Raw genomic sequence first — 288,358 nt, forward strand, 5'->3', positions numbered from 1 at the left:
GTTTAGCCTAGAAGAAAGGAGGAGGGAGGGGAAGGAACAGGCAAATGAACCGTGCATGTCCCGAGACAACGGCTGAGGGCAGACCAGAACTAGAATAGCCAGAGATGACGGATGTGACAGGGCTTGGTCAGGGATAAGAAAGGCGATTCCAGCTCTCAGGAGGTAAGGCAAGCACAGGGCTGTGGCAGAATCCTGTCAAAAAAGAAACATTCTGAAACCAAAATATAAACCAGTCCTTTGCAACTTTGGAATCTTTCTCAAAGGGGCTGGTAACAGGTGAGGGGTACTTGCCATCTAATCTATAAACTAGCAAAATCCTTTTGTAAGTGATTTGGGATCCAGTGCAGCTGTGCACTGAAATCACTTTGTTTACAATTACATGTCAATTACAGGGTTCCTCCAAATCCCAAATTGAAGAGAGTTCAGAAGATATAACTAAAACACAGTGTTAAAATTCTAAATACTCAGTGGATGATTCACAGCAACTCACAACTAAATCCACGATCTCTGCTATATTTGCAGAGACATAATTTTATGCTGCTGGGGCTGAGCACACGAAGTACAGTGATACAGAGACAGAACAGGGACTGACACTTGCAGAAACACCTTGGAAGCATGTAGATACAAATAAAAGACACAGCAGAACAAATTGTAACCGTTCACTCCAGCTACAGTTTTATAATTTCAACACTCGCCTGTTCCCCTCTATGATGCTTTTTTAAACTAGCCATATGGAAAAATGGAAGCTTCACGTGGGCTGAAGGAAGAGATTTGTGTGATTTCATACCAGGACGGTTCAGGGGAGACATAAAAGCAACATGAAATTTTAAATGCAATTATTTTAGATTAGAATATTTGGATTGAAAGATCCGGAGGGTATTGTTTTTGATAAGACGGTCCCACTTGACAAGGGCTGTCACCACTCTGGGGCTCTCCGTTGTCAACTAGAGATGAAAGGCCATCAGAAAGAATTAACTTCAGCTTTTAAACAGTTTGAAAATGTCAGAGAGGTCAGAGAAGATCTATTTCTTTATATGGCATATTTACCTGATGAGTTTTTGGGTAACAATGTGCTTTTACTTTCCATTCAAGTTAGTCTAAAATCACGGTAATTGATCACAGGTTAATGACAGCTGACAAGGAAACACTATGATTGGCTGAAGTCTGTGTCAATCACAGCTGTTTCGGGTCTAAGTGGAGCATACTAGATCTAATAGCAGTAATTGGCAACTATGGAGGAAAAAAAAAAAAACACCAATGCTGCTAGGTCTCCTTTTGCATTTTCCATAGCCATTTATTTGGTTTCCAGTTACATGGAAGCCAATTTAAAAGCTTTTGTAACTCACACCTCACTAGTGGACCTATTGTTCCTGTGTTCTCCTGGGGAAGCCCAATGGCCATTGCAAAATTCAATGTGTGTGTGTACATATATGCACATGTATAAAATGCATGTCAACACTAAATGTAAATATTGGTTTACTTCACAAGAAAGAAAGAAAGAATGGGAAAAGAAATCTTGGATGTTATTTATGATCCCCTTAGCAAATTCTTTTGAAAGACACATCCGATTTAATATTATGAGGAAGCTTAGTTTCATTTTAAACAACATGAGGCCTGAAGGTGATTTCACATTTCTAACGTACATTCCTCCTTCTAAAGAGGAAGGCGATAAGTTAAAGCAAGTTCAAGTGCTATTGTAGCAAGCTAATTCCCTTCTTCCACATGCGATTCAGAGAGAAAGGTCAAGTCTGCTGTCACTTCTCTCTAACGGATGCTCAAGGTCTGTGTGCACTGAGCATGATATATTTAAAAGAAGCCAAGCACTCGGCCATTTTCTGTGTCAACTGTATTAATCATAAACCCTCCATCTTGAGCTGCAATGAGAGATTAGGTGCAGATGAGTTCGTAAACAGCAAATGCACAGAGTTCTTTCTGCTCTAAACTAAACCCCTATTTCTCCACCATCTTGAAAGGTACAGAAGTCCTGCAACTGGGAGGAAGGGGCCCTATCATCAGCTGTAATTGATTTGACGGGCTGCTTATAAGGTGGGAATCTAGCTGCAGACCACGCGGTGGCTGACTTCTGATCAAGCTCTGACAATGAGGTGAGGGAAATAGAAAAGGGCAAATCAAAGGCACTGAATATTTAAGACCAATTCAAGATGTGAATTCTTCCCAGAGAAGTTGCTGAAATATACACTGGGGATCGTGCAGGTACATAGGTACCTACGACATAATTATTTGTATTCTAAATAGGTAGTCCTGATAGCTTAGCAGTTATATGATACAATATACAAAACAAAATCAAGAAAACTGACCATCTACTTCAATGCTTTTTACCAGTAAGATAAATTTCTACAATTTACTTAACAGATATTTCCATATGAGATGTACATGCCTAAAAATTGTTTCTTTATTAAAATTTATGGAAAAAAATAAATACAGTCATTTGAGCCATTATTAGCGAAAGGTATTGTCTTTGTTAGGACTGTGTTTACAGGAGAAAATCACTGAGGAAACCTTCTTGATAGGCAACTGTGTTATAAAAAAGTATACCATAGGGAGGGCTCTCAAAATGTTAACTTGTTTTTTTTTTTAAAATCTCACTCAAATCATAAGAATTGACATATCTTTTCTGGGTAGGAAAATGACAATGCCTCCCTTCAGCTACCCAGATGCTATCCTTTCTATTCATGCAGTCCCCCTTGAGTGTCTTAAATAATGTCCTTGTCATCTCACGTTGACTCCCAAGGCAGCGCTACCCATGAACCTCTGGCTCTGCACATTGGCCTACACTGCAATAGAGCCACTTCTTTCTACATCATTAACTAATGTTCAGGCACTGTCAGATCTCTCATAATGGAAAATCCATGCAATCCACAGGGTCTTCTTGTGCCTGGCAAATGAATTTGTTACAACTGGACACTAGCAGTGTGGTCCGCCGTCTATAGTCCAGTCGATAATGACCATTATTACAGTATTCAACATTCAGGGCACTTCCTCATATTTGAGTTATCTGAGGATGCCAGACTGTAAGAGGTTAGGTGACCATCACCATCCTCTGGTGCCCTTAAAAACCCGCTGGTGATTCTCCACCAACTTAAACTGTAACACATCCTGTGATTGGAAAATTCTATCTCACCACAAATGCAAAGATAGATAAGATTCAGGAGATCTTCTGAAGAGCCAAGCACTTGGCCAGGTTCTTGACATTTTTAATGTAATTTTTAAATAATAAGCCTAGGAGGATTATTGTCATTCTCTATCTGCAGATGAGGACACTGAAGCTTAGAAAATTTCAGTAACTTACCCAAGGTTCCACAGCTCATAATGACAACGTTGATATTCAAAATTAGATTTATTTCTATCACCTTATGGAGAGATAAAAGAGCTGAGAAGCGCTTTGTCAAGACTCACATGTGGATTTCAAACCACAGACAGATGGCTGCAACTCCAGCTCCCTTAGTTTATATCTGAAAAAGTCTCCTGTTGATGGAAACAGATTTGAACTTTGAAAAAGGCAAAACAAGCTCTGATAATTCTTTGAAGGTGAAGCAGCGCACCTAAACTAAGGATGACCCCAGAGAGGCCAGGTGGACACGTTAGATCTTTGGTACCAATTGATTCAATCCTGGACATTCATTCATGTTTTGTTGCTCTCCCTCGGTAGTTTAGAAAATCGCACTTTTGAACTAGAATCCTGGCCTAATTTGTGACAAGGGGCATGAGATGTGATGAGACCATGACTTGTCACAGCTGACTACCATGGATAATTTAGAGGGTACTTCTGGAGGAGGTAGGTGGAAAGAAGAGCATATTTTAAATCAGGAACATCCTAGTTTATTAAAACATTGATTAGCTCTCATATCAATGGGTGTTTAAGATGGGAAGATAAGAAAAATTCAATATAAAAGCTGTTTTCTGAGAAGATTCAAGACAAGGACACTTTCAAAATTCTTCCCAAAGCTATATAAATGTTAATAAAAATAAGCACTATGGAGAAAATAAAAATACAGGTCTGTGGCCGGGTGCCGTGGCTCACGCCTGTAATCCTAGCACTTTGGGAGGCTGAGGCAGGTGGATCATGAGGTCAGGAGATCGAGACCATCCTGACTAACACGATGAAATCCCGTCTCTACTAAAAATACAAAAAATTAGCCGGGCATGGTGGCGGGCACCTATAGTCCCAGCTACTTGGGAGGCTGAGGCAGGAGAATGGCATGAACCCGGGAGGCAGAGCTGGCAGTGAGCGGAGATCATGCCACTGCACTTCAGCCTGGGTGACAGAGCGAGACTGTGTCTCAAAAAAAAAAATTATATATATATATATGTCTGTAAGCTATCAGCATTTCTTTCAATAGCGTTGCCTTTTTCGAACTCAGAGAGTCAATGTTCTTTTAATGTCTCATGATGGACATCCTGCAAAGTTTATGGTCCTTGGCTTCCTTATCCAAATCCAAGTGTATTTCTACCTTTTCTGGATGCCCAGGCTTAAATGCAGACATTCTTCCCTCCAGCCCGAACTGTGCCTCCCACCAGGAATACCCTACCCCATTTCCTGCCTACCAAACCCCACTCCCACCCACTTCCACAAAACTATCACTGGCTCCCACATGGTTTTTCTGAATATGCACAACAGTCTCTATCCCACGTCTCAAGTTTTTCTCATGTGAGTCTCCATAAACCTTACTATTGGTTGTTTCTCTAACTAAATTTAGGAATGTGGTTTATATTTTTTCTGTACCTCCAAAATACCTAGCACCCTAGTAGGCTTTTTCTTTAAGAGTGGGGTCTCTCACTATGTTGCCCAGGCTGGACTCAACTCCTGGGCTCAAGGGATCCTCCCACCTCAGTCTCCCAAGTAGCTGGGACTACAGGTGTGCACCACCATGCAGGCTCTTAGTAGGCTTTAATAAATACTTAGTCACGGTCCAGTTTTATCCACACTAGCTACCTTTTCAGTCCCAGAGCTACAATTGCATTTGATGGGTGGGGGCACCCAGGATACTAGAGGTAGCAAAAGAAGAAGGTTCTGTTTTGGTAACACCTTAAGGACAAAAGCACAAAAGCACCAGTATAATAGTACACATGTGTTTCTCAGGTTGAGACTTATAAAGTGAAGCATTGATTTCAAGTGTCAAAGAACATAAATATTGTTCTTATGGCAATAAATGGGGGAAAAAAACAAAAGGTTTTGACGACATTTCCACCAGGTGGCTGTCATTCACCAATTCCAACCTTTGGTTTAAAGTAATCATGAAGCTTCAGTGGCTGTCGGGGTGGAGGGACAGGAGATATTAGCAAAAATGTCTCAACACTTAGGGCAGCATTCCTGGTTTGAATAAACGTGAACCCACAGTGCTTTATTACATACTTTCAGAATTGATGCAGTTTAAGATGGTGAGTACAAGTTTGTCCAATTTTCTGAGAAATTTCATTCCCAAGTTCAGAACCGATTCTTTTCCCCTAAGTGACGACAATACCTTAGGGACCAAAGTTAGTTGAAGTGCATCCTTATTTATTAACTTCTTTTTGTTCCACTTCTGATAACATCTTTGAATCCTACAAAGTACCATTCAAGATATACTAAAATTGGCTAAAAATCAAGAATAAACATTTCAAAACAGGTCAACATTCAGAGTTAGTAGATGCACGAGAGACGGTTGAGCAGAAGAGAAAAGGACCAGATCTTTGGGTGAGACACAGCTTGGTGGGAATCCCAGCCAGACCCTTAGATGACTTTAAGCAAATTGTTACTTCTTACTGCCCCTTGGTCTCCTTGTGGGAAAAATGGGGATCGTAGCATCCATCTTCCAAGGGGGTTGTAATTATTAAAATCATACTGAATTTTAGTGGTCTAGCACCAACGGCCATTACTGAGGAAGAGGTCTTGGGGAGGAAGTTAGAAAGGGAATCCTACTGTCATAACATCTGTAAGTCTCCCTCCACTGTATCCTGAGTCTTTATCCCTTTTAACTCCTTCAGGAGTACTGGCCTCTTATCGTTTCCCTTCCGCAGCGTTACCTACGATTCTCCCCCATTTAAAATTGGCCAAACTGCCAAATTTCTAGGTCTCGATAAAATGCTGTTGGATAAAGCAAATATTTCATTAACAATCTGTCCCCAGGTGCTACAAATGTTTCACCTGAAATGAAAGTAGAAATTCATATGGTCTTTCCCTCCAGCAGTCTCATTCCCTGGCAAAATAGAGGTTTAATTAAGGTCAAATCTCCCAAGCCATAGCAGAGGATGGATTTAGGTCAGTTGAAACAGATATTCTAGTTAATTTGATCTAAATGGTTGTGTTTATTTGAGGAAGGAAGGGAAAGGCCTTTACAAATAGTGGCTCCTGGCTAGCACAGCATCGGGGAGGGAGAACAGTAACTCGCCAAAGTTTGAACCACAGGGAGCTGCACACGTCTCAGAAAAATAGTTCCTGAGAATTTAGGGGGGAAAAAGGAGTCTGCATAATTCTCAACTCCAGGTTATATATCTACAATAACAAATTATTAGCATATTCTTAGTAATGCCAAGAGAGAGAAAGGTTTGATCAGCTTGAAGACCCCAGATCTTCCATTAAAAATGAACCGAAATCCTCCACCGAACAGCTTAGGAGTTTCAAACATAAAAATAGATATGCAAACCAGAGAACCTGGAACAGCACAAGACAGGAGGATATGAAATGTCATCAGGGCCAAGCACTGCTTCAGTAAATTCTAATGGAGGAGAATTCTACATCAACAGGAAACTGGAGAGATGGACACAGCCCTTCCCGGAAACTTACATTCTTGCTTATTATTTTCATTTTCCCCTTTGTTTCTGTTTCAAGCTTTCCATGTATTTCTGGCTCACCTGACCCAAAATTTCCTTCAACAGGACTTTACAGCTTAACATGTAACTTTTGTTCTATGACTCAGACAGGCGTCTTCTGCTTACCAGAACTCTGTTATAATCCAGGATGCAAAGAAAAATAGCATCCTTGTTTAGCCACAGATCCAGGTTTTGTGGAGGCCTGAAGCTTACAGAATTTGGAGAGTTCTCTGTAAGAAAGGAATATGGGGCCGGGCACAGGGGCTCACGCCTGTAATACCAGCACTTTGGGAGGCTCAGGCGGGTGGATCACGAGGTCAGGAGATCGAGACCATCCTGGCTAACAAGGTGAAACTCTGTCTCTACTAGAAATACAAAAATAAAATTAGCCAGGCGTGGTGGCGGGCACCTGTAGTCCCAGCTACTCGGGAGGCTGAGGTGGGAGAATGGTGTGAACCGGGGAGGTGGAGCTTGCAGTGAGCCGCGATCGTGCCACTGCACTCCAGCTCGGGCGACAGAGTGAGATGAGACTCTGTCTCCAAAAAAAAAAAAAAAGAAAGAAAGAAAGAAAGAAAGAATTTGGAATTATCTTCCAACATTAATATTTACTTAAAATGAGAAAATCAGAATCAGGTGCTAGGGCTTTGGACACTTAGGTCCCTCTCTTCTGAGATTTCTGGGAGCTTCCCAGTGACACTCTGTTATCACCCCCCAATCTACAGCCTTCATGACTCCCAGCAGCTCTAAGGGCACCCTGCAAGAGGGACCCTGAAGTCTACGGCTCATTTGCATCACAGACAACTCGCTCTGCGAATTTCCCTAAAATAAACCGGAGAAATGTGAACATCTTTCCTGTCTTGTCTTGTCGCTACCTAGCAGACATATTTCACACCTAAGAATAATGCCTGTTGTTTCTACCCTAGTACCTGGGGGTGATCTACATTGTTTTTATCCTCGTCCAAAATGTGAGGCGAGAGATTACAAAACAAGTTGCCTAATTGTAAAATTCAGAAGGGCACATTGTATTTTTTTTTTTTTTTTTTTAGACAGAGTCTGGCTCTTTCGCCCAGGCCGAACTGCAGTGGCGCTATCTCGGCTCACTGCAAGCTCCGCCTCCCGGGTTCACACCATTCTCCTGCCTCAGCCTCTCGAGTTGCTGGGACTACAGGCGCCCGCCACCGCACCCGGCTAATTTTTTGTATTTTTAGTAGAGACGGAGTTTCACCATGTTATCAAGGATGGTCTCGATCTCCTGACCTCGTGATCCGCCCGTTTCGTCCTCCCTAAGTGCTGGGATTACAGGCTTGAGCCACTGCGCCCGGCCGGGCACATTGTATTTTTAAAGTGCAACATATTTTTTTTCCATCTAATTCAAAACTGTGAATGTTAAACTTAAAGACTCTTTCCAGCTTCTGTTAGTGACAGACAGAGGTCCCCAAGGGGTGGCTGCCTTTAAAGACAGGTAAATGAGGGCCCATATAAAACAGCCAAGTATTGATGTTGTAGTAAAATTCCAGAAAAATACATTGGCAGACAAGTAAATTTGTCACTAATAATTTAATGTAATTTCCCTAAAATGGAGGTAATAGGTACTCAGGGAATACACCTCCAGGGTTTACATCAAATGTGCATGTGAAAAATCGTGAAATAATATTTTTTTAAATGTAGATGCTTTGTCTGACATGTTGGTTTATGATGAAAATTATTCTTCCAAAATGAAAATGGGGAGGGGAAAATATAACATCCCCCAATCCATGTATCCTTTAGCTTCCAAACCTTTCCTGGTGGTGGCAGTTGAGCAGCCGTGACTGACTGGAAGCTAGGAACATTTGTTTGCACTTTATTTCCCCCTTAAAATGATGTACTACAATTACCAAATATTAATGAACCAATCATGTTGCAAATAGTATTTCCTGTGTCACTCTGAGTTATAGAATCTAATATTGGGCTCATTTGAAACATTCCAAAGTTGCATATATTTTTCCCCTTTGCAAAGTGACAGCTCAAATTGTGTTTAGTTGCATCCGTCCAACCATGAGCAAATCAAGTATAAAAATTTCATTTTGTCTAAGTGTTAATGTAATTTTTTAAGCTCATATCCTAGGATGGCTCACTTTGCACTATGCTGGATGATATTAGATGCTGCTTAAACATTATTATCAATTACATTACATGGTGCCAGAAAATTTTAAAATAGCACTTGTTTGAGACTCAAGTCATGAAGTTCCAAGAAAGGAAAAATACAAAGAAGGAAAAAAAATTCTTTAGCTGTTTCAAATGCACCAATGTTTATGTTTATATTACAAATAGGCTGATTTCAAGCTATAAATCTGAATTTCATTGCCGTTATCGTGAGTTTAATATGAAAAAAGACCTGCCGTGTGCTAAGGCAATAAGGAGAGACGCAGCTGTCATAAACTCAGCTGCTGAATGGAACAACCTGAGACCTAGAGTCAGGGGCAGGAGGGAGGAAAAGAAAGAAAGGCTTTGAGAGAGAAAGCAGCCCTAAGCTAGAACCATCAACATTATGAATTAATATCAAAGTCAAAATTATAGAATGTCCATCATTTTTTCTATAGAATATTGACAGAGTGAAATGAATTCAGCAGATAATAAAGAATCTATCCCCCAGAAAAAAAAAAGGAAAGAAAGAAAGCAGCGAAATATGCCGACTTCATAAAGCACATTTCATCAAATGTGTGAGCTTAATACAACTGCCAGGGAGAAGCCTGATCCAATTTTGCAGGAGGTCACCGTAAGAAGTCCCTGGCTGTTAATGTGCCTCCGCTTTCCCTGATTTCTTACTCCAGGTAGTGAGGCCAGATGCTGCTTCATGCTCAAAGATGCTTCACTTTTCCCCAAATCCGATCTTACACATACTTCCATGCACAGGACAGATGTGCTATAGTAATGAACGCTAATGGACAAAGTCGCCAAAATGTATTGCTGATGGTCCCATTTTCATGGGCCCAGAAGATGGACAAATTTCATTTTTCCTGTTACCACACTTCCAGTGGCTGTTCTACACTTTCTAGAGGAAAAAGAGTCATTTTTATTTTAGGTGTCTGAGAAAAATGTCTTTGGATTCTAAAATTATTTAAATACAATATATATGTGGAACTGTGCAAAAAACATACCATACTTTTATTTACTCAACTCAGCCTCAGCTAGATCTGCACCATTTGGGTTTGTAAATTACGCATGCAAAGTCTGCTAAATTTTTAGAATGCTGCTGTTTGTAGTGAGCTGGTTATGTTTTCTGATAATTCAGAATAATAAAAACCAGCCACTTCACCAATGGGAAGGCATACATCTCACAGTAAGATTACAGCTCACACCTGCCTAACTCAATGTGTTCATACTTAAGGAAGTTTAAATGTAATAGAAGCAACCTGAGTTATCTTCAAGTTCAGGATTCTGGGTGCCTTTCTCAATTGGGATTCTATGAAAGAATTAAGCCATCATCCTCCAAGATATCCATTATGTATATAATGAATGAACTTCTTACCCCTGCACCTAGAGTGTAATACTCGTGTATTTTTGGAAGAGTGAGAAAACAGCCTCTCAAATCACCGTCTGTGTTTCTGTGGTTTAGATAAGGATTGCTGGTTGTGAAAAGGAGGCAAGCCTCATTACTTAAAGTACAGTCTGCAGACCAGTGGCATTTGTGTCACTTGGGAGCTTGTTCAAATGCAGGTTCTGATTCACTAGGTCCAGGGTGGGGCCCAGGAATCTGCACGTCTAACAAGCTCCCAAAGAGATGCTGATGTTGGTGGTCCCAGAACCACCGAGCAGCGAAGCTCTAAAAGCTGCCTGTCCTCTGTGAAATAAAATTCTTTTCTCTTTGTTTTGTTTTTGTTTTTTTGAGATGGAGTCTCACTGTGTTGCCCAGGCTGGAGTTCAGCAGCACGATCTCTGCTCACCACAAGCTCCGCCTCCCGGGTTCATGCCATTCTTCTGCCTCAGCCTCCCAAATAGCTGGGACTACAGGTGCCCACCACCACGCCTGGCTAATTTTTGTATTTTTAGTAGAGACGGGGTTTCATCGTGTTAGCCAGGATGGTCTCGATCTCCTGACCTCGTGATCCGCCCGCCTCGGCCTCCCGAAGTGCTGGGATTACAGGCGTGAGCCACCACGCCCGGCTGAAATACAATTCTTAAAGGATATTAACATAGGACTACATAATAAATTTCACACATTTTATGACAAATCTGTTGGTTTTCACTTTGTCTTGGGCAGGGACCTCTCTGTATCTTCCATAACCAGGATGGAAGCAGTTGACGAGAAAGTGAACCAAAGCAAAGCCACAAAGGAAAATGCCACGCCTTTGGTTTCCTTGAATCCATGTGTGCCCCCTCCCCCCGCCAAAGGAGATTTTCATCTCTAAATGCAAATTTTCATAGGAAATTTGTACCCATATTTCCTCATCGATATTGGAATATATATTTTGATTTGCAAATCTATTGATATGAAAAAACTTACAAAGGTATGGAAATTAAATTACATTTAAACATTCATTTGATCAATGACCTCCAGTAAAAAGAACTCAGTGATGTGAGATGAGATCCACCTAGAAGACCTAGCCATAGGATCACCAAGGAATGGTCTACTGACCTTTGCTGTCAGTACCATCTTTCTCTGGAATGCTGTCCCTCTTTCCATCTGCCAAACACTCTTTCTACCTTTAATGTCCAACTTGAGGCTTCCTTGAAGACTCATTATCCCTCCCATCCCCCATTTTTCACTGACTCTGCACTCCTTAAATTGTTTGCAACTCATATCTGGGGCTCTAAACCTTTCATTATACTATTGCTTTGCTTTGCTTTCTAGTCGTTTCATTTAACTTGTATAATCTCCCTCAATGTTCAGCCCAGTGAATATTTATTTAGCAGCTGTTTTGTGCCAGACTCTCTGCTTAGCATCTGGGATAAAGAGGGACTTATACTTCTACTGTAGCCATAAATACTATTGTTCTCTACATCAAAAATACACCCATCATTATATTGTAGAGAAGATTGATATGGAAACAAAAATAATATATTGTTATGATTATAAAGTAGAGGCATATGCAAAGTTTTGAAGGAGATAGATTTTTCCTATTATCTTCCAAGTTAGAAGAATACCTAAGCAAAGAAAATTTCACTAAAGGGTAAAGGGCAAGAGACATGCAAAAAACACAGATGTAGGCAATAGCAAACTGAATCCACGTGCTCCAAACTGTCTGTGATTGTTAGAACTTGGGAAAGAGAGAGGCAGGAGGAGATAAAATTGAAGAGGTTGGCAGCAGCCATATTATGAAGAGTCTCATTTGCTAAGCTCAGGAAAGGTGTCAACCGGGCCAGATAGGATCAGATTTGCAGATACTATTGATATAGTGGAAGTGAATATCCTAAACTTCATCATGTCCTTTGCAAGCCGGAAAGTTTGAGGCACAGAGACAGGAACACCTCAAAGACTGACTGATCAGCTTGTCAAGAGAAACCTGCTTTTTAATTCTTATGATTTAAACTATTTTGAATGAAGGATGTTGAGAAAAACCTGCAATGGGTACCCTTCTAATCTATTTGTTCATATTAATGATCACAAGGGGAAAGTCTTGACGTGCTTTAAGAAAACAGCTGTTGGGCTGGGCGCAGTGGCTCACGCCTGTAATCCCAGCACTTTGGGAGGCCGAGGCAGGTGGATCACGAGGTCAGGAGATTAAGACTATCCTGGCTAACATGGTGAAACCCTGTCTCTACTAAAAAACACAAAAATTAGCTGGGCATGGTGGCATGTGCCTGTAATCCCAGCTACTCAGGAGGCTGAGGCAGGAGAATCACTTGAACCCAGGAGGTGGAGGTTACAGTGAGCCGAGACTGTGCCACTGCACTCCAGCCTGGGCGACAGAGCAAGACTCCATCTCAAAAAGAAAAGAAAAGAAAACAGCTGTTAATGGGAAGTGGCATGAGAAGCAGCAGGAAGAGGCAGGTTAAGCTAGTGGGGCAGAGTGCAAAGTATCCCCAGAATTACGGTTTCCTTGAGATCAAGGATTCATCTTGTTTTTCTTAGTAACCAGATCCTAGCACAATGGTATCTACTTAATCACTGTACTCAGTAACTACCCAACGTGTCTACCTCCAACCCATTAACTCCTTCTATCACATACCTGGGGATAAGGAATGCAGTCTATAAGCTTTCTCATTAATAATCACATCATTGAGAGGTACTGTAATCTTTTAAAAATTACTAGGTGACCCTAATTTTCCCCTCAAATGTTTCTTTTCAAATTCTTCCCTTAAGCAGACTTTTAAAAAGTAGATGATTCCTAGAGTTCAAATGTATGGATCTATAAGAGCATCCATTTGATAAAGCAACCCTATTTTTCAAGCTTACAGAAATAGTCTGCAGAAAACGGCTCCAGCCAAAATGAGCTTATATTTGATCCTAAATAAGATTTCTTCACCAGAAAACAGGAGTCCAGCAGGAAGGTAAGGGACTTGAACCATTTAAATCCTGAGAAGTTGAATATTCTCAAATTGAAATTATCTTGCACTCCTTTTACTACCACGCTCTGGGCCTGCCTTGCCCATAGTAGATACTCAGTAAATTAACACTAGATTTGACTAAATTTGTAGCTTTAGAGAGCACTTGTGTCTCTTTTAATTGTTCTGAATCATATTGGTAAACCTCCAAGTTTCATATTGCATGGTAAGCCTCCCCTATTTCTTTCCATTGCGTTTATGTTCCTTAAATAATCTAAAATATAATACTAAAAGCAGCAAGTGTTTAGAACCAGACCTTTTAAAATGTGCTCCCAGCCCTTGCTGAGATGAAGTTTAAATGTAATAGAAGCAACCTGAATTCAGGGGTGATATCCAACCACTGACTCCAGGGGCACCACACAGTACCCAGTCCTGCAGATATATGAATGTCTGTGCACCAGGCAGGCCCTTGGAAAGAAGGGGTGCGTGGCTGTATAAATCCTGATACAGGAGGACAATGAATCCACAATGCACACACAGCCCACACCTGCTATCACACACTGTAATAAACCCCCGCCGGTGTGCCCGTGACAAAGTTGATCCCAAAGGATAGAGAGCAGTGATGGAAACTATAAATCTGTATCAATAGCCAGCCATTCCTCCCACCTTCCGTGTGTCATCTGTGTGTGTGCACAAACAAGGCCGCTGATACGTAAATACTCAGAGAAGTGTAATCCATCTCCTGCTGCACACTCGCTTCCAACCCTGCCCTGTATGTTGCCTGGAATTTCATATGGTATTCAGAAGGATCGAGATTGCCCAGCCTTTTGTTCAGAGCAAGTAAGCAGGGGAGTCTGACTCCAGCAGATTCAGAGATTTTATTTTCCCTCCTTCTTAGGGAAAAAAAAAGTCAGCTTCTTAAAATTACATTGCTGGTGTTTATGATTCATATTACAAGCAATGCAACCTCTACACCCAAATTGAAATTTCATTTATGATATTGTGGACTTAATGTGAATAAAGGCCAAGGTCTAGTGTTTTCCAAGGCACCAAAGAAAGATGCATCTGCCACGGAGCTAATCACAGGAGGGAATGAGAAGAAGATGGAGGCTGGGAAGGTAATGAAAGACAAAAGCAAACCCAAATGCCATAAAGTGACATGAAGTTAAAAAGAAAGAAAGAAAGAAAGAAAAAAGAAAGGGGGAAAAACCCCTATAGCATGTCCATCACCTGTGCTTGGGAGATGGACATAAAGAGATGAATTTAAGGCACACTTAAATTCCTGACACTTTTCTCCTCTAGCTTGGAAATCCTGCTAGTTAAAAATATGATTGGGATAACTAAAAAGGCACAGGCGACAAGACAGGTTGCATACAAAATTCAAGGTGGTTTGAACTGATAGTCTCTTTCAACCGCACAAGAAAGAGGTAATGGAGAGAATGGTGCAGATTTAAGCAAGCTCTTGATGTAAATGAAAATAAAAACCACAACAACTTTTATATCCTTGTAGCATTTGGCTAATGAGTCACTAAAACCATCCCCGGCCCATCCATCATTTCTAATACAGAGACTCAACCACTCTCTCTCTCTAATTGGTCTAGACAGGTGTCATGATATTTCAGCACATTGAAAAAAAAATTCCAGAGGTTTTCTTCAGTGAGACTGAAAGGTAGACACTTTGGAAAACGTTAGTCTAATTTCAACCTTCTTTGAAACAGTTTGCATTTAACAAGAAAATAAAGACAAACAAACATCTCCAGATTTAACTTCGCCTCCAAAAAGGCCCTTTTGAGGATCAAAAGGAAAATTGGAAATTAATTTGATCATTTGGAGAGGGTGACCCTGCTCTCAGAAGGAACAAGTTTTATCTGGGGATCTCACTTCATGTACATTGCTTTTCTAGAGCGATAGCAAGCAAAATTAAATACATAGGGTTTCAAATGTCAACTTCACCTTGCTATGGAGCAGCTTAAGACAATTTTACACTAACCAATGATTTCAGGTGCTGCTCAGTACCTTTCAGGGAACAGGGTTTCACGCAACTCCATACTTAGGAAAGGAAAGAGTGGCAATAAATTAGGAAGAGACCAAATCTGAGGAATGGACGTGCCACCACATTTTACCAACAAAACAACAGTTCATTAATGATATTTTAAAGTTGTATTTCCACCAAGTTGTGACATAAGAGAACAACAGTCAGGAAACAGGATGTTCAGCTGGCGTTTCACTGTTCACTCATGAACTGGCAGAGAAAGAAGCAAGAAAAGTCCAGGTTAAGGGCAAAGCATGGTGGTGCTCAACTGTAATTTCCTGGTTGTTTTCAGGAGAAATGACAATCTTGCTATTTAAATATGTTTTTGACAATGCCATTTCTTTGGGAGAAAGGGTAGCTATGCAATCGGGAATCATTCCCCAGAGAAAGAGGTGACATGAATGTCTACTTTTGTTTTCCTTGGTTTGTTTTAACTCGGTAATAAGAGCCTGGTTGCTGATGCACAAGGCTTTACTGACTTAAAAGTGATGTTAGCATTCTGGCATCAGTGCTTTCCCTGAGAATGTTTCAACTTGCAGCAGCGGTAAGAAACCACAGGCCTGATTCCTGAGATGGGTGAAATGGGCCATTACCAGTAAGAGTTGTTGAGGACACCAAAGAGAAACTTGAAGTACGCTGTTAGGTCAGGTATGAATTTTAGGTGTGAATTTTACCCACCGCCTTGAGTATCTATATGTAAAGGCTCTGAAACTAACACGGCCCACAATACCCAGTGTTACCTGAGAATATTAATTCCTCCTCTAGATATGTTTTTAAAAATGGTATTTTCTTTAACAACTCGAAATGTAGCATACACTGCTTCTGATTTCAAGAGAAAATAAATGGTACAAAAGCAAGGAAATTCAAGCTTCAAACCAGTAGTTTCTATAACTTAAAATATTTAATCTCCATGTATCTGCCATCTTATCTTTTCATCAGTATGTCATCTAGCTAGAGATCATTTCTATCTATATATAAATTACAAATCTATGCACAGAATTGGGGTTAGATGACAACAAGAAGTCATCATCTCTGGGTTAGAAACAACACATTGATTTTTTCTTTGTGTTTATATTTTATATTTTTCTGTAATAAAAGTGCTTTGCATCTCTGGCTGGGCGCAGTGGCTCACACCTATAATTCCAGCAATTTGGGAGGCCGAGGCAGGTGGATCACTTGAGGCCAGGAGTTTGAGACCAGCCTGGGCAAAATGGTGAAACTCCGTCTGTATAAAAAATATACAAAAATTAGCCAGGGATGGTGGTGCACGCCTGTTTTCCCAGATACTCGGGTGGCTGAGGCAGGAGAATCACTTGAACCTGGGAGGTGGAGGTTGCAGTGAGCCAAGATGGGGCCACTGCACTCCAGCCTGGATGACAGAGTGGGATTCTCTCTCTCTCTCTCTCTCTCTCTCTCTCTCTCTCTCTCACACACACACACACAAAGTTTTGCATCTCTAATTATAAGTAACATTTATTTTAAATAAAGCAAGTAAGCAATTTTCTTTAAAACTACAAATCTAATTAAAAAAAGAAAAGAGGAGCTGGGAAGAAAGAAAATGGCCTAGGACAGATTATCAAAAGAGTCATAAAATGTTTTCACTAAAGTGGCTGCACGCAAAATATAATGGTCATTTCCTTATTTAATATACATGTGTTGAGCAATTTATATCTTCTTGGAGGGCTTGTTCTGGGCATGGGGTTAGAAAAAGGAATAAGAAATGGTTCTTACCCTTGAAGTGGTTATATTAATTGGTAAAGATGAATATATGTTGGATTATCAAAGCTCACTCTTGCCCCATCAGTACCTAAAACTTAAGCCGAAAGAGATAGGTGCCTGGCCTTACAAAACTCTACAAAAGAAGTTAACAGAAAGTCATATGAGCCGGGTGCGGTGGCTCACGCCTGTAATCCCAGCACTTTGGGAGGCTGGGGCAGGCGGATCATGAGGTCAGTCAAGAGATTGAGACTTATCCTGGCCAACATGGTGAAACCCCATCTCTACTAAAAATACAAAAATTAGCTGGGCATGGTGGCGCGCACCTGTAGTCCCAGCTACTCAGGAGACTGAGGCAGGAGAATTGCTTGAACCTGGGAGGTGAAGGTCGCAGTGAGCTGAGATCGCGCCACTGCACTCCAGCCTGGCAACAGCGCAAGACTCTGTCTCAAAAAAAAAAAAAAAAAGAAAAGAAAGTCATGATTATGTGGACTCCAGAATAGAAAGATTTGATGAGCATAAAAGCAATGGACGAACTTAACATAAAAAGACTGACAGCTTTGGCTGGGAACGGTGGCTCACGCCTGTAATCCCAGCACTTTGGGAGGCCGAGGCAGGTAGATCACAAGGTCAGGAGATAGAGACCATCCTGGCTAACACAGTGAAACCCTGTCTTTACTAAAAATACAGAAATAAATTGGCCGGGTGTGGTGGCGGGAGCCTGTAGTCCCAGCTACTCGGGAGGCTGAGGCAGGAGAATGGTGTGAACCCGGGAGGCGGAGCTTGCAGTGAGCTGGGATCGCACCACTGCACTCTAGGCTGGACGACAAAGCGAGACTCCGTCTCAAAAAGAAAAAAAATAAGAAAGGCTGACATCTTTGCTGTACTTTAATTTCTATGTTTCAAACATCATCTTAAAATTAAAAGACAACAAAGAAAAGTGTTTTCCACCTAAATGGCTAAAGGTTGATCTACTTAATATATGAAGGAGATCGAAATTGAGAAGGAGAAACCACCAGAGGCCCATTTTAAAAGGGATAGATAATTCACATCAAAGAAACTATGACTGGCCAAAAAACATGAAGTATGTTCAAACCCACAAGTCACCACAGAAATTCTAATTAAACCAGCAATTCAATCTTATTTTGTCCTCTGTCAGATTAATAAATGTGTAAGAAACACTAGTTTAGTAAAAGTACAGAGATGCATGCAAAAATGATAAAACCACCCTCAGGCCGGGGTAATCTTTGCAGGAAAGTGAGGGGGCAATGATCAGGACTTTAAGACTATTCGTAATGTTTTATTTCTTTTGCTGGGTGGTGGGTATATGGGGTTTGACTACGTTATTCTCTAGCTTTTCTCTATAGCTGAAGGAGTTTGTTTTAAAAAGGAAATAACAAAACATAATATTGCTCAGTACTAGTGCCGGTGATTGTGGCGTGGATTGGCATGGACTTTCTTCAGAGTATCAGGAACACGCACCAAGGGCCTTAAAAATGGCTTTTGAATACGAAAATTAGTTGGGCATGGTGGCACATGCCTGTAATCCCAGATACTCAGGAGGCTGAGGCGAGAGAATCGCTTGAACCCGGGAGGCGGAGGTTGCAGTGAGCCAAGACTGCGCCACTGCACTCCAGCCCGGGCGACAGAGCAAGACTCCATCACAAAAAAATAAAGGCTTATTTAAGAGCAGTGATGTTTGGCAAAGTATTATTTCTAATAGTAAAATATTTAAAATACCCTAAATGTACAACAAAAGAGGAATAGTACAATAATTGTAATACATCTAAGAGCAACTATTAAGTGACTGAAATATTCTTGACATTTTTATTTATACAAATGAACAAAATATATTATCAAAGCAGGATACAAAGATCTATGTGTACATACATATACATACATAACTATGCATACACACTGTATCATGTCAATACTGTAAAAAGGAGATGTATATGTAATATAAAATTGGGAAATTATCATGTTTTACCAGTGAACTCCAATTTCACATTGCTATTTTCTTCTCTGCAAAAAAGGGATGAATTCTACTCCTTTCCCTCAGAGAAGTTTTCACATGTAAGTCGATGTGACTTATATGAAGAATTAGCTGAAATTTAAGAGATGAGTTTAGGGTCATTTTTTTTACTGGGGAAATATATAGTCATGGAGAAGGCAACTCAACGAGTTATTATGTATATAATATATATGGATATATAAAATATATATGTAAAAGTCATAACCCCATTAACACTCATTGTTAGCCTATTTCCCCAGATATTTTACAGACACAGTTTTTACAAAGTATAGACTGTGTTCATAGCATTTTGTATCAGCAGGTTATTTAACCCATTTTGCACCTATGGGTCCTCCAAGCAAGACAGGCACATCAGTATCTTCTTCATAGTGTCTCTTGAGGACAGCCAACAGAAGGGGCCTACAGTATAGAAATACATGCTGTTTGGATATTAATGAATAGTTTTTAGAGGAAGCAAGACCTTCCAAGTCACCAATGATAGCACTGGGTGACAAAGAAATTAGAGAGAAACATAAAGGAACAGGACTACCTTCTCCTTCGTAAAATCTTGAAATTTTATTCCAGGATATCTGTATAACTATCAATTGAAAAGAGAGGTGTTTGTGTTTGTGTGTGTGTGTGTGTGTGTGTGTTTGTGTGTATTTATGCGCTTCTAAAATTACTTCTAAGCAAAAAAGTGAAAGTACAGGTCTACCAAAACCTTAGCAATAATATAATCCATCTGCTTTTTGCTTTCCAAAATTATTTCCTTTATGATGTTACAATGTGTCGAGTCATTTATCATTAAAGATCAATTTAACTGGAAAAGTAATAATTTGAGGTGATGGGTGGAGGTGGAAGAGGTGGAGGAGAAAACTCAAATTTGCAAACTATCATGTATTTTTCCTAGGTAATCTTGTCAAAGTTTCTTCACTAAAAAGAAATTCAGGCAAAGATCTTTATATGGTATAATTACAAAGGGAAAGTAAGAAACTCCCGAGGATTTTTACTGGTGGGAATAGGCACACGTTGTATTCTATCAAATTACTGCATAATTCACTGATATCCCTTCTTTCCCAAAGCCAAAAGACATTGGATTATTTAGTGGGTTATTAACTACTCAACTATCTGCCAGAGCTGCATGTTACTCAAGTTCTCAGCCCAAGAAGTGACCCCTTTTGAAACAGACACACACACACGTATGCACCCACATGCAACTCAGTGTTCCAACAGATTTTGTGAGGGGAGCTGATGTCCTAGGCTTGTAATAGGTTTGTAATGGTGGGTTGGAAGTGAAAGAAGTTTTCCTCTACTGTTATCCCAGAAAAATATTTCCTCTTTTTCCCTATTCTCCTTTCAAAGCTAACCTCTCACCCTGTGATCCTTGTTTCAAAGCTAACCTCTCACCCTGTGATCTTGATTTCATTAACCTCTCACCCTGTGATCCTGATTGTCTCCTGCTGACCACTGGCGATCTCACTACTCCCATCTACCATCCATCTCCATCAAATATTCTCCTTTGTCTTCAACCTTTTTTCCAATAATAGACACTTCCTTTGACTTTCCCACTGAAGCTACTACCTTATTTCATTCATTTCCTTTACCATAAAACTACTTGAAAGAGTTGTTTATGTTGGCATCTCTGTTTTCTGGATATGCATTTTCCTGATTTCATGTAATTTGGCTTCAGGCCTTAGTGTGTATGGTACTCAGTCTGTTCTTGATAGGGTTAGTCATTTCCTCTTAGCATCACCATTGACCTCACACTATTGAAACAGGGCAGCTTATTTTCGCTCTTCACCCTGTTTGATCTTTCTTCACCCTTTAATATACTCTGCATGAGTGAACTTATCCATTCCCATATTTTCAGATCTGCTCCTATAATTTCAGTTCTCATATAGGTAATGAAAGTCCTGAGCAGATCACTTTCCCTAACTTGACGTCTCCAACTGTGTATTACTAGACTCCTCAAGATCATTATCTTCAAAACTAAACTCATTACAACAAACGAGAAGAATACATGCTCAACATAATGAAGGATATTTATCAGAAACTGACAAATAATATAACTGTAATGATGAAACCCTGGCAACAAAAATAAAACAAGGATGCTTAATTTTATTGTATTACTAATATTCAACTTTGTTTTAGAAATTCCGGCCAAAGCAATAAGATAAGAAAAATAACTAGGAGGTAATGTATATTGGCAAGGAAGAGGCAAAAGTATAATTGTTTACCAACAACATAATTGTCTACCTGATAAAACATCACAAAATGAACTGAAAAGCTATGAAAATGGAACCTGTTCAACAAGGTGGGAAATTGTAAAATGCAGTTAATTTAAAAAACACAATAGCTTTTCTATATATTAGCAATAACCAGTTCAAAAAAAAATCTCATTCACCATGGGAATTAAAAGATTTCATTATTAGAAATGTATTTAAAATGTATTAAATGTGTTTCACCTATATGATGAAAACTACAATGCTTCACAGTGGAACATAAAGGAAGGTTTAAAAAGATAAATAGACAAAGTCATGTTTGTAGCTATATGGAAAGATATGCAACAGTAAAGCTATCAATTTCATGTAAATTAATCTATAACTTTAATACCATCACAATAAAAATCTCTAAGTTTATTTGGGATAGGGGTAGAATTTAATAAAATGATTTTAAAGCTTAACTGAAAAAAATACACAGGTTTGCCAGAAATTTTGGGAACAAACATGATATAATAAGGAAGGATTATCCTAGAAGATATTAAAATATATACAAGTACAATAATTAAAACAATGAAGTTCTGGTTTAGAAATAAGCAGATCAACAGAAAAAATATGTAAAAATATACTTGAATATATATAAGAATTTGTATAATTTAATGTGGCATTTCAAATCAATAGGAAAGGTGGGCCAATATTTAATAAATGCTTGACTACCACAGACTAACTGGGAGAAAATGAGGTTAAAACCATATTTTTTTTTGTTCTTTTTTTTTTTTTTTTTTGAGACAGAATCTTGGTTTGTTGCCCAGGCTGCAGTACAACGGGGTGATCTTGGCTCACTACAACCTCTGCCTCCCAGGTTCAAGTGATTTCCTGCCTCAGCCTCCTGAGTAGTTGGGATTATAGGTGGCTGCCACCATGCCCAGCTAATTTTTTGTATTTTTACTAGAGATGGGGTTTCACTATGTTTGTCAGTCTGGTCTTGAACTCCCTCGGGTGATCCACCCACCTCAGCCTCCCAAAGTGCTTGGATTACAGGCGTGAGCCACCATGCCCGGACTATTTTGTGTTTTAAAAAGACAGGTTGAAAAGAATGTGAGTGTGTGTTTATTAAATGTTATAGTGTTGGGTACATGAGTAGCTATTATGTTATTTTTTAAATGTTTAAAATATATCACTATTTACAATTAAAAACTAAAGGATTCCATTAAGCAAGAGATTTATAGATTAGCCTAACTAACTCAGATATAAAATTTACACATTAGAAAATATTATAAGAACAAATTGAAAAAAAGTTTGCATATTGCATAAAAGACAAAAATCTGCAATATATAAAAAGTACTTAAAAACAGTACAAAATGTGAATACCCCACTAGAAAATAAGACAAGAACTGACTTAGGCAATTTTGTAAAAATAATTTTAATAAAAGGGTCAGAAAATATAAAATTATTTTCAGCTTCTCTGGTAAATAAAGGCTTGAAAATAAGACAATGACGTGTCATTTTAATCTGTCAAATTGTTAAATATTTTTAAGAACTAAGAATACCCAGTATTAGGTAGGATACAGGGAAACAGATATTTTCATACACTGTTAATATGAGTATAAATTTATATACAACATCCTGAGGGCAGTGTAGCCATATCCTTCAAGAGTCACAAAATGATCACATTCTTAGAGAATTTTATTCCATGGAAATAATCTTGAATGTAAAGCAAAGATATATCTATAAAGATGCTCAATGATAGTTTAATTTTAATTTTTCTCAAATTGGAAATTAATCGAGGATTGATTTGATTTGGGCAGGTGACTAATTTAACCATATACATATATTTGTTTATTAGGAGCTCTTATTGCTTTGTACAGAATGGATTGTCAACGAGCACGAATGGAATCAGCCCAATTAGGCAATGCAAATTGCAAATACCCTGTTTAACAGGTTGGTTCTTACTTGTCACTTTTCAATATTTAGACATACAGTATAAAGGTTGTCACCTGAATTTGCCCTAGGTATTTAAATGACTTCAAATGAGTTTCAAATGACTGTGACCTCTTTGAAGGGTTCATGTTAGCATGTTATCATCCTTTGAAAGAATGTGTGTTAGTATCTTGTATGCTTACATACAGTTTGCCTTCAATAAACATATGCTAAATAAACAAACCTCTATTACAGCACCTGTTACATTGTGTTTTTGTTGGCCAAGTGTCTGTGTTTCTCTTTGACTGATTGCTCTTTGAGAGCAGGGTCAAGCATTCACTCATCTCTACACCCCTATTACAAAGCACAGTGCCACATATATAAAAGGTATTCAACAAATGTTTGTTGAATGAAGGAATCAAGAACGCTGTTTCTTTCTGCTAAAATGTTTTTTTTTTAATATCTATGTTCCAAAACACTAGTCTAAAAATGAAGGCATCTGAAAGTAGGTCTTGAGGTATGGCTTTAATCTTGATGAGAGATACTGAGGCTTCATTGAGACCTACTGAAAAGAGAAGAGAGAAGCAAAAGAAAAACAAAGGAAGAGTTATATATTAGCATTGTGTTAGACTTCTAGACACAGAAATAGATGAGCTAGTGGTTTGTTTAACAGAAGCCATACAGAAAAAAATACCATGCAACAGTCCTTTGCAGTAAGAAAAGGGAAAACATTATTTTATTTCTTTTATTCCTTCTACTCTTCTTTCTTCATACCCAAGAACCCACTGTAGAACATCTTAGAACCTTTATCCACAGCTTAATCAAGTCCACAGCAGCAAATGCTGCTGTGGTCCTGTCTGAATCTGCAAGTACCAGTTTCCCTGCTCAGATATATTGCACTGGAGTATTTTTTTTCCTTCTTGCTTTTATTCTTTACTGTTTATGCAAGAAAATCCACTAATATGTTTTGGAGAAGATAAACCCATTTGTCCACAAATAGAAAATTCCAAACCAAGAATCTCTAAACCATGGGTTTACAGTAGCCCCATGAGGTTCAATAGTCATTGAAGAGATCTTTATTGGCATGCTCTTGAGAGCAGAGTGCTTTTAATCATATTTTTTCATGAAAGTTAATATTAAAACAGAAACATGCCACCTTACTGAGTTGCACTGAGAGTCAGTGGCAAGGGCAGAATGAAAAATGAGGATTTTTCTTTTCTCGTAAAGCAGGAGTTTCCCTGTATAAATTTAATGGCATTAAAAGCAAGTCTAAACTCAAAGCCTCATAGACTTCCAGTTAAACATGGTAGATTGAACATGTGTTTATCTCTTCTTCTTCTCCCAATCCCACCAAAGTAATGAGAATAAAAAAGGAATAATAGTAAAAGATTAAAAAATGCATAAACACACAAGGAAAAGGAAACTGGGAACAAAGACAACAAATGGATTAGAAATGTCAACAAATCTTTAAGGAAAAAAAGCCATGATAAGAGTATTAATGGCCTTAGCAGAGCACAGGAAACTGAAATAAGTTTCTGCAGAGGGATGAGAAGGAAACTGACTCTCCCTGCAGGATCTGAAAGAGGCTAAAAATTGGAGGATTGGCCAAAAGTTCGTGGAAAGAGCATTTAGAGCTCTACGTTCTCTCCTCCATCCCTCAAAGCCAGGAGACAACTCCTGTTTCATTTCTTCAGAAGAGAGAAGGCTTATTTTAGGAAGTATTTAAGCAGAAGTGACTCTAGATTCAGAGATCCTAGGGCCTGCAATGGAACTGGAGCATTCAGTAAAAGTTTGCAAGCTGGACAGTGATGCTCCCCAGGCAAGAAATTACAGGAGGTTTCTCTAGGGAAACTCAACAGTATCCAAAAAGAGAATTATCACTTGGTGGTCTCCCAGTGAAAACAGTCATTCCCTGCTTCATCCTACAGTAGACAAACATACCCAATCAACTTTTTAGTGCCTTGGTCTCGAAAACAGCAAGTCAAATAACGGAAGATATTTGGAGGAAGCTGAATCACAGGGACAGAAATAAACTGCAAAAAAAAGAAAGAACTCAGTAAAAAACAAACAATGCAGAGAACAAAAGAAAAACTTCAAGTAGAAGTAATATTTTTAGAAAGGTAACAGAGGACATTGCCTCTAGAAAACATGAACAGAACATTATACACATATGAACAATAAAAACTAGAATACCACTTTCTCAGAATTGTTTAAAAATCAAGTTGAATGGTAGGAAGATACAATTGAAGAAGTTTCCCTAAAAGTACAATGAAAAGGCAATAGAGGAGAAAAGATAAGAAAATCGGAGAATATACCCAGGCAAGTTCAACATCTAATTAATAAAAATCTCCAAAAGAGAGAATAAACAAAAACCGAGGTAAAGAAATTATCAGATAATTATTTCAGAAAAATTTCCCAGAACTAAGAGACACAAAAACTTAAGATTAAAAGGTTCCAACCAGGTACCCAGGTCAGTGAACGCAAACAGACCCACATGAAGGCACAGCTTTGCAAAATCACAAAATATTGGAATCTTAGAGAGGCTTCTAGATGTTTCCAGAAGGAGAAAAGCAGGTCATACAAAGCAGCCGGAACCAGAATGGCATCGATCTTCTCAGCAGCGGCACTGGAAGCTCAAAGACAACAGGGAAGTACCTTAAACAATATGAGGTAAAATAATTTTCAAGCTACAATGCTACATCCACAGTATCGACCTAGTTTGGGGTTGGAATAAAGATATTTTTAGACAGTTAAGTTCTCAAGACATTTACCTCCCAACACATGTTTTCTGAGGAAGCTACCAGTGAAGTATGCTAACAAAATGAGAGAAGAAACAGACAAGCAAGAAAGCATAAAATCCAGGGAAAGCAATAAAAAAAAACTTCAGGAAAAACAAACAAAACCAGGAAAGAGGAAATGGGGCTTTCAAGGTGACGACAAAGGAGTGAGAACAAGAGGAAGTGGTCTTGGAGCAGACCTAGAAAGTAACTGCCCACGCTGGAGTGGAGACATGCGGTCCCCTGAAGTGCACGCTTACATATTGTCCCATAGATCTGACCCGCTGGAAGGTTCTACTGGGAAGGTCTTGGAGCAGATGGGTAAAATCTCTGAGAAAATTAAGCAAGCGAAAAGATGTGTCAGAAAAGCAATATAACTTTTATGGAATACATTATTATATTCAGCATAAAGATAAACAGCAAAAAGATATAAACTGATGTAGGGAAGATGGAAGGGGGGACAGAGTTGATTCTTACCTACTAAAATAGAAGCCCTTACATGTATAAAATGGACACAATGAGTAAAAGCAGCATTATTTAGAAATATATAAATAGCAGAAGACATGGGTAAGTGAATGGAAAACAGCTTCCTTTGGGGAATAGGATTGGGGTGGGAGATGGATTATGGGAACTGCTATTGGTAATCATAAGCCTTTTAGTATTACTTGGCTTTTTAAAAGTATATGCCTGCATTACTTTACAAAAATAGAAATTAGTAAACAAGCAAACGTCAGTCTCTGCAAATTGGTGTCTCTGTGAAATTCTCAGATGCAAATGAGATAGGTGACGCGAGCTCTGGGCAGGGATGGAGACGCTGGTCCACATGCTCCTCCGACTCCTCCCTGCAGAGAATACTGAATTCAGGCAGTGTGAGGGACCCTTCCACCAAATTTGTTTCTCTTTAAGGCAGCTGCTTAAAGAGGGAAGGTGGTCCGTGGCCTCGAGGACATCAGGTCACATTGGTTCATGAACTCAGACTTAATTCCCAGTCTCTCGTGAAAGCAGCTCTGATTCCCAGTGGAACTCTTTTTCTTTTACTCAAGCACATGGTTCATTAGACGATTCCTACTCTACGATGGATTCTTTGCCTGCAGCTCTGCTCTAAGTCTTTGAGAGGATACAGATGGAGCCTTTCCTCTGCAGTCTTTCTGGTTTCCCACTTCCTCCCCTCCCACCTTCAGGCTCCTGGCTTCAGAGGACCGCCTCTCTTGTTGTCTAGGATCCACGCTCTCTTTTTACTTCTGTCATATTGACATGCTCAGTGACCTCCATGGGGAAGGTGTATAATCATGGGAGGATGCATGAGTCCACAATCAATGGATACATTCCTCAACACATAAAGCAATTTTGTCACGCATATATTCAAAGATAAACAGCTCTGTTTACAGCCACTTGAAATATTTAAATATACCAAAATATAAAACAGCATATAAAAATGCAACACACACACCACTGGTGTGTTCCTTTATGTGTTAACACATTATATAAATACCACATACCTCCTGCCCCCACAACCTATATTAAGCGTAGTACATATGTGCACCCTTCCACATAGGCACCCTAGAACAGAACAGCCTGAACAGACGCTGCTTTTCCTTCCTGACAAACGGGCATGAAATAACAGGCTGACATCTGCCTCTAAAGGTCATTCAAGTCAGCCTGCTACATGTCAAAATTCAAACTGCTCCATCCATCAACAGCAGACCCAAAATGAACGTAGCTTGGAAACTCAGCGGCAAGACAGTAACAGCCCAATTCGAAGTCTGACCTTCGAGGAATGGTGGGGTACGATGGAAAATTATTTCATGCCCTGCAACAAAGCCAACAATAGAATTTGAAGAGATTTTCAGTTAAATTAATTTTAAAGAAAAATCCCCCAGTGTAGCAGTTTAACTCTTAGGGTCACAAAAAAGGAGTGCTAAGCATAAGAGATTTTGCTATCTGGAGGCTCCGCCGGCACCTTGTGCAAAAGAACTAAAACAATATTTTAGGCAAAACAGTTTGAAGTCATTTGCACTGTAGCACACACTAAAAGTCTTTATCAGTAAGTGAAGAAATCATCAAGAGATTTAATTCCTCACAGAATTTTTTTGGGAATGGCTATTGGTTAAAATAAAATTGCAAATGAGATCAGCCCTTCAGGATTACAAATACGAATGAACCCTTTTCTGGAAGATATTTTTAAGGGTGATGATTTCCCTCAGCTCAATTATCACAAAATGTATGCCAGGAGATTTTATAACCAGTATCCAAAGACAACCACCAATTTAATAAATGAACCAGAATCTGATGCACAAAATTATTTTACCTACTGATGTGGCTATGATATTAGGCACAGCACACTTTTTAAAAAATGCTATATACATTTGCAGTCAGTGACATCTTGAACTATGCTTTAAACTCATGTTCCATGAAGGTGAAGTTACCTTTTTCTCTCTGCTGAAGACTGCTTCAAAACTCAACCTGAAAAGTCATCCTAGTGTGTTCCTTCCGAGCAATTCCAGTGTTTCCATTGACATGAAGTCCAGGCTAAAGTTGAGGGAGTGTTTCTTACATTTGTTAACAGAATGCTCACTCTGCCAAGTCTTTTCTCCCCACCGTATCTCTTCAGCACCTCTTTTCTCTGTAGTCCTTTGACTGATAATGAGCTTAAATTCTCCAAAAAACAAAAGCTCTTTTTCAGTTCTATCTCCCTCTTGAGTCATACCCCATTCCACCCTTCTCTCCTTGCTTGCATATTTCTTGAAAGGATAATCCACACCATCTCCTTCTAAGTCTTCTACTCAAAATAGTATTGCTATCAGCTTTTGTCCTTATCATCACATTGAAAATAACAACCTCTTCATTGCCACATCCAATGGCCTGTTTTTAGACTGAAGGTTCATTCATCTTTCTGCAGGATGGACCACACACCCCATCCACCCACCACAAATAACATATCTATTTCTCTTTTTCTGCTTGGTCTTTGACCTAGGTGGTTCTGGGATTCTGATTTAATCTCTTTCTCTCCGGTTTATACCCATTCTCTCTTGGTTAAGGCATTAAAATGCAAACACATGTTGATGACTTCCAAGTCCGCCTTTCCTTGCTCTGAAGCTCCAGGGCATAGTTCCCTGCACATCTCCCTTTGGTTATCTCCCAGCTACTGTAAACTTAAGACATCCCCAGCCTGCATTTCCTTTCCATTCTCTAACCACCCACTGGTTGAAAGCAGCAGTTTCCAGCTGGGCACGGTGGCTCATGCCTGTAATCCCAGCACTTTGGGAGGCCAAGGGGGGCGGATTACCTGAGGTCAGGAGTTCGAGACCAGCCATGGTCAACCCGGTGAAATCCCATCTCTACTAAAAAGGCAAAAATTAGCTGGGCCTGGTGGCGGGTGACTGTAATCCCAGCTACCCCAGAGGCTGAGGTAGGAAAATTGCTTGAACCCAGGAGATGGAGGATGCAGTGAGCCGAGATTGTGCCACTGCACTCCATCCTGGGCGACACAGCGAGACTCTGCCTCAAAACAAAATAAAACAAAACAAAACAAAAAAACCCCAGCAGTTTCCAGTATAAGACACATCCCTGCACATCTCCAGGACTGCACGCATTACCCTCTACAAAGCACCCTCAACTCCTCCAAATAGGTAGAGGCTCCCTTTTCTGTGTGTTCTGCGGCACCTCACACAACTTCTCATGTCATTGGAAGAAGTGAGCCCCCGTGTGTGACTTCCCCCTCAAAGCCACAACATATTTAAGTTGTTCGTCATAGAAGCCACAGCAGAGGCTGACACGAAGATTCTCAAGACCTATCTGATGAAGAAATGAATGCATTGATGAGGAAATAGTGCTGAATATCTGATTCACTGGCATGACTGAACAGAGTTTAGGGGAGGCAGGAGAGAGGAATGGGGTCCATGTTAAATTTGCCAGAGCATCTCATGGGACTTACAGTGATGGATTTTAGTCGAGCAACCAGATATTACCAGGGAAAGCTGGTGAACAGAAAGGCTTTCACTGCTAAAAATCCTGGTTAATTTTCTAACAATAAATTTTTTAAAAATGTTCTTGGGGATTCCAAATGTAGCATTTAAAGGACCATCTTTTTAAATTATTATTATTTTTTATTTTTATTGAGACGGAGTCTCGCTCTGTCACCCAGGCTGGAGTGCAAGTGGCATGATCTCGGCTCACTGCAAACTCCACCTCCCGGGTTCATGCCATTCTCCTGCCTCAGCCTCCCGAGTAGCTGGGACTACAGGCACCCACCACCACGCCCGGCTAATTTTTTGTATTTTTTTTTTTTTTTTTTTTTGAGACGGAGTCTCGCTCTGTCGCCCAGGCTGGAGTGCAGTGGCGCGATCTCGGCTCACTGCAAGCTCCGCCTCCTGGGTTCACGCCATTCTCCTGCCTCAGCCTCCCGAGTAGCTGGGACTACAGGCGCCCGCCACCACGCCCGGCTAATTTTTAGTATTTTTAGTAGAGACGGGGTTTCACTGTGTTAGCCAGGATGGTCTCGATCTCCTGACCTCGTGATCTGCCCGCCTCGGCCTCCCAAAGTGTAAAGGACCATCTTTAATGAAAAAATTTATTCTAAGCATTTAAATATTTTACCTAGTTAGCCCTTAATAAATATGTTGATGATGAGAGGATTATACATATGTCATGTTTCCCCTTCTTTATAAAAATACATAGCATGGATAGTTTAACAAGCATTTATTAATAATGCTTTGAGAACATTTAATCGAGAATTTCTTAATGTAGAAAAATTTGAAAAACATAAAAAGCCATTTGGTTTAATTTCCTGACTTGTAAAAATAAAGTGGCTAAATGACATGATTTTTGGGGTCCTTCCAGGTCCAACATTTTGGTCCCATAATTTCATTTCTTTCTTTCTTAATATTATCAGCCTTGGAGGTGATGGTAACTGTACAGGGATGACCATACCTTAGTCTTGTGTAGCTCATTCTCCTAAAGGCAAACCCTAGGAATTCTTAGTGTTGCAGATGTGAGGAAATGAGAATTCTCATGCTTTGCTGATGACAGTCCGAAAATCGATATAGTCTTTTGGATGGGAAATTTTGAAATGTGTTTCAAAAGACTAAAAACGTGACCATATACATTGATCAAAATTTTCTCAGATTTTATTCTAAAGAAATAAGTGAACTGGTGAACAAATATATTCATTGTGACATTATTCATAACAGTAATGAAATTGGGAACAGTAACAACTTCCAACATGAGGTGATAGATTAAAGAAAGTAGGATGTGTCTTTACAATGGAATGCTATGATAGATTGATACACATTTACTGATATGTAAAGACAGTTGCAAAATCAAAACTACTTAGAGATGAGACAATGAGGGTACCCACCTCATAATCTAAGATATATGACCAAAATGATACACAGATCACAATTTATTATTTATATTGTGTTTCATAGAAAATAAGAATGACAAATTAACTGAACATTCAATTTAAAAAGATAGAAAGAGAAGAGAAAACAATAATGATAACTCCAGAGAAAGCAGAGATTGATGAAAATAAAAATACACTAAATTTGATAAAATAGATGAAAAGATCTGTAAGATACATAAATGTCTCCTAAAAAAGAAAGGAAAGACACTTAATATTAGGAAATAGAAAAGGCACTTATCTGTTCATATGCAGGAGCCAAAATGAGATGTTACTTACAAGGTACTTGAAAGAAGTAGCTTGTGCAATTGTATATTGACAAACTTCGAAACCTCTGTGAAATGAAAGATTGTCTAAGAAAATAAATACATTTTTAAGTTGGCTCAAAAATAAACAAAAAATTTCAATAGACAATAATCATATGGGAAATTGAAAAAGTTGTAAAAGATCTAGACTGCCAAATGCCTCAAACTCAGCCAGTTTTATAAGTGAGCTCGTCTCAGAGGGAATTGTATAATTTATCCTCCAAACTGGAACCCTTTGGAGAGTGAAAGAACGTAATTACGCAGGGAGAATCTGAGAAACAGGAGATGTTTCAGGCGAATTAGGACAAATGGCAGTACTGGTTGTGCCAACCTTTTTTTTTTTCTTTTTCTTTTTGTTTTTTTTTTTTTTTGAGACGGAACTCTGTTGCCAGGTCGGAGTGCAGTGGCGCGATCTTGGCGCACTGCACGGTCCGCCTCCCAGGTTTACGCCATTCTCCTGCCTCAGCCTCCGGAGTAGCTGGGACTACAGGCGCCTGCCACCACAGGCAGCTAATTTTTTGTATTTTTAGTAGAGACGGGGTTTCACCGTGTTAGCCAGGATGGTCTCAATCTCCTGACCTTGTGATCTGCCGGCCTCAGCCTCCGGTTGTACCAACTTTTAAAGGATAAATAATTCTAAGTGATATAGTTTGCATTTGTGTCTCCACCCAAATCTCATGTCAGATTGGAGCAGGGGCGTGGTGAGAGGTGGCTGGATCACGGGGACAGATTCTCCTTTGCTGTTCTCGTGATAGTGAGTTCTCGTCAGATCTGATGGTTTAAAAGTATGCGGCACTTACCGCTTCACTCCCTCTCTCCTACTGCCATGTTAAGACATCTTTCACCTTCCGCCATGATTGTTAAGTTTCCTGAGGCCTCCCAGTCATGCTTCCTGTTAAGCCTGTCGAACTGTGAGTCAATTAAACTTGTTTCCTTCATAAATTACCCAGTCTCAGGTAGTTCTTTATAGCAGTGTGGAAATAGACTATACATTAAAGTTATGAAAACTGCATCATAGTTTAGAAAGAGATTAAAGGTTTTCCAGTTTAGAGTCAAGAAAAGCAGAAGAGAAAAAAAAAAAACAAAAAAGAAGGAAGAAAATTCTATGCCTACTGACGCATGTTCCCAAATAAACAAAATGTATCTATTATACACATACCTAAATGTCAATTATAAATCAGTAAGAAACAACCCAAATGAAAAAATGGGTCAAAATATACAAAATCAGTTTATAGAAAATAAATACAAACAAACCATAAGCATATAAAACATATGCTCAATACAACTGATGCATAAACAAAAAAAATTTTAACTGATCTGCTTAGAAAAATGTTAATAATATTAAATGTCAAAAACTGTGGTCTTTCATGCACTGTTGATGAGAATGTAAATTGGGGCTACATTCTGGAGGATCATTTGGCAATTATTTACCAAAATTTAAAATACACACACCCTATGATACACTTATTTCCCCTGCTAGGAATCTATACTACAGAAACACTTGAGCAAATGTGCAGGATATATGTATATGGATGCCGACTGATACATTATTTTAATTATAACGAATAACTAGAAATAATCTAAATTACTTATTTTTCAGGTAATGAAACAGACTCAGAGAGATTAAATGATTTGTCAAAGTCCACATTATTATCAATTGGGTTTATAGGACTAGAAAAAGCTGAGCTTTAAAAAACATAGAACAGTTTGCTAATTGTAGTTTTTAATTTTTATTTTTTTTCTGAGATAGAGTTTCACTCTTGTCACCCAGGCTGGAGTTGCAATGGCCCAGTCTCGGCTCACTGCAAACTCCGCTTCCCGGGTTCAAGTGATTCTCCTGCTTCAGCCGCCTGAGTACCTGGGATTACAGACGTGCACAACCATGTGCAGCTAATTTTTGTTTGTTTGTTTGTTTTGTTTTGTTTTTTTAGTAGAGACTGGATTTCACCACGTTGGCCAGGCTGGTCGCAAACCCCTGACCTCAGGTGATACGCCCGCCTTGGCCTCCCAAAGTGCTGGGATTACAAGTGTGAGCCACCGTGCTCACCCCAGTTCGCTAATTTTAAAATAATATTATAATTTGCTTTGCCCCATTGATGGACAATTGATAGTCTAAGGTTTCCACAGTTGTTTATAATCTCTTGATTAAAAATATCTTAATTTCTCTGCACCAATCAGCTCTTTTCCTTCAAAATCACTTCCACCCTTGGGATGGATAACTTTGCCCTTCAACATGGGTTGATTTTCAAATGTTTAATGGAAATAAAGACTAATTTTCTAGGGCTTTTAAGTGCTATGTTAAAAAGTCCTCTAGATGCAGATATCTTTACATTTGGAGATTACGGTTATCATTTTCAATATTACATGCTTTAAAATAACTACTCAGAAGAAAGAGATCAACAGGAACAAAATATCACAATAGCCTTAACCACATGGGACAATACTTTCTATGTTAACCATCATAACTATCTCTGCTTCAGAGAGAACAAGTGTTTTTTTTCTTTACAATGATGTTCCATAGGCAAGTAATGAGTTACTGCATAATATTAGAAAATAGTGAGGAAAATAAGTCACATTATACTCATTTTTCCCAAAGTGAAGCTTGCAATGTCTTAGAAAAGACTTCTGGCTTGGCTTCCTGTTGGTTTCTGGCTTTGGTCTCAATCTCTATTGTTCCCTACTCAACATGTAATCATCATTAAGGCATGTGATACAGTGCAGCCAAAACCTAGCTATAAAACAGCAGGTATGGCATGATTCCCTTTCAGAACATAAATGTAAATACAGAGTGTGTGTATATGCATAAAGAGTTTGGAAGGATTTTCAAGTGATTGTCTTTGGGTATGATTATAGGTATTCTCTGGTCTCTTGGTTTTGCTTATTTATATATCCTGATTTTCTATAATGAATATGTATGAGTTTTATATTTTAAAAAATTTTAATAAACTCGTTTTTGTTCTACCTATAGACTTACAGAGAGTTTGGGTCAGCAAATCCAGTGCACCGTGCTTCCTAGCCAGTTAGATTCTTTATAACATCTTTGGAAAATAAATAAGCTTATCTAATGATGAGTTCTGAAATTTCTGAAGCCAGAGGCAGATAGCTGGGCAAGCCCCAGGAATATCTCATGCCTAATGGTACTCAACATAGCAATAATTCATAAGAGTCCAAAGGCCAAAGGAGGGAGGTAGAATCAAAAGGGTAGCTAGAATAATTCCGACCCTGGCAAGAGGAAATCTGCATTTGATCGAAAGCACAGGTGTGGTTCAGATAGATCTGGATGTGAGTCACGGCTCTAGCACTTGAAGAAAAATAGTTGTATAAGGATAAACAACTTATTTATCTGTGCGTCAGTTTACTCATTTTTAAAATGAGAAAAATAATGGTAACCATGTCTTGTGAAGACCATGGTTCCCAAAAAGTTGCAGTCAAGATCTTAAAATGGCAGGCTCTGATCATATACCTTCTGTCCATAACTCTGAATTTTCTCCCAAAGTGGAATAGCAGGACTTGTTATTCATAACCTGAATCATGGTTCAAATAAGAACCTTTAAGTAGCTATGTAAGATTATCAAAGATCTGAAAACATAGCAAAAAAATTAGCTCAAAATATCAGAGAAAGCAGAAGCCCAAAGATGGAAGCAGAATACTAAAGCTTTTTTTGCCCTAAGCGCATTTTCCAAAAAAAAAAAAAAAAAGCAAACTTCTCTAAATTAAATGGGATCTCAAAGACTTAACACCCTTAGAATAAGACTAAGTGCTACCCAGCCCTCCTTCACTCTCAGGGGACTGACTTAAAGTTGTCTGAGCACTGAATAGAGCAGAGAGAAAAAAATGACATCAAAAAGCTATCCTCACTTAGATTTGCAGAATAATAATTCCTTGATTAGAAATATTCTAATTTATTTTTACCAATCAGCTATTTTCCTCCAAAATCACTTCCACCCTTTGGATGGATAATTTTGCCCTTCAACATTTTTTAAAGCTAAGTAATCACATTAGCTAAGTAATCAAAAACAAACGAAACAACAATAACAACAAAAATTAAGGTGACAAATTCAATTTAGGGTGGTCTTGAAGGTAATTCTCTTAGGTGCCTGGCTAAGCAGATTTAACTCCTGTATGGAGGGAGTACCTTTATCCTAGGTCTGAAAACCCACAGATAGTGATTTTCAAGGACATTAAATAGCTCAGAATAAAAAGAAATGCAAGTATGTTAGGGAAAAGTGCAAAAGAACAACTATGTCAGGAAGAAAAATAGAAAAAGACAAATGACCAAAACAGACCTATACACATAAATTATAAGGCACAGTTTATAAGACACTTACGATTATCAAGGTGTAATAAACAAAATAAGAATAAAAATTAAGCTTTAAAATAGATGCAGGACACTATAAAAATATGTTCTAACAGATTTGATAAAATACAAAAGAGAACTTCTAGAAATAAAAAATATAGAAATTGAAATAAAAAACACAATAAATCCATATAACAGCAGATGAGAAACAGCCAAAGAGAAAGCAGGCAAATGGGAATATGAGTCAGATGAAATTATCCAGAATACCAGAGGAGAAAAAAAAAAAAGCAGGGAAATGAAGAAGTTAAGACTCAGGGGATGATATAGTAAGAAGACCTAATCTATTTTATGGGAGTTCTATAAAGAGGATAGAGAGAATTGGCAAGAATTATTTAAAGAGAAAATGAGTGTTTTCTGGAAAGTAATAAGAAACAACTGTCCACAGGTTCAGTTTGAGAAGCTGTTAAGATCCAAAGCAGTATTAAATAAAAAAGGAAGAAAGCAACACACACTTAGAAACATTACAATGAAACTACAGAATACTAAAGATAATATATACAATCTTAAGAACAGTAATAATATAATAAAAAGACAAGGTCAGGCGCGGTGGCTCACGCCTGTAATCCACTACTTTGGGAGGCCGAGGTGGGCGGATCACGAGGTCAGGTGATCAAGACCATCCTGGCTAACATGGTGAAACCCCATCTCTACTAAAAATACAAAAAAAAAAAAAAAAAAAAAAAAAAAAAAGCCGGGCGTGGTGGCAGTCTCCTGTAGTCCCAGCTACTCGGGAGGCTGACTCAGGAGAATGGCATGAACCCGGAAGGCAGAGCTAGCAGTGAGCGCAGATCACGCCACTGCACTCCAGCCTGGGTGACAGAGCAAGACTCTGTCTCAAAAAAAAAAAAAAAAAAGAGACAAATTGACTGGACATCTGACATCTTGACGGCCACACTGGAAGTCAAAAGACAGTAGAATTAATCTTCATTATGGTAAAATAAAATACTTAAAAAATTAGAATTCCACATCCAGAGAAAACATCTTTTAAGAGTATTTTAAACCCTCTAAACAGGGACAGGATAGACCCTCACCAAAAATCTGGTTTGGATGTTGAGACTGATGATGTCATACACACACCAAGAAGATGTGAAAAGATGTATTACTTATGTAATTGAGTCTTTTCTGGGGAGACCTTAGAGGGCAAGGAAAGGAGATTGGCATGGAGCTTTTATAGTGGTAAGGAGATGGACCAAAGTGAGGGCTCCCACATGTGGGCAGGAGCTTATGTGCTACCACTTGTACCAAGGAGAGAACACTTTGGCTTTTTTATAAGCTTGCCCACTTGCGGATCATAGGGAAAGAAAAATAAGATGAGGCTTAAAAGCAGTCAGCAGTTAAACACCAAAAAATGAAGTTAGAGTCCTTATTACAAAGAGTAATAGAGGAAATAAAGACTTCTTTTAAACAAATAAAAACTGAAGATTTGCCACTGGAATATTCTCACTAAAGAAAATAAAATTTTTTGAGAAGGCAGAAGGAATCCCAAGAGGAAGTTCTCAGATACAAGAAGAAGATAAAAGAAAGAGCTAAATATGTGGACTCATTCAAATGAACATTGACACGAAATTAATGACAATTCTTGGAAAGAATTTAGACACATGTATGACAAAATTATGTATGTTTGAAAGGGAGTAAATGAAGTTAACGTGTTAAAGGTATTGATTAGCTGGAGAAAGTGTCTGGAGAAACTGTAAAGGTATTGATTAGCTTTAGATTTTGATAAGTATACCTCCTGCAATTTCTAGGAAAAATCAATAAAAGAATGAAAATAAAGTGTATTATTTCCAAATGAATACAAAAAATAGAATGATGAAAAATAATTAGAGAATACAAAATACAATGGCAAATTTAACACTGATTGCATTAAACACAAATGTAAATGAACCAACAGCCCCAATTCTCCAATTAAAAAATAAATGGCAAACTGAATAAAAACAAAATCAATTCATAATGATGTTTATAAAAGACATATCTACAAAATAAAGATACAAAATATTGATACTAAGAAGATAGAAAAAGAAAGAACATGAACATATCAACCAGAAGAAAAGTGGTGTAGCTATATTAGCAAAAGTATAGATTTTAAAACAAAAAGTATTGACAAAGAATGTTACTTTATTGTAATAAAGATTTAATCTACACTTGTCTTGCTAATTATTGGATGGACAGAAAAAAGTCAGTGAGAATAAAGAAGATTTAAATAACATGATTAACAAACTTGACCTAATAACTTGTGTGGAACATTATACTCAGCAACTACACAACAGATTTCTTCCCCAAGTACACACAGAACACTTACAAAAATTCACCATATGATGATCCATAAAGCAAGTTTTAAAAAACTTCTAAGAACTGAAATTATACAGAGCATTTTGTCTGATCAGACCTCAATTAAACAGAAATCTTTCAACAAAAATAAAACTAGAAAATCTCCCATCAGTTTGGAAATTAAAGAAATATTGTTCTAAATAACTACGGCTCAACAAAGGAATCTAATGGAAATTGCACATCTAAAAATGCATGGTAATGAAATACACTACATATAAAAACTTGTGAGATATAACTAAAGCAATACAAATTTATTAGTGAAAATTCGGAAAAGTTATGAAGGGCAATGACTACTTTCCCATTTCTAAAATGTGTAAAAATAGAAAAAAAACCCACCCAAAACAAACAAAAGGGAGTGAAAGTAAAATAGTATATAAACTAGATTTAATAAAACAGAATGTGTTGAAAAACTAAAGGTGGTTCCTTGAAAGGAGTAAAATTGTAAAACATTTAGTGATAAAGAATAAAGAAAAGGTAAAAGGCATTGAAGAAAGAAATATGAAGAATGAAACAGAATATGACTGCAGATGGTGCCATCACTAAAAAGATAAAAAGAGGGCCGGGCACGGTGGCTCACGCCTGTAATCCCAGCACTTTGAGAGGCCGAGGCGGGTGGATCACGAGGTCAGGAGATCAAGACCATCCTGGCCAACATGGTGAAACCCCGTCTCTACTAAAAATACAAAAAATTAGCCGGGCGTGGTGGCGGGCGCCTGTAGTCTCAGCTACTCAGGAGGCTGAGGCAGGAGAATGACATGAACCTGGGAGGCGGAGCTTGCAGTAAGCCGAGATCATGCCACTTGCACTCCAGCCTGGGTGACAGAGCGAGACTCAGTCTCAAAAAAAAAAGATAAAAAGAGAATGTTACAAAAAACTTCCTCTCAACACATTTAAGTATTTAAGTACAATATTTAACAAAATTGGCTAGATACTTTAGTAGTCTAATAAGTATTGAGAAAAATTGAAACGATACTCAAAAAATTTCCGACAAATAGAAGTTCAGGTTCAGATAGCTTCACCAGTGAGTTCTATTATACATTCAAGAACAAAACAATCCTATAAAAATTAACCCCCAAAATAGAAAAACAAAGGAGCTCTTCTTCAGTTCTTTTTATGAGGGCAACTTTACCTTGATACCAACCCCTAATGATGACATACACACAAGAAAAATTATAGGTCAATGTCATTCATGAACATAGATATGAAATTCCTAAAAAAATTTATTACTTAAACAATTCCAGCAATTTAAAAAGGTAATACAGCATGAATAATTTGCTTGTAAACCAAATTATTGTTGTATGCAAGGTAAATTAAACATGAGTAAATAATGTATTTTACATTGATAGATTAAAGGAGAAAACATATAATTATTTCAATAAGAGGCAAAAAATTGATAAATGTGTAACAACTCATTTTTACTAAAAAAGATAGCTTAGCACACTAGAAATTAAAATAATTTTTAAAAAAAAATAGGTTATCTCTCTTCTAAACGATAGTAATCATCTTTTTTTTTTTTTTTTTGAGACAGAGTCTCACTGTGTCGCCCAGGTTGGAGTGCAGTGGCGTGATCTCTGCTCACTGCAACTTCCGCCTCCTGGATTCAAGTAATTCCCCTGCCTCAGCTTCCCCAGTAGCTGGGATTACAGGAGCCAGCCAGCATGCCTGGCTAATTTTTGTATTTTTAGTAGAGACGGGGTTTTGCCATGTTGGCCAGGCTGGTCTCGAATTCCTGACCTCAAGTGATCTGCCCGCCTTGACTTCTGAAAGTGCTGGAACTACAGGCGTGAGCCACCACAGCCAGCCGTAATCATCACATTTAATGATGAAATACTGAGATTTCCTCATTTCGCATCTTTGAGATTTTCCATCTTTGAGACTGGAAAAAGATAAGGATATTCATTTTCACTTTTACTAAGCATTGTTCTAGAGGTCACAGCCAGTACAAGGCAAAGCAGAAGAAATAAAAGATAAGGATTAGAAAGAAGGAAACTAAACTGCCATTATTCTTATATAATTGTACATGTAGAAAATCCAAACTAATCTAGTAATTATTAGAATAGGAGACTCTACCAAGTCCCCTGACGCAAAATTGACATATGAAAATCAATTGCATTTCTATACATCAGCAAAAGACAGTTAGAAAATAACATTTAAAAGATACTGATTACATTAACGTCAAAAGGGTTGAGTAAGAATAAATCTAACAAAAAATTTATTCCAAAACTGAATACATGAAAATACAATCTCATTAATAATTATGGTTATGCAAACAATTATGATTATGTAAAATTTAAAAATGCAAGTGATACCATTTCCACTAAATTGGCTAAAACTAAAAACCCTGATTTTACCAAGTATTGAGGAAGCTGCTGAGTAGCAGGAATTCTAAAACACTTCTAGTGAGAGTATAAACAAAAAACCCACCTTGCAAAACCATTTGACATTTAATAGTCATGCTGAAGATGTCATGACTTCTTCATGAAGACCCATTATTTCTACTCCTGGGTACATCCACTCTAGAGAAATTATTGTACATTTGCGCCAAAATACTTATGCAAGAATGTATACATAGAAGCATTTTTGCAAAATCCCTAACTGAAAACAACCCAAATGTCTGTCAAGAATAAAATATGTAAATAAATGTTGGTATAATTATAGAGTGGAGTACTATGCAATGATGAAAATGAACAAACTGTAGCTACTCAGTCACTTGAATCAGGGGTTGGCAAAGTATAGACCCAAATTTGATCTGTTTTTGTAAACAAAGCTTTAGTGGAACACAACCATGCTTATCCATTTACATGTTGTCTGTGGCTACTTTCAAGCTGCGATAGCAGAACTGAGTACCTGCCACAGAAATCATGTGGTCCACAAAGCCAAAAATTTTCACCAGGTGGCCCTTAAGAGAGTAAGATGTCAACTCCTAACTTAAATGAATCTTGCAAGCATAATGTTGACCCCCCAAAAAAGTAACCAAGAGAATATATACCAAATTATTTCATTTGCATTAAGAACCTGATGAAACTACATTATATTGTTTAGGGATGCATACATATGTTGTAGAATTTTAAAGCAACACAAGGAAATGATCATCGCAAAAGGATTGAACTGAGTTACCTCTAGGGAGGATCAACGGGTTGGGATGGGAGAAGAAATCAAAGGGAATTGGGAGCTAACAATGACATACCTTAATCTGGGCAGGAGATACATAGGAACTTTATCCAATAACCTTAGTGTGTGGGGGTGTGTGCCTGTGTTTTACATAATTTTCTGGTTGTATGCTAAATTTTTCACTTAAAGTAAAAAACAATAAAGTACTTCCACCATTATCTAGTTTATAATTTTAAAGCAAACTGTAAAGTAAAATGTTTCAATTATATTCAAATTTAAACAAGAAAGACTTAGTCCTATATACATAAAAATAACAATAGACTCAAGTTCTGATTACCCTTTTCTCATTCTTTCTAAATTTCAAACATGATTTATATCAAAATGTTAAGAACAGCCAATGCAAAGAAAATTGTTTGCCAAGCTTCAGTCACATAATAAACTATTTTTCTTTTCTAGAAATGCAAATCCTGGGATAGAATGCCAGTGTGTATAACATATTAGCTAGTGTTAACACAGAAATTCCACTCTTGCCAAAATAGCTTTAAGAAAACAAGTTTTCCTTTTCAAAAGTAATCACATTTTTCCTTTGCTTATTAGCATTTAGTATACAAACATACAAAAATGGCTCCTAATTATTTCGTAGCAGCTTTACTGAAATATAGTCCATATACTGTAGAATTCACCCATTTAAAATGTACAATTTGGCTGGGTGTAGTGGCTCACACCTGTAATCCCAGCACTTTGGGAGGCCAAGGCAGGAAGTTCACCTGAGGTTAGGAATTCAAGACCAGCCTGGCCAACACGGCAAAACCCTGTCTCTACTAAAAATACAAAAATTAGCCGGGTGTGGTGCTGTGCGCCTGCAATCCCAGCTACTTGGGAGGCTGAGGCAGGGAGAATCACTTAAATCCGGGAGGCAGAGGTTGCAGCGAGCCAAGATCGCGCCATTGCACTCCAGCCTGGGTGACAGAGCAAGACTCCATCTCAAAAATAAAATAAAATAAGTAAAATGTACAATTCATTGGATTTTCATATACTCTCAGAGTTATGCAACCATCACCACAATCAATGTTAGAACATTTTATCATCTCCATAAGAAACCTAGTACCCTTTAGCAATCACCCTCTCAAACCCCCATCTCCTTTCTCCCCCAGTCCTAGTCAAGCACCCACTATTTATTTTATATCTATATAGGTTTGCCTATTCTGAACATTTAATGTAAGTGAAAGCATATGACACGTGGTCTTTTGTGTCTCGCTTCTTTCCCTTTGCATAAGGTTTCGAGATTCATCCATGTTGTAGCATGTGTCAGTACCTCATTTCTTTCTATGGCTGAATAGTATTCCGTTGTATGGATATACCACATTTTGTTTATCCATTCATCAGTGGACAGACATTTGAGCTGTTTCCACCTTTTGACTGCTATGAAAAATGATGCTATGAAGATTTGTGTACCAGCTTTTCTATGAACACTTATTTTTCTCTTGAGTATATGTTGATGAATGGAATTAATGCTAATATTTTAATATTTGACTGTAAGTCAGAAGACAAATTATAATACTTCATTTTAATAGAGAGTAGATGCTGTGAAATAAATTTCTATTTAGTTTTCTAAAGCTAATTATCACATCACTTGGAAGTACGTATAGCTTTTACTGTGATAATACATTACAATTAACATTACATTTATTCTTGTGACCACTATAATCAAATTTGTTCGACTGGAATATATGAATTTCAGGAAATACTAGCCTTTTAAATTCATGGAAATTTTAAAAAATGTTTCTCATTTATTGAGAATTCTCCAGGCTAAAATAAAAATCCTTCTAATTTTCTTTATTTAAAAATAGAACTTTTTTTTTAAATGGGGTCTTGCTCTGTCACCCAGACTGGAGCGCAGTGGCACCAACTCAGCTCACCACAACCTCTGCCTCCTGGGTTCAAGCAATTCTGCCTCAGTCTCCCGAGTAGCTGGGATTATAGGCATGCGCCACCACACCCAGCTAATTTTTGTATTTCTCATAGAGACAGGTTTTCACCATGTTGGCTAGGCTCGTCTCAAACTCCTGACCTCAGGTGATCTGCCCTCCTTGGCCTCCCAAAGTGCTGGGATTATAGGCATGAGCTGCCGTGCCTGGCCAGAAATAGAGATTTTATGACGTATCATCCACTTGTATAGTCAGAACCCAACTGCGTAACTCCAAATATGGTTACCATTTTTTAATAATACCAAGTCTTCTGTAATTTAAAATGATTTTTAAAAGCAGGCTAAAACAAATAGATAATTTGAAAATTTAGCACAAAACTATTAACTAAGATTTTCTTAAAAAGTATTCTGTAAAACTACATCTTTGTTCGAGATTTATCTATTTGCATAGCAGTATAACAACCAAAATTTCCAATTTTGATATTACCATTTTGACTTAAAAATAAAAATAAATAATGGATGCATTATTTACCAAGAACTACTATAATCAGGTGGCACTAACTTTCCCCCCAAATCCACCCAGATTCTAAGATAGGTAACCAAAGAGAAACGGAAAAATTAAGAGTTGATAGGAATTAAGGAGAAAGAGATGGAGAGAGATGGCAAAAAAGGAAAAACAATAGAAAGGAGATGTGGTTGGATTTCATTCTTGCTGAGAAAATCTACCGAAATATATATAGTTCCCACAGTATGCACTTTGGATGGACATGTAAGTAATGGAAGAAAGACACAGAAGGGTGACAGGACAAAACCGAGCATCACATTTGGCCAATTGGCCCTCATGACAGGCAGGGATTCACACAACATCTCTGCAGCCAAAAATGTACATACGTGCAAAAACAACCTTGCCTGCTGGAGGACTCAGGGAAGAGAAGGACCCTGAAGTAGCTTCAAAGAACATCAGCATCCTTCACTCTAATTAAAACCTACTTTTATTTCATTTATATAAGGGTGTCAGGTTCGATTAGAAGCCACGTACAATTTGGCTCTGAGAAGAACGGTAGCTTTCTCTCATGAAGAAAAACAAAGGAAGAGAAGTAATTCCTAAATGTTACCCTCGGAGATTCCCAGGGCACCATGCGCACCCACAAGGTCTTAATGTCCCTGGGGAGGTGGCTACAGGCTCTGTTGTCAGCTGTATGGAGAGCTTTCAGGCTCCCCTGAAATAGAAATACAGTATTAGTTAACTGGATACACAAATTCATTAAGCAAGCAAAGCATGGCAAAGACTATCCTCCGTTTGCAGTTCTGTGCCCCAATGGGAGAAGAGTATAACTGCATTCTCTGTGGTTTATCTGTGTATATACTCATCTGGGCGTATATCGTGTATGCCTTCTTATTGCATGCGGTTCCAAAATACTTCGTTCAAGTTTCCTTATTAGCAGCGAGTGGGTCTGTTGAAGCTTAAGAAAGCCATTTAATAAAAATAGAGCCACCCAAATGAACATGGATTGAAAAAAAAATTTAGATTGATGGAGCGAGGTTGGTCACTGTAATTACGGAAGGTGTATCATTTCCTAAGCTCTCTCTGCATTAAGTGTATGCCATACATACATCAGACATAATTAGCACTTTAGGTGACAATGATTTGATTTCTTTCCTTGTAATAAAAGCCCTCTGTGTTGGCATATACATTCAGAACGGGAAATTGAACACTGTTGCTGTTTATTCACCCGAGGCAAAATTTAGGACGAACTAGGGAAAATACAAGGAGGGCTTACAGAACAGCCCTTTGTGAATTTTGCAAACAGAAAAAGAAAATAGTTCAATAAAAAGCTTTTAAGGATCACAGTCAAATTTGTGCCTTTTAAAAGCAAAGGATTTCTATGGAACGCTTCTCTACTTTTAAAGTCAGCATTTAACTTTCCTTTAGATGTGAACAAACCCACACTAAATTGATTTGTAGGCACAACTGCAAAACTGGACACATTTAAATTACTGTGTATGAACCAGAAAAATATTTGTGCTGCCTTCTCTGAGGGCACAGAAGAAAATGGTTTTTAAAATTATTTCTAATAAATATCAATCCTTCCTGCTTCTTCGCTGCCACAATCAAGAATCATGTTAATCTGCATTTCTGTGGATTAAACCATTTATATAAACATTAAAGATTTTTTTAAAAGGGAAAAAGGAGAAACTGAAATGCAAGTTGCTGATCCGTTGTATATGGCTCATAAGGGATACTACATCCTCTTGAAATCTGTAGCCCCACGAGAAACACAATGAAAACATGCTTTTGCATTTAAATCTTCTTGAAAACCCATTTTCTTCTCTTTTTCATCAAAAACAAAATGTGACAGGTGGGTTAGTTAATTCCTTTATTGCATAAGTTAATCAGAAATTAAGTCATAGATAATGATTGTTAAAATAAACATCTCTAAACTAAACCTAATTTTGTTAGTTAACTTCATGCAAACCTTCCCACTTGCATAGAACTTGCTGACCTTTTGCTTTAATCCTAGGATCTATCTGTTCTACTAATATGCTGATCTACACATATCTACTGACCAGTTAGAGGGTGAATTGCATACCCATATCTACTCCAATGATTCTAAAATCCTCACAGTGTCACAAAAGTGAAGACTGTATGAGAGATGCTTAAATTGCACATAACACAGCTGTTCCTAAGGATCTTCATTTAACATTTTCTTAAACTTCTATGGACCTTTTACTGACTTAAATAAGAATATCTGAAAATAAAGGGTCCTGTTTTTTGTGTGAGTTCCTATTTCAGAAACTTATAAATAATAAACCAGAAGCAAAGAAGCCTTTGAAAAATCAGTATGAAGAGTAGGTTATGATGTAAACACATTTTGCCTAAATTGTAAAAAACAAACAAACGAAAAACAGAAAGAAAATACAGTACCTGCTTAGAGCTTTGCAGAGTTAACTCACTGTAATTTGGAACACATGAGCATGAAAGGAGTTCAACAGTTGGATACATCATATACTTTTCCAAGCACAGATTTTAAATAAAGGATGTATGGCCGGGTGTGCTGGCTCACGCCTATAATCCCAGCACTTTGGGAGGCAGAGGCAGTCAGATCAGTTGAGGTTGGAAGTTTGAGACCATCCTGCCCAACATGGCAAAACCCTGTCTCTACAAAAAATACAAAAAAGTAGTCAGGCGTGGTGGTGCGTGCTTGTAATCCCAGCTACTTGTGAGGCTGAGGCAGGAGAATCACTTGAACCCGGGAGGTGAAGGTTGCAGTGAGTTGAGATCCTGCCTCTGCACTCCAGCCTGTACAACAAAGCAAGACTCCATCTAAGAAAAAAAAAAAAAAAAAGGATGTGTGAGGCATTAGTAATGGTTTCAAACAATAGTTTCTCTTATCTAAATTTTAACTTGAGCCAGATGGAGTTTAAGGTCACAGACAATAAAAAGTACTATTTATGTATTCTCCCAGATGATTGTATATTATTCTGTTTTCTCAACATAAGAAAGATTTCATTTAGAAACTCAAATCTGATTTTTGCAGGTTTGCGCCTATAACGTAGGTCATTCTTTTTTGTTGTTTTTTTTTAAGGATAGACACAACTGACCAATTTTTTTTTTTTTTTTTAAGAAAGAATCATGTTACACAAGAACTCAGGGTTGCCAGGCCAGGCTGTACTTGATAAAATGCTGTGGCAGGTGACAGCTGAGGTGCACTCTCTGATCATGCATTATTTTGTGAAAGAGAGTTATGATAAAACCCTGATATTACAAGGTGATGTAATCACCTGTTACAGAAATAGTTGTTAAATCAACTAGTTACTAAATAGCATTACAACCAATTATTAGCACTTTTGCGCAAGTGTAAAGCCTTTTCGCAGATTTTTTTGGCTTCATACACAGAATTTTACATCTGTGACATGAGATTTTTTTTCTCTCTCATGCAGAAATATTAAATATCCATGACCCATGGTCACAGCGTTTCTCCCTCATTTCTCATTAGATAGATATCTCTTACCTTGACGAGACACATGCACGTATATACATAACATACATATGGGATGTCAGAAAACACTTCCGATTTTTCTTCCATACCCCCCTAGGATGATGTGGGAACCTTATGTCAAAAACCCTCACTTTAGAACAATAAATAAATAAACCAGCCACAGCCTTCCTGAGGCTGGCCAACTCTAGCATAAGTAATTCAAGAGGCTGAGAGATGCCAGATAAATTTGATTACTATAAAAGATGGGAATATGTTTCTTTCCTTTGAGAATTCACAAAAAGGGGTCAAAAACAAAGCAATGCTGAAAGCGAACAATTTCATTTCGCCTGCAATTCAAGGCGAAAATTCAAAGGCAATTTTGCAAGAACATTTTATCACAATTTTATAGGCCCTCATTTCCTGCACACATCACAATCTTTAATTTCTAAAAGAAGAAGGCAAGAAAAGGGGAAGTGGGCGGGGGAGAAGGGGTGAGGAGGCAGAGACCAACCGTGAGGGGTTTTTTTTTCTTCTTCTTTAAGATATAAATGCAGATATTTATAAAGCAGTGAGAGATTTGTAAATCTTTCTTCAAAGCTGAACCTACTGCTGGGATCGTGATTTGCTAAAAGCTGCTATAGGCATACTCCAAAACTCAGCAGGGTCATCTCTTCCCTTCCAAAAAAATAAAATAAAATAAAAAATAAAAGAGGTTGGGTTGAGTGGGGGAGGAGTGAAAGCCATTCTGATTTGTAGCGTCTCGACAGACATGAGTTTGAGAAAACTGTTTGCATTTCATACCTTCTCCTTGACTATTTTTCCTTTCCAAAGACACAAGAACATTTGAAACTCAGTAGCTTGCTTCCCATCTTTTTGTCTAACTGACTCTCCTTGATGCGTTTGGAAATGGCAGGTCATTTCTCAAAGCCAAGCTGTCAGGTGGCCCTTTACCAGGTCACGATCTAAAGACAAATGCAACAGGCATTCATCCAAGGGCACCTTGACCACCTCCACTCCCCACCCTGCAGGTCTTGCCTGGTACAATGAATGGCACAGTTCATATGGAGCACAAAGATCTAGTTTCCAGTTCCAATTTTGCCAACAACTTCCTGTATGATCCAAAGGAAAGCCACAAACTCGCTCTCATTTCCTAGTGGGAATAAAAAATAGAAGTCCTACTGGCTTTCCAAGATAGCAAGGATAACAGAAAGCAACACGGGTTTGAAAGCCCTTGGCTCATTTTGTACATAAATGCATCCCTAAGACCCAGAATGTGTCTGGGACAAAGGAGATGCTGAATAAATGTTTGTTAACTAAGGAATGAATGCATCTGGGGAAGCGTAAGCCACGAAAATCAGAGTAAAACTGTCATAGTAGATATTAAAACAAAACCAAGATGGGTAGTGCTAAGAATCCACTATCTCTGAGAGGGAAATGGACTGACTTTAGGATATGGCAGGTATTTCTTTCTCATTGGAGCAATTAACCTCTATGTTCTGTAACCACCCCCACCTCAGTCTCATGCACTGACACATTTACAACCTACTCAAAGCCTCAGCAGGCCATCGAGCTCAGAGGAACTTCGGGGAACACCACCCATTTAGAGATGCAGCAGAGTAACTTCAGACTTTTCTCTAGATAGACAAATTGTTTTCAAAGAGAACTGAATATAAAATAATTTTACTCTGGGAAGGGAATGTCATTTTTAAAAAAGAAAAGGAAAGAAGTGTGAGAAAAAGAAAACTCTTTTGCAAGTCAGTTTTCCAAACTGAACCAGGCACTGCTGTCACCTAGGAGGGCAACGTAACTTTGCCAAACAGTATTGCTGACCTTTTTCTGCACATCTAGAAGCCTTGTTTTCTAGAGGGAAATCTTGAGATGGGCTAGCACTATTTAGTGCTGACCTAATTCCCATGAAAAACAAAGAACTACCATAAATGGAGAAACTGGGCTTTGACAATTGCATCAATATCTAATACAAAAATCGAAGATGGCTTAAGGTTAAAGGATGCATATCCAGCATAGTGCTATATGCAGTACATATATTCGTTCTAAGTAACAACCACATATTTATATTCTTTCAGAAACTTGCTTTTTGTAATGCTAGTCCCTGATTCAGTGATTGCAAGTGATTTAAAAAAATCAATCCATATCCACAAATAGTCACCAATATATATTGAAATTTGAAATCCCATAGTATTTGCCATTTTGGACTTCCCATCACAAGGAGCAACCATATTCATTCATCTACCAAGGGATCACCAGCAATATACCCGGTGCCATTTAGATGTCCATTAAGATGAGATACAGCACAAATTATAAAAACACTCCTTTGGAAGAGCTACCACCTGGTTACAGCAGGACCAAAAGAGGCAGACATGTATACGGTGTACCAAAGAGGAAATTTTAACAGAGCATTCAGATACACCCAGAGGAAAGTAATTATAAAGGACAATAACTTTTCCTTTCCATATACCAATATTTTTTTGCACATAGCTAACACTTAGTTAATGCATTTCCATAGGAGTTTTATTCCATTTAAAATATGGAATGGGATAAACATAGTCAGCAGCACAGTCATGGTCCATTGGAGAATGCAGATGTATTTATTCATTTATTTAACAAATATTGTGTTAGTGCCTCTTGTCTGCTGAAGAGTGCAGAGTGATTAAGAGCACTATTGTCCCTGCTCTCACGGAGTTTACAGTCTAATGTAGAGGATGAATACAAAAGTAAGTAATTAAATATAGTGTGACAAATGCAATGAAAGTGGTCTTAACAGGTGCTTGGGGACCATTGAAGAGATGATCTTTCTGATCATCATCGCACTTTTTTTTTTTTTTTTTTTTTTGGTGACACAGAGTCTTGCTCTGTTGTGCAGGCTGGAGTGCAGTGGTGCCATCCTGGCTCATTGCAACCTCCACCTCCCAGGTCCAAGTGATTATCCTGCCTCAGCCTCCCGAGTAGCTGGGATTACAGGCTCCAGCCACCATGCCCAACTAATTTTTGTATTTTTAGTAGAGACGGGGTTTCACCTGTTGGCCAGGCTGGCCTCAAACTCCTGACCTCAAGTGATACACCCACCTCAGCCTCCCAAAGTGCTGGGATTACAGGCATGAGCCACCATGCCTGGCCTGATCATTGTACTTTTAAGAAGAGGATGCTGAGACCCAGGAAGAGGGCAGTGATTTGCCCAGGGTGATACAGAGATTGCTCTACCAAAGTGAAGGATATGGCAGTGGTATTGTGACCTAGGAAAATGAACAAATTCCAGGATATCTGCTTTACTAAGATAATTCATTTTAAAAGCAGATGAGATACAAATAAATTTTAAAACCCCACATAAATAGAGAGATGATTTGGCATCACTGTGCAACAAATGATTTTTTACTGTACCACATGACAAGTTTTGTGACTTTTCTTCAATAACTTTTTTTTTTTTTAAAGGCAGAGTCTTGCTCTGTCACCCAGGTGGAGTCTCACTCTGTCGCCCAGGCTCACTGCAAGGTCTGCCTCCCGGGTTCACGCCATTCTCCTGCCTCAACTTCCTGAGTAACTGGGACTACAGGAGACCACCACCACGCCTGGCTAATTTTTTTGTATTTTTAGTAGAGACGGGATTTCACCGTGTTAGCCAGTATGGTCTCGATCTCCTGACCTTGCGATCCACCCACCTCAGCCTCCCAAAGTGCTGGGGTTACAGGTGTGAGCCACCGCACCCAGCTGACTTTTCTTCAATAACTTTTAAGCAGCCTGAGTGGCAGTTTGTGGGCTGGAGAGTTTGATCGGATATGGAAAAATGGACATACAGATTGGTTTAAAGGATTTAAATCTCCATGTCCTATAAAGCCAGTAGATCCATTAATCACATAGCAGAGAAGTTACATGGGATCACATCATGTCGTATTCATGTCTCAAAAGAGTTACCTGTTCCGATATGAAATAATTAAACCTTCTAAAATTGTGCTTCTTTTTTCATATACAAAATGTTTGTGTTTCAGAGAGCTCTTATTATCAAATATAAGGTCTTTGGCCATCTCCACAAAAATACTAAGGGAGTTTTAAAGATTCCTTGAAGGGATGATGGAAAGTTTCTGAACAAAACCTCCTGAGACAGAAAATGCTCCCATATGAAGCCTTGAAGTTTCTACCACAGGAAATGTGAGGACATCACATCAGATCTGTGACTCCCAGACTGCTGGACCCTTCTCTTTATAGTCACACTTGCTGAAGTATAATTTACATGAAATAAAATTCACTCTTTTTAGTGTACGGGTGTATGAGTTTTGTCAAATGCACAGTCATGCCACCACCACTACAACCGAGATACTGAAAAGTTCCATCACTCCTCCCAAATCCCCTTGTACTCTCAAGTCAATCCCTCTGCCCTGTCCCGCCCTTAGCAATGACTGATCTGTTCTCTTTACCTAGTTTTGCTTTTTCCAGAATGCAATGAAATGGAATCTGCAGCATGGAGATGTTTGAGTCTGGTTTCTTTCACTTAACACAATGCCTGTGGGATTCATCCACGTTATTGAGTTTATCAGTAGTTCATTCTTGTTATTGCTGAGTAATATTCCATTGTACAGATATACAACTCATTTATTTATTTGTTTTTGAGACAGGAGTCTCACTCTGTCACCCAGGCTAGAGTGCAGTGGCACCATCTCGGCTCACTACAACCTCCACCTCTTGGGTTCAAGCGATTCTCCTGCCTCAGCCTCCCAAGTAGCTGGGATTACAGGTGCCCGCCACCATGCCTGGCTAATTTTTGTATTTTTAGTAGAGATGGGATTTTGCCATGTTGCCCAGACTGGTCTCGAACTCTTGACCTTGTGATCCACCCGCCTCAGCCTCCCAAAGGGCTGTGATTACAGGCGTGAGCCACCACACCCGGCTGGATATGCAACTATTTATCCATTCACTAGTGGAAGGACACCTGGACGGTTTCCAGGTTTTGGCGATTATGAGTAAAGCCACTGTAAATGTTAACATACGCTTTTGTGTGAACATAAGTTTTTATTTCTCTTGGGAAAATCCCTAGGAGTAGGTTGGCTGGATCAAATGATACATATATGTTTCAGTTTATTTTTAAGAACTACTAAACTGTTTTTCCAAAGTGGCTGTACCATTTTGTATTCCACCAGCATGTATGACAGTTTGGTTGCTTATTTGCGACAAGATAAAGACCTGCTAAGTAAGAATGAGTTAAAAATGCTCAAGAAGATACTGGTCCCTAACATTTGGAGCTATGAGAACATTTAAAAGAACTATACCAACAGGAAGGATAACAATCAGTAAAAGTTTAGCACTAAATTTAGTTGCACATAATATAGACTGAACCAACACATAATCTCATTTTGAGATTAAGGTGGGAACTTAACTTGAGAAGCCACAAAACCTACTGCACTGAAGTTTTGCCATTATTGGATGGTAGCCTTGCTTGACTTGCACCATCTCATCTTCCCTCACTTCCACTTCCCTTGTCCAAATCTCAGGTTTCCTGAAGAACCAGTTCAAGTGCCACCTTCTCTTGAGCATTCTGGCCAATTAGCAATTTCTTTGAATTCCTACAGCACTTACAATTCCTCATTTAAAGCTTCATAACATGTGCAATGGCTTGTGTTCTGTTTATAACACATATTAACATATTCATGTTTCCTTCTTGAAAATGATAAGCCACCTCTACGAAGCTTGCCAAAAGAATGGACTCATCCGGACCACCCTCTAAGCCAGTGCAGATCTATGTGTGCCAGACTATTCTGTGGCACAAGTGTCTATCATGGTCAAGAGAAAGGGAAATGTACTAGCCATTGTAAGTATCCAGGAAGACAAAGAAATGTACAACTCTAGAGTTCATTCATGTCTACCTAGACAGTAAATGCACATACCTCAAGCTGCTGATCTTTGTATTTTCTTTTTTTTTTAATTATACTTTAAGTTCTGGGATACATGTACAGAACGTGCAGGTTTGTTACATAGGTATACATGGGCCATGGTGGTTGGTTGCACCCATCAACCCATCATCTACATTAGGTATTTCTCCTAATGCTATCCCTCACCTAGCCCCCCACCCACCGACAGACCCCAGTGTGTGATATTCCCCTTCCTGTATCTATGTGTTCTCATTGCTCAACTGCCACTTATAAGTGAGAACATGTGGTGTTTGGTTTTCTGTTCTTGTGTTAGTTTGCTGAGAATGATGGTTTCCAGCATCATCCATGCCCCTCCAAAGGACATAAACTCATCCTATTTTTTTCCCAGTCTATCCATCTGACAAAGGGCTAATATCCAGCATCTACAAAGAACTTAAACAAATTTATAAGAAAAAAACAACCCCATCAAAAAGTGGGCAAAGGATATGAACAGACACTTCTTAAAAGAAGATGTTTATGCAGCCAACAAACATATGAAGAAAAGCTCATCATCACTGGTCATTAGAGAAATGTAAATCAAAACCACATCTCATGCCAGTTAGAATGGCAATTATTAAAAAGTCAGGAAACAACAGATGCTGGAGAGGATATGGAGAAATAGGAATACTTTTAAACTGTTGGTGGAGTATAAATTAGTTCAACCATTGTGGAAGACAGTGTGATCTTTGTATTTTCTTTTGTTTCTTTCTTTTTCTTTTCTATTTTTTTCTATTTATTATTTTTTTTTCTTTTCTATTTTCTATTTTTTTTTAAGCTCTGTCGGCCAGGCTGGAGTGCAGTGGTGCGATCTGGGCTCACTGCAACCTCTGCCTCCCGGGCTCAAGCAATTTTCCTGTCTCAGCCTTGCACGTAGCTGGGATTACAGGCATGTGCCACCATGCCCTGCTAATTTTTGTATTTTTAGTAGAGATGGGGTTTCACCATGTTGGCCAGGCTTGTCTCGAACTCCTGACCTCAGGTAATCCACCCGTCTCGGCCTCCCAAAGTGCTGGGATTACAGGCGTGAGCCACCATGCCCGGCCGATCTTTGTATTTTCTAATGTGGATCTGGTTTAACTGAATTCAACTGGAGAAACCCCCACGTGATCTCTAGATGACCTTCTAAAGGGAAGTAGAACACACCACCATATATTCCTGGCTGGTGCTCCTGTGCGACCAAAAGACTCAGGGAAGCTTGTAAGTTTTTAAGATAAAAAGGGGTATCCATGAAAAGAAGCCAACCACCTGAAAAGGGTTAGGAAAATCTAATAGGCAGAACTATTTCTGTGAATTAAAAGTCATGCAAAAATCTGAACATGAAGACCTGGAGGCCATGAAAGTGAAGAACACTCTTTACAGAGGCTTTGCCTGCTTTTTCTTTTCACTAGCTCTAGGATGTACAGAAACTGCTCTCACTTTAGTTTCAACTAAGCTTGTTTCCTGGTCTCTCAGATGCCAGCTCAGTGCTACTGAGACCGTGGCAGCATTATTGGGAAATGTCCTAGTCAAACCCCAAACAGCTTTGCTGGGGTATTTTTTTTAAATCTCAGAAGATCACCTTTTATACCTTTATTTAAAACTGATCTTGAGCTAAGCTGTTGTACTTGACTGTGTCCCTTTAACCTAGGGAACTCACTGCCAAAAAATATTATTGAGGCCAACAGCTTAATAAGTTTTATAGAAGATTAAATATTTATATGAATAAAAATAGCACCTGCAGCGACACCAGGAAGGATAAAATTACAAGGGCTATGAAATCTTCATGCTTCAGGGCATAAATTGCTTACCAGCTGGATAAGGTGGTTTCCCTCGCAGAACAACACTGCACTGCTAAATATGTTTTCCTGAGAAGTATCTCAATGCTGACCACTTCCAGGACCAAAGACTACAGCAGAAAGACCTTTACATTGTTGGTTTGCATCCAGCCCAAGTTTTTACAGAATTTAGAAAGTGTATGATACCACGCCAATCTAAAATCTGAAAATAATGATGCAAGAGAGAGGCCAACGCCTCCATTCACAAGGAATACGAGTAAAATGGGATAAAATTATAAAAGATGAAATGGCTCAGGAGGGAAACAGTTCCTAACTTTGTTGGCCAATATGGATCATTTGCAGTAAAACAGAGCTCCAAATCTGAAATCCAGTTAAGACAAAATTAGAAGAAAAGTCATCAATTGACTACTTTAAGCTTAATCTTTTTTTCTTTAGCGTTTTCCCCAAAGTAGAAATGTAGCATGAAGATTATCAGTAAGACCTTGTTCTTCTAACCTTGGTAGAGCAAAGACCATTATTTGACTGCAGGAAAAAACAATGGGGAAAATGTAATGAAATAAGGAGTAAAAACAGGAAAAACTAACAAAACATATGCACCAAATTTTTAGATGCTAGATTTTACTTCTCCCAGCACCAAACTATACTGTGACATTTGCAAATGACTCTTTATTCCTTAAGGATTATGGGAATAATGGTAAATATCAATCAATCCATTTTATAAATAAAATATTCAACAAAGTAAAGAGTAGCATCCAGCCAGGCAAAGTATGCTAGTAAGGTTAATAACTGTTAGCTTTTATTGAAAATTCACTTGAAGTTTGCAAGTTTAGATAACCCGATGTGCACAAACATTCTACAGTTACTAATATGACTTAATGTTCAGTTGCATAATTAGTTGGTTTCTCCAGAAGGATTATTTAAGAAACAGCTATGGGCCCCAGGAGGATGTTCTTTTTCAAAACAGTGTATGGAAGTGCATGATGGGTGGTCCTCACAATGACTACACGAACAAAGGACTCCTGTGGATTTTAATAACACTGATCCACTTATGAATCATAAATCAAATGGGAACCCTTTTGCAGTTCGAAGATTTCCAAGACTTCTGGGGAGAATGCTCCAGCACAGCAGCGTGTTATTGGCCAGGATTAACCACATTTGCTCACATTCTTTTAAAAATAGTGCTTTGCATCCTTGGATGGGTGCTGGCAGGGACCAGCGAAAGAACAGCAATGGAAACAGAGAGGAAAGCGGAGCAAAGCCAGCATCAGTGGCCTTCGAGAATCCAGAGCTCTGCAAAGAGACGGCGGAGCTGAGATGAGCACAGAAACACAGGCAGATAAAGATGAACCATCACCACCTCAGCCAGAGAGACAAATACATGGTTGGTACCCACAGGAGCCTTTTCTGATTATTTTTAGAAAACCTTTAATTTAATGCATATTTTCTTTGCTGAAAAGGAAATAGTGATATTAACAAATTGGTTTTATTTCTAACCTGGCAGGGTGCCTGCAGTGAAATGTAAATACATGTACATGGGAGCTGGGATTAGCATTTACTGAAGAAAAGGAGTAGTCAATATTTTAATGAGGAAGTCTAAGAAAGCAATTGCATGAAACACACTCCGATGTCACAGGGGAGCTTTTTAAGTTAAGCCAACTAGTTCCAAATTACTACTTTTCCTGGCTTTCCTTTAAGGGGAGTTTAGACTTACTTAGGAAAAAATACAACTGTGGCATTTAGTTTTAAATATCATAAAATAGCTGTAATATTCCTCTCTATAAATACATACATTAACCTATATACATCTCTCTCATTATATATATAGAAAAAGAATGTCTCACTTGCCAATCTTCAGCTAAATGGCCCATTTAACAGTGTCATCTTTTTTTTTTTTTCTTCAAAAACAGAAATACCAGGCAAAGACAATTGACACTACCCAAGAATGAGGGACAGATCTGAGGGGAAAAAAAATACATAAAAGGAAACACAGGTAACCAAAGCAAATAAAAATCAATGATAGTTTAAGGACAGAGTAGTGTATATAAGACAGATTCGGATAGCAGATCAAATCAATTAGAAAAACACCATCTATTATATAATCTTTACTCTGACACCCCTAGGAAGCATATTCCCATCTCAGAATCAGATTTCATCAACAACCAGGAAAAGAGAAAGGAACAAGATCATTCTGGGAACAAGGCAAGATATACAAAACCAAAATATATCACCAATATTAACCCTTAAATGAAATCAAATGATCTGAAGATTTGAAGACTTCTGTGTTACCATTTCTGAACTCCAGGGTACCCAATAGGACTAACTACTTCAAAAACGCCATTACAACAGCATTTCCTATATTCTGATGAATGCTCTCAAGAACATTTCATGTCTGACAAATATTTAAGCATTTTTGGGCCTTATATTGGCCAAGTTGTACCTACCCTCCCAAACTCAGAGCCAACATCAAATAATAAAGAACAGAAATTAGTAACATAGAAACTGAGCATCACAAAAAATGATCATAAAAATCAAAAGTTATTTTTCAAAAGAATAATAAAATTGACAAACACATGATGAGAGAATAATAAAAAGAGAAGGCACATAGGATCAACACTAAGGTTTTGTGGACATTAAAAGGATCAGAAGAAAGACCATATGCTTTTTTATACCTTATACTTTTATACATTTATAATTTTACACTTTTATGAATATGAGGAATCTGTATATCCAAAAGAAATTCTTACACATGAAAACTGAGAGAACTATACCCAAATATTCAAAGCGACATTATTTTTATTGGATAGATTGTTTTTAATTTAATTGATAGATTACAAAAACATGATACATTTACTCAAAGGCCTATTATACAGCAGTGGAAATGAATGAAATACATTTACTTGCAACAACATAAATGGATCTTGGAAACATCATATTGAGTGAAAATTTGTCACTCCCATCAGTCTACATTTGGTGTGACACAGTTTTTATAATACTCAAAAATTAGAAAGATCTAAACAATATATTGTTTAGTTCAAATTAATATATTAAATAAAACTGTTTTTCAAAAGGCAAGGGAACAGTGAACACACAGTATTCAAAATAGTGGTCCCCTCTAAGTGGGGAGGAGGATATCAAGATAAGAATAGGGAAGGGGCACACAGGTAGAGGCCACTCTCCCATTAATTTTCCTACTTTTAAGCTGGGTCATAAGTTTATGGGTATTCATTTCATTATTATGCTGTGTAACCTACATATATACGACATAGTTTGTTTCATACGTATGAAATATTACTAATAAAAATAGTCCCCCCAAAATCATAAAATCACACACAGAGAGAAGATAGGAAAAGACCTTATATTTATCCTGCTGCTAAAGGAACCTCATTCTCTTCCCCCTCCCAGGCTATCACCAAGAAGTAAGAGATTCCTTGGGCTCTCACAGTCTGCCACCCGAGATAAAAAAGCTAGCAGCTGTCTCAAGATTAGGCAAGAACTATTTCATGAGAAACTAGACTATTTTTCCACAAAAATATATCTACTGAGTTACCTGCCATCCATTCAGAAACACCAACCTTAGAAAAATTAAAGGAGGAAGAGGGTATGGCATTTGCCTGGAAAAGAGCCTCAAAATTGAAGTGCCGAGCTGGACTTGGGGCAGAACAGGGAGAACAGCAGGGCAGGCTGGAACCTGAGTTTGTTATGTATTCCACCTGAACGGAGATTTAGACAATAGGGGCAGTGAAGCTCCATGAAAACTAGGAATTGATCTGGAACGTATGCACATCAATACACCCTCCAGATACAGATCCAAGAAGGAAATCTGACCACCACACAAGGAGACAGGTATGAGAGCAAACCCCTAAGTCAGGTGACGAACACCAAACAAAGCATCTGTGATTGGCTACTACGCAAAAAGGAAACAAAAACATCTCCCAAACTCAGAGACAGATCATTGCCTCTGAAAATATACTTGAAGAAATCAGAATATGTACTCAACTCTTAATTCCTCGAAGGAAGGGGCCAAATCTTGTTTGCTATTGTGTTTCTAGTATGAAAGCGGTGCTTTGCACAAAATAAGCATGTGATGAATATTCTTAAATAGTTTTGCATATAAAGAAGAGTGTAAAATAGACCTCACTATAAAAGGTATAGAAAATTATAAAAAAATAGAATACAAAAAAAGTAACAGAATGAAAAAAGAAAGATGAATGAGAAGAGAGGCTGTGCACAACCAAAAATGCATGGGCAGAATGCAAATCCACATTAAAGGCAGTAAATACAGAATGCTAAGGTAGAAAGTGCACAGTGTGACATTTCAGGAAGACTAAAAATCAATTGGAAGAGATCAAACACACTGTGTAAGCTTAGATTACATTTCAATTTAATTGGCCAAGAGGGCAACACAGTCAAGAATAGACAACACTCAGCATGAATTCCTTTGGTTTTCAGAGTCCCTAGTGGGAATGCAGTGAATTGTAAAGATGGCCTCACATTTGCCCCATTGCTGTATCCATGCCCTTGCAATAGGACATGACAGCTTCTCCAATTAAGACCTAGAGTCTCTTTCTCTACCTCTTGAATCTGGGTTGGTCAGGTGACTTCCTTTAACTAATGGAATCTAAGCAAAGTGACTAAATCAGTCTCGAAAAGTGCTTATGTGTTGACATTTGCCCTATCTTGCTGCTTTAGAAACCCTCAGATATGTGGCTCCAACACCAGACATGTGCAGGAGGCTATCAGGAAAAAAACAGCCCCAGTTGACTTCTCAGCTGACTATAACCAAAGGAATGCCACATATGTCACATGTGAGACTTACAGAAGAACTGCCCAGCTGAACCCAGCCCAAATTACTGGCCTACAGCACCATGCATGTCCTAATAAATGATTGCTGTTATAAGCTGCTACATTTGGTGGTTTGTAATGCAGTAAAGCTCATGGACACAGAAGCAAGCCAGCTGTCAGTGATACTCTGCCTAAGAGGAAGCTTTGGGTCTGAGCTCAGTTCCAGCCCCAACACCTCCTCCTTATACTTGAAAGTAAGCATTCCTTGCAAAGAATTTGAACTAGTTATATGTTAAGAGGGAATGTTTCAGACTTGTGAGACTTTCCTGGTTCTCAAGCAAAGACAGTACTATTAAAGCCATATTCTCACAAGGCATGGGAGGGGGACCAGGGAAGCAGAGTCACAGCCCAAGTACCCTCTAAGCAGTATCTTAGCCTTCAGTTTTATGGTTAATTAGAGAGCTCATTTCCCAAAACCTCTCTAAAAAAGAAGAAAAAAATGTAAGATAAAAATTATCAGTGAAGAAAGACACGTATAAAATCAGATATGGGGTTTATCTTACATTCATTCATTCATTTGTTCATTCATCTATCCGTTACAAATGGATTTACTGAGGGTCTAGAATGTGTTGGGCTCTGTATCTATATATCCCAGTAAAGTGCTGTGAATGAAACTGATAGGATTTCCCTATCAGTTTCACTGCCTTTATAGAACTTATTGTTTTAGCATCTTAGATTACTGCGGTTCCTGAAAAGAAGAATAGGATAAATGGAACCAAGTGAATAACTTAAGCTAAAACAGATGAAAATACTTATCAACTGAAAAAGTTCCATGTAACAGATAAAAAGAATGACCATTATCAAGGCAAACTCATACCTGGATCTGGCCAAAAATTCTGAGTTATACAAAAATAAAGTCTCACAAATATCTAGGCATAGAAAAATAACAATACACATACATGCACGCGCACATGCACACACACTGACACAGCCTTCAATTATCTAAAAAAAAAAAAAATCAGCCTTGCCTCAGATATGAAAATTAATACAACAAAATTATAAAATTTTGAGGGGAAATGGTACAACACAAGAATTGCACATCTAAACAAAGAATTAAAAAAATCCACACAAATGTGTGAACTCAGAAAACGTACCAACCATCCATCTTTCTTGAAAAATTATCTAAAGCCATACTCAAACTCACTGAGAGATTTAAAAAAAACTAAGAACTCGAAAATAATAAAGAAAAAGTATAAGAATCATATTGAGAACAGTGAAATGAATTAAACATAACAATAACTAATTATAGCAAAAATTTTAAAAGCTAAATAGAAATTGTAAACTGTTTTCTATTATTTTTGATTATAAATTATTTTTGAAAAATAAACATATGCATTAAGACTAATGATTTTTATTAAATAACACTTTTTCTAAAACCTGAGGTTATAAACAAAGACCAAGATACAGGGCTGGGGAGAACAATGGAATGTATGTTGCAGGGTGGGGGAGATGAGAAGTATGCTAAACTCTTCCATTTAGATAAAAGACATAATGACTTTTTTCCCCTTTAAATTTGACAGTTGGAGATACAGAGATTAAATAATGGTTTTGAGAAATTAGACCCCAAAAAATTGAATACCAACATATACTTTATGAAATACTAACAAAGAACCATACAGTCTATATGCCCAAAGACAGAGAATGAAAAATAATAAAAGTCACCCAGAGAATCAAAAAGAAAATATAAAGAAAGCAATAAGGCTAATATTTTATTTATAACAATGTACGTAAATGGCTTAAATTTCCCTGTAAGAAGACAAAGACTAGAAGACTGAGTCACAACACCAAATCCAATTATGTATCAATTAGAAGAAATACACCTAAGACAAACAAGTACAGAAAGGATGAGTAAAAAGATGAGTGAACACACACTAAAGAGATACAAATAAAAAAAGAGTTTTAATATTAGTATTAGAGAAATAAAAATGCAAGGCAAAACACATGAAGTGGGCAAAGACAGACTTTATATTAAGGGAATACAATTCAACACAAATATGCAATATTCATGTGTCAAATAATGCAACACTGACTCTCAGAATGTGAATATCTCTAGAAGTAAAAGTTAAAGAATAGTAAGACCAACTTCATAAAGGACTTTAACATTCCTCACAGTTGGTCAAAGAAGACCAAAGGATACAGTGGAGCTTTATAATTAGTTAATTCTCTATCTCAAGGAAAATAGCCTTCATTTCCAGTGACCATGGATTCTTTTCCAAAGATGATTATACATACTATCCCCAAAATATGTCAACAAAATTTAAGTAAAAGTCATCACAGGTATATTTTAGGAGGCAATTAAATAAAACTGTAAATTAATAATAACAGACGATGTCATAAAATCAACCACTTTAAAATTTAAAATTACTCTTATAAAAGAATTTTGGATCTTAGAGGCTATCAGAATATCACTTTAGGTTATTAAACAATGAATAAAGTAAGAATATAACAGCAAAAGTTATATGATGCAGCTAAGCTAAAAATCATAGGAAAGTTCATAGTTTTAAATATTTTTATTAATAAACAACAACAACAAAAAACGAATTAACTAAGCATGCAACTTTAAAAGCTAGCAGGAAAACAGAACAACTGGAAATAGTAAACTTTAGACCTGGCTCTTCCACACTACCTTTGGCATAGCTAATCAAGAAAAAAGATATATTAAGAATAAGAAAAGTGATTTAACCATAGATTTCTAGAATTATTTTAACTATAACAATATTTTGTATGCATCTATAAAAACAAATTTAAATGAACTGATATTTCAACAGGAAAATATAAATCATCAAACTTGATTCAAATAGAAATAGAAAACAACCTGAACAGGTCAATAATCTTGAAAGAAAATCAGAGGCTTCAAACAAATTCTCCTCCTAAACAAAGATGGCACAAAAAAAGAATTATACTAGTATATAATATGCAGAAACCCTAAATAAAATACTCTTGTGACTTAGGGAGGTTTATTTCTGGTACATAAGGATGAATTCATGTTAGAAAATTTACCCATAAATAGAGACACTCTATGTTCTCCAGTGGAATGACTCAATATTACACAGATACCAGTCTACTCCAATAATTTATAAATATAATCCAGTCATTGTCAAAACCCAACAGGGAAAAACAAATGCAAAAGTAAAGAAAATTTTGTAAGAGAAGAACAGAGACAAGTTTGGCATTACCAAATATACACCAAAATTACTGAAATCACATAAACATTACAGTAGTGATACAGGAAATTATTTATATTAGCAAAATTAGAAAAAAACTAAATGTTCATTTTTCGATAATAGGAATGAGTAAAACTTCTCTGTGTTACACGCATGTGTGAACAGCATGCAGTGAGTAAAAGTCACACTGTAGAAGACCATTGGGAGATGTTCAAGCCCTATTGGTTATTGGGAATGAAAGTGTAAAAGAAGTGCATAGGATAATTTTTTCAAAGAGTATATTCTAATTACAGTGGGTAAAAATACCTTAAAGAATATATACAAAATGTAAACAATGGCTATTTCTCCATAATGGCATAAAATGATTTCCAATTTTGCTATTTAGGCTCTTCAGTATTTTCCAAATTTTTCAGAACAAAAATGTTGATATTATTTTCATAAAAATATTATTTTATAAAGGTCATGTCTTCTAAAATCTGGTATTGCATTAATTCAAGTACACTTATACAACATTGAAATTTATTTAAAATATATGTAACAGAAACCTGAGCTATGTGCCAACGGCAAGTGTCTGGATATGACTCACCAAAAAAACTGCTATATGTCTGAAGGAAATATTAAAACAAATAGCCCAGCACCACAGTGATTACACAGAACTGTATATATTCGCTCTGTGCACTGGACAGGAATTTTTCATTTCATACATCATTTACAGCTTGCTGCAGTGATTCTGCAAAATCAGTCCATACCATTAGCACACACCAAGAGAAACACCCAATGTTCTCACTGTTGGAAAATTCAAGTGTTTTGGGCTCTGATGTGCATCAATGTGCTATCTATGCAGATGTGGTTCTGCTAACGAGGATCACAACACCAGATGACCAAGAATCACAAACAAGGATCAAATATCTAGGGTCAAGCACACTGACTTCTGAAAATCTATAGTCCAAGCCTGGCTCGTGCTCATAGATATACTTAATTTTAAAAACTACTTGAAGTAAATGAAAACAAAATGGTGAAAGTCATAAGTCAATCCCTCCAGAGGGGCTTATTTTTTTTTTAATGGAAACCAGCTCTCATTTCCAAAATATTTTATCAAGGCATTTGATACCAAGCATCTGGTCTACTCAACACTTCATCAAAATGAACGTCTCATGCATTCACCACTGTACCCAAGTCCCTGCTCTTTTTTAACAATGTCGCCATTTTCAAATCAGAGCATTGAAAAGTATATTTCTATGGCCATACAAAAATTTGCCTTGTATATTTCAGGCCAGTGAGAAAGATGTTTTTGCTAGGCAACGGAATGCTCCTAGGATTAAAAGCATTTTGTGAACACTTTCTTCCTATGGGGACAGCAAAGAGGCTCCGGAACAGCAAATGGTAACTTGGTTCTGCGTCCAACAAAACTTGACATTCAAACTCTTCTCTTTTTTTTTTTTACCTTCTTTTCTCTTATGTAAAACAAAAAACAAAAACAAAAACCTCATAGTACAATTTTCTGGTGAGTGAATTTGCCATATCCTCTTCTACCTACAGCCACAGAAATGAATTCCAACAAACAACATTCTATTTTACTATTCTGTGGATTTCCTTACTATTGTATCTCATTCATTTGTAGAACAATCAGAATCCAGAGTTGTGCTGAGTTTCAACTAGGAATGCAACTATGAGCCATCATGTGGTACTTTACCAAGACCAGCAGCCATACATTAAGCACTAAAATTATCAAAGCTCATGACTTATACAGCCAGCACCTCCCGTAGCAATCGTTCTGCTGTGGACTACCCACCAACAAAATCTTTAGCAACTGGATTCATTTTTTCCAGACCAAATATTAAGTAGTAAGTACAACACCTCAATGTGCAGAGGATATCAGAGCTGTGATGAGCCAAGTCAAATTCATGTCAGAAAGATACATAGGCATTTTGAAAGTAAAGCCATTAACGCCTAAGTTCCTCATTTTTATGTCCTACATTTTCCAAATCATCACATTTCAGAAATTACCTGAAATCAACCTTTAACTACATTGAATGAAACAGAGCACTCTGAAGAAAATTCCATGGATAACTTTTAGACCAAACAAATTGGAACGCTTCTACATACCAAAGTAAGAATTCTTCGACTTATTCTTCTTTTGGTTTCAGAATTCAGAAAGTCCAGAAGCCTGTAAATATGAAAAAAAAAGTTTAAGGAAAAGATCTAGAAAAATATCAATCAAAATGATCAAAGGCAATTGAAAATGGTAATGTGTGTGCTTGGCTAAAAATAAGGCACATTCTGAGTGGAAAGTTGCTAAAAATGTTCAAAGCCATGGAGGTCACGGCTCGAATGAATGTTGACTGTTTCAGCCCATCTCAAAACAGAAGCACTGTTTCCCATTGCAAAGAAAGCCTGTGCTCTCCCCTTCCAAGAAAGTGGTAGAAGATGGCAATGGAAAACCATTTCACATTAACCAATACATTTTTAATATTAACCGGTTACATTTTAATTTATCACTAAACACTATTTAGGAAATGACTGAAAGGAATTTGGGATTTTCTCATCAGTCTGCATCTGGGAAAGGTACAAAGAAAGTGACAGGAAATTTCTTCTCCCAAAATAATTAGACAGAGGTCCTAAGTTGAGGATGCAACTGAATGGTAGGTGTATATCAAGGAATTCATCTTATCCTAATATGAAAGTTTTATATAAAAATGGTGAATCTTAAACTATATCTTTTTGGCAAATGATTTGGATTTCATTGTACCTTTGCTTCATCTGTGCGTGTGAGTGGAGTAAGTGCCTTAGATATTGTGTGGAAACCATTATTCATATATAATTACTAGTTTCCAGTGAGCAGGATCACACAGAGTATAGGGGAAAGATACTATATGCAAAGCCTGAATGCCAAGGAAGAAATTAAAAGTCCAGAAATCTAGCAAGAATAGCACCAGCACAAACTGATTAGAAAGATTTTAGTTATTTTATACAATGTCAGACCACCTCTCAGTGGATGTCTGGTCTTGTGGGAGAGAATAACCTATTATTTATTATTTAAGTTAAAAAGTGAAAGTTGAGGTGGTCAAAAATGACAGAAGATGGTTGCATGCATAAGCATCTTGCTATTATTTCCAGACTATAATGGCTAAACAAATTAAGGCAACATGGGAGAGAAAGGCATTTTAATTGGTGACAATTGTTTTTAGAAGAGTGATAAATAGTGATTGATCCAATTACTGGTTACTCTACAAACCAGATTTAAGAATGATCGTCCAAAGCGAAGGCAGAAGTGTCTCTCCAAGTGAATGCAGCAGGCATAGAGTAAATTTTGAAAGTAAAAGGTGAACCTTAAAAGAATTCTTATTAAAATTATAGTTATCGGAAACATGGGAAGATTACGATGAGAAAGGGCAGGGCTAATCCAAAATGGGGGGAAAGCCGAGAGATAAAGAATGAAATTTCATTCGAATAGTCATGAGTCTAGAGCACGTTGAGGTTTGGGCTTCTGGTTAGCGTTTCTAAGCCATTCTACCAAGGGAAGCACCTTGCTAACGGCTAAGTCTGGCAAGGCTTAGGATCATCTAACATACATTCCCTAAGACAGGAGTTGCCCAAAGAAAGGCACCTGATCCTGTTCTCCGGACTTAATATCCTGTGCTTCCATGTGCAAACTGCATTCAAAATTATGGTTTTTACAGTATTTTGTAAGCATATGCATTGTTGCTAGAAAATCTGAAAACTATAACAGTGGAAAGGTAGGCTTGCATTTCTTCCTAAGATAAGCCCCTGTTTGGAAAATGTAATCATATCTCTGTATTAGTGACTTCCTCTATTTGTAATCATCAATTTTAAATTTCCAATAAATACGATTCCCCAAAGAGGGTATCTAATAAATAGGGATAATGATATATACCTATCTAGCTATGAGGATCAAGTGAGCTCACGTACATAAAGCCCTTAACGGAGTGTCTGACGCATAATGGATGCTTAACAAATACAGGCTGATATTACATACAGAAAACTGCCACAGCAAAGCAGTAGTGTACTTATTTAGAACTCAGGCTCTGAAGTCAGGCAATCTGGCTTTGAAAATCATCTGCCATTGCTCTTATGACGATAAAATAAGGTAATATTTGGAAATTGTTTAGCAGAGTGCCACTCTACTAATTAATTCAAAATAAATGTAGTTTGCCATGCTCAGTTATCATTATCCTGAAATCTTTGTATTTATTCTATTAAAATTATATATATTTTGACAATAAAATAAATTTTCTTATATAAAAATTAGGGGTTTTAATCATAAGGCACATGGGAATGTTGTTTTGGAGAAAGATTACTCAAAATGAAGTAACAAGAAAATCCAAATCCACGTCCCTTGAAATGGTCAAGAATGTCACCATCTAGACAAATCATAATGCATCTATTGCACACTGATCTAAAAGAAAGGTAGGCCGGGCGCGGTGGCTCACGCCTGTAATCCCAGCAGTTTCAGAAGCCGAGGTGGGTGGATCACCTGAGGTCAGGAGTTTGAGACCAGCCTGGCCAACACGGTGAAACCCCGTCTCTACTAAAAATACAAAAAATGAGCCGGTCGTGGTGGCATGCACCTGTAATCCCAGCTACTCGGGAGGCTGAGGCAGGAGAATCATCTGAACCCAGGAGGTGGAGGTTGCAGTGAGCTGAGATCCCACCATTGCACTCCAGCCTGGGCAACAAGAGTGAAACTTCATTTCAAAAGAAAGAAAGAAAGAGAGAAAGAGAAAAGGAGAGAGAGAGAGAAAAAAAGAAAGAGAAAGAAAGAAAGAAAGAAAAAAAGAAAAAAAGAGGAGGGAGGGAGGGAGAAGGAAGGAAATAACAATTGCATGATTTTTGAAGATAGACTACACATCAGATATTTCCAGCATTTTTACTCTTACACATGCCTTTTATTATACTTTTGTCTAGTAAAGAAATGGTGTCTATTTAAAAACCATCAGCGATGTATATAATGGGTGAATGTACAATTATCACAAGTCTTGTGAAATAGTAGACTAGCTCAAAACCCGTTCACTTCCCTCTCAAATTTAGAGGTTGAGTGAAAGAGAGCAGGGTGTATGTGTGTTGGCCAGACGAGGGGGCAGTCAGGTTGGTAACTACTGATAAATAAAATTAATCAGAGCCTTAAGCCATGAGATAACCTTTTATAAATATGTAGACATAGTCTGTCTTAATAAACACTGTATTTTAAGTGACTGTGATTAGGTCCATACTGTCTCAAATCCCCTGGATAATTTTCCAACCCTCTATAAAAGCCAAAACCTAAAAGTGACAAAAGACCTAACCATGCGACGTGTTTTGGGATTTTTTTTTTTAAGACAGAGTTTCTCTCTTGTTGCCGAGGCTGGAGTGCAACGGTGTGATCTCGGCTCACTGCAACCTCTGCCTCCTGGACTCAAGTGATTCTCCTGCCAGAGCCTCCTGAGTAGCTGGGATTACATGTTTCAGGGATTTTAGGTGACCCATCATTTCCCTTTGCAGCAAAAGACAGCAGCAGCCATTAAGCCTCAGAGTTGAAACTGAGTGCAACTCTGGATTCTCATTGTTCTAGAAATGAATGAGATACACAGTAAGGAAATCCACAGAATAGTAAAATAGAATGTTATTTGTTGTTCAGAGAAGGGTCATAAACTTCTGTAAAGGGCCATGTAGTAATATTTCTTGTTCGTGGGCCACATATACAGTCTGTGCCAAACTACTCAACTCTGCGCTTGTAGAAGGAAAGCAGTAGCTGTGTTCCAATAAAACTTTATTTACAAAAACATTGCCAGGCACAGTGGCTCATGCTCATAATCCCAGTACTTTGGGAAGCCAAGGCCAGAGGACAGCTTGAGCCCAGGAGCTTGACACCAGCCTGGGCAGCATAGCAAGACCCTGTCTCTACACATAATTTAAAAAGTAGCTGAGTGAGGTGGTGGGTACCTGTAGTCCCAGCTACTCGAGAGGCTGAGATAAGAGGATCTCTTGAGCCCAGGAGATCAAGGGAATCCAGACTTAACCTATGGGTTGTAGTTTTCCAAGTCCTGCTCTAGGGGTCCATTATTAATACGATTACTTTGATTATATTTTGATATGGCATGTGTGTGTGTTTGTGTGTGTGTGTGTGTGTGTGTGTGTATGTGTGTAATGACATGAACTTTAGGAGCAAATTAGACTATAGGAAATAAAGGAAAATTGGGATAAAAAAATAAGATGAAGTCCTGTACAATTGCTAGATAACTCTGAGCATCCTAGAAGCCAAATCAAAAAGAGGAATGTGCATATTGGATTAAGGTAGGTAGAATAATGGCTCCCCAAACATATCCATATCCTACTCCTCAAAACCCACAAATATGTTGGGTTACATGGCAAGGAGTATTTAAGGTTGCAGATGGAATTAAGATTGCAAATCAGCTGACCTCAAAATAAAGAGATTATCCCAGATTATCTGCATGTGCCCCTGCAATCACAAGGGTCCTTTTTTTTTTTTTTTTTTTTTTTGGAGATGGAGTCTTGCTCTGTCACCCAGGCTGAAGTGCAGTGGCATGATCTCAGCTTACTACAACCTCCACCTCCTGGGTTCAAGCAATTCTCCTGCTTCAGCCTCCTGAGTAGCTGGGATTACAGGCACGCACCACCACACCTGGCTAATTTTTGTCTTTTTAGTAGAGACAGGATTTCACTATGTTAGTCAGGCTGGTCTTGAACTCCTGAACTCATGATCCGCCCACCTCAGCCTCCCAAAGTGCTGGGATTACAGGCGCGAGCCACTGTGCCCGGCCCAACAAGGGTCATTTTATTTATTATTATTTTTTTTTGAGACGGAGTCTCACTCTGTCGCCAGGCTGGAGTCCAGTGGCCCAATCTCGGCTCACTGCAACCTCTGCCTTCCAGGTTCAAGTGATTCCCTTGCCTCAGCCTCCCAAGTAGCTGGGACTACAGGTGCATGCCACTATGCCCCTGGCTAATTTTTTTGTATTTTGCTAGAGACAGGGTTTCACCGTGTTGGCCCAGATGGTCTTGATCTCCTGTCCTCGTGATCCGCCCCCCTCAGCCTCCGAAAGTGCTGGGATTACAGGTGTAAGCCACCACGCTCAGCCCACAAGGGTCTTTTAAAAATGTAAGAGGAAGGCAGAAGAGGGAGAACCAGAGTTGGAATCATGATGAAGATAGACAGGTTATTACTGGCTTTGAAGACTGAAGCAGGCCATGAGCCAAGGAATACAGGCAGCCTCTAAAAGCTGGAAAAGGTGAGAAGGCGAATTCCCCCTTGCAGCTTCCAGAAAGGATCACAGCCCTGCCAACCTCTTTATTGTAGCCCAATGAGACCCCTCTCAGATTTCTGACAGCCAGAATGGTAAGATGATAGATTTGTGTTGTTTTAAGCCACCAAGTTTGCGGTAGCATGCATCAGCAACCATAGGAATCTATTATATCAGTTCATAACATAGAGTAGAAATTTCTTTGTGGGTCTTTATAATAAGCCTATTATGTAATAATCAACAAAATGCCCACAATGATTCTAATGGCAAGTTTCCTGTACCTCTTCCCTAAAACAACCCTTGAGCAGGCTGAGAGCAAACAGCAAATCACAGAAGAGCAAATGCTCTTTTATGAGCACCCGACAATGTGAGATCCAGATAGGCTGTTCTCTAAGAGTCTGGCTTAATGTGAGAATAAAATGTAGAATATCTAGATCAACATTCTCGGAAGTGTGGGATGTTATTCTGTTTCAGGAGAACAAGAAATGTGTTCATGTATGTATAGGAAAAGGTGGCTTAAGCAAAATTAAACAGTTGTCTTTATGTTGAACTTCTCCGAATCTTCAACATGCTTATGTGAATTTCCAAGAGGGTAATAGTATATTCAGACGTTTCTTATTTATTTATTTATTTATTTGGGATTGAGTCTCACTGTTGCCCAGTCTGGAGTGCAGTGGCGTGATCTCGGCTCACTACAACCTCCACCTCCCGGGTTCAAGCAGTTCCCTGCCTCAGCCTCCTGAGTAGCTGGGATTACAGGTGGCCACCACCACGCCTGGCTAATTTTTTGTATTTTTAGTAGAGACAGGGTTTCACCATATTGTTCAGGCTGGTCTTGAATTCCAGACCTCGTGATCCATCCACCTCGGCCTCCCAAAGTGCTGGGATTACAGGCGTGAGCCACCACGCCTGGTCATATTTAGACATTTCTAACTATGAGTGCTTTTCTTTTTCCTGAAGTATCATGAGTTGGGTGTCTTGTATAACACGTTTTGCAAAACTTGGACCTATAGTGATGAAAAAACTCAACTGACCCTTGGGGAATTCTTGCATGTTCTCTGAATGTTAAGGAAACTCATGCTCAGAGAAGTCAAGAGGTTGGTCTCCGGAGCTGCCCAGCGTGATGAGTCCATAATTGTCTCAGCCTCTTATTCATGATCCAAGCACGCAGGCTGTATTCCCTCTGGTTAGGGTGGGCTCCAGGGTTTCCCCTCAACAGACTGAACCCACTGTACTAACTATAAAAGCAGTCAGGCCTAGACTCGTGTGAGACCCACTAGAATAGCTACTCAGTTTGTAGCACATGTTTCTGGATTGAAACCTTACCTAGGAGAGTTATAAAGTCTACAGCCTAAGCTTAAAGGAAAGGAGTATAACACAGCCAAGTTGTTTGGGGTGCACTGGTCTTGGTTCACCCTGTATTCACCAGCCTTGCCAGAATGGAACCCTTTTTTGTACACCTTCCAGAGAGGCAGAGCTTAACCGGTAGCACCACCATTTAGAAGGAGAGGGAATATATATATATTTGCAGCTTTATATATATATATATTTGCAGCTTTAAGTCTTCTTTTTTATTTTAAAACATTTCCAGGCCAGTTGCAGTGGCTTACAACTGTAATCCCAACAGTATGGGAGGCAGAGGTGGGCAGATTGCTTGAGCTCAGGAGTTCGAGACCAGCCTGGGCAACATGGTAAAACCCCATCTCTAAAAAAAATAGTACAAAAATTAGCTGTGAATGGTGGCGCACGCCTGTAGTTCCAGCTACTGGGGAGGCTTAGGTGCAAGGATCACTTGAGCTTGGGAGGTGGAGGCTGCAGTGAGCACCACTGCACTCCAGCCTGGGTGACAGAGAGAGACCCTGTCTCAAAAAATAAAAAAAAAGTTTCCAAATGATTGGGTCATATATTACTAGATAAATTTATCCTGTGTTGTTACATGTGGAGAAATAAAAGCTAAGCTACAAAGTGGCCCCACAGTGCATCTTCTGTTGGTGTACATCAGAAAGGGAAATGCCACCATTAGCATCCTCTTAAGATTTAGTAACTATTGACCGGGTGCGGTGGCTCACACCTGTAATCCCAGCACTTTGGGAGGCCAAGGCAGGTGGATCACAAGGTCAAGAGATCGAGACCATCCTGGCCAACATGGTGAAACCCCGTCTCTACTAAAAATACAAAAATTAGCCAGGCATGGTGGCACATGCCTGTAGTCCCAGCTACTCAGGAGACTGGGGCAGGAGAATCTCTTGAACCCAGGAGGCAGAGGTTGCAGTGAGCCGAGATTGTGCCGCTGCACTCCAAACTGGTGACAGAGCAAGACTCTGTCTCAAAAAAAAAAAAAAAAACAGATTTAGTAGCTATTAATATTGACAGTCACTGTGCTCTTTACCCCAAAATTTCCATAATACTTGTAATTTTATCTTTAAGACAATAATTTTTTTTCCAACGTAAGACCCAAATTCACAATAGAGCAGGCACATTTCAGTGAACATGGGACATTATGGCTGCTATGGTCTGAATGTTTGTGTCTCCCCAAAATTCACATCTTGAGCCTGGGCACACTGGCTCATGCCTGTAATCCCAGCACTTTGGGAGGCTGAGGCAGGTAGATCGCCTGAGGTCAGAAGTTCAAGATTAGCCTGGCCAACATGGTGAAACCCCGTCTCTACTAAAAATACGAAAATTAACCAGGCATAGTGGCACATGCCTGTAATCGCAGCTACTCAGGAGGCCAAGGCAGGAGAATCACTTGAACCCGGGAGGCAGAGGTTGCAGTGAGCTGAGATCACATTGCTGCACTCCAGCCTGGGTGACAGAGTGAGACTCCATCTCAAAAAAAAAAAAAAAAAATTGTGTCTTGAAATTTAATCCCCATGCAAGTATTAAGAGATGGAGCCATTGAGAGGTGATTAGGTCATGAGGGACACCCCCAGGAATGGAATTAGCACCCTCATAAAACAGACCCCAGAGAGCTGCCTTGCCCATCCCACCATGTAAGGACACAGTGCAAAGGCTCCCTTTATGAAGCAGAAAGCAGGCCCTCAACAGACACTGCATCTGCTGGTGCCTGGATCTTGGACTTCCCAGACTCTAAAACTGTAAGCAACACATTTCTGTTGATTAGAAGTTACCCAGGGTAAGGTATTTTTTCATAGCAGCCCTGATATGGTTTGGCTGTGTCCCCACCCAAATCTCATCTTGAATTGCAGCCTCCATAATTCCCACATGTTGTGGGAGGGACCAGGTGGGAGATAATTGAATCATGGGGGCAGGTCTTTCCCATGCTATTCTCATGATAGTGAGTAAGTCTCATGAGAGCTGATGGTTTTATAAAGGGGAGCTTCCCTGCACCATTTCTCTCCTCTTGTCTGCCGCCAAGTGAGATGTGCCTTTCACCTTCCACCATGATTGTGAGGCCTCCCCAGCCATGTGGAACTGTGAGTCCATTAAGCCTCTTTCTTTTGTGAATTGCCTGGTCTCGGGTATGTCTTTATCAGCAGCGTGAAAACAGACTAATACAAGCCCAAACAAACACAATGGCCAAACAAAACTTACTGGGTTTAATGCAAACCAATCCATTTAAAATGATCCAATAAATACTTGCCAAAGGATTGATACTGATTGAACTTAAATTCTCTTGATAATCTTGTATGTCTTTCAATTCAAAATATCAAAATAAGATCTAGTTACGTGAAACCTCTAAAGTTCTATGTCACTATCAGGGACACTGCTATGATTTCACATTATGCTCTGGGGACAGGGGGGTTTTAGGAAGCCCTCAAATTTCTAAATTCATCCAAGACATCCCAGAGAAGTAGCCACATGGTCCCTCAGGTGAACTTCCTGGAGTCATTGATTTTGCATCATGCCTGAGCTATGTGCTCAAAGTAAAGAGGGGTGAGAGGGGCTGTAAAAGCTACATTTTCTGATCCAGCAAGTGAAGGAGCAGCCCAGGCTGCATTCAGGTGCTTCCTTCACTGTGAGAAAAATTAGACCTCTGTTCCCATCTTCCTCTTGCCCCTCCCCCCACTCATTCCACATCTAAACAGCTGCCTGACTTAGAGGGAGGGCTAAGGGAATGTGAAGTCAGAGAGGGAAGGGTTGGCGCAGCATGGCAGGTCCCTGAGAAGGCCATATAGGCAGTTCTATGTTACAAGTCAGATGGAATAAATGAAATTTTTGAAAGTTTCCTGGGGTTATTAATTTTCTTAAGAAACCATGGAAAACACGACTATCAGGTTTCATTAGCAAAGCTTACCCAGCTCTGAAGACATACAGTTTTTTGTTTTTTGTTTTTTTTTTTTTGAGATGGAGTCTCGCTCTGTCGCCCAGGCTGGAGTGCAGTGGTGTAAGCTCACTGCAACCTCCGCCTCCCAGGTTCAAGCAACTCTCTTGCCTCAGCCTCCTGAGTAGCATCACCCAGGCTGGAGTGCAGTGGCGCGATCTCGGCTCACCGCAACCTCCACCTCCCTGGTTCAAGCAATTGCCCTGCCTCAGCCTCCTGAGTAGCTGGGATTACAGGTGCACACCACCACGTCTGGCTAATTTTTTTGTACTTTTAGTAGAGATGGGGTTTCACCATGTTGGCCAGACTGGTCTCGAACTCCTGACCTCAGACAATCCTCCCACCTCGGCCTCCCAAAGTGCTGGGATTACACGTGGACATACACTATTTAAGAAGCACAAACAAGGTTTTACATCCATCCCAAGAATCCCAAACTAGATTTGCAGACTCAGATCTGTTCGTATCTTAGCATCCATGTACGGGGCCTATGCATTCAGGCTTCTGTGATTACCAGCTAACGTGGTATGGTCCCCTAGGAATCTGCTTGAAGCAGCTAGGTAAGAAGCACATTTCAAATCAATTTTGGGCCACATGCAATCCTGAGCTGCACACTCCTCAAAAACTTTTCAAGGAATTGCTTTACACCTTGCAAACATGAACTTGAAACTATCTTTCACACTGTAGCAATTGTTTACAAAGACTGCTGCAAAGTTTCCTCCCATCCCTTCATGCACACCCTTTGCAATGTGACTCTGCAGCTTCCTGATCAAGAAGAAGTAGTGTCTATTTCTTCACCCCTTGAATCTGGGTATGACCATGCAACTTACTTTAGCAAACGTGATGCAATTCGAAGCTTGAAAATAAATTGTGCATTGTGAGTTTTCCTCTTTTGGCTGCTGTGGGAATCCTGAAGACTTGATGTGAATAAGCCCTGCTAAATACTGGAAGACAAGTGGCCCAGCCGACAGCCATCCCTAGTGCCAGACAAATGAGGGAGGTTACCTTACACCATCTGCTCGCACTCCAGCCATCCAGCCCCAGGTGATACCAATAGCACTGCCCGGACAATTCCAGCCCACATCTGGTGAACAAATTAAAGGGTGATTGTTTTGAGCCTCTATGGTGTGGAGTAGTTTGTTATTCATCAACAGATAAGAGACACACAGACCAATTTTTCCGCCTGCATAAGACTGGACATTGTAAAAGTAAAAGGACAAAAGGAACTGTTGTCCATAAGCAATTAAACATTTCTCTCTAGCTCATCAACACAGATTACACAGGGTCTCTTGGTTATTAACAACTCATTGGAGTGAGCTCTCACTGCTGCCGCTGTTCTTGTTATATAAGTTCGCCAATCAAAACAAGTGTTTTCTAAAGACAGTCCTGGTGGTATTATTTTCTACCATTTTCTAGGAACTGGCCTAAAAAAACCTTCTAAATCAGCAAACCTCCAGAAGCCGCACACTCTTCCTCTACAGCCGAATAAAAAGCTTAAGATTTGGTAAAAAGAAAAAAACAAGTATTATAGTACTGCTATCAAAATATTGACTGAAGGAACTCAAAGAGCTTCAACATTGCTGTCCATGAAAGAGTAATATTATCTCCAACCTTGAAGGAACAGAAGGTGGGACCATCGGCTTTATTTAGAATAAGACAAATATGGATTTAAATCCTGGCTCTACCATGTTTATAGCTGGAGAACTTCAGTATTCAAAATAGTTGTAATAACAGCTAACATTTATTGTTTATCATATATCAAATATTGTACCTGATAATCGATATCATATAATCTTTACAACAACTCCATGGGATAGATTCTATAAATATTCCCATTTTACATCAGGCTTACAGAGATTAAGTAACTTCCCAAGAAAAACACCCAGTATATATGGTGGGGCCTGAATTTGAACCCAGACAATATGATTCCAGAAATCATCTTCTACAATATTTCAGCATGCTGTCTTTCAAGTTATATAAGGTAGTCACTTGTTCTTCATTAATTTTTAAAATTTATTGAGATACTGATTCATTGATTCAGTCCTTCTAAAAATGTTTAAGGAGCACCTCCTCTATGCGAAAGATCTGAAGAGCTGGGGGACATCAATGGTAATATTGCTGTTGACTTCACAGGGTTTCAAATTTAGAAGGTAAAGGAGATTATCATCAAATAACTCAGCCTCTCCCTACATCAGCACACCATGAACCCTGTTTTCAGATTGACCTTTTCCTGTTGCAGATCAATGTCACTGCTTTGTCTGAAATCCTCCTCCAGGATTCTGGTGGTTTGAAAATACATCCACAGATTATTCGATATTCCTCTCTTCAAGAAGCGGACCTTAATTCTCCTCTCCTTGATTCTGTCCTGGACTTAGTGACACTTCTAATAAATAGATTGAGGTGGAAATGATAGTGCATAGGAGGGCAAAAGTGTGGACAGGAGGTAGGAAGTCTCTCCTGAATGAAACTCTAAGAGTTTCATTTGTAATGTGAAATCAGTACAATCTTCAGATGGGGAGCTACAGAAGAGAACCCAGGGACCAGGCCAGGAGGTGTTTAACACCCTTTTTATATAAACGAATACACCCAGATGGACAGCCAGATGCCAATGACACTGGGCTTCTATTTTATTTCTTAACTATGGCATTTCTAGAGAGAAGGGAGGGAATTAAAGGAAGAATTAAAGGAGGTAACTATTTTTAAAGAGCCAAGAGATTCCAACACAGTAACAAAGGTTGCCTCTGTATATTTTTAATTGCAAGAATTACTCTTCCCTAGGAAAAAGAAATTACTGCCATTTCTCAACTGAATTATGGTGTCGCATCTTTGCCCAAGTGCAAATACTTTGGGATCGATACGTTAGAGTTCAGGATGGAACAATTTACCCATCCAATTCTAAGGGGGAACGTGAATTAAAGTAGGTATTTTTGTAGGTGAGAGTTTCAATGAAAATATGCCATCTCATTTCTAGAGCGTTGACACTTAATCGTCTAATTATTCCTGGCATGAAAGAAACAAAGTTAACATCCAATCAAGGCAGAAAGAGGAGCCAACAGAGCTCCGAATGAAGCAAATGTTTTAAATTTTATAAATAGTTTTGAACTATACCATTTTATTTTGGCTGGCAAACAATAAGATTCTTAACACATGAAATTAGACCCATTGAAGAAACAAAATAGGATCGCAGATGAATGCCAAGTTGTTCAACAAGAAATTACGAAAAACTTGGCAGCAGCTATGACTCTCTAGGGGACACCACAGGTCTCTAAAAGTAAAGTTAGCAGTAACTAGTTGGCAATCAGGAAAAACAAGAAGGACTTATACAAGGACAGAGGGCCCTTGGGCTTCATCAGCTTATAATAAATAGCATTTCAAAAGTAGCACTTTTCAGAGATAATATATAAATATTTTAAGTAGCAAATATAGGTGTGGGCTATTTTTTCCAGTACCATGTCCAGAAAATTTGCACATACACATCAAACTGTGCATCTGGGGAATCTGTTTTATTGTGATGTTTGCATTTTTAACCAATGCGCCTGACCTATTTGAGGGTTAATATAACTAAATGGAGCATATTTGCTGTTTATTATTTATAGAAGACTCACTTTGGATTACGGCTTCTCAAGACATTCAAGACATTTGCGTTTGAGCTGCACTGAGAAGTGTTCCCGGATAGCTCCCAGCACCGCGGCAGGCAAGAAAGTGACAAGTGAGAATATAGACCAATCTATGTCCTGCGCTTTCATGAAGGATAAGAGGAAAGTTCAGTTCTTTCCGCTACATAAAGGCCACGGGAACGAGAGAAAAGAAGGGCTTAGCACTGGCCTCTGTCTCATAAGCACAAACTCGAGTTCTTAGAGTACCATAAAGGAAAGCCCTCCAAATCAATGTAAACAGTCCCTCCCTTCAGTTAGGATTTCAATTACATTACACAAAATAAAATATCCACCTTCCATTTACAAGATTTTCTTCGAAATCCTTTGCCTGGCTTACAACTGCTAAAGAAAGTAACCTGTGCGTTTCCACATCTCATGATGGATTATCAAACACCTACAAATGGCTCTCGGGGTAAGAAGAAACAAAACTATTCAAGAATTAGTACCAAAATGAGCTCTGCTCTCAAGCCTGTCAGTTTTATGGTCCAATTCTGGACAAAGTTGTCTCCAACTCTGCTGACTGAAATAAACATGATGGGGTGTTTCGTTTTAGCTAAAAAAAAAAAAAAAAATTGCTAGGCACAGTGGCTCATGCCTGTAATCCCAGCACCTTGGGAGGCCAAGGCAGGCAAATCACTTGAGGTCAGGAGTTCAAGACCAGCCTGGCCAGCATGGTGAAACCCCATCTCTACCAAAAATACAAAAATTAGCCAGGCGTGGTGGCTCATGTCTGTAGTCCCAGCTACTGGGGAGGCTGAGGCAGGAGAATCACTTGAACTGGGGAGGCAGAGGTTGCAGTGAGCCAAGATCACACCACTGCATTCCAGCCTGGGCAGCAGAGCGAGGCTATCTCAAAATTTTATTTTATTTTATTTTTATTTATTTTTTCGAGATGGAGTCTTGCTCTGTCGCCCAGGCTGGAGTTCAGTGGTGCAATATCGGCTCACTACAACCTCCACCTCCCAAGCTCAAGCGATTCTTCTGCCTCACCCTCCTGAGTAGCTGGGGCTACAGACGCATGTCACCATGCCTGGCTAATTTTTGTATTTTTAGTAGAGACGTGGTTTCACCATATTGTGAACTCCCGACCTCGTGATCCATCCGCCTCGGCCTCCCAAAGTGCTGGGATTACAGGCGTAAGCCACTGTGCCCGGCCAAAATTTTTTATTAAAAAAACATGTGTTTTCAGTTTCTTTTAGTTGAACGGGTAACAGTGGATAGCAAGAATGGCCCCTCTGTGCATTTTTCCAAGTTTCTGTGCTGAGAATATGAATGTCTCTCAATGGCCATTGGCCTGCTCTTCACCGCATCTCTCTCCTTTTTCATTATGGTAACAAATGCTGGAAGCTCTCCAAAATACAAAGTCAACCTGACAGTGACAAATATGAAGCAAAAGGCCACATGATGATTAAACCATTTACCGACCAATGGAAAAACCAGCCATGATTGACTCAAGAACTCCAAAAGCCAAGTAAGTACTCCACTAAGCTGAAGCAGTTGAGAGCCACGGTGTGGCTAACTCCAAGCCAGGCGACGGTAACTTGCTCAGAGGCACAACGCTGCCTCCATATTGCAGACCTATTTACACAAGGGATTACAAAAGAGCTGTATATTTAAGGGCAAGCCACTCCTCCTATACCCTGATGGGGTGGTGCCAGTCAGTAAATATTTTTAAGAGCCCTTTTAGCCAAATATATCTATACTATTTTTTTCTTTGCTTAAAAATTGCAGAAAATGCAATTCAAATACAGTTTTGTTTTTTTTTTTTTTTTGAGATGGGGTCTTCCTCTGTAGCCAGGCTGGAGTGCAGTGGCACGATCTCGGCTCACTGCAACCTCCACCTCCCGGGTTCAAGCAATTCTCCTGCCTCAGCCTCCCAAGTAGCTGAGATTATAGGCACCCAACTGGCTGAGACTAAATAAAATGTTTTATGATAATAATTTCCTCTCATTTGTCATTTCCCACTTGATAGATGAAGAAACAGCTTTGAAGAAATCAAATTGCTTGCCCAAGACCACAGAACTAGTCAACAGAAGGTCTGGGATTCAAAGTGAGGTTTTCTGGCGTTGAGTCCAGGTCTTTCTCTAGAAAAGGAAAAGAACAGGGAGAAAAGGGTATACGTTTAGGCTCCAAACCTAGTTCCATTTATTAGCCGCTTTGTCATTTCAGCTTCTTTCATTTCCAAAATAGGGATAATTCGCCCTTTCCTCCCAGGGCTGCCAAGAGAATGCAAGAAGATGGCCTTTGTGAAGCTCCGAATACAGGGCAGTGCCTGGCTCACAGCAGGTGCTCAGGAAGTGCCTGATCCCTCTTCCCTGTCTGACTCTAGGGTACCCATTTGTCTCAGTATCTCCACTGCCTTCTCTCCCACTCACATCCAGGCTCGGCAAGAAGGACTCAGCTGGGTAAGGGGCCCAAAGAACAAAGCAGATGTAGGAGCAACAAAGGAGAGGGGGTAAGGGAGGTGGAAACTGTCTTATGCCAAGAGATAACTCAGACTTGTCCTGACTATAATTTGCGTTCTCCACAAAAGAGAGTAAGAGGGAAATTGCAGCTCAAACCCACTGGGGACTCTGAGAGATGAAATATTACATGGCCCAGAGTAATTCCAGCCAAGGGCAGAGGTAGGGTGTATCCACTAAACCTTCATTTGTCATTGGTTGAGGGCTTTCAGTGGCATCAACCCTCTGCTAATTCAGGTTTGTCCTATGCTGGCCAAGGACCTGCAGCCAGAAACAAACAAACAAAAACGAACAAGTCAGGCAGAGAGTTAGTAATGAGCAGCCTTAAGTATAGAGAGGTGAGTTCCCCATAAGATATGGGCAGAACACCGTCAGGGTCTGCCACAGTAACTAAGATTGCTTTCAAGTAGTAAAGAGGTGGATATAAGAGTCATACCTACAGACTCATCCTGAAGCTGGCACTGTGACACATACACTTTTGTGTAGACTGTTGGGATAACCTTGAGCCAAGGAAACAGTGTGTTGGGTTGGGTCACGATTCTGAACCAAAGAGCCATACATAAAAGATATATTAAGTTATCTCTAAGTCTCAACCATTCAGCCTAGAAAGCTCTTCATACAATTTGGAGGTGAAGATGCACCAACAGGGCCTGAAAGTGGCATGTTGCTCAGCTCCAAATGCATTGCTTTCCCTTGTGTGGGTTTGTATGTAATGTCAGCCCCGTCAAAGCCAGCAGATTTGTGACCCTGGTAAGTGGCAGTCTGATTTATTCTCTAGTCCTTTTCCTTCTTCCACAGCAATCCCCACACAAAAATCCTTCCTTAACTTCCATCCCATCTGCTTGGCTGTGGCTTTCATATCTTTGGTCTTCCCTGAGACTTCTGGAAAGTGAAGAGGCTATTTAAACATAGGTTGTGAGGTAGAAATAAAGTGTTGATGAACTCCAAGCTTAAATTATATAACAATCAATAGTGTACATTTTATCTAGCATGTAGCAATTAATTCTAATAGCATCTGTTTGCTTACAGACCATCAAAAAGGGACACAATAGTTAATTTAGAAAAGAAAGGGGAAAAATGTAGAAAAAAGAGAAAATGTGGCAGTTATTTATAAATTTTTTTATTGGAGAAATTATAGAAATGCAGAATGGAAAAAATATTTTAAGTGAATTAGCTCTTAGAAAGACCAATTCTGATATCACTTATTTCTGGTTTATTTCAAGACAAATGATTCCATGGCATTAGGAAGACATCTATCATGAATTCTAACCTCTTTTTTTTTTTTTTAGCAATAGTAAACAATCTGGAAAGTAGAGATCATGTGAGTGTCACGACACATATAAGGTGTTTAAAGTATTTGGAATGGACAAAGTTTTGGAAAATAAAGAGTTTTGTCATAAATTCAGGTATAAAGAGAAATGAATCACAGTTTCAAAACACAGATGCAGACTGTTTCATTTAGCACATATATTGACCTGTCACTCAACTATTAAAATATCTTCCCAATTATTAATTACATTTTTACTGGATAAATCACTGATTCAACATTGTTCCCAAGTTGCTATATGCCTGACAATGAAATTCAAGGTGAGTCATCCCCAAGTCTCCAAGTCATTGATATGCAAATACAGTGAGGAAGTTCTTGTTTTTGTTTCATATACCCAAGAATCAAGACTTGGCTTAAAATTCTACATTAAGTTCACAGTCCTGACCTGGATATGTGCTAAATTCCAGTTTTAAAATATTTCTGCTTTATTTGTCTACCTACTAATTGTCTTCTTAAAAATGTTTCACCACTTTTATTCTGTGGTCACAAAAAAAAATAGAAACAATTCTAAATCATTTATGGATCTATAAACAAATACTGGTATGGTTGTATGCGTGGGCTGGAAAACGTATGTTTATTTCCAAGCTCTGTTTGTGGAGACAGCCTATAAGCAATGGCACTACTGTAGCGAACACACCTAGAGCCCACCCAGATTTTGTTTTCTACAAAATCATTTATCCAATGAAAGGAACCAGGGCTCCTTAAATCCAAGATGAGTGTGGGGTATCTTCGTAGTGCCACAGCATAAGAGACAACTCAAAAAGAGGATGAGCCATATCAAAAAAACATATGAAATGATAAAGTTTTAAGTTTAGTTAATTGCATGGTATCAATGTCAATTTCTTAGTTTTGGTAATTGTACCATGGTTACGGTACAATTCCCAATGGCCGAAACTGGAACAATTTGAGAAAAAAAAATTAATAGTATCTATAGAACAAAATAAACCTCCATGAATTCATATTGGTATAAATTAATAACTGAATAAATAAAAAATGGAAGAGAAAGGATAGCTCTTATTTTCAGAAGAATTCCAATTACTTAATGTGGAAGAAATAAGAGAAATAGAAAATTACCATTAGAACACCATAGTAAGAATTGTTAGAGGTAAGGCCCACTTACGGATGCTAATATCAGTGGGTGAAAATTTGAGTCTCAAGAACTCATAATATTTGATATCACCACGGGAAAATTAGTAACTTTGCAAGGAAGAAACCCAACAGTTACCATCTTAACCAAGAAACCAAGATAACGTCGTCAGTAATAAGACATTGCTGTCACACACCTCATCATATGATAGGCTAAGAAGGCGCATCACCTCCAGGGTATTCCTGCCAAAATTATATTACCTCAATGTAATCATGGGTAAACATTGGAAGAACCCAAGCTGAGGAGGCATTCTACAAAGTAACCAATCAGTACTCATTAAAACTGTCAAGGTCATGGAAGTTAAGGCCTCAGGAAATGTCACAGATAGAAGGAGACTAAGGAGACTAAGGAGTCACGACAACTTAATGCAACGTAGGGTCCTGCACTGGGTTCTGGATATTAGTGGAAAAAGCCAATGCAATTCAAATACAGTTTTATTTTTGTTTGTTTGTTTGTTTGTTTTTCTGAGATGGGGTCTTCCTCTGTAGCCAGGCTGGAGTGCAGTGGCGCGATCTCGGCTCACTGCAACCTCCACCTCCTGGTTTCAAGCAATTCTCCTGCCTCAGCCTCCCAAGTAGCTGAGATTATAGGTGCCCGCTACCACGCCTGGCTAATTGCTGAATTTTTAGTAGAGACAAGGTTTCACCATGTTGACCAGGATGGTCTCAGTCTCCTGACTTTGTGATCCGCCCACCTTGGCCTCCCAATCAAGTACAGTTTTAAGTTTAGTTAATTGTATTGTATCAATTTCTTAGTTTTGGCAATTTACCACAATTACGCAAGATATTGAGAGGAAGCTGATAGTGGGGGTGTGAAGGAAACTCTCTCTGCTACGTTAGAACTTTTCTCTAAGTCTGAAATTATTTGAAAATAAAAAGAAAAAATAGATATAAAATTGAATATAAAATGACAGATGAACATATTTCCCAAAAATAAAAGAGCAATGTTTTGTGGACTGCCTGTCTGTCTCAGTCACGTCCCCAGTGGTGTGTGTTTCTCTATTATTTTTACTTTGAAAAGCTTTTCATATAGGGCAAAATTTAGATCGCCAAGTTTTTTATTACACGACTTTAATTAAAAATTTCTGTCAATATCTATCCAGGGAAAACAGTCATATTCTGTATTTAAGAAAACAAACACACTAGCTAGCATTTATTAAGTACTTACTCTCCCAAATGCCATTGTAAGTGTATTAATTCCTTTAATCTGCTCAACAACCCTATGAAGCTGACACTATTATTATTCCTATTTTCACAGATGAGAAACAGTTAAATCACTGGTTTTAACTGATAGTTCCCCAGGTGGTACCTCTTACTTGCACTTTTACACACCAGTGACCCTGCCTGTACAACAATGTAGGGCCACCGTAACAGTTCCAGTCTGCCTCAAGTTTGGGAGACAGAAAAAGACCATAGGATAAGAAATTTGGGGTTAAAATTAAAATGATAACAAGGATATTGTTACATGGCATATACTGAACATTAAAAAGCATTCCTGGCTGGGTGCAGTGGCTCATACCTGTAATCCCAGGACTTTGGGAGGCCAAGGCAGGAGATCACTGAAGCCCAGGAGTTCAAGACCAGCCTGGGTGACATAGTGAGACCCTGTCTCTACAAAAAATTTAAAAATTAGCTAGACATGATAGCACACACTTATGGTCTCAGCTACTTGAAAGGCCGATGTGGGAGGATCACTTGAGCTGGGAAGTCAAGGCTGCAGTGAGCTGTGATCACGCCACACACTCCAACCTGGGAAACAGAGAGAGGGAGACTCTGTCTCAAAAAAAAAGAAAAGAAAATTCCTTTCTTCTAAAAAGTTGATGTTACTGAGAATCCTGTTCTCACCTAAATTATATCCCAAAGCCTGCCAGACAGATTTTAAGAAGTAAAAAAGACAAAACTTACTAAGTAATCAGAGACTTACAAACCTTAATAGGGCTTTGCAAGACATGATGATCTTTCATACAATTATAAATTTAGATAATTCCTCAAGCATGTGTTACTTAATGAACGGCAACAATTTCTGCTATTAAAGAAAATATATTTAAAGGATTTGTAGAATACATGTTATTTTCTTAATACACCTAAAGTCTATTATGTAAATACACGGTAGATTTTCTGAAACACACGTTACTTACCCAATAAATTAAGTGTTTAGTGAAGAAGCTATTACAGACTATCGGATAAACAGATATTTAGACCATTTTCAATCAATTATTTAAAACACATGCCATTAAAAGTTTATTAGCGTGATTATTTTTAAAGAAACACCACTAAGATTATTAAAGCAATCAAGGTTCTAGGGAAATAATTAAAATGTAACAATAAGTAAACAATTTGAATTCCAATACATGTAAGGATCACATCACAAGTGCAAGATGTACTTTTATTTTTTTAGTAACTCAAATGTTTAATCTCTCTCCTCCAAACACCAGCTGAATTGGCCTTATTGCGAGCAACATCTTTGGTCAAAATTAGTTTTCTAAAATTGCTGATTTCATACCAAAAGCTTGGGAAAGGTCTTTTTTTTAAGCAAAGGACTCCGTTCTTTTAAACTTGCCCTTATTTATTTCGCAACAGAATAACGAGTTTTATTCTGCAGCTTCTCTTCTGGTTTGTGTGTTCATATAGATCAGATCCCATACCACACCCAATGGAGATGCAGAAGTTTAAATGGAAAGGAAAATAATGAACAAATACCAGAGGTCCACCTTCATGAGCATAAGCCTCGACAATAAATAAGCAAAACAAAGTCATCTGTTATTTGAAAATAAATAAATCAAGTGATGTTGGTTTTCTTGTTGTTGTTATTGTTATTTTAAGACAGTATTCCTTCAATTTCAGTAGCTTTTAAGCAAACTGGCAAATGTTTCTAGATGTATTTGCAAACATTAACAACACAAACAAAAGATTTTAATTATATTGTTTAAAGTCTTCAAAAATGTCCTAGACATAAAACTCAAAATTCCTGTACCATGTTTTACCCTCAAAAGAAAATTAGAGTTAAATTAGAAAATCATGAAACAGAGGATTGATAATGAAAATGCCCACAGAAGGCAGGCTGCAATTGTTCTGCCACTGTAATACAATCTCTTCCAGAATAATTTTTCTTTTTATTATTTCATTAAGTTGTATCTCACTAAAGTTCCTCTTAGGATCTCTTGGCAGCACCAAATTTTTCATTGAGAAAATGATAAATCACTGGCCTAAATTACAATTTAATTATAAACGCCTTTGCCTTCTAATGCTGCCTGGGACCTTTTACCCTGCTACATAATTCTAAAAAATGACCCCTGTCATAATTTCCTTCACTGGAATAATATGGAGAGATCTAATCCTGAATCCTGCTGTCTTATAATTTAATATAAGAGGTAATTATTATTCAAAAGATAATGTTGCAGATATTGAAAATATTCTGAAGTTTGAGTCATAAAAAAAAAGCAGAAGAAATCTTAAGTATGTGGGCGATTTCTATCACTGCACCCGTAAAAAAAGCAAGGAGAAGAGAAGCAAAAGGGTTTTTAATGAAAAAATATTAGAATCTATACACAGCTGATGTTTTGTACTGTGTGAAATGCATTTATATAGTCTTCAAACCATGGTTAGAAATGAAATGCCTCATTTCCCAAATCAAGGAGGTGGAGAGTGCAGTGTTGCCGTGAGCAGCAATTTCTTTAAGTTCAGAGTCTGCTTTAGTACTATGGGTAATAACAACCGCACCCCCCACCCCCCCGTTCACACTCACTATGGGAGAATTTGGGTGGCAAAAGACTCCATAGCAAAAGGGGATGATAGACCCAAGTGACCAAGTAGAAAAGTCCTGAGCTGAAACGTAAGGACACAGCAAAGAGAAGGGGCTGCCTGGGGGCTGCAGGCGTGGGGACATTTGACTGGCAGCATCAGCACAGCCCAGATGGGACACACGGCAGACAATCCTGACCTCCCCAGCAGTGTTTCAGGACTGTGATGAGTGGCGGTGTTTTCTTCCACGATTCACAGACAGGTAAACAAGAGCAAAGAACAGGTCCCTGTAGGTTTGTGGAACCTTCCTCGAAACTGACATACTCTTTAAGCCCAAATGAGGGGGAATAAAAATCGCATGAGATTAGTGCCCTGAAATATCACCTGTGCAGTTATCGGCCCCTCCACAATGAGCTGGCCACAGCACAGGTGAAAAGTCTGTGGGATTGGTGGAAGATTCCTCGTTATATGTGGCCTGAATAGATGAGACAGCGCAGAATTCAGGGGTTGGGTCCCATAGATGATTATAAGGTAGGACTTCAGTGGAAAACTCAATTGAATTTTCTAATACCTGTACAAAAAGAGGGGAAGACAAAGAGTTTCTTTTAAATTACAGATGTTCTTGAGATCATGTATCTAAGAGCTAATTCCACTGTGCCGAACTATATGAAATAAAGAGAGTCCCCTTTCACCTTGTTTCCACCAAAAAATTCAAGTGATGGTAAAATGAACCTCACAACTACCTAATGGTGTCGGTATAATTATGGAAGGAACACTTCGATGGCTCAGTAGAGGCAGCGATGATAGCGATGGTGGTGATAGTGAAAGAGGAGAAAGAGCTGAGAGCAAACAGAAAACAAAAAAGTGATTCAAATGGAATGATACCTCTTGCCATCCAATCTTAGACTAGTCAGCAATCCCCTGTGCAGCTCAATAAACATCAAACTAAACAGTAATGCAGAGGCTGCTTTCCTGCCTCTTTTGTTTTGCTTTGTTTTGTTTTTGCTTTGGGAGCAGTTCGTTTAAGATGTAATAAATTGGAAGGGTGCCTCCCCCTCCCACTCCTTATCCCTCCATAAATCTCAGGACAGTACAAATGAGGTATGTCTCATTATGGACAGAAAGAAAGGGCCTCCCTAGGCAGGGACATCCATGACTACCATTAAAACAATCATTAAAAATAACAACCCACCTAAAGAAAAAAATGAGTCATTTTTAAAAGGATATATATTAATTAGCCAATAATATTAAAAAATAGCTTTGGTTGGTTCAAATAGGAATTGAATTCCACAATGCAAGAGAAAGCAAAAAAAAAAAAAAAAAAATTGATGTGGGAAGGGGAAGGTTTATAGGATGAAGGTCTATAATTTCCTACAGCACCAGCAGAGAGAGTCATGAAACGGTACCCATAACGAACCAGTAATAAAGAAGTGTGCAGAGATCGGTAGACTGTGCCTACCTGAATCATTTCATGAGTAAGAAAGATTTAAGAGTCCTGGGAGGTGCCTGGCAGACACTGGACTGGACTTTCCAATAACTAAACAAAAGTACATTAAGGTGGACACACAGGTAGATGGATAGGAAAGCACAGACAGGCAATCTTCAGGTTTAAGATGCACTAACAGTTTTCTGCTTCACTGTGGTACGTTTTTGAGGGATCCGAGTCGTAACGAGGCCTGCTGAGTGTGTTAAAAGTAGGGGAATAAAAAGCAAGGTGAAAGAGAGCATTAGGGGGCCCTGTCAACCAAGCCAGTTCTATCTGTGTGGCTAACTCTCATCACGCCCACCTATACTTCAAATTACTTAGCAGTATTAACATCAGATTGCAAAGTGTAGACATCTGTAGATGTGAACTACGTACAAATTTGTCTCCTAGTAGCAGTCACAAAGAAATGGAAATTACACAGTTTCAGACAAGATTGGGCACGTTCAGGGTGGTATGGCCGTAAACAGAAATTATACAATTTCAGATTGAACAATTCCAGACTGAAAGAGTGAGCACTCTTTGGTCACTTCTACCACATGAATCCCAATATTAAATAAATACATAAAACATCCACCGTTATTAAGTGACTTTCTCCCTGCAACAGTAAGGTTGGGGGGATTAGACGTCATAGTTCCTGAAGAACGAACCATCATTTGTTCACCATGCAACTGTTCTTCAGGGAATGAACAAGAAATTGCTCTTACAGAGCACCTCAAACACAGAAGAAAGAAAATGCAAGATTAAAAAATAAAATGACGTTGGACATTTTAAATCGTTTTAAAGTCATTATGGCAACAGTTCATAGAGAGAAGCTACTCGCTGGCTAATTTCCAGCGTGTTACCCAGACAGCGGCACTGTACTGCACATAAGATACTGCTACCAACGGGTTCATGTATGTCTGTTGTTCCTGCCTTGTCATTTACCCTTAAGAGAAAGAGGAAACATTCTTATTATTTGTCTTAATTTTGGTTGTTCCAGAAGCAGATCTAGGACCAAGGATTTAATTGTAAGTAGTTTATTTTAGGATGATCCAAGAATTCCTGGTAAGGAATTGGGAGAGTAAGCCAGAGGAGCCGGGGGATAGCCAAGAATGATTTGTGATCAAGCCAGTTACCACTAGAGGAAACTGAACTTCACTCCTGCTAGGGAGCTCTGGGAGCCAGTGTAGAATTGCATCTCCAAGCTGTCCCACCTGAGAGGTGAGGAAGCTCCAGTACTTATTTACTGATTCAGTATTGTGCTGGCAACGGGTTCTCCAGTAGGAGTTCAAGGGAGCCCTGATTTGTAGCATTTGCCAATGACCATGGTGTAAATACTCCCACCATGGCTGATTTCAATCCAGCAACATAACATCATTGAGTATGGAGTTGGGAAGAGAAGTGTAAACACCATTCAATAGTATTTCCGACTCACAAAAGACGTAACCTCAAGGCAAGAGCATACAGAATAGTAAAAGTAGTAAAATAATTACAAAGTGATTATTGATTATCTTTGCTTTTAATATAATTTAATTATAAATGTGTGTCACTTAATGTTTAATAATGGCCGTGTTTAGCAACCAATATGCAAAATTCCTGAAAATGTAGCAATCAGAGCATGCAATCCAGTAAGAGCTGGCTCCAACCCATCATTACACAGATTCCCCTCAGTCACTGGTTGCAGGAGTCTCCCAATGTGGGGGTTCAATCCCTGGCACTTCTGGTCCAGGGTGAGAGGGTGAGAGCAGCAAAGTAAACCCCAAAGGCCAGATAAAGCAGGAGCTGGCCATTGGACCTTGGGCCAGTATACTCTGATGCTACAAAGGCGAGAAGAAATGGATAAGCCCCAACAGAATTTGCTACTGCCTTCAATTCCTGAGTGGCCATATTTCCTATAAGGCCTTGAAATATTTCCTTATTGTTTTCTGTGGTGTTGCTTCTTCTCACCTGGAGCAACTGAGTCCTTGGCTAGACACGCATTTCCTCCATGTTTGTTAAGTTCTAAACTGATACTCACTGAGTTGCCCTGCCCTGTGCTTTAACACTGAGTGTGACCCAAACAATTCCATCCACTCTCTTCTCTCCACTCCACAAATCATTACTCTTTCTATCTTCCCTGTTTTTGCTGAAGAATTAATGTTTTCCTAGCAAGCGTGCCTCAGAATCCCTGATTTCCAACCCTCGTGAACTCATATCCAATTTATGGCCCTATACATTCAGCCTCAGATAGGTTCCTCTCAATGTTTTGCCACAGTTCCTCTGACACTGTAATGGTCCGACTCTTGTTATACCTCACAGAAACTCCTGTAAGGGCCTCCTGAGTGGATTCACAGCTTCTAGTGTCCTCTGCCTCTAAGCCACCCAGAAATCATTTCTGGAGTTGGCTGGACACAGTGACTCACACCTGTAATCCCAGCACTTTGGGAAGCTGAGGTGGGAGGATCGCTTGAGTCCAGGAGTTTGAGACCAGCCTGGACAACATAGTAAGACCTCATCTCTACAACAATAAACAGAGTTAGAAAAAAAGAAAGAAATCGTTGTTGGGTGTGGATGCTCACATCTGTAATCCCAGCACTTTGGGAGGCCGAGGCGGGTGGATCACCTGGGGTCAGGAGTTTGACACCAACCTGGCCAACATGGTGAAACCCCATCTCTCCTAAAGATACAAAAAATTAGCTGGGTGTGGTGGCAGGCGCCTGTAATCCCAGCTACTCGGGAGGCTGAAGCAGGAGAATCACTTGAACTTGAAAGGTTGCAGCAAGCCTAGATCGCACCACTGCACTCCAGCCTGGGTGACAAGAGCGAAACTCTATCTCAAAAAAAAAAAAAAAAAAAAGAGAAAAATCATTTCTGATCATTTCTGGAATCATCTTTCATCCATGCCCTGAAGAGCATCACAGGGGCTACTGCGGAGAAACCCTGAGATAATATTCAAGGCTCTCCATGGTGTAGCCCAGTCTCTCATCACAGCCCTTCCCACCTATTCCCCTTCATGCCCCAGAAGATCTGATGAACTAAACTTGCTGGTCCCATAACAATCTAGAGCTTTTCTGCCTCTGTGTCTTTGCCAAAGATGTTTTCTTTATGAGAAACATAGTTCCCCATCCTTCAAAAGCCATCTCCTATGCCAATTTTTCAGTGTATCATCTTCCGTTCCCCCACCCTCCACCCAGAACCCTGCTTCAATGAGCAAACTGCTTTGTCACACAGCCTCCTCTGCATTGCTTATTATGACTGCTCCATGAGTTACTTGTCTTCTGCTATTCTTACTTTAACGATTTCTTTCTCCTTTAGGGCCCTGGCAGTGTATTGCACACAGTAGGAGTTTAATATTTGTTGAATCAATGTTTTGTCTTTTTAAATCAAATAAGCTGGATAAAACTAAATTAGGAGTTAACAAGCTAATTGAGCAGCCAGTATACTTTATTACATAACTCACTATGTATTGAATTCATCAAAGATTTTTAAAGATTTAATTCAACTTATTTGAAGTCATCAGCCAATTTTTACAAGTCCCTTTCTGGCTAACTTCCTCAGTATTTGCTCTTTCCCCGTGATTTAAGCTGAAACCACTCTCCAGCCAGGGTAACCCCTTTACTTGGAGCCAAGCAAAACATGTCTACCCATACTCTGAGGGAATGATGGTAAATTTACTTAGAAAACAGGCCTTCAGAATAGTCTACATAGTTCAAGTCTTAAACATATCAACATGGGTATATTTTTAAAATGTAATGAGGACTGAAAAAAGCAAGTTGTAGATGGAGACCCAGATTATGATAACATTTATGTAACATTAAGTAGGGACATGGATGAAGCTGGAAACCATCATTCTCAGCAAACTATCTCAAGGACAAAAAACCAAACACCGCATATTCTCACTCATAGGTGGGAACTGAACAATGAGAACACAGGGACACAGGAAGGGGAACATCACACACCGGGGACTATTGTGGGGTGGGGGAAGGGGGGAGGGATAGCATTAGGAGATATACCTAATGCTAAATGACAAGTTAATGGGTGCAGCACACCAACATGGCACATGTGTACATATGTGACAAACCTGCACGTTGTGCACATGTACCCTAAAACTTAAAGTATAATAATAACAAAATTTAAAAAAAAAACAGTAGAAACAAAACTACATGCCATTTAAAGTGGCAAACATGGGCAAGAAAAAAAAGTGGAGAATGATAAATAGCAGATTCAGAAGAAAGATTAATTCTTGGGAGACGGAGGAGCGGGGAGGAAGGAACTGAGAGCTTGAAGAGGCACACACAGGAGATTTCCAATGGACTTGAAACTTTTTATATTATAGAAAAAAATGGTCTGAAACAACTGTGGCAACATGTTCAGATTTGGCAGAGCTGGGTGGTGGAGATTGATGTTAATCCCTGTGGTTTTTTTGGTACATTTGAAATGTTTCATAATTTGGGTGTGGTGGAGGGGAAAGTATTTACAATTATTGGAAGAATTCCCAAATGGTTGTGCATGAGATTTGTAACTTAGCAAACAACCCTTGAGTGACCATATGGCAAGACACAGAAAGTAGAATTACTGGAGAAATCACTGAAGTCTCCGTTTTATCAATACTTTTTGATGTTTTAATCTTACTAAATTGATGACAATCATCTATTTTTAGTTGATTATTCAATATTCACTTTAACTAAATCACTCACTTCTCAATTAAGAATACACAGCTGATGTAAAACAAAAGCAACAAAAACTCAATGAATTGGAAGGTTAATAACATAAATCCCAAATGATGTTGTATGACACAGGTTCATTAAAGGAAATCTATTACTCCAGAAATAATTACTGGGGGTAAAAGAAATATTTCTCACGAACTCTTCATCTATAGCATGGTCTTGGCCCAGGAAGAATGTTCTAGTTCATTCTCCTAAGTAGTAGGATTACCATCAGAACTGTTATCACATTCCATTCCCTCAGTGGAATTATAATAAGAAATAAGGAATATTTTTCCTCTACCCTCTGATAATTCTGTAACTGAATCAATAAAATAAACTCATAACAGGCAGATGAATAGGAGAAGAGGTATACAGATTTATCATGTGCATGGGGGCAGGACAGAAAAAAAAAGTGAATACCCCTAAACACAGTGAGATCTAGAAGCTTATTTATCCTCTTTGTAGGGGACAGGAGCGGGGGATGTAGGTAACTTAGGGGAGAGGAAATCTCGGAAAAGATGAATGGGCTCTCGGAAGAATAGGAGAAAGAGCATAACAAAGTCTGCCTGGACATGGCGCTCACTTTCCGTCTTCTCTCCCATGATACGTATTTATCTTCCCTGGTTGATGAGGTGCCTGGGGAGGGAATCCATGACAATTACTTTCCTTTGGAGGATCTGCAAAGCGGCACATTTTGGGGTGGCATTTCCTGGCCGTCTTCGGTACCTATCTCCACAAGGTTGTTTTGGATTAATATACACTCCCATGTCCACTGCAGCATTATTCACAATGGCCAAGATATGAAATCATCCTAAGAGTCCATCCGCAGGTGAAGAAAGAAAGAAAATGCCAGCCTGCACAAGACCCTCATCACTACAGAAAAGAAAAATTAGCCAGGCCTAGTGGAGTGCACCTGTAGTCCCAGCTACTTTGGAGGCTGAGGTGGGAGGATCACTTGAGCTCAGGAGTTGGAGGTTAAAGTGAGCTATGATTGCACCACTGCACTCTAGGCTGTGTGACAGAGAGAGAGAGAGAGAGAGAGATCCTGTCTCTTAAAAAAAAACAAAAGAAAAAAAGAGAAATGGTCTATATACACGACAGAACACTATCCAGCCTTAAAAAAGAAGGAAATCCTCTCATTTGCAACAACGTGGATTAACCTGGAGGGTATTATGCTGAGTGAAATAAGCCAGGCACAGAAACACAATACACGTGATGTCGCTTATATGTGGAATCTAAAAACGTCAAACTCATAGAAGTAGAGAGTAGAATGGTGATTACTGGGGGTTGGGGGTGAGGGTTTAGGGCGATGTGGGTCAAAGGATACAAAATTTCAGTTAGGAAGAATAACTTCAAGAGATCTACTGTACAACATGATGACTATAGACAGTAACAATGTACTGTATCCTACAAAATTGCCAAAAGAGTCGATTTTAAATGTTCTCACCTCACACGAAAAAATGGTAAGTATGTAAAATAACACCTATGTTATAAGGTCAATGGAGCCACTCGATGTATACATATTTTAAAACGACATGTTGTACATCATAAATACATAGTTTTTGGCTGGGCGTGGTGGCTCATGCCTGTAATCCCAGCACTTTGGGAGGCCAAGGTGGGTGGATCACCTGAGGTCAGGAATTCAAGACCAGTCTGGCCAACGTGGTGAAGCCTCATCTCCACTAAAAATACAAAAAATTGGCTGGTGTGGTAGCGGGCGCCTATAATCCCAGCTACTCGGGAGGCTGAGGCAGGAGAATTTCTTGAACCTGGGAAGTGGATGTTGTAGTGAGTTGTGCCATTGCACTCCAGCCTGGGCAACAAGAGCAAAACTCTGTCTCAAAAACAAAACAAAACAAAACAAAACAATTAAGAAATAAAAATTAAATAAGTGAATGGATGCATTAAGCATTTAAATCAGAGCCTCCCATTTAGCTGTTATACTTATCAATGATTTATAAATGGTAACGATCATGTGGTCACTTTAAATGAGACTTAAAGGTTTTAGGAAAAAGCCACAGCCTCCCTCTTACCCATTTTTAACTATGTCCAAAGCCTGTAACAGAAGCTAATTTTCACTGCCAAATCTGTCTTTCTCAGATTCTATTCTTTCGCACCCGTAACTCCAGTAATTACCAAAACCAAAGTTCAGTCATCAACTGTTGTCCGCACAGAAGTCGGGGAGAGGCTGCACCGCTTGGGTTTTTACCCCTTCCCTAAAATAAAACTAGGCCACTGCAATGGGTGAGCTTCAGTTCTCTGAACCTCCATGGAATGTAGAGAGAGCCCCACACCTAGCTTCCCACACTGACAAAGGTGACTTTCCAGCAGGATCCGCCAGCACCTGCCTCCCGTTGTCTCTGGCCACAGGCTCACAGCCGCTGTGTCCTGCTCAGTAACTGGGCATCAAACAAGAATAATTGACAGCTTCCCCCTCAACCCCCGGCCTCCCTTCTCGGAGCAGCAGTTTCCCAGGAGTCGCCTTGTACAACCTCACACACTTTATTACTGGTCAATTTGGGTTTCCTGCCCACTTTAAGTGGCCGTGCTGAGGGTCTCCAACTCTCTCTAGCCCTCACTGATCAATATTAACAGTCACTTCCACAGCATTTCCCTGCTACTCAGCAAGGCCAGGGACTGGCTGTAAATTACTGCACAGCCTGGTCATTATACGGAAAGACATGCTGTAATTCAAAAGTTACAGCCAATTGTGAAAGGAATTTCTTTCATGCTTTTCAGTACCCAAATCAAAGAAGACGAAAGAACACAGACCTTGTCCATTTGGGGGTTGGTTTATTTAACCGAAGGGTTTAACTGTATCCATTCCCTCTCCCCAAAATGCACTCTCTGTCTGATATTTATGTATATGGGTCTGATATTTCAAGTCCCCACACACAGATGGACCCTCTACTCTCCAGAGAGGTGGGCCAAAAAAAAACCATCCCGTGAAGTTTACATTGTGCATTTATAGTCAACGCATTCTTGGTATAAGAAAATAAAAAGGAGTCAGGATTTAATAATTATTGGCTGGGACTCCCATAGTAATATTTGTTTATGAGATAAAACTTAACAAGAAACGAACAGTGAGCCTTGTTATAAGCAAATAAGGCAGAGAGAGACTTTGTAAATGCAAATCTCTGAATCTGGCAAAATCACTGAATGGAAATGGCCCGCTGCTGGCAGCTGACTCCATATGTTGGAGGTGACAGAGCCAAGGGGTCACCAAGAAGCAGCCTTCTGAAGTGGGGGTGCAGATATATGATTGAGGCAGACACCACTCAGCCAGAAAATCACACTGCACCTCTAGATTTGGAAGCAAAACTGAAAGCAAGTGCAGCAGACACAGAGAGAGGAGAAAAAATAAGAGGCTGATGGAAAGAAACAATAATTATTTTCAGACCCAAGAGGGCCTTTCCCCTCCAAAGATGGATTAGGTGTGTCACCTAGAGCCACCTCAGCTGGGCTGTTTTCCTGTTACCTTCCAAGTGTTGCCACAGGAGGCTCAGGAGAGAGCTCTCTCTCTGGCTGGAAGAGAGCTCACAGCAAATCTATAAATGGGCCCTCCAGCCCCACCTACAGCCCTTGAGGCCCTGGCCCTGGCCACACTCTCTGGGAAACCCTGAGCCCAAACAGCCCAGGCAGGAAAGAAGGGGAAGCAAAAGAAAGCAGGAATGCATCAATCACTTGAAATCATCGAGTCACTGAATAAACAACCATTCTGCTCTCTTTATACCTGTGGCTCATACGGAGGACGGAGAGATGAGAGAGGAATGGTGAGGTCTGGTCCTGAGCCTAAGAAAACCCCTGGTTCATCATGGGCCTTATTTTCCCCAGCTTTGTCACCACCAAGTTTGTGAGGTTGAGCTTGTGCTCAACAAACCAGCTGCAGTTTTAAAAAAAACGAAGGCCCGTGCCTGGGCAGAGATATCCCAGGCTGCCCTCTGCCACCAAGCTCTGCCTGCCTCCTGGTCAGATGTCCAAGCTGCCCTTCTTCCTTGGGGACAAAGGCTGTCCTCTCCTTGGGGCCTTCTCCTCAGTGGGTTATCAGGGAACATCTCAATTCAAACCCAGGCCTCTGAAATCTCTGACCCTTCCCCAGCCCCTGCCCAGGTTGCAGGGTAAAGTTATTCTTCTAGGGTGTAATTTTCTACCAGTTTGTGCAGGGAGCACAATCCCTGTGTGACTCTTGATTTGGAGGGACATGCCTACCTCTTGTGAGCCTCTCAGTGCCCATTTGGCTTCTTTGAGCATGGGAATCTGGTGGCCAGAGCAAGGGCAGGTGGCCATGTCTGGAAGCAGCTGGCCTCCCCGAAGGACTTGCCCTCTTTTGTACTGTGGAGCATATTCTCTCCACAGTACAAAAGGAAACCAAGTCAGGGCTGAGAATCAGCATCAGTGTTCTCCAAAATCAGCTTCCTTCACCCTAGGTATTTCTTTGTTTCACCATAAGAGGGGGGATATATAATCTTGGCTGCCCAGAAAACACAACATAAAGGACACCCCAGTTTGTGGCCCAGCAATAGGCAATAACTTTGCCTCATGCTGGAGAGACTACAGGCCATTTGCGCTAGCTTGAGGTCCTATGTACATTGCAGGGTGGGCTGTCTGCCGATGGGGGCTCTGCATTGCTCAGAGCCCTGGACTTTCCCATATGCAGGAGCTGGCCCACCAGCCTGGTAATGGGCTGATCTCCAGCTCTGGGACCTGGAGTGGAATTAGACACCAGCCACCCCATGCTCTCTTTTGTTTAGAAAAAAGGAGAGAAAGAGAGAGAGAGTGAAAAATAAAATCCCCAATCGTTTAGTACAAGTCATTTTACATGCTGGGATAATGAAGTATAAAAATGCCTTCAAAGAACTGATTTCCTACTTTTAACTCACTACCAGCCAGGCTTTTTGTGAGGCCTCTCCGGAACATGCATTCCCGTCCCACTCAAACAAAAGAGCTGCGAATTCATTAAACTATTTAATTATGCCTTTTTATTTTTCTCCATTAGCAAGTCCTACCAGCACAAAGTAAATAAAGCCACCGTGGTCTTTCCCCAGCAGACACACTGACTGTTTTTATTCTTTATTCAGTTTATAATATAAAGGGCTATTTTTCCTCCTCCTCCTATTCTTGGCGAGTTTCCTAGCACAAACCCTGCAAATAGAAGCACCCAACTGTCCATGCAATGCATGAAGCTGGCGCAGCAGCATTCGGAATTGCAGGCACATACTCCAGACAGCTTTCAAAGTACCCGCAGCCAACGGCAGCCAAACAGCACTTTACAGCCAGGCGCAGAAAAGATATTAGCTTTTTTTTTTTTTATACTCTAGTACATTTGCTTTTTACATCTATTTCTTTTCAGAAGGGCTTGTTATTGAGCTTACTGTCCACAAATTCCATTGATCTCAGGCTGTGACTCAATCCATATGCTCACGCTTTGACACCAGCACAGCAAGCGAGCGATACAAATCCTGTTCAGGCTACAAACTTATTGATTTTATAGATTTCCCCCAAAGTTGTGATAATGATATATCATTGTTAAATTTGGTAGAACAAACTGCTTTCCCAATCTGTCAATGCGAGCATGAAAACCAATTCACAGCCTTGTTTAGAAGGCTTTCGCATCAGAAGAATAAGTACAGCCAGAGGAAGCAGATCACCGATACCCAGCGGCTGGCACCAGCTTGATGTATGATCCCTTCCTCACTGCCCTTTTCTGACCCGCGGCACACTGGGCTGCCAGACTCGTACTTACTGGCTACAATTATCCACAGTGATTCCTCCCTAGGAGGCTCAGTATTAATTATTAACAACTGGGAGCATGCTGCTTGGGTGACCCACATCAGTAGGTTTTAAAAGACAATTTTGGTAATTTTCATACACTATTCAGATGCAGTTGGATACATTAGGATCCTGGGCTTATTGACTTTAATAGGTCAATTTTTTTTTTTTCCTGCAATTGTTCGCTCTCCCCCATCTTTAGGAAGCAAGGCAGCTGCTTCCAGCAGGGGGCAGATGTCAGACAACGTTTCCCTTGGAAAGGACACATCTCCATTCCCAAGCATGGGTTAGGGGATTGCATTTGCCTCAACTTCAGATGCTTTCTCTACAGAGACTGACTAGATCTGGTAGTCCTAGCAGCATGGTAGGATTTCACTAGCTTTATGTCTTCCTAAGGTATTTGTGTCCTCAAGTCTCCATCCAGCCCAGTGTCCTCCGAATCACCCCATCTCCCGATTCTCTTCCTGCCTGGGTATTCAAACGCTTTATGGCATGGAGACGTCTGCATGTGTGTGTTAACATTTCAACATGTGTGTTAGCGTCTATTCCCAACTTCCTGATCAGCTAGAACATGCTTTCCACCATTACCGTGTGGTTTCCTTGGGTCGTGAAGATTACGATTATTTTTGATGTTTTCCAAAATATCCACTTCCCCTTCTTTCCAAAACTTTAGTCTTGGTTTAGTCTCCCTTTTGTCTCATCATCTGTTCCTTGCTGCTTTTCACTTTCCTGCTCAGAAATTCATACCAGCTCCTCTCACATGGTAATCTATTAGTCCTGCTCCCACTCATTTAAACAAAAACAGTTTAACAAAGCAACTGCAAACTATGCTAGAGTCTCATCTCCTTGGATAAAGTCCGGGTCTCTCTCTCTCTGAGAATCGTTCATTGCCTTCTAAAAATGCTTCCTTTTTCTCTGCCCTCCCTACCCTCATGAAGTTGCAGCTACCTCTCATTTGAGGATATAGCATCTGCTCCCAATCTGCCTGCTCGGGTCAAGCTGGATGACTAGAAATTGTACTTGTGTCACATGATGGTTCTCAGCTAAAATTCTGACTGCCAGCATCCCTGCAGTTTCATTTCCCATCACGTGCCTGCTTGACCTCAACATGGGTTGAGACCTAGGTTTCTTAGAGCCTCATGCCCCATAGGAAATTGACCTCACTGAAGAGCATCAACGTGAAGAGCATCCAAATGAAATCAAGCATGCTGGCATAGTATGGCTATGAACAGACCCATTTGACCGTCTCATTCAATTACCACACAGACGTAGACTTGCGTATCTTCTTTAATGCCAACAATAATTTACATCCTTATAACAACTTCATGCTGGCAATGGATTTTCATATAACTTCCTCACAACCTGTGAGAGAGCTTATGGAGGTGTCACCATCCCATTTTATAGATGAAGACACTGAGGCTGAAACTTATGATCATCAAGTTAGCAAGTACCACAGCTAGTCTTTTTTTTTTTTTTTTTTTGAGACAGAGTCTCGCTATGTTTCCCAGGCTGGAATGCAATGGTGCGATCTCGGCTCTCTGCAACCTCTGCTTCCAGGGTTCAAGCAATTCTCTGCCTCAGCCCCCCAAGTAGCTGCGATTACAGGTGCCCGCCACCACGCCCTGCTAATTTTTTTGTATTTTTAGCAGAGTCGGGGTTTCACCATCTTGGCCAGGCTGGTCTTGAACTCCTGACCTCGTGATCCACCCACCTCAGCCTCCCAAAGTGCTGGGATTACAGGCATGAGCCACTGTGCCTGGCCCATAGCTAGTCTTTAAAGCTCTAGGTCTCCTGGCTCCAAATCCAGTGGTCTTTCTAACAGCATATTTCCTCTACATCTTAATTTTTTAAACAACCACCTGCATAAAACCTTTGCATTCCAGGTGCTCCATTTCCCTAACCCAACACATTGTTTGAAAAATTATTTTATTGACGTCTTTTGTCTATTTCCATCAACTTGTGTTTCATGGCAGTAATTAAGTTTTAGGCTCCTCCTACTAAGAAAAAAAGTAAATATAGCCATGGCCCACAAGAACCATCATTACGGAAATGACTTCCATTTCTTCTGCAGTTTAGGGGAGGGAATGGGTGGCTGGGAAGGAGTCTTAAACTTAGAGAAAAAAAAAATGTCCCTCAAGGGATTTGTGATATATTATCTTTTCAAAGATCACTAAGATGAGAGATTTGGAACATAAAGAAAATTCTAACACAGCCCAAATATACAAGATTGTTTACAGCCACAGATTCAGCATGTAATTTCCACAGCCAGGGTAAGGGAGTTTCTAGAAAAGCACCACAACAATTAAGCTGCTGGCCAGGAAATCGCAATTAAAAAGACGGGCTATTTTCCTTAATCCACCCCTTGCAACTTCCAAAGGATTTTCTAGGGTTTCTAGGACTCAGGACCTTCCACCTCTCAAGGACAGATGGAAGGATGCACCTAAGAGAACAATTAAAATTTTATGATGAGTAAGCTCCTTCTCCCCCAGAATTCTTACTCTGAACACACACACACACACACACACACACACACAGACCTAACTGCCCTCCTGTTCATAATTGCACCGGTCCGAGAATGCAGGGCCTTCACACAGAATGATGGCTTCCCCTGTCTTCTGTATTTGTTCGGCTCCTTTGGGAGGAGCAATTTACAGAAAGCATTATCGATTTTTGCCATAATAGGTACAGAGATGCCTCACCATCCCTACTCAGCCGGCTCGCTCTCTGCATCACAACTGTCAGGCCAGTTTGTGAAGCCCCGTCATTATTTTTTTTCAAGTAAATCCATCATAAGGTTGGGGTAGGGGGAGGTAAGGGAAGCGATGAAAATAAAATTATTTTCACCTTGCCATATGAAAGAATGTTCACATCCTTCTTTGGAAATGAGTGCAAGCACCACAGAACAGCAGAAAAATAAAAGAAGAAAAAGAAATTTGCAGTATCTCAAGAAGAAAACCAGATGAAAGACAGAGATGTAGTTGGGACCTACCTGAACTATTCTGAACGCAGTTATACCTGGGCTGTAGCTTGCTGTCACTTCTCCCCAGGGGGCTAAAGCACCTGCAGATATTGTCTTTAGTGTGGAATAAAAAGAAAGAGGACATGCATTTATTTGTTTGCTTATTTATTTACTTACTTGTATGTGTGCATCACAGGATGGAATCTGCCCTGAAACTCCTTTCTCCAAAGACCACCCACCTATAACAGAGACCACCGATTCCCATTTGACTTATTCCCTTTGTGCCAGATGTTTCCTGATACTCCCTGCCCTGATGCCCTCCTCACTGGTCACTGGAGGCCACCACTCTTTGGTTACTAATCAGCATGTGAATGTAAATATACCTAACCTCAAATATTTCTTAAAATGAGAACAAGCCTCTTAGAAATCACATGGGAAACTACACTAAATGCATTTTTGACGCTCAAACAAGCCTTTTGATATTCATGTCCCCACTTGCTTGGTCCTTGGTGAGCTCTTCAAGGAGGTTGCTAGGCTCCGAGGAGGGTTGGAGCTTACTCTCCTTCATCTCCGAGTTCGGACCTCTCTCTTTCCCCCAGTTCCTAAACGCAGCCTTGTTTGAGGCTTAGAAGATTTAATCCAAGAATTGGCTCTAGATCTCATTCCCAGTTCCCCAGTTCATTAGCCATGAAAAGTGATAGCCGCTTAAGATTTTTACGAGACATTGTTCCAGAGGTGGACCACAGAGAACTGCACAATTACCCACACTTTGCATGCAGCCCTCCAGCCTGTGGCTCTGGCGTAAAGAGCACAACAGCCATCACTGTGCAGAATGAAAAGTGGCCTGTTTGCTTTTGGTTACAGGCGAGGATGTGGTGATGTTTTGTTCCAAGTGGTGCTTCCTTGAAAGGATGTTTATTCTCACACAAATTCAAACCCTAACATGTTATCCTTTCTCCACTCCTCCCAGCCCCTCCATCTCTCCATTCTCCAAATACAAGAACTACTCTTAAAAGCACACAAGTGAGCTGGGCACGGTGGCTCACGCCTGTAATCCCAACACTTTGGGAAGCCAAAGGGGGTAGATGACTTGAGGCCAGGAATTCGAGACAAGCCTGGCCAACATGGCAAAACCCTGTCTCTACAAAAAACACAAAAATTAGCCGGGCGTGGTGGCAGGCACCTGTAATCCCAGCTACTCGGGAGGCTGAGGCAGAAGAATCACTTGAATCCAGGAGGTGGAAGTTGCAGTGAGCCAAGATCATGCCATCACACTCCAGCCTGGGTGAAAGAGCGAGACTCTGCCTCAAAAAATAAAACTAAATAAAACCAACAACAAGCACACAAGTCTCTCCCTCCCTGCTCCTGTTTGGCAGGGACATTTGCAAAGGGACAAATTTAGAGGGACTAAAGTCTAGCTGAGGGTAGGAGACCTGGAATTCACATGGTGCTACCTTACACAGCCAGACCATGAACTGAATCATGTTTGTTTATGTATTTATTTATTTATTATTTTTATTTATTTTGTTTTTGAGAGAGTCTCGTTCTGTCACCCAGGCTGGAGTGCAGTGGCACAATCTCGGCTCACTGCAACCTCCACCTCCTGGGTTCAAGCGATTCTTCTGCCTTAGCCTTCTGAGTAGCTGGGACAACAGGCGCACACCACCAGGTCCAGCTAATTTTTGTATTTTTAATAGAGACGGGGTTTCGCCATATTGGCCAGGCTGGTCTCAAACTCCTGACCTCGTGATCTGCCCACCTCGACCTCCCAAAGTGCTGGGATTACAGGTGTGAGCCACTGCGCCTGGCCTGAATCATGTTTAAAAACAAAAACCAGCCCTTCTCCGTCAGATCATATGAAATGTATTACATCAGGGTAAGGTTTAAGTTCCATTAAACTTGTATTTCTGCTTAAGGCTGCCTGATTCTTTGTCACCCTTGATGTCACATGTTCAGCTACAACAGGCAGTGTGCACTGGATTCAAATCTCCCTGTGTATCAAGAACGATAAATAAGAATCTTGGTCACTTTGAACTTTCACTTTCTAATTGTGCTTCAATGATCCCATCTGAGTATTGAGTCTGAGTGTTACCAGTCAAGCACTTATTATCTATCCCACCCAGAGGAAGGTGAATTGGCAAAGTTTGCAAAAGTAAGATACGTGAAGCAGTGAGATCAGGCTGCTGTCTCTTCTCACGCTGGCCCAGTTATACCTCCCTTTATGTCAGGTGGCACCTGCGTGGTCACCAGCATTTTGGAATCTGGTTACACTGAATTTGGCTTTTGATAAATATATTTATATGAGGTTCACACACATGCTTAGGAACACCTGGGTCACTGCTAGCCAACTCAATAAAACTTCTAGAAACAACCTGCTCCCAAAATAGTAGCTGATGCTACTATTATAAGACTCTTACAATTACACCAAGAATGATGGAAAATAGCTCACTGAAATCTTGTATGAGTCAGGCAATACAGTGTTAAGGGTATTATAGGCATTATTTAATTTAATTTTTTTTTTTTTTTTTTTTTTTTTTTGCTCTTATTGCCCATGGTGGAGTGCAATGGGTGGCGCGATCTCGGCTCACCGCAACCTCCGCCTCCGGGGTTCAAGCGATTCTCCTGCCTCAGCCTCCTGAGTAGCTGAGATTACAGGCATGCACCACCAAGCCCAGCTAATTTTGTATTTTTAGTAGAGACAGGGTTTCTCCGTGTTGGTCAGGCTGGTCTCAAACTCCCAACCTCAGGTGATCTGCCTGCCTCCGCCTCCTAAAGTTATTTCATTTAATTCTTCAAACAACAGATGTTTGCTGTTTTTCTCACGGCTATCTTCCACTGCTAGAACAGTACTTGTTACATACAAGCCATGTAATAAATATCTGTGAAATTGATGAGTAACCCATAGAATAACAGGCAATCTCAACAAAATAAGGTTCACAAAGGAGAAATATAATGGACCAACAAGTACTAATAATCAATGAGATGGAAAATAAGGCAAAATTATAGCAATTTCTTTTTAACACACTGGCAAAGTTTCATGTTTCATGATTTAATGACAATCTCTAGTGTGGAAAAAGAGTTGTGGACACGCGCTTTAGGGGTATACGAAGGAACACCCTTCCTGAGTGACAATCTGGCAACTTTTATCAACACTCTTAAAAATATTTACACTCTTTGGCAATATACTTCAGTGTCAGGGAATTGATCATAAACATCACAAAAATTACCTATAGATTTATGTATGAAGAATTTTATCTCGCTATCATTTAAAAGGGAGAAAAATTATATGCAACCTAAATGTCCATTTCCGTAGTTAACTGTTAAATGGTGACATAAAATTTGGTCCATTCATATGATAAAATGTCATGTAGCCCTTTTAAATCATGCTTTTAAAGTAGTATTTATTGACGCAGGAAAATATACTATTATGTTGAGTTAAATGAAACAAATTTTATGGCATGGCCTCAATTTTGTATAATTCTGTGATGTCCATATGACTCTATGGATATATTGGAAAAACTCTAAGAGACTGCTACTTATGACCACTAGAAAAAGGGGTTATCCCTGTGTGATAATTGTATAGTTAGTTTTGTTTTCTCTCATGCTTTTCCATTTTTTCCAAATTTTCTACAATGAGCCATTTCTTTCAACAAACATTTACTGATAATTATTAATACTGCAAAAAGCATGAAAACATCTAGGAAATCTAGGGTACAAGGTTCATTTTTGTTCTCCTTGTTCAGAAAAGAACAGATTATTTATCTGTTGTCCTTCCAAGTTAATATCCCTAACTTTTTCATCAGAAAAATAAGGCACTGGATTTATTCTGTGATTGTGAAGTGACAGCCTAGGGGCCACGTGTGGCTGACAGAAGTGTTTTATTTGGCCTCATGATATTTTTAAAACTTGAATTTGAATGCTTCTGGGCAGGGTCTATGTTTCCCAGTTCACCACTTCCTCCATAAGAAGAACCAAGTTCTTCTTCCTCCATATTTTCTTTTTCTTTCTTTTTCTTTTTTTTGACAGAGTCTCACTCTGTCGCCAGGCTGGCATGCAGTAGCGGGATCTCGGCTCACTGCAACTTCCGCCTCCCAGGTTCAAGCGATTGTCCTGCCTCAGCCTCCCAGGTAGCTGGGACTACAGGTGTGAGCCACCACACCCAGCTAATTTTTGTATTTTTAGTAGAGATGGGGTTTTACCATGTTGGCCGGGCTGGTCTCGAACTCCTGACCTCAGGTGATCTGCCCACCTTGGCCTCCCAAAGTGCTGGGATTACAGGTGTGAGGCACCCAGCCTTCTTCCTCCATATTTTCTTACATCATCCTGTCTGGCCCTGTGTCAGCTCTTGATTCCCCAGTCCTTGGATTTGCTGACCATTTATCGGTATTAGTGAGCTAGGATCTCAATCAGTGATAAACAGAAATCCTAACTGGACTCTGAAGCCCACCCAAGCCCTCTTCCTAACCGGCATGCCCACCCATGCACCATCTGCTCTTCAGCAGTCCCAAAGATGCAGGCAAGGAAGAGATGTTTGGTTCTCCTGCTATAGACCCTGGCTCCATGAGAACAATATCTCAACTCTGGAATCTGTTCATGCCTAAGGGAAATTATTATTAGCAGTTATAAACAATACCACTAGTGGGCCAGGCACAATGGCTCACACTGGTTATACCAGCACTTTGGGAGGCTGAGACAGGCAGACTGCTTGAGCCCAGGAGTTCGAGAACAGCCTGGACAACATAGCAAAACCCTGTCTCTACAAAAATTACAAAAACTAGCCAGATGTGATGATGCAAGCCTGTAGTCCCAGCTACTCGAGAGACTGAGGTGCAAGGACTGCTTCAGCTCGGGAGGTAGAGGCTGCAGTGAGCTGTGACTGTGTCTCTGCACTGTAGCCTGGGTGACAGAGAGAGATCCTATCTCAAACAAAGCAAAACAAAACAAAACAAAACATTATTCATCCATTTGCTCATTCAGCAGCTAGTAAGCACTTCCTATATGCTTAGTGCTCAACTGGGTACTGGGCCTATAGCTGTTAACAAAATGAACAAGGTCCCTGCCTTCATGGAACCTACATCCTAATGGAGCAGTGGACAATAAGTAGGCACTTCTGTTCTGGACAGATTCAAAGAAACCAAGGAGGGTGATATGGTATTCGATTGGTTGATGATGCCTTGAACATTGCTCATTGGGGCTTGTGAAAAATGAAGACTGCATTAAATAGCTTCCAACTGTCAGAATTCAATTTCAAGCTATCTGAGACACCAGCACTATTTTCCTAAAATTAGCCTTGACTTTATGAACCAGGAAATCTTCTCACTCTTGGCTGTGATTTTTAGCCAGCAAAATTAAAGTTCTTTCAAATGCAGAAGTTCTTTTCTCTCATCTCCCATTCAGAGAAGACAGTTCAAAATACAGTAGGCAGCATACTCTATGAAATACAATGGCATGAAAATTAGATATGCCCAGATCTTTAGAAAAGTGTATTTTTTTTCTAAGAGAGAACTAAATTGTAAAGGTGAGCTATTTGGAGAGAAGATTCTGAGTGGGGATATAAACCATGACACATTTAATGAAACTGCCTCCAATGATATGGGTAAGAAGGGCTCACAAAAAAGTTTGCCATATTTCTGTGCAAACTGGATCTTACAGAGATCTCAAATCTCTCTGGAAAGGGTACAGTTTATAATTTTTAGTATCTGTTTAAATAATGCAGGAAGATGTAAGCAGATAGTAAGAGAGCTAGTCATTTCCCGTCTTTTTCCTAGCAGACAGGTGGAATCAGATGGTCAATTCCAAACCTTTTCCTTACATTTCCAGTCATCTCAGTATTGAGTCCATTGATTCTCACATGGCTTCCTGATAAGTGTGTGGTCTTCAAGCTAAATGCTAAGGCCCCATGACATAGTGCAAATGTTCTCCTTTCCATTAATGAGACCATACTCGCCATCCATTTTACCAAAGTGGCTCAATCCTACTTCAGACAGATTACCTGACAATATCCACTATGAGAAACACAACGCCAATGGCCACAGACTGATCTTTCACTGTTGATTCTCTGAATGCTTTACAAATGGCTAAGGCTAGGAATACAGGTGAACCAAACTTGTATTTATGTGTAGAGAGTTTAGTAGGGATCTCGGGAAGTACTAAAAAAAAAAAAAAAAGGAATAAGAAAAAAAGATATTCAGAAGGTAGATTCTTCAGCTATAATGATATTGATTCCAGTGCTGTTCAGAAAATTCAGTGAGAAATGATATGAATGTATGACCATAAACATTAAGTTATGCCATAAAATTTAATGCTGCTCTGTGATTAAAACGTGTTCTTGAAGATTATTGAGTAAAGAAAAATGTTCACAATGTATTGTTGACATGAAAACACAGATTATGAAATGGCACAGGCAGGAGGATCCCAAACAAAATACAATTAGAAAAAAAATGAGAAGGATATACACCAAAATGTTCATAGTGGTCATCACATAAAAATAGGACTGGGGAAATATTTACTTTCTTTGTTTTTCTTGTATTGTTTTTGTAATTTAAAAAAATATATTTCTGTCATGTGTGACACAAATCATTATAGGCCTAGTTATTAAGCCAATGAGTTATATGACCCATGAAACAATGTCTTCAAATGTAGGATAAACTGGCTGAATTAAACGATCTTTAAAATTTTTCCAACTCTAATGATCTCTGCTTCTAGGGGTCAAAAGCTACCAGCAGCAAGAAGGGTGAGGAAGAGGATGAAACCCAGGACACCCTGATTATTTAAGCATTGAAGAAAACAATCTATACTATTATCAATAGGTGAGGCAGCTTTGGCAGCATAGTAGATCGCCTTTGGTCTCTGATAAGGTGTTCACTGGGAAATTTGAAAAGAAATGATAATTCGATGATTTTTTCATAAAAGCACAACGATTCCTCTTAAAAAGCTGTCCTTAAGTATGAGACAGCCTCCTTCCTATTCTTTTGTTTGGGGAGGGGTGAATAAGGGCAGGTGGAAAATATTTAAATGTCCTTTCTTTTATGAAACAGGTTGGTGATAATAAATAGTAATTCTGTCTGTTTAATACCCTCACATAACCAAATAAAAGGCTGACAACTCCTGTGTGAGCTGCCAAAATTTAAAACCTTTACTAGTCTCAGCAATTCTAATTTGGAGACTACTAATGTATACATGACTTATTTCTACTGATACACATTTTACTGGAACAATATTTGCAAACCTGTGGTCATCAGGCAGAAAATACCCACAGATAAATTTTGTTTGCTAACTGGGAGATATTTCTTTACAAAGCTCACATCCTCATGGGGCAACCAGGTGTCATCACTGAGAACCCCACTGTTCCTTTGGTGAGACTTGGGGTGCCTAGCTGGCCACAGTGGGCTGTCTGGCCTAACTTGCTCACTTTTGCTATTTGCCCAGCCTTGGTAGGCATTTGAGTCTGGTACCCCTCTGAGAAACACACGAATAGCCTGTTGTCAGGATAGAATTTTAGGGAACTATGGAAGCCACATTCTGTCTAGGGCACTGGAGAGAAACTAGTCCCAAATTCCTCTGCCTAGCAACTTCCTCGGTTTTGGCTCAAGACCTCAGCACCATTAATCAAAGTTCTAGCAGTCTTTCAGCTTCAGCCAGTAGTTGTGGTTGGAAAGCAAACCAAACAGAAAGAATTCTTAAAAGCACAACTCCAGGAGTGTTTAACAACACTCAACCATTCCATGCATCCCTCCTCCACCCCTACCCCTCATCAGGCCCCCTTGGGGGATGCCTGATTGAAATATTTCGTTGCCTGGGCCTTCTCCCTCCAAAATCACTCATGCCATAAAAGTAAAGCAAGAAAACACCAAGAATTTTAAACACCTCAGTCTGTAATGGGATTAGAGCATCTGTAAGGTGCAAAAAATGATTTCATTGTTTCCTATAAACTTGCTCCTTCCTCACCAGAAAGGGCCTCAGTCGAGATGTAGAAAGCAACTTTTTAACCGGCGTATATTAAATCTGACAAACATCTGGTCAATCAAATTTACAGCAATACATAGGGTCTAATAAAGGTTTATTTCTTCTTGAAGAACAAATTTAAAGATTTTTTAAAAGGCTTTTATATATAAAAAGAAAACTAGCCCTGCATTTCTTGGCCCAGCCTGATTTCAAATGCACCGTGCTTTGCCAAGTTCTGGCCACAAAAGGGCCCTGTTTCCTTGAGGCAGCAGGGAGGGAGACATGTGTCGGGGCCTGGAGGGCGACAGTTCCTCTGCATCCCATGCCAAAGGAAGAGCAGGAAGGCCCAGGAGATGATAAGCTTGGAGCCAACTGTGGTCATCACTGGGAGGGGCAAAGCGAGCAACTGAGAGCCCCAAAGAGACAGGGGTCTTATTGTCACTACCTCCAACAGAGTATGAGTGTGAGTGAGTGTGTGTGTGTGTGTGTGTGTGTGTGTGTAGGCTGAGGGAGGAATCAGGGAATAGGGTGGATGCAGACTGCTTAGGGCCTGGGATAAGAGAACAAAATGGTAAAGCACTGAGGAGCTACCTAAGTCCTCCCTTTGACCCCTACTCTAATTCTCTCAACTCAGCAACTGTTTAGAACAACATTAAGGACATGATGTAAGCCACTTGGAAGTAGGGATGGACAGTGCTTTCCCCTTCAAACCATGAGAGATTCAAGTTACAAAACAGGACATCAACCCAGGCACCGTACCTTTATGCCAGCCTGACATGCCTGGCCCCATATGCTCACCAACCAACTCTGTGGTCACCCCACTAAGCCACAGCATTATGGGGAAAAGAGATATTTGGAGAATATTAAACCATTTAATTTTTGTCCTTATATAGATTCCTTTCACCATCCATGAAATAAATAGGTTTCATTGCTTCAAGGGGAGGGTAGATAGGTAAAAGCTCCGTGTGACAGAACCAAGCTTGGGGGCACCCAAATGATTAGCCATGGAGAGGAATACAAGTAGACTAATGATAAGGGGAAGGAGGTAACAGATCAGATGCAAATGTCTTAACTTATCCTTTGGGGTCAAAACTCTAGAGAAAGTCTAGAGGCGAGGGGTGATAGAAACCCTCACATAAGTGTGTAGTTCCTTCCAACACAGTGGGGCTGGCTCTTAAATTGTGAGGGTAAATGTGTAACAAACTGCGAGTCTCCTGAAATAGTACTCATTTTAAGCATGGCACCCAGAGGACATACTGCTGCCAAGGCACTGCATGGAAGTGGTTTAAGGTGGTATCTACAAGGACGGACTAGAAGGAGGTTTTCAATCTCAGCAATATGGCATTTTGGGCCAGACATGCCTTTGCTGTGGGGATTGTCCCATGTACTGGGGGTTTGTCCTACGCATTGTAGGATGTTTAAAGCTATCTGTAGTAGTCCGTTCTTGCATCACCATAAATAAATACCTGAGAATGAGTAATTTATAAAGGAAAGAGGTTTGAGTGGCTCACCATTCTGAAGGCTATATAAGCACGGCACTGGCATCTGCTCAGCTTCTGGGGAGGCCTCAGAGAGCTTTTACTCATGGCAGAAGGCAAAGCAGGAGCTGGCCCATCACACGCAACAGCGGGAGCATGAGGAAGGAGGAGGTGCCATACTTTCAAACAACCAGATCTTGTTGGAAATCACCCACTATCATGAGAACAGCACCCAAGCCATGAGGGACCCACCTCCCACCAGGCCCTACCTCCAACACTGGGGATTACATGTCAACATGAGATTTAGGGGGACACATATGCAAACTATATCTGCATCCTGGGTCTCTACCCATTAGATTCCAGTAGCACACTAGCATGTCGCCCTGCAGTTGGGACCCCAAAAAGTCTTCAGACATTGTCAACATTTCCCGGGGAGAAGGCAAAATCATTCCCTGTTGAGAAGCTCAGGACTAGAGGTAGGATCCTAGTTCTCACAGCCTGTGTGAGAACACAGGCCATCCAGGAGGACTAGGGGCCTCCACAGGGGTGGACGTGGAACCAGTGGCAGAGCTGGAGGAAAAGAAGACTCTATTCAGAGAGGGGACCAGATGCAGTGGCCAGACCAACACAGATCCTGAAAAGACCAGCCAGATACAGTTGAATCCTGGCAGGCAGCAGAGCTGCACAACTGGGGACCCCCACCCAAGCCAGAGAGGAGCCTCCAGAGACAGCAGGCACACTGGGGACCCTCTCCTTCAGCTACCATTGAGAAGAAATATTCTTCCCCTGCATGCAGACACTACTAGGGTAACAGAGTGTGGTGGGATTAGATGGTTCAAGAGGAGAGAAACAACCCTCCATGAAAGGGTGCTCAAATCTTTCATTAACCCAATATTTACCCTAAACAGAATGAATCTCACCTACAGACTGTTTTAAACTAGAAGAGATGGAGTTACCCAGAGATGACAAGTTTCAATTTTTCTTCTACCATTAAGGATTGTGGCAACTCAGGGATAAAATGAGACCAGTTCTAATCAGAGTTGTAGCAAGTGTACAGGACTCATTATGCATTTTTCCAGGTTTTCTTCTGATCCCATCCCATCCCATTTCAAGGTATCTGACTCCATCTCTGGCTAATGGTTCTACCCTTTACCTTCAACCTCAGGAATCTGCTTTTCTGTCTTCTCCAGCCTTGAATGTCACTGTTTCCCAAAGAGTTATAGCTCATTCTGATGTGAACGACTATCAGGACACAACTCTCTGCCTGGGGTTCCAGTTGAACCATCCCTCTGGTGGTCAAGGAGAAACCCCATTGCTATGAACTTTTCTGGACTCATGAGAGAAAAGCTAACGGGTAAATCTTCCAGGGCTACACTGTGTAATATCGTAGCCACTAGCTACATGTGGCTATTTGAATTTAATTAAAATTAGAAATTGAGCTCCTTGGTCCCTTTTATGAGCCGAATTGTGCCCCCCCACCCCCAATAATTCATATGTTGAAGTTGTAACTCCCAGCATCTAAAAGTGTGACTGTATTTGGAGATCAGGTCTTTAAAGAGGTAATTAAGTTAAATGAGGTCCTTAGGATGGACTTAATTCCAATCTGACTGACGTTCTTATAAGAAAAGGAGATTTGGATTTCTTGAGAGAGAGAGAGAGAAGACAGGCCAGGGATGTGCATAGACAGAGAAAAGACCACATGAGCCACAGAGAGGTGCCTGTGTGCAAGCCAAGGAGAGGCTTCAGAATCAAAGCAACGCTGCTGACACCTTGATCTCAGACTTCTAGCCTCCAGAACTGCAAGAAAATAAATTTCTGTATTTTCTTATGGCAACTGGCACTAACTAATATAATCGCAATAGCCACATGTAACTAGCAACTACCATATTAGACAGCCCAGATAGAGAATAGTCCCATCATTGTAAAAAGTTCTATTGGACAGTGCTGTTTGCTGTTCTAGGGCTAATGGTAGCTGACATAAAGAGAAAATGTAATGTGTAGCCCGCAACTCAGTCTCCTATACGATAACTCTTGTGAGTTACTGGTGGCCATGTTGTTCAATTCTTCAACATCTTGGCTTTTGCATTCAGTTAGAGCTAAAACAGCCCAGCTGAGGAACTGGGAATCTGTAGCTCTTCGCTACTGCTTGTTGTAAGAATTTTCCATCTGTATCTAAAAAGAACCCCCTGCCTCTGCTTGAGAGTTGTAGTGGTGACACTGCCATCGTAGCAGATAATACTTTACCTTAATGCTAAGAATAACCCCCTACACACACACACACACACACACACACACACACACACACACACACATAGGTGTAACTGCACCTAAGTCTCTAAACCATGAAAATCATGCATACCAGGAGCTGTTGGTTCCTTTACTATATTTCCATGTGGCACCCAGAAGTAACCAGCAGACAGTTCCCATCCACACTGCCTTCCTCCTCTCCTCAGCTGAGGCAGTGTGTTCAGCCAGGGAAGAAGGTAGGTCTGAAGTTCTGGGAATGACTGTCAATTAATAAGGGTCAGGACATAGAGATAAACATCTTTCTTGTCTCTCAACAGCCCCATTCTTAAGGGTAGTCTGCCCAGTCTCTGACAGGGTCCCCAAGAGGAAGGAATTCCAGTTGCTCATGGTGCCAGCCCACTTCACCACACCCACTGCTGGCTGCCTTCCTTCCCTGCTACCTCCCTTACAACACACCTGGGCCGGCAAAGGCATGGAGGCTCACGCCTGTAATCCCAACACTTCGGGAGGCCAAAGTGGGTGGATCATTTGAAGTAAGGAGTTCGAGACCAGCCTGGTCAACATGGTGAAACCCTGCCTCTACTAAAAACATACAAAAATTAGCTGGGTATGATGGCGCATGCCTGTAATCTCAGCTACTTGGGAGGCTGAGTCTGGAGAATCGCTTGAACCTGGGCGGCAGAGGCTGTAGTGAGCCGAGATTGCACCACTATACTCCAGCCTGGGCAACAGAATGAGACTCCATCTCAAAAAGAAACAAAAAACAAACAAACCAAAAAAAAAAAAAAAAAAACACCTGGGCCATTTCCCAGATAAATGACTTACATCAAATCCTTGCCCTAAGGTCTACCATTGGGGAAACCCAAACTAAAACACCATAGCATCCTTGCCAACCTCTCCCGCAATCTTGGCATACACAAAGGACATAAATTAGAACCATGACACGCCAGTGTTTAATGTCTTCTCACACCTCTTAGACCTGAAGACTTGAGGGTGGTTTCCTTTGTCACAGGTTCTATTAGGTCCCATGAGGCTCTATGGGGTCCCTCTTCTCAAGGAAGAAGAATCTAGACTTGCTTCCATGTGTAATCTACAGGCTACCTCAGTAACCGTCTCTACCAGTTAAGTTAGTGTAAAAAATATATACAGCTAACTAGACTAAATAATATTCAGAATAACTTCAAGTTTGATCATATCAAACCAAATGGGATTAACTCTCCTAAAAATGGTATGGAAGCCCTTTCAAGACAACCAGACAAACACGGTCATTTCTGCAGACAAACTGGGCAGATCAATAACCATGCACAGAAGGCTGACTCTTCTACACGGTTAACAGAGAAGACTACCGTAGAACAGGTTGCTACTTTTCTGACTCTCCACAATAAATGTGTTGAAAAATTTGATGGAATCTTACTTGGTGACAAATGCAAAGGACAGAATATGGAAATGAGAATAAGAGATAACTTTGCTTGCACTGTATCAGACAGTGGCACTCATTCATGGTTTTTTTATGGCTCAAATTCTGTTACAACAAAATCACTCAATGATCAACCCTTGAATAACACCCTCCCCTCGCAAAAAAAAAAAAAAAAGAAAAGAAAGAGAGAGAAAGAAAGAAAAGAAAAGAAAAGACAAGACAGGAAAGAAAGAATCCTGTATCTCTGTGGACAGTTCACCTGTGTCATATACAAATCCAGTGCATTGTACATAAGGAATCAGACCATTCCTTTGAAGAGGTTTGGCTCGTGGAAGCTGAGGAGAGTGGGCAAGTACCCGGAGACATCTAAATTCCATATGGTTCCCGTCTATCTTGGAGGGTTGGCATCAGGCTCCTAATTGTACTCTTCCCAAGAGGCCCACTCATGTGCGACTGAAAAGAACTTAATCCTCGTTTATGCTAATGAAGTCCTTTATTGGTCCAACAGGACGGAAAGAACTTGAAAGCGTGATATTTCCGGCCATTTTTTCAAACAAAGAGAACAAGTGCCAGTATGGAGCTGGGGAACAACATCCATGGCCACCATTTTTGTCTCAAGAGTGCAAGTAAGACAAGGGAATTCTAAGGAATAAGAACTTCCAGCTCTACACAGCCTCACAGGAGACCCTGGGCTGTCTCCGTAGGTGTCGCTGTGGTCCTGTCCAGGGCTTAGCGGAACATTCCATGTCTTCGAGAGGAAAGACAGCCGAGGAGGAAGAGTGAAGACTTGAAAATCAATGATGTCAGTCTATCTTCATATGTCAAACTAATTTGAAAGGGCTTTAATTTTCTTAAAGGATAAAAAAAGGTTTCTTTGCTAGATTAAACTTGCGATTGTCATTCATATATTGTTTATAAGGTAGTCATCTCTGCGCTCTGTATTTTTTTGTTTTTGATTTTGTATACTAGTTAGCAGTGAAGACTTGTCTGCGTGTATCAGAAGGAATAAAGAGAGAAACGTCCTTAACTGTCAGTTTTAATAAGAGGAGTCAACATGCCTCTATTCAGGTTAAATATTGTCCTGTCACATTTCAATAGAGTCAACAGATTTTTTTAAAAGAAAAGTCAAAAGCACTGTGTATGCAAAAAACCCACCCTGTCATAGAATGTCAAAGCCCTTCTTTATCTGGGGGAGGGGCGTGGAGGTAGGACAGAAAAATCTTTTGTAAAATGTGAAAAATTACTGCTCAATTGGCGCTGACATAAAAAGGGTGTTTTTTTTTTGTTAGAAAAACAAAGAAAATCTCTAATTTAATAATCACCTGCAAAGTGTTATTGTGATGGGAACAAAAAACACACAATCAAAGTCATCTTTTTAAAGTAACTATAGTGTTTTTTAAGCAATCACTGCACTTTATAGCAGCTCATACACATAAACCAATGATGTTCGGGGTGAAAAAAACCCATTCCGAACTCCTCAAGAAAAGTTTCTGAAATAAGAAGTGACAGGCTACAATAAGAAAATGCAAATGGGACATTATGTTCAAAATAAAACCAAACAAGATTTTTTTTAACCCAAAACATTTCAGTAAGCAGGCATCATTTAGGCTTAAATTGCAAGAGAAGAGGCTTTCTTCATAGAAGGACTGAGGTGTTAAAGACACGTTTTGGAAGCATAGACTGGAAAGAGCTCAGCATATTCTGAATGGATAACAATTTGTAAAATGGACCAGCAGAATAAAGTCACTTTTTTGTTGCAAGTACCTGCTGATTTGTTAAAAATATGAACCCTACTTGGGGATTTCAGGCTTTGGCATGTTTTTATTTGTAGCAAACGCTATAATTTTGAAATGACTCTAACTCTGAATGAAACTCATTCCATTTAGTAAGCATCTCTACCAATTAAGCCAGTGTAAAAAAGAGTACAGTTTTCTAGACTATGTAATATTCAGAATAGCCTCAAGTTTGATATCAAACCAAATGGGATTATCTCTCCCAAGAATGGGAAGGAAGGTTGACTCCGAATTTCAACACTTACTATTAACACCCAGGCTTTGTTATTGAGAAAAGAATACTCCAAAGAGGGCTACTTTCTGAAGGTTTCACCAAAGGCCTAATGATCCATGGAATTATCTGCTGGCCAACAGAGAAGGATCAGAGTTCAGCAAATCTGCTTTGGGTTCTTTAAATAAACAGTGAAATACAAACAGAAAAGAAATATTGCCTTTGAGTAGGGTGGCCATATGTCTGGATTTGCCCAGGACAATTCCAGATCACTCCTGCTACTCTGGTGTTTCATATGTTTTAGGATTTGTCCTGGATTTCTCTCTTACTAATGAAGTATTATTAGTCATAGCTACATTTTAAAAATCCAGAATGGATCTAATAGACCTGTACTTTGTGCTTCTAGCTTCTGCTATGGTATTTGTCTAGTTATGGATGACAGAATTCACAGTTAAATCTGAAAAATGACCAGTGTTAGCCTGTATCTCTTTTCTAGACCCTTTCCAAGGGCAACTTATGCCTCTCTTTAAAGGACAACTGTCCTCCTAAAGGACAGCTTGTGGGGCACTCACTGATAAAATATGCATTTCGGAAAAGCTAGCTCCAGTGGTCTATGGTGGTGGTGAGAGAAGTATTTGCCTTTGCTGGTTTCTTGTGTCATGATCCATGCCTATAAGCTGCATTAAGGCGGTGGGTTCAGCAGGAGAAGTGGAAAATTACAGCAGTCCTGTCGTGGATCATATAGAAAAAAGTCTGTATACTCTTGCTGTTGGGTTTTGTCCTTTAGTGTATGGTGAAGATCTACAGCAGTTTATTTATTTTAATGTTAGGTAATGCTTTTTTACTGTGTAATAAATTATTTAGGCAGCAATCAGCTCAAAGCCACAAAAATAAGCATTGGAATAAAATTTAAGTTCTGAATTTCTATTTCTCAAGAAAGTTAATAAGAGCACGGAACTTGTACAAAGTGTGTGTTGGCATTTACTATCCACCATGGAGAAATCGTAATGATATCACTGACTATAGGAAAAGCAAAAGACATAAATCTGCTGAAGAAGTATTAACTTCTAATAAAAAATTTAACAGTTATTCTTAGAAGACATACCAAAAACATGATGATTTAACTCATAAAGCTGCAGAGGTGCAAATGCATATCACTCTATCAGCCATGACTTTTCATTTAGATCAAATGACTGGTTTTCTCAATTAATTTTACTCATTTTAGGCTTCAGTAAAAACAGATGTTAAAATTTATATTTTTATATACCCCCAAATTACACTAATTGAAGTACAAACAATTTGTGACTAAGCTGATATAAAATTAATTTTTGAAAAAAGACTTCAATATAGCTCTATGAATTTTCTTTCTTTGTTCATCATTAACTTTTTCCTGTCGTTGGGGATTAGATATAGAACTGTGTTGACTACTTTAAAGTCAACCTAAGAGTTGTATAATATTAATTTTGTCAATAAATGAGTCCTCTAAATTTTAGTTGCATTTTGTTCAACATTAATCAGAAAGCTTTAATTAAGTCCTCAACAAATGAATACTAAAAAACTACAGCTGAAGAATTCAGTGAAGGGCAATTATTTGAAAAATTTGTATACAAGAACACATTAAAATACATCCCCCAAAAAGCAAGAAGGATATTTAAACATATTAGTGATGAGAGTTCAAATAATGTACAAAATTTTGTTTTGAAATTCTTTAACTATGCCTGGTAACAGTGGTCCCCAATTTTTTGGCACCAGAGACTGGTTTCATGGAAGACAATTTTTCCATGGATTGGGAGGTGGGGGAAGGTTTCAGTATGAAACTATTCCACCTCAGATCATCAGGCATTAGATTCTCATAAGGAGCATGCAACCTAGATCCCTCACATGCTCAGTTCACAATAGTGTTTGTGCTCCTACTAGAATCTAATAGCACTGCTGATCTGACAGAAGGTGGAGCTCAGGCGGTAATGCTGGCTGGCTTCACCCGCCCTCCCACTTCCTGCTGTGCAGCCCGGTTCCTAATAGGCCATGGACTATCACCAGTCCATGGCCCAGAGTTTGGGGATGGACTTTTGGAATATCTCAAACTGCCAAAGAATATTCTGATGGAGCTACTCTTTAAAAATTATATAAATCCATATTTTTACTAGAATAAACTGAAATCGAGAAAGCCTATGATTTTGTAGCATCTTAATTTGGTAAAATATTCAAAAGAATTATGAAGAGATGGATAATTTTCTGAGTTTTATCTCATAAATTTTGTATCACAAAGAGTTTCCCTGAATGACAGCAATAAGATAGTATCTGTAAAAATATTTTGGCTGAAATATTTACATAGTACAATATGAAAAAACAGAATTGATGATATATTCCATTTATAGAATTATCTCTGAGTTTACTTGATATGCTAGAATTTGTAGAGAAAATAATTTCCCACTTAAAAGTATGATGGCTTACAAAGATTCATCAATTAAATGTGTCCACAATTTCAACCAAAATATGAAACTATGAAAAATGTAGAAAATTTTATGAAATATTAAAAATAACAAATTTGAAAAAATGCTTTCTAAAGAATACTAGTGATGCTTTATGTGAAACATGCTAAGAAACTTATTACAATATGTGAATATGTACAAAGAATAATTTATTCTGTGCATGTTATTTTTAAATATCTACATAGTCATATAAAAAAGTTGCTCTAAGTTTGCTGCAATACACACTGATATGTATTATTTTATTTTCCAGGAGGAATGATATTTTTAAAAATAATTTTTAGTAGAACCATTTATAAAACTACCAATACAACAGACAACTTGAAAAATATATACAGATTTTATTTTTTTAAATGGTGATAAAAGACACATCAAATTAACTATTTTAACCACGTTAGGTATACAGTTCAGGAGCATTAAGCACATCAGCATGGTTGTGCAGCCATCACCACCACCCATGCACAAAACTTGTTTCATCTTGCAAAACTGAAACTGTCTACCCATTAAACAAGAAATCCCCACAGCCGAAAGTATTTGGAATGAAATCTTGTGAAGGTGAGTCAGAGACCTGAGTCATAGGGTTATGAGTCAACTATAAGGTTTGATGATAAAACCTAACTTTATGTTTCTTGTTGGTTAAACTAAAAATCTCCAACAGAAATCCAATAAAGCAAGTTCCATGTGTGCTTCTTAAAAAAAAAAAAAAAGAACTCCCCATTCTCCCTTCTCCCCAGTCCTTGGTAACCGCCATCATACTTTGTATGAATATGACTACTCTAGGTATCTCAAATAAGTGGAATCATATAGTTACAATAAAACAACTTTTAATAAATAAATGTCAAACACAGCCCTCTCTCACTCTCAGAAATAACCTGGTTTGCAACACAAATGTATATGCGATCACTGTACATTTGAGAACACCACTATCACCAAACAATGACATCTTGCTATTCAGCAAAAAGTAAGGTTCCTGAAAAGGGGCCTTTCTCCCAAGTGTGATGTTTCTGTTACATGCATGCATCCCCATAGACATTCCCTTTTAAGCTATCTCATCTCATGGCTTTGTACAGTGCCACCTTAACTAAGCAGGAGCTGTTTCCCATCATCCCCTTCTCTGTAGGGTTTTGAATTAGTGTTGCCCACAGGTGACATTCTGTGCAAGATTTGGAAGGCAAAATGAAGCACCAGCCATTCTGTTTTTTTGTTTGTTTGTTTGTTTGTTTGTTTTTTAATGCTCTGAAGGTTGGTGCACCTGGTTGAGCAACAGACATGGTGACAGCTCATACATGTTATTGGGGAACTCCTAGCTCCCCCAGGGTACTATGCCCTGGACTCACAGCTCTTCCTGCTAGATCTACTCCTTCAGCTTCTCAGTCCTGGGCCAGATGCACACACAGCTCCTTGAGGCAGCATGCCATCTTTTCTTTCAGGTCACCATGACATTGAGGTCAGAACGGTCAGAGACAGATGGGGATTCTAGTTTGTGCCCACAGACTCAGTGATCCCTGTGGGTTTCTAGTTCATCCTCACCCTTGTACATTTTCAGCATTTCTCTCCGACTGCTGATCTGACTCACCAATGGCTACTTCAGTTTCAACACTAGATGAAGGGGCAGCAGCCTGCATGGACCAATCTTCCAGCTCCCACAATCATGGAAGGTCTACTCTCTGCAACAAATCCGTTATTCTAACCACTCATGATGGTTCTGCTTCTCTGCTCAAACCTTGAAACATCATCCTCATTCCTCAAATGCAGGTGGCTCCTGAGTTTGATTTTATAAGCCACCTGCCAGATACAAACACTGAATTTCATAGCCACTTTGATGTTTATGAAATTGCTTTCAAATGATATCTGGCAAACAGAAATAAAAGGGACTGAAGAAAATACAGAGAGGAAAATCAGAAAATGCCCTGCTTTTCTCTTTCAGAAAAGAAACTTCATTCCTCAGTGGAGAGTACAGACCAAAGGAAAGAGTCTCTGGCTCCCTTGCAAGGATCACATCAGATGTCAATTCATTTTTCTCCATTCATTCACCCGATTTCACCTATGCACAGTTTATCAGCCACTCCATTCATTTAGGCATGCATTCTGGCACAATGGGAAGACAGTTGGCCATCTTTAGCAGGCACCAACCCAAACAGGGGTATTGTTACAGGTCTTGAAGAATAATGCAAGTTGGGAATTTCAAGAGATCACTGTGTGTATCAACATATGCTTTATTCATGGTCAATGCTGTCAGATTCCCAAAGCACAGAGGATATGGAGAAGTGTGGGCAGGTGCATTGGCTGGGTTTGCAGCCAGCTATATTCAGGTCTCTTTCTGTGGTTTTCTGTGACTCCATTCTTTTTCTTTCTTTTTTTTTAAGACAGGGTCTCGCTTTGTCACTCAAGCTGGAGTGCAGTGGCAGCATCACAGTACATTGTAGCCCCAGTCTCTTGGGCTCAAGGGATCCTCCCACTTCAACTTCCAAAGTAGCTGGGATTACAGGCACATGCTACCACACCCAGTTATTTTCTTTTTAATTTATTGTAGAGACAGGGTCTTGCTGTGTTGCCCAGGCTGGTCTTGAACTCCTGGGCTCAAGCAATCTTCCTGCTTCGGCCTCTCAAAATGCTGGAATTACAGGCATGAGCCACTGCACTCAGCCTGTGACTCCATTCTTGATAACAAATATGTTTGACAAACCCAAAACGGAACAAGGAAAAACAAATTTAACCTGCTCTCCAAGCTGTGTCTTGTTTTGATCATCCTTTGTGGGATGAAGACAGAATAACCATCTCAGTTGCTCTGAAGTTGTCTGAGAAAATGCCCGGATATTTTACCATCATGAAGAGTAATATCAACACCATGTATAAAGATTAACAATTAAAAATCTTTCCCTAGAAGATGAATTCCATACAAAAGCTGTGCTATTCAAAGCTTCAAAGCAAGGGTCTGTGAAGGCCCCATCTACCTGCCCCATTTTAGTCATTTCAATTTACTTCAGGAAAAAGGAAAAAAAAAAAAATCCCACAAAGCTGACATTATATAGTAAAGTTTCAGGGATACGGGAGCTATTTAATCATTTTGTGTGTTAGCCTGGCTTTTCTGCAGTCTCTTTTTCCTGTGGTTTTGTTCTTTCGCTGCTCATTAGCACCTCCCCCAGAGAGTGGGCAGGAGAAGGGAAAAAGAGATAAAACTCAAATCAGACAATTTTATCAGTCAGGCTGTCAACAAGTTGAATATATTGAGAACCCAGGGGGTGTAGAGGTACTTTTTAGCAGCTCTGATAAAAGGTTTGGTGGGGGAGGAGGTCAAAACTAATGGCAACATTGAGATTTTGGGGGATTATCATGGGATTTTATTGATTTATGCCCTCCACATCTCCATTAGTGCAGCTAATCAAAAGTGGGGCAAAAATAATTCAGCATCTATGGAACTTTCTTAAGAAGACACTCTTTTGAATCAGGCACTTTTATCCCTGTAAGTTTGGGGACCTGTTGGGCAGTTCAAATGGAAAACAAATAAGTTAATTTCCTTTGCTCTGTCTAGATGCTGTGAATGGCACTGTAAGGAAAAATAAAACCCTTGCAGCAGGCTCTCTAGCTCCCAACAACCTTGTGCTTTCAGCCTGACTTCAGCTTAGAGAGGGGCAGGACCCATGAAGAGGACACATCTAAGCAAAGCAAGAAGCAAGATCACTGCGACTAAAATGAGCTGAAGCCTGACATTGAAGGATCAAGTTTGCCGCAGACATAGCCAAATTAACAACATGCACTGTGCACATTAGCATGGCTTTCCATTAAACCTTGCTGTCTGCACAGAGACATGAAATTCTTCATTAAGTCGTGAGGCCACTCAGCACATTGTGTTTGCTAGTTCTAAGGCTGAATGATGAAGGAATGATTGGGTCTGCCCTTTCTTTCTCAAAGACTAGGATATTCTTTTATGCTAGAGTTCCACGGTATAAGAAAAGGGGACGTTTCATGGTGGAAGAGTACTAGACATAATGTAGAACTCTTGTGAAGGTTGCTCAAAGACACCACTGTTTTGTTGGTTCTGGTGCTCTAGGGAATTCACAGGGCTCCAGTCTTTGGCCAGTTTGCACACAAATTCATTCCTGCCCCCTTCTCTACAGGCTGTTTCCTGGGCTTCCATGTCAGCTGGATTCCTGCTGAGGAGGCACCCGTGGAAGATTACAAGATGTAAGGAAGGGAGAAATCAGGGTATTTCTCCCCCTTCCTCTGATGTACTTCCAGAAGCTTCCTTTCGTCTATAACCTCTTCTCCTCTGTGAGTCCAACTCCCACCAGACCAGACTGTGGTTCTAATACATAACCCCTAGGCACCAGCAATGCCATCTCCTTCCTCTGTCCCTCGGACAAGGAGCGGTCGAGGCTTCCTGCTGTTGCAAATCTTTGCCTGGCCTCACTATTCTCCCTTTTGCTCAGCCTCTCCAATGCCTAGACAACTAAATCTCTGCATTGCACTTGCTCCCTTCCAAACACCAAAGCAGTTTCTGCTTTCCTGGCTAGGCTCTGACAGATACACAGGAGTTGTGCATTTTACAGATAATTTTCTGTCTTGACTGTTGACTCAGTGGTTGGAATCCACTCTTCCATGATCTCATCTTTTGTTAGAACAGGGTTTCTCAATTGCTGCATGATTGGCATTTTGAGCTGGTTATTCTTTGTCGTGGGGACTGTCCTGTGCATTACGAGTTATTTAGCAGCATCCCTGACCTCTCTCAGTAGATGCCAATAGCAACCCCCACCCCAGTTATAACAGTCAAAAATGTCCCCAGATGTTGCAAAAGTCCCCTGGCAGGGAAATGTCTCCCCAAATTGAGAACTGATGCTGTAGGAGATGAGGTGTCTGGAGCTCCATGGGCAATCCTTGGTTGTTCCTGCTTCCATGCCTGGTGAGTCAGTGCCAGGGAATGAAGGGACTGTGATCAGTGGGGTGCAGAGTGGACTCTTCTGTCTATTGACTATCAGGGACTCCCAAAAGGGTGGGAGAAAGGGTGACACAGTTACCCCAGTTATCCTGAAGGCCAAACAATCAGTTTCCCTTCTCACTGGGTCCACTGCTGGTCTAGGCTGGTCCAGGCTGTGATAAGGCCCAGGGAGGGGCTCTCACTCACCATTTCTTCTCCTTAAGGACATTTAGAAAATGTGAAGACTGGAGCCCCAAGGCATGAGGAAAACAGTACTCTTCTCTACCCCCAATGATCTCTTTCATGTCCACCTCCACTCTGTATTTTTAACTGCAAACCAGCCAACTGTGTGCACTTGGTGACCATCAGCATTTCCTCCTCCCAGTCCCTCTCAGGGACATCATCTTCTGACTGTCATTTCATTCAGGAAGGGCACAAAGTTACTGCCGGCACCATCAGCACAGCATGCCAGCCCGGTTCCTTGCAGCCTGGAGGTAGCACTGTAATTTAATTAAATGTCAACCCCCAGGTATTATATTTCAAATGCAAATAAATTTGGTAATGTAATATTGTGGCTGAGACTTTAAACTCAAGGAAATCAAGAAAATCAAGTTATGGTAGCTCCTAGAATTAACATTTCTCTACACACTCTTTGGGCACTGGGCTTGCTTTGTGTCATTAACTACCATCAAAAACATGCCAAAAAGTGACTGAGCAGATATGAGGCAGGCTGGGGAAGGCTGGCTCCCTAAAGGTTGAAATCTTTTCTGTTAAAATGAACATCCTTTAAATTTCACTTAAGTCCTTAAGTGGGGACTGTTGGTCAGGGCTATATATGGCAGGCAGGTGAGTTTTCCTCTAGCCCAGATCCGTCATTGGCTAATTGTTCCACATCTCTCTTGGCCCTTTGCTTCTCAAATCATAAGAAAAAGAAAAAAAATGCCAGTTATTTCCTTCAGCAAGACATCATCCATAATAGGATGGTATTCATTTTACCATGCTTTGAATGCCCTACAAAAAAGCAAAATACAAATACAAAATACTTTGAAAGGTACTTCATCTTAAAGACTAACCAACACATTGCTGTTGCTCTTCTCTTGGGGTTCAGATCCTGAGATTATACTCAATAGGCAAAGACCTGCCAAGCCCCAGATTCTCGAGTCCATGGTAAATGTGTGAAGAAAGCAGTACCCCTGCCTTCCATCAGGGGCTTCTCATTATGGAATGCAAGAGAGTTGAAAAGTCAAATAATTGGGAAGAAAGAAGCCTCCACTTGAGGGATACCCTGAGGTTACCTCCTCATATACCCAACTGATTATGAGATGGCCAAAGTATCTATGTGAATAGACTTTCCACACTTTTTAAGTGAGAAATTAAAAGAGGTTTACATTGTACTGGTTACCTGAATCAGCAAAAATGGGCTTTTTTTTTTTTTTTTTTGAGACAGAGTCTTGCTCTGTTGCCCAGGCTGGAGTGCAGTGACATGATCTTGGCTCACTGCAACCTCTGCCTCCCAGGTTCAAGCAATTCTCTGCCTCAGCCTCCTGAGTAGGTGGGATTACAGGCGCCTGCCACCACGCCCAGCTAATTTTTGTAAAAAATGGGCCACCTTTTATAATAAAATGGTTTATCTAGAAAGTGACCACATACAGAAATACAAGCTTTAAAGAAAACAGCCACTTCACAAGTCAAGTTGGGATAAAAATGGACAGCAAGTGCCAATTAGGGAAATGCTAAGACGTGAAGTCTCTTGAGTCTCTGAATCCTCAAGTTCATGCTCTACCTAAAGCCGCTTCTCCATGCTCCAGAAGCAGGTCTACAGTTTCTCTCACAAACAGTCTCCATAGTTTCCTCCCTCCCATGCTGCACGTGTGCTTAAGACATGGGTGGAAGAGGTGGAAGAAATTGTCCGGGTGTTTTTTTTATTGTACTTCAGCCAACTCCAAGCAGCTCTGGGCAGCCAGGAAGCTCTGGAATCTCTTTCAACAGCCTTGGACTCTCCAGTTAGCCCCACAGAAGCTTGACCTCTGAGCCTTATCAAGCAGGAGACAAAATGCCATCATTTCCAGACTACCCAGATTTGTTTACTTATCTCCACTTCTTTTATAACCTTTTTTATTCTTAAGAAAGTTTCACAGCTGCTTCACAATTACACAAACAACATAAATTGGAAACTAGGAGGGAGAGGAAAGAAAGACAAATATAAGGGGTATAAAATGGATCCAGAAATGGTTGAATGCAAAATAGAATGTAGTCTTACACATTTGTTTGAAGGGACCACTGATTTTATTCTAAGTCTTTCTAGCAACAAAGCCAAAAAGAGAAACCTTAATCATTTACAAAGTCCCCAGTGTTCACACAATAAGAATAAACCAGAAGTCCAGCTATTGCTGCTAGTGACATTAAGCAGAAATTTCTTCTGTAGATCCACATTTCAAGGGTGCATATCATCAATACAGTGGTCATCAACTCATAACCACCTCAAATTTCCAAAGCATAAAACTACAATGACATTTCCTCATTGAAACATTTGAAGAAAGCTATTTATACTTTTCTAAGACCATCTTTTCACTGAAGTTACAGCCGTTTTTGAACATGTCTCTGAACACAAACACATTACTTTCTATCATACCTTTGTCTAGTTCACCCATTTTAAACACCTACAAAAATAGTGTCTTCATAGGAATACCTCTAAAAGGATAGAGAGCTTGCAAGTTACTTACAAAATGTGTTTGAAGAGGGTGTGTGGGTATTAACAGATTGGCTATTGTTTCCATAGTTTCCACTAGATTCTCATAAGTGTTGACCATCCAAAATGGCCAAGACTTCTTCCACCACCAGCAGCATTTAGAAGATAACTGGATGGGTGCTGGTCTTCTATTAATATTAGTCCAGGGCAAATATTCCAAATTGCATCATTTTGTTCCTTTAGTGACACATAAAAATTACAAAGACTTCTTGGAGGGGTGAGGGTAGATATGGTCAACCTGGTTCATATCCATTTAGAACGTGAGTTCTAGGGAATATATGTATAGAGAAGCACCTTGTCAAAATTTGGGTTTAAGCATACAGAGCAAGTAACCACTGCAAAAAGATTGTGGTCACCATTATTTGGGAAGAATCAGGGTTCCCCTTTTTTCTGCAGAGCTAGGAATTAGTTCATGGGTGGTCTCATCATCCACTGTGAGACTGCAACTTCTTGCCTAGGGTATACACCTTTCCATGAGAATTCATGATCTAATGTGACTAACAGAAACTCCAAATGCACTTTCAATAAGGAAACTGGCAGGTTTATTTCTAATTACAGATGGAAAAAGTTGTCATTATTCATGTCATCATCAAATTTTTTTTTAACTACAATAATGTAGGAGGTAGGAAATGAGAGTCCTTTATAATCTCATCCTTCAGAGATAACCAGAGGTTATTCAGTGCAGTTATTCATGCAGACTTGTTTCCACACATAAAGTGAGTGTGTGTAATTTTCATTTACTGAATTTTTATATAAATGGGATCATATTCTACAAATTGAACTACAACTTGCTTTTTTTCTACTTAATGGTATAATTCAGGTTGGTTCTTATAAACAGACAGGTTTGCTACTCTTGCTTGCAAATACGACCAACTGTGTACCAGCCAGGCAATCTGCTTCACTCTTTGATCATTTCACAGCATTCTACAGCACAGATAGACATTCCACAGTTGATTTCATCAAATTCCCACTTTGGGATGCGTGTAAATATCTGACTGTCTTTGTCATTGCAAATTACAATACACAATACTTATACATATATTTGAATGCTTATGGAAGCATTTGTTTGGTCAAAGGATATGAGCATTTTCATGTAATGGCTATTTCCAAATTTTCCTAAAAGTCAAAAGGCTCTAACAATATATGCTACCAGGTAAGAATTTAAGAGAATGCCTATTTCTCTGTCCTCTAGACAACACTGACAATTACCTATACTTTAAATATATGGAAGTATGACAGCTAAAAATTTATATCTAAGTTCTTATTAGAAAATACATACATACACAGGTAACTCCTATGTATATATATACAAGAAAAAGAGGTACCGTATTTGTTATCAGAATGACTATAAATCCTTGCTGTGAACCAAATTCTTGTTAATCCAGTGGAATATTACACTTACCATTGGTATTCCACGCTGTCACCTGGAAAGAAATGATGGACAGAGCCCTCAGAAGCTTATGGAAGCACTGCAAACAGCTGCAGACACAACTCTAGGGGGCGCCATGCATCTAGACCAGAAGCTATGTGAATGTGAATACAGCCTGGACAACTCTACTGGGTGACCCCATGAAAAGCTGAGTCATTAAGGATCCAGAATGACATCCTCTCTACATAATAGTCTTCATGCTCAAAATTAAAACTCTCCCTCTTTTAATTCCGCAAACCGACCCCCGCCACAGATCCAACAAATCAGACCACATTGCATGTGATGCCAACTCAGCAAAAAGTTGGGCAAATTAATCCTTGTAAGACACTATTCATTAGTATCTAAAAGATCTTTGTCCCATTTGTTCACCCAAAGGGCATAACATTAAAATGGCATGATCTCTCGTGACGTACAAAAGTAGTTATTAATTTACGCTCATTATCTAAAGATGTTTGCCAGTAGCCTTTGGATATGTCTCTGGTGTGCACAGATGGTGCTTGACAGAGACAATCCAGGGACTTGTCAATGACTACAGGTGACACCATTTAATCGGAACAACTCATCTAGAGATGGAGTTTACTCGGGGCTTCAGATGCAATTACTCAGCTGGCCAAACTGACAGGCTAGAAGTGGAGCTTTCAATTATCTATTTCAGTAAACATTTTCTCCTGTCTCACCCTGGTATTTCTGAAATTCTCTCCTTCAGGCCAGATCACATGCAAGGTCTAGACAGGTATAATAGTGTGATGTCTTGCATAAGAGTGACTACTAACCAGGGAACAGGCACAGATTTATTTTCCTCATTCTACTTTACTATGCATATCTGGTTGGCATCTTTGCTGCCCCTCTTTTTGGAGCCTCTGCTGGAGCTCTGCATAGTCTGGATGACTTCCGTGTCTCATTACCACCTTTATTCACAAAGCAAAACCCATTTGATTCAAGACCAGTCGATATTTCTGACAGCTTTTGCATTCTGAATATTACTATTTCTCCCTCTTTAAAAATTTCCTCGTGTTATTTCATCTTTGTGACAGAATATTTGATACTGACCCATGAAATAGTGCAGCAGGAACCCAATTTTTCAAGAACTGCCCCAAACGAGATTGGATTAAATCTTGCAATTAGCCCACAATTTGCATCTCACAACAGGAAATTCATTGTTGCAACCACAACTTCAGTGGACTTGGTAGAATAAGCTATTGTGGAAGTAATTCCTGTAAAAGGTCATATATTTAAACCCTTCAATTTTTTTTGACAACCTCTCAGAAATGAGTGATACAGTTGCTCCAGTGTCCAAAAAAGCAATAATGTCCATACCACTTTTCTTTATAGGAAGGGTGGAATATTATTACCCCATTCATCACAGACTATTCTGGTTATAAAATATGTTTCTTGATATTTGAGAGACCTTTTTCCTTCACTGTCTTGAAAAAGCTGAAGGTCTCTTGTGCTGGGTGTCAGCCTAGCAATTTTTTCATAATATGTTAACTTCTTCAGTGTCTCCTGAACAATGGTGACATTTAGCAATTTCCACTGAATTCCATCCCTTAAGAGCAGAGGACAAGGAGGCTAGTTTAAGATTTCCTTTTCTTTTCAATCAAGAGTCACTCATGGTCCTACAAGGAGCAGGGCATAGACTCCTGGGTCAGACACAAAGGCCCTCATGGGTCAGGGACTAAAGTATATATGCACAGAAATAACAGAAGATAATAGGGAGAGGTGAAGTCCAGTGCAGTAGACTATGAAAATCTCCCTTGAAGGCATTAAAATTCAACTTTACAAAATAGTGCTGTTCAAACCAAATGCGTGTATAGCCAGATTTAGCCTTCCACCTGTCATTTTGAGACAATGGATTAAGCGACTTCTGAAAACCTTTCTTTTTACCATGAACATGCCCTATGGACCCCACAGTTTTCAAAGCATGATCTACTTTCCAGTCTAAATTACTGTCTTCCTGCCAACTCTGACCCATTGGTGTTGGTGTAACTCAAGTTATCGATACCCTCTGATTATGTCTCTGGTGTCCTGACAATTCAGGCTTGGCCTAAGAGTGTGGCAGTTGGATTAGTCTTCTCTTCCTCTTAGGTTACCCAGATCCAAACCAAAAATTTAGTTGAAATGTGTTTATGGCCATGTTCCTTATTTTCATTTACTCTTTTGGCACAGGACTCTCATACTTTCTGAATGAATGTTGCTTGTGGAAATCAGGAGTCCACCCCTGCCAACCTATTCGATTTCAAATTCCCTCTATTTAGTTTTTTATTTTTTATTTTTTTAAGTACAGGCAGGGGAAAGAAAGGGAGGGAAGGAAATGGGAGGGGAATGGGTGGGAAGAGAGACAGGGAGAGCCCAAATCAAGCATATCATTTGATTATTGCGTCAATCCTGCCGCTGTTGCTCCACAGTCTAATAAACTTTAGTGGCCTAGAGTCACTCAGCTGAGCACTATGTTACTCTTACCATTATCTAGGGGAGGATTTGTCAGATTCATAAATTGTTCTATCACTGAACAGGGAAAAGCAAGCAGAAGGAAAAAGAAACTTCAGGGTTCCTTTGTCTCTTATTTACGATTTTTATTATAAATCTCTTTCTTATATACGGAACAAAAGAAGGCTTGATAGCACTTAGTTTTAAACCACTCCCAGGTATGAAATAGAAATACAGCACCTTCATAGTCTCTTGATAGAATACTCAATACAGAGTCATCTTCCAGGGCCAACGATTAGAAAAGTCCCTCTGGGGAGTACAGGGGCTTATTTTCAGCCCCCTTGGGACTTCTGTCCTGTGATGAGTGGGAGTTCAGAGATGAGACGATTTCCTGTATGGAGGACCAATTTTCTTAAAATATCAAAACAATGGAGCTGACAGCCACTTAGATAATGGCATGATTCTGTTTGGGCTTCCCCAGCATCAAGATTAAATTAACCAAATTATCCAGCAGTCTGAATCATTCCTTAAGTAAGATAACAAATGCCCTGAAATTATCATTTATATGAAAACAAAACAGACCAAAATCTCCCATATATTTAAATAACCAGAGTCTAAACTTTCCTACTATTAAGAGACTAGCCTTCTTTTTTCCTTATTGCCAAAGTACACACTTTTCCTAATAAGGACTGTGTTTTAGATTATTAACATTCCATGCATTCTAAAGTTGAATTTAAATTTTTTATCAATCTTTTTTAAAAATAACAAATATAGTAGAACTAATAGAAAACAAAGGGAGCACATTTGTTTCACAAATGAGTTTGTCCAAGTAGATCTGCTCTGCTACTGGTAGTGTCCCACAGTAGAAGCAGCTCATATATCTTACAGAGGTGAGTGCAAGGGCTCACACTTGTAATCCCAACACTTTGGGAGGTTTAAGTAAGAGAATCACTTGAGGCCAGGAGTTCAAGACCAGCCTGGACAACACAGGGTCTCTATTAAAAATATAATAAAAATTAGCCAGACATGATGGCTCATGCCTGTAATCCCAACCACTTAGAAGGCTAAGTTGGGAGGATTGCTTGAGCTTGGGAGGTTGAGGCTGTAGTGACCATGATTGTACCTCTGCATTTAAGCCTAGGTGACAGAGTAAGACTCTACCTCCAAAAAAGAAAAGAAAAAATTTCTTAGATCTTTGCTTAAAGAACTGCCTACCCAGAAACATTTGCATCTGTCTCTGAGTGAGCAAGAAATAAATCTTACTTGGTTAAGTCACTACAATTTCCAAGATTTGTTTGTTTCTGCAGCAGAACCTAGCATACCCTGACTAATATACTAGGTGATCTAACCAGTCCTATGGATTTAACAACAACAACAGAAAATCTCTATGTTGATTAGTCCCAAAAACATTTCCTGAGAGACATCTCCCTCAGATAGATATAAGTATAGGTATAGGTGATGTATGTATGTGTAGATATATACTTATTGTATATATACAACTTGATTTCTCCATTTAGATGGCCAACAGCCATCTCAAATTTAATATTGCCAAAAGAGAATTTCTTCAACCAAACACGCACACACACATGTCCCATAGTATTTTTCAAGTGTTATTAAATGATGTCAATACCACGACCAGTTGCATAGGTTCCAAAACTGGTAGTCACCCTTTATTTCTCAGAGAATAATCTGGAATCAAAGATCTATACCCTCGCACATAAACTGTCAATTTTGTTATCATAAAGCTAAATGGAACCTGTCAAATACCTCTTAGGGAGATTTCTGCCCTTTGTTTACAAATACTTTCAATAAAAGCAAAAGATGTTGGGGATAATAGTCTATCAAGTGGGTTGTAGGAACCACTCCAAATGTTTCAGAATTTTCCTGAGAAAACGTAGAATCTAACATTTTGAAATTTCACAGGGATTTTTCATCAATGAAATGGAAAAAGATGAAAACATCACAATATGCAAAAATAATAATATTTATAAGGTAGAGATACTGACAATTATTAAGTCAAAAGTCCAAACTAAAAAACCCAAAAACTAACTACATGTCATACAAAAGAAAAACAGGTCTCTGCTTCTGTTCTGATTGCCTCCATCTACCATAAACTTCTATTAAATCTTTCTAAAATTACACTTCAAGTCATCCCTTTTAAAAAACCTAATGTTAGTCCACAATATCATGTAAATAAATTTCAGATTTCCTGAGCTGGCATTCAAGATCTCCAGCTTTATTCATTCATTGACATTCTCCAAATGTTTTTAAGACTTACACTCTATTTCTTTGATATAAATGCACCTTATCTTCCTCCCTTATGCTGTTGTTCATGCTATACCCTCTGTTCAGTATATTCTTCCCAACGTCTCTACCTATACCTCTTTCAAAACCAATCACTCCTACCTCCAGGCTTATCTACATTCATTTTGCTGCCTAGCTAGCTTTTCTAAAATCAGATTATATCACTGTCTCGTTGAAGAGCCCTTGGTCTTATAGAAAAAATGGAAGTGTCTTTGCCTAGTATAAATGGCATGCATAATCTTCCAAACTCACCTTTCTTTTATTTATTTATTTATTTATTTTTGAGACGGAGTTTTGCTCTTGTCGCCCAGGCTGGAGTGCAATGGCGCAGTCTTCGCTCACTGCAACCTCCGCCTCCTGGGTTCAAGCGATTCTCCTGCCTCAGCCTCCTGAGTAGCTGGGATGACAGGCATCTGCCACCACACCTGACTAATTTTTGTACATTTAGTAGAGACAGGGTTTCACCATGTTGGCCAGGCTGGTCTTGAACTCCTGACCTCAGGAGATCTGCCCGCCTCAACCTCTCAAAGTGCTTGGATTACAGGTGTGAGCCACCGTGCCCGGCCCCAAACTCACCTTTCTGAACTACCAATCTTTCAGCCTTCCAAATACACTAGATCCCGCCATATTGGACCACTTCCCACATGCACTTTGTATTTTTACCTGGCCATGCCCTTTCCCTAAAATACCCTTATTGTTTTGTCTGCCTGGTGAACTTTCCTTGTCCTTCAAGGGTCAGACCGAGGATAATTCCTGTGCTTATCCTGTTTATATCACTCCCTTGCCACTACCCCGATAATATCGCAACCACCAGCAACAGCACCACCACCACCACCACCACTTCCAGGTAGGAACCCTACCTTCCAGGCAGGGTTCCCTCATCTCTGGAACCATTATAGACCCATCTTATCTGTAGTGCTTTCTCATAATTTATTACAGCTATTTACTATGCAAGTCTTCCCTGATAAACAGGAAGCCTTTTGAAGGCAGAGTCCATATCTTCATCTCCATTTTTTTGTTATTATGAAGTATTTAAAAAACCCCAAAAGAGATACAGAATAACACAACAAAGACCAACCAGTGAGAAAATAAAGCACCAGGTAACCCTTCCTAACACTATACTATGTATAACTGTGTTGGAGTGTCCCAGGGAAGAGAAAAGTCAGGACACCAATGCCGCGTACACTGGAATGCATCACAAACTGCAATGTTTGACTTTTCATGCAGTGGATAAATGCAAAATGTGAGGAGTTGAAAGCATGAATACAAGGTTTGATTTAGAAGATGTCAACGCTCCCTACTTGAAGGGCAGCCTTGGATGGCCCTGAATTGCACCCTACGTGGAAGAAGACTGGATTACTCAAAGAACATTATGATGTACATAAAACCAGTGGTAAGTAACTGTCTCCTTGGCCTCCCAAACCATACTTACTAGCCTCAGAGCAGTAAACAGGCTAGTGCCTGAGGGTCCTATGTATCTACTCACCTGGCCACCCAACTACCCATCCATTCACCCATCCATCCAATGGCTAACAATCTATACTCTCCTGTGGAGAGTCAAGGGATGCACCTTACCTCTGAGATGGAACTGGAGAGAAAGGAACTCAATAGGGAGAAAGAAACCAAGGCTGACAGCTTCCCCTAGGTTTGGTAAGTTGCATTTGCAGAGTCCTTCCATAAAGGGAAGGCTGGATGGATCTTTTTGTATCATCCCAGGAAGAAAAAAACAGATCCTAAACCAAGCTCAGCAATGAGTGGAAATTGACAGAGTTGTGAGAAGCGGGTCTGGAGTGTACGATCTGCAAAGACACTGCTTTACTCTACCAACTTTATTAAGAATCAGGAAAGAGAGGGGAAGATCTTATTACTATTATCATGATAATCGCATTTGCAGATGACACTAAATTGGGAGGTGTTCCTAACAGCAGTGGAAGACTGGCACACAATACCACGCTATGTGTGGATCTTAGTAACAGATGTCAAAAATAACACAATGAGGCACTGGTTGAAAAAATGCAGATGATCTATCTGGGGATGAATAAACTTTAAGAGGGAATTTAACTTGAAGGGGATTCTGGATGGGAGTAATCAAGAAAACAACAAAATAGTGAGCTAGTGGAAAAAAGCCATGAGGAGGTAAGGCGAGCACTGCAGCTCAGCAATTCTCTGAGCTAGAAAAATTTTCAGCCGCACACACAGGGGCATCCCAAACCATGGCTAAGAGAGTCTGTCTCTGTGTCAGCAATGAGACCAGACTTGGAACATTGCAGGCAATTAGGGGTAATATGATGCCTTGATGGGAATTTAGAAAAGAAAAGAAAAACAAATCAAAGGGAGTGAAATATGAGGAAAAGCACAGGCGATAAAATGAACATAATTTGACTAAATAACAACCTAAGGGACTATGATAACCATCTACTGAGCATAAAAATCCAAAATGGGGCCTAGAGGTCTACTGGCCTGGGCATTTTTCTGAGAAATATCTAGAGTTGTATCCGTTAGAAAACTCAATAGAAAGGCAGTATTTTGCATCCATTTAATTGAAGTGTGGCGACTCTGTTGTGGGGAATAAACAGACCTGGGTTCCCAGAAACTAGGTATGTCTCAAAACTATTTTTCAAAAGATACGGACAGAGGACCTCTGGGAAGAACCCAGGACCTACTGCAAGAAGTCCTTGAATCCATGGGCACAAAGTCACTCACTTGTGCATTTGACAAATGTTTATTCAACAAGTACTCAGTGCCCATACTCTATTTGGCACTGAGTACAATGTTTTGAATAAATAATATAGAAACATATAGTCATAAACTAAATTAGGGATCCATGAGTAGAAAAAACACAGTATACCAGAAAAGTATTACAGGGTTTTAAGAAACCATGTCATCATCCATTCTAGTTTTTAAAAATATGCATGTATACTCTTGATCATTGGACAACATTGTACCTGGAAAGATCACAAACGAATGTCTAACCATGTACATGGTTATATGTGTATATGTGTTTATGTGTGTGTATATATGTTTATGTACATACATATGTTTAAATGCATGTTTCTGCATGTATAGATTTTTAAGTAACATTTTTAAAATAAAAATAAAATGATTTTATTAATACAAATGCATAGTTTTATAGGCCTATCTTCTCATGTTCAGAAATTAGAAGTTGGGGGTCCTAAGAGAAACATAAAGTAGGAGCTATTTTCTGAGAGCTCTATCTTCCTGCTTCCACAACCTCAACTCCAAATGCACCCATCTAGCTTTGGACACTTCCTCAGATCCAGCCTCCCTTGTGTCAGAGATGCCTGTTGACTGCATTCCTATAGTCACTACCTGACACTTTACAGCAATTGGATCTGAGGCAGGAACTTATCTGGGGAAAGAATCTACAGCCTGGTCTTATGAGAAAAGAAGCCAGGTCAATCAGGTTATTCTCTTGGGGATTTGGAACAGGGATTCTGAGAAACTAGGGTGGCTAAGACAAGGGGAACAATGTTAAAACTCCAGGGCACAGGCCTGGCCATAAGATCTATAAGCAGAGAAAGAGAGAAAGGAGGATGGAGCTGTGGTCCAGAGAGAAACAAAGATGAGCTCATCCATGGTGCCATTTATACGTAGGAGAGTAACTCCCAGCTTTCAGCTTCCAATTCCAGTTTTCCCAAGGCCCAGGTAAATGTCTTGAGCTTGGATTCCATGTGCGTCTCTGTGGTCTATAACGACCTCCTTTTGATTTCAGCTAGTTTGAGAGGGTGTCAGCTCCTCACTCAAAATCCTTTGACTGGGAGATCTACTTACTGTCCCAGTCTTTGGCTGAAACCCAACTAGGATTATCTGAGGGAATAAAAATGCATGAAAACGCATTGGCTCACACAATCTCAAAGTCCAGAGTTTCCTTCAGACATGGCTGCACTGAGGCATGTTTTAAAAATGACACCCATACTCTGTCTCTGTTTACTCTCTTTTCCTCTCTTTCTCCCTGTGTTGGGTTTCTTCTCAGATGGCCTCTCTCTTCCTGGTCCCCAACAGCTCCATGTTTCATCTTTTGGCAGCTATCAATCCCAGCAGGAAAACACTCCCAGAGCTGAGTCTCCTTGGCCAACTCCTGAACAAAACAGCCTGGCTGGCCACACTTGGGTCAGTCTATCCATGAAGCTGGGGGAAGAATCAGCCCTAACCAAACCATGTCGACTAGTGAGTTTCCTGCACAAAGATCCAAGGGATACCAGGACAAGGGGAAATGAATACCAGGAGGGCAAAAGTAACCAATATCCGACATCATCTCCCAGTACTCCCTAGTATGGACACTCTTTCAGAAAGCATGTCTCCTCACATCCTCCTGCAGTGCCAGATAACATTTGCAGGTACCTCTAATAAAACCAGGTACCATTTGCAGGTACAGCGGATCCTCATTATCCGAGAATGTGCATACTTGCTACAATATATTTGTAACTCCATACTCAATACTTAAGGCACTTTCATGGGTCATTTGTGGACCTGTGCCTTTTTGTGTGTATTGTTGGTGATCTTGCTGCTTAAAATGACCCCTAAGTGCAGTGCTGAAGCGCGGGTTAGCGTTCCTAAGCACAAGAAGGCTGTGATGTGCCTTAAGATATGTGTTCCATAAGCTACATTCAGGCATGAGTTACAGTGCTATTGGCTGTGAGTTTGAGGTAGGAGGCTGGCAAGACTTGTGTTCTGGTCACAACTCTGCTGACCAAAACAGGATCTGGCCCAGACAGGATAAAGTGAAGAAACCAGAAGAAACCAGCAAAGGGTGACCAAAGCAATCCTTAGCTGCCCTCATTGCTCACTTCCATGAGACACTCCCACTAGTGCAGTGACAGTCCACATATACCGTGGCAGCAATCCAGAAGTGACCACCCCTTTGCCACGGCGATTACCCAGAATTTACTTCTCCTTTCCTAGAAGGTCCTAAATAACCCTTCCCTCAATTTACATTAACCCACTCCTTAATTTTCATGTAATTAAAAGTGGGTTTAAGTGGGTATAAATACAGTTGCCAACAGCCTATAAGGTGCTGGCTCTGGGAACACTGCCTGTGTATTAGCCCTGCTCAGCAAGGTAGCAGTACCATTCAATGAAAGATTGCTGTCTGACACCACCAGCTCACCCTCAAATTCTTTGCTGGGCAAAGACAAACCCCCACTGCCACTGGGCTAAGCCCCAATTTTAGGGATCGCCTGTCCTGCATCAAGTTCAATGCTAATTAATCAACAATATACTTTCAATAAGGTGTTTTTTTTTTAAGAGAAAAACTCACAAAACAAGGTTACATATTGATAGGCTGACAAAATATTATGACCAGAGATGGACAAGAATCTCTAACCCTGTAATTCCCCTAGGAGAAATAATGCAGTATCTACTAATTCAGTGTTTGTTGTGTCTTTATAGACTATAACTGCTGCAAATAGTTATGAGAAAAATAGTAAGAATCAACGTGTGTGTGTGTGTCTGTGTGTGTGTGTGTGTGTGTGTAAAATCTGATTCAATTTTATACTTTCTTGGACTGCCTCCCAAATGTTTTGTGTATTTTGTCTTTCCATCCACACTGCAAACTCCTCTGGAATTCATACCATGTTGGCAGACAGCTAGGAACGCAGTAGGTTCTCCCAAACTTACTGATTCATGAATATATTGGTCAGTTACAGAACTCACATCAACCGAGCTACAAGTATCTCTACTCAAAAAACGTCCGCAGCCTGATCTACTATCTTACTGCTTTTAGTCTTTCCCCTCTGGGTGTGTTGTAGACCTATCCAAATATGGTCTCAATTCAAAACTATTTTTCATTTTAAAGGCAAAGGAGGGTGACACAGGCTAGAGAATTCTGTACTGAAACCCAGTTCTTGACTCCGGGAAGAGAGAGGTTTGTACGTTTTACATCTCAGTGGCCACAGACCACTAGTGCTGAGCAGGTACCTCTCTGATACCCCCGAGAATCATGGCATACACCGGCATCTTTGGTTTTCCACTGTCCTTGGGCCGACCTTGCAGCCCCAGCTGCCACATGCTCTCCTCTGCACCAGAATATTGTTTGTAGTAAGACAGAGGTATCCTAGTAAACAAACAAATGTTTCCTACATCCCACTCTGGGTGCTCACAAGAGGCTACTTTGTTTTTCAGACCTTTACTTCTGACTAGCCTTAGATTTATGAATCTGAATTGAGACAGGCTTTTCTACACATTATTTGTTTCAGTTGAGGGAAGACACGAACTTTACATGAAGAAAAAAAAAGGAGAGATTAATGACAGAGGGTTTTTGAAAATGACACAATATATACAAAAGAAGGTTCACTCAGGGTCTTTCTGCCTATAGCTCTGCATTTCTGGGCAAATTTCACCAATTTCTCAGAACCCCAGTTTCCTTTTCCCCCCAAACCCAAGAGTTTAAACTAGATGATAGTAACAATAACTTATTGAAAGTTTACTATATGGATACTTTACACATACAATTTTGTTTAATCTTCAAAACAACCTCCTTACAAAGGAGATGCTTGTGTCATTTCTACTTTACATACAACAAAATTGAAGTTCAAGGAGTTCCAGTGTGGATGAATGATGAATTCATTCATCATTCGATGGTTTGAATCCAGGAAACTTGACTTTAGATCCCGCTTGCTTAACCACTCATCCGTACTCCCTGATTAATCTCTAACATCTCCTTTTACTCAAAGATCCTTTGTTATCTCCTGAGATTTTCCCCTTTTGCCAACCCAGTTTCCATTTCTAAGACTCTCACCTGTTTACATTGGATATAATGACATATATAAACCTGAATAAAAGAAAGAGGAGTAGAAAGAAGAAAAAAAAGATAGGAAAATCCTGGAGTTTAAACTCCCTAACGGCCTTAGAAACTCTACAATCTATCCTCTTAATCCAGTTGTAATTATATCAATAAGTAGATGGGGCCTGGACTGTTTTTCAAGACAGTGCATAGCGTGTGACTCATTCTCCATGCTACATCTTCCTTTTAAAAAGAATCCTACAAGAACTTATTAGTATGAACAAACCAAACAATTCAATTTTTTTTAAAATGCAGTATCCTTATAACAAGATTCAGTGGGATGGTCTGTGAAGTTTAGGAATCCTGCAGGCATCGACTGGGAATTGTCCTGACAGCTCACAGTCGGCCCAAGCCTCTGACTTCAGCCAAAGGCAAGGAATCGAACCTCCCGTGAAGAAAAGCAGGAGCTTGGGGCTCAGCTGCTTATCAAAATGAAGCACTGCACCCCCCACCCATGATGTCGGCAAGAGATTAATCCATAAATCAGAAGCAATTTTAATTTTTAAAAAGTAGAGGATGAAAGACCTACTTGGAGCAGACAAGCTTCCTCATCATAAAATGATGGTGGAACTTGTCATCAGCAAGGCACTCGCCCCTCTCCCACGGCCGGGTGACAGTGGCTGGCTCCTGTTGGGTCCTGATAGCACATGCCAGGATGAACTTCTGACCACTCTCCACCGCTTAGAGAGGCTCACTGGCAACTAAAATTAGATTGGCTTCTATTCCAAGCCCAGGGTTCCTCCATGGCTGACTTTCTTTTGTAAGAGTCTGTGATGGCAGCTTGTTTGATTTAAAGAAAATCAATGAAGAGTTACATGAGAAGGAAGGAAACAGAAGACCAGGTATTCCCAGGTTAAGATAAAAGTCCAAATAAAGGGCACTGCACATGGTCTCACTCTCTCTTTCTCTTTCCCTCAAAGCAAAAAGAATAAGAAGCTTTTGAGTGTAAAGTGGAAACCGTTTTTGTTGGAGGGATAGCATTTTCTTCATCTTTAGAGTATAATCTGATAGGCCTAATCCGGTAAAAATTGCAGCTACTCTCAATGGAATGACTGACACGGGCTAGAATGGATGAGAAAAATAATGTGATCGCGAAAGGTGGCTTTTGGTCCGTGCCGGGCCTGAGATCATTCACACGACACGAGCTTGCTTCTGTCTTCTTCCCCTTCCTGGCAATAATAGGGGGTGTGCAAGACAAGACAAATGCACAGGCAGATTGATCCTCCTCCCGCCCTTCACTGGGGAGGGAGACCAAGCTGACCTTGGCCTCTGACCAGGTGCAACCCCTCAGCTGCACAATTAGGTTAGCTGAATCAGAAAGAGTTGCAAGAATAGGATGACATTTCTAAGCTTGGGTCCGGAAAGCCCAGCCTTTCCTAGAAACCACCCACCCCCACCACCCCTGCCCCGCCCCTGCTCCTAACATCAGGAACCCACTCCTTCTCCCCCCAGGGCACTTTGCTGAGTCTCCTCAAGCCCCTATTGTGTGTATTATTTATGATCTTGGTGCCTTTTCTTTTCAGGGTATTGGTCCATAATAGTGCCGTGTATGTTATTTATGACGCAAGGAATAACTTAAACCACATTAGGAACCTCAACATTATGGGGACTTTAGAGAGCTACATTTTTCTAGTTATGGTTAAACTACTGCAGTGATAAATCCAATCATAAGAGTGCAAGAGGGAATGCATGGGACAGGTGTTACCCATTAGTCACCATAAGGAAATGCAGGAACAAACGTGGGCTTACAGATGCTTCAGTGTCTCTTCCGAAGAACAGCTGTGGGAATCTGAAACGGTGATGGGCAGGGGGCTTCTGAAAGCCAGTAATGGGTAAAGATGGGTATGGCTGGGGTGGAAAGGGAGGGAAGGGTTGCCTGTAACATGAAGAGGACAGAGAAACAAAGAGCAGAAGTCTGTCTATTTCACACTCTCATCAGGAATTCCGTGGGGTCCCTCGTGTCTGTGAGTGTGCTTCCACTGCAGACTGGATAGCAACCCTAACTCTGCAATACCACTACCCATTAGGAATAAGGATCCCTTCGGCCTCCAAAAGAAGGCCAAGCCAGAAGTCAGATTCTCAGAACATCAGCTGTGGATGTCAGTACTGCAGCAACTTACTCTTTTTCTACAATTCAGTTTTTTCATCTATGAAAATCAGAAAAGTATTTCCCCTTCTCTCTCCCCATGAGGACAGTAGGGAATGTTTTTTTTTTTAATTCAGTAAATATGTATTGGGCACCCACCAAGGCTAAGCAATGTGTTAGGCATTGAGATAAAATGGGAGTAAGACACCAACAAGATAGTCAGAGTTTAGTGGAGGAAACAGACCCCAAACGATATTATTATTATGTGAGGGTATTTGTGATGAAAATATGTAAATGATATTATTATTGGAGCACAGCGTTGGAGGGTTCCCTGCAGGAAGCAGCATTCCACCAGCGTGAAGTGATCAAACCTGGACCATGTGTCTGGTCTCAAGGTGGATGTGACAACCTTTATCCGCTCTCCTGTGTCCAAGAAGCCCAGGAAACCTTGATGTCATTCTGATTTTGTGACTCACTGGGACAAAAGTCAGCCTTCAGTTTATCTTTATACTCCATAAATCTTCACGTAAGCAACTTTAAAACACAGAAATTATTTCAGTAAAAATGCCTAAATCTCCTTAAGCATAAGTTTCAAATACCCCAGGTACAAACAATGCACATACACTCTCAGGAATGGCAGACATTTGCAAGACATGACCCGTTGTTCAGAACATGATGTCCTTCCCAGAATCCTGAAAAATTCTCTCAAATGCCTCTGAAATAAGAAGCTCAATTCTTCCCAAAGGGGCCCATTCCACCTTTGCACAGCCCTGGTTGTTACAATGTTCATTGTGTTGAGATTTCTAATGGTGGGAACTGAAATGTTACTAGAAATTCACTCATTCATTCATTCAACAGATATTAAATACCGACTCTAAGTGAGGCACTGTGCTTAGTGCTAAGAATTTGGTAGTCAATATTAATGATATAAAGCAACTTTACCACAGAGTTCTCAGAGATAACAGTTTTCTAACCTAGCTCAAACTCAGTCTTCTTTGAAGATAATACAACTAAACTCGGTTAGATGTGCAACCCAGGCTTTAATTGTTTAGTCATTCTTTACTCAGCTGATAACAGGGTGGCTCATAAGTACAGCAACAAGCAAGACACACATGGACATGGCCTTCATGGGGCATACCATCTGGTTGTTGGGGATAGCCCACCCAAAATTCAAGTATTTTAACTACAGCTTTGCTAAGAGCTAGGGGAAGGATAAGTGGCCTGGTCTGAATACACAGGCAGATCTAACAGGGTCACAGGGATGCATTATTCAGGGTTGCTTCCTTCTCACCGGACTTCACTGCTGTAGGGAGTCCTCTGCTCTTATTCTCCTTTGCTTGTCCATAGCACTACCTACAATTTGGAATTATTTATGCATTTGCTTAGTTCTGTATCTCCCCCTCTGCACTTTGAGTTCTATAGGAATGCAGACCATATCTATTTTGTATATCGTTGGATCTTCACCTCTTGGTTTTATACAGTACGCTGTAAGGCAGATACTATTATCCCCATTTTACAAAAGACAAAACTGAGGCTCAGCCATAGATGTGGGTGGTGCACGGGCATTACAAGTTAATCCAGGTCTACCTGATACCAAAGCCTCACTGTTAACCACTGTGCTTTCCCCTGATGCCATTGGTGATTCATACTTGTTAGGCTGGTATATTTGTTATGACATAGGTGAGGATGATTTAACCAAGATACTAAAACTAATACTGACTTAAACAAAACAGAAGTCTATTTCTCTCTTACATGAAAGTCTAGGGTAGGTGTAGTGGCCGCATATTTTTATTGGCAATTAAGATCCTTCTCTCTTGATGCTTTGCCATCTTTAACACGTGACTCCCATCACATGAGCCAAAGTGGGTGATCCCTCTTCTACCTGCACCATCACATTCTGCCAGTGGGAAGGGAATAAAGCAAAGGAGGGACCTGTCCCTCTCCTTTAAGGACATGACCTGGAAGTTGCACATATCACTTCTATTCACATTTTATTGGCCAGATTTTAGTCACATGACCATACATAGCTGCAAGGGAAGCTGAGAAATGTATACTGGGAAGCCCATACACCCCGCTAAAAATTCTTGTTAAATAGGAAAGACAGAGAGCTATCTCTGAAACCTGGCTTTAGGAATTACAGAGAAGTATGGGGAAAGAAAAGTTAAAAAGAGGAGGCAGAAATAGAAACTATTTTAGGTGAGATAAACTCTTTAAGGACTCCCTACTCATTCCAGTCTTCTAAATTCCTTCCCCTGAGGCTTTATTTCTGAAATGGGGTCCTTGATTCTCATAAACCCTTAAACTGGAGGATACTTTGGATTCCAGTATCATGGGCCCAATTCTATAAGCTATGCCCTTTGAGTTTTGTGAATGAAGGAAGAATACCAAAGGGAGAACGAGTCCATTTTCCAAAGGCAGAATTTTGCCTACCAGAGCTAACTGATATTTGGGATTGTCTTGGTCTTACAGGAAAAAAAAAAAAAGTAGAAAGTGGGATTCCCAGAGCTATCAGAAGACAAGAAATAACCAAGATCAGACAGGAACTAAAGGAGATAGAGACACTAAAAAGTCTTCAAAACATCAATGAACCCAGGAGCTGTTTTTTTTAAAAAAAAAATTAATAAAACAGACAACTGGCTAGATGAATAAAGAAGAAAAGAAAGAAGAATCAAGTAGATACAATAAAAAATGATAAAGAGGATGTCACCACTTACTCCACAGAAATACCATCAGAGAATACTATAAACACCTCTATGGAAATAAACTAGAAAATCTAGAAAAAATGGATAAATTCCTGGACACATAAGCTTTCCCGAGACTGAACCAGAAAGAAATTGAATCCCTGAGTAGATCACTAACGAGTTCTGAAATTGAGGCAGTAATAAATCGCCTACCAATCAAAAAATGCCGAGGACCAGATGGATTTACAGCTGAATTTTACCAGAGGTACAAAAAGGAGCTGGTACCATTTCTTCTGAAACTATTCCAAACAATAGAAAAAGAGGGAATCCTCCCTAAATCATTTTATGAGGCCAGCATCATCCTGATACCAAAACCTGACAAAAAAAGAAAACTTCAGACCAATATGAACATCAGTGTAAAAATCCTCAACAAAATACTGACAGACCAAATCTAGGAGCACATCAAAAAGCTTATCCACTATGATCAAGTTGGCTTGATTGCCGGGATGCAAGGCTGGTTCAAGATATGTAAATCAATAAATGTAATTCATTACATAAACAGAACTAAAGAAAAAAAAAGCATGATTTTCTCAATAGATGCAGAAAAGGCCTTCAGTAAAATTCAACATCCCTTCATGTTAAAACTCTCAATAAAGAAAGGTACATTTGAGGAATGTACCTCAAAATAATAAGAGCCATTTATGACAAATCCATAGCCAATATCATACTAAATGGGCAAAAGCTGGAAGCATTCCCCTTGAAAACTGCCACAAGACAAGGATGCCCTCTTTCACCACCCCTATTCAACATAGTATTTGGAAGCTGTGGCCAGGGCAATCAGGTGAGAAAAAGGAAAAAAAAAAAAAGGGTATTAAAAGAGGAAGAGAGGAGGTCAAATTGTCCGTGTTTGCAGATGACATGATTCTTTATCTAGAAAACCTCATAATCTCAGCCCAAAAGCTTCTTAAGCTGATAAGCAACTTTGGCAAAGCCTCAGGATACAAAATCAATGTGCAAAAATCATAAGCATTCCTATACATCAACAACAGACAAGCAGAGAGCCAAATCATGAATGAACTCCTATTCATAATTGCTACAAAAAAAAGAATAAAATACATAGGAATACAGCTAACAGGGGAAGTGAAGGACCTCTTCAAGGAGAACTACAAACAACTGCTCAAGGAAATAAGAGAGGACAGATGGAAAAACATTTCATGCTCATGGATAGGAAGAATCAATATTGTGAAAATGACCATACCATACTGCCCAAAGTAATTTATACATTCAACGCTATTCCCATTAAACTCCCATTGACATTCTTCAGAGAATTAGATAAAACTACTTTAAAATTCATATGGAACCAAAAAGAGCCCATATAGCCAAGACAATCTTAAGCAAAAACAACAAAGCTGGAGGTGTCATGCTACCTGACTTCAAACTATACTACAAGGCTATAGTAACCAAAACAGCATAATACCAGTACAAAAACAGGCACAAAGACCAATGGAACAGAATAAAGAACTCAGAAATAAGACTGCACATCTGCAACCATCTGATCTTCAACAAACCTGACAAAAACAAGAAATGGGGAAAGGATTCCCTATGTAATAAATGGTGCTGGGATAACTGGCTAGCCATATGCAGAAAATTGAAACTGGACCCCCTCCTTGTACAAAAATTAACTCAAGATGGATTAAAGACTTAAATATAAAGCCCCAAACCATAAAAACGCTAGAAGAAAATCTAGGGAATACCATTCACGACATAGGCACGGGTAAAAATTTCACGACAAAGATGTCAAAAGCAATTGCAACAAAAACCAAACTTGACAAATGGGACCTAATTAAACTGAAGAGCTTCTGACAGAAAAAGAAACTATCATCAGAGCAAACAGACAACCTACAGAATGGGAGAAAATTTTTGCAATGTATCCATCTGACAAAGGTCTAATATCCAGAATCTATAAAGAACTTAAACAAATTTACAAGAAAAAAAAAACACCATTAAAAAGTAGGCAAAGGACATGAACAGATGCTTCTCCAAAGAAGATATTTATGTGGCCAACAAACATATGAAAGAAAGCTCAACATCATTGATCATTAGAGACATGCAAATCAAAACCGCAATGAGATAACCATCTCATGCCAGTCAGAATGGCGATTATTAACAAGTCAAGAAACAACAGATGCTGAAGAGGCTGTGGAGGAATGCTTTTACACTGTTAGTGGAAATGTAAATTAGTTCAACCATTGTGGAAGACAGTGTGGCGATTCCTTAAAGATCTAAAACCAGAAATACCCTTTGACCCAGCAATCCCATTACTGGGAATATATCCAAAGTAATATAAATTATTCTATTATAAAGATACATGCACAAGTATGCTCATTGCAGCACTACTCACAATAGCAAAGACGTGGAATCAACCCAAATACCCATGAATGACAGACTGGATAAAGAAAATGTAGTACATATATACCATGGAATACTACGCAGCCATAAAAAGGAATGAGATCATGTCCTTTGCAGGGACATGGATGGAGCAAGAAGCCATTATCCTCAGCAAACTAACACGGGAACAGAAAACCAAATACCACATGTTCTCACTTATAAGTGGGAGCTGAACAGTGTGAACACATAGACACAGGGAGGGGAATGACACAGATTGGGGCCTGATGGAGTGGAGCAGAGAGAGGGAGAACATCAGGAAAAATAGCTAATACATGCTAGGCTTAATACCTAGGTGATGGGTTGATAGGTGCAGCAAATCATAATGGCACATGTTTACCTAAGTAACAAACCTGCACATGTACCCTGGAACTTAAAATATTAATAAAATTTTTTTAAAAAAGGAAGTGGGATTCCTTCCCCTAAATATTTCCCCACTAATGTATTGTAATAAAATATTGCTTAATCTCTTTAACTTGTCTCAAGTTCTCATACATTAAGTCTTTAAAAATTAAGATGTTACGAAAACAAACTAGGAATCTTCAGTGTACAGGATACAGTGTTTAAAATGTTATTTCCTAATTACAAAAAAAAATTATCCCTCTTTGCAATTGACCTATCATGTATTAAAGGCCTTGGAGAAGGCTGACATCAAGCCTTACCAGATCTTTAAAAGTCTGGCACACTCATAAAATGAAAGCAATTTTGAAAAACAGAATGTAACTAATGGGCTTGAGTGAGGTGTGTAATTGTAAATCAATTCTAATTCATGTCTTCCCATTTCTTGGTTATTATCTGCATGAACCCATTTATGTGAACTCACAAATGATTCTGCCAAGCAGGAAGGAAATGTAAGCTATTGTGAAAGACACTTCTTTTCCTGTTCCTTTCACCACATTTAATAGCTTAAAATAATAGGGTGGAGTTAATGCTGAGATTTTTCGGGACCCTGGGCATCTTGGAGCATTGATGAGGTATGGAGGACACACCCATAGGTGACACTCAATGAGTCACACTCTCATATAACTCCCTCCTTTTGAGTGGGTGTGGAACCTGTTACTTGCTTCTTATTAACAGAATATAGCAATGGTGAGAAGATTTTGTAGATATAATTAAAATCTCTCAGCAGGTGGCTTTAATCAAAAGAGATTATCATAGGTGGGCCTGACCTAATCAGGGAAGTCCTTTAAAAGAGGGTCCTGGGGTCAGAGACTAAGCAGCAGAGATTCTCCCTCTCCCTTGCTGGCTTTGAAGAGGCAAGCTGCCATTAATTCTGCGACCAAAAGGAAATGAATTCTGTGAACAACCAGGGGCGGGGGGCGGGAGGACCATGCTTGGAAGTGAATCCTTCCCTAGTAGATCCTCCAAATAAGAACACAGCCCAACCAACACCTTGATCTCAACCTTGTGAGACTCTGAGCAGAGAACCTAGCTCAGCAGGGCCCCAGACTCCTGACCTACAGAAACTGTGAGATCATAAATGGGTATTGTTTTAAGTCCCTACATCTGTGATCATTTGTTACACAGGCATAGAAAACTAATACACAAGCTGTGCCAGTGTGTCAGACACCAGAGGGAGAGAGGTACAGAGTTCTTTGGAAGCAAATTTCCAATCCCTGCTCACTTCTTGCCCCCAACGCTTTTGCTCTTTGACATTGCTTGCTGCCATCCTGCCTTCAACCTCAAATCAGGTTTCTGCCTGTGATTCAATCTCTGGCTCCCTATGAGAAATCTTTTTTATATAAAATTAATATATAAATAAATTTGCTCTTGGAGAGATGCAGTGTGGAACAGAACCTGCCAGGCTCTCTAACGTTCATCACAAAGAAAGACTGCAGAGGGGAGGAGGAAGGCAGAGCTTTATCCTCCATAGGGAAGCAGAGAATTCATAGTGATCTTATTGCAGATGTAAAATTAGGTCAGTGGCTCTATAAACTGATTAAAGCTCATGCTTCACGCTTCCAAGGAAAACAGCCAATACAAAAGGGAATGATCCCTGGCTCAAGATGAGAAGGAAGGAGAGCTCTCTATGTTCACAGTCCAGCCATATAGGATGCTTGGCAAAAATGAAGGTATAGAAAAGGAACAACCAAAGAAAGAACAGGTGGGAAATTTTCTAAAAGCAAAAACAGTAGACAGCCTTTGGAATACTGCCAGGTAGACACAAACCAGCGACTTGAGGTCCAAAGTTTATGAGCCTAAGCCACCCTGCTTCTCCCTAAATTCATCTCCATCTCCAGCTCTTAGCCCTCTGATACCCATGCGTCTTGGATTTGACAGGCAGCCAGATTTTAAATCTTCTGTTTTGTGTCCTCTAGAAGTCAATGCCTCACCAGTTCAGGATTATCTCAACACCTGGATCAGGATACACAGTTTGATCTGAAGACTCTTTTCCCATCCCCATTTTTCTCTAGGGTATTACCCCAACTTTATTTCTTCCTCTTTCCTCTTCCCTGAAATGTCTGCCTTTCGTTTCCTTCTCAAAGTTGCTAAAAGGCCACCTTCATTTCCCTTAAATCCTAGCCTTGCCCTCCTGCTTCCAGGATGATGCTTTAAAAAACAAAACTCATTCACATTGATTGATCTGTCTCATGGGTTACCCAAGCAACCGAAGTCACTACCTAAGGGTTAGAAAAAAAAAGACAGATTCTCTAGAGCAAATGGGTGGTGGTTGTTTTTGCAGTGCTAATCTGTCTTGTTTGAATGGGAAACATTTTGAGTTACTAAAATATCTTTACCTTTTTAAAAATGTGTGTATATGGGGGAAACATGAACTTGGTGAAGCATGCAGTAAATCTGATCTTATACACTGATCTAACTACCTGTAAAGAGAATATCCTGCTTATGTACTTGATTTACACAAGATAGAATAGAAAGAATTGTGAGGCTAGTTAAGGCTGTGGATCAACTGTTCATGGCTCTTGGGCCCAATGCCTCCATTTAGACTTTAAATCAAACATCAGGAAAGGATACCTGGGACTTGAGTCAGTTACATATTCATTTCAGTAGTGACCAGAGTCATTCAGCTCATTTTTTGGTTCAAGGCCAGTTATCAGTCCAAACTAACTTGGGAAAACACTGCCCAAATTCTTTGCTCCACACAGAACAGAAAATAGCAGGTCTAATTTGAGTTCCACAAAAAATAATGGGCTTAGTTTGGATACAACTGTGAAAGAAGTTTCAATGCCAAGTAAAGGTGCTCTATTTTCCCGGATGGAGATGAATGTTCTGAAACCTGGTTCATGTGTTTCTGCCTCAACCCTTGGCCACACCACTGGCCAGGAGGCTCACGTAAGACTGGCTGCTGTGACTGAGTTCTATGGATAGTGAGTAGAATAAAGCCTGAGGCTTACTCTCAGTTCATTTCAATACAGTTTCAGGTTTTGGGAATTGGGGAGAAAAGAAAAATTAAAACTCCTGACCTATCTAGTCCCTGGAGCAGAATTTTTTCACACAGATGCATCATACGGCATTGAAGAAAAGAGTTCTCCCAATCCCACCCCTTGCCCCCAGTAAAATCCGTTACGGAAAAAGCATTCTGTTCCAATGTCACTTTAGTCCCTCATAGTGACAGCGTGCATAAAATCCAGTTTTATAAAATTAGCTAAAATAAAACCATGCAGCAGCAACTTTTTCTTAGGTAATGTAACCCCTACCTCTCCTCAAAGGCCTGTTGACTCCTTGTATCACAATTTTAAGACATTTTAACTTAAAATCTCTTGTTTCTTCTGCTGAAATAAATGACCCAGGTATATCGCCAGGGTGACTGCCTATACATCTCTCTTGGGTCTTTTAGGACATACTGGATCTTTCTGGGTATCATCAAACTTCTCCATCCAAGAATAAGGGACAGCAGCATCTCTTTGACATCCATAGCCCATTTCTGCTTTGCCAATATCACTTGTGCATCTGGGGCCACCAATGCATCCTATCCTAGCAAGTATCAATGGGAATAAAGAAGAAACTTAGAAAATGACAAAATTCAAGAAGAGCTGAAGCTCTGGAGCTAGCTTTGGTGGAGAAAGAATGCTGGGGGATGTTGGACTAAGCGAGAAATGCATAAGAAGGTGAGTGGAAACATAACAGTTCCGTCCAGCTGTTTAAAGCACCTATCACTCAAGACAGGACTGCAGACCAGAAGTGACATGGGTCCCCAGGAGTTGTCGCCACTCACTGTGCCCAGGTTAGCTGGCACTAAAGGAAGCTCATGGAAAATGATCTGATCTGAGAAAAGTGACTTAATTCCAATCCATTCAAAATCATTAACCCAGAGGACATTTATGGTGTTAAGTATTAGATTGGTGCAAAGGTAATTGTGGGTTTTGCCATTACTTTTTTTTTTTTTTTTTCGAGATGGAGTCTTGCTCTGTTGCCCAGGCTGGAGTGCACTGGCGCAATCTCGGCTCAGTGCAACCTCCACCTCCCAGATGCAAGCAATTCTCCTGCCTCAGCCTCCTGAGTAGCTGGGATTACAGGTGCCCATCACCACGCCTGGCTCATTTTTTGTATTTTTAGTAGAGATGGGGTTTCACCATGTTGGCCAGGATGGTTTCGAACTCCTGACCTCAAGTGATCTGCCCACTTCCACCTCCCAAAGTGCTGGGATCACAGGTGTGAGCCACTGTGCCCAGCCTTTGCCATTACTTTTAATGGCAGAAACTGCAATTACCTTTGCACCAACCTAATATATCACTCTCCTTGTCCATAATAATGCTTTATCAAGAATACATTCATGCTCAGCAGAAGAATCTTCTCTTTATAAGGTAAAATTATTTGGATTTGAGGAAAAGTGATGAGGACTGCAGGTACCAGAAGCATCATGTTGTAAAGTAGAGAGGACTACATGAGAATTATAAGATTTGGAGATTATCCTTACTGTTTATTTCTCAGTTTTCTTGAGCTAAGAAAGAATAAACACAAAAGAAGAATTCTTTTTCTGACCTTCCCAAAATAGAAAACAAGACATATAATAGATGGTGATGTAGGTTTGTTTTCTTGGAATATTTTCCAGGGCAATTAAGAGAAATATATTACATAGTTCCAAGACCACGACCAGATTCTTGTGGATCTTCCTGCGTCCATTCTTTTCTCTCTTGTTTCTTTCAAATTCACCTAGAGAGGTACTGGGTCTCAGTTCTGCCATTTATGAGCTATGTGATCTGGGATGGGAGACTTAACCTCTGTGAGACCTACAGTCTTACATAATCAGCTGATAGTAGTACCCATTTATACCAGTCAGAACCCCAGCAGGAAGCAGACGGCACTCTCAAAATGATTTGAGATTGCAACAAAGGGACTAATTGCAAAGGTGAGGCAGAGTTTAAGGAAACAAGACAGGGTGAAGCACCTTAATGCTAGCAAACGCAGGGAGCTTTTACATCCCTAGATCTGAAGAGGCATGGCACACGGGTAATTCCTACAACCTTAGAAGAGTAGCCACATGAGAAGGGTACCAGAAAGGATCCAGGGCCTTCGGTCAAAGTGATGCTACCAACCCTTGGCCACTTACTGTGGAATAAACACCCCAACCTTTCCCTCCTCTCACTCTCTAATCCAGTCTTGATCCGAAGACTGTGTTCCTTCTGTCTTAGATTATAAAGTTCAATCCCTTGATGGGACTTTTCTCCCATTTGTCAAATCCAGCTGGAAACCAGAAAGCAATGAGACCCACTAACATGGTCTACTCTGGTCGGCCCCTGGGCACAAAGGAGGGTGAAGAAAGGATGGGAGCAGACATGGAGGCACCAATGGAAAGTACGAGAACACTTAAAAAATTGAACTTTTATGTTATTACTCAATGTTACTTTTATACTATTAATCAGTATTTACTGAGCCCAACCCCTATGATAGTTCTACAATGTATTACTCTTCAAATCTAAGCTAGACCTAAAATCCTATATTCTGTTTTAAGCTATTACCTTTCAATAGGAAAAGAGAGGTGTTGAGTGTCACCTTAATCCTTCCTGAGATAAACATTCAAATCAATCTCTCTACAGATTGCCCATAACCTTGTTCTTGTCTGTATTAATACATTCCTGTTGTCTGTCTTTATTTCTGTTTACACTATGTAAATGTTATAGAATCATGAAACTTTAGAAATAGATTTGAGATAACAGATTAAATTAGGGATACCAACTACTCTTTCATTCCACAGATATTTACTGAGCCTGGATTTTATCATCCATGCCAACTATAAGTGATGAGTAGTGGCGACCTACAGCATTGCACTGAGAGAAATTGAAAGCTGTACTCATACAAGCTAGGAAACATGACTATTCCAGCTGAGGGAAAGGAAGAGTGAACCCACATACAAGAAACTTACTTTATCTCGCCAAACACAAATATGGGATGCCTAGTTAAGTTTGAAGTTCAGATAAACAATGAATCATTTTTGGTACAAATATGCCCCATGCCATATTTGGGGCATATACTTAAAAAATGATTCATTGTTTATCTGAAATTCGAACTAAACTGGGCATCCTGTATTTTTACTTGCTGAATCTGGCAAGCCTGATCCTGACCTTGGACAAGGTTCTTGGCTAACATTTCCACTTGGTAGACTGGGAATCTAAGACCCATAGACAGCAAGAAACTTTCCCAACTTTACACAGCTAGTTAAAACAGAATCAGAACTAGAAGTACTTTCTACTGTCACATATGGTGCCCCCTCTGACTTAGATCATAAACTTCATGAGGATTTAAGTAAATCTGTAAGCCACCTAGCAAACCCTTGCAAGCTGCTAGGCCCCTAACGAGCTCTTTCAGATTGATTGAAAATATGACCTGGAAAATGTCATAATGACATTTCATAATAGTGTTGTGTTAGTTTGTAATGTACAGTATATTACACAAATTCATCAAATGCTTGCAGAATTAATAGTACCATGCTACCATTCTTATTCAAATTTTAATAGGAATGAGCATCTAAATTTATATGCAGGAGTTCCAGATTAGGCAGTTATTTGGTTTTCTACAAATACAGAAAATCAATGACAATCCAAAAACCTATTACAGCTAAAAAGTGACTTAAAATGTAAAATGGGAATTTCTACCTTTTCAACCACTGAAACTACTTCTTTATTGAAGCTGAAAGATATTTAAAAGGAAACACATTTTTTGCCAGAGATTTGTTGACATATCAACAACCCAGTTATCCTACAAATATACCCAGGGTTCAGGACATGGAAGAATCCTAGGGTTTTTACCCATAATCCCTATCCCTTTGAATTGCCCATTATTGAACCATTTATTTCGCTCCAGTGGTCAACAGAACTCTCTCCCCACGGCACAGCTACAGCTCCAAAGGAAAAGATGGCTTAGGTGTGTGAATAAAGACAGTAGTGATATTACATTGTTTATTATCATAGTGCACTCAGATGTGATGACTGACTACCATCCATGGTAGGCAGAATAATGGTCCCCTAAAGATATCTACACCCTAATCCCTGAAATCTATGAATGTGTTACATTACATGGCAAAGGAGAATTAAGGTGGCAGAAGGAATTGAGCTTGCTAATCAGATGACCTGATGATAGGGAGATTATTCTGGATGATTGCAATTGGTCCAGTGTAATCACAAAGGCCCATAAAGTGGAGTAGGGTGACTTAAGAATCAGAGTCAGAGTGATGCAATGTTAGAAATACTCTGCCAGCCATTGCTGGCTTTGAAAGTTGAAGGGAACCATGAGCCAAAGAATGGGGACAGTCACAGAAGGTGGGAAAAGAGAAGACACAGATTCTCCCACAGAGCCTCCAGAAAGAAACAGTTTTCACCCACGAAGACCCATTTTGAACTTCTAAAGTCCAGAACTATATAAAATAGTAAACTTGTATTGCCTTAAACCACCATGCTTATGGTAATTTGTTACAACCACCACAGAAATGAAAACACCACATTTCTAGGATGGTCAATTATGTGTTAATATCAACGTCAAACAAAACATTTAGATAATAATATCACTCTCAAGCATAAGAGTCATAAAAAGTAAGATACTGAGATGATCAACCAAAATAAACAAGAAAATAGCATTGCTATCTGGAACAAGATAGTAGACATTTTCCAAGGATGAGGCCAAATAAGTGTAAATAGAAGCCCTAACATTTTCTTACGATATCTCCAGTGAATTGTCTTCTGCACCCCTCGAGGTAGGAACATTCTGCTTTGAAGATGATCATCCTTGAAGCTACAATCTGTATCTGACGCATATTTCAACTTGTTCTCCAACATAGCTGCTGAGTTTAACACAAAGCCATATAGAGGTCATTTCTATAGAGCACAATAAATACCACTATGTGTTGGACGGATGGATGGATCACTTTTCTCCCCTTGCAAGGTAAGACATTGTCATGAAGAAGGTAAAGGACTGGGATTCAGGAGTCTGGTCTAGCTCCTAACTAGCTGTGAGATCTTGAGCAAGTCACTTCACATCTCTGGGCTTTGGTTTTCTCACTGTGAAAAATGCAAGATGAGCTCTAAAGCTCCTTGGAACACAGAGGTCAAGGTTGCTAGAGACTGGGGTGATGACAGGAAAATGCAGGAGATGATCAATTTAGAAAGTCCTTAGAAAATAGGCAAGCGGTGAATTCAAGCATTTTGATGATCCCTACCGATGTTACCACAGCCCTGCTTTGTCTATGTGGATTCAGTAGGGCCAGGATGAATCCTGGAAGTTTCCAAGTGGTGCTACAGGATCATCTTCCCCTTAAGCAGGAGATCCTGGTGATGGTGCCCCAACAGCTGGCACCCTGGTCCCTGACTCAGCCTAACTCCCACAGCAGAGCTGGTCAGAAAAAACAAGCATGCAGATGAGGAGGGCATGGACAAATGAGGTCATACCACATGAAACTTCTAAACTCAGTGCCTATGTAAAGCAATGGTCAGTAAGGAATTTTCCTCATTGGCCTGCTTTGGCAGGTCTGGAGAAATACCATGCTGAGGTCTTACCTTCCTCTGAGGCTGCTGCACACATGCGCCACAGCCAAAGGCAGATTCTGGCCCTATCAGACCAATTATTTCACAGGACATAAGAGTACCTAGTCTGATGTTCCTTTCATTTCCATTACTATCTCACTCAATCACTTCTGAATGTAGTGACAGGACTTGGCTTCCTTCCCTAGAGAACTCTGCTCACTGTCCAGTCCTTATTGCCTTAAAGAATTTTTTTTTTTTTTTTTTTTTTTTTACTAATTGCTACAATATTTTTTCTCGCTTCACTTTAGGCCATGGCTGCTGGTCCCTGCCATCCCGGAAGATGGTGACTAATCCTTTTCTCTCATTGATATGGTTACCCTGAAAGTATTTATAGACTGTGGTCACCTCCCCCACAGAGGCCTTTCTTCTGGGAGGATATAAATTACTTCTTCAGTCAGTCCACTCAAGTTTGTTCTCCCAACCTTCATATCATTTTTGTGGCCTTTCTTTTCTTTCTTCTACATTTTATTTCCCTCTTAAACTGTGGGGATGTGAGCCACAGCTAACTTTCCAGATGTGGTTAGAATCTTCTTGGGTGAGGCAGAACCATCCAGTTCTCCACCTCCACCCCCTCGCCACAGACCTTTCCTTTGAAAATGGAATTGGCATTGCTGTGTGTACTAGTCTGTTTTCACACTGCTGATACAGACATAACTGACACTGGGCAATTTACAAAAGGAAGAGGTTTATTGGACTCACAGTTCCACATGGCTGGGGAGACCTCACATCATGGTGGAAGGCAAGGCAGAGCAAGTCACATCTTACGTGGATGGCAGCAGGCAAAGAGAGAGCTTGTGCAGATAAACTCCCCCTCATAAAACCATCAGATCTTGTAAGACTTACTTGCCATCACGAGAACAGCATGGGAAAGACCTGCCCCCATGATTCAATTACCTCCCACCAGGTAGCTCCCACAACACGTGAGAATTCAAGATGAGATTTAGGTGGGGACACAGCCAAACCATATCACTGTGCATACCTCCTTTGGCTGGTCATCTACTTTCTGCCGTAGGTGTCTTTCAGATATGTCCGTTCTGCAGTTAGCTAGTCTCCTTCTCACTTGGATCTTGGCTGTTTGAATCCCTGCCTGAGTAAGGAACTGTGTATTTAGCACAACTGCATCTCATCCTTGGCCTGCAGCTCCTGTCTCTCAATGGTATTCTTCACCTGGCCATTTGATTCTATAATAACTTCATATGGGGGGGGTGTGTTTCTGAGCTATCTAATCTGGCTGTCACTAAATACATATGTATAATTACTACCGCATATCAGACACTGTTCTTAGAAAATTCTTGCTTTGGGAGAATCTCCAGGCATCTTGAAAGACATGACTCATTTCCCACACTGCCACTACCTGCAGAGATCTCAGAGCATTTATTTCTAAACTCAGAAGCATTTGTTTTTGGTCTCAGCTCCAGGACTTGGCTGTGTCATGCTATCCTAGGCAGAGGATTTTGGGTCCTTAGACCCATGCTGATCAATGCAGTGGCCGTTAGCCACAAGGGGCTACTCAAAGTTAATGAAATTAATCAGTAAATAAATGGAAGTAAGACAAACAAAAATCAAATCAAGTTTAAAATTTGATTCCTGGGTTTCACTAGCTACATCTCAAATGCTCAATGGCCACAGTGGCTAGTGGCTACCATGTTGCACAGCACAGATATGGCACATTTCCACCATCACAGAAAGTTCTAGAGGAGGGTGCCACCCCAGGCAGCTGTGTCCCAGTCTCCCTTTCTTTATGGTCCTCAGACCTCACCACCAGGCAGTAGTTCTCCCCATCCCTTGTGCTACATTTTCCATTATCATCAAACTGTTTGTATCAGTGGAGATGGAGAACAGATGGTCCTCACCTTTATGCATCCAACACACACTTACTGAGCTCCCAGTATGAGCCAGGCCCTGGTCCTGTCTCTGGGGATAAGCAGTGAATAAGGATCTGTCCACCTGAGGCTTCCATTCCAGTGGATGAGAGAAACAATTAACAAGTATCTACATAATAATGTGTCCGTGGAAAGCCCGAATGCAAGGAAAGGGACAGAGAGAGGGCCATTTGGGAAGGCCTGTCTCAGGTAGAGATATGCGAGCAAGCATTTGGGCACAGTGCGGAAGTGAACCACGTGACATAAAAATTTCAGTGTTAGTTACGTGAAGTTGTAAATAAAGCCATGGGTGTTGATGAAAACACCTAGGGGGCAAATGTAAAGAAAAGAGAGAGGGTTTAGAGCTCAGTACCAGGGGACTCCAACATTCCCTGGTACAACACTTTTAAAAAGTTGAAAGGAGGCCAGATGCAGTGGCTCATGCCTGTAAACCCAGCAATTTGGGAGGCTAAATTAGGAGGATCTCTTGAGGCCAGGAGCTCCAGACTAACCTGGGCAACATAATGAGACCCTCTTTCTACAAAAACATAAAAAATTAGCCAGGCACGGTGGCATGTGCTTGTAGTCCCAGCTACTCGGGAGCTTAGGCAGGAGGATTGTTTGAGCCCAGGGTTTGCAGTAAACTATGATTGTGCCACTGCACTCTAGCCTAGCTGACAGAGCAATATACTGTCTCTAAAAAAAAAAAGTTGAAAAGATACTAAGCTTTTATTAATCTCACTTTAATTATTTACTCATGACTCCTTGGTCCAAAAACTCTCCAAATTCATTTTTGTAATGGGTAAGGGTGCACATTGTCTACTTTACTATTCACTGTAGAATCCCCATGGCCTAGCATGGTGCTTGTATAAGCTCATTAGGTAGTTGGTGAATGAATGAAGGTTGAGAGAAAGGGGATTTGAGCTCATCCCTTTCATGACCGTCATTGCTGCCTTCACAGTCCATGCTGGCTTTAGAACAACCATACCCATGACACACCAGGACCCCAGAGTTGGGTGTCCCAGAGGTATCCAAACAAATACCCATATGCTCTGTTCTTCCTACTTGTAAGCACCTGACTTATCTCCAGACTCAATCTTTATACCACTGTATCCACTGATGATGCTAATCCTAAGTAACAAATATGCTTGTCTATGCACCCCCCAAAGATGGTGCCATTTGCAAGGCAAATAGTTACGCACCATTACCTTCTACAGCTTGAGGCATCCATTGCACAAGGAACAGCTGGGCAACATCACTAAGCCACCAATGGTAACTGAGTACAACCTCGGTTTATCAGTCAGACAACGGTGGTTTTCTTAATGGGAGTGGTTTTTCAACTCCGTAGTATTTGGAACTGTGAGTGAGCATGTAAATGAATGCATTTGCTCCAGGAAGTTGTTCACAGGACTTATTTCGAGACCTGAACCTTGCATGAATTGCTCCTAATCATATTTAATCTGGAAGTATGTCCTGAACACTCTACCTTCAAAATTCATCTTACATCCTTTTACGTCTCCCTATCTCCAATCCAGGACCCTGGTCTAAGCCCAGATATCATCTCTCTGGACTCTGCTAGCAGCCATGGAAATAGTACCCTGCTTCCACCCCTGCCTCTTCTCATTCCATTTTTCAAGTATAGACACAGCTTAAGGGAAAAACAAGATTCAAAACATGAGATTTCCAAAAGTAAATTTTCAAGGTACTCCTATGGGAAAGCGCCGTTGAGAATATCCTTCTCAGGTTTAGCACAGTCCCTCAAGGTAAGCACCTTCAACCCTGCTTCGACTGCAAAGAGTTCTTTAAGAAGGTGTGACCGAGAGGTCTCCGCTTTTCCTTCTTCCTATTAAAAATGGCTCTTAGATGCTTTTATTCTTAGTGAGGCCATCCTATTGTAGCGCCAATATAGTTATATAAGCGCATCGTTTCATGCTCTATTCACCTTCTGAATCTTTTAACCCCACCTCCCTCAGCTGAGAAAAGAAATACTATGGGTTTAAATCTATCCGCTATCAGCTGCAGCACGATAATTCTTACCCTAGGGCCCCAAACCCTCATTTCAGACGGGCTAATCCAAACCTCTTTCGGAGGCAATGCTATTTCCTTCACTACCTGGTTTGGCCGTGTGCTGAGCCCCAGTTATATTTAGGCAGTGGAGGGGAAAAATAGGGATATTAACCTCTAACACTGATGAAAATAATAGCCACAATAAAATCCAGATGAAAAACGCAGGGGTAGTAATTATTCGGCTCTACCTTACCCCAGAGGAAATAGTTTTCAGATAGAGCCTTAGAAATTTGTAAAAGGCTGCTCCATTTTTTAAAAAGGCAGGTGTAGGGGCTTTCTGGAGGCAGAGGAGGGTTTGCCAGAGTCTCAGACAATGTGCCATTAAGTGATGGGGCCCCCAGTAGAACCCTGCTCCTCTCCCTCAATTCTGGAGAGGTTGAAAAATCTGAGGATGTAGACTCTTGGAGCCACTTCCCTTTTCTGATCTATCTGGCAGCAGCCTAGTGTGGAAAATATACTAGGCTATATTTCAAATAACCTAAACCAACTGGCAAAAGGTACTAAATTCTTGCTTTTGTGTCTGGCTCTTAAATTCCTGCAGACCTGACTTAACAGACAAGAGAGGGTCATAAAACTGAACCTGTGAAACAAAAATAGACCTTTCGGGACTTCTCATACACACACAGCAGGGGTGCCAAAATCGCTTTCATTTTTTCATGTTGCAAATCGCGTTGTGCTTCCTCCACGTCCTCCTGGGTCTGAGCAGGCATGGAGAGCAGGCGTCTTTCTTTGCATAGCATGTCTATGACTGAAGTGTGCAGGGCTAGGAGAGCTTAAACTGTTAGGGTCCCGTCTTTATGTAAAACAACAACTCCACCTTCCCACAACCTCTCCATTTCCGTAATTAATTTCAGACAGCTAAGACGACATGCCCCAGTTCTATGCGCTACTCTAACTGCTGTGGTTTAAAAAAGACTTTATGCTTTAAGGTTTCCTCTTTCAGAAATCAAATAATTTAGATCTTTAAAAAAAAATACACAAGTGCCTTCTGGCTATCGACGACAGGGAGTAGTAATAATAGAAAATAATAATAGTAAAAATATGCAACCACGTTAATGCCAGGGACCTGGGGATGCAATAGACAGAAATGAAATTAGAGGGGAAATCATGATATTGCTGAAGTGCTCGAATGCGGCTCTCACACTAAGACCGGGGGGATTGGGATAAGGTAAAGTTAATTGCATTTCCAGATGACAAACCTCTCACCTCTGAACTGAATGGCTCTTTATAAAAGCTACCAGTAATAAACTGTAAATCTCAGCCATGATTGCAAATAAAGGTCATCCCTTTCATGCTGCCACTTTCCTAGGCCTTATTACATTCCCGCCTGAACCGTTCGCACTTCTTAAGGTGCGCCAGCTGTCCATATAAGCAATCAGTACGGCCTGCTTGCTTTAGTTTTTTTAAGGAACGACATTATCAGATTTACATCCATGCACATTGTGTACCTGAATTGGGCCAATCCCCTCCTCCTGGAAGGAAGGCAACATCCGGAGCTAGGATTACTCTTCATCTTCTCCCATGAACGTAGAGGAGGTATTGCATTCCCCTATTTCACAAGCTAGCATCACCAGGCTTTGTGAGAAGGAACACACATCATCTAACATATCGATCCTAATTGCTGTGGTCCTGCCACAATTTCCCTTTCTCATATGTGCAGGGCAAGGATCCCTGTCCTCCGCCACTCCCTGGATCAACAAGCCTCCTTTAGAAAGGTGAGTTAAAGGCTGGGCACGGTGGCTCATGCCTGTAATCCCAGCACTTTAGGAGGCCAAGGCAGGAGGATCATGAGGTCAGGAGTTCAAGACCAGCCCAGCTAATATGGTGAAACCCCGTCTCTACTAAAAATATAAAAAATTAGCCAGGTGTGGTGGCGTGTGCCTGTAGTCTCAGCTACTCAGGAGGCTGAGGCAGGAGAAGCACTTGAACTTGGGAGGCAGAGGTTCCAGTGAGCCAAGATCAAAATCACACCACTGCGCTCCAGCCTGGGCGACAGAGTGAGACTCTGTCTCAAAAAAAAAAAAAAAAAAAAAAAAAAAAAAAAAAAAAAAGCTTAGTTAAATCTAATTTAACAGAATTAAGAAAACATTTATTTATTTCATTTCTACTACATACATGACACTGTCCTCAAATCTTTTTTTCTCAGTGCATCTTTCCAACTGTATCAATGATAACAATGGCTGATACCCAATGAGTACTTACTCTGTGCCAGTTATGGTGCTAAGCAGCTAACATCCCGTACCTCATCTAATCCTCACACTTGCTATGTCTGGGTGACATGTTATCTCCATTTTGCATGTAAGGAAAGTGAGGCTCAGGCAGGTTACTGCCTCAGGTTGCCAACAACTGCAAGAATCAGAACTGGGACTTTTTTTTTCTCTGTAGCTAAAGGGAGCATCTGGAAGGGATTGAGAAAGATGGAATGTCACAAAATAGCAAAGTCAATTCCTGGATGTTAAGCTGACTTCCCAGAAACTCACTCTGGCTACACTGAGCCATGTTCATGCCCTTGCATTCCAGCCTGGACGACAGAGTGAGACCCTGTCTCCAGAAATAAAAATGTAAAAAATGAAAATGAAAAAAATAATATCAAACAAAATAAATATTTTTTAAAAGCTCACTCCCATGAAATAGAGCAGATGTTGAAAATGACTCATGCTGAGGAAGAGAAATGGCTATACCAATAATTCTTATGCAACAACTCTCGTCTAAGAGACACCACACAAACCACTACCTTTACTGCTGAAGGAGTGTTAAAAAAAAAAAAAAAAAAAGCATTGGACTTCAACTCAAAATGAAATCTAGTCCTAAATCTATTTTGATGTCACTTACCATTTGGGCATTTATTCATTTGATCACCAAGTGACAAGTTAGAAAATTGCTCTGTGAGATTTCAATTTCTCTGTTAATTACCTTACCTTGTCTACAAAAGTTGTATTGAACGAATGGTGAAAATATTTTGCAAAATAACATGTTCTTCAAATACAAGTTTAAAATCACAGTAATTCCCTCAGTGGTAGCAGCAATGTGTATTAAGCTGCTGTTTTAAGCTGGGTTCTAACTATTTTCCAAAGTCAGACTTAGGAAAAATCCTAATAGGTGAGACCTACCACTGGTGCATTTGCTTATTACCTACTCAAAATGACAACCATTTCCCCTGCGTGTGCCTCTGCACAGCGCTAAATTCTAAAGGATTTAGAAAGGTCTGAAGCGCCTTGCTGTTGCCTTCCAAGAGCTTACAGTTTCTTCTGATGAAAATACAATGGTAAGATGGCAATGCAGGATTGCTGGCTCCAAATAACACCAGAAATCATATCAATCCAAAAACAATGACTAACAGTCTGTGCCTGAGCCAAAGAAAAGTCAAGATCACTTCATATTAGGGAGCATGTGGGAAGTTGAAAGTAGGAATCGTTCTTCTGTGGAATATTAATCGTTAAGTTTCTAAATGGAAAATGCACAAGTGAGTAGAAAATGAGAAAAGCTAAAACTGTTTTCTCTGAACATCTAGGATTCATCTGCTCTAGAATAAGCCTGAGTGTCCCCAGCCCCGCCCTAGGGTGGGGGTGGGTGGTCCAGATGGAAGCCCCACCAGATGGCTCCAGAGTGGCACACAGAACCCGTGCCTTGCATTTGGAACAGAGAAACCAGCATATGGCTATAGCATTCCCGAGCCTCCCAACATGTGCCAAAGTATATCTTGGGAATTCTGGGGGTGATTTTTTTTCTCTATCGACTGAGCTCAAATTCATACATTCAAAGACCACCACAGTAAAATCAGTAAATACAATAATGCTATGTTGGAATGAAACACTATTCAATTATAGTAATTGCCCAGAAATTAATTTTTAAGTTAGTGATGAAAAGAATTCATCTGAGAAAAAGACAACAATGACAATGATAAAGAAAGAGGAGGAGGAGGTGGTGGTGTTTCATTCTAGTATGGAATCGAGAAGAAAATCCAAAGAATGAGGTTGCCTCTCCCGGGTCCTAAAATCCCACACATTGCTCATTTATTCATTCTCTCATTTACCCTGCCATATCTGCCATGGGCAAGGTGAAACATTTAAGACCCACAAAGATAGATAAGCTCCTAATCTACTAGGACCACGAATCATTCCACAAATGAAACTCCAAGGCAGAGAAGCACCAGTCAACAGTGAAAGCAGAAATGCGTTATGCTCCCGTTGTACAACAACAAAGATACCTTTGATGAAACAATAATCCCAAGCCTTTCCTTTTTTTGAGAAAGAGTCTCATTCTGTCGCCAGGTTGGAGGGCAGTAGCGCAATCTCGGCTCAATGCAACCTCCAGCTCCCAGGATTTAGCAACTATCCTGCCTCAGCCTCCCGAGTAACTGGGATTACAGGCATGCACCACCAACACCCAGCTAATTTTTGTCTTTTTAGTAGAGTTGGGGTTTCACCATGTTGGCCAGGATGGTTTTGATCTCCTGACCTCATGACCCACCCGCCTTGGCCTCCCAAAGCACTGGATCCCAAGCCTTTCTAAGACTTTTTTTTTCTCTCTTCACCTAGCGCAGACCATGAAGTCATGACTGAGATAGCTTCTGCCACCAGGGACTCCTTCCTGTAAACCAGCAAAACTCACTGCATTTGAATTTTTTTTTTTTTTTTGAGGCAGTCTTGCTCTATCCCCCAGGCTGGGGTGCAGGTGCAGTGGTGCGATCTTGGCTCACTGCAACCTCCACCTCCTGGGTTCAAGTGATTCTTGTGCCTCAGCCTCCTGAGTAGCTGGGGCTACAGGCATATGCCACCACGCCTGGCTAATTTTTGTATTTTTAGTAGAGATGGGGTTTTGCCATGTTGGCCAGGCTGGTCTCGAACTCCTGAACTCAGGTAATCCACCCACCTCGGCCTCCCAAAATGTTGAGTTTACAGGCATGAGCCACCGTGCCTGAACTTTTTTTTTTTTTTTTAAGACAGAGTCTCACTCTGCCACCCAGGCTGGAGTACAGTGGCATGATCACGGCTCACTGCAACCTCTGACGCCTGGGTTCAAGCATTTCTTGTGCCTCTGCCTCCCAAGTAGCTGGATTACAGGCATGCGCCACCACGCCCAGCTAATTTTTGTATTTTTAATAGAGACGAGGTTTCACTATGTTAGCCAGGCTGGTCTCAAACTCCTGGCCTTAAGTGATCTGCCCGCCTGGGCCTCCCAAACAACTGGGATTACAGGCACGAGCCACTGTGCCTGGCCTCATTGCAGCTGAATTCTGATGCAGATTCATCATTCTCTGTTAATTTCTTTCCATTTGTGAATAACTTCACATTTTAAGAGTGGATATATGTGCAGAGTGCCTGTCATGAAAGTGCAACATAACTGCCAAGTGCTATTACTATTCAAAGACTGCTTTTTTAGATACCTATTTGCTATTTACAGAGAAGTCCCTGGGTACACATGAAAGGTAATATCAGTTACTCAATAACAATAATGAAGAAGACTTGCATGTAAAAGCTACAGCTTTTGCTTCTTCTATATTAAAAGCTTTAGCAGTGATTATGATGAACAAAAGAGAAAGGGACCATTTGCTTGGGAAGATGAGGAAATTAATATAATTTGGGGGCTTTCAAGGAAGTCGGAGTGTTAAACCTAGTTACTTTATTTAACACTCCCTGCCTCATTACCTGAGCAAGAGAGCAAGCAATGTAGCTGTATAAATCTAGAATCACGATGCTTTTTTCCGTGAGATCCATGATTCTCAAACTTCAACATTCATCAGAATTTTACCTGAAGGCCTTTGTAAGGCTCTACCCCCAAAGATTCTGATTAAGCAGCTTGATTATAAGGCTAGAGCCTGATCATTTATGTTTTTAACAAGTTCCCAGGTCACGTTGCTGCTACTCCTGCATCACACTTTGGGAACCACTGGTGTAGATCATGGTTTGGCAAACTATGGCCCACTGCTTGTATTTGTAAGTCATGTTTTGTTAGAACACAGCCACACTCATCATTTGCATAACATCTACGGCTGTCTCACTACAGTGGCAGAATTGAGTCATTACAACACAGACTGTGTGGCCTCCAAAGTTAAAAATATTTACTACTGGGTCCTTTACAGAAGAATTGTGCTTTCAGTATAGATTATAGCCAGAGTCATAGGAACTTAGAGCTGGAAGAAGCCATCTTTAACTTGATCCTCTATTTAATAAACAAGAGGTTGGGCGTGGTGGCGCATGCCTGTAATTCCAGCATTTTGGGAGGCCAAGGCGGGCGGATCACGAGGTCAGGAGTTTGAGACCAGCCTGACCAACATAGTGAAACCCCGTCTCTACTAAAAATACAAAAATTAGCTGAGTGTGGTGGTGTGCATCTGTAATCCCAGCTACTCAGGAGGTTGAGGCAGGAGAACCGCTTGAACCCAGGAGGTGGAGGTTGCAGTGAGCTGAGATAGTGCCACTGCACTCCAGCTAGGGCGAAAGAGCGAGACTCCATCTCAAAAATAAAATAAAATAAAATAAACCAGGAAGGCTACCCTGGAAGTTGAAAAAAGTTCAGACTAAAGCCCAGGCAGGGTCTCCATTGCCCAATGCAGAGTTCTGATCTCTACAGAAAGACTCTCTTTGGTCAGGAATGGTGCTTTAGACGCTCAGCTGGCTCTGTACAAAGGTAACCGTACAAGGAGCTCCTGTCTCCAAACGACAAATGTAAATCTTGAGACCTATGAAGAGATAAAGCTTGAGCCTCTGTTTTGTTGGGTAGGTGAATCCAAGTGCTGATACATTAGGTACTGACCTACAAGGCAGAGACCTCTAACTTGTTTTAGGTCACAGAACGCTTTGGAGAATCTGTCAAAAGTTACAGACTTTCTACCCCAGAAATATGTATAACACATGCAAAATTTTACATGCAATGTTAAAGGGCCCATTATCCCCGGAAGCCTACTCATGAGCAGCTACTTAAGGTCCCTAATTTAGAGGAGGACTTGAAGGACGCTTCAAGCCTAGCTCTTTTCTGGTGGCAGTTATTCATCTGCCATCCTTCCCCTTAGAGAACATGAATATCCTTGAGTGAAGTGTAGCAGAAGCATGGGCTGCCCACTGATTATCTGTGGCTCCCCTTGTGGTTAGACAAGGCCAAATGAATAGGTCTGAAAAGTGGGCTCTGAGCAGGAGTGACAAGCTTAACTGCTGAGTAGAAGCATTAAAAGTTGGCGCATGACCCTCTGGTTCTGCCCTTGTCTGCAATAAAGGAAATCCTGGGTTCCAGGTTGTATGCTGCAAGATGACAGACCTGAAAGACTGGGTCCCTGAATCACTAGGTGGAGCAGACCCTTATCCAACACTGAGCTGAGTGAAATATGCACTGTTTATTAGGAATAAACTGTTGTGTTAAGCTTCTGCAAATTGGGAGTTAATTGGTTACCACAGCACAACCTAATCTATTCCAACTAACTCAGTAGGTGAAAACTTCAGGATACATAATTCTATGGGATTCTCTATTTTCCCCAACTTCAGATGCTGGGGCAATATGGAAGTGCTAGTTGCCAGAGAGAGAGTGGGGCACTGAAACGGAGGCCATGGTGAGCAGCCCACTCCCAGCTTCATGTCTAAGGCACTTATTTTCCAGCTGCCCGGAGAGTTGGCTTTGATGGCTCAGAGCTGAGTACCGGGCCAAGATGAGCCACCCCAGGCACAACCTGCAACCAATGACTAGTTAATGTGCTTATAAAGGCCCAACCCTCATTCCCCAGTTAGAGACAAATCTGTATGGCCAACCCAGCCTCAGAACTCCGTATGGGATCTGCTGAGGCCTCTGCTGCAACTACGCCACTGTTGAACTCTTTCCTGTGTCCAATCCCATTTCCTTCCCTCCCTTAGTCATGTTGTTCCCCAGTGTATGTCCCCAAAACCTCCTTTACACAAATCTCCACCTCATGCTCTTTCTCTTTCTGGAGAACCCAATCTAAGGATGACACCCAGGAAAGAATGGGAGTTTAAGGTGGACAACAGTCAAAATTCGTTGTTGCTTTTTTAACCTGGAAAAACCCCAGAGGGAAAGTTGTGACCTATAGCATCTGGGAAAGTTTCCCATTTTATTCTAGGAAATTGATGATTGATTCACTCAGATTCATATATTTTCTGTCCATTTGTTAGTCAACTGTAAATCAGTACTGATTGCAAATTATAACCACAGCTAACACTATGTACCGGTCACAGTGGTAAGGACTTTATATGGATTAACTCATTTAATCTTTGCAACAATCTGATGAGATAGTTACTACTATCATCCCATTTTCCAGATGAGAAAACTAAAGTCAGATGCCCTGCTCAAGGTCATACAGCTAGTAAGAAGTAGGAAATTACATAGAGTTGTCCTCAGCACTGAGTTTCACCTCACCCTGGACTCTACCTGTTTCAGCTGGTAGCATCCATACCAGGTTGATGCTGTTCCTAAGAACAGGAACCTGTCAAACCCTGGGTGTCTTTAGAAAACAAGGAAAGGAGACAGAAGGGAAAGCAAGAAAGGATGTTCTCTAGATGGGATGCCTGCATGAGCACAGCCTCACTGAGAAAATGGCGAGGGCAGCAAATCACAGGAAGATGCCTGGCTGTTTTGGAGAGATGGTAGGCAAAAAAAAAAAAAAAAAAAAAAAAAAAAAGGAGACAGGTAAGCATTTGGGCTGTGGAATCATACAAAGCTATGTGACTTGAGTAAATTACCTAACCTCTCTGAACTTCAATTCCGTCATCTATAAAAGGGGAAAAAAAGAGATAACATCTCAGGATGGTAGAAAGGATTAAACGATAAAATACATATCAAGAGCTTCACCTACTAGACGTGCTTAACATGCTTAACATGTCTAGTGCCTGACACCTAGAAAGCAATACCAATACATGATGATCATGGGTCTCTTCCTTAACCATGACCAAAAAAGAAAAAAGAAAGACAGATGCTGTCTTCCAAAATTGTTTTTAAATTTATTTTTTGGCTGGGCGCAGTGGCTCACGCCTGTAATCCCAGCACTTTGGGAGGCCAAAGCAGGCAGATCATGAGGTCAAGAGATCGAGACAATCCTGGCCAACATGGTGAAACCCCATCTCTACTAAAAATACAAAAATTAGCTGGGGGTGGTGGCACGTGCCTGTAGCCCCAGCTACTCGGGAGGCTGAGGCAGGAAAATTGCTTGAACCCAGGAGGCAGAGGTTGCAGTGAGCCAAGATTGCTCCACTGCACTCCAGCCTGGTGAAAGAGTAAGACTATGTCTCAAAAATTTAAAAAATTTTAAAAAAACTATTTTTAACAAAATAAAACACACACACACACACACACACACACATATATATACATATACATATATATACACACACACACACACACACACACACATACACACATAGTCTGAAAAAGCCAAACAGTTCCATAAGTCCTCTAATGAGGAATAGTGGTCCCATGCTTCACCTTCTTCCCACACCTAATTCCTGCTTCCCAGAGGAAACCACTTTCAGCTCTTTTAGTTGTTTCTTCTGGTATTTGCCTCCATGTTTCTAACTAATCTGTGTTTACTAATGTTTCCTGATTTTCTCTTAAAATATTGTTTGATTTCAAACTATGGAAAATGAGGATTCAAATCTCTTACAATTTGTAAGTACATCATGTGTGCACATGAACACACATAACATTCTCATTATATAGTTATGTAACAGTTTTTAGTTACAATACTACTTGCTGTATACATTATAATTGTATTAATAAACATTATTCACAAATAAGCCATGTGGTTTATTATAATTACAGTTCTTTTGTACCAACTTTTTGTTTTTCCAAGAGTTAGTAACATCCTTGCTTTTCTGTCTGCTCTGTTTTCTACGTATCTACCAAAAATTTATCCCCAAATTCTTCCACATAAATGAATTTTCTGTGAATAAATTTAAATACATCAGACAATCTATCTTATATATCCTAGTCATTTTTTGTTTCTCAGAGATATCTAGAGCTCTAGTCTTATTGCTGTAAATTAGACTGGGTTTCTAAAAATCCTTCTGCCCTGCAGTCACTCTGAGATGTCTCTTCACCATCATCCTGAGAATTCCATTTGCCTCCTTCTGGTGTTCAATCACCTATTCCCTGAATACTCATGAGTTCTTTTTTTAGGTTTCCATCTTTATCGGTATAAAGGTGGGGTGGTGGGTGCAGGGTAAATCCTACCCTCATGCTTAAGCAACACTTTGGCTGGGCATTAAGTTCTACACTGGAAATAATTTTTACTCAACATTTAATATCTTCTCATTTCCAGAGCTTCTATTGGGAAAGCTGATGCTATTCATATTAGGTCTTCTCTCCTCTCTGAAATGTTTAATCCTTGTTTATATGAAATTTCTGCCATATTCATTTGTTGCCTGGGTACTTCGTAACCATTTGTAATCTTGAATGATTTTTTTTTTTTTTGAGATGGAGTTTCACTCTTGTTTCCCAGGCTGGAGTGCAATGGTGAGATCTTGGCTCACCACAACCTCCACCTCCCAGGTTCAAGCGATTCTCCCACCTCAACCTTCTGAGTAGGTGGGATTACAGGCATGCACCACCACACTTGGCTAATTTTGTGTTTTTTAGTAGAGACAGGTTTTCTCCATATTGGTCAGGCTGGTCTCGAACTCCTGACCTCAGGTAATCCACCTGCCTTGGCCTCCCAAAGTGCTGGGATTACAGGTGTGAGCCACCGTGCCCAGCCAGAATGATTTTTTTTTAACAGCATCCTACTCTTATTTCATGGATGTGGCCTCTTCCTTTGTGTCTCTGAATACTTTAATTTTGTTTACATGTTTTCTTCTACTTTCTGCACGGCTTCTGTTTCCTCTGAGTTCATTTTTCTCTTTTCTTCCCCCTGTAATTGTCATAAAGTTTCCCTCAAATGTCTGGATAAGCATTTTCTATTGATTCATATTATAAAACGAGACACATAAAAAAAAAACTGTTGGAAGCTCTGTGTTGTGTTGGTGGTCTCTGTGTTCAGGAAGGGACCTGGTTGTTTCTTCGGGATCTCAGCTGATAGTATCTGTACATCTTTTATCTTGGGCTGGTGAATTTCCTTAGAAGGAGAAATCCTCTCAATTCCAGCCTGGAGGTGATAAGCCTGGACAACAATATCCTCCTAACCAAGTGGCAGGGAGGGCCAAAGAGGTCTCAATATTTCATATGCCAACCTCATTTCATTCCCATGTGCATGGAATAACATCCCTATTCCATGGGTGCCTGATACCCCAAGTCAGAACCTGTTCAGCCTCTCCAAAGCTCCAGGCTTCTGATGAATTTAGGGAAAGAGGTATTTGCTTAGAAGAACAGGGTGAGAGAGTCCAGAGGATCGACTGTCTTTTATGCAACTTCCAGCCAGTTGTCCTATTCCTAGCTCTTCCCGTACCCATACCCACAGAGGCAGCCAGAGCCTCCAATAGCCGAGGTTTTCATGTTCCAGCACCTCAGACTGGCTCAATTCTTGGTGTTGTCTTTTTCAGCCATGTAGTTTCATCTTTCTGTCATCCACTAAATCAGATACCATCAGTCCACCTTCTAGAATTTTAGTGACATTTCTTTTGTGCCATAATTTCCTTTTCTATGCTTTTTGTCCTCAAGATTGTATGCTTTTTCATACTTTAACTGTCATTTTAGTAAGGCTTTGGGAGAGGGTAAAGAAACTCATGTGTTCAAGCTGCCATGTTTCTGAGTTACATCTTCTTAGGAGATGCTTTTTGGCAAACCATTTCCATCCTATCATTGGGGTGTTTCCTCTCTGGAATGCTAACAAATGATCATCACTGATTTATCCAGTGCAATATCAGAGGAGGGAAAAGCAACCAGACAGTGTAAACCCTTCAATAAAGCACCAGACACATTGTGATTAAAATGCACTCAGGAATCTGTATGGTGGGTGCAAGCACGGATCAACCTCAGCAAGCGGCCCCATGGGTCCCATTTTGGATGACTGAAGAAAATTGATGGCAACAATATAAGTACTGTTCAGCTGTCCAGGATGTTCCATGGCCTGGCATGTTCTGTGGCTCCTGGTTGCATCCTCTCTAAAATCCTCATGCCACCATTAACAATTTGGGTGAGACCCGGATTCATTTGGTATTCAAACAGCATTTGTTTAGTCCTAGGAATGAAGGGAAATAAGTTTCATGTAGCTTCATCTTAATGAAAGTTTATTATGTTGTAAATCTGATGTAATTTCAGGGGCTTGCAGCCTTGAATGATGGATGCACTATCTGGCATAGGAATCATAAGAAGTGACTTCATAATGTACTCACCACAAATCCCAACACTGGATAGGTCTACTCTATAAATTTTCTGCCTAAACACTGTCACTGTTTTTTTAAAGTGTGTGTGTGTGTGTGTGTGTGTGTGTGTGTGTGTGTGTGTGTGTGTGTGTGTGAAAGAGAGAGAGAGAGAATGTAGGGGAATGCACATCATTCTGTCTAGTTTTTGTATCGGTCAGGGCCCAGCAGGAAGCAATTCACATGCATTCCACTGGGGTAGCTGAAGAGAGTTTAACCAAGGGACTGTTTGCAGAGGTGCAAGCTGAGTTTAAGGAAACCCAGAAGGAACAGTGGAGCACTCTGGGAGCTAAAAAACAACATGGTGCCCCCACCACCGCTAGATCTGAAGGTGCCACCAGAACCTGGCAAGAGCAGTAGCTGTAGGAGAAGGTGGCAGACAGGAGCTGTGGGCTTCAGTAGAGAAAGACAACCAATTCTGAGCCAGGTAGGGAAGAACCAGAGTAAAATACCACGACCTCACTCTCCTCCTGCCTTCCATTCTTCTGCTGAGCACTCTTACGGGACAAACCAAAGTAGAAACTAAATGGCAAAGGAAGGTAGCATTCAGTGGATAAAGGTCATCCCCTGCGCTTGGAGAGAATAGTAGAGAGGGCAAAACACCCAGCACAGGTTTATATAAGAGATTTCGTGTCCCTGGACTCCTCAGAAGAAATAGAAGTGATCATGTCAGGGTTAGGGGTAAGTGAATACCCAAATTATTATACAAAGTGACTTCACAACAGACTTCTCTTGTTATCATGCCTCACATCATTACTCTTGTGTGTTGTATGTCTGCTTTGCCCATTAGGTCGTAAGTTCTGGGAGAGCAGAGGTTATGCTTTTTAGTATCCCCAGCCCAGTGCTTAGCGCACAGACAACTAGTAACAACTGAATTGAAAGAAATCACACGAATCATAAATCACCTCAGTTTCTCTATCTACAAAATGGGAATGTAGGGGAATAGGAAAAGATATATATATCTATATATCGATATATCTATATATAGATCATGAGGTCAGGAAATAGAGACCATCCTGGCTAACACGGTGAAACCCCGTCTCTACTAAAAATGCAAAAAATTAGCTGGGTGTGCCGGCACGTGCCTGTAGTCCCAGCTACTCGGGAGGCTGAGGCAGGAGATCCGCCCACCTTGGCCTCCCATAGTGCTGGGATTACAGGTGTGAGCCACACATGGGATGTGATTTTGGCATGTCTATAATAGTAGCGGTAAAAAAATAATAATATTTGCAATTCCTTCTAGCACTTTTATTCCAGACATCAGTGTGTTTATGTATCTATATATAGATATCTTATATATATATATCATATATATAGATAACATATACAGATATCTTGTAAATATATAAGATATCTTTATGATAGGTATCTATCATATAGATATTTTATATATGGATAGATATGGTTTTTTCTGTTATTTATTTTTTTTGAGATGGAGTCTCACTCTGTCACCCAGGCTGGGGTGCAGTGGTGTGACATCAACTCACTATAACCAACGCCTCCCAGGTTCAAGCGATTCTCCTGCCTCAGCCTCCAGAGTAGCTGGGACTACAGGTGCATGTCAGCACACCCGGCTAATTTTTTGCATTTTTAGTAGAGACGGGGTTTCACCATGTTAGCCAGGATGGTCTCTATTTCCTGACCTCATGATCCGCCCACCTCAGCCTCCCAAACTGCTGGGATTACAGGCGTGAGCCACCATGCCCAGCTGGGAAAAGATATTAAACTTCATGACATAACTGATTTCAAAGGCTGTAATCTGTAGGTTCAAAACACACTGATGTCTGGAATAAAAGTGCTAGAAGGAATTGCAAATATTATTATTTTTTTTACCGCTAGTATTACAGATATGTCAAAATCAGATCCTATGTGTGGGGTGCTTTTAGATCACAGCAGAGGGGCAGATATGTAATAAATACGTTGCCAGGCAGCAATTGTACAGTCAAACCGTATCCAGTTAACAGAATGTGCTTCTTGGGCTTCAAAAATTTCTCTCTCTCTCTCTCTTTCTAAAATGGACACTCAAGCCCCAGGCTACATAACCACTGAGGTTTTATTATAAAATACATTTCAAAATAATGGTTGCAAGTCCTGGAAGCAGAGAAGAAGATGAAAAAGGAGAAGTAAACAAGGCCTTTTTCTCCTACTAAATGATAAATTAAAAGCAGCACTTTGCTGTTCTGCCTCATTTATTATCGCATTGCACTCTCGCCGCTGAAGTTAAGGTTGTGTCAGCGTTTCCATTATAAACCCCTATTTTCAAGGGTTTATAATTCAGCCATAAAAATTTGCTCCAGGCTGAAACTTGCCATGCAAAAGGCCTCATTGTAGGACCAAACTTAGGGACAAATTTAGAGGAGGGAGAATTGGGTTGGCTGTTCTGAGGTTAAAAATAGTAACAAAAAAATTGTCCTAATTGTTGGCACTTCTCTCAAATTCAGAATGTATCCTGGATCTTACAGGGATCTGAAACATCAAAAGGGGATAAAAAGGGAGTGTCTTTTTTTTTTTTTTCATTTTTGGAAACCGTCATTACAGAGAAAAAGTGGCACTAGATACAGTTGTCTATTAAAAACCAACTTACAACATATATTCTTGCATCTGCAATTTACACATTGCTACTGGTTTACAAAAGTGGGTATCTGTTCTGTGCTTGTTTTTTATAAAAACTCTTGCAAAATGTGAAAAGGTGGATGCTTATGACTCAGCCACTGAGTGCTAAGCAATTTCAACTTTAAACATTATTTTCTGCCATTTCTCCTCTCTTTCCACCTCAAAGGGTATAATCTGCAAAGTAACTTTCTTCCTCTTATTGTCCCAACTCCAAAGATGTTCTAGGTGCTTTCTGTGGCATCACTTTGCCCTTGAGTACACTTGAGTTCCAAATGCAAGGCTGGTGGCCTTATTCTGGTGATGGTTGCCAATCTTCATGGAAATTTTATTTTGCTGGCATGTGAAGCTGCATCCTAACCATCATTAGATGGACACTGAGCCATGGGCTGTTGAGTTTTGGGCACCAAAGATGCTCAGCAGAAATTACAAAGTTCCCTGGAAAATGAGAAACTCAATTTTGCCTTGGCATCTTCCACCAGTCAGAACTGGAACATGCCCACACATTCCTCACCAGAGTAGAGCAGCTTCCTGAGGTCACCAGTTTCAGGTGCAATCCTTGCTGTGCTTACCTTCCACTCCAACCTCAGGTTTTTTGTTGTATTTTAGAGACAGGGTCTCATTCTGTTGCCCAGGCTGGAGTGCAGTGTCACAATCACAGCTCACTGTAACCTCAAATACCTGGACTCAAGTGATCCTCCCTCCTCAGCCTCCCAAGTAGCTGGGACTACAGGTTTGCACCACCACACCTGGCTAATTTTTCTATTTTTTGTAGAGACAGGATCTTGCTGTGTTGCCCAGGCTGGTCTCAAATGCCTGGGCTCAAGTAATCCTCCTGCCTCAGCCACCCAAAGTGCTGGGATTACAGGCATGAGCCACCGTGCCCAGCCCCAACTTCTCTTTTGACTGGCAGAGTTTTGTGGGTTTAACTCCCAAGCTTGACGCCAAATGTATAGATCAGTAGTTCTCAAACTGTAGTGTGCATCGGAATTACTCCACCATCAATTTCTGATTCAGTAAGCCTGACCCGGGCCCAGAATTTGCATTTATTTATTTATTTATTTACTTATTTTTCATTTTTTAATTTTTTTTTGAGATGGAGTCTTGCTCTGTTGCCAGGCCAGAGTGCAGTGGCGCCATCTTGGCTCACTGCGACCTCTGTCTCCCAGGTTCAAGTGATTCCCCTGCCTCAGCCTCCTGAGTAGCCAGGACTACAGGCACACACCACCATGCCCAGCTAATTTTTTGTATTTTAATAGAGACGGGGTTTCACCATGTTGGCCAGGATGGTCTCGATCTCCTGACCTTGTGTTCCATCCACCTCAGCCTCCCAAAGTGCTGGGATTACAGGCGTGAGCCACCGCACCCAGCCCTAATTTGCATTTCTAACAAATTCCCAGATAACACTAATGTTGCAGGTCTGGGAACCGCACTTGCAAACCACTGGTTTAGAAGTTTCAAATATGTATTAATGAAAATAAATGAGTGTTATAGTATGCTAAATGGCATAGTATTCTCAAGTATTGTCTTCTCCAGGCCTTTCAAAGTATGAAGCCATTCAAGCTTACAGAGCCTTCATAATAGTATAATGATTCGTAGTTTACAGATGGGAAAATTAAGAGCAAGAACTTTGTCTAATGCCTGGTGATAAATCAATGGCAGAGCCAGAATGAAGAATCAAAATTCCAGACTCCTAATTCTACCATCCAGGTGTGTTCTGACCTGTGCTGGCCAACTAGCCATTCTTCATAAGATTAAATAACAACATATGCTGCCCACAGAGTATTTTAAATAGAATCATGATGCATTTAATACGCAGCATGAAAACTGAGCATTTTTATAGTCATACAGTATAAAGATCTATTTTATGTATTCACCCACTTTTATTTCCGCCATTGTAAAGCATGCCTTAAGAAATGCAACATGAATACGGGGGAATGAACTCATTTCCAGGGGCGGCAACCATGTGAGTCCAATGTCACCACAATAAAGCACGCCAAAAGAAGTGCCACAAAAATATCTAGGCAGCAATACACATGATCTTATCTCACTGCAGCAACCAAGAAAGGAGCTGGCAATACTAAATCACAGAAATAATGTGAGATGGAAGAGAAAAAGACAACTGTGGACAAAATAAGAGAGGAAAGTTTTATTAATTCTAAATACACTTTCCCCATTGGGTTTATGCTCGCATTTGTCCTAATAGGTTCCAGATGTTCAGCCGTCCTGTAAGTAGCTACCTAGGATAAAACAGTAGCTTGCCTCCTTTAAGTTAAAAGGGTGAAATTGTGGACCTAAGGGCTGATTTACAGTTTAGTTAAATCAGAGCCCACAGCATGAACGAATGGAGAATGGCAAGTGGTGGGTGAAGGTGAAAACGGTTGTTCGAAAAGGCTGGCGGCTCAAGGGTTAATACCAACCTTTTTCTTTGAAGGCAGCCTTCTGTAGTAGCTAATGAAGGTAATGAAATATGACATGTAGTTTGGCCCTTGACCATACAGTGCACCCCCCCTCCCCTCTCTGCTGCGAACAAAGCCAAAACAGATGTAGCAACTTCTGTATGGTTTGGGGTTGACGTTTGTTACACAGAGCAGGTCACCCTGCACATTCCCAGAATGTTCGCTTCTGACACAAGCGGCATTATCTGAGAAAGATGCTGCCTTTGTTTGGGAGATGGGGAGAGAAGGGAGGGATGCAGAGACCAGACAGGGGGACTTCAGCTTATATGAAAATTAAGCCAAATTTCCCTCTTGTTCTTTGCCTTGGTTCTCAGCCCTCCTGTGCCTGCCTATTTCTTCCTTCTGATCATCTGTACAATGGAAAAACAAACAAACAGAAAAGGCATTCTTTCCTTCAGGGGGAATAAGATGTGGCTTTGCTTCAGCAAGAAAGCTTTCAACCAAGCTGAATTTTGTAGGAAAAAAATTTCTCTCTACATTGACTGCTGACCAATCTTTAAGATTCAAAGAAAGAGAGTGATACCTAAGGATGGCTTGGATTCTTATTTCTGAAAGCCACCTGTGTTAGTCACGTTAGACAATGAAAAGGAAGCAACTCCTTGGCAAACATCATCATTTCCAGGCTTTAATGTCAGTATCTGTGCCTGGTACCTTGATGCAAGCCAACATATCTCCAACGAAAATATGCTCCTTGTAATAAAAAGCACTTTGCTTGACTACGCGGTTCATACTAATTGCAGCTGTGCTGTATCTAGCTCCTTCATCCTTGAAGATCACTGGACTATTTGACCGTGTGATTCTCCTCCCTGCCAAGAGATCTCATTCAAGTGGCTTTCTTTAAAAAAAATTTCATCAAGTCTTGCCCTAATATAGCATCTATTTTTTTTCCCAAAAGATCAGACCTTCAGCAAACTTAGGTTTGGAATGAAGAGGAATAAGAGGAGGAGGAGTCCCGGCAATTGACAGCCTGTTTCAAATGTTATTTCTCATTCTCAGCAGAGACACTGGCATGTACCTTTTGAAAGGGGATACTGTACCTTTAACCTTGACTCTGAACGCATTCTTAATTTGGGATGCAAGCTGAGGTTCAAAACTGGATAGCCTTTGGGTGGTGATTGGGGGGAGGGGTGTGGCTGGATTTATTTATGAGGCGTGTGGAAAATTTTGACATCACATGCTAGAGCCATTATTCACATGTTACATGACACGAGATTGGCCCTTTTAATGCAGCAACATCACATAAAAAATTTGATTTTGTCCTCTGACAGCAGGCTGGTCCTGGCCTGCTCTCCAACCGCCCCCGCGAAATGTAATCTTTTTAGGTTAAAGGCCACGGGAAAGTGATTGGTGCAAGCTTTCATCAGACCCCAGAAAGCTGGGTTTGGAAGGAGCTCCCTCGGTCACCACAAGCTACAGGAGGGTGGACATCAAGGGCTGGTTGTGAAGGAGTGTCTTCCATGAGGAGACCCCTAGGCCACCCCAGACCCCCTCCCAGCCTTTCTCCACCACAGCTGCTCCCTGACAGCCAGGTGAGACATTGGCAGGGACTCCAAGCTGCTCATCAATTTCAAGAAACATTCACCTCTGCGGCATATACTAGCCCAGCCTTCTGTCCAGTCACGCAAAGCCATCTAATCTAATGAGATGCCTAATAAGAACCACCCTAGAGGGTAAAAGACACTCAACACCTTTAGGTTGCACGGTCCTTTATTCAAATTATTGCTGTTCCCACGACTGTGCTTTATAACCATGAGGCGATCCTGAGAGGGGACATAGGGACCCCCCCTTTGCAAATGACGCAAATGAGGCCCTGTAAGAGTAGTCAGTGCAAACTCATTCACATCAAGTGGCTGAACCCAGATCTCAGACTCAACAGCTTTACATCTTCCCTATTTAACCAATTATTCTATACCTTTTCCTGCATCAGATGGGAGTCTATAAAGGGCTATCGATTAGACGCTTTTATCTCATTTAAATAGGGTTTACATATTACATAGAAATCTCTATGATCATACCTCCCCCATCCAAACTTTGTGCCTTTCATTTTGGAATAATGTCATGGGGTACAGAAGTTCTCAGTTCATGTTCTAGGTAAATGAAGGGAGATGCCTCTGTTCATTACCATAAAAAAGTGTCTAAAAATTCTGCCTTCCCATGCTATTCATAAACACACCCAGGACTGGTTGGCTTCACTTTTATCGGCAACAAAACAATCAGCTCTTGGAAAGGAAGCTCAGTGCTTGGAACAACTCTTGGAAAGGAAGCTCAGTGCTTGGAACAAGTACTGGCTCAAGCAAACACATACTTCAAACTTCCTCTGTGTCATGAGCTGCCAGCCAAAGGAGCAGTAGTACACAGAGGTCCCAGGCTCAGGCCGCAGCCAGGAGTCTGGGAGGAGGATCAAATACCCTGAGCATCTGGCTCTGATACATATGCCAAGAAAACTCTCTCCAGACTCCAAAGACTATTCCCATGACTTTGCTTTGTCTGGAAATTCCATTGCTTGAATAGAGCAGATTCATTCTCTTCGTTTTGAGGACCCCTCTTGCTCAGGCAGCCAAAGCAGGCTGTTTAACAGCTGCTATCACCATGTTCAGGGCCAAGACCTGAGAGGCACAAGCTCAGGCAGGTTGCAAACGAGAGTCAGTCTTCATTGGTTTTCGATGAGCCTGGAAATGCAGGCTTGGCTGATGAGAGATGACAAGAACAGAGAACCACCTTTCTATCTCATTAAAACCCTGAATAAAGAACCTTTCTATCTCATTAAAATCCTGAATAGAGAACCTTTCTATCTCATTAAAACCCTGATTGTCCCTAGGAAGAGCAGTACGACATGACAGGTGTCCTACAGAATCTTGAAGAACAACGATTGTGGCCACTGCTGCCCAGTTTCCAGAATGACCTGTTCCCTGATTTGATATTGATCATCAATCCCTCAACTAACCCAGAATTGCATTCAGAATTTCAATTCTTTGACAACAGATGTTTAAAAGTGTGAGTTAAGAGGTCCCTCTGGGCATGACTGAAATACAAATTCTGCCTGGACACAGGAGGATAGATTAGATGGCCTCTCCCACTTCCTATTAGATTTTGCCCTGTGCTGCTGGTGTAGGTTGGACCCTATAAAATTGCTGATATTTCAATGCTTTTAATCTATAAAATTGGCAAATCCATAAGGTTCAGCCTAATACAGCCCTGAATTTGGTAAATAGATGGGTTTAACAAACAGCCATTGCATGAATCACAGCAAATTGGGGAACAGCAGAGCTTGGGACATTATTTCCAGTCGAAAAATGTGTTATATAATGTCATGATTGTATTATGTAACAAGTACCTAATTTTCTTTTGCCTCTAAAATACAAACCATAACTTTTTTATTATTCATACTCAGAGAAAAAATAGTTATTTAAAATAGCACAAAGTATTACCCAAACCATTAAACCTCTTGCACAGCCACTGCCAATTTAGGGATGAAGATGAGGTCTAAAAGACAGATGCAAAGAGACTGGGGAGTATCTAAGTCAACAAAACTCTAGATGCCCGAACAGTAAGAAAAAGCAATGTTGCTGGTAGCAAAGAAATGAACCAGTCTTGTCATATTCTCACTGTTTCTTCTTGCAGCCCATCATCCAAGGAAAACAGCCCAGGCAGTGGAAAATTACAGTTTTCCAATAAGAGAGACCAACTGCAGCTTTGTAGTTTTCATTTCAGAATGAGTACACATGTCATGTCAGAAGAGAAACCCTGGCAGGATCTAGAAGTCACCCGATGCCAGTGAGAGGAGGTGAGGACCCGACAAAGCTACGAGCGTTAGAGGGGCTCCGAGCCTGTGGTTGCCTCCACATATCGCAGTCATTGGAGTGCAAGGCAGGACAGCAGCAGGTCAAGGTCAGCCAGAGGTCATGGCACCTCTGCTGATGGGTTCCTTAATGGTCCAGATAATGCATGCTTCGGGGAGAGAGTGGGGACAACGACATAAAGAGATGGCAAAGGGGACCCAAAACTGGCTCACAGCTTGTTCATGAAATCCTGGGGTAAAACAACATTAACCCCTTCCTTGTTGGGGCTGTAACATGTCCTGGATCCCTTGCACTGAAGAGCTTCCAGGCTGAAGAAATGTTATGTGGAAAAGTGAAGGCTGAGTGCAGTGGCTCACGCCTGTAATCCCAGCACTTTGGGAGGCCAAGGCGGGTGGATCACCTGAGGTCGGGAGTTCGAGACCAGCCTGGCCAACATGGCGAAACCCTGTCTCTACTAAAAAAACACAAAAATTAGCCAAGCAGGGTGGCACATGCCTGTAATCCCAAGTGCTTGGGAGGCTGAGGCAGGAGAATGGCTTGAACCCAGGAGGCAGAGGTGGCAGTGAGCCAAGATCATACCATTGCACTCCGACCTGGGTGACAAGGTTGGAAACTCTATCTCAAAAAAAAAAAAAACAAACAACAACAACAACAACAACAAAACAGAAGTAGTGAAGCACTGTTTATGCAGTCCAGTTGTAGCATCCAAGATGTAGCAGCCAGTGCTGAGGCTAAAATTACTCTGAGTTTTAAAGAATCAGGTTACACATTTGCAGCAGTTTCCTGACCTGCTCCTGTAGGGCCAGAGCCCTCATGAACCTGTGTTTCTGGAACTGCAGAGAGCAACAAATGGCAGAGGGCCCATGAGTCCAACACAGGCTGCTGGTTAAATGTTTAGGATTGTCAAAATCCAAAAAGCCAGTTCCGCAGAGGTTTAGGCCCAGGGAGGTCAGTGGAAATTATAAATCTGTGATGGCCAGAGAATGCCTGAAATTTTCAAGTATGATTCATTGTATGACAATGAAATTCAGAAGCCAACCACGGTAGAGGCAGGGGCTGGTAGAGATTTGGATCTACACTGGTACGGTGGAGAAAGAACCATGGGTAAGTCAGGAAGCTTGCACTCTATTTCTGGCTCTGCATGACCTTCAGTTTCTTCATCTAAAAATTAGAATAATAGGAATTACCTGTGGATAAAACATGCTCATGTAAAGGACAAGCCTTCTGAAGACTTTTTTTTTTTTTTTTGAGATGGAATTACACTCTTGTCACCCAGGCTGGAGTGTAATGGTACAATCTTGGCTCACTCAACCTCTTTCTCTTGGGTTCAAGCGATTCTCCTGCGTCAGCCTCCCTGGGATTACAGGCGCTCGCCACCATATCCAGCCAATTTTTGTGTTTTTTTAGTAGACATGGGGTTTCACCATGTTGCCCAGGCTGGTCTCAAACTCCTGACCTCAAGTGATCCACCTGCCTTGGCCTCTCAAAGTGCTGGGATTATATACAGAAACCACTGCACTCGGTCCTTCTGAAGACTTTCAGTAACTATAAGGTAGTAATAACACTGTTGTCACTACTATAATGTTCAGACCAATTGTGCATTCAAGACTGGGCTTTGGTTTGTTGTGTTACTATTTATTGAAGTAATGAGATGGAAAACATGGTCTCTGCTGGCATCAGAATTCCTCTGGGGGTGGGGAGGCGGAATCCTCTTTTTAGGGAAGATATTCTTGGTGAGATGCTTGGGGGAAAGGTGAGACCTTGAGGGCATGGGTGAGAAGTTGACAAGGTGGGGGGTAGCTAAGCTGAAATGCATTTAAAACAGGCCAAAATTTAAGGAGAAGGTGCATGTGAGGAAAAAAGGAAAAGGAGAGAGGAGAGACACCCAAAAAAAAAAAAAAAGGAAATGGGAACCCAAACCATAAAAGGACCCAGATACTGATCTGTAAATTCTCCTGTCTTCCCAAAGCTTCAGTGCAATCTACACACAGGTGCACACACACAGACACACACACACACACACAGGCACACATCTTGTGGGAACAGCTTGTCTGAAGGAAATTCAGGAAGTTGGCTGAGCTCCTCAGCTCTGTTGTACATCACAGATGACAGAAGGATGTCAAGACAATTTCCAACATCAACCAATTCAGCAGAAGCACAAGTGTGGGGCCAGGGGTAACCACAGGGTGCTTAAGCCCTTTGGAAATGTACAGAAGCACCATGAAGGGCATCTCATTCTCATGGGACGTGTTTGGAGGGGGATGAGCTTGTCCATCCCTCCTAGAGATTTTAGGACACGAAAACGCTGCCTGATGTCTGAATCATTATACACATTCTTTGGCTTCTTCAAATGTCCTGCTAACATTAAATAATCAGAAACAGACTCCTAGAATACAGCTTTCCTAAGTCCATGCTCCTCAGTGGAAGCTGCTCCAAGCACTAAATGTCATCAAAGCTGCCCCGAACCTGAGGTGTCTATTTGGAATTTGCAATGGGGTAAAAAAGCAAGCTCTGTCTCCAGCCCTGTGGCAAATGCTGTATTATTCTGGAGGCACCAATGAGGTGATAGAGGTGAGATGAGAAGGCAACCCTAAGAAACATTCCACCTCCCCGACCCTCAATCTCTTTATCTATAAAATGCCAATGAGTAATAGCCACTTCAAAGAGCTGATACAATGACTAAATATGTAATATCTATAAAAGTGTTTCTGAACATGGGAAGATGCTATATGAGTGTAAATGATGTGTATCTTATTTAAAACTCCATAGGTGAATTCCCAAGTAGGCCCATATTACGAGAGTGGATGACATCAGGCATTTAGGATGAGGCTACAGAGCATCCAGACAGCAGAGTGAATCGAGGCAGGATTCTTTGGCCTTCCCTTGCAGGCAGCATTCTCATCTGCAAAGATGGAGAAGGGAAGAGAGATGCTTGCTGCACTCAGGGAGCTGGTACCCAGGCTCCTGGTGCACCTGTTGCTCACATCCCCTGGAAACAGCAAAGACTCCACACTGAGGTTCCCATGGGAAGAAAAAAGCCTTCCCCTGCTTCCTCTCAGGAAGAAAGGGATGCAGGAAAGCAACTCTATTTGGGCTCCAGTTCTTCCTTGAAACCTCCTGAGCAGAAGGGGAAATCGGACAGAATCAACCCCAAAGGCGATCTCCTGTCTTTCTGAAATTGCTTCCAGCTAAGCTGTGAAGAATGTGGGAGACAAAAAGCATCTCACTCTCCCATTTAAGAGAATCAAAAGTCCCAATATTGACTTTTGTCTTTCATTACCAGACACACACATAGGATGCACATAACACACACGAATAATAACAACAATGACTTAAGGCCAGGTGTAGTGCCCACATCTGGAATCCCAACACTTTGGGAGGCCAAGGAGGATCTCCCCAAGATCAGCCTAAGCAACATAGCAAGACCCTGTCTCTACAAAAAAGAGTTAATTTGTATATTAAAAATTTTAATATAAAACAATGTTTAATAATTATTTAATAATTGTTTAATAAAACAATGACTTCTACAGAAATCATCTACAAACATGAAGATATTACAACCTCATAAGCCTCAGACATGTATTTATTAAGGACTGCCACCGTGGCGCAAGACTGCTTTTTGTTGGCCCATAAATTACTATTGTAATTTTTTTTTTTTTAGATGGAGTCTCACTCTGTCACCCAGGCTGGAGCACAGTGACGCAATTTCAGCTCATTGAAACTTCCACCTCCCGGGTTCAAGCAATTCTCCCATCTCAGCCTTTCGAGTAGCTGGGACTACAGATGCACACCACCCACCTGGCTAATTTTTGTATTTTTAGTAGAGACGGGGTTTCACCATATTGGTCAGGCTGGTCTCGAACTCCTGACCTCAGGTGATCCATCTGCTTTGGCCTCCCAAAGAGCTGCGATTACAGGCATGAGCCACCGTGCTGGGCCTACTATTGTTATTTATGTTGTGCTTTTTCTTCTTCTTCCTCCTCCTCCTCCTCTTCCTCTTTCCCCCTGTTCTGAAGCTTGTCCATAAATTCTACTCTTGCCAGTTAAAGTTAAAATAATGAAACATCAGGGCTCCTCCAAGACCACAGCCCCTGGGGCTTTCTCAATTTGTTTCTGAGTCTGACAGCACTGCAGTCGTGTCATCCTTTTGAGCTGCCCAACTCCAGCTGCCCCTGGGCACCTGACCCGGAGTCAGCCAGCAACCTCTGGGCTGAAGTTCAGACTCCGTCTACCCCCAAAAGAAAAACAGCGCCCATCCTTCTGTGTGAGAGCAGGCCACGGGGAAGGGACCCTCCGCTTTTTGATGATGATTTCTGACACACTGACTCTGTAAAAGGCCCATCAGCTCATGCGTCTCCATTCTTCGGCCACTTGCCTGCCCTGGTAGTTATAAACGTGAGGCTCCTCCCTTTAGAGTGCAATAACTATAACCTCCCCGTAATGAGCAAAACCAACAGCAGTGACACTGCCTGGAAATGAATGCTACCACTTAGATTCTAATAAAAGAGAAGTTGGAACAAGCTGTACCAGGTGCCTTCTATTTGTACTTATATTCAATTATATAGCATATGTTTTTAGTGGAATTGTTAAAAAGGGATTTGTTTATTTTCATCGGCTGCCTTTTTTATCCCCACTGGTAAAACAAAACCTTAGTTACTGACTCAGGCCCCTATCTCTGGTGCCTGAGCAATTCAAACCAGTTCAATACAATTCTACAAATATTTATTGAGCCCCTAACACAGGGAATGACCAATACATATTTTCTGAACGAATAAATGAAACAATATAATCCTCCTTAGGTAGGAGGTGGGTTAAAGGGTTACACATCAAGGCGGTGTTCAATCCTTTCCTCTGATAGCTACTGGTCCTCCAAAAAAATTGGTTTGCAACTAATTCTGCCAGCCAGGAGACAGCATAAACCAGTAAAGAATGGACTAGATCAAAAAATTAGGGCATGTGAATTTGAGTTTCGACACTGCTGCTAATTACTACATTCATTTTAGGCATATCACTTCATTTCCCTGTGTTTCCATTTCTGCAACCACTACAAAACAAGTGCAGAAGTCCAGACCCTCTTCTTCCTCTAAAGCGTGGCTCTGAATTACCTTTACAAATTCCAGAAGTGGTCAGCATCCCACTGATATGGTGATACATGTGCTGATGGGTCTACTTGACCCTGTTTTTATATGTGAGTGTGGTCATTGCTGTGTCTACAGTTGTCCTGATTCCACAAAGACTCTTAGCGTGCAACAACATGCTCTGCAACTTGGGCGTGTTCATTTTACTTTCTCTGCCTCAGTTGTCTTGCCTGAGTTCCTTGCAGCTCTCACATTCTGGCTTTCTCTAATAGCTTAGTCAAAAGAAGGGCAGGGAGATGTGTGCAAATTTGGATCTCTCCTCGCCATTAGAGGAACAGCCCACCTGAAAGCATGCATCCTGAAGTCATCCTTGTTTATGAAGGACAGTGTGTCAGTCCTGTCAAAGGGAACAAATGCATCAATGACTGCAGTGATGTACCAAAGTCCTTAAAGCCCAGGGCTGTGGAGACTGTGCCTTAACAATATGTTAGATGCAAAATGTGTGACTTTTTTTTTTTAAATAAGTTGATTCTTCATAAAACCCCACTCCCAGGATGATAGTATCAAATTGTCAGAGATATTAGGCAATTCTGATGACCTCTTCAGGAAGGAGGGACCAAGAGGTGACAAAGCGAAGGCCATCAAAAATGTGACTCCACAGGGAAGGGAGGGGCCAGTGAGCCCCATGCCAAAATCTAGATATTTTGCTATGGGTGTTTCCCAGTGTAAGCAATGGCTTGAGATTTTAGGAAATGCTAATTTGTCTTTTGATGACCATGACTTTCAAAAGTCTCATTTTGTGGTTGAAAGAATCCCCAGTATTTTCTAGCAGAAGTATCCCAGACATTGATGATAGGACACAAGGTGTTTGGCTGGCAGGTGAACCTACACTAAACTCAGGGAAAAGAATGAGAAAGGACAGACTAATACAGGTCGCAGCTCTGCCTGGGGTAAGTGACAGTACTAGACTTGAATGTCACACTGTAGGCACAAAGTACTAGAAATGGACACTGCTCTACCCTTTTTTGATGGACACCAGAACTAAAGGTTGAAGAGGGATGTTTTCTAAACAAGACCAAAATAACAATAGAAATTATTACAATAAGCAGGTATATATTATATTTTATTTTCTTATAGTAAATTATCAACAAAGCATTATGATTTCTTTTTGTTTTTGTTTTTTAATGGAGCCTCACTCTGTTGCCCAGGCTAGAGTGCAATGGCACAATCTCGACTCACTGCAACCTCCACCTCCCAGGTTCAAGCAATTCTCCTGCCTCACCCTCCTGAGGAGCTGGGATCACAGGCACACGCCACCACGCCCAGCTAATTTTTGCTTTTTAGTAGAGATGGCCAGGCTGGTCTTGAACTCCTGACCTCAGGTGATTTGCCCGCCTCAGCCTCCCAACGTGCTGGGATTACAGGCAAGAGCCACCGTACCAGGACAGCATTATTATTTCTAACATGCGAAGCTCCTATTAACCAATAAGAAAGAAGACAACTCAAAAGAAAACAGGCAAAGATACGAGTAGAAATTTATAGAACAGGAAATGCAAATAGCCAAGAAATGTACAAAAGATACCCAACTCCAGAGACAGTCCCGCAAATGTCATTAAAGCAACAATAACACATCAGTGTTGAGGTATGTTCAGTTGAGGTATGCTCAGTGTTGAGGTATATCAGTTGTCATTGTTGACAAAACTTAAGACCTTGATAATAGCTAGCGCTGGGGATAATGTTAAGAATGAAAATACTCTGATATATTACTGAAGGAAATATAAATTGCTACAAGATTTAAGGAAAATCATCAAGCTGTGCTTATTAAAGACTAAAAATTCACTTACCCTTTGACATGATAATCACATTTATGAGAGCCTATTGAACAGAACAGAAGTAAAAGCACAAATATATAATAAAATATGTAGAAGGATGTTTATTTAATTCTTGAATGTTATGTTTGAAAAATCTTGATTCACCTAAAGCCTTGTGAATAGGCAAATGGGTGTCTACATTTTGTTAGACTTATTCTGCAATTACAATTACTAAAAAGAACAAGACTTGAAAAGATGTTCTTTATACATTAGTAAGTTTTTAAAAGCACATTTCAGAGTAATATGTGTAATGTCAGTTTTATAAAGTAAAATAAAAGGAACAATTTTTCTGGGTGTGTGTCTGTGAACAAAGATAATGATACAGAAAGATATCCATCAAATTACTAGAAACAGCCAGGCACAGTGGCTCATGTCTGTAACCCCAGCACTCTGGGAAGCCAAGGCATGCAGATGGCTTGAGCCCAGGATGAGACCAGTCTGGGCAACATGGCAAAACCGCGTCACTACAAAAAATACAAAAATTAACTGGGAGTGGTGGCACACGTCTGTAGCCCTAGCTACTCAGGAGGATGAGGTGGGAAGATCACTTTAGCCTGGGAGGATGAGGCTCCAGTGAGCCGACACTGTGCTACTGCACTCCAGCTTGGATGCCAGAGCACACACTGTCTCAAAAAACAAAAACAAAAACAAAACTAGAAACATAAATTACAAGGGGTAGGAGGAATGAGGAGGAAGAGTGGAACATTAGTTACTTTCTATACACATAATTATATATTATTTCGCTTGCTACAATTAAGATGTGATAAAACAGTAACAACACAATTAAAATACTGAAAAACAAAAACTACACCAAGTTCTAACAGCTTTACCAATAAGATCCCTACAGATGGCAAGCCACCCAAGGATGGCCACGCAGTCCAAAATGGCACCTCTCACATAGGTGATACCCAGTATATGTTTGTTGAATGGATGAGCATTAAGCAGTCAAAAACATTGATTAAATGCAGTTGAAAGAGGTGTAATTTCAGGGGCCAAGGAAAGCTTTATCCGCACCTTTCTTTCCCTTCTCTATCCCTTAAAAAACAACAGCTTAGTATCTGGAAACTCATTTGATATAATTTACAACCCTCAGAGGCCCATTAGAAGCTTCTAGCATCATGGCAAATATGAGTCTTTTATTGAAAAATATGTGGATCTTGCACAATGCCTGGTCCCACCTGGGAGAAATGCAGCTGCTTCTATTTCATTTGGGGTGAAAACTGTGAATACTTCACCTTTCTGACATACTCTAACATCACTGCAAAGTCATTATATGTCTTCTCTAAACTCTATGAAATCTTCTATGGCCAAAACACTATACACATACTACATACACACTTACCACACCACACACACACACCCACACCAAAGAGGGAGAGAGGGAGGGAGGGGAGGGGAGAGAGAGGGAGGGAGGGAGAGAGGGAGAGGAAGGGAGGGAGAGAGAGAGGGAGGGAGAGAAAGAGAGAGACTCATATATTTATTATATGACTATTTATGGCTTCAATTCTTAAGCGAGTATACTTAGTGTTCATGTATTTCCTGCTGCACCTCTGACACAATTAGAGAAAATACCCTAACTATAGCTCTGTCATTCCACCTGCAAAACTTTTTCATAAGTACCTCTTTATATATTCGTTATATTTTTATTTTTATTATATTTTATTTTTTGAGATGGAGTCTCATTCTTGTTGCCCAGGCTGGAGTGCAATGGCACAACCTCTGCTCACTGTAACCTCCGCCTCCCAGGTTCAAGCGATTCTCCTGCCTCAGCCTCCTAAGTAGCTGGGATTACAGGCACCTGCCACTACGCCTGGCTAATTTTTGTATTTTTAGTAGAGATGGGATTTCACCATGTTGGCCAGGATGGTCTTGAACTCCTGACCACAGGTGATCCGCCTGCCTCTGCCTCCCAAAGTGCTGGGATTATAGGTGTGAGCTACCGTGGCTGGCCATTCTGGTATATTTTCACACATCTATCTTTCCATCAAGACTGCCACCTTCTAGATGGTAAGGACTGTGATGTTTTCATCTTTGCACATTGTAGATGCTCAGTCACTGTTCATGGAATAGATGAATGAGTGGATGGGTGGAAATCACTTATTCATTTATTGATGAAACAAACATGTTAAGCACCAATGATATACAGGGCACTGCCCTAGCAATGAGACATAGCAATGGACAAAACAGTTAAAATCCCTGCCCTTATAGAGCTTGTATTCTAGTCAGGAGGCCATAAAAAGATGCATGTATAATATAATGCTGGGTGGCATGTGAAGAAAAGGATAGCAGAGTAAAGAGACAGAGGGTGATGGGGGTACTTCTTCAGCTCAGGTGGTCATAGGAGGCCTCTCTGAGAAGGTTACTTGCTCAGAAACTTCAATGAAATGAGGGAACATGTATTATTCCATTCTCAGGCTGCTAATAAAGACAACTGAGACTGGGTAATTTGTAAAGAAAAGAGATTTAATTGACTCACAGTTCCATATGGCTCAGGAAGCCTCAGGAAACTTACAATCATGGCGGAAGGCATCTCTTCACAGGGTGGCAGGAGACAGAATGGGTGACGAGCAAAGGGGGAAGCCCCCTATAAAACCATCAGCTCTTGTAAGAACTCACTATCACAAGGACAGCAGGGCAGAAATTGCCCCAGTGATTCAATTATCTCCATCTGGTCCCGCCCTTGACACGTGGGGATTATTACAATTCAAGGTGAGATTTGAGTGGGGACACAGAGCCAAACCATATCAGAGCACATCTGGAGTAGAAAATTCCAGGCAGAGGCAAGAGCAAGTGCAAAGGCCCAGAGATAGGAACATGACTGGCACAATTGAGGAACAGCAGGGAAGCCGGTGTGACCACAGCACATGAGAGAACAAGAGATCAGAGATGGAGCTGGAGTGAGATGTGCAAGGCTCTGAGGTCACAGCTTTAGTTCCGCTGAATACAGTGTTGGCATTTGGGGCAATATGGGGAAAGTGGGTCAGTCCTTGTACACATTCTTGTTCCCAAGAAGGGCAAGCTTAGGGGCAGGGTGGGGATGGGGATTAGTTGTCAGCCAATAACATTGGTTGGTGGGGGGGTCAAGTAAATCAAATGAGCCCCAATGTGCCATCCCATGCTAAGGTCTCAAGGCCTCCCCACTGACACTTTGACCTTTGCTTCCTCATTGCTTGCCCTTTTAAAAAAATCATCATTTTAACAGCCTTTATGCAAAATGTTACACTTTTTAAAAATCGGTGAAGCATGCCACTTTTGGAAAATGAGACCAAGGGGAGCCCTCTCCATCTCCCCAAGCCCTCTCCAGCTTTGGCACTGACCTGACCCTTTTGGGGGAAGTGGTTATTGGCTGTGAACTAGACGGAATCCATCATCCCGTCAGCAGATCTGAGGCTAACTCAAGGGAATGCCAGCGTTCCATCCAATTCCACCAACCACGTGATGGGGTGAGGAGGATGGAGGAAATGTCACTGAGCTTCTGGTCTAGAAGCAGGTGCAACATGAGAAAAACCATAACTAAAAATAGCTGTCATGGAAATGTTTTAGTGGGTACAAAGAAGCACTGCGAATTCAGAGAAAGGGAGTGGCCACATCCAGCTGGAGCACCCGAGAAGAGGCAGCAGGGACCTCTGGCATTTCAGCTGTGGATGCCTCTATTATCATAGAAGTTACCCCAGAAGTTAAATTGTGTGAATACATCATTTTTCATTACTATACAAGCCTGTTCTGCTCACGTGTGACACAAGGCCATCTCACTACCAGTACCTTTTGACTGATTCTCCCTCCCTTCTTCCCTCCTTTCTTCCCTGCTTTCTTCCTTTTTTTTCAGCCCAAGAGCATTCAAATCCACTGATAGCCAAATTTAGGAAAATGCCAGAGATATGTTTTAGAAATATCTATAACCATCAAGCTAATTGCACCAACATCATCTGTTAAAAGCTGCTAAAAATGATCCATGGTCTTGCTGTGTCTCCCAGGCTGGGGTGCAGTAGCACAGTCATAGCTCACTGCAGCCTCCATCTCCTGGGCTCAAGCAATCCTCCTGCCACAGCAGCCCCCAAATAGCTGGGCCTACAGGCACATTCCACCATGTCCCAATTTTTTTTTTTTTTTTTTTTTTTGGTAGAGGCAGGGCTTCTCCATGTTGCCCAGGCTGGTCTTGAACTCCTGAGCTCAAGCAATCTACCCACATCAGCCTCCCAAAATGTTGGAATTACAGACATAAGCCACTGCACCCAGCCAAAGTATCAATTTTCTAAGAAAAGACACCCCACCTACCCACCCATTCACACGGGACTCTAATGTCTTTTTTTTCCAACATACATTTTGGACGGGCATCGTACCAGGCCCTGTGCTAGGTTACGTGTATCCATTGAATCTTCCTAGAAATCCTCATGAACTTGGTACCATTATTACCACCCTTTTACATTCAAGGATCACTTGCTTCAAATCGCATATCTACAAATGGAAGATTCAGGGTTCAAAACGAGGGTATAATGTCCATGCTAGGGGGCTTACACTCAGAAACCCTAACTCTTAATATTAACCTTTCTATTAAGGGTGGGACATGGGCAGGAAGATGTGGGCACTGAAGAGAGACCAGTTTCACTCCTGAGAACACTCCATGATGAAGGCTTTGGAAGAAAAAGGGAAGAAAAAGGTTAAAACCATCGATGTAGATCATGAGCACACGCTCATTTTCAAAATAAAACAACTTCTTTGTGAGAATAATTGAGAAATAAATGTTGTAGGGAGGACTGTTGAATTTCATTTTGGTAGAGAAAGTGATGGTAGTTGAAATTCTTGTTTTATTGCTACTGTTGTAAGTATTGCTATCCATGTTGAATAGTTTCAAATATCAGACAAAAAGAAGAGTTTGATGTGTTAGAAAGCCAGCCTATAAGCTTCTGTGAGTGAGGAGTCCTTCCACTTTATGTTTCAGGTATACAGAAGATGGATGGATACATGAATACAAGGTAAGGCAAGAAATAGATACCCATGCACACTGTCCAGTGTGTGGACAATGGTACGCTAGTCAGCTTTCGATAAGTGTCAGTTGAATGGAAATAAGCTGAATGAATCTGAAGGTGGCATACATAATGGGATGAGCCTGGGTAAGAGATTTAAAAGCTTGAAGCGGCCGGGCGCGGTGGCTCACGCCTGTAATCCCAGCACTTTGGGAGGCCGAGGCGGGCGGATCACGAGGTCAGGAGATCGAGACCATCCTGGCTAACATGGTGAAACCCGGTCTCTACTAAAAATACAAAAAAAAATTAGCCGGGCGTGGTGGCGGGCGCCTGTAGTCCCAGCTACTCGGGAGGCTGAGGCAGGAGAATGGCGTGAACCCGGGAGGCGGAGCTTGCAGTGAGCGGAGATCGCGCCACTGCACTCCAGGCTGGGTGACAGAGCCAGACTCCGTCTCAAAAAAAAAAAAAAAAAAAAAAAAAAAAAGCTTGAAGCAGACACCCTTGATTATGTGATGTACAACCATTTAAGCATATTAGTTTAGAGGGGAGGGGAAACAGGAAGAGGCTTGAGTTTCCAGAGCTAGAGGAACAACTTAGAAGAGAAAGAATTAAGAGTGGAAAGGGAGCATATAGTATGCAGAGTATATAACCTACAAGGACAGTAACCTAGCATTCTGAGCAGCCTTAGGATAGAAACTGCTGGAAAAAGGAAGCCAGTCCTGAGGACATCCAGAAGTTTAAGAGTCACAGCAAACTACTATGTAGAGAAGCAGCACTGATAACAGTTGATTATTGACCCAGTGCCGGATAGATTTTGTTCTGTCATCTGTGTTGTTTGGCTTGGGTTTTTTTCTATAATGCATTTGTACTAAGCAATAAGTGCAATGTTTCCTAAAAGCAGGGGTTGATGGGAAGATGGGAGGAGGTACCAAACGGCAGATTCTTGCTCTCCTTTGCTGTCGGAATGGAGGTGACCCTGCCACAATCCCAAGGTGCAGGTAGAGTTCCTGGGAGGAATTAAAAGCCCGCTTTAAGACTATTCCTGAGGCTGAAACCTCTTTTCAGTGACAAGCATCATCAAAGCTGTAATGCAAGTCAGCTGCACCGGGCAAATGCAGCATACGGTGACGCTGTAACCTCCCTGAAACGGCAATGAAAATGCATCTGACCCAGGGAGGTGCCACTGTGTGGAAGCCTGCCCCTTCCTCGGTAGGGAAAAGATGGCCTGACCTGCCGCTTCATTCAAAGAAGTCCACGTCTCCTCACCTAGGTTAAGAGCAGGTGGCATCATCCACAAAGATGCTCCAAAACCCAAGCTGGAGCTGTCATGGATTTATGAGCTCCTGTCTGTTTCACGGTGCTGCTTCTCACTGAGCCTACTTCATCATTTAAATTATTAACAGTGAAAGTGCATTGACTGGGGGAGTCGGTGGAATACAGGATCCTGAAGAGCGTGGAAGGGTCTCAATACAGTTTCATCTCTCTCATGCAACTCACCCTCATTAGTCTCCAGATCTGGGCTTCTGAACATGCATGGAATAAACGGAGGGGATTTTTAAGGCAGTTTCTGTTTAGGCTCTACTCATTAAAAACAAAACAAAAAACAAAAAACAAAACAAAAAACAAAACAAAACAAAAAACTCCATTACCTAACCTAGTCTTGCCTATAGTTTTCAGAAATCATGAGACCATCAAAAGTCTACTTTGCCTGGTAAAACTGTCATCCCCACCCAGCCTTCCCTGTGGCCACTTACCTATGCTGACATTATATTGCTTTGCTTGGTAGCAGTTCAAGGGAATAAAAGCATTTTCTTGCACTCCACACATTGCAGTGTCTAACTCCTCAGCCCTTGCAACAAAGAGGCAAATCTAGAATGTGAAAGTTGGTCACATGTATTTTGGCCTTAGGATGAAGTCCTGCCTGTTAGAGTCTATATATGAGGCTTAATATTCAGTATTTATTTTCCAGGTTGCCCTAAATCTGGGCACAGCCACCCCGCCACCTCCCCTTCCATTGACCCTGTTAACCCTGAAAAGAAAGTTAAATCCTATAACTCGAGCCTAGCCCTGCAAAACTGAAGCTGTAGCTCTCAATCAAACAGTCTCTTGCCATTTTTAATAAATTGGATTGTGGATTAATCTTGGGAGTATTTGGGCCCCTGATGAAACATTCTCTTTCAGGGAAGATCAAAATTTTCCTATTTGCATAGAAAGTTTACAAATAAAGATTCTTTAAAAAGATAAGTCTTTAATTATTTGGTTATTAACCTAGATAACCTCTAAAGGTTCTTAAATCTAATGATTTCTTTTATTTGAGTTGCATTTGTCAAGTTCTCACCATCTTGCCAAATTACTTCAGACAATAGCAATATCTAATGTTTTTACAGCACTTTATAGAGAGTTTCTAAAGCGCTTTCACACATTCATTATCTTATTTGAGCCTTAATGCAACCCTATAAATTATGGCATTTATTATTCCTGTTGCAAAAGAAGAAATAGAAGCTCAAAGAGATTAAAAGACTTAGCCAAGGTCATTCAACAACAAAAAAAAATGGAAGACCTTGAACTATCAGGGAAATCTTAGAACTGAATTCAAGTCTAGATTCTGTTACTAAATAGCTGTATGGTCTTGAGTACATCACTCACCATTCTGAGCTTGTCTATCTGTAAAAGGGGTTAGTTAACTAGCTGATCATCTCCATGGTCTTCCAAAGACCTAAAATTCTACTAATTTTATAATATACCTATAATAAATAAACAAAAATTTACTATATTGCTATAATACTAAATTCTTCCTTTCTCTGGGCCTCTTGCCTCCAAGCAAAAATAAAAGGATTATATGAACTACACAGGAGGCCTGAGATTAAAAACAATCAGTGTGGCACACTAAGGAACTTTAAAAATACAAAGATATCAAATGGAAAAAAAAATTTCATGATCCAAAGCTCAGTGCATCGTCACATTATGGTGTGACAGTACCAGAACTCCTACCCTCTACTAACATTTTGTTAATATTTTTGTATCTCTGTTGTGATGAAAACCAAGCTAGAATTTGGTTTAGGCTTAGTTTTTGAGACCACAGCTAGCTCTTACCTGAATTAGAGCCCTCCATTTCAGACATCTGTATCTACCTTGGGCAAAGCCCCACTAGTTCTTCTTTCTGGGTGATCTAAAACTCTAAAAGTGATAGGTACAGCCTCAATTTCCCAGGGCACATCAGTGCCATAGTGAATGGCTAATACCCATGAAAGCAAAGTTGATCTTCAATCCCTTCACTCTCTTCTTTTTTTTTTTTTTTTTTTTGAGACGGAGTCTTGCTCTGTCATCTAGGCTGGAGTGGCAGTGGCGTGATCTCAGCTCACTGTAACCTCTGCCTCCCAGGTTCAAGCGATTCTCCTGCCTCAGCCTCTGGAGTAGCTGGGACTACAGGCGCGCGCCAACACGCCTGGCTAATTTTTGTATTTTTAATAGAGATGAGGTTTCACCGTGTTGGCCAGGCTGGTCTCGAACTCCTCACCTCATGATCTGCCCACCTCTGCCTCCCAAAGTGCTGGGATTATAGGCATGAGCCACCTCGCCCGGGCCCCTTCCCTTTCTAATAGGCAGGAGACTACCTATCTCATAATGACTTTGTTCCCTCTGTTGTGATGCTATCTTTTGGTGGTTCAGTGGTTTGCCACCACTTGGGAGACATGTCCAATTCCCAGGCCTCACCTGGCTCTGACCATCTCAGAACACAACTCTAGTTGAATGTTTCTGTGTGTGGAGACTGTGCTGAACTTTTTATCTTCATTTTATCTTTGCAACAATTCTCTTACTATCACCATTTGTGGATGAGAAAACAGAGGCACGAAGAGATTAAATAACCTACCCCCAAGGTTATATGGCTAATGAATAGTAGGGTCTAGAATTCAAACTGAAACAGGCTGATTCTGAAGCTTATGGTGGTCTTTACCACCACATTGTTGCCCACTCATTCACCAACCAGGGCAGTGGAGACATGTCCAAAGGGCTGTATTCTCTAGGTACAAATTTCCCATCACTGAAAGGATGCAAGCATGGGCTGGGCATCCATCCAGTTTCAAACGCTAAGCTCCCATGGCTGAAAATCTGTCTTGGAAACACTCTCACTTCCGCTTTGGATGTTCTCTCTGCTCCTGATATCCTTCCTCTGTCCTCCTGGCATAATAAATTTCTTTTCTTTCCTTTCTCCCATTACACTGCTTTTCCTCCTATATTTACCACAATGCACTATAGAAATTGTGTTCTTCCTCCTCCAGAAAGTCTTGCAAACTGACTGCATTCGTTGACCCCTGATCATAGACACATTTGTTTGGGCAGTTATTATGTCATAATAAAGAGATGGGGCAGGGACCTCCAGTCTGCCACAGTCCCCACCACTCCCTATTGCCTCATCCCTCCCAGGTCACACACTGATACTAGCTGCCTGCCCCTCTGATGGAATTGAAGGTTTAACCCTGTAAGAGCTAGCCCTTTTCTATTATAGACTATACCTTATTCATCTCAGTATCCTCCTAGCATAGCAGCCTAGCATACTACAAGAAAAACAGCTCAATAGATGTTTGATAAATGAGTGAGTGAAAGAACAGATGAACACACGAAGACTGCCAGGCAGCTTAAAGATCCACTGGGCACAAAGGTGACAGATAAGGCAGCAACTCTTTGGGCAAACTCCCAATATGGGAGCAGCCTTAATCTCTTTATGCCTGTTAACTCAATTTATAAAGCAGATATGATAATACTTACCTACTTCTCACTAGGGCACCACATGAAATAATTAGCTAATATCTACAAGGCATTATCTGCACTAAGTGGTAGATATTACTCCTACTGTGAAAACTCAGCTTTGGGCCTCCAATGAATCTACTTTAAATAGAGCTGGAAAACTAAACAAGATTTATCCAGTCTTTCCTTCTGGTTCTGCAAATATTCAGCTACCAAACTAGGAATAAGTAACACCTTTCTCAGAGCTAACTGATCCCTCGCTATCTCTCTGTCTTCTCTCTCCCCATCCCCCGCCAACTGTATCATCCCTACCTCTTTCTCTTTCTCTCTCTCTCTCTCCCTGTTAAGTTAATATTTGGACAAGAGACAAAATGCACTAATAAGCGAGCCAGGATTCCCAACTGGGTGAATTGCAATGTCTCAGCAGCACACTAGTTCCCCATAGAGGACAGCGGCCAGGACTGGGGGCCTCTCTCAACTCTGGGCATGTTTTGTCTCTTGATCAAGGAATTGGCTGCATAGGTGAAAATCAGTTGAACTGCATACTTATTATTTGTGTACTTTTCTGTAAGTCCATTTCAGTAAAACTGAAAAAAAAAGGAAAAAAATGTGACTCATGCAGTCTGAAAAACAGTGGGCATTGCATACCCCTTCCTTCATTAAACCTAGAGACATTTTCCCACTCGTAGCAGGATTTTACCAAACACAAGCTTTCTGAAGCAGACACTCCTCTGCAGTCCATCCCACAGCACTCATCAGACAGCTGTGGCTCTTGCACCAAGCCAGAAATCTGTCTTGCTAGCCGTGCCAATGGTCATTAGCATAACCTCCTTCCTCTTCCTGTACCTCAGACCCAGTAAGTCCTCCGATACTCAAGAACTCCTTCCCGGAGCGGAGACACAGATCATGGCTATCAGATGGGTCCCTTGGCAGCTCAGCTGCAGGCAAGATTTGTTCCCTTGTTTGTCTGGAGCTTTGGTTTTAATTTGTAATGTTTGCTTAATCTACTATTAGTTGGGCTGAATTTAATTTAACTCATTGTAGCAATTCATTTCTTTCAATCTCCTGTTATTGGGTATCACTCTTAAGTTGTAAGTGAGTTTGCCTTCCCTAATCATCATGTAGGAATCTGTTGGCCTAGTTATTTCTCTTTGCAAGTAATATCTGCAATTAAAAATGTATATAATTGCAGAGAGAGCAGTGTGATGAGAATGCTGAATGGGATCTGTACCTTCTATTTTTTTCATTAGCTTTTATATTTTAAGTGAACTCAGGTAAAGTGCTGGTAAGGAGTTACTTCCTCTCCCACCCCCACCATTGTCAACTGCCAAATGGAGAGACAATAAATGGTAGCCAGACAGATTCTCTTTCTTACTATAAAGCCATAACGCCAAAACCTAGCACATAGCAATGAGTTTTAAAAATTAAAACAAAACAAGACCTCTAGCTTGGCTTATAGCCAATCACAGCTTTCAGATGGTAGAGATCATTCTAAATTTAGAGGAAAAAGTAAAAGTGGGTCTTTCTTCGAAATTTAATTTTAAAACTTGCTCCACAGGTAGACTTTTGGTAAAGATGCCTTTACATACAAATTTTAAAATACGTGATAGTTGTTTAAGAAAGCTTAACACAATCTTACTTACATAGTTCACAACTTTTTTTTTTTTTTTTTGACATGGAGTTTCGCTCTTGTTGCCCAGGCTGGAGTGCAGTGGCGCAATCTCAGCTCACTTCAGCCTCTGCCTCCTGGGTTCAAGTGATTCTCCTGTCTCAGCCTCCTGAGTAGCTGGGATTATGGGCACCCACCACCATGCCTGGCTAATTTTTATATTTTTAGCAAAGACAGGGTTTCACCATGTTGGCCAGGCTGGTCTCAAACTCCTGACCTTAGGTGATCTGCCCATCTCGGCCTCCCAAAGTGCTGGGATTACAGGAGTGAGCCTTTCACACCCAGCCCACTTCACAACTTCTTAAAAGTAAAGCTCTCATCCCACATATACTGAAACACTAGGATTTATCATGTTCCAATCAAGTCAACTTGCTCCAAAATCTCTCAAGAGATTTTTTTAATCACCATACTTAAAAGTAGGGTGATAATCACAAATATTAGGAAACATTTCTCCAAATACAATGGGAAATGCTAGATAATGTGTAACTTATGGATGTAAACACGTGCAAAGCACTTAACCCAAAGCCTAGCTTATAGAACGCACTCAACAAGTAGTAGAATAATGAGAACGATGCCAATTATAATAGCATCTATTGTTATTATTCAGAATATCTCATCCAGTTTGACTTATTTCTGCAGTGAAACAAATCACCAGGCTGTGTCTTTTCAAAGCTCACACTTCCAAACAGAGTAGGTGTTCCTTCTGATCTAAGCATACCTGAATGTTTTTCACCAAGGTTCGTGACTCCTGTAGCCACATCTATACTTAGTGTAAACCTGAACTTGGCAACAGAAAACCCCATGCAGGATATGGCCCCTAGGAGACCATGAGAAGTGACCTTCCAACATTCAAGCTACAGGGGAAATCTTTCTCTTAATTCGAGCTACATTGCACATTATGTCAATTCTGCAGAATTTATCCGGAAGAACCGATATGAACCGAAATCTCATCTACTGTTTACCCATTTTCTGTCTTTCCTTTTTTTTTTTTTCTTTTTGGAGACAGTGTCGCTCTGTCCACCCAGGCTGGAGCGTAATGGCACGATCTCAGCTCACTGCAACCTCCATCTCCAGGGTTCAAACAATTCTCCTGCTTCAGCCTCTCGAGTAAGTGGGACTACAGGCATGTGCCACCACGCCCGGTTAATTTTTTTTGTATTTTTAGTAGAGACAGGTTTTCACCATGTTGGCCAGGCTAGCATCAAACTCCTGACCTCAGGTAATCTGCCCACCTCGGCCTCCCAAAGTGTTGGGATTACAGGTGTGAGCCACTGCACCCAGCCTGTTTACCCATTTTCTAATCTCCAGTGAAACCAACTTCATAAAGGCTGTGGCATTTCTTCCAAGACACTACGATGAAGATGACATGATCAGGAGACTTAGGGAAAGCTACGACTTTTCAAGTAAGTAAAGTGGGTGACCCTCACTATTTTGTGGGCTCAATAGCTGTGTATTCATTTATAAAAATAAAATGGTAGAGACTGTATTGGACAGGAGAGACCTGGAATATGGATCTAAGTAACCAGCTAGCACAAAAATACCCCACTATTTATGTTATGTATACATACATATATACATACATGCATTGGTGGAGCTAGATAATATCTTTCAGCTCTGTTACTTTACATTGAAGTATCTGACTGATCATACTCATTTGTGCAGGAGATATTTAAAATCTAGTTGTGAAGATGACTGAGTCATGAAACATTAAATAATCTTAATGTGTAAGCTCCCAAAAGGAAGTCAATGAGAAAGGGTTAACTTTGCCATGTATGTTCATAGGAAAGTGAGTATGACTTGTATCTAAGTTATGGATCAGCAAACTAGACCCCCGAGCCAAGTCCAGACTACCCCCTATCTTTATAAATAAAGTTTTATTGGAACACAGCCACTCATTCATTTATGTATCATCTGTGGCTGCTTTCACTTTGCAACGGCAGAAATAAGTAGTTATGACAGAGACTTTATGGCCCACAAAGCTTAAACTATTTACTATCTGGCCTTGTACAGAAAAAACTTGTTGATCCAAAAAAGGCTGAACAAAGATTTTAAAAGAGATGGGGGGAAAGAAAAAGAGAGAGGGCTGAGTCTCAGGCAGGGGTACAGACTGAATAGGCAAAGTAGCTTTCCAGAGAGAAGGGATTGGGCAATCGAATGGATTCAGAACTGGTCACTAGAGGACCAGACTGGATGGTTTGAAGTAACGAAGATGAACTGGATGAATTGAGAGTAGGCACAAGCCAGAGAACTGTGGGCATTCACACCCAGATGACTGGACTTGACTGTGGACAGTCAGCCATTAGTGAGGGTTTCTGAGGAAAGAGTTGACAAAACAGAAGATTTAAAGAAATCCAATGGGGTTGCAGTTTCAGCACAGTTTGAGCTTCCTAGCATGAGACATTGAAGGTCCCCACATCCCAGGAGCCATGGCACTGGACATAATGGTATGAGTAAGGGAGACAGTAGGAAAGGTGGAGCTATGTGACTTGTGATCATTGGGATGGCGATGAGGAAGGAGAAGGAGTAACTAGGGCTTGCTTAGGGCTCCCACCCTGGGTGACCACACAGCTGACCACTTTACATGCAGCCACGTGCATTAGTGCATACGATTTCTTGAGCTGACAGTGAAATGTGTGCCTGAAAGTTTCATACCATGACTCAGGTCCAAAGTAATTCTAAAGAACAGGGCCAGTGATTTCAGTGGCTTATTTCCCACCCCACCTTCTAATCAATGTAATTCATTGACTTATTCACCATATTCTGGAGAGGGCGAAAAGCAGCAGTTTGCTACTTCTCAAAGTTGCTCTGGCAGGTCAATATCCTGTCATCACTAATCCTGCAAACCTTTTTAAAGACTTCAAATACATAGTCGGCTATTATCATCTTTCGGAGAGTTTTTCTACCTATTCTCCTTTTCATGTTATAGACACCCTAACGGCAAGTCTTAAAATCGCAGTTCTGACAGAGAGATTGAGAAGTTCAAGTCAATTCCTCATTTACCTGCTCGGTCTGCAAAGGAGTTCGAATAGCTTTAGGAACATCTACTTGGCTCCTTTGCAAACAAACAGGCCTGGTGCCCATGACTCCTCTGTTACGAGGCTCTCCTCCTCCCTGGAGACGAGCAGCATTCCTGTTGCAGAGTGCTGGACATTGTTCTGGGAACCCTCTGCCCAGATACTCATTAGTACTGCATTAGTCTGTAAACTCCGAAAGAAATGCCTAGTTCACCTCGCTCTTACTTGATGTACTTGAAAGGTCCGGTGAATTTATGGCAGGATAATGTGGAACCCAGCACCTATTTATGAGTTGATCATTTGTACCGAACCCCCCTCAAAGTGCCAAGGGTTACCATTCAACCACGGCCTGCACTAATGCCACGGGAAGGCCAACAAAGCCAAGTGTATGAAAGTTAAAAGCATTAATAAAAGTGTGACTTATAAATTACTTCATCTTTGTCACCCTTTTTGAAATGGGGTGAGAGAGGCCAGGGTAAATTTATTTTTTAAGTGCTTTCTGAGACCCGAACGGGTCAGGCTTGAAATGCTGTAGTATATAAATCATTCTTTGCAGATCTGGGGGATGCTGCAAGCATCACAACATTAACAAATATTGATTTATTTTATCATTTGCAACTGTTTATAGTATGACAGATCCTACTGCACACGCAAAAGCAAATACTTTGAGGCAATGTAGCTAATTAATATCTCTTGTAAGGGAGGAAAAAGGGAAAACCTGGCAATAGGATTTCAGCTTGTATGGAAGTTTGTGGCAAGGTGATTTTCATCAGATTGGCTGACATTAACTCAGCCCCCACCCCAATACCATGGAGATGGATGGATTTCACGCTAAGCAATTTGATGTACAAATGGCATATATGAGAGGTCCTGTCATCAACGCAGCATCATTATACATGATATCAACCAAAGCTCCTGTGAGGCTGAAACCTAGGAAAGGGTCAGCAGGGGTTTCAGACCCCTGGCCACTCTGCTCAACTTTGTATCAAAGCATTAAATAAGCAGACACCCACACTCAATTCAACCACAGGTTCTAAAGGATTTATCTGGGGTCCCTGCTGATGCAATGAAGGACAATTAACAAAAATGCCTTCAAGGTAAGGGAGATGAAAGTCTGCATTGTGCTGGAAAGTGTCCCTGGCTCTGCTGCGCTTTCTCAAACTGCACTTTGGATGTGTTTTCAAACTTAAATTGCTCACAATTTGGGCCTTCTCCTAACAGGCAACAGAGGGCTGAAGACTGATTAGTCAAAGAAGTTCAGGGAGCCCTACAGTTTCATTGAGATAAACAATGACAACAACACAAACAATGACTAAGAAAATCTGATTTAAACTCCTGACAATGATTAATGCATCTGAACTATGCAAGGAGAACTCAGTGAAATAATCATAGATTGGTACTTTTGTCTGGGAAGCACAATGAAGTTGATCTCTGTGTCCAAGCACATCTTCAAGCCTCCTGTGCAACTGGGTGCTCCTTACGTGGGGCACTGAGGTCAATGGTACACCATGGAGCTAGTAATTGCTATGCAGTCAATTACCAATGGCATAGCAATGACTGAGACTCCCTTTTAATAGTGTAGCCTGGGAAAGTATCTCCCAATGGCAATGATAGCTGAGGCCAGAACCAAGATTTCTCAGTCTCAGCACTACTAACACTTTGGGCTGGATAGTTCTTTGTTGAGGAGTGCGGCGAGGGGTCTTGTACACTGTAGGATATTTGGCATCATCTCTAGTTTCTGCCTACTAGATGCTGGTAGCAATCACCACCACCCCAATGTGAGAGTCAAAAGTTACAGCACGCATTGCCAATTGTTGTTAGGACTAAAATCTCCCTTTGTTGACAACCACTGGGTTAGACAAAATAACTCAAAGATTTTGTATCAGGCCTTTCCCACCAGAAAATCTTCCTTGGCCACAAACTTTAAGTCTTAGCATTCTAAATGTACAACTTTGGGCCACTTTGTGGTCTAATACTGAACTATGTGGCTGTACCTGTTGATCTTAACCACTATGAAGGGAAGGATCAAGAAGAGACTTCCAAGAACTAAAAATTATTGTGTATAAGTCAACAGGAGAGGGAAGAGAAAAATTAGCCACCATAAGGCAAGAGTAGGATGGGGGAAAGCAGTTCCAGTGATGTGGGTCATGCTCCACAGGCATGAGGGCTCATAGGTAAGAAGAAAGCACATTCAGAATGTCACCTAGTATAACTTAGTCCGATGGACTAATGCCAGAGTTGAATAGTAAGATCTTCCCCATATTTAAACCAAAAAAGCCACTGCCCCTCTGGCCAAGTGTGAAGTCTTACTGCATACCGGCTGTGGCAGATCTTATTTTCCAAAGATGGTCACGACAATGTCTCTCATCCCACCAACTCTTCTGCAATGTGACCTCGCCATGCCCTTCATAAGGAGGTGAGGTTTCTTTCTCCATCTCCTTGAATCTGGGTGGCCATGTCTGACAAATGCAACATGGCAGAAGTGATGCAGGGCCAGTACTGGGAGTAAGTCTTTTTTTTTGAGACAGAGTCTCACTCTGTCGCCCAGGCTGGAGTGCAATGGCACAATCTCGGCTCACTGCAAGCTCTGCCTCCTGGGTTCATGCCATTCTCCTGCCTCAGCCTCCGGAGTAGCTGGGACTACAGGCGCCTGCCACCACACTTGGCTATTTTTTTATGTTTTTTAGTACAGACAGGGTTTCACGGTGTTAGCCAGGATGGTCTTGATCTCCAGCCTCAGCCTCCCAAAGTGCTGGGATTACAGGTGTGAGCCACATCTGGCCTGGGAGTAACTCTTAACTGGCTGGTGGCTTCTGCTCCCTCTTTCTTGGAATGTCTGCTCATGGAACATTCCCTCTCAGAACCCAGCTGTCATACCATGAGATTCACAGTTTACAGGGAGAGGCCATGTGGATGATAGGTTCTGGTCAACTGCACATTGAGTTTGCAGCCAGCCCTATGAGTGAGTTATCCCTGTTACCCAGTCCAATCAAACCCACACATGACTCCAGCTCCAGCCAACATCTGAATGTAACCCCCTGTGAGACTCCAAGCAAGAACCGCCCTGCTGAGCCCCATCAATTCCAGACTCATGAGAGATATATAATAATAGTTATTTTAAGCCACCAAGCTCTTGGGTAGTTTGTTATACAGCAATATGTAACTGGAACACCAACCACACTGATATTTCTATGAAGCTAAAGACAAATGTGTTCTACTATCAAAGTTATTGAGACTTCAATCTCTGGAAATCTCAATAACCTGGTAGTAGAACACATTTGTCTTTAGATTGAGATTGATCAAAGGGAATTAACAGACATCATCATCACCCTATTTACTAGATGCACAATACTTTCCATTTGTTATCTCATGTCATTCTTGCAGTCAACTTAGGAGACAACTATTATTATCCCCCTTGACAAATGATGGGACTGAGGTCTAGAGAGCGTGAGTCTCCTTGCCAAGGCAACACAGTCAGGGGGTGGAGAAACACAGATTCAAAAACAGTCTGACACCAAAGCGTTAATTTTACCACTATTCTGTGGACAGTTTTAGCCCCAAGACAGAAGACATGGAAGCAGAGATAAATCTGTAAAATGTTATACTCAGGGAATGCTATCAGAGAACTCTGTCCTGTGACCTCTGATTTCCAGAGTCATAAAATCAGCTGTTGTTCTTCCCCATGGACCGGCACAGAGGTCTCTCCTGCTTTGAGGAATGTGGTCCACAGCACACTGAGGAGGTATATGGATTAGGTACCATCTCTGATGGAATTTCTAAAGGGGCACTGGAATCAGAAAACCCCAGTCTTTCAAAGAACTGATCCTTAACCTTCTCAGCATCTCTGCAACTTAGCTATGCCTATGAACTGTTGGGTGGCCTTAGGCAAACCACAAACCCTCTAAGCCTCAGAGTTCTCGGCTGTAAACTGGGAATTACCCCTACCCCTCAGGATTGTTATGACAACTTGAGATAATGTATCAAACTGCGCAGCATGGTGCTGGCACACAGAGGCACTTGAACCTGGTAGCCTACCTAGGACCTGTGTCTGGCCTGAATAGTCTGAGGTATGAGGAAGCTAGACTGTGAAGTTTACACTTAGCCTGTGTCTAAACATTTGCCTGGAAATTTGCAGCCATGCTGAGCACATGCATCCCTCCTGCAGCCTACAGCAGACATATGATAGAGAGGAGACGGTCGTCAGGGTGCTGGGCTCAGTGGGGAGTCAAAGATGCTGTAGTGTGAAATGCACTCACATGGGCTGACCTTTGTAAAGGCACTACTCACATGCTCCTGAGATGCCCATATAGCCTAAGAGCATGTTAGAACGGTCACAACCCAAAGACTCCATGTCTGATCATTTCTGATGCTTGGCAGCCCATTCCAAAGGCATCTCCCCCTCTATATTTGCCTTTGAGCACAGTTGAGGCACTGCCTTCTCAAAGGACCCCATTCCTGCCCCTTCATGCAATCTTCAGTCACATAGAAAGACATCTCCCCTGGCATCATCAGTGTCCAGTACAATAAAAAGTCACCAGAATCGTCAAGCTGGATCCAGTGCCAGCCCAGGTGAGATTTTTCCTTCCTGTGTGTGGCCTTCTGGCATCTATTTTCTCTTTGAAGCTCTTTTCTCTTCCTGGGATGAGAACCCAGAATTGGGGCTCTGATCTCCATTCACCAAATCATCCCAGGCTAAAGCTTTCTTCTCTAGACGCCCAGGAAAAGCACGATAGTTCAGTCATATTAGGTTCCTGCCAGCTAAGAAGCCTAAGTTTCAAAGAAAAAGGCACCATTCACCCCAAATTCACCATGGTCTGACTTTTGTAAAGGTCCTAAAATACAATTAGTAACACAATTGCATCTTAACTTAGAATTTTCCACTTGGTGGCTTTTCTCAGGTTGACTGTCATTGAAAAGCTGCTTTTTGCTTTTTTTTTTTTTCAATTTAAACCTAAAGAACACTATAATGCTTTACTCTTAGTTGCTAATGTCCAGTTGAGTTCTGCTCGGCATAGATACTGAAGGTTCCCCAGTAGAAAGGAGTCATTCCCATCATTTATTGTAAAGTGTGTGCCTGGCAGTTGTAACTGAGTTCAATTTGAAAAGAAATCAAATGTTTGGATGAAAGTGACACAATGATGTAGCATGAGGCATAATCCATACATTTCTAACAGATGCCAGAAGAAGCCCCAGCTGGAAGTCATGTCGCTTTTAGATACTGAGAGCAACAAGTCATTAATTTGTATTCCTTAAATAACTTATTAAGGCTACATGTGCAAGCTCTTATACAAAACCCAGAGCCAGGGATAAGTAAATGAGTGAATGAGTTCAATCATCCAAGCCTTAGTTCATGCATTTATTCATTCAGCAAATTTTCAGTGAGCAACTTACCATACGTCATGCACTGGGCTATATGCTAAGGATGTAACAGTAAGCAGGTGGAAGCCGAATCCCTGCCCTTATGGAGCTTAGAGACCAGTGAAAGGGACAGACACTAATGATCTGATCATAAAAGCAAATAGGAAACTGTATTTGAGCCAAGGTCTACGACGTATATGAAGCTTTCAGTATTTATAATGAGGAAATCTTACCAAATCCATGAGGTCAGGGAAAGCTTAAGTAGGCTAAGACCTTACACCAAAGTAGGAGTTAATTAGGCAGAGAGAAATAGGGGGAAGGAGTATGGCAGGCAGAGGAACTAAAAGATGGCCAGAGAGGCCACAGTGGAGGGAAGAAAGAAAAGCCTGATTAGAGAGACAAGATAGAGACACAATGCAATCCCTGGGCCCATCCATCCCTCAAGACAGCATCAATGACAGATGAAAGGCAACACAGCCAGACAGAATAAAGCAAGTGCTAAACAAAGGTTCAAACCAATGCAGGAACAGTGGCTGGAACCCCAAGAAGGGCTGCAAGAAGGAGGTCGACTCTGAACAGAATCTAGAATAGGGGTTGACCAACTATGGCCCCCAGGCCAAATTGTGCCACTGCCTGTTTTTGTAAATAAAGCTGTACTGAAATACAGCCACGCCCATTCATTTATGCATTGTCTAGGGCTGCTTTGGCGCTACAATGGCAGAATGGAGAGTTGCTACGGAGACCATCAGACCCGCAAAACTGAAAATATTCAGTATCTGGCCCTTTACACAAAAGTTTGCTGACTCCTAGTCTAAAAGGATAAGCAGGATTTGAAATCAATGGGACAAGAGAAAAAGTATGCCAGCGCCTCCTGCCTCTCACACCTGCAAGAAACAAACTTGAGCATATCTTTCAGTGGACGCTCTGATGGCAAGAGTCATAGGAGGGAAAAGGTGCATGATAGACATTTTTAATGACATCTCAGAAATCACACTAAGCCAGATTTGTGCGTTTGGGCATATTTTGCTTCACGGAATAATTACACTCCAGGAAAGTTGATGGTACCTTGACATCTCAAGTTGATTCCCTCAAGGAATTATACAGGGGTGTGATACAGAAAATAAACAAAAACACTGTGCTCAAATCAGTTAGAAAAACACTAAATAAACAAAGTTGAACCGGCTTCCCTACTGCAGGACTTACCAGAGCCTTTAATATCCTACTGTGCTTTGGAAATCTCCAGGAGAAAAAGTTATGTTGCGTGTCTCAAATTTATTTGATCACAGACTCCTTCTTTTCCAAAGTCATCTTATCAGGACAGAGTTGCTTGAAGCATAGCGTGAGAAACACTGGTCTGAACTTTTTATAAAGCAAATGACCTTTTCTTAATAATCTCCAAAACAATGTCAGAAATGTGTTTTCTTTCCAAATAATTTCAAAACTGTCAGCAGAAGCAAGGGTTAACTGTGGCAAGCTAGAAACCTGTGGGTACATGGCACATGAAACCCCACCCCTCTTAACCTGATTCTTCCCACACGAACCCATTTGTGTGGATTTTGCGGAGGATTTTACTCCCATTTCCTGTGAAAACTCCCATATCTGAGATGTCCTAGCTCAGTATTTAGAGCTAATGGCATTTGCCTCTCTTCTCTTCTACAAATTGTCAACATCAACAAATTTCACTTGGATCAAAAATTCTAAATTCAAAGCAGCAGTATATGAGAAATAAATGAATATTTTTAACGTCTTGAATAAACTGTCTTATTGCATTCCAAATCCTGGATGCCAAATTTCTTTTAAATATTGCCAAAGATGCCGTTCCTCTGGTCATTCAATAGGCAAATGAACAGAAGCCGGCAAGTTCAAAATCTCGAAGAAATCAGTCACAGACAAGACAGCAAACTGTGCTCACTGTTCCCAAGTCCACCACATCAATTGCACAGAAGAAATGGATTTAGGTACCTGGCAGACCAGTTCACTAGCTCAAAGACTGACATTATCCTTAAGAATGCAGATGTTACATATTTCTCTTCCCCTTTAGACACATTCAAAAGACCAAAGAGAAGGCCAATAACCATTTTCAAAAGCAACCATAAAAATCTACAAACATTCTAGAGCTTCTCCAGGCAGGCAACTCCCAGAGTATTCACAGCCCTGGAGAAATGGGCCAAATTTTCCATTCTCAAGGCTAAAGGGATTTGAAAAGGGCAACAGAAAAATCACACCATTGATGGCAAGCATCCCTGAAGGCAAAGTCCTATTTCAGAGTCTGGTACTAACGTCCAGAAGCAGCAGGCCATGTGTCCACTCCGAGGTTGTCACACTTCGGCAGAGAATCCCTGCAGGGTCAGAGCAGCCCTGGGGGCTCTGATGAGAGGTGCTAAATAAGTTAGTGCTATCGTTTATTAGAGCATAAGAAACAGATGGGAATGGGCAAAATGACAGCTGGAAGAGTGAGGTTTCAGGAAGATGAGTATCTGCAGCACTCAGAAATTCATCTACGCGACGCCTATTAACATTCACGGGAATGGCTTTCTTAGCACCAGCTACGGATTCTGCAGCCTCTCACAAATTCATTCCTTGGCTTTTTCACCATCACACAGACAGTTAATCTCATATCTAATTATAAAATAGTTGGCAATCCCACAACTTTCTCTTGTAGAACTCTCCCACCAAGAATGATTATTTTCAACTCATTGGTCCTTGCATCCACAGGAGACTGGGAAGACACAAGAAGGAACTAAGGGGAGACAGGATGGGCAAGGGAAGGGGCGGAGGAAGTTCACCTATTGTGGCCGTCCTTCAGGGACAGGGACAGGGACAGGGACAGGCAACTGGACATCCATTTGTCCCCATCTGGCCAGGGCTGGCCCTCACCTGACTAGAGTTTCATCTGGCTTTTTTGTTTTTTGTTTTTGAAATGGAGTCTCTCTCTGTCACCCAGGCTGGAGTGCAGTGGCATGATCTTGGCTCACTGCAACCTCTGCCGCCCGGGTTCCAGGGATTCTCTTGCCTCAGCCTCCTGAGTAGCTGGGATTATAGGCACATGCCACCACACCAGGCTAATTTTTGTATTTTTAGTAGAGAAGGGGTTTCACCATGTTGGTCAGGCTGGTCTTGAACTCCTGACCTTGCAATCTGCCCGCCTTGGCCTCCCAAAGTGCTGGGATTATAGGCAAAGCCACTGTGCCCGACCTCATCTGCTTTTTTTTTTTCTTTTGCATTCTTGAAGCCACTGGTTTTTGACCCAGGTGGCAGCAATCCACCAGGGCTCTGCTATATGCTGAGGTTTCCCAGCCTCCTCACACGTCCTGAAAAGTTCCAGCTCACTTGGGGCTGTTTGGACATAAGCCCCTATGTTTACTGTATAAGGAATGGTCACCTAATAGCTTAAGAAACAGTACAAAGACCCATTCCTTAAGACTAGGGATAAAAGACTGAAATAAGCATAAGACATACAATTGATTTAAGAAACATCCCTTGATAACTAACTTTTAACAAAAGAAATTATTTTAAGCAAGATAGGCCCTTTTTAAGTTTTTTTATTTTTGTTTAAGAGACAGGGTCTCACTCTGTTGCCCAGGCTGGAGTCTAGAGTGCAATGATGCAATCAGAGCTCACTGCAGCCTTGAACTCCTGGGCTCAAGCAATCCTCCCCCGTCAGCCTCCCAAATGCTGGGATTACAGGCATGAGCCACCATATTCTTTTTAAAAGCCTTTTAAAGGTTTTATTCCGTGTTTTTTTCTTTACTATTTGCTCACATGCTGGTATATGTTAAATATATATCTACACACACACACACCTTGAAAATCTGTCATTTTGTTGAGAAATATTACTAGATTTTTTTTCTCACAAATTATCTTCATCACAGTGGCTGATAAGTGTCAGAAATTTGGGGAGGATTTTGAAATCATGAGGCAGGCTATATGACAGTCAAATTTAGTATTTTGTTTTCTACATGAATGTCTATACCAGCCTTATACACAAAGAACATAACGGAACAGAAGTCATCCTGCCCAAGACTTTCAGAAGTTCTCAAAAATAGTTGTAGATCAGTTTTACATAGGCTTCTAGCAATTATTTCAAAAATTTATTTAGCCTATAATCCCAGCACTTTGAGAGGCTGAGGCAGAAGGATTGCTCGAGGCCAGGAGTTCTAGACCAGCCCAGGCGACGTAGCAAGACCTCATCTCTACAAAAGATTTAAAAGTTAGCTGGTCATGGTAGTACACACCTATAGTCTTACCTACTTGGGAGGTTGAGGCAAGAGGATTGCTTGAGCTCAGGAGTTTGAGGCTGCAGTGAGCCATGATCATACCACTCAAGTCTGGGCAGCACAGCTAGACCCCAGCTTAAAAACATTATTTAGAATCAGTTACCAATTCATTGCAAGATGGGAAAAGGAATATAAAGCAGAGTTCCTGTCCTCAAGAAACTCACAGTCTTAATCAAATGGGACATAAAATTTAAACCATCATTCTTCAGCAAACTAACACAAGAAAAGAAAACCAAACACCGCATGTTCTCACTCATAAGTGGGAGTTGAACAATGAGAACACACGGATACAGGGAGGAGAACATCACACACCAGGGCCTGTCGGGGGTTGGGGGGGCAAGGGGAAGGATAGCATTAGGAGAAATACCTAATATAGATGACGGGTTGATGGGTGCAGCAAACCACCATGGCACGTGTATACCTATGTAACAAACCTGCACATTCTGCACATGTATCCCAGAACTGAAAGTATAATTTTAAAAAATTAAAACAAATACAAAGATAATAACTACATCATACAGTGTGGTACCCGACATATGGTAGGTATTGAGCACCCACCATATGTCAGGTACCACATTGTATGATGTGTGTGTGATTTTATGCATATATGTATATGTATGTGTATGTGTATATATGTAATCTCAGTTGCTTCCCTCCAAAATAAACGAGGAGGGTGGTATGTTTGAAAAAGGATGAAGAAATTAAGACTCAGAAAAATCAAATAAATTACACCATGAGGGGCTATATAGTCTATTGATGCACTAGAAAGGAGGAGGGAGACATTAGTGATGTGCTTGAGTCACTCAAGTTTCTCTGAAGACCTGGCCAAGGTGAGCTTCTACGAGTTAAAGGAAACTCAAGGTTGATTCTGGAATGTCTGGACTGACAGTTTCTCTGGTTCACTTCCTGTCCCAGGAACTCACTCTCTGGTCTTTTTCCATGAAACACATTTCTTCATCTCATGGTGTAATGGGGCTTAATAAATAACACCTTTGCATCTTGCAAGGAGAGAAGTGGTAAGAGCAACAGATGAAGGATCATTTCTTTACTCATGAAAAAAGTTAGGTTGTAGGATGTAGAGTAAACTGTCTGGTAAGTAAAGCCCAGAATGAGGTACAGATTTTCCTGCAGGGTCACAGCATATGAAGTGTTCTTGGAGGGATGGCAGGTCCCAAGAGAAAGAAGCACACAGCCAAGCCAAAACCTCGGTTATTCCTCCCAGATTTACTGATCAGTTAAATCTGCATCTGCCATGTCAGAGTTAGGCCGGGAGTTAAACTAGCAGATACTTCTTCACTTGGAAGGATAGTAGTGGGAAAGAAGTGTCAGCCGGGCGTGGTGGCTCACGCCTGTAATCCCAGCATTTTGGGAGGCCCAGGTGGGCAGATCATGAGGTCAAGAGATCGAGACCATTCTGGCCAACATGGTGAAACCCTGTCTCTACTAAAAATACAAAATTTAGCTGGGCACGGTGGCGCATGCCTGTAGTCCCAGCTACTCATGTCACTGAAGCAGGAGAACCGCTTGAATCCAGGAGGCGGAGGTTGCAGTGAGCCTACCAGCACCACGGCATTCCAGCCTGGCGACAGAGCAAGACTTCGTCTCAAAAAAAAAAGAAGCGTCTCCCCCCGTGGGGTCTGCCACATATACTCCATTTAACAGTGCACAAATGTGACCTAGGCAAGATTTTGCAGACTGTTTGTAGAACAGGGAAGGACTTGAAGGAGGAGAGCGATGGAGGAAGGTGGCCCTCAGAAGTGACTGGAAAAGGTGTTCTGGTAGCAAAGGTGCCACTCTATGTTATGACTCCCCCAGCTACCAAAAACAAAGCAAACAAAAACAACATCTGAAGCAGCTTCTGCAGGGTTGGCGAGGCTATAAGACAAAGTACTCCCCAAAGAGGGTGCCTGTGAGATGGGGAAGTAAATTTAGCTAGAAGTTCCTCTGTTGGGTTTTTCTAAGAGACCTAGGATGGAAACTGAAAGAATCCAGACATGTCTCTCTCTAGCTTTGGGGTAGCGTGTTTTCTAAGCTAAAGAAGAGTTGATACCCTCCAGGTAGTCAAGAAAATTATTTTTCTTTCCCCTTTTCCCACCGTCCCTCTTCTTTCCCCTTTCCCCACCTTTCCCCACCATCCCTCTTCTTTCACCAACTTTCCTCCACCATCCATCCCTCTTCTGCTTTTTTTTTTTTTTTTTTTTTTTTGAGATGGAGTTTCACTCTTGTCATCAAGGCTGGAGTGCAATGCTGCAATCTCGACTCACTGCAACCTCCACCTCCTGGGTTCAAGTCATTCTCCTGCCTCAGCCTCCCAAGTAGCTGGGATTACAGGCACCCGCCACCATGCCCAGTTAATCTTTGTATTTTTAGTAGAGATGGGGTTTCACCATGTTGGTCAGGCTAGTGTTGAACTCCTGACCTCAGGAGATCCACCTGCCTCGGCCTTCCAGAGTGCTGGGATTACAGGCATGAGCCACCACGCCTGGCCTCCGCTTTCTTTTTCCCCACCTATTAAGATAAAAAAGAAAATTACACTTAAATTTCCTGTTTTCTCTTGAAGTAGTCAAGGGTGTTTTTCAGCCAGCCTAGTCTTTGACTAAATGTGCCTTACTCCCTGTTCTCTTACTACTTTTTCCACATCCTGGCTAGGAGCAAGGTATAATTCAAAAGGGCCACAAAAGAAAATGGGCTCATGGAAATGAAAAGAATTATACTCACTTTGCATGGAAAGGAAAATGGAGGAAAATGGAATTGTATTTATTTCAAGTACATGAAAGCTTTCACTCGAAGATGAGAACAATGTTTTAAGCCAGAACAAGAGGGGAGAGATTTAAAATGTAGCACTAGGAACTTTCTCTCACTCTAAGTAGGTTGTCTTCAGTGTCCCCAGGTAAACTTAGGAGCATCTTCTCCACTACTCCCATTCCACATTGAACCCATCTGCTGAAGAACAGTCATCTTATTTGATTGCATGTGTTTGTCTGCAAAGTCCACTACTACAGGAGACAGTAAGCAACTTGAGGATAGCATTTAACATAATGCCTACATCAGAAAAAAACTGAGTATTTATAGGCTGAATCAATTTAAAGTGAGATTCTTAAATACCGAAATGCGTTATTTAACATGTTCATTTTTTGTGGCGGTGGAGGGAAGGAAACTTTAAAAATGGGATAGATTCAGGACTTGAGTCATTTCATAAACACGTAAGAATAACAATCCTCAAATGTAACTGAAGTACTCATTAGAGCTATTGACAATGTTCTGTACACATTCTAGGCCATGAAGCAGGATCATATTGCCCCATCTACTCCAAAGAGACTGCCTTTAATCAACGAAATATGATCAGCATTAACTGGTCACATCCAAGCATTCACGGCTCACCAATCTCTCTTTTCCTGCCTCTGGCATTGTTGATGCCTGCCGTGGTTTGGATGTGGTTTGTCTCTGCCAAAACTCACGATGAAACTTAATTGCCAATGTAATGTGGTTGGGAGTGGTGCCTTCCTTAGATGATTAGTTCGTTAAGCTAGATTAATGTCTCTCTTAGGACACTGGGTTAGTTCTTGAGTGAGTGGATTTGTTCCCTCGAGAGTGGGTTGTTATAAAGTGAAGTTGCCTCTCATCTTCTGCCTCCTTGGCAAGTCTGCTTCCCCTTCCACTTCTCTGCCATGTTATAACGTGCAGCATGAGACCTTCACCAGAAGCTGAGCAGATGCTGACGCCATGGTTCTTGGACTTCCCAGTCTCCAGAATCATGAGCCAAATAAACTTATTTTCTTTAGAAATTACCTAGTCTCTGGTATTCTGCTGCAGCAACACACAATAGACTAAGACAAAGATGGAGTCAAGATGGAGCTTCTAACAAATCAGGTCTAGGAATGACAATGATGAACCTAAGCCCAGTGCACCATGTGATGGGCCATATGAATAAATTAACAAGTTAGAACTAAACTCGTGTTAATATCTTTGGAATGGTTGTTTGATCAAACCTCACTTGCCTGATACAATATCCCTGTAAACCCAAATTTCTATTTAATTTCAAAACTATATAGTTTCATCAAAATGTGATTACTGCTCTTTGACTAACAGGCTGTGATCTTCCAGCCCTAAGACCTATTTATCTGCTTAGGTAAAACCTTGGAAATCCTGGAGACAAAAAGAGTTATGGTAAAGAAACAAACCACTTTAAATATGTTAAAGGTGTTTGCCTTTTCAAACCTATTCAATTTTTCCCAAAGAGCTATGCGTGCCCATGCTCCAGAATCACTATGAGCACAAGAATTCTTGGAAGCACACATACACTGGCTGAATTATATTTCTATTTCCACAGTGCTGCTATTTTCTTTTCTTTTCTTTTCTTTTTCAGACGGAGTTTCGCTCTTGTTGCCCAGGCTAGAGTGCAATGGCGCGATCTCGGCTCACCACAACATCCTTTCCGAGTTCAAGCAATTCTCCTGCCTCAGCCTGACGAGTAGCTGGGATTACAGGCATGCGCCACCATGCCCAGCTAATTTGGTATTTTTAGTAGAGACGGGGTTTCTCCATGTTGGTCAGGCCAGTCTTGAACTCCCAACCTCAGGTGATCCACCCACCTCAGCCTCCCAAAGTGCTAGGATTAGAGGCTTGAGCCACCGCACCCAGTCTCCTACTATTTTCAAAGGAAATCTGTTCCTCTCTCAGCAATGGTATAGGGATAGAAGATTGTCCATAAAGCCCCGGTGTCACTGCCACACATAGTCGGACATGACATGGTTGGCTCATTAGCATTTACGTGTCTCCATTTCAACATGACCACTTGACACTAAGTGTTTGTCCCACTAGAAATGTCAGAGAGTTGTCAGGTTTTGACTGAATTTGGTAAATGACTACTGTATCTCTAGTGCTCCAAATTGGCTCAGAAAGCCTTTCTTCTGTTAGGACTTATATGTTGCTTTTCCCGTTTTGGGATGCTCTGGCCAGAGCTGTAGCCAACATATACCTTAACTTTGTTTTGGAGTTTTGTGTGTTCTATTGAAACAAAATGGCAAGTAAAATATTTTTATATGAGCATATTTCTGTCATATTTAATGGATTCTAATAAAGTTAGGTACATGGGTGAATTGATGAGAAAATGGCTTCTCTTGCCAGCTCAAAAAATGCATATTGCCAATTTAATTTCTACATGGTAAAATCAGCTACATGAGGTTTGAATAAGGTCCAGCACTTGGAGAACTTCAATGAATCCTGATATAGCTTCCAGATAGCCAAAAAACATAAGTTTGAAAGACCTTTGCAAAGAGTAAAGTGTTATTTGAAAGGGGAGTTTTCCCATTTGGGAGTCAGGTATCAACAGGTCTTTTTCAACCTCATTGAAAAAGAATTGTTTCTATACATCAAGCTGTACAGAAAGGAAGCAGAAGCATATGTGATTTAGTGAGGTTCTGCAAGTCAACTGCTACTGTGTGTGTGCGCGCGCGCGTGTGTGTGTGTGCACGCGTGCACGTATGGTGTGTACCGCTAGGTCAGGAATGGACTGGAGTTCTCTGAAGCCAGAGGTTCACCAAGAAGCTTCCTATGATGTTTTGTTGGCCTAAAAGGGCAGTTCAGGTAAAAGTCCACAGGAGGAATCTAAAGCTCAAATATCAAGGCACGGAGATCAAGGAAGAACCAGGATGTCAGAGACAGCTAAGGAGGAAACCAGAATGAAATCCTACCAGGAACAGTCAAAGGGGAGCATCCCAGGCGGCTGCTACTAATGTCAGTGGGTACTTGCAGCTCTCCTTACAGAGCTAGCTCGTGTATGTTATATTGGCCTGGTTGTACGAAAGCACAAAAAAGTTAGCTTGGCTGGGCATGCATCCTGGTGAACACGGTGAAACCCTGTCTCTACTGAAAATGCAAAAACAAAATTAGCCGGGCATGGTGGCGGGCGCCTGTATTCCCAGCTACTTGGGAGGCTGAGGCAGGAGAATGGCATGAACCCAGGAGGCAGAACTTGCAGCAACAGAGCAAGACTCCATCTCAAAAAAAAAAAAAAAAAGTTAGGTCTGCATGGGCAATGAATTGAGATTATGCTTTGGAGTATTTGGTATACCTTTTCAGAACTTTTCAAAAGGGAATATGAGCATATGAAGAGCCAACAGGTTGGAAGGTAATCCTTGCATTCCCCTACCTAAGCAATCACTATGATGAAACAATCAAATCATCTTAGAAAAACGTCAGTTCAATGGAATACATGTGTACAGCGGAACAGAATAAAATGTTCAAGGGGATTTTAAGTGTCCATCTCTGTGGAGCTATCTTGAGTCCATCATGATAAATTTACAGAATTAAAGTTATCTTCGCTTCCCTGAGTCAAAGAAAGAAGGAGGCACCCAAAGCACTGAAATGGCTCCTCTGCACCCGTGAATTTAGCCAAGATCTCTCAGCGGGCTAGTCCTAAGGGGACGTGCTGCTGCCCTGCGACATGGGAAACAGGTTCACCACTCCACCCGTCCCCATCACCCTAACCCTATCCCTGGGGACTGTGGTCCACACCACCTCTGAAGGAGATGCTTAGTGTGCACCAGGTTCTTCCTGCTGGTCTTGCTAGTAACATTTCCCCTGTGTCTTCTCTTCTCCATTTCCCATTCCTGGACCCATCCTCTGTGTCCTCCCATGTTCAATAACTCTCTCAAATCCCATCTTTCACAGGTCAGTTCTCTTGTCCAGGCATCTGGAGTGAACAGGGACCTAATCTTTATCTCTGCACACCCAGCTCAGGATCCAGTACACAGCAGGCATTCAATACACGCCAAACAGATCAGGGAATAAGTAATGTATGACCCTAATGCTAAAGTGAGGATGCTGGGCTCTGAGGGGTGAGGATGAAAGTAACAGGGAGGTAAGATGGGGAGAAAGGAAAACAGCCAAGAGGAGGAAAAGAAAGAGGGGGCAGGAACCCACCCATGTCCTTTTGCTGCTAAAAGGCCCCCTTTTCTCAGTCCCAAAAGCCCCCACCACCATCACAGAAAAGGCAGGCACTGGGACCACCCCTTTAAAGGTTCATACACAACCCTCAGCTGAAAGTTCCATGACTACTTTACCTTTAAAGATGGCCTGGATGTTCATTCCAACCTAATTTCACTCAGGTACACAGTGTAATTTTTCCGGGTCTGATCCTCAGGAATTGGCTGGCATTTTCTCAAAAACGACGTCCTTTGATATAGAACCTTCTAGTACCATGGTCTGATAAAGAAGGATTTAATGTTCCCTGTGTTCCAGAGTGTCGGGCTCTATTGCACATTCAAGGACAGAAGCACTTTTTGTCCATAGCACCTAAAGAGCCTCCAAGGCACTGTACAGTTGTGGTTCTCGATAATTCCTTGTCAATTCCCATATACCCTGAGTGGTCCCACATTATGCAACATGCCTATAAGCTGCCTTGTATACCACAAATTGAAGTAAGACCATGATAATATTTTGAAAATAGTCAACTGATGTGATTTCCATTCCTCCTCCCGGTAAAACATGTCCCTTGGCAACCATTTCACTCTTCCAGTTGGGAGGGGGTTGGGGAAGAGGCGGGTAGGTAAAGGAAACTGCTCCAAACAACAGTAAGAGGAATGAGAATGCCTATCCCTTCCACCCCAAAGGAATTGGCAGGACACCAGGAAAAGCAATAGGAAAGCAGGTGGTGAAAAATGCATGTGTTGACCACCATTCTCCAGGCTGGAGTCCTGGAAGTGGAGAGGTATGTGAAATCAGTTAAAGGGGAAAATCCAAGCAGCGAAAAGTCTTCCTTCTCAAGAGGCACTCAGAATCAGCAAAGACTCTAGCAGAGATTCACTCCCCTCACCCCCTACCAGCCAGGGGTGCCCATGGCAGAGTCAAACTGGAGAACAGGCAGAGGTCTTACGAGCCCAAGTTTAGCTTTCCGCATATCCTCCAGCTCCTACATCACAAGGAAAGTATTTACTGGTTGCTGGGTATCCTGTGGAAGGACCCAGAAGTACCAGATGAGCTGGGGGTGGGTGGGAGTTGGGTGCACAGCAGGGGTTCAGTGAACCCAAGAGCCATAGACTGCAGGGGAGACATGGCGGACCAGGAATCATAACAATCAGGCTCCAGGAAGATACCTGGGCTTGGAGGGGCTGAGTCGGCTGGGAGGTCGGCATGACCAAGCTGAAAGAGAAGAGACCATCATCTCGGAACTGTCAACTTCAGCGCCAGTGACAGCAGGGCACCTAGCAACCAGGCAGATACAGGATAATGCCATGGCCACAAGAGGGTCCCCAGTGCACGGACCACTATCTCCTCCCCAAGAGCTGAGATCCCTCCACCACCCATCCGGTAGCTCTCTTGGAGAAGAGCAGAGGCACAGGAAGAAATCTAAAGAATAAAGTTTCACCCCGAAGAGAACTTTGCATAAGAAGTGACTTAAATTATTGAATCAGACCAAATTTCATTTTTCCATGATACTCAGCAAAGTGGAGGCTGCCAGGGAAGAGTAGATTTGACACAAAATATTTAAAAATACACTTTCTTTGCACGTGAGCGCATAGTCTGTACATGTGCAATCCAACTTCACGACTTTTCATACTTTATATGAAAAACAATGATCGCAGTCAGGTGCGGTGGCTCACGCCGGTAATCCCAGCACTTTGGGAGGCTGAGGCAGGTGGATCACTTGAGGTCAGGAGTTCAAGACCAGCCTGACCAACATGGTGAAACCCGTCTCTACTTTAAAAAAAAAAAATTAGCCAGGCATGGTGGTGCACGCCTGTAATCCCAGCTACTTGGGAGGCTGGGGCAGGAGAATCACTTGAATCTGGGAGGTGGAGGTTGCAGTGAGCCGAGATTGCACCACTGCACTCCAGCCTGGGCAACAAGAGCGAAACTCCATCTCAAAAAAAAAAAAAAAAAAAGAAAGAAAGAAAAAGAGAAACAATGATTGCAAGCCACCTCATCATGGTACTGCTTGATGCTTACTGCCACCAGGGGAAATGGTGGCTGAGAAAGGGTAGGTCTTAGGTGAGCTGCTGGTGCCTCCCCAGGATCATGGTGGGAAGGAATTACCCCCCAGCCTTAAGTTCCTGGAGCTGCTGTTTCAATCTGCTGACTTAGACAGGTAAACAACACATGGCCAGGACCTAGAGGCTTGGTGGGCTTTTTTGCTAAGAGTACAGTCTCCAGACTATGCCCCATACCCCCATACCTATCCCCACATCTGTCCCCTCTGACTCCACCACAGTTCTCCTCTTGGGATGCAGTCAGATGACGGCCATAAGTATGTGTGCATGCGCGTGTGTATATGCAGGACAGCGACAGCCAAGGCTCCATGCTACTCGTAATAGTTTAAATTAAAACAACAACAACAACAACATCCACAAAACTTGCCTCTAATTTTATTCCAGGGACCTAACACTTCCACACACAGAGGTTCCAGGGTAGGGGCTGCGCAACCACCAGCCATAGTCAGGGTAGATACCTGACTTTGTTTCTCTAAAATGCAGAGGGAGCTGCCCCCTCCCCACCCACCGCCACCTCCCATGCCCCAGCTCTTATGACCCACGGAAGGCACCGCCTGTCCAAATCAGAATTACCTCTTTTCTAACACTTATTTTTCTTTAATTCTCTGTGAATGGAACCCCCACTTTACGATTTGTGAATCCACTGTTCAACCTGGACAAGTTTTCAGTAACACATTATGTACAAAATAAACGACTGTCTGATTTCTTTTTTCCCCATTTTGTTATTTGGATTTCTTTCTTTGTTTTTGCAGAATTTTCCAGAATAGGCATCAATTTACTTTGTAAACATTGTGCTTAATTGTTTGCAAGACTGCAGAATAACTGGCACGAAGTGAAGTTATTTTAGACAAGAACAAACAATTTGAATATGGCAGTTAGTGGGGAACGGAGAACAAAGACTGGAGTTTTATTTAAAGAACAAGTCAATCACGCCAATAGAAAGACAATGCATAGGCTCCTTCCGTGTGCACAGCTGAAAAGCCCCAAGTTGCTCTGTTTTAAAACGTGTGAAGATATTCAGCACAAAAGGCCCGGTTTTGAACATCGATAAAAGAAATTCAGGAAGAACTACTGTGGTTCACAAAGAAACAAAGCCTTTGCCACTGAGGAAACGGATTGTGTCCTGTGAAACCCAGTAGTCAAAGATGACAGGGTCTGGTCTTACAGCGGTGTAGAGAATCAAGAAATTGACATGGAAGTCTTATGTAAACCAACTCAACACATATTCCATCAAATATGTTAAATGCATCAGACAAGGAATAGGAAATATTGAAAACCCAAGACAACAGCTCTACAAAGATTGCTCTCCTCATATCATCTGCCTTCAATCCCCACTTCTCACAGCAAGATAACCTGTATTTTTTAATCAGTGGGTTTACTTAGAATGAGATTCCAAGTCAGCAGTCAGCAAACATTTTCTGTAAAGAGCCAGACAGGAAAAATTTTAGGCTTTGTGGACCACTAGGTCTCCTTCGCAGCTACTCAGCTCCACCTCTGTCATATGACAACAGCCACAGACAGTTTGTAAACAAAGGGGCGTGGCTGTGTTTCAATAAAACTTTATGGACAATGAAATCTGGATTTTGTGTAGTCTTCACGTGTAACAAAATATTCTTTCAATTCTTTTTTCAACGATTTAAAAATGTAGAAATCATTCTTAGCTGCCAGGCCATACAAAATTAGGCAGCGGGCTGTGGATTGCCAACCCTTCCTGTGTAACCCAGAAACCCTTCAGTGACCACCGTGAAATATTACCTGGTGCAGTTCTAAGCGACTATACTTTCAAACAAGTGTTTCAGAAGGACAGATGCCTGCAAAGAATACAGAAACAGGAGTGGCAACCACATGAAATAACAATAAGGTAAGAAAAAAATGAACAAACCATAAAAAGAAAAGAGGTACAAAATGCAGTGAAATGTATGGGTCCAGGTCCCAGATATGATGAAGTTATATGACTGGGGGCGTTGAACAGGACAGCTGTTTTGCTACTGGTCCTTGGACTTGGTTGAAGGTAGGGTTTGACAAAAGTCCCAAATAATAAAGCATGACCCTGTTCTTATGAGTGGAAGATGAGAAAAGGAAGGAGACAAGGAGATCATGAAAATAATGAAGACATTGAAGGCCAGTACTATGGAGACTTCCTATGTGACAGGAATTATTCTAAATGCTAAGTATACATCACTTAATCCTTATAACAGTCTTCTAGGCTTTATTATTAGTCCCATTTTATAGATGAGAAAACTAAGACCCTGGGATGATAAATAACATGCTCGAGGGAGGGATGGGGGGATGGGAAGATGGGTAGAGGGATGGAAGGATGGACAGACTGACAGGAAGATGATAGACATGATTGACAGATGATAGAGAGAGATCAGATAAGTTAGGCAGACGTAGATGATAGGTAGATGGATAGGTAAATGATACTAGATGACAGAGATAGACAATACAGAGATTAGTAGACAGATGATGGGTAGATCAACGGGTAGACAGATGGTAGACGGATGGATGGGATTGATAGATGGATAGGTAGGTAGGTAGGTAGGTAGGCGGATGGTAGGAAGATGATGAATAGATGATAGATAGTCCTCCAACTCTAAAAATGGGGCACTCAACCCCACACTCTGCTGCTCTAATGGGCAATAGGGGAATTAACAAAAGGCTGCTGGAACACAAAATGAGGGCTAAAGAAGGAAGAGGTGGTAGGAGCTCCTCTTTTTTATAAGCAGCCATGAACTGATACCCTCTATTCTTCCAGGAGGCTAGTTTGAGTGGAGATTTTCTGAAGGAAGTGAGTTTGAAGTCATTTTGAAATAACTGAAGGAACTAAATATTGAAACATGCACGCGACCATAGGAAGTGCGTTTGTGGAGGACCTGGAACCGGGAAAAACAAAGATTCAGAGGCGATTTGAGAGTGTGAAGATGATTTGAAGAGCCAGACGTTTTTTCTCTCAGATCTAACATAGGAGCAGATTTTCAAAAACACAGGTTCTACAAACTGCCTGTCTTTGATATCCAGGAGGAGCTCATCTGGAATGCAAAGCAGCTAGTACAAGAAGCACCTTCCTTCCTGGGTGGTGAGACCAGCCCCGTGCACTTAGCGAGTGGATTTTAAATATAAAGAGATTTGTGTCCAGTTATCCAGGTGGCCACTGGAATGACAGTAATTCACACCAAACCACATAAGGAGGAAACATCATCCATCTTCATTTTTCAGAAAAAAAAAAAAGCAGCTTTACAAAACCAGATAACTAGCCCTCAATCAATTCCGAGTCAGCAGATCTATTTACTCTCTTCTGATGCTGTGTCACTCAATTGAGTCTTGCTGGCTCCGTCAGGATTTTTCCAACATGCGTTGTCATGGATCAAAACCTTCCAGCAACTGTCCTTTGTCTCTCAAAATAGTGTCTTTTCTCATTCCATGAAGTAAGGCATGTCTCACTCAGGATCTGCTCAACTGATTTTGAAAAAGATGCCAAAATTCTTTTTTCTCTTTTTTTTTAGAGACAGAGTCTCACTCTGCCACCCAGGCTGGAGTGCAGTGGCACAATCTTGGCTCACTGCAGCCTCAAATTCCTGGGCTCAAGGGATCACCCTGCCTCAGCCTCCTGAGTAGCTGAACACAGGCATGTGCCACTCTGCCCAGCTAATGTAGAGACAGGGTCTTACCATATTGCCCAGGCTGTTCTCTAAATTCTGGACTCAAGCAATCTTCTCACATAGGCCTCCCAAGTGCTGGGATTACAGGCATGAGCCACTGTGCCTGGCCTGCAAAAGCTCTTTACTTTGAAAGCACATTGAAATTGTTCTGTACTTGGCAGTGGTGGTTACACAGCTGTATATTGCCATCAACATTCATGGATCTATACACCAAAGAGTGAATTTGACTGTATGCAAGTGATGTTTCCATTTAAGTAAAAGTCAAAGGAAAAAAAATGAAATACTGAAATTTCTGTCTGGACACGGAAGCCTTAAAAAATAGGAGTGTCTATCATCTCTGAGTATCTGCGTAAGTTTTCGAGGGAAAACATGAATGAGCCAATTAAAGATCTCATTTCTAGGTGACTGACAAATCACATTTGAGTTACTCAACTAGTTCTGGTTTGGGGATTGGTGAGTTTCACTGTATCAAGCTGTGACTCTGTTTAACCCAAGTATTCCCTCGAGGCCAATCTTGGCTGTCTCTCTTCAAGCTGAAATTGAGAGGCTTTGCGAGTGGCCCTATAAACACGCTAATGAATGAATGGACAACTAATTACCTTGTAAATATGCATGAATAAGCACAGGCCTCAGATGCCTCTGCAGTAAGCCAAATGTCTGGGCGCCCCCTTGCTACTCACTTCTGCATGAGAAAACGTGTGATATTCCTATAGTGGAAGCTCAGGCCTCTCATTCTCAGAGGCAAATCTTTCAGTGTTGGTGGAAAAGGTCCTGGTATAGGACACTTTAAAAGACACATTAATAAAAATAACAGACAAATGTAGCCATGAAGAATAACCCATCATACACATTCCTATACCCCCATAAAAGAGTAAACTAACCTCTTGATTAAATTTTTCCAGCAAGGAGGCCCTTTTTTTATTTTAAACTTGTTTTTAAATAGTTTTTTTTTTCTCCTTTGTTCATACACTGTAGGTCACAGTGATTCCCCTTAGTGCTCAAAGATTGCAGGGCTTTAGAAGCCCTTAAGGGGCCAGGCACAGTGGCTCACGCCTGTAATCCCAACATTTTGGGAGGCTGAGGCAGGAGGATCACCTGAGGTCAGAAGTTCAAGGCCAGCCTGACCAACATGGTGAAACCCCATCTCTACTAAAAATACAAAATTAGCCAGGCATGGAGGCGCAGGCCTGCAATCCCAGCTACTCAGGAGGCTGAGGCAGGAGAATCACTCGAACCCAGGAGGCAGACGTTGCAGTGAACTGAGATTGCCCCATTGCACTCCAGCCTGGGCCACAAGAGGGCAACTTCATCTCAAAAAGAAAAGCCCTTAAGGATGACACTGCTTCCTGTCCTAGGAACATGAGCATCAAACTACAAAAACCAGTGTCGAGAGGGGATTTGGCTGGTCCCTGGAAAATGCATTCCCATGAGAGGCTTGGTGGAGAACAGCACCCTTGGCAGGCATTTGTAGACTTATCCTGGGCCAGAAAGACTCATCCAATCTGGTGTGTTGAATCTGTTCATAGTATAATTGGCGTCAATTATAATAACTAGAGTGACATCCCACATCCATCCTTTGGTGAATGAGCCAACTTCAGCAAGTTATTTAGCCTCCTGGGTCCTCAGTTTACTCATCTGTCTTATGGGACTAATAAAAACTACCTTGTAGATTTGTTAGGAAGATTAAATTTGACAATGTATAGGAAGTGCCCAGTTCAGTGTCTAGTATATAGCAAGTATTTGATAAGAAATATTTATTATTATGATGAGATGGAGTCTCCCTCTATTGCCCAGGGTGGAGTACAGTGGCACAATCTTGCCTCACTGCAACTTCCGCCTCCTGGGTTCAAGTGATTCTCCTGCCTCAGCCTCCCGAGTAGCTGGGAGTACAGGCACGTGCCACTATGCCTGGCTAGTTTTTTTTTGTATTTTTAGTAGAGATGGAGTTTCACCATATTGGCCAGACTGGTCTCAAACTCCTGACCTCATGATCCACCCACCTCGGCTTCCCAAAGTGCTGGGATTACAGGCGTGAGCCACCGCACCCGGCCAATATTTATTATTAGTAGTATTAATAAGGCCCACCGGAAGAGTAATCTAATTTTGTTTCATTACAGTTTACACTCAATCTAGTCTAGACATGGGCTAATTTCAGTGGGGGCAACATTTCCCTAAATAGCAGTTGGAGCTGGTCCTACTCTCGGAACTGAGACAAGGACCAGTAGACGCTAGACTCCCTTAGGAGCACTCAGGAGCTTCCTAGACTCTCTTAGGAGCACTCAGGAGCTTCCTATTTCCAGTCTTATTTTTTCCACTGGTCTATGCTCAGGCCTGAACCCAGGCAATAAGCTGTTATGAAACTAGGGCAACGTTACTTGATATCTAATAGATAAAAGCAAGAGCTGGTGAGTCCTTCAAAACAGTGCTTCCCATAGCCTGGCCCACAGAACAGGCACCATGCTTGCATGGACCTCAACCGCAATAGACCAAAGGAAAGTAGGTTTAAGAAACTCTCAAGGCCACATAATCCAATGGATTTCTTTACTGCAGAATATTTCAGTGCTGGAATTCATTGTGAAGTTCATATTAATTCAGCACCCATGAACATCATATACATTAGGAATTTTTTTAAATCACAGGTTCATGGATATGTTAGATACCATCTAATCAAATCACCTCCTCCATACATTCATTCTGTGATAAGATCCTGATAAACAATGACCAATTTCACTGTTGGTGATGGAACTTAGTACATCGCTATGAAGTAGATTCCATGTGTAATGGTGCTAAAATTACAGGAAACTTCTTCCTTATGTTGAAACAGCTTCTGTCTCTTCTCAAGTTTTTACTCATACGTACTTTCTGTCATATGTATTTTGTCCTTTGGTGCCATCCAGCATGCAACTACAAGCCACATTCCTTCCAGGACTTGAAATTCCCAAGGGTTTTCTTTTGAGGCTAAACATTTTCTTCGACTGTTCAGTTCACTGGTATTTTTAATTTCCAGACACAGCATTGTTCTTGTTAACAACTGCTGGATGTACTCTAGCTTTATCCATGTCCTTTCAAATATTCCTACATGTAAACTGAACTCATCAGTGCCAAGTATGGAAAGACAATCACCTTCCTTGCTTTGCACAGTATACATCTGTAAACATGGTCAAAGGTTACAGTCGCTCCTTAGGCAGCCCCATGGTGTGTGACGTCAATTCACATCCTGATGTTGCTTTTTATATGAACTTCTGCTATGAAGCCACATCTCACAAGACCTGTAGTCATGCAGTTGAACTTTGAATCTGAATACTGGGATTTGAATTACCTTTATTGCACTTCACTTCATCTGAACTCAGCCTTCTCCCCTGTTGTGATTTTTCTTCAGAACACTGGCTGTAATAGCCAATGTGTTAGTTCTCTCCCACTTTGCATACTGGAAGGTATGATTTCTATTTTTTCCTGTAAGTGATCGATTATACAATTTTAAAAAAGGATAACAGGGCCTGGTTTAAAATTTTAAAGAGATAACAGGGCCTCCAGGTTGGGAATGATTATGAAATGAGGGTAATTCTCCCAAGTTACCAAAAGTTGTTGATCATGGTTATTCAACAAACTATGTTCCACTAGGCAGTCCACATTTCTTCACTGAGTCTTCGAAGATATATAAGTGAATTTGTCAACATCCTGGATTTGCTGAAATCCGAGCTGTTGCCTTCATCCACTGATATAGCATTTATTTATTTATTTTGGAGACAGACTCTCGCTCTGTCGCCCAGGCTGGAGTACGATGGTGTGATCTCAGCTCACTGCAACCTCCACCTCCCAGGTTCAAGCGGTTCTCCTGCCTCGGCCTCCCAAGTGGCTGGGATTACAGGCACCTGCCACCATGCCCGGCTAATTTTTGTATTTTTAGTAGAGGCGGGGTTTCACCATGTTGGTCAGGCTCGTCTCAAATTCCTGACCTCAGGTGATCCACTCACTTTGGCCTCCCAAAGTGCTAGGATTACAGGCCTGAGCCACCGCGCCTGGCCAGCATTTATTTTTAAAAGGAAGGAAGGGAGGGGAATGAGTAATTTGCCAGGATTTACTTTTTAGTAAACCATGTTGGCTCCTAGAAACAATGGCTTCCTTTGATGAGGATTTACCATCCTGGTGATAAATAACAAAAGAGGTAGACAACATACTTTAGACCGTGGGTTTTGAAGTCAAATGACATCTCCATTAGTTATTAACCCACATGCTGTTGGGCAGGTTGGTTAAGCCTTAGTTTCCTCAACTACAAAAGATTTTTAAAGTAAAAGAGATAATATATGTAAACTGCTTACAGAGCGCTGGGAACAGAGAAAATACTTAATACAATGGTCATTATTTTTAAAGTTAGGCTTGCTGGATTTTGGTGGGAAATCAAGATGGCTTCCTTCTGAAAACTGAGTCTGCCTCATGTCTGATTTCACAGAAACAACTTTGAGATGGGGATTCTTGAGCACACGAGTTACTGAATGAGAACTCACAGGGAAAAGGGAGTGAGAGCTGCAGGATGGGGCAGAGAAAGGAGTAAGTTAGAATGTGGTTTCAGGTGAAGTCTCCTTTCATTCCCATCCCAGGGGAAGCTCTGGGGCATAAATTGCCTGTCCTATGTCTGTCCTGGCTTGAGAAAAGGCTTCTGTGGACCCCACCCCAACCCACCCAAGTCAGTTATGTCTACTGGACACCCAGGGCCGTGGCTTGAGAGATCTAACTCCCAGCACTTCCTCGCAAAGCAGCTCTCTTCGCCCAAAGCCACTTTTATGGGGAAGGCTGCAGACATGAGCAGCTGCTTCCTCAGGGTAAAGGGTACCTAACCAGTAAAAGAGACTCCAGGGGATTTGAGTGTCACATTCTCACCAGCATCTGCCATGGAGAAAAGCCAGTCATTCCATCAAAACCCAGAACCCACCAACAAGGGTGATCTCTGGGGCAAAACATAAAACTGTATGCCACCTCCATTATTTTATCCTTTTTTTCCCCCTCCTTCAAAATTTTCCTTTTATTAAAATATATTGTGATTAAGCACAATTACAAGAGACCACAATATCTTCACTTCCGAGTTATAGTCTGTCTTACTGCTGTCAAAACATGGTTACGAATGATTTTTTTCTGCAAAGAGCTCGAACATAAAGTACAGAACTCAATACAGAGGGGGAAATTAATTGCTACAACATGGTACCTACCTAACAAAGCCTTCAGCAGGGCCCAGCACATAAGAGAATTAAGAGCCCACATGTTCTACCAGAGGTGCGGTCACATTTTAGACACTGCTAAAGTGTATTTTGGGACAATTCCATCATAAAGTTATAGAAAGAGGGATCCCAACAACTGTCCTCTCCTGAGGTTATCTTTGTTGAGACGATTGTCATACTATTTCCTTGGAAAGCATACCGACTTGAAGTCAAATTTTACTCTGAAAATAGTAGCTGAGGAACTTTCATTGAGGTTCTAACCTCCTGAAGTCTCTGTTTTCTCATTTGCTAAATGGATAAAATAACTTCAAAAATTGCAGGCGGGACATTAAGTAAACTCACGTATAAAAATTGCAACGTGGTATTTGGTACATATAAAATCTTCAAAGTGTAGCACATATATTTCAAATTCCTTCAAAAAGCTTCTTTAGAGGGAACGACGAAGCTAAAATTTGAGAACCTACTGAAATCTTCCAATAACGAACCAATACTATTGTATCAAACATACATACTAAATTGATATATCTTGTGTTTAAGTTTGACATCGTAGGGCCTTTTTTAAAAATATTGAGGCATTAGGATCAACAGATTTGTGTGTGTCTTGGGTCCCTCCTCACACCACCATCTTCCATAATGGTCCCACCATTTGGAACTGCTCGGACAGTTTTGATTGTCACAGTGATAGGGGAGGTAGGGCATTAATGACATTTAGTGGGCAAGTCCAGGGATGCCAAACATCCAGCATATCCAAAGCCATCTCTTACCGTGAAGAACTGTCTCATCTACCTCCTGAATGATTGCCCAAGGTTTCACTGGACATTCACAAAGGTAAAAATTGTTCATAATTATCTGAGACTATAACCTAAATACTTTCACATGTAAGCAAACGATTTAATGCTCAGGGTGAATATAAATGGATTTTCCAGAAATGCAACTGCCAGGTAAGTCAAGGGATAACTGCAGGCTGTTTTGTACCAGACTCTATTGTTCACCATGCCAGAAAATCATGACAAAGCCACTTAATGAAACCAAGTCACCAACACAACACGTCTTCATCAGTCCTCATTTGCAGATGGCCTGTTAATGGTGAGTCTACTCACAGGTGTAGGCATCTGACTTCTTAGATTTTCCAATGTGGTTGTCCTGAGCATTTTCATGTTAAAATGCATATTTCAATATAAATTGTTTTCCTTTCATTTTGTTTTATATTACAGTTGGGGTATTTTAGTGATTTTTTAAAAAATTACATGAATGGGTAGGTTATATTTTCTATGTATGTCTTTGCAGGATGGTAAAGAAGATGTTAACAAAATGTTTGTTATTAAAAAGGGGTATCTAAAGGTTTATGAACTGACATGATCTCATCTTTGACAGAGATGATGGCATTGGTCATGATCACCCTCATAACACAATCTCAGGTCCTTCAGCCCTGACTCCTTTTTCAGACTTTTCTCCTAGGAAGACTGAGCTTTCTCACCCAGGCAAGAAAGCTTGGCAAGGATGCTCAAGAGGCAAGGTCAAAGTTTCATCTCCGTGTGATCCTGTTGGCTAGGATTAGATCCTTGCACATTGCGACATTTGCTGATGAGACTAAAAAAGCTGGAACTTAACTAAAAAGCTCTGCACAGCAAAGGAAATAACAGAGCAAACAGACAACAGAAGGGGGAAAAATATTTGCAAATCATGCCTCTGACACAGGACTAACAACCAGAATCTACAAGGAACTCAAACAGCTCAACAAGTAAAACAAACAAACAAAAAAACAAACATGAAAATCTGAGCAGAGGACCTGAACAGACATTTCTCAAAACAAGAAACATCAGTGGTCAATAAATACATGAAACAATATTCAATGTCACTAATCATCAGATAAATGCAAATTAAGACCACAATGAGAGATTATCTCATGCCAGTTAAAATGGTTATTGTTAAAAACTTAAAAACAATAGATGTTGGCATGGGTGGCAAAACAAAGGAACACTTACACATTGTTGGTGGGAATGTAAATTAGTTCAAACCCTATGGACAACAATACAGAGATTTCTCAAAGAACTAAAGATAGAGCTACCATTTGACTCAGCAATCCCACTACTGGGTATCTGCTCAAAGAAAAAGAAATCATTATATTAAAAAGACACCTCTATGTCACTACAGCACAATTCCCATAGCAAAGTCATGGACCTACGTGTCCATCAACCTAAGTATCCATCAACAGTTGACTGGATAAAGAAAATGTGGTATACACACACCATGGAATACTACAGAACCATAAAAAAGAATAAAATGATGTCCTTTGCAGCAACATGGATGGAACTAGAGGTCATCATCCTAAGCAAACTAACTGAGAAACAGAAAACCAAATATTGCATGTTCTCACTTATAAGTAGGAGCTAAACAATAGGTACAATGAACATAAAGATGGAAATAATAGACACTAGAACTCCAAAAGGGAGAAGGGTGAGAGGGAGACAAGGACTGAAAAATAACCATCCAGGTACAATGTTGACTATTTGGGTAATGGGTACACTAGATGCCCAATCCCCACCAGTATGCAATATGCCCACGTATCAAACAAGCACACATACCCCCTAAATCTAAAATAAATTTTTCAAAAAGACTGAAAAAGTTTCCCAAAGTCTCTGAAGATCTTCACAAGTGATCCTATTGTTGTAAGTGACAATAGGTTCTCCTATTATCACTTGGTCATTCATCTCGATTCTCTACCTCCATCAGGATCACCCTAAAAGAGTTTCTGTCTTTGATACTGAAGGTTAGACTCTTGCAGGGCCTATCAGCTAAGCACAAACAAAGCATACAGCACAATTTATTTTGCTTGCGAGTACAGTCAAAGTAGATATCTGAGTATATAAGTAGATATTTTCCTTTATCTCCATTGACAAACCACAAACACAGGTGGTGTCAGGGCAAACCTACTTATAAACTTGTTGGAATGTTTACTGTTTCAGGTTCTCTTTGGCTTGGAAATTTAAAGAGCATTATAAATAGTACACATCGGCTGGGCACAGTGGCTCATGCCTGCAATCCCAGAACTATGGGAGGCAGAGGCGGGTGGATCACCTGAGGTCAGGAGTTCAAGACAAGCCTGGCCAACATGGTGACACTTCGCCTCTACTAAAAAATACAAAAATTAGCTGGGCGTGGTAGGAGGCACCTGTAGTCCCAGCTACTCAGGAGGCTGAGGCAGGAGAATTGCTTGAACCCAGGAGGCAGTTGCAATGAGCTGAGATTGTGCCACTGCACTCCAGCCTAGGCAACAGCAAGACTCTGTCTCATAAGAAGAAAAGAAAAGTACACATCTGTCTTTATTTTAGATGGAAAATAACATGGCTAAAAGAATGAATATATAGAATTAGACTATGAATTGACTTTTGCTTCTGTGAATTTTGATATTTTCTCTGGTTAAATAGAAAAAAAACATGGCAAAATACTAAGTCTGCTGGAGGCGATGAGATAAAGAAACTTATCTCCCACCTTCCACAAAAAAAAAAAAAAAAAGATGAAACAATTTTTATATTTCTAGAAGGCAACCTAAGACCTTTGGTTGTCTGTCTAGGACATGAAACACTTACCATATTGCACTTGTATCTGGGTTTTTCAACTAGGTTGAGCACAGAGAAAGAACCACAAGGATGCTACAATTAAAGGGAGTGTACCTGAACACAAACTCAAGGGGACATGTATGTTGTTATTACATAAACCAGAATGCAAAGGCCCTTGAGGTTGAATAAGAACTCTAAATCTCCTAGTTTCTACAATCCCCAAACCAGTATTTTTCCCGAGGAGGTACTGGTGTTTCTGATCCAGCATGGAGCAAAATAAAAAACATTAAGGACCTTACATTTTTCTGAGAAATTAACATGAACAGAAGGAAAAATAGCAATTGCCTCCACTGAAATAACAACCCCTCCTTGCCTGCAGCCATTTGAATCAGAGATTGTTCGCATTAATAAGGCGTTAGCCTTTTTTTTGTTTTTTTATTGTCAAATGCCATTCGTTCAATGTCCCACATTTGCCCGTGAAATTCAGGGCAATGAAGCTGACAAAATGTAATTTACTTGCATTGAAATGGGCCAGATCCACGATTTACTCTCCCAGCCTCTCAAGCTGGATTTCACATTCAGTGGCCTTCCTGAATTATCAGAGAGGAAGTCAACTTCCCTGAGCCACAAACAGCAAGGCTGTAGCAGGTGGGCAGCCCCCAGAGCAGCTGTCCAGGCCTCCAGTAACACGGGGTTTTTTCCAGAGGAGGAGGAGGAGGAGGAGGAATATTCCTACAAGCTTCAAACAAGTGCCAAAACTCTTCCTAAGAATTAGTTCACCTTTACTGCATGTACCTTATAATTAATGCAACTTTATAGACAAGAGTGAAAAACACAGATTTAGTCATCTCTGGAAAACATAACAAGCTCAGAAAGCATTTACTAGAACGTAGGACTTAAAGAACAAAACTAAACTTCCCATATAAGCTACATGTGGAAAATGTCTCATCATCATCATGGAGAATTTTTGAAATGGAAGAGAGAGAAAAAATAAGTCAGGGAACATTCAGCAAAGGCATCCCAAAGTGTGGATATCTGGGGCAAGGTTTTCCATACAGATAACACAGTACTGTGCTAAAAACTGTCTTACGAGATCTATGTTCAATGTTGTCTATCATGGCATTATTTATAATACCAGAAATCCAGAAGAAAATCAATACCCAATAAACAGGGAATTGGTTAAATAAATTATGGTGCATCCATGCTGTGGAGCCACTAAAAAAATCAGGTCATAAACATGCACTTAGTACCATGGAAAAATGTATCCAATACAGCCTTACATTTTAAAAGCAGTTTACAAAGACTTATGTACATTTTGATCTTAATTTTATAACCTATACAAAAGCTTATATATGCATGGGAAGGAGAGGGAAGGTTACATACTCTTTAATGTTGGCAGTGACTACGTGTAGGTGGTGGGATTACACCTTATTTTTTATTTTGTGTGCTATTCCATAGTTTTAAAAAAACGTTTTACACTAAACATGTCTCACCTTGATAATAAGAAAAAAGAAACAATAAAAATTTTAAATTGCCTCATTTCTGAAAAACAAGGTTGGATGCAGTAACAGTTCTATGGTATTCAGACTTAACTCCTTCAAACGACATCTACTCCCCCCAACCCCCACCCCTTGGCAAGGGGGAAAAAATTCTTTCTTAGAGGATTTCAATCAAGGATCAGATTAATGGATATCCTCTGCTCCAAAAGAAAAATACATATTTGCTTATATTTCACATTCATATTTAAAACATATTTTCTCTTCCAAAATAAGCCAGCATCTGATTTTTAATGGATTTGGAGAAATCCATTTCCAAATGCCTGTAGCATCTGTGAATACTTCATTTAACAATTAGCAGGATCTTCCCTTTTAGACAGTATTAGAACTGATTTGCAGGGTTATACCATAATCAGGAATGTTCCCACCCTTTGGAAAGCTCCAATCTTATCTTGACCAGCCTGCCCTCTGCCTCCATGGAATAAAAACAATAATGTCTGCAATACAGACTAAATGTATAACCCTCAAAGAAAACTAGAACAAACCCAGAAACTGTATAAAGCATACAGAAAAAATGTTTCCATGCCCCACCGTTGTTTGAACAGAGGTAAGTATTGCTGTGATCAACTGATCAGGAATGAATGTCCAACTTGAAATGAACTCAAGCCCAGGGCGCTTCAGTGGTGACCAGAGAGTGGCACAGACAAACAGTGTGCCGAGGTAATTCCTTCAGCAGAAGACAGACAACTCAGGAAGAGCCTTTCCTACCAATTAAAGATAGTCAATATTGATTATCTGAGGGATTTCCATGCTCAGGAAGCAAATTAGAAACTCAATACCTGAACGATTCCTAAATGCAGTTATCAACTTCAGAGTTTTATCTCATAAAACCAATTCAGCTTAGAGTTTAATTCTATTAAATTAGGGCTTAGAAATAAGATTTGCTCTAGAAAGAATGCATCATTAGTTTTAAAATGCAATATACTGAAACCCAAAATGTGCTGTATTACAGTTTGGAGAATAAATGAGTAAAGATGGCATCTAAATGCACTTTTCCCTAAGTATGTTTATCAGTCGAAAAAGTGATTGTTTATAAAGACTCCAAGTCCTTTGGTAGGAAGGACACATCCCCTCTCTTTAGCATAAAGTAACCCCACTTCTTCCAATCAAAGACCACAGTTTCCCCTTTGTTCTTAGACCTCCTTATTACACCACTGAGAAATATAAAAGCGGGGAGGAGAGGAAAAGCTACATTTCCCTTGGTTTGTTCTACACTGAAGTCTCGTGCAACTTGGGATACGTGTTCCTCCAAAGTAAACAAGGCTAACCCCCAAGAGGAGCTGCCCAGTACTGTGTAAGTCATAACATGCTGCACTTGCGCTAGGGTTTTTGTTCTGCCCTTTTTCAATAAGACAGAGAGCCAGAGAAGATTCTCCTTCTATGTGATGTCAGGAACAGGGTCCTCTGGCTGGTAGAGGCTGATCCTCATTTTTGAAATCTTGCAGAAATCAAAAATATGTCCCTGGGCTAGGCACGATGGCTCATGCCTATCATCCCAGCACTTTGGGAGACTGAGGTGGATGGATCGCTTGAGGTCAGGAGTTAGAGACCAGCCTGGCCAACATGGTGAAACCGAAGATACAAAAATTAGCAGAGCTGGTGGTGCCACGCCTGTAGTCCCAGCTACTCGGGAGGCTGAGGCAGGAGAATTGCTTGAATTTGGGAGGTGGAGGTTGCAGTGAGCTGATATCAGGCCACTGTACTCCAGCCTGGGCAACAGAACAAGACTCTGTCTCAAAAAAAAAAAAAAAAAAAAAAAGAAGAAGTCCCTAATGAAATCTAGCAAAAAACCTTTTCCTGCATTGCAATGCCTCTTTCCCCCATGCACATGAGGGTTGGGGCATCCAATACAAGAAAAGCTCAGTAGGTACAAATCTAGTAAACAGTGATATTACAAGACTGAGAATCATAAATAAAATAGAAACAGTTTCAGACCATGTCAAAGAACCCCTGGGAAGACCTGAATATTGAAAGATGCACCATTCTGGGGAGAACAGCTGCTGATCTTGATACAGTCTTAGATGCTCTGATGACAAGAGGTGATTTCCATCCGTAACAATGGCCCGAGCTGAGTTCTTCAGCACTGAAACTACATTTGCCATTTTGAAAGGAAATGATTATGTTTCCATGAATTGCACTGTGTCACACTATATTTTAGGGCCTTGCATAGCATTATTATGCCTTCATGAAAAATTGCCACACATTGTCTCATCCACTGTAAAAGAAAGCCAGTGTTCACAGTGTCTTGTAAATAGATGACATATGGGTTAATCTAGCATTTGCATTTGGGAGGAATAATTCAACATTAAACTCTTCCACATATAAAAACACAAAGCTAACACAAAAGATGTCCAGGGAGCTTCAGCAAATGGAAGGTGATCACAGTGCAGTGTGGTTTTAATACGGGGTTTTTAGGTAGATCATATCATGATGATGGGATTCTTAGCACCAAAATAATCCATAGCTTTCAGTACATTATGGGACATGTAAGATGTGAAGGACAGGATCCCAAGATCTGACTGTGACCAGCTTTTCCCAAATGAACTAACCACGCACCATCTTCCATCCCTCCTTTTTAGCTGTCATCTATTTGTCCTTACATGATTTGTGCATGCCTAATTTATCTATTGGAAAAACAAAACAAAACAATACCTAAGGGGATACAAGGAGATGGTAAATCCCCATCTTTTCCCTGGGGAAAAGTAGTTGTACAGCTAAATATGAGGAAACATTTCCAAATTTCAGTCCAACATGGTGAATTAGGATCAAAGCTTCCCTAAGGAAAATTTGCGGGTCCCAGTTGAGGACTATGTCCCCAGTTGGGTAAATTAAGTTTCTGAAACATCCCCCAGTTCCTACTTCATAAAAATGATCAATGTAACCAGGCACAATGATAAAAGAACATCGCTAAATTTAAATCTTGTTATTGTTATGTTACCCGGCTGGGGAGTCAGAATTAATTTAATTTTGTGAATTAAAGCCTTGATGATGATCCATTTCAAACCTCTAATGTGCTCACTTAGAGAAAGAAGTGGCCCTCCCTTGACTCCTGTCTCTCTCTGCCTATCAGCCACCTGGTACAAGGGAAAGAGATTCAAATGGAAGTCTGTAGATCATTAACTGGGTGCATGACCTTGAGTAAGTCATTGCATTTCTACATCATCCAGTTTCCTTCACTTCTAGAAGGACTGGAGCAGAGGATGTCTAGGTCCAGCCTTGCTCTGGAATTTGGAACTTACAATTCTAACAGCTATTAACAAGATAATACCTGGGAATTAAAGAGAGAGGCAATAACAAAAAAGCAAAAATGACATCACCACCACCACTAGTAAAAGCCAAAAAAGGAGAAACGTTCTCTTTTAGCAAGGAGAAAGGTGAAAAGTTGACCAAAATCAAAGACAAGACTGCTTCATATATTAATGAAGCCTAAATATAAAATTCACACAATGTCAGCAAGACGTACTTGGGTTCAGAGCCTTTTTACAACCTAGAACTGTACTGTTTATTTGGGAATGAAGATAACATCCGACGAAGTAAAAGCATCCCACTGTCTGTCTTTTTCATGCAGCAGGGGCGGCCTGTAGACAAACACCAAGAGACAGGCATAGCTAATTTAAAAAATAAAATGCAAAGTCCTGTGGCCCAGTTCAAATTGAGCCTGACAGTGAAGGTCACAGCAACTTTTCACTTTTGTTTAAAGATACTGCCTTGATCATTGCCGGATGTGAACAAGGACACAATAGCAAAGAAGAACCATTCTGAAGCGAGACCATCCTGACATGCTTCTCCTCCACCTCCAAAAGCTTTCTTTCCTAGTTAAGAAAAAACATTGATAAATTACCAAATTCCCAACAGTTTGAAAAATGACAAATATAATGTTCCCCCAAGTATGTGGCTAGCAAAAGTAACCAAAATGTCCCAAGAGCAGCGGAATCACTGGCCTTTTGAAGGTTCTCTGTGCTTCATAATTTCTTGTAACTTTTCAAACTCTTCCATTTTGTTTCTGCTTTCCTTGTTTTTCATTCCCTTACCTTTTTTTTTTTTTTTTTGGCAATTTTTCTAGTCCCACCAATCATGAGGAGTAGTAAAGCACTTGAGTTCTAAAAAATTGTTCAAACCAGTTGTAAGATTCATTGTCTGTAAAGAAAATGACTTTGGTCTCCAACATGTGTTTTCAATACAAACGCATCATATAAAAAGTAAAAAGACCTCTTGTCTACTACGGCAATTCTCTTGGAGCCATTTTGGTCTTTATAGAAAGATCTCACTTATATCTTGGTAGAAAGGAAAACGTGAAACAAAGCAGACACTTCACCTTCCTCCGGCCTGTTTTATATTTCTCCCATGCTGTCTCCTAAAGACGCTAGCACTTGATAAAAGTTCAGGCCTTCTCCACGCAGAACTCTGCTTGTCATTCCTTTGGAAGTGATTAAAGACATTAGCCCAGCTTCACCATAAAAGCCTCAACAACAAGTGTCAGGGGCCACTCCCCCAACCCCCACTCACCGTTTTCTCCACCTTGCACCTTCCCAGGCAAAAGTTCTATATGGGGAGGGGAGATAATATTCTCTTAGTTTACTTTGTGTAGGTTCTATGATGGAAATAACACTGCTTGTATATTTTTTGCAGATTTTTTTTTTTTTTTTTTTTTGAGACAGGATCACCCAGGAAGGAGTGCAGTGGTGCTCACTGCAGCCTTGGCCTTCTGGGCTCAAGTAATTCGCCCACCTCAGCCTCCTGAGTAGCTGAGACTACAGGCACGTGCCACCACACCTGGATGATTTTTTTGTATTTTTGTACAGATGGTCTTTTGCCATGTTGCCCAGGCTGGTCTTGAACTCCTGGGCTCAAGTGATCTGCCCGCCTCGGTCTCCAAAATGCTGGGATCACAGGCGTGAGCCACCAAGCCCAGCATGTTTTATGCAAATATTTCTAAAGAATTTCACTCTCAGAATCAAAATTGTCTGCTTAACCATTGAGATTCTGGATGATGGTTGCCTCCTGAGACAATCTCCGAAGCCAGAGGGAAAAATGATCTGTAATACAACCGAAAAAGATGCCAAAGAAATATGGGGAGGTTAGAGTCGGGTGATTTCCGTGTACAAATAATTTTTACACACAAATGTGTTCATTGAGGAAGCTCTTCATACCTCAGTTTCCTGGAACTGAGACCCCCTAATATATCCTAGATAGTTTCTTGGCTCTGTTCACAATTATGCAATTGCACGTTGTTTATCTTCTTCTTCCCACTCACTTCCAGTAGTGGGCCATTGGCACCATGTTCCAGGTCCTGATTTGGGGTAAATCTGAATTGCCGTGACTCAGAGAAGCATCCAGTCGTCTGTTAAAACATGCTACTGCCGGCCGGGCACGGTGGCTCACACCTGTAATCCCAGCAAATAATTTGTACACAGAAATAGAATTAATCCTAATGCTATTTCTGTGTACAAATTATTTGGTTCTCTGTACCTTTTTCCCTAACCTTAAAAGAGGAGGCACTAATACCTGCTTACTACAGTTTAGAGGAAATCATTCATACGGAAGTAAAATATTCAAAATGTGTCATTTGTTTTGTCGAGAGGACTTCTGCAGTCGTCACATCTCAAAATCTCTGGAAGCTCCTTTCCACATTTTGAAAGTTATCTATAGTTAACTACCCACCTTCCCAAGGAAGAATCTAAGTTACATTTCCTAGCTGCCCCTGTAATTTAGATTCTTTAGTTTGTTTAGGGAGAGACCAAGTGCTGAGCATTCATTCTGTGGGCCCAGATCACTAGGTACCACATAGTTCTGAAACCAGTAGCCATGGCACCAGCTTTCTGATCACAGTAAAGGCTGCAGCTCCCATGGCTGGTCTACTCTGGGGTATGTTTCTAGGTTCTGTCCTGGAAGCCCAACTTGGGCTTCTCACTGATTATAGGAGCTACCATATCCTTTAATAAGTCCTCTTTGGTTTCAACTACCAAAAGTGAATTCTGTTGTTGGTAACTAAGAACCCCATCAACTACATATTGGAAAGTTCTTGGTTACATGCTTGACACATAGTAAAAACCTACGTATGTTAACTTCTTCTCTGTCACCTCCAATGCTTGTAATTCCATCCTAATTAGCCAGACCAAAGAAGTATAGAAAGATGTGACGAGGACGGTTGCTGTGACTCATGTCTATAATCCCAACACTTTGAGAGGCTGAGGCAGGAGGATCCCTTGAGCCCAGGAGTTCAAGACCACCCTAGGCAACACAGTAGGACCCCATCTCCACAAAAAAATTTTAAAAGTAGCCAGGTGTGGTGGCACATGCCTGTTTGTCTCAGCTATTTGGGAGGCTGAGGTGGGAGGATCAATTGAGCCCAGGAGGAAGAGGTTGTAGAGAGCTGTGATCACGCCACTGCACTCCAGCCCAGGTGACAGAGTGAGACCCTGTACAATCAATCAATCAATCAATGTAAAGAAAGTTACCTATAACAAAATCTCAACCCATTAGCCTGACGTGATACCTACACATCATACAACTTTAGAGTAAGTTATCTCCAGAAGATTCATGGTTCATACAACTGTAACAGATTAATTAGTAGAAGCATGGCCAGGAGTGGTGGCTCACACCTGTAATCCTAGCACTTTGGGAGGCCGAGGTGGGTGGATCAGAAGGTCAGGAGTTCGAGACCAGCCTGGCCAACATACTGAAACCTCTTCTCTACTAAAAATACAACAAATTAGCTGGGCGTGGTGGTGGGCGCCTGTAATCCCAGACACTCAGGAGGCTGAGGCAGGAGAATGGCTTGAACCCGGGAGGCGGAGGTTGCAGTGAGCCGAGATCGTGCCAATGCACTCCAGCCTGGGCGACAGAGCGAGACTCCGTCTCAAAATAAACAAATAAATAAATAAATAAATTAGTAGAATCAGTCCCTAGAGGAATGGGGTATTGAAAGTGAAGCTTTAATAGGTAGGCAATGGGCATAAAGAGGAGGATCATGAACGATGGCCCCAGAAGGTGGCACCCAGATGGAGGGTGATCCAGAAGGGATCAGGACTGAAGAGTGTGAACAGCAGGACGCCAAAAGGAAACACCCTTCCTTTCGCCTAAGACTGTGAGATGACTTATATAAACCAAAGCCACCCTTGTGTCCAAAGGGAGATAGTCTTCACACAGAGCAGAATACATAGAAGGGCAGTTTTCAGTCTCAGAAAAAAATCCGAAAGGCAATAAAAGACATACGGTGATGATGACCATCTGCTTAAGTTCTGCTGATCATCTTCTGCATTCTCAAGTTATTTTACATGGCCTTCTTTCCAACATAGATCAGTTTCTATATCATACGATGGTCATGTGTGCATATACCTTAGAGTTCCACTATACCCTAATAATGCATGGGATTTTTCTGCCTTCTTTATGTCTTGCAAAGCATCTAGCGAAGTGTATTGTATATAGTATTCAGGAAGAGCTCAATAGATGTTCTGTGAAAGAATAAGTGCCAAAATGAAACATGTTCTAATCCATCTTTTCACAGTCATAATTTTTTACTAGTTACTGAATTCTGCTTCATATGCATATAGTCAAATTTTTCAGATAGAAAAATGATCATGCACTTTTCTCCAAGCAAGACAAGTACCCATCACTCCCACCTCTCCTCAAAACTTACGAATAATAATTCCAGCTTCAAGTCACAAAACCAGGGCTTTTTAAGTTATCTCACCTTGTGCATTCGCCTTATCTAAGCTTGCCAAAAAATTTCCTTCTTTGGTGTGTGTTATATACCTGCCTAATAGATTATTGGCATGTTTACAATCCATTGCCAGAACTTGCAGTTCTGACTTCATGAATTTACACCTAACTTATCTCAGCAAACACAGCACAAGGGTCTTCTTTCAGCTTCCAAGTCTGATTTCTATAGCCTCCTCCAGAATGGCTTCCCTATTAACGTAGTCAACATTAATATACTTGCCCTCAGAGCAATCCTTCATTCACTGAAGGAACATTCATTAACTACGCTGTGACAATCACTATGCTAAATGCCAAAGATACCGTGATAAACACAGAGGTTAGAGTGGAACAAACATTCACAAAATACTTGGGGAAAATAAAATATGTAGGCTGGGTCTAGTGGCTTATGCCTGTAATCCCAGCACTTCGGGAGGCTGAGGGAGGAGGATCACTTGAGGCCAGGAGCTCGAGACCAGCCTGGCCAACATGGTGAAACCCTGTCTCTACTGGAAATATAAAAATTTGCTGGGCATCGTGGCTGGCGCCTGTAGTCCCAGCTACTTGGGAGGTTGAGGCATGAAAACTGCTTGAACCCAGGAGGTGGAGGTTGCAGTGAGCCAAGATTGCCCCACTGCACTCCCACCTGGACAACAGAGCAAGACTCTGTCTCAATCAATCAATCAATCAATAATAAAGAAAATAAAATAGGTGGACTTGACATAGCCTGGCAGGGGAGCCATTAGGCATCCCAATAAAGTAATATTTGAATTGGTGTCATAAACTGGAAATGACCACATACTCATTGCAGCTCCTGTCAGTAAGAGGTGACAACAATTCCCTTACCCCTTCAATATGGGCTGGCCTCACAGCTTGTTTTGACCAATACAATCTGACACAGGTAACCTGATGTGAGTTCTGAGCCTTGTTCTTAAGGGACTTTGCAGCTTCTTCTCTACTGCTGTTGGAACATCTCTGACATCACGTCAACAAGCCCAGGCTAGCTTCTTTATGCACAAGAGATGACATGAAAGACAGGCCTGGGCATCACAGCTGTCACAGCTGAGGTCCCAGAAAAATGAGTCATTACAGTCAATACCAGAAGTGAGCATCTTAGATGAACCCCACCAAAATTGTTGACCCACAGATTTGTGAGCAACTTTATGATTGTTGTTTGGGGAGGGTTTCTTATGCAGCAAATGCTAACTGATGCAATTGGGATCTGAAAATAAGTTAAAAATGTGAAAGGCCTGGAATCTATGCAAATAGGCCATGAAGAGATGTTAAGGCCCCCAAGACAGTAACATCAGAGAAACTGGAAGACATGTATGGGAAGGGTTTGGGGCCGGTGTGGGGTGGGCATGAGGCACCTCCCTGAAGCCTGCATGCCATGTGTTCATTAGTGTAACTCTTCATACCCAAGTTTCCTGGAACTGAGACCCCCTAACCTCCCAACTCTCTTATATTCTAGATAGTTTCTTGGCTTTGTTCACAATTACAGAATTGCACCTTGTTTATTTTCTTCCTCCCACTCACTCCCAGTTCTGGGCCATTGGCACCATGTTCCAGGTCCTGATTTGGGGTAAATCTGAACTGCCGTGACTCAGAGAAGCATCCAGTCATCTGTTAAAACATGTTACTGCCGGCCGGGCACAGTGGCTCACACCTGAAATCCCAGCACTTTGAGAGGCCCAGGCAGGCAGATCACAAGGTCAGGAGATCAAGACCATCCTGCCTAACATGGTAAAACCCCATCTCTACTAAAAATACAAAAAAAAATAGCCAGGTGTGGTGGCAGGCACCTGTAGTCCCAGCTACACTAGAGGCTGAGGCAGGAGAATAGTGTGAACCCGGGAGGCGGAGCTTGCAGTGACCCAAGATCACACCACTGCACTCCAGCCTGGGGGACGGAGCAAGACTCCGTCTCAAACAAAACAAAACAAAATAAAACAAAACATGCTACTGCCCTAGGAATGGCTTTGAGAATCCTGTTCTCAATCTTAAAACGCACTTTTTTTGAGCCTCAATCTCCCGGGCTCAGGCAATCCTCCCACCACAGCCTACCAAGTAGCGGGGACTACAGGTGCACACCACCACGCCAGGCTAATTTTTTTTTTTTTTTTTGAGACAGAGTCTCACCCTGTCACCCAGTCTAGAGTGCAGTGGTACGATCTCGGCTCACTGCAACCTCCGTCTCCCAGGTTCAAGGGATTCTCCTGCCTCAGCTCTCAAGTAGTTGGGATTGCAGGTGCACGCCACCATGCCCAGCTAATTTTTGTATTTTTAGTGGAGATGCGGTTTCACCATGTTGCCCTGGTGGGTCTTGAACTCTGCCCGCCTCAGCCTCCCAAAGTGCTGGGATTACAGGTATGAGCCACCACCCCCGGAAGAACACACTTTTCTCCAAACAAGACAAATGCCTATCACTCCCACTTCTCCTGAAAACTCATGAAAAGTCCATCACTTTTCAAAGAGTTTGGGCCTCAAATTATTTTTGTCTTTCTTCCTTCTCTCATTATTTACCCCAGGCTCCAAAAAAAGAAAAGAAGAAAAATGTATTTATCTGTCCGGAATAGATTTGATTCTTGGCGTTAATTCTTCCTTTAGTAATTATGTTCCAGTTGGGCTTCCCTCAGAAACCGGATTTGATTCAACAGCACGGGTGCAGGGAGTTTATTTGGGAGGTAAACACAGGAAGGACACGGGAAGGAGTAGGAAAAGGGCAGAAAATAATGGCCTGGTGAGCTGTTGACAGCTACGGGCATCTAGTGCTTCATCCTGCTGAGGCAGCTCTAAGGAAACCACATAGAAAAGTCTTTGAATTGTCCCTCCAAGGGCTGGAGAAGTGCAGTTCTTATCCCCCAACTCCCTTCATGTCCCTTCTTGCTTTGGGATTGCCCCTGAGGGCATTCAATTTCTGGCACCTCACGTCGTCTTGTGCTTGGGCTGGGCTATGTCCTTGGCCCAGAGACATCCCATAGACTAAGAAACAGAGACCTTGGAGAGAGGCTGTAGACAGCCTGGAACTGCCCCACCTCAACTACAGGTGAACTGAGACGGGGGCCAGAGGGCTTTGGCATGAGGCATTTACAGTGTCTGCCATGACTCCATTTGCTGAAGACTCTCTATGAGCCAACTCCAGTGTGATATGCTTTGCGTGAGCTATCTCATGCAATGTTCAAACCAACACTTCGACATTATCATGAGCTCCATCTTACAGATGAGGAAACTGGGTCTCTGGCCCAAGTAAGTGGGGTACAGCCAGATCCTGAGCTGGGTTCTGCTTCACTCACCCATGCACCTAGACATCACGTAGCTTAGTAAAGTGGATTGCTCACCACTTGCAAAGCCGATGCTCCCCAGTATCACGGGAACCACAAAAGGACCACAGAGGTGACCTTCACTTGGAGTCAATCACAATCTCAGACAAAGCCAAGGTGGGGTTTCTCCCCGATATTTTAGGCTTAGTGCTTTTTAGTTTGACCACTGACAATAACAGGCTTACAGACCAGTGTTCTTTTCTCGTTTATACTAATCCTCATGGTACTTAACACTTTACAGTTGTGATAGTTAATAAGTATGTTTAGTAAGAAGGTATAGTGGACACCTATCGTTTTTCTGGGCATCTGATGTACCCATTCCCCCTCCCAAATGCACTCTGATATCTGTAGATAATTGTATCCCCTCCATTAGGTTAGGCTTACCGAGAAGGTGGGTTCAGGTGCCTCCCTGTCATTTGAGAATTGGCAGCGTTCTGATCCTTCCCAGAGGTGGGCCTGTGGCCTAAGCTTGACCAAGCCGATGTCCTCTCAAAGGACTTTGCATCGTGAACACAAGAACAGTGAGAACATGGTGAGTCTTTCATCAGAGCAGCAATGAGGGCCGGCCAGCCAGGCCATTCTCCCTAGCGCTGGGTGCCAGGCTTCCTTCTTCATACCTCCAGCCCTCGGAGCTCCCTTCTCCTGCCCCTCCCTAAACCTGGTCTTCTTGTCTCTGGTTGATGCTTTTTGTTCTTCTTTTTCTCCCAATAAATCCCCTTTCGTTAAATAGCCCAGAGTTCGTTTCGGCATGTGTAACAAAGAGCCATAACGAATACAGACAATAGAAAACCTGATGGTGAAATCTACAGTGTCCACATCACCCTCTGAAGTCAAGGTTCAACAATGTGGCCAAGTGGGGTGGCTCACGCCTGTAATCCCAGCAGTTTGGGAGGCCAAGGCAGGCGATCACCTGAGGTCAGGAGTTCAAGACCAGCCTGGCCAACATGGCAAAACCCTGTCTCTACCAAAAATACAAAAAAATTAGCCGGGCCTGTTGGCATGTGCCTGTAATCCCAGCTACTCGGGAGGCCGAGACAGGTGAATTGCTTGAACCTGGGAGGCAGAGGTTGCAGTGAGTGGAGATCACGCCACTGCACTCCAGCCTGGGCAACAGAGCGGGATTCCATCTCAAACAAACAAACAAAAAAGATTTAAACAATGTAACAGTTGCTGAGTGGCATTCCCACAGCTTCCCTCTGTCCCCCTGTGAAAGTTGTATGCTGTGCATTTTACCATGTGAACGCAAAACTTACTTCCCCTTAAGGACAACTCCTTAGACACTGTAAAAACCTAAGCATATTAACTGAAATTTTTTCACTTAAATGTAAAGGCTATCCCAGTGCAAATATTACTAAGTGTACACTGAAGGGTTTCTTTCTTCTTCTTTTTTTTTTTTTTAATGAGCAGCTTTTCCTTCTTGTCCTGCCTTATTGCCAAGTTCCATATTTTTATTTCAATACTCTGCATGATCAGTTTATAATCTAAAGGCTTTAAACCAGCTATTGACCTGCTTTTAAAATAGCATTTTCATTCTTTCTCATGATTTCATAATCTTCTTTACACCATTTCCTTGCCTTGGAACTTGTCCCCTTCAAAAATGGTAAATGTTGTCCTGATCAATTTAAATTAGGAGGAAAGGTCCAGTGAGTGCTCTGGCGGGATTTGTCCAGGTCACTGTTCTTTAAGAATATGTCACATTAACCTCCCCAGTAGCTAGTCATGTTCACAACACTCTTTTAAAAACCTTATCCTGGTCAAGGCACACATAAATTGTACAACTTTTGAAACGCAGTTGGTCGCGGAGCTGCAAATTCATAGTAGAGCAACCTACAGGGTGTTTTAGAAAAGACGGCATTTTAAATATGACTCATGAATAAGCAAACAGCCCCGACCACCCAAATCAACTTGAAGAGTAAACACAGAGGGAATGTTTAGCTAAATTTTAGATGCCATTTGATGAAGGAAAAGGGCTAAAACTTATCAGCTGAGAATGAATTATGTCAATACCACAAACGCTAAGCAACTGCAGAGAACTGTCTTCAAGGAAAAGTTACACAGGCAAAAGGCTAACTGTTTATGCACCACAGATAAAATACACTCTACTACAAAGGGATTGCCCATGCAAAAGATAACTGGAGAAATGCTTTAGAAAACACAGGATATACATACATAACTTATTTGTGTATTTGCATGACTGTATTTAAGGATTATCATGGGAAAGAAATAGGCGCTTACATGTATAGTGGGACAGAAAAAAAAAACTAGGCAGCTTTTAACTTGTTTCTATCTATAAGTTCTGGTATGTGACTTACTGAAGCCAACTACCCCAATATACAGCTGTGGAGGTAACAGTATTCATGATGCATAATACTTAGAGACAAACCAAAAGGAACTTCATAATGTTTAACCGGGCTTCCTGTTTATTTAGAGGGAGGTAGCGGTCTCCTGCTTTAGCAAGTTTCTTACAGACAGGGATTAAGTCTCTTATATGTGGAATCTTGGGGCCCCAGGACAGCACCTGGAACAAAGCAGACGCTCAATAAACATTCATTTCATTCAGTCCAATTCTCGTGTATCTTCTCTCAGTGTCAAGCTTGTAACTGGGAATAAAGTAGTTTAATAAAGCTTCTTGAATCTTTGGAAAAGAAAACCTTTGACTCTTTATTAAGCTATTTCTGAATACAGAGTATACATAGGAAGGTAAAAATTTCATCTTTTCCATCTTCCTCACTAGAAACCTAGTTATGTGTCATCTTTAGGGATAAAGAAAGATAGGTCCCTCATAATCAATTTACATACAATCGAGGTTTGCTGTTTGCATTTTGTGCAATTCAGGGACCTCGAGAGAATCTCCCCCGTACCACTGGGCATTGGACAAGCCATCCAAGTTACATATTCCATCTCAACTAGCAAGCCGAAGGCAATGGCAGTAACAAAGCATTGCCTCCAGCCAATCCTGGGAATCACGAAGCGTCCGCCCCACACGTGTGCCATGCATCTGTTCAGTCCTACGGAGGGGAGACAAGACTCAAGGACAGAGAAACCAAAACGAGGGCGGAAGGAGGAAAAAGCCAAAGCGGCTTCACACTAGTCCATGTCAACGCTCAAAACAAATCCCCCTTTTTTTAAGGAACTGAGGAATAGCCAGACAAGTGCCCATTATTCTTTCTGTATTTCTTGGACAAGACTTGACTAGGAAAATGGCATTTGCAAAGCATCTGAGAGCACACTCCTCTTCCTTCTCTTTGCTCAAAAAGTCACTCAGAGGAAAGTGCATTCTGAGTTCTAGTCCCCAATTCAAATTAAGTTCAAAGTCAATTCAGGACTGTGGAAGTGTTGAAGTTTGTTATGGGGCCCGGCGGGCAGCACCTGCTCTCCCTGTATTAGCTAGATCTGAGCACGAACATCAGCAGGTATCAGGCAGCAACTCAGGCGTGGGTGGAGGAAAGACACATAAATACCTCCCCGCTTTCTTCTTAAAACCTTTCCTTATATTTAGATCACCATAAAACCAACAATGACTCAATGGGCATTTTTTTTAATCTGAATCGTGTTTTGCATTGACTCAACAATTCACAAACCAATACCCCTGCTAGACTCTCATGACCATATCGTATGTACCAGGGAGCTGTAGATTGCAAGGAAGCCGTGCAAGAGACTTTCGTGGGTCAAACGGATGAGAATAGGTATCCCAAATCAATAGTGTTTACAAGTTGTAATTGTTTACTTATTGACACAAATTTACATAAAGCTACTTAGGGGGTCAAGGTTGGCACAGCACATGGTGCTCAATTACACTGGATTTTAGCCCTCATGTCACACCCTGACTGGAAAGCAAGAAATGCTGGAAAGTTGTGCACCAGGAATGAGCAGGCTATTAAGATCTGAAAAGCTGTCATCCACACTGAAAGGACTTGCGTCAGCCACTGAGGATATATTTTAAACCGCCTGTCCGCAAGAAAACTTTAATAACGCAGCCTTGCTCTAATGTCTTGTGAAAGGAGAGGCAATTTTACTTCTTCTATTAACCCAACGTGATTACAGTGGCTTATTTCATGGAATATTAAGTTCAAATTTTGCTCCCTGGGAGGACAATAAAAAAAAGAGAGAGAGAGAGAGAGTGTGTGTGCTTATGACTTTGCCTGAAATAGCCACAGGACCACAGCCCCTTGGTGCTTTGAATGCATCCAAGCAGTCATCTTCCATAATTTGCTAATGGTGAAATAAATTAGTGACCAAATAATAACCTGAAAAGATGACATCAAGATGGAAAGCAAATGTTTATCTTTTGCAAAGGCCAGCATAACAAAGCTTATGGCAGTCTCTCATCAATCCCTCTTTTAAAAAAAAAATGAAGTTCCTATTAGATACCTCTGGTGGTAGTTGTTTCATAGTGAGACCATAGTTAGACTTGCTAACAAAATAAATAATCACCTTGAAAAGCAACAAGCAGACACAGAGCCACCTGAACTATATAGATGCTTATGGAAATGAAACTGGGCTTCCTCTTAATAATTCCCAATGAGACATACTCCCTGAAAATTATTTTGAAGAGTAATTGTACTTACGAAAAATGGCAGGTTCACCATAATGAAGGTCACCGAGTATTTTTTATAGGTCTAACTGTAAGACTGTACACCCAGTTTTGCGATCAATATTCACATTTTGAATTGTAAGTGAATGATTGGTTGGAATGTGAACCCTAACTAGTGACCCAATAATCTCGAAAGCCAATAGGCATTCCGCAATTGGTTCCCAAAAGCCATGACCAACACTTATTCTGAATGCTGTTTATTCTCCAATACGGCTGCTGTCCTCCAATCACTTCCCATATAAAAGAGAGGACATCCCTGTTTTTTTTTTTTTTTTCTTTGAGACAGTCTCATTTTGTTGCCCAGGCTGGAGCACAGTGGCGTGATCTTGGCTCACTGCAGCCTCCACCTCCCAGGCTCTTAGCCTCCCCAGCAGCTGGGATTACAGGTGCCTGCCACCATGCCCAGTTAACTTATTATTATTATTATTATTATTATTATTATTATTATTATTATTATTTATTTCTAGTAGACACGGGGTTTCACCATGTTGGCCAGGCTGGTCTTGAACTCCTGGCCTCAAGTGACCAGGCTGCCTCAGCCTTCCAAATTGCTGGGATTACAGGCATGAGCCACTGCCAGGCCAGGTGATCCTTTCTTAATATCAGGAAACAAAGCTCATTTTCCTTGGCTCTGCATGCCCTCTGAATAGTACATGAATTGTCGGACAGTTAACTTTAAAAAACTTAATTCACACCTTTCATGGTATGAAACTCCCTCTCCATGTGGGGCTTCCATAAACAAGGTTAATTTCATGGAATGGAAACCATAACTTGGTTAGCTACTCTGGTGGTGGTGGCGGTGGGTGGTGGGTGGTGGTGGATGGTGGTGGGTGGCAGGTGGCGGGTGGGTGGCGGATGGCGGGTGGCGGGTGGCGGTGGTGGTGGGTGGTGGCGGGTGGTGGGTGGTGGCCATGGGTGGTGGTGGATGGTGGTGGTGGTGGGTGGTGGGTGGTGGTGGGTGGTAGTGGGTGGTGGGTGGTGGCGGGTGGTGGGTGGTGGTGGGTGGTGGTGGTGGGTGGTGGTGGGTGGTGGATGGTGGCGGGTGGGTGGCGGATGGCGGGTGGCGGGTGGCGGTGGTGGTGGGTGGTGGCGGGTGGTGGGTGGTGGCCATGGGTGGTGGTGGATGGTGGTGGTGGTGGGTGGTGGGTGGTGGCGGGTGGTGGGTGGTGGTGGGTGGTGGATGGTGGTGGTGGTGGGTGGTGGGTGGTGGTGGGTGGTGGTGGGTGGTGGGTGGTGGTGGGTGGTGGCGGGTGGCGGGTGGGTGGCGGGTGGCGGGTGGCGGTGGTGGTGGTGGTGGGTGGTGGTGGGTGGCGGGTGGTGGGTGGTGGTGGGTGGTGGTGGTGGTGGGTGGTGGTGGGTGGTGGATGGTGGCGGGTGGGTGGCGGATGGCGGGTGGCGGGTGGCGGTGGTGGTGGGTGGTGGCGGGTGGTGGGTGGTGGCCATGGGTGGTGGTGGATGGTGGTGGTGGTGGGTGGTGGGTGGTGGTGGGTGGTAGTGGGTGGTGGGTGGTGGTGGTAACCAAATTAGCCAAGTGTGCAGCAGCAAATCTCATTTGAAAAGCAACAAGTTCATCAACTACAAAACAAGACTCTTAGATCCATGGAAAACACAAATAGAGAAAATCCTCCCACTCATTTTATGTGTTTCTTTATCCTAAGTGGCATATTAAGCTAAAACGAAGTATAGTGAGCTCACACCAATGGCTCAGAAATGACACATTCCCTTATGGATGTGATTTATCACTGTTTTTACTTTTTACAGAGAAAAAAACACATTTACCTTTAACATTTTTATTTGAGAAATGCAAATGGTAGATGGCATCATAATCATAAGCCTACAAACCTAAAGAATGTTGAAAGTTAAATATACACGGAAATTGTGCTATGACTCTTTAGAAAGGAAAAAAATGTATATGAATCAAATAATGTTGATTTTTACTCTCTCTTTAGAGGAGTTCCCTGTTTGTGGCTCACGTGACTAAATAATCTGATAAGAGGAGGAAGGCTAAATGGCAAACGGCAAACATCCCCACCTGATGGATTTCCTCAGCCCTGACCTTCAGATAAAAATCGTACAGAAATCTGCAAAAGCTCCAAATTTGCAGCACCACATGCCTCCAACATTTTCAGACACAACAGTCAGGAGAGGAAAAAAAAGTAAAGAGAAAAAAAAAGAAACAAAGGTATTGCTACTGAAAACAGCCTTTTCTCTTCAATATCTCAGGATTAGGGTCAGATGAATGCAATAGCTGCCTACGCCATTTCTTCCTCTGTCTGTGAACATTCATATTACAGGCACATATGTAATCTACATATGTGTGTGTCTATCATTTTTATGTGTATATGTACCCAGTATCGAGTGTGTGGGGAGTTCACATAAGATATATTATATACATACTGTGTGCATATTTAGGAAGAAAAAAGACTTCAAACGGTAAAAATTTATTGCACTGTGAAATTAGCTAAAATTATGACAACTGTAAGAAAAAAAATTATACGGGCAAAATTTGGGTCTGGTGGAAGAATTCTTTGATGTCTGGATTCCAATTTAACCCCCGACTGAGTTCTAAGAATCAAATGAACAAAGTATATCATACACCCCAAGTCTGCCTGTCAGCACTAGTCATCATTTTTTATTTTATTCTTTCCAGCTGCATGTATTTACAAGACTCTGTTCTGACATTTCCTCCCCTCTAAATGTACACACTCACTGCTACGGGCAGTTGCCAAATACATTTGTAAAACAGTTCAACCCTGTGTTTGTTTATTCATTATGCCTCTCTATCAGTCTCAATAAATATGTATCACCCTAATTTTCTACATTTGCCATTACATCAAACCTTTGTATATTTGACTTACCTGTTTGTGTTTGAATATACACCACCCACGTTTAAAAAATATCTGAAGTACACAGTGAAAAGAAAACTGAATATTCACATACAAAAATTCACATATATCCTGCCTTTCTGTTTAGGGTAGATTAAAGAATTTTTATAAAGATGAGGATTACAATGATACAGATTTCAAAACATCCCTGGGCACACAAATACTATGCTATTCCTATCTTGATCTGTAATAGCAATGGCATATAACTGAATATATCCACAAATGGGTATTTTATATACATACAGTTGGCAACAGAGGCAGTTGTAAATTCACTACATTGAAGAACAGTGAAGTCTCAACTGCTAGTACATGCTGCATACAGAAAGAACTTTTCCCGGGTATATGGCTGTTAAGTGAGCTAAGACTGAATACATTAAGGCAGTTATAAATGTTTAAAATGTTAATAATAAATCTAGTTTGTTTAAGGAGTATTTCCAAACAACATAAAATATTTAGTTTCCCTCACCCAACCCATAAAAAGATAAGATTTATCACAAAATGTTTGAGGAATAATCAGCCATTTTTGGCTAATATATTTTAATATTTATACACATGACACATGCTGAATATAAACGATACATCGTGATTTCCCATAGTGTATGGAATTTATACAATTAACTGCAAGATCCAATGGCTTCAAGGCACGTAAGGTGCAAACACAGTTACAAGGTTTTGCTGATTATTGTTATAAATCTTATCAAGCACAAAGGCATTAAAGTATATTCTGTTTACACCGTTCATTCTAAAATACAGCATATAAAAATATTATTATTTCTTATTAAAAGATTTATATTTTTCTGGCTTTTTTCTTTTATGAGGTAAATTTATTTACCAGTATTCAAAAAATACTTCCTATTTTTCCACTTCCAAATATGTGTTTGAAATATACCCTGAGATTCAATATCAATTTTCTAGTTATTTCTCAAGGGTTATATTTGTTCATAATAATAGCAGCAAACATTCTGGCATTATTCATTTGGTTTCTCCAAAGTGCTTAAATTTAAAAAGAATCAAATAACAAAACCATGATGAACCGGATTGCTTATTTTACACACATCTGATAGCCAGATACATATGTATGCAGTTACGCATGTATATTTCTGGCACACCATTAATCATCAATGACAAAACCATGTTATCAATCCACCTACACCGAACATTAAATATTTTAATATTCATATAAATGGCATCAAATATATACACATGATTTTGCTTTTTAAATTAAGAGACTTTGGTCCTTAATGGAGATATTTTTCACTGGGCCTTTCCATTCCTTCTTAGCCATAGTAACATTTAAATATACTGGTACATAAAAATCTGCAATAAATTCTACAACATGCCCCCAAACCATCCAGTGTCTGAATTTTTTAAAAGGAGCTAAAGCCACAGCGTATGAAACGTGAAATGGAAACATCCCAATCCCTGCATGCGTGATCCTGGGGTTGTCCACCCGTTAGTAAAGAGGCACTGAATTCTGCAGCTGCTTATCAAATCAGCTTTATGTTTCTGGAATGAGTTCCTGATGCTGAGCCTGAATTTGTAGACAGTCATGAAAAAAATATCCTCTAAGACTGATCTAACTCAAAAACAAAACCTCTGGAAAAACACGTAAGTTTTATCACACCCATGTACACCTAGGCAGCTAAAGAGTATGTTAACACGATGACCATCTGTATGCATGCAGACACAGGCTAATATATTTAATACATTTACTTGTATTCAGACCATATGCATATTAAATGTCATGCCTAAGTGTCAGTGATAAGATCCACATATGGGGTATATGTTTGTATCCTATCAGTAACATATATTCAATAATTTGTATGTTTACATTAGCTAAAGTACATTATCACTTTTCTTTTTTTGCTTTTTGCTAAAATAAGTCTGGAAACCAAAAGGGAGAAAATACTTCAGTATAGAAATAGTTCCTTTAATCAACTCCCCAGTTGGATATGTGGGGTAGGAATTCATTAGCATAGGCTTTTTTCCCTACTCATTTGTTCAACCAGAATGCTGGAAAGAACTAGAAAAGACTGCATTTCTCTTACTTTTCTTAACCATGTAAAACAACCCCCTAGAAGAGGTCTAGAATGAGCTTTGTTTCTTTTTTCAAATGGGTCTAATGTCCTTTCTCCGCCACCTTCACACACAGACACAAAACCCACCGTGTGGGTTCACAGTCCACATCTGGCTCCCACGCAGAGTTGTACATTTGCAAGCACATCTTAAATATTGTGAAGCCAATTTGGACTTACTAAAAAAATCTATGATACGAGTGAGAAATCATGCTAAATACGAGCCCTGGTAACTTTATTTTTAATGATGACTTTCAAAAAAAAAAAAAAAAAAACAAGGTAAGGGAGAGAGATCAGCAGGGTGAATGTAAAAATTGTTAATCTTAAATTTCTACAAACCCAAGTGTCACAATAAGCATGTATGGTGCATCAAGCATAACAAAAAGAAACGAGGTGGTTGGGTTCGGGGGGTTAGGTGGGGGGGTCCCAGGCACTTGCTTCCTTGAATCCCTCTGAATACATTTCACAATTCATCAGTTTTTGTCTTTCCTGCCACGAATGAGGACAATCAGACCAGACACCCATTAGATTTTTCATGCAATTTTTTTTTCTTGTTCATGACATGTTGGCAGGGAGGATGGCAATTCTGAAATCTTACCAAATGAGAAAAATGTCAGAAGCTGAACTGACAGCTAGTGGTTACTATGGTGATTGGTGATATTGAAAAAATAAAATAAAATAAGACTCAGTTAATTCAAAAGGAATCAAGTTGGGTATTTTTAAGCCAGTTGATACAGATGAAAACTTAATCCTGATATTGGGACATTATCTTTTTGAGCTAACAGCCAAAGACACCATTTAGCTTAAATAATAACTAAATACACAGCTCTTAATCTTGTGATTAAAAATAATAGAAAGAAACAGTGTTGATAAATGGAAGTCAAATATTATTACCAAATGACTATCAGGGAAATATAGATTATATTCAGTGGAAAGAGGATTTTGTTCGGAGGAAAAAAATTAAAGTTTTAGCAAAATATTTTTAAAAAGAGAACATGGAAGCCTCACAGATAAAAAGGATTCTTCAGGGACAACTCAGATTCTATTAAAACACACACAAAGACGTACACAAACATGGTGATTTCATCTTCAAAGTTCAACTCCCCCCAGAAAAGAAAATCCATTTTGATTCTAATTGTTAACATATTCAATCTCTTTATTTAAAAAAGATATTTAACAGAGAAAGCTTCATCATGAGATTTTTAGAAATATATATACATATATATATCTTCTCCATACCATCATTTCTCTTTTTGGTTGAAACCCAGTGTAATATTCTGACTACTTAAAGTGAGGGGCCCTCATTTTATACTAAGCAAAATAATAGTAATAATAATAAAATACATATTGGCACCTTTTTCTAACATCAAGCAATGACAACTCTTGCTGGTTCAATCGATTAGTGCTACTATTTTTAGGTTTAATGGTTTTAAATGAAGGAAACAGAATATCATGAAAATCATATTTATAATTCACCAAAAATTATGCAATTGTTCATCCCACAGGTAATATACATGAAACCGAGAGGTGATTACTTTTTATAAAGAGAGTTTGAAAACAGTTAATAAAGAAGATGCAAACTTTGTTAGGGGTTCAGCCAAGAAGAACCTATTGTATCTGAAAAACCTTTGACACAGAGTAAAACTTTTTTAAGCCTTCTCTTCACAACGACACTAAAATGGTATAAACATAATGGATTAATAGGAAAAGTAGACTTAGGAAGATCAGAAACAGCTCTCATTTTGAAACAGTTGCATATTTTATCCATATGCCATACTCCCAGATCCAGTCTATATTTTTTTCATTTGATATAGGGATATTAAATTATCTACTGTTTCTTTTTTTTTCTTTTTCTTAAGTCAAATCTCTTGAGAGTTACAGGTAACTAGCGAAAACAAGATTCTTATTTATAACCTCAAGCTAGTATTTAATGCAAGAGGAAGGGGGAACATTATCAAGGAAACTGCTCAGAAGAAAAAAAAATTAAGTCTTATTGGTTCAAGGAAGCTCTTCTCCACTGGACAGACTACAATGCCATCTACTGGAAAAGTGAAGTTCAACGTCACTTGAAACAGCAGAGCTAGTTTAAAAGGCTGATAGATGTAACTGGAAAGACATCCAGTCCTACATCCTTCACTGTTCAAAAAAGATAAGATATATATATATTGTTGTGGAAATATCAGTTCCTATTATAGATCATTATGTTCTTCCTCTGAGATCTCCTCCCAGCATTTTGCTTCTTAATTTCCAGCGAAAGCCTCTCTTTTTTAGCTTCTTCCAACTTCTCTTGAGGACCAAGTTAACAACACCCAGAAAAATAATCACCAGCAGCGAGCGACCTTGGGGTCCTTTTCTGCAATCTCTAGCTTGTGATTTTTCGCAAGCAGTTTGTGTTAGCATTTGCTCTGCAAAAGGTTTTTTTTTTTTTTTTTTTAATCCCTAAAATCACAATAGGAAAGACTACCATCGTGGTCAGGAGCAGGTGGAGGGGAAAAAAAAAAAAAAAAAAAAAAAGCAGACACAGATCAAGCCCCCGGCTTCATAAGCACAAAGTCTCTTTTTATATGTTCTTATGCGGTATGGGATGGAGAATCTAAGGTCCCTTTTAAGAATAAGAATTCACCGAGGTTTTGCAAGCCATTCCCACATTTCCACCGGCGTGTCCTTTGCTCATCTGCACGCTTCCCTTTCATTCTGGTTGGTTCACCCCGTGATTTTTAAAATGAGAAATGGGAAGGAGGTAGGGTCACCATTTTCCACTCTCTAGATGAAGCAATTCTAGTTAAGGCAGGCAATATTTAAGAAGCAAGAAGGGACTATCACTGTAATTAAATAAGAATTTGTTTTCACTAGTACTAGCAAAAAGAGAGTAAGTTCCTGCCTAAAAGCTGCTGCCAATATTTTCCATGTATAGGTATAAGTGTAAGTAAACAGCGGGGATTCTCAGCCGCCACAGTGTTGACATTTGGGGCCAGATAATTACGGTAGGATGGTGTGCAGTGTCCCTGGCTTCTACCCACTACTTGCCACTGGTGCACCCACGCACACACACACACACACACACACACAGTTAAAGCAATCAACAAGGTCTCCAGACATTGTTAGATGTCCCCTGGGGAAGGAGGGAGGCAAAATTACACCCTACTGATAACAACTGTTATAAGATCCTAATTTCAATTTTATATACATTAGTTCTCACCAGTCTCTATCTGGCTTTGATTCATGGTGGTGTGTGAAACAACATTTTTAAAGGAACTAAGAACATGGTGGAATCGGTGTGAATGGGAGAGTAACAATCTCCATTCCATTCCACACGTTCCATTACTTCAGGGCTGATGAGCATTCCTGACCTTTCCAAAGGCCTCCCTTGAAAGTTCTCCGGGGGAAACAAAAGGAAGAGGTTGGCTCATGGAAGGTCGCTGTCAGATTTGCCCCAAAAAGCAAGGGAAAAATTTTGCCATCAAAATGAAATCTTCCGGCAGGCAGAGAGGTTTAGATGGGGGATGGGAGAGAGGGCTGAGGAGCTATTTTATTCAAAGTGTTTAAATTAAGGGGCTTCACTATTCAAAGGCAAATAATAAACTGAAAAATAGGTCATCTTTAAATGAGAACTCTTTTTTTCCCTATAACAGGAAATCTGAACAGGAAAGTACAACATTTTAATTTCTGGATTTGACGTAATTTGCAACTTCAATGTGGAGCTTTTAAAAATTATCACTCTGTAAGAAAAGATGAGATTGGGATAAAAGTAAGAAAAGAAGTTAGAGTCTGGGGAGACACAGGCCTTATATTCAAGAGGGCTAGTGAAGTTAAAATTGTAGTGAAGTTCAGGCTTAGAGCAGTGTAGCTCTGTATTAACCTGAAATGCTTCTGTCTAAGAGTAAAATCTCTCAAGTCTCATCGCAGAAGGTGTGTGCAGTCTCCATTTAAATGTCTCCAACAGAACACAAAATAATTTTGCAGTAACTGATCTACTGTATTAGATGTGCCTGGTCTATTTATTCCTGTTGCTTTTTAACTTCTACCAAGAATATCAAAGTTTGCTTGGTGAAAAGTTTTCAGTCGGATAGTAATCTTTCCAAAATACATTGAAAAATGTAAACGACATGTCTCTGCACCCCTTATTTACCAACCCTTTGATGATATAGGCGAGAACAGTACGAACACATTTTTAACACTTGACATTTCCTAATATTCTGAAATCTTACTTTTCCATGTCACAGGCAAAGGGTATGTGGCAGTGGGAAGGAACTGAATACAAAGTACTACATCCGCTCTTCAAATATGCAGTCCCTGGTAGCACCTTCTATAAGACTGGTGGCTTTTGTGGAGTGTTTCTTTCTTTAAATGAGCTGGACCACACATACTCACTCATTCAGAATAAGTCTATAGATGAACTGTCTCTGTATTTTTAAAGAAACTCAGCTTGTGCGGTCTGCTGATATCTCAGAGAAACAAGGAACCATTTTCACATAATGGATGGGGCTGCAGTGCGGAGCAGACAAACCCCCCTGGAAAGAATTTGGTCTGTCACGACATGCAGGAAAATTCTCTTGTGTTTCTGCATCAGGTTTACCTAAACTAAGTTATTTCCAGGGCAGAATTCATGGATTACGTCATATTGGACCCAGGAAGGTTTGAAGGTTTGCTGGTAATGATCACACACACACACACGCACACACTCTCTCTCTCTCTCTCCCTCCCCCCCCCCCTGCCCCGGCCCCCCAACTCTGCCCATGGTTACTGCTACTCTAAGCAGGCCCTTGGAGTCCAAAGAGAAAGTGTCTATAGCTTCACTGTTCCATTTTTATCTGTTTAGGAAATATTGATGTTATTAACCACACTTTTAACTGTCAGCATCTTGATATATTCTGGATATTTGCTAGGGTTCCCACTACTTAGTTGGTGCCTTTTAAAAAATATATGTGTGTGTGTGTGTGTGTGTGTGTGTGTGTGTGTGTGTGTGTGTGTGTGTGTGTGTATACATATACATATACATTTTAGATGGAGATGGGATATATATGTGTGTGTGCGTATGTATATATAAAGTTAAAAAAGAAGCTGGCTATCATCTGTTAAGATTGTCCAAGAGTGTGTATCTAAAGGATTTTCTTTCTGTTCTCTGCAGATATTACCTGAGCAGTGTCCCCTAAAATTGCTAGCACCTGGTGACCTGCCCCACAGCTCCCCTCCAGTTTCCCTGCCTTTGCTTCATATAGAGGGATTTCTGTGCAGAAAACGCTCGTGGAGTCTGCCGTCTCTTAGTCTCTTAACTTTTATCGTCAGTTGCTAAATTAGCTAATGATTAATTAGTTAATGTTTTCAAAGCACTTTGAAGATGAAAAGCACCGCTAAGTGCTAAGTGTAAAACGGCATTAGTAGTTCCACTCGGCAAAGACTAATTAGCTTTTAAAAAATGTTCCCCCCAAACTGATCAATAATGTTTCTAGTATTACAGTAGGACTGTTTGTCCCACAGATCAGTAAGACCCACCTCACGTTTTAAGGCTTTTATGCCCCGAGACACGCAGAAATCCCGACTGAGGTTTATTGCTTGGTAACCTCTTGGCTTTCAATGTGGCTGGAGTTGGACTAGTGATGTCATCTATACAAAACGCAGCATTTTTGCTGTCAAAAAAGCTTTAAAGGATTATTTAACAAAGCTAAAAGTAAAGAACTAAACTCTAGGAAAGTGGTACAGAAACATGATCAGTGAACTTATATTTAAGAAGAATTAAGCTTTTAAAGTTTTTTTTTTCCATCTCTAAAAAGCTCTTTAACGGTGGTTCTCCAGGTGGCCTCTGAATTTATTGTGAGATTTCACTTTGATGGCTATGAGTCCTCATGGGACTATTATGTCAATAATTTCTACAGCAACATTTTATTCCAGGTACAGAAATGACTTAGAAGATAGAGCCAGGGTCTGGAAATTCCAGGATCCTACTTTAAACTACCCACATCAGCCACGATTGAATGAAAAAAGACAGCTTTCACCCATTTTCCCCTTTCCAGCCAGATTCTTAATGGACAGACCTTTTTTTAAGGTTCTTGGGTGCCAAGTGTCCCGAAACAACTACTCAAAAAAAGTTCAGCATTTTGTTTATTCCATCCACTTTCAAAGACTTGAATAATGTAAAGTTAATGGGAATCATGAAGCCAAAACAGGCAACTTCGCAAGAGGAAGCTTGTGGGTCATTTGTTCCCTTGGTACAAACATACTTGTCCCTGCTGTCTACCAGTGGGCCTTGGTTATAAACACTGGGGATTTGGGTTTTTTTGAAATGCCTGAGATTATTATTTTTAGTCAAGCTTTTTAAAAAAAAAAACATAGTCTTTCACATCAAAAAAAAACTACATGATTTCTATTAGCTTAAGGCTGGGATATTTGTGGTTTTTTGGTTGTTGTTTTGCTTTTTTTTAAGGTGGGCAATTTCAGAATGATATTAAGATGCTGATTTTTTAGAACATCAAGAAAACATTATTAATATGTCATTCAAAATATGCAGTATTAACACATGAAACTCTACATACATAACAAACTGCAGAAACAACTCAGCTTAGAAAATACAAAGTTCAGCTAAACAAAAGGAATTTGACGTCTGGCAGCCTATGTTCTCTGTGTATTCTGTTACTCCAGGAATGAGTTTAGCTGGAGTACAAACACAGTAGCACATAAGCCATATATGTGTGTGTGTGTGTGTGTGTGTGTGTGTGTATGAATATGTATTTATAATGTGGACATGATATATACATACAATCACACACACGCACAATGCAACCACATCAATCAGTTGCCACAGACAACAATGACATGTGCACACATTCTCAGAACTTAAGGTTTGCTACCAACCTCAGTATCAGCCTTTCTTCCGTGTACAAAAATACATCTGCCAGAAAGGCACGGTAAAAATCACTTGAAAACAAACAGACATGTTTTGGAAAAGTGTGGCCAGCTACTAGATGATTCCTTAGGGATTTCCTAAGTGAATATTTTTATAAAAAAGACACCTGAAATATGAAATAATTTGCACATAGCTATAACCCAGCCCCTGTGAGAACTAAAGATAAGCAAAGGTTAGAAGGATGAGGTGGTCAAGTCAAGGGTGCCTCTTACTGCCAAGGTCTCCGTAAGTGAGTAGGACACAAAATGTGGGAAAAGAGAAGGGGACAGACTTGGGGAAAGCTACAGTTTTGATCAGAAGGAGAAGTTACTTTGGAAATTTCAAGGATTATTTGAGATTCTTATCTAAATCAAGTTCCCTTCTTTTTCTTATAATTGAACAAGTGTTAAACTGTATCAGGCTGTCACAGCTGTCCCAATACATGAACCACACATAGACTAACAGCTTTCGTTACACATTTTTGTGAAGTAGTTTCCAGCACACTGTGATCAGAGCTTGCATATTTTTATACTACTCGCATATTGAAAATAAACCCAACATTTTAGATTATTTTTCTCATCGTGTATCAGACCTGTATGGTTTCCGGAAGACAAAGGGGCAATTATGATTTTGTACCTACTGATCTGAATACAACACCTTGTTTTATTTTTGTATATTACGCTCAGTGTTTTGGTTAAAAAAAAATTGGTTATGTGGGTCAATAAAGAAGTCCTGAAGAACCGTAGCTTAACCAAATTATTATCCATGGACTAAATGCTAATGCAATTTTTTCCACTTTCAGGATATCTTTATGACAACATATCAAATACCCAAATCTTACAGGAGTGTGGAGGCCATGCCATATGACTTGGCTGGAGCTGTTAACAAAAGAAACAAGCAAAAATCATGCAGTTTAGACTTTTAATTAAATTGTTTGTTTTGGATTCAAAAGCACTTTGTTCATTCAGCCCTGAGTATCAGTGGTGTTTCCAACCACAGGTGACTATTCCCAAAATGACCACGGTTCACAGCTTCAGTGGTTGCTTTCAGAGTCTTTATTTGCAAAACACAGACATTCCGAAATGCCTTTATTTAAACTGTAATAAATAGACTATGCTTCAGAAACACTCTACAAAGAATAAGAATCTTTCTGCCTAAGTAAAAATGACTGTGTTTATCTGAATAGTTTTTGAATTAAATATCCACATGCTATTGTTTCAGAAACAATAAAAGTAATGATAGTCATCTATTGTTTATTGTCCTCTTCCCAGAATTAGAACTTAATTAGCTGCAAATGCCTTATCTTTTCCAAATCAGCATAATACACATTATCTAAATTTTGCCTCCTGTTGTTCAAGCCCTCTAAATTGGTAGATTCAAAATTAGCCAGTTATAGCAATGCTTTTCACTTTAAATTTTAATAATAAACAGAGACATCCCCTTTCTTTCCCCCCACCCAGACCCTCCCTCTTTTCTGAAAACTGAAGGCTGCTGCTGAAAGGATTGAAAATCTGGAAAGAGTTTGGGGTGGACTGGCCAACCCCCTTTCATTTCCTTCAGATGTTTACAATCTAGCACCTTTCTGAAGACAAAGATGGGAAAAAAACCTATTTTTCCCTTTGACTGAAGGGTGAGACAGGGGGGTATTAAAAACTGATCAATGTAATTTTTTTCTCAGAAGTATTTGCACATCTGTGAAATAATGTAATTTATTTTTTAAAAACTTTTTATATGACATTCATGATTATAGCCTGATCTGGAGAATTATTCAAATATAAAATTAAATGTTCAAAAACTAGCTGCGCTGTGGATGGCTGAGCTTATCCCAGCTGTGCATTATACTTACATAGTTCTATTAGAAGTATCAAAATGTGCCTTTCTAGATCTCACTGAATCTCTGAAAAGGGGAAGCAGTGTTTTCTAAGAAAGTGTGATGATCTACTTCTTTTTGTTTGTTTCATTTTTCCGTGGATCAGCCTCCAGGGGTCTAAAGATGCTCCCACCAAACTGTTCAAAAACAATAACAAAAAAGGTGATGGGAGAAGGGCTACTGAATAATAATAAAAGCATTCCGTAAAGTAGATTGTATTTTATTATCACAGGGTTTGGGAAAATCTGTGACTTAAAAGGAGGTTACAAACCTTAAAAGTAAATTCTGCTGTTTCAGTGAAATTGCTGGATATATAACATGAGCCATCTGTAATTTCCCCTTCACTGCCCTGTTAAACACTGCAAGTCACTTTCACTCCCAGACCCTGATGCACCCACGCCCATCAAAAAGCAGTAAGTACCCCCCTGACTGAGGGAAATTTGCCCTCCAAATGTACAGTTTATAAACAAACTTTCCCTGACCAAATGTTAGAGCGAAGTTTTCCTTTCCATCCATATGCCTGTATACTGTCACCTCTGAATACATCTGCCTATAGGGAGGAATTCAATGTAATATTCATCAAATTCAAATTAATCCTGAACCTTACACAATCCATTCAAGGTAACAAATCGTCAATGACTTTTAAAATAATTGGAGCCCAGAAAATAAAAGACTATTAAATCTGTTTGAAGTTACAGATTGAAACCCACACCTCAAATTCTGTTACTTCCTTTTTTAAAAAATAAAATGCATTTCTAAAGCATTGATTATAAATTAAATATTTAAAAATAAACCAGAATTCGTTTATGGATTAATATTATCAAATTTTAAGAGGGAAGAAAAACACCATTCCCATTATTTGAGGACACAAATTAACAGTCAGATGACCTCAAAAAAGCTTACATTTGAAAGAAAGGGATCTGCAGTTACCGTTTTTAAACACAGGAGCAAAGTAAGAGCGAAGATATTTCTGCTGCCTAAGACAGACGGACTTTAATAACACTTAACAAAATGATGCACATAATAATCTCAGAAAGCACTTCTTATGCCTCATCCATCATGCCGAGGAGAAAATGAAGCCTTCGACAGCATTAGGAATTATTCTAGATCTTGTCAGTAATTCGCAGCTCCTCTGTAGTATCACAACACAAATGTGCGTGTGAGCGACACTGACCATTAATCTAGAGAGTTTTTTCGCCTCACAACAGCGTGCGGAGAATGTATCAATTGTTTTGTGGAGAAATGGCACATGCAAAGCCACACAAAATAAAACAAGGAAAATCAGGGAGATGTATGGGGAGATAAACAAACAGTGTATTAAGAAATAAACATGTTTTCTATCACTGTGAAAGAAATCAACACAGTGTCCTTAGCACCTGGGTTAGGTGAATTGGGAACTATAAATGTCCTGGCTGAGTGACCAGTCTGTCACTGATTAAAAGTTTCTATAAAGTTGCAACATACTGTCCACATCCTTAAGTAATAAGCCCTTAGGTGATGAGAAAATGAAGGGTTTCCGCTGCTCTCTGGAACAGGCATGCAAAAAGATCCACCTTCTGCCTTCAGTCAAAAATCTTGTTTGTTTCACTCACTGTAAAGTTCTCCTTTCAAAAAATTGGGATTGGGGGATGGTAAGGATTAATAAAATTGGGAGATGCTAGGATTAATACATGCTAAGGATTATAAAATAAATTAACAAAATATCACCTTATTCACAGAGATCTCTAGCTGTGACAGCGTGTTGGCGGCAAAGCAAATTTGAACTCCCAGCTCTCGAGATAAAACAAACGAGAGATTTTGGCAGTATCTTCCTCAAAATGAGCTCTAGTCTTAATAGTATGGTGACCATTCTAAAATGGCCTGTGCTCCAAAGAAAAAGGTTTATAAATATTTGCAAAACAAACTCTTAAAACATTCCTCTGAGTCTACTCCAAATCGATTTCTATACATGTTCTATACAGATGAAAGCTAACTGGATGTCTGGTTTATGATAGATTAAAATGGTTTCACTTCCAAAATGATGTACTCCACACAGATGTGTTTCTGTGAAGTTCTGTGAACTACACCACAAAAAAGCAGGCTCTTGTCAGATGGAATGAAGTGAATACTTCTTTAGAGTAGATGAATTGGATTGGGGCCAGGAAGAAACCAAAAAATTAAAAAAAAAATACACAGGTGAGAAAAGGTAAACACAAACTAATAAATAGTAATAATAATTTCATAGTTTTCTAAAGTAACACACACGCTTTTCTTTGTTAATAAAGTATGTTGGGTAACTTAAAACAGCCCAAAATCACTTAGAAATTCGTGTTCAATGCACACAGAGTTCTATCTCATTTTCAACACTTAAAATATGAATTTTTTTTAAAAAACAAACTTTTCCACCTCTTTGGAATGATGAGCAAATTTCAAGAGAAGATATAAGTGCTAAGTCCTCAACTTAGGTTGGACTATTTGACCCACTCCCAGCTGGGAGGAACAGTTTATTATTCACAAGTAACAAACTCAGCAACAAGATAAAAACAGCTCCCAGGAAGTGGATGCAACGGGGCCCCTCCTTTCCATCTGCATCAGCCCACCTCCGTCTTCCTCTCCCCACCGCAAGCTATAAAGCTCAAATGTCTCTAGGAGCATCACCGAGGCCTGGCAATGGACAGGTATTTGTACTGAATAATGCTCACGTCAGGAATGAGTAAAACTAGGTTAGAAATTGAGGTTTTCACAAAATAATGAAGAAGAAATGTCATGCTAGCAGCGATAACGGCATAAATTGTGCTCATTCATTCATTATCCTTTTTCCCTCCCCTTCCCCCCACGGAAACATAATTTTTATCTTTCAGATCTACATGCTTGCGAGGGAATACGGCTTTTGCCATAGTTGTTGCTCTCTCGAAGCCCAAGATGAGAGACAAAGATGATTTGTAAAGATTAAAAAAAATAGTAATAATAATAAAGATGGGAGTGGCAACACATTTCTTCTAGATTTCAATTCAAGGAGAAAAGGTAAATAGGATTTCCCAAACAAAATTACCTGGAGCTTTAACTTTTACTTTATCTAATTGAACTACAGAGAAAATATCAGCTAAAAATGTCACCTGCTCCACAGTAAATACACTGCTCCTAGTACAGGAACTGGAGGAGGGAAAAGAAAAATGTTTACATTTCAATTGTTCAGATGCCGATTCTGAAAACGATAACAAAAGAATACTCAAGAAGATACTTCTGTGGGCAGCTTTCCGGGTGGATGTCTGGGCTGGCGGCTGTGATGTGGGGGCTAAGTGTAAGCAGAAACAATTCAGAGAGGCTGGGGTCCACCTTGGAGGTCTAGTTAAGGTGCAGACAGATTTCAGGCTAAAAAAAAACCGGGAAGGATCCCTGTTCCCCCAACGCCCGCCCCCCACCCCACCCCCCAAAAAAAATCCTGTAAACCTCTGCTGTCTGGCAGCAAGCCCGCATACTCTCCAGTGCTGAGATAAAGACCCAATCTGCTCATCAAACACCTCCAGGCTCCACCATCTAATAGAAACAAATTGGCAATGACTGCCCAAGCTAGTAACACAGGCCCACTGATTTGTAGATTGATACGGATGCCTAATGATCCCCTTGGGCAGATCAATAGTAACAATCCTCATCCCTGCCTTTCTTCTTTATTGGCATAGAAGACTAAGGCAAGGAGAAAGCCGGTCTTAGAAGAGGCCACAGTGCTACCTGGGGACAGATGGGAATAAGGGCACAGGTGCGGCTGTGCAGGAAGGAAGCCGCGCCAGACCCGCGCTCCAGAACTTTCCACTGACTGTCTCGATTCAGCCCATGTTTTTGGCAGGCAAAGGGTGTAAGAATGGGACACGATATGCTTTTCTATTAATAGTATCCGTGCACTGTGTTCAGTGAGACCCAGCCTAGAGTCAGCACAGCTGCCTTCATCTGGGAAGGGGAAGAGAAATGATGCAAGCCCCAGTGCATCTCCCAGAGAATGAACTTGGTGGACAGAAAATGCCAACGATGTGATGACAGAGAATGGAAAAAGGCGAACAAACATGGGAAGTTGCATCTTAGGAAAACTCAGGGTGAAGTACCTATGATCAAAGAGGGGCAATAATGAACCGCATTGTTTTAAGTATCGTCAAAAGGAGGCAGGTGGATTCATGCGCTGTTGTTTGAACATGCTTAAAACACCCACTGCCTCCCGGACCCCAGTGGATGGGTTAATTCTCACACACAAGAGCTATTCTCTGTGCCCTCACCCTTCTCCTGAGTGCAGGTTTTCTTGAAGTTGACAGCGGCTCACCCTTCTACTGACTCTTCTCCTTTCTGTAGGCCAATCCCATCCCCGCCCCCAGAGCCAGGGCTTATTTTCCATTTGTGTATTATTCTTGTGAATAAAATTATCCAATTAGGAAATCCATTTAAAGTCCTTAACAATAACAGGGAAAAACTAATGGAGTTGCTTTGGATTTTCTTTTTCAATAAATTAATGTTAGTGATGTTCTGTGGATTCTTAAGTGCTCATTTATATCATCAGGGTTATTGCACACATAACAATTAGTCCTAAATTTCTATACTGATTTGTCTATACTCTAGGAAGTCCATTCTCCCAAAGAAGCAGTAGACAAGACTCAGAAGAAAACTTACTGGCAGGCAGAGCGAATTTGACTTCTAAAATAAATAAACCTATGACATCTAAAAACCTTTGTAATTCGTTGTTAATTTTTTTCTTCTTGTAATTGTAAGAGTGTAAAAAAAAAAAACCCCCTCTCCCTTCTTCCCCTTTTACAACGACTCTGTGCACATTTGCAGGTGTTGCATACAAAATAGCCAAAAGGGGTAGGGGGCAGCGAATGTTCCATTTTTACTCCTGCATTCAGACCTGCAACTAGCCGCCTGAGAATTTGCTTTGTTCAGCAATCAGTCTCGTTTGGTTTTGTTATTAAAGGGAGATAACACTGAATGCCAGAGATGAAATTGCATTTTCTTTATTGTCAACGGTTGAAACCTTTGCCACCCAACCGATCTAGTGAAAGATTCGTTTATTTTATTTTTTGTCATAATAAAAATATTTTTAATCTGGTCCCTTCTTTTTTTCTTTTGCATACTCAAACACAGAACTGAAGCTACAATGAAAAGCCTTGGTATCCCAGCCCACTGCGTAATATCACAAATTAGTCATCTTCTCTTTCCTGTACGTTACATCGTCCTATTTAAATAAAAGCAAACGTGGAGCGGTGTTAAATTTTGACAGTAAAGGGTTTGCACTGATGGACCAAATAATCACGTGCGCTAGGGCTCCGGCACTGACCACTTAAAATTCAAATTTCACACTAACGATAAGTGTAATCATCGCAATCAGCATCACCACCACCACCATCACCATCATCACAATAAAGAGATGCATTCTGTGAGCTGGTGACATCAATCAACTGTGTGGTGCAGATCAGAAGCGGCGCTCCCCTCTCCCTCTCTCACTCCGTCTGTCTTGCTGGCTTCCCCCTACCCCACCTCGCCGCTCCCCCCCTCCACCTCACCCCCGCTCAGAGAAGTGATCACATTTAATTCATTGCATCATTATGTCATCTCCATACTAATCTCTGCCCTCACACCTCTGCCACTTTGACATGCAAATGAGCTAGAAAAAAGCCACACATTAATATAAAAAAGTCACAGCAATCATGTCATGATTTCCTGCCTCCCAGCCCCACAACATTCCCTCCAATCCCCACCTCTCCCCCCAGCTCTCTTTCCAGCACGCTGTGCTGGTGATCACAAGAAACAACAGCAATCTGTTGAAGATCAGACGCTAAGACAGGGAGGTGGGGAGAAAGATACACACATACACGTGTCAGCAACGCGGCCCAGGCAGTCCTATTTGCATATTCACATGAGTTCCGTTCTCAGATTGCTTAAGCAGGGAAGAAGTTAGGTAGCTCCCCCACCATCCTACCCTCCCCGATCCATAAAGAAAACAGCTACTGAGAAGGAAAGAGAGGGAGAGAGAGGGGGAGAGAGGACATATGAATGTAAAGGGAAAGAGAGAGAATATGAAAAGGGAGGGGGCATGGAGAGAGAGAAAGACACATGCAGAAAGAGACAGAAGGAAGAAAAGAGAAGAAAAGAAAAGCTGTCCACATCTACCTTACCTCAGCTAGCTTGCTTTCTGTTGCTCTTAAAAGGAATTCCCTGTGGTTCCTTTAGAATTTTTGAGAACCATCCTTCAGGGTTTTTAGTTCTCTCTCTCTCTCTCTCTCTCACTCTCTCTCTCTCTCTTCCTCCTCCTCTTTCTGTGTTGTGACTGGGTTTATAAAAAAAAATAAAAAAGACAACTCCATGTTAAGCTAGCAGTCAAGGAAGCATCATGAAGTCCAGGGCTACAGGGGGAGGGAAGAAAGGAGGAGGGTCACAGCTTAATGCTTTACAAAGGAGAACCTGGAGACTCTGTTTTAAAACATCCCTCTCACATACAATGACTGACAAAGACAAAAATATATGTACTTATATGTATACACAGAGACATATGTATGTTTTCACCAGTAAGCCAGATGTCAAAAATGTTCAGATTGTGGTGCAAGCAAATGTAGAAAAATTATGAGTCCTTCTGAAAACCCCATTGCGGATCCACTTTGCTGCTCCCTGGTTGCAGAGGGGGCCAGGCAGCGAGTGAGGGGCTTTATTTGCTGAATCACATTTGTGGCAATACCTGGGTAATAAGGGACTGACTCGAGATGGGGTTTCAGCTACTGCAATGAATTTCCCAGCTTTGATCAGTTTTCACCAGTACTTTCGTGGTATTGAAAATCTGTGAACATGTCCACGAATTTTATGGCTTTTTTTTTCTTGCAACAACTTAAAAAAAAAAAAGGAAGAAAAAGAAAAATTGCAATTAAATATATATATATATGCAAGCTGATGTCACAAATAATAGCTCTCTCTACATATTCCTTATGAAGTACAGTTGGTATGGATTTAAAACATAGAATGATTGGTGCAAAATACACCTTATTTTCTAGTGGCCTACTGTATAATATTATCCTAATTGACTTTATTAGCTCCGGTGAAATGTTACTGTCCCTCCAAGGAACCTGCCTTCGAAGACAAGCAAGATGCCGCAACACTGATGAACAGCAGCTGATTCAAAGAAATTAAGTGATGGTCTGTTAAGTGAAAGGAATAAAAACATTTTCCAACTACAATGAATGGCATGGAGTTTAATTCCATTTCTCAACCTGTTCATTTCAACTAGCAAAGACACAAAGACATCTGATGGCCTAAGAAACTTTAATAGGAATATAATTCTAAAACCTGGCCAGAGGGATACATTTACAAATTGGTTTTGAATCCTAAACTTGAATAGTAGGAAGCATGTTTCACTGTAAAAGAGGGAAGAAAAACATTTTTATGGTGAAGTCATAAGCTCCTTAATATTTATGTAAGTAGACATTAAATAACTAATATGGGCATTATAAAAAGCACAGTAATTATAAGAGCAATGTGAAAACAGGAATTACAGCATCTATATGTACCCTGCACAAAGACCTAAATGTGGTTCATTATTTAAATCACAGCACATATCACATATGAGAGAACACTGTAATATATCTACAATTGACCTTGCAGGGAAAGGAAGAAAGGAAGGAAGGAGTTAAAAAGATGTTCGCCTTTACGCCAATAAAGAACTTGGGGGTCAGTTGCTGAGGGTGGGTTAAGGAAATGCCAAAATAAAAATTGTTTCTTTATTTGAAACAGAACTCTTGGCAGACACACATTAGAAAAATTAATTTCTCTGTGTCTCTCAGAGAAACTATGAGAAGAGAGATGTTTTGTATTCATGACCTGAATTCTGAGAGGAGGGAAAAAGGTAATTTTAAGAATCTGACCCTGGTGCATGAGTTATAGCTCAGTACCCAAAATTGATGAAAACTATCTATGACAAGACTCATCAATGAGTCCCTGAAATAAAGAGAAAGAGAAAATAACCAAAACATTAGACCCAGGAACATTATATTTCAATATTATCATAAGAATTAAATGTAATTCTTGAAGCGACTAGTCCCTGGGGTCACATATTAGGCCTTTTCCCACTACCCCACCCCTGCCTTATTTTTTTTTTTTAATAGAGGTCATCCAGGCTGAAAAGAAAAACCCAAATGAAAAGCATCTTCAGTGTGCTTATAACGTGAGCTGCAAGGGGTCAGCCAGCGTCTTGTATGGCCTCATAAAAAATACATAACCAGACAGCCTAATAGTATTTCTTTGCATTCATTTTTTGGATGGAGAATGGGGGTTGGGGGCTGGGGAGGAGAAAGGGTTCATGTTGGTAGCTATGATGGGAAACAAACAAACAAAAAAAAACACAAAGACAGCAGAAAAAAAATGTGTTTAAAAAGGGGATAGTTAGATCATCTTTTTCTTTTATGAAAACATATTAAGCACAATTCTAAACAGCGATTGATTTACACTATTCTATTGATTTACACAATTCTAAAATGTGATCAATCTCAATTTTTTAAGACAGGAAAAGGTATATCTACGGGTATCTCTCTGCCCTCCTATTTCTCTCGGCTAATCATGTGAACTGGAAGCTTAGCAATGCTGGGCCTCTCCCAGTTCATGTTTTTAGCAATGTAAACACTCACTCAAATACAGATGTATAAATGACACTTCTTTTGGATGATTTCTGAAACTGAAAAAAATAATAATAAAAAAGGGGAAATATTGCTAGGGCTTCTGCTTCCACTCAACACAGAGGATGCAGAGAGACATATTACAGAGGGAGAAGATGGAGCAGCTAGGGAAAGAGAGAGAGAATGGGGAGAGAGAGGGAGAGAGGAGAGACAGAATAACACAATTGGACAACAAATAAAAATAAATAGCTCTAAATGCTGGGGAGATGCAAGAAGCACTAAATATATTCCTTCCCCTCCCCCTCACTTCTTTGGTCCCAAATATAGCCCAGAGATGAGTGACCCTGCTGGGAAAGATGGAGGCAGAGAGGTGACCCTGCGCTAACCAGCCTGTTAGAACTAATAAGGTGTTCTCCTAAGCCACTCCACTGACATTAGGGCAGTACCGAGATCACTCTCTTTGTTACTGCCCGCCCTCAGCTTGAAATTTACTACCCCATTGCATTATTAAAGAGACAGCTCGCATTCTCTAGATTTGGTGAAGATAAATAACTGCATTATTTTTATTTAAATGTTATGTTTGTACTCAGTAGTTCAGATATTAAAAACCTACGATTTTACAACACAGTCACGTGAATAATCTGCCGTGGGTGACTCCCACTGAGACAGAAGAAGAAAGGCAAGAAAAGCCTGGTTTTATTTCTCTATTCTCTTTCCTCTCCCCACTCTCCTCACTCCATCTGGGGGTCAAAGAATAGGAAATATTCTTCAGAGGTGCTGAAGCTGGGTAGTAAGTTCAGCATGGCACTGTGTTACTGTAGGTGGGGCATCATCTGTAACTTTTTCATGAATAAGACTCTGTAACCGAGTTTCCCACTAGAACTTTATGGTTCTTGGCCGGGTGCGGTGGCTCATACCTATAATCCCAGCACTTTGGGAGGCTGAGGTGGGCGGATCATGAGGTCAGGAATTCGAGACCAGCCTGGCCAACATGACAAATCTCCATCTCTACTAAAAATACAAAAATTATCCGGGCGTGGTGGCTCACACCTGTAGTCCCGACTACTCAGGAGACTGAGGCATGAGAATCACTTGAACCTGGGAGATGGAGGTTGCAGTGAGCCGAGATTGCACCACTGCACTCCAGCCTGGGCAACAGAGTAAGACACCGTCTTAAAAAAAAAAAAAAAAAAAAAAAGAACTTTATGGCCCTTAATCATGCAAAGGGCTGTAAACTTTTAGGGGTTTTACATATTGTTTAAGGATGTGTTTTAGTCTTCCCATAATAATTTAGTTTGCTTGAGGAGCTTGATATTAGCAGGTCCTAAAGGGATGGAAGACAGGAGATACCCTCAGCCATCCAGTCCCCCAAAAGCATCCCCGAGATGCTTGCCTCATGACATAGCCCAAGAGCACACAGGCTTACATATGCTGAATGAACAGTCAACGATCAATCACTTGAAGACACCCAGAGATCCTTTCTTTATAACAATCATGACCAAAGCAACTTTAGAAATGGACACATATCTTGGCTGGGTGCGGTGGCTCATGCCTGTAATCCCAGCACTTTGGGAGGCCGAGCGGGCAGATCACGAAGTCAAGAAATCGAGACCATCCTGGCCAACATGGTGAAACCTTGTCTTTACTAAAAACACAAAAATTAGCTGGGCATGGTGGCGCACGCCTCTAGTCCTAGATACCCAGGAGGCTGAGGCAGGAGAATCACTTGAACTTGGGAGGCGGAGGTTGCAGTGAGCTGAGATCACGCCATTGCACTCAAGCCTGGTGACAGAGTCTCAAAAAAAAAAAAAAAAAAGGACACATATCTTGAATGAATTCTACCTGACTGACCTACAGAGACCATATCCTACCAAAGACTCTGTTTAATCCTGTCTAAATTTATACTACTGGTTTAAACAAACTATTCTGTAGTGTTTTAGAGAAATCGTGTCTACTTAGCGCAAACTCCAAGTTCTTTCATTATTTTGTAAACTTATTCAGGCAATGACTTGCCTCCAATAAATGGTGTACTAGTTCAGGTTCAATACCCTTTGTTACCAAGTGATTTCCATGGAATAGGTATTTGCTGTGATTGGACTTAAACATAAATAATTACCATTAGAATATGAGTATATCATAAAGGAAGGCACAGGAAGAATCAACACCTCAAGAGACACCTAAGAAATAAATGGACAGGCTTCCCTCTGCTGAATAACAGCTTTCAAACACAATATAAGTTGTTGAGTGAATTAATTTATGAGTTACTAGTTAAAAAGCAGAACCAGGACTACTCTGCTTGCTTTGTGCAGGGCATAGTACCACTATATAATCACACACAGGCAGGGGCCAAGATGCAAGGCGGTACTATCAAAATATACAAATGGTGCTCTTAGGGGAAGTCTGAGCTGTGGCCTGGCTCAACCATTAAGCTACTATGTGAACTTGTGAATATCATTTAACGTCTCTTGGCTCTATTTTCCTTGGACATAAAATGAATAAAATGTGGAACTCTTGTCAATAACATGGTTCTACTTCTTTGTAAGATAAATAAATGAAATAATATTGAAATACTCTTTCCTTTTAAAATGGAAGAGCTCAAGAGCCTCCAAGCCTATGTGGTATGAGCATGAGGTCAGTGGTGAGGAGAGGTGTGTGCCCTGAAAGGTCCATCAGCCCCATGGGTCCTCAACCATTATTGGGTCATGAGTTATCTTATTCCTCGTCATGTGCAGTGCAGTACATAATCGTTATGGAACTTTGGTTAATACCAGAAGCCGAAAAATGAAGTAGGGAGCGTATTGAAATGAATGGCCAGGCACAGTGGCTCAGGGAGGTCAAGGCAGGAGGATGGCTTGAGCCTGGGAGTTTGACACCAGCCTGGGCAAATAACAAGTCTCTGTCTCTACAAAATAAAATAAAAATAGCCAGGCATAGTAGCACTTGTGCCTGTAGTCCTAGCTACTCAGGAGGCTCAGGCGGGAGGATCATTTGAGTCCAGGAGTTTGAGGCTGCAGTGAGCAATGATCATACCACTGCACTCCAGCCTGAGCAACAGAGTAAGACCTTGCCTATAAAAAAAAAGAAAACAAAAAAGAAATGAAGCTTCATGAGGAGATTAAAATAGTAAGAATTGTGCCAAATTGCTTCCAGATGTTCACAGGAGACATCTATCTGATCAAAATTCATATATATCAACATACGACTGTATTACTTGAAAAACTTTAAAATGAACTATATGTATGTATACATATGTATATATACACATACAACCCACAAAATTGTATTTAATTTGGCTTTCACTAACATTTTCTGTCAATACTATTTCTTTAGAGAAGGGAAACCTCATACTGCCCTGATCGCATTGTTTAAAGCAGAAATACAAAAATTTTAAAAATAAATTAATTTTATAGCATAATATCTGAGAATTTCAGATATCACATCATGAAAACAATGTTTGCCCTTTTATACTAATCCACATTTCAATTCCAAAATGACATATGAAAATAATGTCACATTCTTATTTTTTTAAACAATTCATACTTTTTCCCTTTATAATGTCTTTTAGGTAAATTTTTAAAGTATTTTCATTAACTTAAAAAAGGCAATATTTGTTTACAAATGCCATAATTAATGACTGTGCTAAAAGCAAATTATAATATAATTCTGAATAATGTACTAATCCAAGATAAAATAGTTTTCACTTAAAATTACCTTTTCATACCATACAAAAACGATGAACTGATTTTTAAAATTCCTAAGAGGGTTGACAAGATTATAAATTACTATGAAAATGGTCTATGGGTCAAAAAAGGTTGGGAAATGCTGCTCTCTGAGGTCTACTTCAGCTCTAAAATTCTATATTTTAAATGAGACACCTCTGACTTTTCTGAATTAGTAGAAAGTAAACTTGCAGAGACTGCTAAATTCCCCATCTCTCACACTAGGTACTCCCAATTCACCTGAATATAGCATACCAAGCCTAAAAACTTAAACAGATGAAAATCTGGAAATGGGAAACATAGATAAACGCATTTAAAATGTGAACTTACCCACTGTGTCTTACATTTCCACATTGTCTATTTGCTGGGTTAGTAATTTACTTTCTCCAACATGCCATTTGAGCCTCAACCATTGGGAGACAGTAGCCTACACACACTGTCATATACTGGTAACCAACTAGATTTAAAATGTGCCTCAATTTCTAACCAAAATTTTCAGTAACATCACTCAAGTCACCAAGAATATACTTTCAAAGAATCAAGCCAGTGACAGAATAAAGAAAAGCAACAAGACCTCAAGACATCCACATCTCTGGACTTACGGATCCGAGGAGAAGGGGTAAGGTTGCAGCCTTATTAACAGGGGTCACCTAGTTCTTTATGTGATAGTTTGAATCTTAAATTAATATCTATCTAGGATGTAGGTTCCCAAAAAGTGGATTATAATTGGTCCTGGGCTTTAGAGGGGTAGCAACATTTTTCTGTAAAGAGTCAGACAGTGAATGTTTTAGGGTTTGCAAGCCATACAGTCTTCCTCACAACTATTCAACCACTCTCATAATGAAACAGCAGCCATAGAATATACATAATCCATGGAGCATGGCTGTGTTCTCATAAAACTTTCTTCACAAAAAAAGGTGGTAGGCAGGACTAAGCCTGCAGTTTGCTGATCCAAATCTATAATAACTTTTCTAATAACGCAATTGAAGGATGGAATAATGGGTGGAGCTGTACAATAGAAATGAAAGAATTAGAGAATCTTAATGATTCCAAACACATAAATTTTAAATTTTTCTCTGATTCAGATTTGTGGCCTGTATATAATATGATATCAAGGTGTATGTACATCAGTTTCACCCTTTCAAAGTGCAGTAAACTCACAACTAACTCCCTGAAGAGGCAGTTCAGGTAATATTTGTTCCATTTTATAGATATGAGAATTGAGGCTCAGAGACCCTGACTTCTCGAAGATGTCTGATATCATAACTGGCAGAGCTAGCTCTGTCCTAGGGTTCTTAGGCAGTTTCGTTTGCCCCTTCAAATAAAGTTACTATTTAAACACACATACACACAGAGTTTGTTTTCAAGACAAACCAATGCCATAGAGTAAAAATTTACTAATAGAATTAAGGTATTTTTGAGAAGCTTAGAAAACAACTAAATTAGCAATAAAATGACCTAAGTTATAAAGTATCAACTCTGGCCAGGAACGGTAGCTGATGCCTGTAATCCCAGCATTTTGGGAGGGCAAGGCGGGCGGATCACCTGAGGTCAGGAGTTCAAGACCAGCCTGGCCAACACGGTGAAACCCCATCTCTACTAAAAATAGAAAAATTAGCCAGTTGTGGTGGTGGGCACCTCTAATCCCAGCTACTTGGGAGATTGAGGCAGGAGAATCGCTTCAACCCAGAAGCCAGAGGTTGCAGTAAGCCAAGATCATGCCATTCACTCCAGCCTAGGCAACAGAGTGAGACTCCGTCTCAGAAAAACACAGAATACCAATTGACATATTTGGTTAGGGTCTTGCCTTTGAAGTTTCTTTTGCTGAGCTAGATAATTTGCAGTTATCTCAGTTCTTAAATGTTTGGGAATCACTACCTTTTGTAACAAAGATGTCTAGATGTCTACGGTTCAGGTTTGTTTTTGTTTTTTGTTTGTTTGTTTGTTTGTTTTTTAAATCAACTCTATATACCGTCAGAATAGCAGATATATCCATTCTGCAGTGAAACTTCCTTCTATTTAAGTTTTCTTTATCCCTGCCTTTCAGTGCATTCCTTCAAAAACGTATTCACGCGCTACACTCAAGTTTCACAAATTTGAAAAATCCAAACCCAAAATAGTCATGCCAGGTTTACCATGATATTCATGTAGAATTCTTTACACTATAAAAACAAAATTTCTTTTGGAGAGTAATACTTATCAGTCAAGAGCCATTTTCACAGAATATGATGTCGGTTCTTAAGTCATGTAACAAATCGAGGTTTTGATTTGACATCATGAAAATGATAGTGTGGTAGATTAACATGTTCCTCTAATAGTTTGCAACTAATGAGAAAAAAGCAAAGGCCGACTGGATACATAATGATAGGGCCTTGCCAAATGACTTTTTAGGACATTGCAGGTTTCATAGAAGGTGGAATGGAGGAAAATAATGGGAACACTCCATCCTCATATGGCATGCACTAGTTCAGAGAAGCTAAATTCCAAAGTACCCTTACCGTAACAGTCCCACTGTAATATTCCCATTTCAAATTAATCCTGAGACTCCCATATTTATCCATAAGAATTTACGACAATTCATTTTCAATAAATGTGGAAGATAATAGCAAGGAAGTTTTCATTAAAGCACATTTTTAAATTTTTCAGTACTGTATTCTGAGTTGCATTATTAAATTGATCAGCTCAAAATGATGGATCAGTGTTTTAGAATGAATTCAGGGTGTAAAAGGAAAAATAACCAGGATAATTAAAATCATTAAAGTGATAATCCCATCAGGCTCAGAATCCGAAGAATCAACTTACGTAAAATATCAAATAAGCAAGTGTATTTCTCCACTATTAAATCCACCATCAGTGCTTTATTTCAGCAAAACATCAAATAGAACATTAAATTAATGTTGTTAATTTAAGCTTTATGGTTTTTATAGTAAATTTATATAGTAATCTGTAAATTTAGTTTAGTTTTACAGCTGTATAAAAGCTATATACATAGAAAATTAACGTCTAACTTAATGTTTGTACAAATTTAAATAATATGCCATGTAAAATGGCTAAAAATAATTTCCATTAATACCAGGAGTCCAAGAGAATTTCTTTCTTGAGAATTTTTTTTTTTAGAAAGACCACCTTAACAAAAATCAAATTTGTTTTATTTTTTTGTTTGTTTGTTTTGAGACGGAGTCTCGCTCTGTCACCCAGGCTGGAGTGCAGTGGCCAGATCTCGGCTCACTGCAACCTCCGCCTCCTGGGTTCAAGCAATTCTCTGCCTCAGCCTCCTAAGTAGCTGGGATTATAGGCGCCCGCCACAATGCCGGGCCAATTTTTGTATTTTTAGTAAAAACAGCGTTTCACCATCTTGGCCAGGCTGCTCTTGAACTCCTGACCTCCTGATCCACCCGCCTCGGCCTCCAAAAGTGCTGGGATTATAGGCATGAGCCACCACGCACAGCCCAAAATTCGGTTCTTTAAGAGAAGAGCTGGGAATGCACAGCCCCTTCCAATCAGGAAGCTCTATGTTTTATTTATTTATTTATTTTTAGACGGAGTTTTGCTCTTGTTGCCCAGGCTGGAGTACAATGGCGCAATCTCGGCTAACTGCAACCTCCATCTCCTGGGTTGAAGCGATTCTTCTGCCTCAGCCTCCCGAGTAGCTGGGATTACAGACATGTGCCACCACGCCCAGCTAATTTTTTTTGTATTTTTAGTAGAGACGAGGTTTCTCCATGTTGGTCAGGCTGGTCTCGAACTCCCGACCTCAGGTGATCCGCCCGCCTCGGCCTACCAAAGCACTGGGATTACAGGTGTGAGCCACCGCGCCCTGCCAGAAGCTCTATGTTGTCTTACCAGAGCTGGAGACAGCCAGAGCTCATGAAAGCTGCTTAATTGAAGGTCATCCTCAGCATGATTTGAGCTGTCCTGCTACAGGTCTGACCAACGGTCAAACTCTTCCCCTTGTATCCCTCTGCCCCCAAGGATCTCATTTGCCTATTTTAGATTTTTCACATTATCTAATTGTGATGGTTAATAGTAAGTGTCAACTTGATTCGACTGAAGGATGCAAAGTATTGTTTCTGGGTGTATCTGGGTGTCTCTGGGTGTTGCCAGAAGAGATTAACATTAGAGTTGGTGGACTGGGGGAGGAAGACCTACCCTCCCAAAGACCCACCCACAGTGTGGGTGGGCACCATCCAATTGGCTGCCAGCGCGGCTAGAAAAAGGAGGCAGAAGGTGGAAGAAGCTTCCGGCCTTCATCTTTCTCCCATGCTGGATGCTTCTTGTCCTCAAACATCAGACTCCAATTTCTTCGGCTTTTGGACTCTTTAGACTTACACCAGTGGTTTGCCAGGGGCTCTTGGGCCTTTGGCCACAGACTGAAGGCTGCAATTGTCGGCTTCCCCACTTCTGAGGTTTGGGGACTCGGGCTGAGCCACTACTGGCTTTGTTGCTCCTTAACTTGCAGACGGCCTATTGTGGGACTTCACCTTGTGATCGTGAGTCAGTTCTGCTTAATAAACTCCCTTTCATGTATACATATATCCTATTAGTTCTATCCCTCTAGAGAACCCTGACTGATACACTAATAATAACTTAGATAGCATTGTAAGAGATTTTCTTACAATGACCATCTTTTCCAAGTATCTTGAAATACACTCCTTTGCATCCAAATTTATTTATATCTCTTGTAATAAGATTTCCAGAAAAACAGGGTGAAATTAGAAATTGCTCCATCCCTTAAACTCAGTTCAATGCAATTTAATATATACCAGCACTTACTATGTAAAAGACATTTACTAAGCATTAAGGATAGAGAGCTGAATTAAGTAATAGTCTCTGCAGCAAAATGCAGAAACTGTTTTACAGAGGTCACATTTCAGCCTCCATCCAGTGACTGTTAGGATATTTCAAGTTACCAAAGGGGAAAAAAAGTTGTTTTTGAATTTGGTGGTGTGAGTAGTCACCCACGAGGCTGAGGGTCCAGGGCGTACTCCTCTCATCACCACTGACCTCACGCTCATTCCACATAGACATTTTACAGTCAAGGAAAAGTTACCTGGAACCTGATACAAAGACAAGATGTTCTCAGAGAAGAACGAACAAATGCCATGCTTACTGATCAGGGTAACAGTTGAAAACACGGGGCATGAGTTCTGTATTTCATAAAGCTGCAGGATCCAAACACTTCTCACTAGCAGCCAACCAAAGACACTGGGGATGAGTCATGAGTATACACTACTCATTCTAAGGTTGGGAATTTCTCGTGATTGACTGACACTCCATCATGTCTCTCTAGAAGCATTTCTATTGGACCAGGCATGGTAGACATGATAGACAAATACTATGGGTAGTGGTGGTAGTTGTTTTTGAGACAGGCTTTTGCTCTGTTGCCCAGACTGGAGTGCAGTGGCATGATCATGGCTCACTGCAGCCTCAGCCTGCCAGGCCCATGTGATCCTCCTGCCTCAGCCTCTTGAGTAGCTGGGACTACAGGCACATGCCACCACACCCATCAAATTGTTGTATTTTTTTGTAGAGAAGAGATCTTACTAGGTTGCTAAGGCTGGTCTTGGACTCCTGAGCTGAAGCCATCCTCCCGCTTCAGCCTCCCAAAGTGCTAGGATTACAGGCATGAGCCACAGCACCCAGTGGCTTTGTTTTTTTTTTAATCTTAATGATAATATTGGGAGTTTATGATCACTTAACTGTTCTACACAAGTTGCATGTATTATCTCACTTAATCTTCACAACAACATTGAGGTAAGTTTAATTACCTCCATTTTAAAATGCACAAAATGATCACCGCATCCACGCCAACATCTACTGTTTTCTGATTTTTTGATTATGGCCATTCTTGTGGGAGTAAGATGCGTTGTGGTTTTGATTTGCATTTCCTTGATCATTAGTGATGCTGAGCATTTTTTTTGGTATGGTTTGTTGGCCATTTGTGTATCTTCTTTTGAGAACTGTCTATTCATGTCCTTAGCCCACTTTTGGATAGGACTGTTTGTTTTTTTCTTACTGATTTGAATTCACCGTAGATTCTGGATATTAGTCCTTTGTCAGATGTACAGATTGTGAAGATTTTCTCCCACTCTGTAGGCTGTCTGTTTACTCTGCTGACTGTTCCTTTTGCCATGCAAAAGCTCTTTAGTTTAATTAAGTCCCAACGATTTGTCTTTGTTGATATTGCATTTGCTTTTGGGTTCTTGGTCATGAAATCCTTGCCTAAGTCTAGAAGGGTTTTTCCAACGTTATCTTCTAGAATTTTTAATAGTTTCAGTTCTTATATTTAAGTCCTTAATTCATCTTGAGTTGATTACCGCTGGTGGGAGTATAAACTAGTACAGCTACTATGGAAAACAGTGTGGAGATTCCTTAAAGAACTAAAAGTAGAACTACCATTTGATCCAGCAGTCCCACTACCGGTTATCTACCCAGAGGAAAAGAAGTCAATATATGAGAAAGATACTTGCACACTCATGTTTATAGCAGCACAATTTGCAATTGCAAAAACATGGAACCAACCCAAATGCCCATCAATCAACAAGTAGATAAAGAAACTGTGGTATGTATATAGATGGAATACTACTCAGCCATAAAAAGGAATGAATTAACAGGATTTGCAGCGACCTGGATGAGATTGGAGACTATTATACTAAGTGATGTAACTCAGGAATGGAAAACCAAACATTTTATGTTCTCACTGATATGCAGAAACTAAGCTATGAGGACACAAAGGCATAAGAATGATACAATGGACTTTGGGGACTTAAGAGGAAGGGTGGGAGTGGGGTGAGGGATAAAAGACTACAAATGGTGTGCAGTGTATATGGCTTAGGTGATGGGTGCACCAAAATCTCACAAATCACCACTAAAGAACTTACTTATGCAACCAAATACCACCTGTACCCCAATAACCTATGGAAAAAGAAAAAAAATGCACAAACTAGAGCAAGGATGAATGAACATCTATAGCTTACAGAACACACCCAAGAAAATTAAGTCATAAGACAACACTGCCACCTTTTAGGCCAAAAATAAATGAATTTTGGCAATTATCAACATGCATGACATATAATATGCAATGAAAAACATTTTATAAGCAAGTTCAATCCAAATACCTTCCCTTGCAGTGTAAAACAGCCTGGCCTCAATGTTCCCATTTCCAGGTCACTAGCTCATACATTAACTTAACCTACTATTGATGGAGATGACAGAGAGTCATCTTCTTTGACATCTTCAGAATTCTCAAGTCGAGAGTGAAGATGGCTTCATGTGTTAATTAATTAGAAAGTTTGCAAAAATCTGAACATATCACTTTCACTTTTCTCTCCTCAACACAGTCAGGGAGGTTTTTCTGTTTCTTATCTCATGAGACCTCCCTTGTTCTGATTAATTCTTTGGCATTGTACTGGGAATGAGGTGTGTACGTATGAGTTTTTTTTTTTTTTTTTTTTTTTTTTTTGAGACAGAATCTCACTCTGTTGCCCAGGCTCTGGAGTGCAGTGGCGCCATGTCCCCTCACTGCAAGCTCCACCTCCCGGGTTCACACCATTCTCCTGCCTCAGCCTCCCGAGTAGCTGGGACTACAGGCACCCGCCACCACGCCCGGCTAATTTTCTGTATTTTTAGTAGAGACAGGGTTTCACTGTGTTAGCCAGGATGGTCTCGATCTCCTGACCTCGTGATCCACCTGCCTCGGCCTCCCAAAGTGCTAGGATTACAGGCGTGAGCCACCGTGTCCAGCCCATGTGAGTTTTTAATGGTGAAAAAAATACAATAAAATCTTCATCAATATTACAAGGACAGTAAAGGATATAAATGACACTTTCATGTAAGGCATGAGCCCCCTTTTCCTGAAACCTTCCCTCTCATACTATATATAGTGTCTTTTATATACACAAAATTACTTGCAAAGAGCTCATATGCACAAGACAAATACTATAAAATATAACTTTTAAAATGTACATAGGCAACTTAGAGATCTATATGTGTAACTAAGAATATTTTAATTCCTTGATCAATTTTCAGGGTTTTTTTGTTTGTTTGCTTCTTTTTTTTAAGACAGGGTATCACTCTGTTCCCCAGACTATAGTACAGTTACACAATCTCAGCTCACTGCAACCTCAACCTCCTGGGCTCAAGTGATCCTCCTACCTCAGACTCCTGAATAGCTGGGACCGCAGGTGTCTGCCACTGTACTCACTAATTTTTTTCATTTTCTGTAGAGATGGGGTCTCACTAGTTTGCCCAGGCTAGTCTCAAACTCCTGGGCTCAAGCGATCCTCCCATCTCAGCCCGACAAAGTGCTGTGATTACAGGGGTGAACCACCATGCCTGGCCTTTAATACTTTAAAATAGATTATTCTCAGAAAAATTGACTAAAAAATTCTCTGATATTTTGGCAGGGCCACATTTAAGCCATCCCAGACAAGTATAAAAACCATGGTTATGGTTTCAAGACTTCCAGAAAATGTCATTTATGTTAGCCATTCATATGCTAGTGTGATTTTAACAATTATTTCTGATATTTAGCCTAAATCTCTCATATTATAAATCATATAAATTTCCTGTCATTTCTTTTTTTAGTGGACAAGAATTAGCATTAAATGGGAGATAGACTCTTAGTCTTCTAAAAAGCTGTATCTAATGAGAAGCTGTTTATTGCATATTATTAACCTAATATTTAAACTGTTTAAAAGAGATGTTATAAGTGGGGCACGGTGGCTCACACCTGTAACCCCAGCACTTTGGGAGGCCGAGGCAGGTGGATCACTTGAGGTCAGGGGTTTGAGACCAGCCTGGCTAACATGGTCTCTACTAAAAATACAAAAATTAGCCAAGAGTGGTGGCAGGCGCCTGTGGTCCCGCTACCAGGGAGGCTGAGGCAGGAGAATCACTTGATCCTGGGAGGCAAAGGTTGCAGTGAGCTGAGATCATGCCATTGCACTCCAGCCTGGGCAACAGAGTGAGACCCCATCTCAAAAAATAAAATAAAATAAAATAAAGTTATAAAAGTTATTAAAATAATTTATAATATTCAGATGTACTGAGTCATAATTACATATCATAGTCATTGACCAAAAATCTCAACAGAGAACCTCTACCAAACACTCTTCAGGAAAGCACCCAAGATATAATATCCCCTATTTGGGAAAGTTTCACATATGCCTGATGGAGCCTATGTTCATCAAAGTAAGCTCTGTCCCTACTCCAATCCTAGAGTAGACGGCATCACACAGCAGTTTTACAAGAACATTGGCCTCAAGTTGTTAAAAACCAAGAAATCACATGTAGGTTACTCACCTGAGTGAGTCTCTGGAGCCCCAGGACTGCAGTGAAATATACTGATCCTGGCGTGAAAAGTTAATTCACTACTTCATGGCTCTCCTGCCAGATAGTTTCCTTGGCCTTCCTAACATTCTATTGATTTCCATTGATTGAAGTTGCTTAATTCTAAGGTGTATCTTGAAATGGACACTTCATTGGTTTTTATTTTCATTGGTTTCCACAGACCCTCCTCAAATCGTGGCACAGAATTAAATAACTTGAAGAGCCAACTATGGATGATCAGACTTTCATTCTAAAACTAAAAGCTCCTGTTAAACACCCTTGAAAACAAAGTCAGTGCCTCATTTCCTGGATCATAGTTTATGTAGCATGGTGACTTATAAAATATTAAACTTTTGGTAAAACATCAATATTCTTTCTTTCACATCAAAACTTCTGTGCCGGTAAAATGTCACCACAACATCTTCCCCCTGACTGTCTTTCTTTGCATTTCGATATGGACAAAATGAAAGTGGGATCATTCTATTTCTGGCACAATGACCACTACCAAAATTATCTAACCTATTCTAAAGCCCTTTTCTTCCAAGTGCTGCCATCTAATTTGTCAAGTCCCCTACTGAAACCACAGCACGTGGGAAACAGACGGAATAAACCATAGTTGAGTAGGAATAGAATATATAGTTCAATGGCAAGAACTAGAATAAGAAAGAAACCTGGGTAGAAATTGGAGTCAAATATCCACATGGGGCAGAGCTGAGAGTTAGAGGAGAACCAAAATCAGAGAATGATCGGGAAAGAAGCAGAAGCAGGATATGGAAGTGGGATAAACCAAGATACACAAAATATGGTGGTCATTTATCATGGCCACTCAACTTGATAATTTCCAAAAATGAAATTTTATCTTAATACACAGATTGTTCAATGTGTGGGTTCTTTAAATGAAAGTGTCTTAACCTGAACAGTTTTACCTTAATAGGAATACTGATGAGCCTCAGAGACTGTAAAGAGTCCCCTGAATTACTTTGCAAAATGTGGGGGGCATTGGCGGGGGTATGTACAGTTTTTATCAGATTCTCAAAGGAGACTATGGCCCCTAAAACTCAAGAACTACTCGCTGCTCTAGAGGATGAAGCCACCATTATAGCCATTCCCTCTGGCAAGGGAGAAATCAACACACTGACTGCCCTGAGTGATTTCCCCTGCAGCTTTCCTTATGGGTCAGGGAACTTACTTGAATTACAGGTCACCAACTGTGATGGGCACTCATGGCCATTTTCACTAGGATCAAAGCTTCCCCTCAAATACTCATAGTGAACACAACGTATATAAATAGACATATTCAGGGACATTTTAATAAAAATGTACTCTCTAGGGTTGGGGCAGGGCATTTTGCAGTTAAGGAAAAGCTACCTGGAACCTGATAGAAAGGCAGAATGTTCAAGGAGAAGAACAAATGAACCTGATACAAAGGCAGAATGTTCAAGAAGAACAAACGAATGCTATGCTTACCGAGCAGGGTAACAATTGAAAACATGGGGCATGAGTTCTGTATTTCATAAAGCTGCAGGATCCAAACACTTCTCACTAGCAGCCAACCAAAGACATTGGGGATGACTAATGAGTATATACCACTCACTCTAAGGTTGGGAATTTCTAGTGATTGACTGACACTCCATCATATCTCTCTAGACCAGGCATGGTAGACATGGCATTGGTTTACTTGTGTTGTACCTGCTGTTGCTTCTGTATCTTCCCTGACCATAAATAGAAATTTGCTCAGTGGCTCTGTCAGCTAAACAAATGTCTATCATCAACAATTTACCATAATTAACACCCAACACCCACCCACATACACACGTCTACCTAGAGACAAAAAACAAACAAAACAAACATTCATTCAAAGGTTTCAAAAACCAGACACATATACTGAAAATGGTACATTTCTACCAAACCAACTTGGTTATGATTCAGTTTAATGGTGAGCCCTGGAGTAATACAATTCTTTTGTGTTCTGTTGAAAGTACTGAAGTTCTCTTTAAAAAAACTCACTTTGTTGTTTGTTTGTTTGTTTGTTTGTTTGTTTGTTTTTTCTGAGACGGAGTCTCACTCTGTCTCCCAGTCTGGAGTGCAATGGTGTGATCTTGGCTCACTGCAGCCTCCGCCTCCCAGGCTCAAG

At 40.7% G+C, this 288,358-nt stretch overlaps 1 long non-coding RNA gene across 1 annotated transcript; it reads left to right on the plus strand.

The window, feature by feature from the left end:
- Positions 1-200,665: 200,665 nt before the first annotated feature.
- Positions 200,666-202,637, plus strand: LOC129527719 (uncharacterized). The gene is made up of 3 exons (XR_008672769.2): positions 200,666-200,718; positions 200,920-201,014; positions 202,538-202,637. It is a non-coding gene; the product is annotated as an uncharacterized lncRNA (long non-coding RNA).
- The last annotated feature ends 85,721 nt before the right edge of the window (positions 202,638-288,358 follow it).

This window comes from Gorilla gorilla, chromosome 18, assembly GCF_029281585.2.
Source record: "Gorilla gorilla gorilla isolate KB3781 chromosome 18, NHGRI_mGorGor1-v2.1_pri, whole genome shotgun sequence".
Taxonomy (NCBI): Eukaryota; Metazoa; Chordata; class Mammalia; order Primates; family Hominidae; genus Gorilla; species Gorilla gorilla.